The sequence below is a fragment of the Cataglyphis hispanica genome, chromosome 15 (assembly GCF_021464435.1).
Source record: "Cataglyphis hispanica isolate Lineage 1 chromosome 15, ULB_Chis1_1.0, whole genome shotgun sequence".
Lineage (NCBI taxonomy): Eukaryota > Metazoa > Arthropoda > Insecta > Hymenoptera > Formicidae > Cataglyphis > Cataglyphis hispanica.
In genome coordinates, this window is record NC_065968.1 from 3,981,903 (window position 1) to 4,246,953 (window position 265,051).

At 31.6% G+C, this 265,051-nt stretch overlaps 32 protein-coding genes across 65 annotated transcripts; 15 read left to right on the top strand and 17 right to left on the bottom strand.

Annotated features, from left to right (window-relative positions):
• The first annotated feature begins 4,002 nt into the window (after positions 1 to 4,002).
• Positions 4,003 to 12,475, top strand: LOC126854962 (sodium/potassium-transporting ATPase subunit beta-2-like). Its single transcript, XM_050602180.1, has 6 exons — positions 4,003 to 4,444; positions 9,548 to 9,688; positions 9,900 to 10,019; positions 10,208 to 10,389; positions 10,524 to 10,803; positions 10,881 to 12,475. The coding sequence occupies exons 1-6, from the start codon at positions 4,297 to 4,299 to the stop codon at positions 10,982 to 10,984; spliced, it is 975 nt and encodes a 324-aa protein (XP_050458137.1). The 5' UTR covers positions 4,003 to 4,296; the 3' UTR covers positions 10,985 to 12,475.
• A 6,464-nt stretch (positions 12,476 to 18,939) lies between these two features.
• LOC126854961 (sodium/potassium-transporting ATPase subunit beta-2-like) lies at positions 18,940 to 35,473 on the bottom strand. The gene is made up of 7 exons (XM_050602179.1): positions 35,058 to 35,473; positions 25,674 to 25,814; positions 24,840 to 24,956; positions 24,239 to 24,420; positions 23,781 to 23,882; positions 22,705 to 22,876; positions 18,940 to 21,493 (listed from the first exon to the last, which is right to left on the bottom strand). Exons 1-7 carry the CDS (start codon positions 35,206 to 35,208, stop codon positions 21,381 to 21,383), a joined length of 978 nt encoding a protein of 325 aa, XP_050458136.1. The 5' UTR covers positions 35,209 to 35,473; the 3' UTR covers positions 18,940 to 21,380.
• Positions 35,474 to 36,522: 1,049 nt separating this feature from the next.
• Positions 36,523 to 46,019, bottom strand: LOC126854951 (transmembrane channel-like protein). 2 transcript variants are annotated; one of them, XM_050602157.1, is made up of 18 exons: positions 45,213 to 46,019; positions 43,400 to 43,562; positions 42,261 to 42,519; positions 41,737 to 41,974; positions 41,445 to 41,633; positions 41,098 to 41,333; positions 40,632 to 40,823; positions 40,260 to 40,508; positions 40,126 to 40,195; positions 39,800 to 39,971; positions 39,179 to 39,496; positions 38,579 to 38,806; positions 38,389 to 38,495; positions 37,902 to 38,197; positions 37,530 to 37,709; positions 37,312 to 37,432; positions 36,882 to 37,225; positions 36,523 to 36,752 (listed from the first exon to the last, which is right to left on the bottom strand). In XM_050602157.1, exons 1-18 carry the CDS (start codon positions 45,306 to 45,308, stop codon positions 36,605 to 36,607), a joined length of 3,606 nt encoding a protein of 1,201 aa, XP_050458114.1. In that variant the 5' UTR covers positions 45,309 to 46,019; the 3' UTR covers positions 36,523 to 36,604. The 2 variants fall into 2 exon arrangements, with proteins under 2 accessions (XP_050458114.1, XP_050458115.1); XM_050602158.1 differs by lacking the exons at positions 36,523 to 36,752; positions 36,882 to 37,225 and having other exon boundaries at positions 37,530 to 37,650.
• Positions 46,020 to 46,063: 44 nt separating this feature from the next.
• On the bottom strand, positions 46,064 to 64,468 carry LOC126854957 (carboxyl-terminal PDZ ligand of neuronal nitric oxide synthase protein-like). Of its 7 annotated transcripts, XM_050602166.1 has the most exons (13): positions 63,760 to 64,467; positions 63,491 to 63,687; positions 61,224 to 61,371; positions 57,107 to 57,178; positions 56,924 to 57,013; positions 56,142 to 56,203; positions 55,788 to 55,896; positions 50,392 to 50,599; positions 50,115 to 50,239; positions 49,516 to 49,701; positions 48,993 to 49,178; positions 47,575 to 47,850; positions 46,064 to 47,320 (listed from the first exon to the last, which is right to left on the bottom strand). In XM_050602166.1, exons 3-13 carry the CDS (start codon positions 61,329 to 61,331, stop codon positions 46,832 to 46,834), a joined length of 1,911 nt encoding a protein of 636 aa, XP_050458123.1. In that variant the 5' UTR covers positions 61,332 to 61,371; positions 63,491 to 63,687; positions 63,760 to 64,467; the 3' UTR covers positions 46,064 to 46,831. The 7 variants fall into 7 exon arrangements, with proteins under 7 accessions (XP_050458123.1, XP_050458128.1, XP_050458122.1 ...); XM_050602171.1 differs by having other exon boundaries at positions 46,064 to 47,098; positions 63,491 to 64,468; XM_050602165.1 differs by having other exon boundaries at positions 63,491 to 64,467.
• Positions 64,469 to 65,181: 713 nt separating this feature from the next.
• LOC126855276 (60S ribosomal protein L9) lies at positions 65,182 to 67,489 on the top strand. The gene is made up of 4 exons (XM_050602750.1): positions 65,182 to 65,254; positions 66,527 to 66,665; positions 66,932 to 67,259; positions 67,353 to 67,489. The coding sequence occupies exons 2-4, from the start codon at positions 66,528 to 66,530 to the stop codon at positions 67,457 to 67,459; spliced, it is 573 nt and encodes a 190-aa protein (XP_050458707.1). The 5' UTR covers positions 65,182 to 65,254; position 66,527; the 3' UTR covers positions 67,460 to 67,489.
• A 3,010-nt stretch (positions 67,490 to 70,499) lies between these two features.
• Positions 70,500 to 84,525, top strand: LOC126855172 (ATP-binding cassette sub-family G member 4). 3 transcript variants are annotated; one of them, XM_050602586.1, is made up of 15 exons: positions 70,552 to 70,656; positions 70,986 to 71,055; positions 77,983 to 78,273; positions 78,500 to 78,683; positions 78,932 to 79,055; positions 79,567 to 79,712; positions 80,712 to 80,835; positions 81,004 to 81,118; positions 81,237 to 81,365; positions 81,500 to 81,615; positions 81,757 to 81,925; positions 82,042 to 82,084; positions 82,189 to 82,402; positions 82,592 to 82,725; positions 82,970 to 84,525. In XM_050602586.1, the coding sequence occupies exons 3-15, from the start codon at positions 78,069 to 78,071 to the stop codon at positions 83,187 to 83,189; spliced, it is 1,923 nt and encodes a 640-aa protein (XP_050458543.1). In that variant the 5' UTR covers positions 70,552 to 70,656; positions 70,986 to 71,055; positions 77,983 to 78,068; the 3' UTR covers positions 83,190 to 84,525. The 3 variants fall into 3 exon arrangements, with proteins under 3 accessions (XP_050458542.1, XP_050458543.1, XP_050458544.1); XM_050602585.1 differs by lacking the exon at positions 70,986 to 71,055 and having other exon boundaries at positions 70,500 to 70,656; XM_050602587.1 differs by lacking the exons at positions 70,552 to 70,656; positions 70,986 to 71,055 and adding an exon at positions 73,862 to 74,014.
• Positions 84,526 to 84,631: 106 nt separating this feature from the next.
• Positions 84,632 to 91,231, bottom strand: LOC126855174 (ATP-binding cassette sub-family G member 4-like). 2 transcript variants are annotated; one of them, XM_050602588.1, is made up of 11 exons: positions 90,759 to 91,228; positions 88,713 to 89,023; positions 88,212 to 88,385; positions 87,859 to 88,069; positions 87,252 to 87,359; positions 86,722 to 86,867; positions 86,476 to 86,644; positions 86,089 to 86,189; positions 85,350 to 85,505; positions 85,059 to 85,177; positions 84,632 to 84,955 (listed from the first exon to the last, which is right to left on the bottom strand). In XM_050602588.1, the coding sequence occupies exons 1-11, from the start codon at positions 90,928 to 90,930 to the stop codon at positions 84,727 to 84,729; spliced, it is 1,896 nt and encodes a 631-aa protein (XP_050458545.1). In that variant the 5' UTR covers positions 90,931 to 91,228; the 3' UTR covers positions 84,632 to 84,726. The 2 variants fall into 2 exon arrangements, with proteins under 2 accessions (XP_050458545.1, XP_050458546.1); XM_050602589.1 differs by lacking the exon at positions 84,632 to 84,955 and having other exon boundaries at positions 85,060 to 85,177; positions 85,254 to 85,505; positions 90,759 to 91,231.
• An 810-nt stretch (positions 91,232 to 92,041) lies between these two features.
• On the bottom strand, positions 92,042 to 100,795 carry LOC126855005 (ATP-binding cassette sub-family G member 1-like). 2 transcript variants are annotated; one of them, XM_050602268.1, is made up of 12 exons: positions 100,620 to 100,795; positions 100,376 to 100,517; positions 99,412 to 99,808; positions 97,088 to 97,205; positions 95,822 to 96,005; positions 95,426 to 95,571; positions 95,095 to 95,333; positions 94,515 to 94,774; positions 93,792 to 93,960; positions 93,402 to 93,658; positions 93,036 to 93,190; positions 92,042 to 92,828 (listed from the first exon to the last, which is right to left on the bottom strand). In XM_050602268.1, exons 3-12 carry the CDS (start codon positions 99,530 to 99,532, stop codon positions 92,639 to 92,641), a joined length of 1,839 nt encoding a protein of 612 aa, XP_050458225.1. In that variant the 5' UTR covers positions 99,533 to 99,808; positions 100,376 to 100,517; positions 100,620 to 100,795; the 3' UTR covers positions 92,042 to 92,638. The 2 variants fall into 2 exon arrangements, with proteins under 2 accessions (XP_050458225.1, XP_050458224.1); XM_050602267.1 differs by lacking the exon at positions 100,376 to 100,517.
• A 239-nt stretch (positions 100,796 to 101,034) lies between these two features.
• On the top strand, positions 101,035 to 112,031 carry LOC126855002 (lysine-specific demethylase 4C-like). 2 transcript variants are annotated; one of them, XM_050602264.1, is made up of 11 exons: positions 101,035 to 101,307; positions 102,400 to 103,190; positions 103,270 to 103,475; positions 103,604 to 103,965; positions 104,062 to 106,508; positions 106,638 to 106,820; positions 106,918 to 107,217; positions 107,303 to 107,494; positions 107,719 to 107,832; positions 107,939 to 108,031; positions 111,902 to 112,031. In XM_050602264.1, exons 2-11 carry the CDS (start codon positions 102,417 to 102,419, stop codon positions 111,926 to 111,928), a joined length of 4,698 nt encoding a protein of 1,565 aa, XP_050458221.1. In that variant the 5' UTR covers positions 101,035 to 101,307; positions 102,400 to 102,416; the 3' UTR covers positions 111,929 to 112,031. The 2 variants fall into 2 exon arrangements, with proteins under 2 accessions (XP_050458221.1, XP_050458220.1); XM_050602263.1 differs by lacking the exon at positions 111,902 to 112,031 and adding an exon at positions 108,182 to 108,993.
• Positions 111,941 to 131,280, bottom strand: LOC126855004 (ATP-binding cassette sub-family G member 1). Its single transcript, XM_050602266.1, has 10 exons — positions 131,110 to 131,280; positions 124,705 to 125,165; positions 119,715 to 119,832; positions 117,057 to 117,252; positions 116,681 to 116,828; positions 115,800 to 116,039; positions 114,891 to 115,007; positions 114,129 to 114,392; positions 112,702 to 112,958; positions 111,941 to 112,279 (listed from the first exon to the last, which is right to left on the bottom strand). Exons 2-10 carry the CDS (start codon positions 124,925 to 124,927, stop codon positions 111,941 to 111,943), a joined length of 1,902 nt encoding a protein of 633 aa, XP_050458223.1. The 5' UTR covers positions 124,928 to 125,165; positions 131,110 to 131,280.
• Positions 131,281 to 133,266: 1,986 nt separating this feature from the next.
• Positions 133,267 to 141,251, bottom strand: LOC126855281 (uncharacterized). 2 transcript variants are annotated; one of them, XM_050602760.1, is made up of 8 exons: positions 141,013 to 141,251; positions 138,666 to 140,905; positions 137,259 to 137,912; positions 136,883 to 137,116; positions 136,421 to 136,797; positions 135,841 to 136,092; positions 135,563 to 135,749; positions 133,267 to 135,277 (listed from the first exon to the last, which is right to left on the bottom strand). In XM_050602760.1, exons 1-8 carry the CDS (start codon positions 141,014 to 141,016, stop codon positions 135,242 to 135,244), a joined length of 3,984 nt encoding a protein of 1,327 aa, XP_050458717.1. In that variant the 5' UTR covers positions 141,017 to 141,251; the 3' UTR covers positions 133,267 to 135,241. The 2 variants fall into 2 exon arrangements, with proteins under 2 accessions (XP_050458717.1, XP_050458716.1); XM_050602759.1 differs by having other exon boundaries at positions 138,666 to 141,251.
• A 677-nt stretch (positions 141,252 to 141,928) lies between these two features.
• On the top strand, positions 141,929 to 149,377 carry LOC126855177 (uncharacterized). Of its 3 annotated transcripts, none has more exons than XM_050602598.1 (4): positions 141,929 to 142,201; positions 143,450 to 143,567; positions 144,472 to 144,595; positions 149,245 to 149,377. In XM_050602598.1, the coding sequence occupies exons 1-4, from the start codon at positions 142,043 to 142,045 to the stop codon at positions 149,360 to 149,362; spliced, it is 519 nt and encodes a 172-aa protein (XP_050458555.1). In that variant the 5' UTR covers positions 141,929 to 142,042; the 3' UTR covers positions 149,363 to 149,377. The 3 variants fall into 3 exon arrangements, with proteins under 3 accessions (XP_050458555.1, XP_050458557.1, XP_050458556.1); XM_050602600.1 differs by lacking the exon at positions 149,245 to 149,377 and adding an exon at positions 147,405 to 147,514 and having other exon boundaries at positions 141,931 to 142,201; XM_050602599.1 differs by lacking the exon at positions 149,245 to 149,377 and having other exon boundaries at positions 141,932 to 142,201; positions 144,472 to 145,120.
• Positions 145,662 to 157,608, bottom strand: LOC126855175 (transcriptional repressor p66-alpha). 8 transcript variants are annotated; one of them, XM_050602595.1, is made up of 9 exons: positions 156,905 to 157,608; positions 153,097 to 153,171; positions 152,414 to 152,703; positions 152,098 to 152,323; positions 151,732 to 152,020; positions 151,387 to 151,452; positions 150,351 to 150,781; positions 149,813 to 150,117; positions 145,662 to 149,672 (listed from the first exon to the last, which is right to left on the bottom strand). In XM_050602595.1, exons 2-9 carry the CDS (start codon positions 153,135 to 153,137, stop codon positions 149,413 to 149,415), a joined length of 1,908 nt encoding a protein of 635 aa, XP_050458552.1. In that variant the 5' UTR covers positions 153,138 to 153,171; positions 156,905 to 157,608; the 3' UTR covers positions 145,662 to 149,412. The 8 variants fall into 8 exon arrangements, with proteins under 8 accessions (XP_050458552.1, XP_050458553.1, XP_050458554.1 ...); XM_050602596.1 differs by having other exon boundaries at positions 152,414 to 152,700; positions 156,905 to 157,607; XM_050602597.1 differs by lacking the exon at positions 156,905 to 157,608 and adding an exon at positions 154,082 to 154,311 and having other exon boundaries at positions 152,414 to 152,700.
• Positions 157,609 to 158,229: 621 nt separating this feature from the next.
• Positions 158,230 to 166,729, top strand: LOC126855273 (activated Cdc42 kinase Ack). Its single transcript, XM_050602745.1, has 5 exons — positions 158,230 to 158,690; positions 159,938 to 161,929; positions 162,084 to 163,739; positions 163,974 to 164,641; positions 164,936 to 166,729. Exons 2-5 carry the CDS (start codon positions 159,980 to 159,982, stop codon positions 165,033 to 165,035), a joined length of 4,374 nt encoding a protein of 1,457 aa, XP_050458702.1. The 5' UTR covers positions 158,230 to 158,690; positions 159,938 to 159,979; the 3' UTR covers positions 165,036 to 166,729.
• Positions 166,730 to 167,062: 333 nt separating this feature from the next.
• LOC126855018 (uncharacterized) lies at positions 167,063 to 170,930 on the top strand. Its single transcript, XM_050602288.1, has 5 exons — positions 167,063 to 167,461; positions 167,754 to 167,802; positions 168,123 to 168,365; positions 168,983 to 169,149; positions 170,457 to 170,930. Exons 3-5 carry the CDS (start codon positions 168,142 to 168,144, stop codon positions 170,636 to 170,638), a joined length of 573 nt encoding a protein of 190 aa, XP_050458245.1. The 5' UTR covers positions 167,063 to 167,461; positions 167,754 to 167,802; positions 168,123 to 168,141; the 3' UTR covers positions 170,639 to 170,930.
• LOC126855017 (uncharacterized) lies at positions 168,274 to 173,224 on the bottom strand. Of its 2 annotated transcripts, XR_007688180.1 has the most exons (6): positions 173,128 to 173,216; positions 172,241 to 172,452; positions 170,550 to 170,614; positions 170,374 to 170,473; positions 168,994 to 169,180; positions 168,274 to 168,411 (listed from the first exon to the last, which is right to left on the bottom strand). XR_007688180.1 is itself a non-coding variant. In XM_050602287.1 (4 exons), the coding sequence occupies exons 1-4, from the start codon at positions 173,194 to 173,196 to the stop codon at positions 171,420 to 171,422; spliced, it is 585 nt and encodes a 194-aa protein (XP_050458244.1). In that variant the 5' UTR covers positions 173,197 to 173,224; the 3' UTR covers positions 171,240 to 171,419. The 2 variants fall into 2 exon arrangements, 1 of the variants encoding a protein (XP_050458244.1); XM_050602287.1 differs by lacking the exons at positions 168,274 to 168,411; positions 168,994 to 169,180; positions 170,374 to 170,473; positions 170,550 to 170,614 and adding exons at positions 171,240 to 171,539; positions 171,748 to 171,905 and having other exon boundaries at positions 172,241 to 172,478; positions 173,128 to 173,224.
• A 1,248-nt stretch (positions 173,225 to 174,472) lies between these two features.
• LOC126855205 (tumor protein p53-inducible nuclear protein 2) lies at positions 174,473 to 181,909 on the bottom strand. Of its 2 annotated transcripts, none has more exons than XM_050602630.1 (4): positions 181,730 to 181,909; positions 178,511 to 178,677; positions 177,498 to 177,976; positions 174,473 to 177,409 (listed from the first exon to the last, which is right to left on the bottom strand). In XM_050602630.1, the coding sequence occupies exons 2-4, from the start codon at positions 178,659 to 178,661 to the stop codon at positions 177,263 to 177,265; spliced, it is 777 nt and encodes a 258-aa protein (XP_050458587.1). In that variant the 5' UTR covers positions 178,662 to 178,677; positions 181,730 to 181,909; the 3' UTR covers positions 174,473 to 177,262. The 2 variants fall into 2 exon arrangements, with proteins under 2 accessions (XP_050458587.1, XP_050458586.1); XM_050602629.1 differs by lacking the exon at positions 181,730 to 181,909 and adding an exon at positions 180,595 to 180,626.
• A 615-nt stretch (positions 181,910 to 182,524) lies between these two features.
• Positions 182,525 to 186,466, bottom strand: LOC126855204 (uncharacterized protein F13E9.13, mitochondrial). 3 transcript variants are annotated; one of them, XM_050602628.1, is made up of 7 exons: positions 186,014 to 186,466; positions 185,711 to 185,830; positions 185,072 to 185,212; positions 184,444 to 184,643; positions 184,061 to 184,188; positions 183,194 to 183,603; positions 182,525 to 183,067 (listed from the first exon to the last, which is right to left on the bottom strand). In XM_050602628.1, exons 2-6 carry the CDS (start codon positions 185,813 to 185,815, stop codon positions 183,362 to 183,364), a joined length of 816 nt encoding a protein of 271 aa, XP_050458585.1. In that variant the 5' UTR covers positions 185,816 to 185,830; positions 186,014 to 186,466; the 3' UTR covers positions 182,525 to 183,067; positions 183,194 to 183,361. The 3 variants fall into 3 exon arrangements, with proteins under 3 accessions (XP_050458585.1, XP_050458583.1, XP_050458584.1); XM_050602626.1 differs by having other exon boundaries at positions 182,526 to 183,067; positions 185,711 to 185,793; positions 186,014 to 186,465; XM_050602627.1 differs by having other exon boundaries at positions 182,530 to 183,067; positions 183,194 to 183,564; positions 185,711 to 185,793; positions 186,014 to 186,459.
• A 242-nt stretch (positions 186,467 to 186,708) lies between these two features.
• On the bottom strand, positions 186,709 to 191,015 carry LOC126855330 (eukaryotic translation initiation factor 2 subunit 2). The gene is made up of 6 exons (XM_050602878.1): positions 190,856 to 191,015; positions 190,089 to 190,346; positions 189,595 to 189,751; positions 188,313 to 188,503; positions 187,772 to 188,056; positions 186,709 to 187,623 (listed from the first exon to the last, which is right to left on the bottom strand). Exons 1-6 carry the CDS (start codon positions 190,871 to 190,873, stop codon positions 187,579 to 187,581), a joined length of 954 nt encoding a protein of 317 aa, XP_050458835.1. The 5' UTR covers positions 190,874 to 191,015; the 3' UTR covers positions 186,709 to 187,578.
• Positions 191,016 to 191,203: 188 nt separating this feature from the next.
• Positions 191,204 to 192,773, top strand: LOC126855025 (uncharacterized protein CG1161). The gene is made up of 5 exons (XM_050602305.1): positions 191,204 to 191,413; positions 191,503 to 191,621; positions 191,834 to 191,948; positions 192,016 to 192,156; positions 192,317 to 192,773. Exons 1-5 carry the CDS (start codon positions 191,357 to 191,359, stop codon positions 192,464 to 192,466), a joined length of 582 nt encoding a protein of 193 aa, XP_050458262.1. The 5' UTR covers positions 191,204 to 191,356; the 3' UTR covers positions 192,467 to 192,773.
• A 348-nt stretch (positions 192,774 to 193,121) lies between these two features.
• On the bottom strand, positions 193,122 to 194,727 carry LOC126855209 (ADP,ATP carrier protein-like). Its single transcript, XM_050602635.1, has 4 exons — positions 194,399 to 194,727; positions 193,901 to 194,159; positions 193,604 to 193,835; positions 193,122 to 193,492 (listed from the first exon to the last, which is right to left on the bottom strand). The coding sequence occupies exons 1-4, from the start codon at positions 194,550 to 194,552 to the stop codon at positions 193,226 to 193,228; spliced, it is 912 nt and encodes a 303-aa protein (XP_050458592.1). The 5' UTR covers positions 194,553 to 194,727; the 3' UTR covers positions 193,122 to 193,225.
• A 133-nt stretch (positions 194,728 to 194,860) lies between these two features.
• LOC126855208 (flotillin-1) lies at positions 194,861 to 199,920 on the bottom strand. Its single transcript, XM_050602634.1, has 10 exons — positions 199,698 to 199,920; positions 199,255 to 199,330; positions 199,082 to 199,172; positions 198,668 to 198,811; positions 198,260 to 198,379; positions 197,114 to 197,329; positions 196,860 to 197,047; positions 196,585 to 196,795; positions 196,048 to 196,212; positions 194,861 to 195,977 (listed from the first exon to the last, which is right to left on the bottom strand). The coding sequence occupies exons 1-10, from the start codon at positions 199,747 to 199,749 to the stop codon at positions 195,960 to 195,962; spliced, it is 1,281 nt and encodes a 426-aa protein (XP_050458591.1). The 5' UTR covers positions 199,750 to 199,920; the 3' UTR covers positions 194,861 to 195,959.
• A 559-nt stretch (positions 199,921 to 200,479) lies between these two features.
• LOC126855266 (telomere length and silencing protein 1 homolog) lies at positions 200,480 to 202,337 on the top strand. The gene is made up of 6 exons (XM_050602739.1): positions 200,480 to 200,785; positions 200,871 to 200,979; positions 201,073 to 201,218; positions 201,316 to 201,534; positions 201,751 to 201,884; positions 202,024 to 202,337. Exons 1-6 carry the CDS (start codon positions 200,664 to 200,666, stop codon positions 202,185 to 202,187), a joined length of 894 nt encoding a protein of 297 aa, XP_050458696.1. The 5' UTR covers positions 200,480 to 200,663; the 3' UTR covers positions 202,188 to 202,337.
• Positions 202,338 to 202,566: 229 nt separating this feature from the next.
• On the top strand, positions 202,567 to 205,153 carry LOC126855267 (syntaxin-12). Of its 2 annotated transcripts, none has more exons than XM_050602741.1 (6): positions 202,567 to 202,988; positions 203,305 to 203,427; positions 203,500 to 203,569; positions 203,632 to 203,806; positions 203,897 to 204,121; positions 204,194 to 205,153. In XM_050602741.1, exons 2-6 carry the CDS (start codon positions 203,319 to 203,321, stop codon positions 204,437 to 204,439), a joined length of 825 nt encoding a protein of 274 aa, XP_050458698.1. In that variant the 5' UTR covers positions 202,567 to 202,988; positions 203,305 to 203,318; the 3' UTR covers positions 204,440 to 205,153. The 2 variants fall into 2 exon arrangements, with proteins under 2 accessions (XP_050458698.1, XP_050458697.1); XM_050602740.1 differs by having other exon boundaries at positions 202,571 to 203,121.
• A 276-nt stretch (positions 205,154 to 205,429) lies between these two features.
• LOC126855265 (methyl farnesoate epoxidase-like) lies at positions 205,430 to 210,869 on the bottom strand. 2 transcript variants are annotated; one of them, XM_050602738.1, is made up of 8 exons: positions 210,774 to 210,869; positions 208,527 to 208,778; positions 208,147 to 208,435; positions 207,713 to 207,951; positions 207,253 to 207,464; positions 207,013 to 207,099; positions 206,462 to 206,600; positions 205,430 to 206,274 (listed from the first exon to the last, which is right to left on the bottom strand). In XM_050602738.1, the coding sequence occupies exons 2-8, from the start codon at positions 208,735 to 208,737 to the stop codon at positions 206,081 to 206,083; spliced, it is 1,371 nt and encodes a 456-aa protein (XP_050458695.1). In that variant the 5' UTR covers positions 208,738 to 208,778; positions 210,774 to 210,869; the 3' UTR covers positions 205,430 to 206,080. The 2 variants fall into 2 exon arrangements, with proteins under 2 accessions (XP_050458695.1, XP_050458694.1); XM_050602737.1 differs by lacking the exon at positions 210,774 to 210,869 and adding an exon at positions 209,031 to 209,193.
• Positions 210,870 to 212,490: 1,621 nt separating this feature from the next.
• Positions 212,491 to 215,430, bottom strand: LOC126854884 (uncharacterized). The gene is made up of 3 exons (XM_050602031.1): positions 215,346 to 215,430; positions 214,839 to 214,921; positions 212,491 to 214,399 (listed from the first exon to the last, which is right to left on the bottom strand). The coding sequence occupies exons 1-3, from the start codon at positions 215,367 to 215,369 to the stop codon at positions 212,812 to 212,814; spliced, it is 1,695 nt and encodes a 564-aa protein (XP_050457988.1). The 5' UTR covers positions 215,370 to 215,430; the 3' UTR covers positions 212,491 to 212,811.
• A 9,696-nt stretch (positions 215,431 to 225,126) lies between these two features.
• On the bottom strand, positions 225,127 to 231,272 carry LOC126854885 (translation initiation factor IF-2-like). Of its 3 annotated transcripts, none has more exons than XM_050602035.1 (4): positions 231,175 to 231,272; positions 228,217 to 228,278; positions 227,290 to 227,720; positions 225,127 to 227,208 (listed from the first exon to the last, which is right to left on the bottom strand). In XM_050602035.1, the coding sequence occupies exons 1-4, from the start codon at positions 231,187 to 231,189 to the stop codon at positions 226,121 to 226,123; spliced, it is 1,596 nt and encodes a 531-aa protein (XP_050457992.1). In that variant the 5' UTR covers positions 231,190 to 231,272; the 3' UTR covers positions 225,127 to 226,120. The 3 variants fall into 3 exon arrangements, with proteins under 3 accessions (XP_050457992.1, XP_050457991.1, XP_050457990.1); XM_050602034.1 differs by having other exon boundaries at positions 227,263 to 227,720; XM_050602033.1 differs by having other exon boundaries at positions 225,127 to 227,720.
• Positions 231,273 to 237,137: 5,865 nt separating this feature from the next.
• Positions 237,138 to 242,330, top strand: LOC126854887 (retinoid-inducible serine carboxypeptidase-like). Its single transcript, XM_050602037.1, has 9 exons — positions 237,138 to 237,299; positions 238,151 to 238,380; positions 238,748 to 238,978; positions 239,344 to 239,454; positions 239,693 to 239,909; positions 239,993 to 240,154; positions 240,516 to 240,593; positions 240,962 to 241,113; positions 241,697 to 242,330. Exons 1-9 carry the CDS (start codon positions 237,242 to 237,244, stop codon positions 241,757 to 241,759), a joined length of 1,302 nt encoding a protein of 433 aa, XP_050457994.1. The 5' UTR covers positions 237,138 to 237,241; the 3' UTR covers positions 241,760 to 242,330.
• Positions 242,331 to 242,840: 510 nt separating this feature from the next.
• On the top strand, positions 242,841 to 248,435 carry LOC126854890 (retinoid-inducible serine carboxypeptidase-like). 4 transcript variants are annotated; one of them, XM_050602044.1, is made up of 9 exons: positions 242,841 to 243,006; positions 244,180 to 244,252; positions 245,058 to 245,235; positions 245,605 to 245,715; positions 245,956 to 246,172; positions 246,256 to 246,417; positions 246,802 to 246,879; positions 247,239 to 247,390; positions 247,966 to 248,435. In XM_050602044.1, the coding sequence occupies exons 1-9, from the start codon at positions 242,949 to 242,951 to the stop codon at positions 248,026 to 248,028; spliced, it is 1,092 nt and encodes a 363-aa protein (XP_050458001.1). In that variant the 5' UTR covers positions 242,841 to 242,948; the 3' UTR covers positions 248,029 to 248,435. The 4 variants fall into 4 exon arrangements, with proteins under 4 accessions (XP_050458001.1, XP_050458003.1, XP_050458000.1 ...); XM_050602046.1 differs by having other exon boundaries at positions 242,842 to 243,006; positions 244,180 to 244,424; positions 245,005 to 245,235; XM_050602043.1 differs by having other exon boundaries at positions 242,845 to 243,006; positions 244,180 to 244,226; positions 245,005 to 245,235.
• Positions 248,436 to 248,529: 94 nt separating this feature from the next.
• Positions 248,530 to 250,330, top strand: LOC126854892 (forkhead box protein C2-A-like). Its single transcript, XM_050602048.1, has 3 exons — positions 248,530 to 248,857; positions 249,076 to 249,708; positions 249,855 to 250,330. Exons 1-3 carry the CDS (start codon positions 248,801 to 248,803, stop codon positions 250,038 to 250,040), a joined length of 876 nt encoding a protein of 291 aa, XP_050458005.1. The 5' UTR covers positions 248,530 to 248,800; the 3' UTR covers positions 250,041 to 250,330.
• A 643-nt stretch (positions 250,331 to 250,973) lies between these two features.
• On the top strand, positions 250,974 to 253,448 carry LOC126854891 (GDP-mannose 4,6 dehydratase). Its single transcript, XM_050602047.1, has 7 exons — positions 250,974 to 251,237; positions 251,468 to 251,710; positions 251,801 to 251,993; positions 252,072 to 252,304; positions 252,392 to 252,607; positions 252,711 to 252,779; positions 253,145 to 253,448. The coding sequence occupies exons 1-7, from the start codon at positions 251,184 to 251,186 to the stop codon at positions 253,205 to 253,207; spliced, it is 1,071 nt and encodes a 356-aa protein (XP_050458004.1). The 5' UTR covers positions 250,974 to 251,183; the 3' UTR covers positions 253,208 to 253,448.
• A 683-nt stretch (positions 253,449 to 254,131) lies between these two features.
• LOC126854877 (arf-GAP with coiled-coil, ANK repeat and PH domain-containing protein 2) lies at positions 254,132 to 260,756 on the top strand. The gene is made up of 12 exons (XM_050602000.1): positions 254,132 to 254,465; positions 254,704 to 254,761; positions 254,999 to 255,057; positions 255,463 to 255,636; positions 255,718 to 256,362; positions 256,458 to 256,637; positions 256,725 to 256,831; positions 256,911 to 257,094; positions 257,205 to 258,123; positions 258,243 to 258,342; positions 258,417 to 258,537; positions 258,607 to 260,756. The coding sequence occupies exons 1-12, from the start codon at positions 254,413 to 254,415 to the stop codon at positions 258,773 to 258,775; spliced, it is 2,769 nt and encodes a 922-aa protein (XP_050457957.1). The 5' UTR covers positions 254,132 to 254,412; the 3' UTR covers positions 258,776 to 260,756.
• Positions 260,757 to 265,051: the final 4,295 nt, after the last annotated feature.

Sequence of the window (265,051 nt, forward strand, 5' to 3'; positions counted from 1 at the left end):
CTCTGTGTTTTTAATCGGAACATATTTATTCTAACAATAAATATCCTTTGTTCCGTTTGTCATTTCGGAAGGTGAGTGGCAAATCACATTTATCATTCAAATGCAAATGCAGAGGAAAGCTTAAAAAAAACCAAAAAAGCAAAATAGATGAAAAGCCAAAAAGGAATTTGTGTACGATTCATTATGTGTATCAACATCCTAGATAGATATATCTGTCTTTATATATATATATATATGCTACTAGATATTTAATTAGATAAGGTATTGTTAGCAAATGTTTTTAAGAGATCGAGATATTATACGTGCATGCATTCTCCTGTTAAAGATCCTATATGTCGTTGAATTATTGATAATTTGTTTCTAGCGTAAGCAGAATTTAAGAATCTGTCTTATGTTGCAATATATAGTATATATACAGCTGTATATTATATAAATATATATATTGAGTAAACATTTGTCCATGAATATATGACAGATGTATATATAAAAATCTACGATGTAAATGTTATTTTAGTCCTACGATTCATTTAGATCGCAACTCCTCAATAAGAATATACTCGGTAAGATATTTAGAGCGAAAATATCCAAGGTTTGTTTTACACAGAATTTTGCTTTTCTTCTAAGTAATTCAATTTAACGATAATATACAACTATGAGATACAATATATAAGATTTAGAGACTTCATTCTCGCTCCATATATATACAGAGCGTTGAAATTACCATCGCGTGATTTACAGTGATATTATTTAATTTCTACAGAGAAAATATTATAAAAATTAAATAAAAAATTACTTGATTTTAGGAAACATAAGTCGAGTAATTAAACAGTTTTATAAACAGCTAATGTTATATGATATAACGATAATTAATCGATTAACAACTTGATCAAATGTTGAATGAGAGATTTATGTCATCTTTGCGATCGATCGCATTGTTATCAATGCTACTTTATTTAAGAAGTAATTGTATATGTATACGCCATAATAAGACTATGTCTCTGTATAAAATTAATTAAGATTGAAGATATAATATTGCTAAAATTTATTATTATTTTGATGGTCGATTATTTACACACGCTCTTTTTAATATATTTTATATCTCTTTCACAATTTTTTTATGTATGGGAAAGGGATTCATCGACAAAATATGCATCTTCAAAAATATCTTTAGAAACAAAAATCGAGAAAAGAGATATTGAATTATATGCATATATATGCTTACATTATAAGAATAAGCATTCGTCGAGGACGTCGTAGCAAATCTATGAAATTATACACGACTGTCTCGTTAGAAGATTATTCTTTCGTCGTATAGATAATGACGAGATAGAACCTCGCAAAATAGAGATTAGCGTTAATTTAGATATTTTAAGAATTAAATCTTGTCGCGCCGTTGATTACGATTAACCGATCTAGAGTCGCTTTATTATCATCTCGATTAGACTGATAAGTCTTTAACATTCTCATTGAACGTGATCATGTGATCAATGTCGTTGAGCTTTTTTTTTCAAATCAACATCCTGTTACTCATTAATCGAATGACGATGTTTCGCAATAATAAGCACACTTATCAGCAAAGTAATAATTATCACATTTACAGACCAAAAGCAATAAGACGCTAGACGCGCAGGCTTATGTTCGAAAAAAGATGCACTTATTATTTTTTCCGTGGAAAAATGCGGATTTTAAGAACGCTTTTTTTCACTTTCAATTTTCCGGATTGCAATTCGTTCTGTGTAACCTTGGTTTCGAAATACAGACGTTACTGTAGACGGAAGATTTAAACACGATTGGCTAACAAGGCACATACGACCGAGGAGTAATTGTTGATTACACGTCGTTATACTTGAAATATATGTTATGGAGAATAAATCGGATCTACAGAATCGTGGATGTATTTTATTGGATGAATGTAAAAGAGCCTAGAAAAGTAAGACTTGACTCTAAATTTTTTTTTAATATATAGTCCTCCGATGTGAGGATTCTGTCGTTCATTCGTTTCGATTGCACCCTGTGTTGTAATAGCGATAGTCTAGGGAATCAATAAGCACGACGGCGAATTTCTTCGATTTCAGGATAGGAAGCGAGGTCGGAGGACTTATAAGAGCCGAGAAGCGACGCTGATTCTTCCGTCTATTTCGCTCGAAATTCTCCGCCGGACGGCAATGACATTAATGTCACATGATAAGATGAGCAGGATGTGGTCAATTCAGATCGTGTCTCCGTGTGTGACTCACATTACACGCGCTTAGCTCTCGTCCCGGTGAACGATAAAGGGAGTGGAGTGGACCGAACACACGGTGCACACACGCGTGTCCCGATCGCGCGGCCGCTAAGGTCACACACACGTGAGGTTGACCTTAGCCCCCAATTTGTCCCCGCACGATTCAGCCGAGGAAATCGTATTCGTCGGTTTTCTAAATCGCGACGCGTCGTAAGCGAATCATCAACTTACGTTACATCAAGGTGCTGTCAGCGATGCTAAGAGAAGCTAAACTGTTCTGATATCAGATTTCTTACTTATTTCATTAGAAAAGAGAAAAATTGAAAAATAAATAAAAATGAAAAATATTATAAAAATAAAATAAAAACAAAAAAGATATATGTATATATTAATAAAATATTAAATAAAATACAAATTATTATGATTTTGATTAGAAAAGATGAAAAAATGATTGCATCAAACAAGTATTAAAAATAAAAAATTAAAACAAAAATAAGATATATAATATTAAATATTAATATAAAATATATCAATTAAGATATAAATTTTCATGATTTGAATAAAAAAAAATGTGATATATTAATAAAGAAATGATTGCATTAAACTGGAATTAAAGATAGAAAATTAAAACAAAAATAAAATATAAAAATATATTAAATATTAATAAAATACATTAAAATACAAATTATTAAGATTCTAATCGGAAAAAATGAGAGATGTAATAATGATAAAAAAAAAATGATTGCATCAAATTGAACGTTTAAGATAAAAATTATGTATAATGTTTTGACATTCGAAAAAAGGTTCAAATTTACATAATATATAATTGAACTCTGATATAAAAGATTCACGCGATTTGCAGACAAATGTAACTAATCACACTTTACGATTGATCCGATTCTAAAGTTGTGGAACCGGCAATGCGGTTAAGGGTTCTACGACAGAAAAATACATTACTGATCGTAGTACGTGTGTGTATTTCACGATATACACAATCTCAATGTATCATCATTGATATAACACGCACGCACGCACGCACCTGCACCTGTGGTCTGCCACGTCATAATAGTGATGGTACGTTACGTTATCCGATGCATTTGAACTATTCGTTTCGGATAGGAAACAAACAATTTCATTGCTGCTAAAACATCGATTGATAGAAGGTGGAGTTGCCGGAAAAGCAAAAAAAATCATTGTCAGCAAAGGAATTTCATTGTCAATAACATTGCAGTTTCCAATTATAGGTAATGAAATATTTAATTTTTTATATATTATTATTTTCAGGCACAGCCAATATTTTTCTCTATCCTTGATATAAATTACATATAAATAAAAAAAATATAATACTAAATTTTATTTAGAGCCTAAAGCATCTATCTAAAGGATGGATGCAAGCATATCTTTGCTGCTTTTGAAAATAGTAAAACGTTATCTAGGATACAATAGTTTAATAAGAGAGAGAGAGAGAGAGATAGAGATATAAATTTCAATAAATACTCTAACATGCATATGTGTATTTTCCTGAATATTCTTTTATCTGTCATCTCTGACATCTGTGACTGCTTTGCTGTATCTTTAAGAATGAACAGGTGACAGTTTCAACTAAGATTCAACTGATTGTAAGATGAGATCTTTCGTGGATCGGCCTGTACATATATTCCTGACAGTACCTAGGCCCCTCAGAAGGCTGGGTCCGAACCTGCTGTCAAAGAGGGGTAACGGGAAGAGTAAGGTGTGGAGGTGGGAGCGAGTGAAAGAGGAGGGTCGAGGAAGGTCGCGGCTCGTTCAAGCGCGTTAGTCAACCTGGTGGCGCCGAAGAACCAACTGTTGACGACGAAGTAGTAGTCTGGAAACGAGTTGTGTGGGGAAGCGTCGTGCTCGGGGAAAGGAACGGAAGGAGAGGAACGAACGCGCGATTACACGGGCCCCCGCAAATCGATTCGGGTTTAAAATAAATTCGGTGACACGAGTGACTTTCGAATTTTCAAAAAGAGACCCCGTGTGTCCGGGACACTCTCGCGCGGCTGGATCGCGCGCGCGTCCAAGTGAATCGTAATTCGTAACAGGTGAGAATGGTAGCCAAAGACCCGAAGATGGTCACCGCGGAGTTGATGAACCCGTACGAGAAACCGCCTAGCATGTCGGTCGGCCAGTCTATGAGGACCTTTCTGTACAATCGCGAGACCGGCGCGTTTATGGGCAGGACCGCCAGTAGTTGGGGTAAGCGCGATGTTGCCAGCTATAAAAATTTTATATGCGAAGAGGAATTTTATATTATAATGGAGAGCTATACGGTATAGTTTAGTAAGAGTTCATTTGATTCACTCGGTACCGGGTACCATCGTTATGGCGTTACTTTCTTGCTCCCAAGTATATGGACACGCCTAAGCTCGCGTCTCCTTTAAGAAGCGTGTATTTTGACGTGACTTGTTTTAAATATACTTGACGATATATATTTTTATTCTCGTCGAAGGAAGAGCTATTGAAGTCAATATAAATTTGCGAAATTTAGAATATAATTCGATTTTTTACGTGAAAATCAATTTAATTCATCATCGTTAAAAACTCGACTGATTGTTCACCGATCATTTAATCGGCATTATTACTCGATGTTATCTGGAAAAGAACCGGAACTATATATTTGCTCCAATATATTTTCCATCAAATACTGTCTTGCAAATATTTAACAATGTTGTACGTAACAATCGAAAAAAATACTCCAAACTTTTGATAGTATCAAAGTATCGCAATTTCTAATTCAGGTGGGTTCTGGCGTTTTAATATTGAAGAAAGCATACGTTGTGCATATATACAGGGCGTGTCAGAAGTCGCGCACTTTCTCTACAGATTTTTTTTGATGAATTTAAAGCTGATCTTTTCTCGATAAATTTTTCATTACTTTAAGGCTTTCAAGAGAATTTCAAAGATTAATTGCAAAATGCTTTCATCAGCATTTTAATTATTGTCTTGATGGACGAGACTGTCAGTATTAAAAGAAAAAACTATAAACATACATGTGTGGAATTAAGATCTTTGTTTGGTGCAACAATAATTTTAATTAATTAAATTTTATGATAAAATCAGTGTAAACAATATGCCATATTTCGATAAAAAAAAATTATAATACCAATTTTAATTTCTTGACATATTTACGTTTACAGTTTGATAATACTTTTGTATTACAGTAATATGGGTATGTAAATACTTTCTGATATTTATTTATTTATATTTTTTTTAAATATATTTTCTATTAGATATATAATTTATTTTATAAAAGAATAGAAATAGAAATTTAAGTCTTTCCTACTGAAATAAATTATGACTTTTTTAAAGAAGACTGTCTTTAAAGAAACGCATTGCGACAATTTCGAATGACTTTTCCTTCAAGTATGCAGTAAATATTAACTTGCTTTGTTGAGTCAGCCCGTGATAATTACTGAATAAGCGAGGATATTATAGATGAAACATAAGTATTGCATATACTATTCAGCGCTATACAATAATATTAAATATTATAAACTGAACAAAAATGTGATAAATTGATTTACAAAAGTTTTGAAAAGTTTTGGGAATTAATATTATTTATAGATTAGCATTCTTGAATAAATTCCTTTTACGCTTAAAAGAATTAAAGATTAGAATACGAATTCCTAGATTTTTACACGCATTTACAGAGTTTTTGATATTATATATAATCTATCATAGAATCAATGATAATAATAATAAACAATTTTAATTCCAGGAATTATTAATTGTGTGAATAGAATGAAACATTGTCGCTTCAACGATCCGATGAGTCTGATAATGCACATTAAGAAATATGCGTTGACAAATTAATAATTATATGATATCAGCATAAGGTGGAATAGAAAAGAGAAATATTTTAGAATATATAATAATTATTAAAATACACGCACAAACTTTCAAGAGTATTATATGTAAATTTTTTAGAAATTAAAGTAATTATTATATACAAAGCAAATATTCTATAAAAAGAATAAGATAATATTATGCAATTATGCATAAGAAATTGTTACGCTCAAGGTGATTCACTATATTCCGAGAATACTATATATCGCGTAATAACACTCAATAAACGTTGTAGAGAATAGATAAAGTTGATACAGAAAAACTATATAATAATAATAAAAATATTTAATATTGAATTATATATACATATAAGCAGACATTAATAAATTTTTCAACTTCCAACATTAATAACTTTATCGATCCAAGCAAATCATAAATGAGAATAAATAAATATTATTTCAGGGTACTACGAATATTTTTTTACATTTACGTCTGTACTTTTATCTCTTTTGCTACTTGATAAAATAACTCATAAAACATTTAACACAAAAAAACTGAGAAACGTGCCTACATCGACCGTGTATGTAGTACAGTTCGATCGTTGTTGCATGTGCTGTGGCATGTCAACGATTAATCGCAGTGTTTCACTGCATGATTATCCTTAGCACGTGATAGTGTCAATGACCAAGGTGCCTACACACTATCGCGTATCATTAATATATCTACTTATGTTAGTTGCACGAAATCACTCCGTGTCTCCGAATACGCTAATAAATATTTAAATCTTTGTTTGTTTAAATATTTGAGATATTTTCAAGGATTGCGAAAAAGAAGCAAATGTACATATTTATTGCAATTTTTTTCATAAATCACGAACAGTCAAGAAAATTTAAATGTCTGACGCGATCTCTTTCGGAAAACATTTTAAGAAGATGAAGGCGTTTGTGATGAAGAGAACCGTTTGCGAGTCTTAATTAGTCTCTCGGCGCCGTCGATCAACATCAAATGTCATTACTCCTATCTTTATGTTCTAGCTAGACGTGTTTACGAAGGGCTGTAGCTATGACGACCTAACGGTTATTACGTACCTCACGTCACGTAACGCACGTGCGTGAATCCCTCCTAGGGTTTACACGCGATATCCTCCAATAATATTATAAAAGTTTACAAGTTTTTAGATAAAATAAAATCGCGTGTATGTAAATCTATTTTGATACGAGAGCATTTAGCATGAAATGTGCACTCTTATTAATGAATTATGCAAAAACAAGAGTAGATTCTAACATATTATTTTATAAAGACTTAACTGTTTTATCAAACAAAAAAGCACTAATTATCATAGTAATTAACAATTAAAGTGATAGATATTATAGCTATTTTTGCAACATGGAATAATAAATTTATCCATCATACTCTTCCCGTTTGTTTTTTTTTTTTTTGTTTTTTCAGCAAAAAAAGAAGACTTGCAATCGCAATGTCGATTCGCAAGATTGTTTTCATTTAATTGGCTCAGAAGCCTACATATGTAATATCGAAACACTAACAATAAGCTTTGAAAAATACTTTGAGTGATGTCTAATTAACCTTGACATATACAATCGACTTGGAGATTTTTTCTTCCATGCACATTGCTCTCATTATCTTCAATCTCTTGAGCTTTATTTCTCTTCTTTATTGCTTAGTAAGAGAAGCTTTATAATATTTTCTTTTCATAATATTTTCTTTTTATCTCAAGACATTTCTTTCGCATAGATTTCTGTCTCTCACAGCTCTTCACGTTACAATATTTGATACGTAAATCGGTAATGACTCGTATCCGCGACATCGCAAAAAAGAAGAGCGATAAGAGCGAGAAAGGCAGGTGACAGCGTCAATATAACATTAAGGGGAGAAAAAAGACGGAAGCGCGAAACGCGTTTGATTTGCGGTGCATGCAACGGGTTTGCCCGGTTGAATGGCAATTGTTAAACTTCCTTTAGCGCAAACGTGTATAACGAGGTCAATTGGCGTTAAACGGCGGCATTACAGCATTACGTAACTTAGGGCCATTCCGAAGGGTACACCCACGCGACCGTGCCGCTGTCTTTCGATCATTCACAATCACCTGGGATCGTCCGAATCGCGGAGGGAGAAACATCTAATTAATTATACCGTCGGAAAAATCCTACGACTCGTTCGAATTCGATCTTGCGTTGTTATTAAAAAAATTATTAATCATAAAGAATTTTGTCTTATTTATCGCGGTTACATAGTTAATAATTTCTCAACCGTTGTTTCTTTTATCATAATTTAACCGAAATTTTGTTTTGTCGTTTTTTTTTAAGAGCAAGCCGATTTTTTATAAAATATTTATTTATACAAATATAAAAAAAATTAATTATACTTTCAGTTTTTTTTTTTTTTACGAAGAGAAAAAATTTTATAGATATAGTTTTTAAGCAATGTATTATCTAATTCGCTGCTATGATAAGGCAAATTTTATGTTGCGATAATAAATATAAGTCGACTTAAATACGTACATATATTAGGATTTCGCTTATCACAGTTCTCTGTAAATCGACTGTAATAAGACGAGACAGATTCGTAATTAAATAATAATACTGTCGTGATATGATAATTATAATAATTAGATACAATTCTCATAAGCGTTTCTTCGTGAAAGATAAGACACGCACAAAAATTAATGAAGTAAGTTCGTTCAATTATTATAATACATACACACATTATTATTTTTTTTTAACGAACATTATTGAACATTATTATTTGAGATTTTAATTAATTATCAATAAAAGCTGTCTTTTTCGCTCTCTTTCGATAATGCCGAGGGAGATCAACTTCTTTATGATGGCTAACATCACAAAGGTGTTGATGTCATGAACATCATGTGGCATTGACATCCTGCCGGAACTAATTTCTTACTTTCCTTATCTTGTTAAAAAATGATGATTTAGCCAGTAAATAATCTACGATTTGAGTCTTACTTGTTTCTATTTTTGAACAATTTATCTCTTCTAAATATATAATAATAATTATTATTATTATTAATTATAATTATAAATATATAATTATTATTATTAATTCAATATTTTTCCGGAAAATATACTTATTATCAATATATTTTACAAACATATATTTAAATATTTTTTAAGACACTGCATACAGAGTATTTGATGTTAAATTCAATTACGTATACCTTCGTTTTGTTCTCAATAGCGCTATTTATTCAAATGACGTCGCGAGAGACGTTGAATCAGCGTGTATAATTGAATTGCACTATTCGACCGGGCACTTTTGATCTTCTTTTAAATTAAATTCGCGGTTAATACAATTGACCCATGAGATGGCTACGTATGAGAACCAGCACGCGGCTGCAAATTCTTTATAGAGTATATTATGACTGAAACTGCTCTATAATGTCCAGTAACAAGACGAGACAATATCATACTTGCAGAAACTTGTATATTTAAACGAGAATTTTGTATCGTTTTATGATTTTTGTAATTTTATTTACAGGTAAAATTGGACTTTTTTACTTGATATTTTACGGCGTTCTGGCAGCACTCGTAGCCATTTGTTTCTGGGGATTCTTTCAAACGCTCGATCCAAGGATACCAAGGTGGCAGCTTGAGAGATCCATTATTGGAACAAATCCAGGTAATTTATTTCTTATTAGCTTATTAAAAAAAAACACGACGCCATAAATATATATTCTAATATAAGAATTTTCCTATTTTTTAAAATAAAATTGAATAAGTTTCAATCTTCTTAACTTATACACATGCAGAATATATGTAATTCTTATATTTTTTGATACATCAAAAATGTTTCGAGCTGTCAATCTGAAAATAAATATTACTCTTCGCAGGATTAGGATTCAGGCCAATGCCACCGACAGAGAATGTGGAAAGTACCCTGATTTGGTACAAAGGCACCGACAGCGAAAACTTCAAACACTGGATTGATTCATTGCAAGATTTTCTCAAAGGTAACCGTTGCAATATAAGAAGAAATTTATCATTCAACCTCGAATATTAAGTTTCAAAAAAAAAAAAAAAAAATTTTCATTCTTCCTGCATTTCTCTGTACATTGCCGCGTATCTGAAGAATTTCTCTAATTTTCAGATCAAAAAGTTCGAGGCATTTGTATGTAATATTTCCTGTCACATATTTCAGATTATATAACACCTGGATCTGTTCTTGGTCTTGGCGCTAATATTAACAAGTGCGATTACAATCAGCCACCGCCACCCGGAAAAGTCTGCGATGTCGATGTGAAAAACTGGCATCCTTGCACCAAAGAGAACAGATATAACTATCACAAGTCCGCTCCATGTATTTTCCTTAAGCTGAACAAGGTATCATTGCAACATACCATTAATTTAGTTACTTATACAATATAAATTAATATTAGAAAATATTTTAAATATATTAATAATAATTTTAATATGAAAATCGTGATAACATTTCTCGTAACATTTTTACTCATCAGATTTATGGCTGGAGACCAGAATTTTACAACGATACTGAAAATTTGCCGCAAAAGATGCCAGTCGATCTCAAAGAGCACATCGCAAGTCTGAAAGGGAACAATTCTCTCCAACTGAACACTATTTGGGTATCCTGCGAGGGTGAGAATCCTGCCGATCAGGAGAACATCGGACCGATCAATTATTTGCCGCGACGCGGTTTCCCCGGTTACTTTTATCCTTATGAAAATTCCGAGGGTTATCTAAGTCCGTTGGTCGCAGTGCACTTTGTCAGACCGCGCAGTGAGTATGGACTCTCGTATCAATGTAAAAAAAAAAATGTAAAAATTATACTTTTTACATTAATTTTTTATTTTTAGCCGGAATCCTGATAAATGTCGAGTGTAAGGCTTGGGCGAAGAATATCAAGCACAGTCGTACCGACAAAATTGGCGCGGTTCATTTCGAGCTGATGATAGATTAACGAAATCTGCAAGTCTGTCTTCAAGGCTGTTCGCGCGGTCTCCTAAACCGAAATTAACGAGCGTCCTCGAGGCTCTCGGGATGGCCGTTAGGCAAATTTTCATCTTCCAAAATTACGAAATTGCAAGACGAGCGAATATCTCGTCGAGATATCGAATCTCTCTAGCCGAATCAAGTACAAAACAGAGAGGCCTTTTGCCACGCGTTTCGCCTCCGTGCAATCGGCGGGAAAAACTTTTGGGAACGAATGAAAAAAGAAATGGAGCAACCGAATCTCAAAGAATTATACACCGTTTATCGCGTGCCTTCCTTTACTCGTAGGCGCAATTTATAAAAACTGACCAATTCATAATAGAATATAAAAGAATCTCACATGCGCATTTGAAAGAATATCATTTAAAATACTCATATATACATATAAATTATTAGCTGGATAGATTTTTTATAATCGGTCGTACAATTTTGAAGACTTTCAAATGACAGTAGAAATTAATGTACTCAGATGATGTATTTTGTGTCGCATTGGAATGCCAGTAAGTTTGTCGAATGGAAAATAAGAGTTACAAAGTGGCAGATATAAGCTCTTATTAATGTGGGGTTTAAAGTTAACAATTGCAACTTTATCAATTATGGTAATCTAAGCTTTTGTATAACTATTAGTATTGAAAAATTTGGTAAAACGCTACGCGTATTTAAAGATTTTTATACGTCGACGTTATAGATGTCATTATATGACATATAATAGAAAAAACAAATTCTAATAATAAAACATAACATAAAAAGTATGAATTAAGACGCGAATACAAATATATTTTATTTTTATCTCCTTAAAGTAAAATATGAAATATTAATCGTAATAAAAATTATTTTAGAGATAAGATAATTTTCTCTTTTTCTTAAGGAGAACACGAGTGTTCATATGTTTGTGAAATGTATAAAAATAATAACGGCTTAATTTAAAGAATATGTATTAAGACAGTTTACGAGAAATTAGAGATTTGAGATATTATTGTATATGTTTTATTCAAAGATTTTACTTTATAGATTTATTAATACTAGTTTGATTTTTCTTCCCTCGTATAATTGCCATCTAAGACGCATGTAAAAATATTTTTTTAAGAAACGGCAGCTAAAAGTTTTAATTTTTTCTTGGTGCAATTTATGTATAAAACAATTTATGTAGAACAATTAAGTCATAATCAAATTATATTAATTTGAACGCAATTTTTTTAGCGGATAACAAATCTTCTATTTTGACAAGGATTTTAAACTCTTTCTCGTTTGTGTGTGTGTGTGTGTGTGTGTGTGTGTGTGTGTGTGTGTGTGTGTGTGTGTGTGTGTGTGTGTGTGTGTCTGTGTATCTGTAAATTCTATTCTCAATTTATTATACAACTTTGCAAAAAACTTGATTCAATTAATTATCTCAAATATAGATAAAGATAATTTGTATCTGATATTATTATATTTTTGTCGAAAAATAAAGTTCTCAAAATTGTAAAAAAAAATCATATTTATTGCATAGCTGATAATAATAGTAGATTATTAAATAAAATTTTTTTTACTCCATGCTGGTACGAATATAACAATCTTCTTGTGATCAAGTAAGGGCTATCGATTATTCAAACATTATCGTATATCTTTTATAACAATTTTATTGTCATTCTTATTTTCTTAACTCTTTGGTTGTAACACATACATAAAATTACTTTCTCAAAATATTCAGCAATCAAGACAATGCTAAATCGATACTCGCAAGTGTTGTTGTTTCTTTTAAGCGATGTTGATTGATTATCTGGACATTACGCTGAGCGTTATTTCATATCAATAAAAGCCTGTCAAGTCTGACAACCGCGTATTTGACAATTCAAATATTAAATATGTATATAATTTTAAATTGATTTTAAAAAAACGAGTAACTATCGTTAATATATAAATATATGTATAAAAAAATTAATTAACGGAAAATTAATTATCGTTATCAACGCTGTCAATGATTAAAACTTCTTCAAATTTTCGCATTTTTGGTTTTTCAATTAAAATTCTGGATAGCACCTCACAAGATATAGAAGAAATTATTTATTAACTTTTATTCTTAATTTTTCGCTTCAATCAATATCGCAAGAAATCTCGATTTTTTTTGTATGACATTTTGCAAAAACCTGACAATATATCTGTATTACCGAATCATATGAACGCGTAAAAATTAATCATTGCTGCTAATGATTAAAACTACTTTTTAAAATATAAAAGAATACGGACAAAACTATAGGAAAATTATAGTAGATTAGACTTCTGTTTCACAGAAATTAATTTTTTCTCGAAAGGAGTACGAAAAATATTTTGGATATTTTTTCTCTATTCACACGATATACTATCTTTTTTGTTTCTATTTTATAAAAAAAAATATATTAATATATTTTATATATATTAATTCATTCACCTAACGATATGCTTTTAAATATCCCTTGCCATTTAAAATTTTTAGGGTAAAATTAACGCTTCTTTTAAGATTGAAGTTGTCTCTTAGCTAAGTCAGCGATCGTGTCCAAGAACATGGAAAAAACGCAATGGCATGTTATTTTAAAAATTTTTTATAGTTAGTTTTAAATTTTTTATTATTTAATTTTTAATTAAAATGGTAGAAAAATTAATAAATTTAATTTTTCTACAATATTTTATAATAAATTTTTAATTTTCCTAAAAAGAATCTTATTTTTCAGTTTTCCTAAAAAGGGATTTCCTTAAGGAATTAAATATTTGAGAAATTAAATGATTATTTTAAGTTAAAAAATTTTTATTTTTATTAATTTATTTTTATTAATTTAAAAATTATTTTAAGTTAAAATAATTCTAATAGATCCTAACAATGCCAGCGGGAATTCGAAATCACCGAAATTTTGAGGACTGTGTTTTAATCGCGTGCTCTAATGGCGTACCGTATTCATGTATCCTATTTACATACTTTAATAGAATGCACCGGTATTCTTAATTGCACGTAAAAATGTGCAAACTCATGTATTATCTAACAAATAGTATTTTTGTGTCTTTTGACCACGATATTGGTCATCTATGTGCTATCTATTGCTTCCTCGTTGGGCCAGTTGGACCTACCTTTTGTTGATCCTGGCCATATTGATTCTGTCTACATCTAGTCAGAGATGTAGCTTTGATCTCTATCAAAGATCATTAAAGGAAAGAAATTCCTTTCGTAGCCGGCTAATTAATATTGCCGGTGGATGAGCGTAATTTTACACTCGTTCATGGTCATGAGACATTACGACCGTTTGCTTTGATTATAACTTTTCTTTAATTAATAATGCCAAATTATTAATCAAAATTAATTGATTAAAATTCTTAATAATATATAATATTTCAAATTCATAATAATATATAATATTTTATTTATATATATATAATAATAATATAATAATATATAATTTATTAATTTATTCTATTTAAAATAAAATTAATAATTATTTATATAATTTAATAGTTTTACATAATTTAATAGATTAATAATTTGGCTTAATATCAATTAAAGCAAAGATTTATATCATATTAACATAATATAATATAGATGAATGGGCTATAAAATTTAGCATAAAGTCAGCGCAATATAAGAAAAAATGATTACTGATTCATATAATAAATTTATTAGCGTCGTTTTTAATAAACAAATTAAATAAAATTTATAATAAAAATAAATAATATTAATAAAAATAATTTATCAAATTTTCAAGTTTTCAAATTTTACTATAAATTATTTTAATTTTTAAATTATACTTGTAATATATTTTAATGCATATTGAAAAAATCTATTGAAAATTATTGATATGTATCGAGTTAATCTATTCTAGCCCATCCATTTTGAGGCAACGGATCTATCTATATACAATCTATATTTACATATACATCTACGAATCCGTTTCCTCAAAGTAAAATAAATTTCATCACTCACCGACACTGATGCGCAACAGCGGAGTTGTTGGACTTGAGGCTACGTTATCTGTAACATACAAATATAAGATCCAAATTATAGCAGCGTCCGAAATATTTATTATTAATATTTAATATAATTAATATTTGAAATAATTAATATTTTGTGCGGAATATTTTAAATACTAAGAAGTCCTATATAAATATGAAACAATTTTAAAAATTATAAAACTTTTTTCAAATAAAAACTTTTATAAGATTTATGTAAAAGTCTTTCTTTCTAAATTTTTCATATTTAATTAATTGAAATAAAGAGATCGAATTAATGTGAATACGCGATTACAAAAACTAATATGCAAATAATAAATTCTCACCCTTAGGTTGCTCCGCCGATGCAGGATGCCTCTCCTAGGCCTCCTCCTCCTCTCACGTTGATTCACACACGCGATACTTTAAACTCCCGCATTTTTATTAAAAAATATTACTTCCGCACTTGTACGCGCGATACTTTAAATGACACTCCCGCACTTTTATTAAAAAATATTACTTCCGCACTTGTAGGCGCGATACTTTGAAGAACACTCCCGCACTTTCGAATTTCGGCACGATCGAACCCCGTTTCACACGAGAATCATCCTGCGAGTCGACAAGTCGGAAATTCACCGATTACTCCGAGCAAAAGTTAAGCGAGCAAAGGAAGAAGACGAAATCGATTGATGGAATCGACGCTCAATTCTTGTCCGCGCTTGTCCTCATCGAGGGCCTCGTACTTTATTAGGAACGATCACATACGAGCCACCAAGTTTCTATCACAGACTGAAACCGGCTTATCATAAGGCTGGAAGACGGGTTGAGAATGAAGATACCCATGTTCTAAGTGCTAACAATTTAGATCACTTAGAAAATGAGAGATCAGCTTCTCTAACGAGCGAAAATCGAACCTAATAAAGCACTGGCAACTGTCCTCAATGCGATACAGTACAGCTGGTAGACGAGATAAGGGAGCGACGATTCAAAAATCGATCGAATTCTAACCGATTCTAATACTAATCGCGATTGCAATCGCGATCATTTAGGAAAAGTATTTCAGAATATGCGCAGCGTTTTGTATCATTACGTTTCTATTCGAGTGTCTCCGTACGAATGATAAGACCATGTATGTAAACAATAGGGCCAAACACTGTTATTCGAAAGTTATTGCCAAAATATTTTACGTATTATCATATTATATGTATACGCGGAGTATTAAAGTGTATAAAATATATTTGAAATTATGAATAATTATTAATTGCACGAATGATATATCACGAAGCCTTTCGTTATATTAATTATACAATTTTACGATCTGATTGTTTAATTGAGCGATAATCTTAATTCCACGCCGTCGAAGGATAAAGCATTGGACGAAATATATTTAACTTTAAATATTTTTGAAGAAAAATAATTATTGCTTATAAAGATCGCAACAAAACAATAATTCATAATTTTGATTCCGGTCTTGATTAAATGTGTATATACATCACTCGAAATACGCGCTAAAAAATCTATCGTAGCGATATAATTACGTTGAGTTAATATTAAATTACATTATTATTTAAGATAAGCAAAAGATAACTAATTATTAATCTTATCAAATTATGTCACGATACTTGTTGCGATCGCGTTTAGGAAATGAATTTAACGGAGCGTCTCGCACTGCTACTTTACTGTTTGACTGTTGTCGTACGAATGTTAAGACATAGGAAAGGAATTCGAGCGTCTCACCCCACCCCTTCAATTCTATTCAAGTGTCGCCGTATGAATAACAAAGTCGTGATACAACGTAAACAATAATGAATGTTTACATTGCCAAGGCCGAATATCATGTAATTGTTAATTCGCTGCCGAAATATTTTCCGTGGCGTATATTCAAACAGAATTATATTAAATTACACAGAAATTTTAAATTATAGATCAATTATTAAATTAACAATTAATATATCACGTAATACATGAATGGAACATTGCGTTACTAATACATGAATTCTTTTCTTATAAGAGAACCGCGCGAACTAGAAAAATTTTGATATCGCCGAGTTTCACAGTTTTACCGTAATTTATGATTAAATTATTAACGCGCCAAAAAAAGTACATTTATAATCTATTCAGATTTTTTTATCTAAAAGTTGACTTAATTTTTGTTAAAAATATTTTATAATTTTTTTTTTTTTTCGTGGCAATTTTACGAGTAAACACTTAGAACGGAACAAAAATTATTTAAGAAAAGCATTTCTTATTAAATAACTATTCAAATGTCAAACGCGTTTTATAACTTTTTAGTAATATATATATTTTACACACCCATATTGTACGTCACCCCTTAAAAATGTAGTAATTTTCTTTTTTTGTCGCTTAAAGAATAATTGAAAATATTACACGTATACAAAAATATAAATTCTTTTTTAACTTATGCTACTATTAGCCTAAGAACATGCCTTTCGCAAAATCTGATATTTATTCGTCTAATCCGCACTCAAATAATAAAACGCGCGAAATAATACGTTGCGCGCCCTAACACAATCCGACGCGATCAATAACGATCAATAGATAATAATTGATCGATAATTCAAATTATTCAATTATTACCTTATTATTAGACGTAAATTCATTCAGCATTCCCGACACTTATCGCGCCATCATGGCGGACCCGCGGGCGCGCCGATATTTGGCGCGCAAATATCGTAGACAAGCGCGATTATTTATTAATAAAACGCCGCGGCAACGAAATCTCTCAGTACTTTTCGATGCTTCTCGATACTTCTCGATAATCCGAATGCTCGATAATCTAAATGACACGGCTTGAACTGACGTATATCGCGAAATATCTGCATATTAGAAACCGTTGCTTCGACGGAGCGTGGAATGCATCGATTACGCATACCGAGATACGCGATTAATTGCAATTAATTGCGAGATCGCACAAGTCAATTAATGCTGAGATGATTACCTGTGACTGAAATTCACATCCTCGACGTTCGTCCGGATACGAAATTCGTCTGAGGCGGATTAAAAAGACGCGAAAAGACGGAGCGATCGCGGTTCGACTGCACACCGGCGACGCTCGGCTTCAAGTAACGATTCGGTTCAAAATTCAGTCACGTGACCGCGACTAATTTCGCACGACTACGCGAATCATAACTCTCTAGCGGTATTATATAACTGTACATATATATGTATATATGTATAATATTTAAAATACTATATTAATTGAATGTTATATACCTATATATGTTATATATCTATATATATTATAATTTTTTTCCATAATGTATGTAACCATGTTTCTCCTCCTGCATGTTTTGTTATACAAAATTGAAAGAATTTGAAACGTACTCGCACGTCTAGATATTTGTGCACCATGACTGTTGATTAGAAATTTTAAATTATAGATCAATTATTAAATTAACAATTAATATATACGGAGGTTATCGTTAATTATTCAAATCTGCGTTTCGACTATTTTATTGTGCGTTCTCGAATCATGTTTAAATCATCGAAAAGTCGAACGATAAAGCATCGGATAAAATATATTTAATTTTAAATATTTAAAAAATAATAATTGTTATTTAGAGAGAAAGAGAGACAGAGGAGGAGAGAGAGAGAAAGGGAGAGAAGAGAGACAGAGTCCACGCTTCTTTTTTGTTAATTAATACCAATAATTATAAAATCTCACTTTAAGAAACTGTAATAATTCCTTAAACTTTTCTAAAAAATCATAGACTAAAAAAATACCTTATATCTTAAAGATATCACTGTTTTTCATATAACAATTTGCGAAAACCTGACAGTATATCTATCATCGGACGATCATATAAATGTGAAAAAATTAATTACCGCTATTAATAATTAAAACATTTTCATTCAAAAAACACGGTTAAAATTATAGGAAAATATAATTATATTAGAATAAATCTTCACGTTTAAAAGTTACAATTTTTTATATGTGTCGTATAAAAATATATTCAAGTATTAGGAGAGGTATATTTTTTGTTTCTTTTTTTTTTATTTAAAGGTCTAGATTGAAATATAAAACAAATTCTTAACATTTTTATGCTCAAATCATTACAAGAAATATCGCGATTTTTTTCTCATTTTTATCTATTATCATTTATAAAAATTAAATGGCGCATTTTATTATATTTGATATAACATACATTTTGTATTATTCTAATAATATGCCGTGAGAAGCTCTTATCAAAAAATCCACTCTTAAAAAAGCATATTAAATCGATCACAAGTAGTATTACCTTACAAGTATTATTACCTTTTTTCCATGATGCTGATTAGTTATCTCGATACTGCGCTATGCATTACTTTCTATCAATAAAACCCTCATAACTGAGCAATGTATTTGACAGTTCAAATATTAAGTACAAGTGTAATTTTTATTAAAATATAATTTATATATAATTAATTTTGAAAAAACGGAGAATTAAAGTTAATATGTGTAAGTAATTATACACACACACAAAATAAATAGCACGCCCTTATAGTGTTAATAACAGTATAATGCTATATAGTATAAATAAAAGCAAACCTGTTAATATTAAAGAATGTTAAAGAATCTGGAAACATTTAATCTACAAAATAACGTAAAAAAGAACAATTTTTTATATTATGGCGCACTGATGTATCCTCAAAATTCTATGTGTAAAGAATTTTACAACTAGAGAAATACATAGAAATACAGAATAATATATGTACTTAATATCCTTAATAGATTATTGCTTGTATATATCTAGAATTTAAAAAAATTTATTTAATATCGTGAAAATATCTAACATGAGAGATATACATATATCTGAGAAGAGTATTATATATTCTGATATACTCTTAATTTACTTATATAATTTAATACAAGATAAAAAAAAGAGAGGAAGAGATGGAGAGAGAGAGAGAGAGTAGCTAAGAAGAATAAATTGATACAATTATACATAATCGCAACGAATAAATTAAGAATTATACGATGTTTGCTTTTGTTGAAAAAAGAAAAATAGTTTGTACTTGTATGTTGGGTTATTTTTCATAATTGTCATTTATTAAAAAAAAAAATAATTACTATGTAAATCGCGATATATTATTCATTTTGTACAATTACACCTATATCTTAATAAGTACCACAATGTTTTGTTTAAATGAATTATTCGTTCAATACATTGACGATTCGAGCGTACATATATTTTGTTCAACTATGTTGAAGATATATATAAATAATTGACAAGACAATGGAAGAATAAGAGATGTACAGAATATTTCGAAAATAATTGTATAATTTTAATTGCGTTTCTTAAAAAAAACGATACATATATAGAAGAATTAATTATATTTTTCTCTATATTTTGTAAATAGTTTTCAAAGATTTTCCATTTTCTTTTAAAAGATTTGATCACCAATTTATTTCACGTAAAATTTTTAGATCAGCGTAAACTTGAGTCTTTTGATATATTCATCTTTTTACGATTATAATTTGATTATTATTTTTACTAATTTTTTGAATATTAATTTTCTATCTTAATTTTAATTTGTTATTAAAATTTGAATTTTATATGCAGATTTTGAAATGTAACTATTTCTTAGGCAAATATAAGAAATGGAAATGTTATATAATTTACTTTTTTTGCGAGCTATTATAATTTTTGTAGATTCTGATATTTATATTCTTTATGCTCTCTTATATATTTAATTTTTAACATTTTATATATATATATATATATTTAAATATAAAATAAAATATTTTATGGAAGCCTCGAAAACTTTTATTTAATTTCTTGATAGAATCTTACATTTTTTCTACGCAATTTTCTATATAATATGTAAACTCTAGGAACTGCTTTTAAATATATAAAAAAATTTTAAATCTTTATATTTTGCAGCAATAAATACTTTTGAATTACATTTCCAATTATGAAATTCTTTTCTAAATTTTCAAATTTTCGTAAGAGCTAGAAATTCGACATTTTTGTCGAGCAAAAGTCGGACACATTCTATACATCTCCCACAATTACTCTTTATATACATGTATCTCTAAATTACAACAAGATACAACTTTTCTTTTTTGTCACAATTCAATTAAGATTATTTTATTAAGATTAAAACTGAATAAATTTGAGTCCCGATTGATTAATTGTACGTATCTTCAGAAAGATAACGAATTTGTTCTCTGTAGCTACACGTATCGCATACTTTTATCTTTAACGCACGCTACAAAAAACAAATCTTTAATTGATTTACTAATTTTTTTTCTAGTTCAAGTAACCGGCCGTTATCGTGATTGGGAATCCAGTATCTTGACACTCTTTGATATGTGTTCGGATTCCTCTGTTTTATATATCTTGAAAAAATTTCCTAATTGCGCAATAATAACGCTATATGAGATAACGGCATGCCAAGAATGATATAACGATCTTGATCGTGATATGCGATCATTCGTCGACCATTAATTCAAAATGTACTGCACCCTTCTTTTCGCCTTTAACCGAGGTATACTTGATGTTCTTTGCCCATGCCCGACACTCGACATTGATGATTTGATTCCCTGCAAAAACAAGTTAGTTTAGATAATTTTATCATTTTTAAATTATCATATTTTATCATATTTAAAACGATTAAATTCTTTTTTTTTGTCAATTTATTTTTTTTATTAATATAGAAATATTTTAGTATTTTAATATCCAGAATTACGGGATAAAAGAAAGCATAAATAACGAAACAATCTCTGCAATTATGGAAATTTTATAAGATAAGTACAAAGAGATAATAGGTATAAAACTAATAAAAAATTGTAAATATTTAAAATCAATAAACGAGATACATTATTGATGTGCGAATTGATGTGGATAACTATCAATATTTTCGCTACAAAAATGCAATATTAATTTATAATTAATATTTTAATAAGTCATTAAATCATGATATAATCTAATATTCGATTATTTCACAAAAAAATTATAAAGATTACAATTAAATTAATAATCTTTACAAAAACATGCTAACATAATTTGTATACATAAATATAAAAAAATCTGTTATTATAGCTTTTATCTGATTTATGTTGTTTTGTAGATATCTGAAAAAGATATCTACGATATTTGATAAAGATTCACGAAAGATTATTAAAATATAAGATTAAATTAAATTATGAATGCAACTTTGAACGAGCTTGTGCTGGCTCGACAACACCTTTCGACGACCGATACCGTGCTGCAACACACCGGCTTTTACTGGTTTCATCTGGAGCGTCATTTACGTACGAGTCGTACACGAACCGGTCAATGATGGTGAATAGCGAAAGATGGATTCAATAAAAAAGTTTGTATCGGTATCTTGCACGTTGCACATATGTCGGATATCAAAAAAGAGTTATGACGAAAGATTTATGATGAAAGATTCCGAAAATACGAATCGTGATTTGAAGTTTTCAAAGATTTACTTTAACGCGACAAATGTAGTAAAAAAACAATGTAGTAAAAAAGAATCATTGCAGTTAGTTCAATCATTTAGTTGCTTTCTGAGGGAAAACAAAAAAAGAAGGAGATAAACTTAATAATTTATTTTATAATATAAAAAATATTTTATAAAATGTGTTATTTATCTGAGAGAAAATTTAAAAAAAACTGTTACTTAAAAGTTTTCATTTTCTCTGTTTTTGTTTTCTCTTCTCTGAATGCAAATATTTTTATTTTCCATTCTCATCATTTCTCTCAAAATGATGTAAAATAAAATTTATAAAATTAAGTCTGAACTTACTTTTTGGTCGAAGGAACTGGACAGCGACGACTGGGCTTAAATACCCGGCTGTATTCTTGTATGGATAATAGAATCCTGGAAAGCCGTGTCCCTTTGGAAAATAATTTAATGGACCGATGCTCTCTCTATCATGAGGATTATCACCTTTGCAGGATACCCATACGGTATTTAACTGCAATGTAAAAGAAACATAAATTTTATATTAAGTGAGAGATTGATCTTTTACAAAATACTAAAATAAAAGTATAATTAAACTTGTCGCGTTTCAATTTCTAAATATTTTCCCTAGAAATTCTTTCTCAATTTTAAGCGCGATATTTTTAACAGCAATTCTTAAAGTATATTACTGGATATATTCCTGAAATTTTCTATAAAAATTGAATTTTGTTTTAAATTAGTATTCTTTTTTATTTTCATTATATTCCGTGTATACCAAAGAACAATTTATTACTTATAACGTATCCTTATATTCTCATAAGTTTGATTTACAGCATTTAAAATATGCTATTAAATATTGTATCATATAATATTTCAAAAATAAATAAATGTATAATATTAAAAAAAAGAATTATATTGCGCAAGATTAGACTATTATCATTAGCAAAAAAAAGATCGAATAGAGAACAATAATCTTCATAATTTATAATTTTATTCACAGATCAAATTATTTCTTGACGTAAATTAGACACAGATCAAATCATTTCTTGACATAGATAGAAACGCAGCAACGTTTACAATTCTTATCTGTGTTTGCCAATAAAATAAACAGATAAACAGATATTAGTGACACAAATGTGATATCACTTTTTATTGAATATTCCAGTCAGCTGAATATTCTCTGTTGTTGGAACTGAATAAAAATTAACTTTAAATATAAAATCCTTCTTTCCTGCTTATAATTCTGAATTTTTAAGCCTCACAAATCCGATGTTAAATTAGCGAAAAATGACTCGGCTGATAAAAAATATTACGCGTTGCAAATTTAAATAATAATGTTTTTTTTTCCAAATTTTATTCAAATCCAGATTTTTTAAATTTTTTATCGACTAATATAACTGACTGACCGACTAACTAACCCATGAAGCGTCGACATTGCGTATATACTGGACTAACTCGTCTGGCATTTCGTCCGGCAAATTTTGCGTGTCATTGTAGTATTCAGGAACCCATCCGTATATCTGAAAAGTAACATTTCAAAAAAATTTTTTAACAGCTCTACAATCAAAATAAAAGATTAATATATCGCATTAATCTCATTAATCATCGCATTAAATAAATGTTTTCATGCAATGCTATAACGATCAATGCAAACAATATATACACTTATCTCTAATATTATTTTCTTTTAAATATATGTCATTTAATAAATAACAAAAATAGGTGCAAAATTATAAGTAGCCATATCTGTAATCATAAGATATTCACTTGATGAAAGATATTGATATATACTTCTGGAAACTCATGATTAAAAAAATATTTTTATAAATTGAGATAAATGGATATATTTATGCAAAAATTTGTATCGATGTTTTACCCTGTTAAGCTTGATAAAGATGCAAGGTGCTGAGTTGTTGAATCCATATTGCTGATTCGGCGAACACGGTCCCCAATTGTTGATGTCGACCGCGCATACATTACCCTCCTTCGGCGGCATAGTGTAGTTGCAGATCTGCTGATTTCTACCGCCGTTTGACAAAAGCGACGACTCCATATATCCTATCGAAAACGAACGGAGACACGAATCAGGTTATAATTAATTTATATCGAGTGCGAAAAAATTATTTAAACTATCCAGGTAGCAAATGCACATCATTTGACGTCAAAATAATATTATTTGACGTTCAAGTGACATCATTTGGCGTTAAAATCACGTGCGCTTGCTATTTGGATATAAGAGCAAATCTCGAATTTGGAAATTTTATCCTTAGATTTAACGATATCAAAGACATACGGATGCTGTGCATCCGCTATGATAAAGATGATTTTTTTTTTAGTGACAGTGTGCATGTTAGTATCATTCTCTTTCTCATCGATGGCTGATGATTCATTTTCACGCGTTATTTGCGTTACTGAGACTTATCAAAGAGTTAATGGCAACGTTCATATTGATGATAAATGCGTGGTTCATTACTCACGTTCCAAAAAAATGTCTAGGAGTTGTGTCCACTTTCGTACTTCGCTCTCATTCGACGCGCTGTACCAAATGAGCGATTTTTCATCCGGGTTGTCCGACATCGGTCGAAAGCCCAAGCCTAGTGATTGCAAAAGAAATGTAATCGGGAAATTCCAACAAGTTAAAAACGTAAATTCTCATTACTTTTGTGTATTATAAATAATTATCTCTTGTGGATAACATCGAGAAAAAATTCGATGAATAAATGATCTTTATTTTCGTGACAGAATTCAACCAAAAATTATGCAACTTTAATCACGAAAAAATCAACTATTTTTATCCTTGACATTCTTAACTTAGGTATTAATTATTATTTATTTATTTTTATTTGTATTACTAGTTTATTCATTTTAGTTTCATTTATATAGTTTAAGCTTGTGATACATTTACGTAACGTGCGATGCTATCGCATACAAGTATTGTCATAAAAAATTGCGATAAGATGTGATTTCATTCTATAACATAAGAACTTTATCAGGAAAGATGCACAGTTTAACGTCTACCTGTCTACATTGTTAGCTATAATAAAAAAAAAGAAATATTTAATATTTTCCGACAAATGTATGTACTTATACAAGTGTATATTTTTTTAAATAAAAAATTTGTGTTAAATTAAGAAATATAATATTTACTCACCTTGCGTTAATGCCTAAAGTCTCAAGAAATAATATTTTATCCATCGCAGCAAAGAAAAGAAACAATAATTTTTGTATGATTGTGACACACAATCAGATTGTTGTCATGTAATGTTTTTTTATGCGCGATTAAATAGAATATACTTTCGTATAGGTCCTACCTGGATTAGTGCCTATTAAGCTGCCGCTTAAGGTCCATTTGGGTTTCTCGTCGCTCAACGTGGCGAGCATGCCTTTCATGCAAATGGTGAAGAGTATCGCCAGTCCGGCGTAGAAGCAAGCGTAGAAGATAACAGTCATGCCTGAAGAAGAAGAGAAAAAAGTGGTAAAAAATCGTTAATCTCCTCCTCCTTATCCTGCATATTGTTAATATTGTTAACATTCTAAATTATATGCTTATATTTTTCTTCATCCAAAAATCGAAATAAATACCTCGGTGATAATAAATTCCTGGCAAGTTCAACAATATTTTTTAGACAAACAGCGTAGGACTATCTATCTCCTTTAATGAAATCCTTCGACGTTTCTTCGCGATTTTACGACGAAAGGGTGAAGAGGGGAAGATGGAGAAAAGTTCTCTCTTCATCGCGCTATTTATACTTTTGCCATTGACGCATTTTCCGCGCCATCGTTGCGTGATCCAAATTTATTCAACACGTGGGTCGGAGAGTCACGCATAAAAAGCTCCTCGGAGTACCGTCTTTTCTGACATTTTTATTTCCTTTTAAACCTGCCTTTCGACGTCGATCGGCATCGCCAGTCCACTTTGGTCCACTTATGCAACCGCGAAAACTTTCATCGTTTCGTCGATCGAACGAAAAATATTTAAAGCATAGGGCGCTCTGCCAACGCGCGATCTAAATATAGATCCTTTTTGAAAAGCATCGAGAGTCGCAAGAAGATGGACGGCCAACTACCGTGCCACGCTGTTATTAACTTGGGGAACAAAAAATGCGAACATTAATCTCGAAGATTGGGATCTTTGTTGGGAAATTTGGACATTTCAACGCTTGAATATCTCGTATTCGTGTAGACGTTTATTCATTATTTAATATTAAATAAATTAATTTGCACGTGTGTGTTTTTATTTAAAAAAATATATATATATATATATATATATATATATACAGAAAAATTTATTTAAGAAAATCGCGGAGATGCAGTTGCGAAATAATATAGCAAAATTATCTGCCTTTATGTTTTCTTTTTTTCAATATTAAATTAATCATCTTTTTTGGTATATTTATATTTTAATCGATGCTTTTTGCCGAGTAATCTTTTCCTGAATTTTAATTATAATTTAAATAACAATTTCTTTATAAATACTGAACAATCAAATCATAATTTACTTATTTCTAGATTAAAAAAGATGACAATTAGACCAAGCAATTTCTAAGAAAGATATATATGAATATTGAGAAACCTGATTTTAAAGAAAAGCGTTTCAAAGATTTTGAAGGCATTTTTACACGTTCAGCATTTTGTGGAGATACTTAAACACATTCAAAAATTATTTTACATAGCTTAAAATATTTAAAAGGTTATTACACTTTTTTTCAAATAAAAAAATTCTGATATTTCAATCAAATGCACCCGCCTTCTTAAATCTAATATAAGTTCGCTGAATAGATTGCATCTGCGAAGAATTTTAATATGTGCATAATAAGAATCTTATCATTCCTATAAATCCCCAGTTATCTATCCAGCGTAAAGCTGGAGGTTGAACAAAGATATTTACATACGGACACATTGGTTTCATTCGATTGCGCATTCGGAGATGATCGGATAAGCGTTTAAAATAGTCGAAGCCACGCAATCCATAATAACTTCGCTCGTCACGAGTTTAACGGCAGTAATAATAGGCGTAACAAAAAACATTTGTACAACATTTGGCGTAAAAATGCTGTGAATATTCGCACTTGTTATTAACAATGTGCAAAATCCTGCGTTAAAAATATGAGCCTCGAGAGCAACATTCAAGAAGTGAATTTGAAGAAGCTGTCTAATGCTTTTTTTTTGTCTCCGATGATTACAATCAAATGAATAAATTATTTGTAAGACTTTCCAAGAGAGGGGACTAAAAGAATGCTTCTTTAATTGATATTTAGGTGATTAGACGCGATATCTGTCATTATGACTACGAAATTGGAGCAGCTTTCACAAGCAGGCGGTTATCTGATTATCCTCTTATCATATCTCCTTTGAAGTGTCAACATTAAGCGCTTTGGCTTAGATTCCTTTCGAATCGTTTGTGATAAATTCTCTCTCCTTCATATCGCGTAATTATTCTTATTCACGTTATGAACAAGCGGTATGGTATAATACGTCAAAGCAATGGCGACTTAACGATTAAATTACGTAACAATCGAATAGTTTTGTTGAATATAAAACATATCTCGATTTTAACATATCGGTCGCTTATCTTTTATTCATTAGAGGATAGCGATAAAAGTAATATAAGATGCTTTAAAGTGACGTCAGAATCGAATATATTGCTGTAATGAACATACAAGGAGTCATATTTTTTCTTCGTTTTTTCAACTGTTATAGTTTTCTATTAACTTATTCTATTAACGTATAATTTAATACTTTTTGACTATTAACTCCTCGACAAGTATTTCAAACTATATAAAGTACAATATATAAAATATTTTTTCTGTAATATATTAAGAAAGAGAGAGAGAGAGAGAATATTATTTGCACGGTAAAAAATTATGATATGCGGCAAATCTTGAAATATTTATCAAAATTTTTAAAAGCCGTCTTAAAGAAAAAATTTTCGACAAAAAGATCTTTAAGCCTTTCCTCTTTTCTCGTAAAGGATTTTAAAGTTACTCATTTTTTTAAGCGTTTTATTTTTAGATGAGATTATTAGCTGTAAATAAAGCTAAATTAATTGTGAAGAAAATACTTTTTAATTAAAAATAAATAATGCTTGTCGAATAAAAAAAAGAATTTTAAAGACAAATCTCGAGAATAAGCTAATCTTTTCTCCCCCTGTTAACGTAACATGTGGTAAACGAATCATGACCTTCATTCTTTTCCGATTCTGTAAAGTAGACCGGTTTTAAACACGCGCGAAGTGAATGTGTGCCTTCTATTCATCACGATGGTGAACGCAGACACTCTACGATCACCAGGGATATCGCTCTCAAATGTTTGGCGGATAGAGAAACGATCGCCAATATGTAACATCGGGAACATATCTTGAAACACACAGTACAACATTCGAGAAGCTGGCGCGATAATGTCAAAAAGTCACCGACAAATTTATATGCGCCGATAATGCGCACGTGATCCGCCGGAGTCTTATCACTACCCGGTTGTTGATCTATTCCGACGAATAGCATTCTCATTCTCGCGATGATTCGCGAGAACCAGGAAATCACGCGGCAGACATCGGTACGCCTTAGAAAGAGTCAGCTGATATCGAGATCGCGATATTATTAAGAGATTAAGCAAATGACATTCTTGTCTTAACAATCGAAAAAAAGGAAGGAAGGAAGTCTTCTTTCGCTTCTATTTTTTTTTTATATTTGGTTGTGATTATCGTAAGAAAAAAATCGCAAATTCTTTCCACGTGTTGAAGCATATTTATATATTACATATATCCCGCAAGTTTGATAATAAATTAATAAGACATATTGAACACTTTTGTTTCATCAATTAATAAATAGCTATGAATCTTGATCCTGCCCACTCTTGTTGAAAATATAGAAAATTTATATAATACATAAAAAAATATAAGAAATAGAATTTTCCATTATTATTTCGAAATTTGTGGAAGAAAAACTTGAAAATAGTATTTTATTAATTTGTCAAAAAAATGCATAATTTCTTTATGACATCTTAATTCAATAAAATTGCAATCAGAGAGAACAGAAACTTTAAATTTCACGTTTCGCGCTGTGAAATTAAAATCTAATATAACTTTTCAGAGATTTTACAGATGCTTAATCCTATTTCATGTGCAGGCTTTATTGCATCTGCGATAAAAGATTCAAGTTCAGCGATTATCGATGGTAAGAAGCATCGGGAAAATAAAAGACTGCAGTTTAAATTATTCCGCTCATTGAGACAGACCAAGTACGAAGTACTTCAAGAAATATTTGCACGCGTAATTGCATCGCTCTTCGAATCCAGAGACGTCTTTTTCTTTCTTTATTTTTCTTTTTAACTCTACCTCGCTGCACCGACTTCACGGCGATTTATTATGTCACGTTGCGGTTTCCATCGCATCAAGCATCAAGTTATTTCAGCGAAACATTATTCTTTTTTTTGTATCTCTTTTACAAAAACTTCGCTCAGTCTTTATTGGTCACACGAGAATTTAGCGACACTGAAGCCGCGTGAGAATTGATTTGATTAGCGTGAAAACTCGCACGCGGAACGCTATGACTGCGAGCCGAGAAACACATAATTCACAGCTTGACGCGTATGCGCGTCACGTAAACTTGCAAAAAAAAATTTACATAAAAATCAATTATATGTAGACTTAAATATTTGTAAGAATCAAATATTGCATCAATAATTTGATTTACATCACGTAACCAAGATACTTAATAAACTAAATATAAGTTGTTATTCAATTAATTAATTATTATATGGATCAACACTATATGTACTCTATATATTTTTTACATTAAAAAGAAAAAATAAATTTTAATTTTTTTATACTCGATTTCGAAACCGCGTGTCAAGATGTTGGTCAACAATTTCACAATCGTCATTTCAGCATCGTAAAGTTTTAGATACAAGCGAGAAGAAAGGCTGATTTGTCACGAAACACCTGTTGCCAGACGTTGATTCTTTCATTCCCGCACGTGTTAATTTATTTTATGTGGCAAATAACAAATAATCAGAAACGGGAAAACGATTGAAAGAGCTTGACATATTATATATTCGTATCGAAATTAATTTATTCGGCGAATCGTGAAAGAAAACGGTGAAAGATATTTTGCTTTGCGAAGAAGGAATATCAAAAACTCATAACTAAATAATAAACGGATGTCAATAGTTATCGATAAAAATGGGGCCGACTGGTGGTTACGTATTCAGTTTATATAAAAAAACACGTGTATATCTCGTGAACTGAAACTGCTCGCAACTTGTTTTCCTAGAAGGAAAAGAATAAATTTAATGTCGTATGCGCGGTAAAGTCAGATGAAAAAAAAAAGAAGATATTCGCGATAAGACGTTTGAATTATCTTGTCACGAGTATCTTATCACCGTGGACCATGAAAAATGACATTTTCCTGACGTTACTGACATTGACGACGCCGTTATTTTAATGTAAATCGTAGACGTTATTATATTGTTATTTTATATCTTTACAACTGTTTTTCTTTGTTTCAAGAAATTAAAATTTTTCTGCCACTTCTTTGCAAAAAATCTTTGGATATACGATTTTTTTTAAACGAAGAAAAAGATACTTATATTTTTTAATAACTTGTCAAATTTTAAAATATTTTTTAAAACGATTGAGTTTCTTATTTTACACCGTTTGTACAGTTTAAACGGTGTAATAAAAAAAAAAAAATGTCGACAGACTCGAAAAATGCTATCCAATTTCTCGTAAAATTATTTGCAAGAAAGTCTGTACTTTTAAAAAACTTGATTTCTACTGCTGATGATATTAATTATGCATGCAACACACGAGTCGCATTTAATCGGCGTTGTTATGATTACGTTCTAAATCAATTCAATGTGCGGATAAACAATGGAGCACGAATATTGCGGGCTCTTTTTGGATTGATCGTTTTACAATATATCATGATCGATATTTCTGCGATCCAAAGCGCGTTTACATTCGTGATTCCACCGACCTTATGTGTCTCATTGCGTAACATTGCCAAAGAAAACATGTTTGGAATCAATATTAGACGCTCGAGTATTACAAGATTTTCGAGGCCATGATTTGTTTCAAACTAACACCACCGATTTCTTCTTCGAGAGAAATAATCAAAGTATTATAGTAAATCAATTCAAGATATTTATAATTAACAAAAAATTACGATGTTCTCATTTATTACATCATATTATCTAATATGATTCAATATTATTACTTTTAATATTATTATAACTAATATATGATTTAATAAAATTTAATATTTTATATTTTATATGTTAAGTATTAAATGAGACGGTATCTATTTGATAAAAAATCTGATTAAGATAAAAACTTTTGTAGTTAAACTGGAGCAAAATGTTACAAGACATAACATATTTCAAATATATGTCAAATCTTTTCATACGTTGATTTACATATTCTGAAAGAAAATGCTGATCCACAATTCATTAGCATACCCTCAAAAGCAATTCACTCAGCATGCTTCCGGACGTCTTTGGACACATTATTTTTAGCAATTGTTGGCATGTTTGCAATAACGTTTTCGCATTTGAAACGTTGCCCTAACGAGAATGATTGGTTAACATCTCCAAATCATTCTAATATTCTTCAAGTATTATTTTATAACCAAATGTCGTTAAGTTTTTCATCGATATAAAAATCTCAAATAATCTTGATTTAATAATTCGTCTCTTATCAACTTTTCATCTATTAATTCATCTATTTTTAAAACGTATGTTGATTATCCAAACAATTTTCTTTTGAATAATAATAATCATATTTTGACACGAGGAACAATTACAGTAAACCTAGAATACGATGGATGAGATTGCACATATGTTTTCGTGTCAAAAATTGAAATGAAAGAATATTGAAAGACAAATTTTTTGATTAATTATATCTTCGATAGTGAAGCACAGAAAGATTGACTTTACGAGGATAAAAAGACGATGGATTCGAGGATAAATCGTGAATTTTTTTTTTTCCAATTTAAAATTCTTACAATTCATATAATATTGTACAGGATCTATCGACGCGTGTGACGTTATTAAAAAGAACATAAGGAAAACCAATAATATTATTGGCAGGAAAAGTCTCGTCTCTCGACAAAACACAAGATAAGTTAACAGACGTACGTTCGAACGGGAGTTTTGCGTGCGTTCTCAAATAAATAAATTTTCTCTCTCGTTCTCCTTATGTAAAGATTGCTTCGTGCAGTTGAAAGTTGACATAATGCATTACGATAAAATATTTTACTCGCATAAAAAAAAAGGAAAAAAAAAACACATATCTCGACATCTGCCAGCGCGCATGTATATTGGTGTGCTCGCACATGTTTCTCATTCCCTTATAATAGCGCTATTGAGGATCCAGTCTCGAAGATTTGGAGGAAAGGGACACGTCAAGAGACGGTCCCAAAAGTACTCCCTCCGCTGTTACTATTATCATCACCGATACTTATTTCCGGTGCTCTCTTTCTCTCTCTCTCTCTCTCTCTCTCTCTCTCTCTCTCTCTTTCTCTCTCACGTCAACCGCTGCCAAAACACGAGGCTCAGGGTCGGCTGCTTCTAAACAGCCGCCAAGAAGTCTACGTAAGACATTCTCTCTCGACAAGCGCACACACGTGCACGCCAACCAATGTTCGGCTATTCCACTTAATAATTCTTTAATTCATTATGTTTTATTCAATAAAAGTCAATCACATACGCAACCGGTCAATGTTGACAAAATTAATTATCGATCGTTCGTCAAATTGTCTGATTAATTATTAAGCGACGTATTTACTTTCAATCGGGATATGATAAGAATATTGATTATGACTGAACTTTTTCTTCTTCTTTCTCTCTCAATTCAAGATATTACACGTCAAAAAACAAATTGGAATTTTCTCGCTTTGAGATCTAGTTTCTTGTGATAACGATAACGCGATGTGATAATATGTTTACTATATTTCCATTTGTTCTATTAGTCTTCTCAATCTTATATTGCTTTCGAGCATCGAGAGGGTTTTCAGACATATTAGAAACTTATGTGAAAACGATTTCTAATAAATCTTGATTAAAAAATTTAATTTAGTCTTAGAACTTTTATTCGTAATTAATTTTATATCTGGATAATTTATTAAGAGACATAAATATAAATAAATATTTTAAACGATACAATATTCTTGAAATATATATAGACGTGAATGTGCGTGCTTTTATGTATAAGATAAATTGTTTTTAGTGTTTCCGCGTTAATAAATCATATTTGTTAAAACATATCAGATCTATATTCTTTATCCATATACTGTAAGTGCAAAAAAAGAAACTCGTCTCGCATTGACATTACTCGCGGTTTTCATGTCAAGGAAATGAGACACTCAAGAACGCGGTTTACGAAATAGTTGTGCGTGAGTGTGCGTGTGTTTATGCGAGCACGTGTGTACACTTAATCAAAATCATTAGCGTTGTAAATATTTTAAAAATATCAACTCAGGAGAAGGAAAATTATTCTGCGATTGAATATAAAAAAGCAAAGTAAGATTCTCATATATTAAAAACCTATATCTAGCGAGTGATTAAGAGAATTAATATAATATTATTTAAAAGTAAAATTATATAATTAATAATATAATTTTATTTTCAGTATCTACGGTAAGCTTACTAAACTAAACTTGCCTTAGCATTATGTATACTTATTAAAAGTACCGTTACACTTTTGATAAAATGCTGTACTTTTTGAGAAAGATACATCAATTAAAAAATTTGAGAAATATTTCTCTTATAATGGAGAAACAAAGAGCAGTGCTTTTAATAATTTGAAGCAGACAATATGTAATCATCATCATCTTTCTCGTATTTAATGTGTTTGACTTTTATAAAAAATTTCTTGTATTCTCTCTGAGAAATAAAACTTATACAATTTTTGCAATTATTTATGTATAAATGATGGATGTGTGTATATTAACGTTTCAATTTTAAATTTAAATCTGGTTGCTAATCAACAGAATTTTTTTATCGACATTAAAATTTTTTTAAGCTTTAAAAATTCCCGAATTTTGAAACGGAAATGTAAATTAATAACATTAATTGCATATAATTACGCAAGAAGAAATGAAATCATTAATAAAGTAATCATTAATAGAGAATAAATTCCATTCTATATTTTATATGAAAATAGTGTATAAGTAAAAATTATAATATAAATTATATTTGCGTAAAATAAAATTTAATAATAATGGTTCACAAAACGGTTATGGAAGAAAATTTTTACCGTTTTTTAGATATAGACTATCTGTTTCTCGCATCTACTTTATAATATATTTAGCTTAATAAGATTTTAATATTATCATTTTCAAGATAAAAAGCACTACGTTATCAATAATAATAATACAAATTTCAAAGTTCTAAAAAACTTTACTATTTTCTGTAAAACAATTGTTTCAAAGCGCAAGTATTAGAGCAACGAAGAAAGTAGATCATTATCAAAAATATAATAATTGTCAAAAGTTACACAAAAAATTGTTTAATTCATATCTCACGTTTTCCCCTCTCCTCGTCTATATTAATAATTAATATTAATACAATCGAATAGAAAAGAACGGTAGCTAAAAAAGGAGAACAGCATTTTGAAATTCTTTCTTCGATTAAAATTTCCTAGTCTAAGCATTCGAGTATCCATTATCGAGGCATTCCAAAATACAAAAACGACTTACCCCATTTTTTCGGCGGGTGACCGCAATACGTTCCTTCTTGCGGATTGTAAATACCATCGCGAAATATCTTCCAACGCGTTCTCGTATCAGGTACTCGCATGTAATCGAACTCGTAGGTACCATTTTGCACTTGCTTGCCGCGTACACTCATCGCGGCGATCGTTATCGATTGCTTTTTGGTCGACAGGTAGACAGGCAGGTAGGTCGAAGTGCCGTGTAGGCAGAGAGGCCGTGATCGGTCGGTCTCTTGTCAACCTTCACCCGCCGGGCAACTCGCGTAGACTGATACGCGAGATAGCGATGGAACGCAACGCGACCGCACCGGGCTCCGCACTTCGTCTGAACCGGCCTAAACTGGGAGAGCTAACGATATACGTAGGTAGATAGCAAGAGCTGTCCTCCTCGTAGAGGGGCAAGTCGAACCGACGAGCCGCTCGCCGATCTCCGGCTTGACCAAAGTCAAGTTTAGATACTTGACGCGGCGAAACTTGATTTTGCGAAATCAGCCGGGAAAAAGAACGTCGTCCTTCAGCGAATCAAAACAAAGGATGTTGTTTCGCGATGTTATTAAATAAGTTAAATAAAAAATATTATCATTTTGAGACAGAAACAGCTATTTGTGGGACGATTTTCTTCGGCTGCGCGACACGATTTTATCGACGATCCTTTCCGTTTTTTCTCGATTGATTTCGAGAGATGCAATGAGTAGCTAGAGATTTTTATAAATTAAAATAATATAAGAGACCGATCTGTCTAAGTATAATTATCAATAATAACTCAGCCTAATCAAAAATTCTTTCAGTTCCTAATCTCATGATCAAAAATTTCTTGGAAATTATTTGGATATTCTCTTTCGTTTTTTTTTTTTAATTTTGAGATTACAGTTTCTTCAATTATAATATTAATTTTATGATTTACGCATTTGTATAATTATAACGTCGCTTAAATCCACTTTAGTCGATCTATATAATTCGTGACAGAGAATTCGGGACAGAATTCTATTTATAATTTTATGCGTGGCGTCTATTCTGAAGCATGTACTGCGTATACTGATATATATTTTATATATACGACTAACATAATTAATTATATTTTCGCAAGTGAGTAGATATCGCGATATTCAGTATGACATTTTGAGGTAACTTGACTATATTTATTACTGTCTGATCATATGAATCTGAAAAAATTAATTAACACTGTTAATGAGTAAAGCGCCTTCGAATTTGAAAAAGTAAGGCAAAAACTATAGAAAAATATAATAATTATAATAGAATAAAACTTTTTCATAAAAACTAAATAACTTATTTTATAATATTTTATATAATACATACATATTGTAATATTTTAATAATATGCATAATTAATTATATAATAATTCATAAATAATATATGTATTATTTATAATTATAATAATTATATATTATTGCAAACTTTCAAAATATTTCTCTAATAATGGAATGACAATTCTGAAAATTAGATTTTTGTTAATTATAACGGTGAAAAAAAAGTTCGCGATTATTCACATTTTTTTATTTGTATTCAATTCACTAGTTTTTCTCTCGATCGCGATTTTTAGACTCGTTATTGAACTCCACAGATTCGTGAGGTCTTTCCTCATCGTTTAATTGGATTTCCGGTATAACACTCTGTTCACTTGACTGCGAGTCCCAAGATTGTCCGACCAAGTTTATCGGCCTGTTTAAGGGAAATTATTTATAATTCTGACATTTTTAAATGCGTCATCTCTATTGATTTGAAACTCGTATAAAGAGGAATTCATCCTGAAAGTTTATAAATTTTCCAATTATTTTAGAAATGTCCTACCTTCTGTTGGAAGATGTACCATTTAGTCCCGAATCATTTTCCCCTCGAGTTCGTTTCTCGTTGTTACAGTTGGACGATATCTGTTCACGACGCGACGAATCTTCTTCGGTATCGTTGTTCGTCAGTCCCTTACCTTCCATCGTATCGCTCGAGTTCCCGATAACGACTTGCATATCGTCCCTTCGTGTTATCTCCGAATTTCGAGACAATTCCGTTCGGGCCTGCGGCAACGCCGGAAGAATCTTTTTCCATCTCGATAGCGGGACGTCGGCCACATTCTGTCTCTTTTCAGCTATTTTGAACAATTTACGACGCTCTTCCGTCCGCTCGTGTCTCAGTTGCATCTAAAACAATAGCATATTTAATAGAATTTAATTTGTCGATGTAACATATAACATATTCGAATATATCTTTGGATGAGTATTGTCACCCTTAGATCGTTATTCGCTTCTCGCAAAGATCCAGCGAGGGACGCCATGTAATAAATAATTAATGTCATCAAGACAATCAGTGGTATTATTATACCAGGTGATGCGACGTAGTCGAGACACCTAAAAACAAAGTAAAATTAAAGTTTTTGCGATCAATATCTCGTATAATATAGTAATATAGTAATAATAATTAAACGCCTTTGAAGCGAAGACACACCGTTGAATCACTTGCGGAAGCGAATTTATCAAGGTCTGCGTCACTAAATTATAAATCTTTGAATAACCGGAGAATGGACCACAATGCCAGGAAGGCTCGACCCAGACTATTGCGTAACCGACTGGCAACACGCACAAAAACAGCATGGTCAGTAAAAGCGCAAAGTAGAAATTGTTGGATCTGCAATTAGATACGTATGAAAAATGCATAAGACGATTGATAAAAAGAAGGAAAGAAGAAAAGTACATGTAATGTAGTAATGTTGAATCTCCCAAAATATAATTTATTTAAAATTTATTAAAAATTGTGCTTGTGTGTGCGGCAAAAGCATGGCTGTAATAAATAATGCGTTAAATGAATCAAAGTGCTGACCTGGAAGCTCGGAAAACCACCTCGTGCGGCACGTTGCACGTGAGAACCGCCCAGGAACGTAGATACATCAGGATGCCCAGTTTGAGAAGATTCAGCACCGTTAGACCGGGACTGAAGAACATGCCCATCCAAACCATGCCTTGATTGTACACAAGGTGAAGTATGTTTTCGGCGATCTTGAAGTCGCCATATTGCGGAAATTGTTTCTCCAGATCCCAGCACCAACAATTGTTCATGTAACGCACGAAAACGGCGCGGAAAAAATCCATACTGAGAGTACTTAATACGGTGAGGATCTGATAAACGAAAAAAAAAAACCCAATGAACCATCACAAAAATGGTATGTATATATATATATTTGTGTTATTTGTATCGATTAAATATCGAAGAAATATAATATGCGAAAAATTAAATCAAAATATTAATAATATGTGTGTCTTATTTTTAATTTTAATGTAATTCCTTGCATTTATTTTACGTGTCTCACCAAGTCCATGACGGTGAGCTTAGCGAGTTCCTGGCCGAACATGGTTTCCCAACATAAGCGACGCAGCTTTCTGCGGGTCTTTGGATTTAATTGTTCCAAGGACATGGCTGGAAAAAGTTTATGTATTTAAAATTACCGGAAATAAGTTAAAAAACAGTAAAGTAGAGTTACAAACTTGACGAACGTTTACCTAAATTCTTTGGCGACGTAGTAGTACAGTTTTTCTCGAAGCATTTTACCGTATAATTTTCTCTCCAGAGAGGATCCGTACGTTCTCTTTCCGAGCTAATCGTTGTAACTGTTCTAAGTGTGACTTCTATTGCAGATGAAAATTTTCCAGCAGATGACACCTCGTCGTCTGGAGGCGATGAAGTAATTATTGTTTTTTCGGTATAATCATTTGTAATCGTTGATGAATCTGCAATTGATACAGTGCAATTTATTATTTATGTGTTGTCAATGTGTATGTAATTTATCTACAGTTGAAAATGTTTTATTTTTAAAATTTATATATATATATATATATATATATATATATATTTAACTAATACTATTTTAATTAATAATCAAATTATAAATTATGATAAAGCTATTATATTATTTCAAATTTATTATATAATTATCTAGAAAGGAATTTCGATTTTAATTGTCGCATGTCGGAAAAATGTATATATATATATATATATATATATATATATATATATATATATATATATTAATAAATTTGAAATAATATAACAGCTTTATTATAATTTATAATTTGATTATTAATTAAAATAGTAATCTTTACCTTCCATCGTGCTCGTTTCGATGATTGTCGACGTCGCGGTTTCATCCTGAGACCAAGTAGAATTTGTATAAAAATCTTCGACTGTCGAATCAGTGAGAAAATTGGCGATTACAGTTGAACTGGTGTCGTAGCCATATGTTCCGCCATCCTCTATGCTTCGATTATTTTGTTCTTCATAAGATGTGATCTGAGATTCATCGCTGCTATTCGAAGTTCCGTACACATAATTGTCGTAATCAAAGTTCGAATAATCGTATGTGTCGTTGAAATCCAGCAAGGGATTAAGGAAGAACGTTTCTTGTCTAATGGATGGTGGCGCTAAGTGAAAAACGATCCGATTAAAATTTTCCAGGTGCGATATTTATTATATCGATAACACAAATAATTTTTTTCAATAATTCTTTTCATTGTAAGTCTTCTCTTTACAAAATGTCATTCATAAACAAGTTAAAAAATTAGATAATTGAAACAGCATAACTAAGACTTGAATATCTTTTTTAGATTTATATATAATTTATATAAATTATCAGCTTATAAATTATAAGCTAACAAATTGTAAATTAAGTTGAAATAGCATGTTTATATCTATAGGAAGTATATTTCTTGATAAATAAATCATACTTGGCTCTGTAATTTCTCTCTTGACATGGGAATGAGTGATGTTGCTTATTAAAACGAGACCCAAAGACGCCAATGTCGTGATTTGCTGCATATGCGTCAGCTCGTCACCGCACGCCACCAATTTATACACGCAACTCGTGTTTATCGGCTTGAGATCGGAAAGATCGTGTTCCTGCAAAGAAAATATAATTAAACTTAGTCGGTGATTGCGTGTAAAACACGAATAAAATCACGAATAACACTCTTCTCTATCTACGTATTACGAGATTTTTTTACGAATAATTTTTTAGAATTTTTTTACGAACAATAATATATGGATTACGCACCATGGAGTTTACTTTACGAAACAATGCGAATATCAGCGAGTAGAGATTTAACAAATTCAAGACCATTATCCTGAAATGAGAGATCAAGTATATCGTTTATATTTTCAATCGCTGTAGTTAAGTGACGACTTTACCGCGCCAGTTGCATCCGGAGCTGCTTCCTGGGATGGTAGCTCTCAAGGAAGCCGAGGATCTCGAAGAATATCGGGAAGAGACTCGTGATCAATGACATGACGATCGTGATCTCGTTCTGTCGCCACCAGTTCTGCGAATCGATCTCCGTCGTGCTTCGTCCGACAACCTCGATCACGGCGTACGCTGATAACGTGAGTAAAGATAGCACCGCAACGTTCACGAATATTCTCATCAAAATGATCTTCCAGCTATAAAATATGGATAAAGCTTTTCTAAATAAAAGATTTTATCAAGATTTGATTTTTAAAGCTTTTAACGGAAATAAAAATTTGAAAAATGTGGCGGTTTATATCCGAAAACTTCTAGCTCACTTTCTGTTATCCTTTTGCTTTTCCGCTTCCTCCAATAAGACCTCCTTGAAGCCTAACACGATGCTTGCTGTACGATTGTGCGCGGTCTCCGGATTACCGATCATAAAGTCCCATCCTGTGAAGAGTTTCCACGAAAAAACGTACTCGTCCTCCTTCTCGGTCAGTTTGCTCAGACGAGAATTTTCCGCCATTCTGAAACGAAGTATACACGCTACTCGCTTAGTTATTCTCTAACTTGTTAGAAGATGTATCGCGAGAGTAACTCCGGAAATAACAAAGGGACTTCACGATACATCTGTTTAAAAAATACACAGCATTTCTTCTTGCAAAAAAGATAGTACACAGGATGTATCTCGACGAGATCCTTTATAATTAAAGATCTCAAGAATGTTGTTATTATTTTTTTTTTTTGAAGAGAAGCTGTGCTCTGCGAGATTTAACGACAAGAAGATCTAGGTCTAGGTACTTGCGGAGGATCGCGACGAAGCTGTACGTGTATACGACCAGATTAGTGACGAAGTACGCCATGGGTAGTCGATAATTGCTGTTGGAATCTTGATTGGTGTACCATCCGTAGAAGAACGGGGAATATTTCAGCGCGCCCTCGAATTCCCACAGGGTCAGCAGATGCTTAGACTTGACGCTCTCCTCCTTCAGCATAATTTTTCTTTCACCGGCGAGCGTCGCATTCGCGGTCAACACCTGATGGAGAATATTGCAAAATCTTATTGAAAGAAAAAAATATTTCGCTAATACAGTCGCTTGATAAAATCGCAAGGGAAATAATTTCTCTACCGATTAAAGATATCTTACCTCGGGTATCGCGACGAATGCCGTAAGGGTTCCCGCGATGACGAGGTTGATCCAGAAGAGCCAGCGCAGAAAAGTGAAGTAAGAGGCGACGGCGGATCCGAAATGAGACTCTATCTCCATGATACGGATCTCCCAGGGTACGAGCCACGTTCGCAGATTGATGAGCTCGCGTCGGAAGTACTGCCATTTCTAAAAAAAGATGAGTTATATCTATCGCAATCTCCTTCGATACATATACATTCATAATCTAAATCTCACATGACGGATTTATCAGAAGAAGCAAAATATGTACCTGAGTCACGAAGAGCGAAACGCGAGCTATGACATCTTTGGTACTCCGTCTTTGAGCGAGTCTTTCCTGAAGGACGCCTTCGTGTCGTCTAACGTAGGCCTTAGCCTGTCGTACGAGCCTGATCTTACGTCGGAGGGGCCAAGGCTGTTGCTTCACGCCGCCCAAGACTTCCTTGTGCAGCTTGAGATTTTCAAAGATCTGCTCCTGGTTACCGCTCTCCTCCATCGAGATCACCGTGCTATCAAGTTTATCCATTTCTTTTGATCGAATCAAATTTTATACAAGAATTATCGAGCTTACAGCTGCAATAACAGCAATCTAAGATGAAGATTGCGGTTTTGTAAATTGGATGCTCAAATCTAGAGTGAATAAATCTCGCAATTCGCAGGAGAGTCCTAGATTACGTGTTTAATTAATTCAATTCCAACTCGCGGAATTTCTAAGAAATAAAGCTCGCGCTAGAAACAAGCCTCACGAATTACGGTTTGATTTATTCTCTAAGGATCGGAATATGAATTACTAACTCTCCGGAGCTCGTGGTGTAAGCCGAGGATCGACGACGCGCGTCGACGTCGACGCCAAAGGGAGAGGACGGGCGTCTCTTTCTCCGGCTTTGTCGTCGCACTGAATTTCGCCGATGCATGATCGCGCAGACCGAGGCCGAATAATCTTCCTCGCTGTCATTTCCCTCGTCGATTACGGTCGACTTCTCCGTCAACTTTTCCGTCGATTGTGCCAGATTCTGCGAAGTCTCACCCGCGGGATTCGCTCGAGTGGATATAGCTTGTCGCAGACAATTGGTAGAATTATTTATGATGCAAATAAGCTCATAAAAAAAATTTAATAAGAAATTTTTCACATTTTTAATTGCATGTAATTATTATTAAATCTTTCCAAGATTTTAAGTTAATGAATTATGTATTAATCTGGCTATTAATTTAAAATTTTAATCAAAAATAAATAAATTTAATAAAAATTATTTATTACATATTTTTCCAATTTTTTTATATTATATTTATTATATATCTTTGTCTAATTAACTCTTAAATTAATATTGTCTATCTTGAATTTAACCAAAGAATATTCTATTATTTTTATTGTTTATTTCTCTAGAGTTAAATTTTCAAAAAGTTTTCATCATTTTCCTCTTATAATCTAAAAGCTATGCCTCGACATTTTCATCTAGGAAGAGTTAACTTAAACTTGATAAAGTAAGTGTACTGATAAAATAAGTGTGTTTAATGAAAAGCAATTCTATATAAGATTTGCATAGTGTTCGATATTATAAATAAAAAAAAAAAAAATTTTATTGTCTACTGTAAATTCAAGATAAGCGTTAAAAAAAAAGTACATAGATTATCTGCCGGATAACTTTAGCTAACAATTAATTAGACAAAGTAAAATATTGAGCGCAAAATATCTTGATCGTATTTAATATAAATTGTATAATGAATGACTATGTAATGTGCGTGTATATCTAATTTGTATTTACTTATAAATAAAAAAAAATACGGATAAAATAGCAGATAAAATCAACGTTTTCATCAAGAAAGAGAAAGATGTATAGAAAAATTTATTTAAAAAATGGCGTGGTAGATCTTTCATGACAGCGAATATGTTTCGCGCAACGGATTGTGTGTATGTCAGTTTCAGTTTCACTAACCGGCGACGGAGATGCGTTGCATGTCGTCGCGGGATCTCGCGTCCGCGACAGTCCGCGAATTTTCCTCCGCGTAATTTTCGTCGCGCTGACACTCGACGGTACCAAAGGTAACCGACTGTCGACTGGCCGACGATTGCGACTGCGACGGGGATGACGGACCCACCTAGGGCGAAAGATACCAATTACTGTCTTCGAACAGCGATCATAGATCTCCTTCAGTCACGCGAGTAATGAAGAGCTCAGCGACCTCAGAGAGAAAGAGAGAAAGAAAGAGAAAGAGATCCATTTTCAAAATCATTTCGTGCAAAATCTCGAGAGCTTCTATCAGGCTTATTAATTTCAAAACGACACGAAGATATGAAATAAGTATCAGTCGAAGTGTATTTGGTATGTCTCGAAGCTCGGTAAATTTAATTTTTAAATTTTTTTTAAAAAAAAAGACAATTTAAAAAAAAATTAATTTAAGTAATAATTAAAATTTTCTATTTTTATAGCATAAATTTTATTTAATCTGTTAAAATATATATTATAAAATATTGATTCCAAAGCCTGGATGTTTTTACGAGTTTCCAAACCAAAAATTTACTCTGAGCCCTGGATTTTTCTATGATTTAGATCGTTTCCTCTTTATTCATTTTCTTTTTGACAGAATTTCGATTTTTAACTCAAATTTCTTTGTGTTTCCAGGTAATCGGAGGTCGCACGCGACGCGACACACCTCCAAGCATCCTACGTACTATACGACTCGATTGGATCAACGTACCTGCTTACTTGATCAAAGATAATAAGAGGATACGTCTTATTTAATATATTTTAGAGACGTGCGTTATTAACGATTCACGCAGATGGCTTCAAAAAGAAGCAATTTTTTATTTATCTAATCAATGGTTCTTAATTCTTTTGATTTCGGCAACATATCTTTTCTTAGATTTTATAGATCTTTATTCTCTGTATTACATACGCACATTATACAGATAATAGTATAATTTTGATAAATTACAAGCCTTTATCTTATTTTACATTAAATTTTATTTTATTTTATTTTATTTTAAATCATTATTTTTTTTTGACATTAAATCAAAAAGCAATAAAGTAATCGTAAATTAAAATTTCAATTTACGCAAATTTGAGCTTCTAACGTAATCTTATGATTCTCAAGGCTTGCTCACATCGAAAAAAGTATCTCTTATCTACTGAAAAAAGAAAAAAAATAACAAGAACCTGAAAGCGTGAGTCACGTTTAATAAGCCATCGTTATATATTCCTTGTTCTTTGTGCGACTCCACCCTTCTGTTTCGCAGGTAATCACTTTGCCCAAGGGGGAGTGATTATTATCGCGTATATGTGCTACACGCGATAGTATATATGTATATATATCCTACGAAAATCATTCACATGCCGCTCGCACTGGCCGACAGTAATTTTCGTTAATGCTCGCGCGATCGATTATAAATTAGTCCCGCTCTAATTTATTAGAAATTGTTCAAAACAGTAAGTAATGATTACGCGAAAGTGAAATGAGACCAAGGTGATCAAAGAAAATAAAATATTATCACTTTAATTTTTAATATATGTATAGCTATATAATATAAATAGCTGTTTAATATACAATATAAAATCTATATAATCTAGAATTCTTTAAATTTACTCTTTTATTTCTATATTTTTTTTTTCTTTTAGGAAGATTGACATAACATTTTAAATATCACGGCTAGCATCAAGGAAGACATTGGTTGAATATGTATTTTTTATATACACACACACATTCTTGTCATATTAATATAACAAAACGATTCTAATTAGAATGGAATACCTGCATAGCCGCTGAAGATGCTGCTCCAAGCTCGGAAGAGCGCAGAGACGTTTTATCTAGTCTCAGAATACCGGAAGTTATCGTCTTTTGGTCCATCGAGGGGGCCGAGTCGATTTGCACAGATGAATGTAATATCTGTATTATTTATATATATAAATTTAAAAAAACGGTTATTAAAAAAATCAAATCTAGCTTAAAACTCTTTCTCTCCCTTTTGATCAGTTTTCATCGAGAACATCAGTTTTAGATCGCGCAAAATACATCAACAAATTGGATTAATATCTATGTCAATTAACATATGTATAGCGAGAGATAAAATAAAATGTGCGGAAACAGCACCCGTCACTCGATTTAACATTGATCGGGGATGATCCGATCCGGCACTCGCGACAATCTCCTGATGTACTGTTAGCTGGAGGTTGAATAACCATTCGTATAATGAACAGTTGTGTCATTTAACGTATGCATGCTAAAAGCCGTTAAAAACACGCATTCTTCTTTGTCGTATTAATAAGCATTTCTTCCGCTCGCACGCAAATTTGACGCATTATTGTTCTGAGAATATATTAGATCATATCACGTTTGTGTGCAGATATTATTCAGTAAAGCTAAGGACAAGGCCAATGAAAGGCAGACAGTGAGATAACCGTACACATTCAGAAATTCATAATAGAATATTATCATGATCGCATTTGTATGATTTACTCAAAATATTTTTTTAATTTTTGAAATAAATACTATATTAATTTTGATCGCGCGCGATATCGCACTAGATATATATATATATATATATATATATATATATATATATATATATATATATATGGATAGAAAGAGGAAATAAATACGTATTGTATTCTGTGAGAGATCACGCGCGTATCTCTTCTTTTTTTATTTACATTACTTAAAAATATACTGAAAATAAATTCTTTCGACAATTGGTACTTTTGGCACAGATTTGTTCGCTAGATGACAATTCTCATACATGGGAGTACGCTATATATATATATATATATATATATATATATATATATATATATATATATATATGTCGCAACACAAATAAATGTACAAATCGATAGTCGTATCGATACATATTTACGATTCGTCCCTTTGGAAATGCGTGATATAAATCCACTACATTTCTCGAACGCGACTATCATTTCAATTCTTATAAACACTCCACAGATGTTACTTCCGTAAGATACAAGTAGATAAATGTACGATCTGTTGAAATCGCGATTTTTACACGTTTATCGTAGAGATCTACTACAACAATTTATTGACTATATTGAATTACGTTTGTGTTATGATCTATTGGTAAAAGTTCTTTTCTCAAAATTTTATTTGACAAAATTTTATTTGGACGTTTTTCTAAGATCCAATTTCAAACATTGGAGAATTATAGACTTTACATTCTAGAAATACATTATTCGAAATCCGAATTTGAGTGATCAAGAAGGAAAAATGCAAACCCTGTTATATCCATTTAAACCAAAGGTTCTTGAATTGCGCATATAATTTTTTCATAATTTATAACATTATTCATAACGGGATATATGTGAAAAACGTATTCTTTCTTGGAGCAAAGATTATCAACACATTATTGTATCAGATAGTCACTTGGTCGTGTGACGAGCCCAGGTTGTTCGCTGCACCTCGCTCATAAGATCGTTGCGTGAGGGTAATCGAGCACTCGTCGTGCGAGAAGGCGGTGGACCCGAAGTTCGCAGAATGGTCGCCAAATTTTTCGGCGCGTTATTCTTGTTATCGTGCGTGCTCTGAGCCATTGAACTTTGCTTCGGATTCGCTTTCTTGGTCGTACTATCTACGCGCCTACCCTGTGGCGGAGGATCCAGGATTATCGGAGGTATATCGACCGAATCCTGCGGATTCAAGCGTTCCTGTTTGATTTTAGCATCTGTCATCGAATGAGTTACATTCCTATCGTTGGTACACGGCAACGGTTTTATGAAATGTTGATGCGCGTCTGAATTATCTGTAATTCCATAGTTGTCGAGTTTGTGAGTCATGATTGGCGATGAAGAGAAGCTGTTCGGTTGAGAGACCCGCAAGGACGCTGAATTTGGGGACAATTGGGCTGAATTCTAAATTCAAAATCAAAAAATTTTAAAGATTAATAAAATTTACAAAAAATTTTTTTAGACATTAAGCTATGATATGAATAAACCTCCTTGCTCTTCTCTCCAAATAGCATGAAAAAAATCTAAGAAACTTAAAATAAATCTATTTTAATCTTTCAATTATGAAAAATATTATCAAATATTAGCTTCTTGTGATTGCTTGTGAGTGTTAAAATTTGCATGAAAATTTAGTCGATATATAACGAGGAATCACTCACCGTTGGTCCACCGCAGGGAGGTAAAAGCAGACTCGGACCCATCGCGTACGGCGAGGGTGTATTGTAGGGCGATCTTTGTGGCTGAAATGGACTTAGATTGTGCAGCCTTTCCATCAGCTGCGTTTGAAACTGCAATTGATCCGTGGTAGCGTTATTACCCTGAATACCCATGGCGTTGAGACCGCTGGAATAGAGCGTATCCGGCAGATATGAGCAGTAAGGAAAGGTCGGTGTATCCAGCTCCCATGGTGAACTCTGACCTCCAGTTCGTTGGCACTACACTCGAGAAGACGTAGTTTGGGAAACAACATCTTTCCAAATTTAAGAATAAGACAAATATTTCCCTCTCTAGTTTCTTTCTTTTTCTCTTATATTTTTTAAATATTCTAATAAGAATAATAATTGCACATATATATTTTATACATATATGCACATGATTTCGATTACATTTTGAATATTTAATTTATCTAATAATTTATTCCTGAGATATATGTGCAAATCTTTAAAGAAATTTAAGAAACTAAAAATTCTTTTTGAAACATTTTTTTTCATATTTATATTTTTTGTTTTCTGTATGTTTTTGGGTTCTTACCTCTTCTAATTCTTTAATATTTTGTCAGATATTATGGGCCCGAATATCGCAATGTCAGATTAGAATTTTGCTCTTATACCGATAAAGATCTTAAGTAATAAGTTATAAAACATTACCTAGCATTGATTGGCAGCGTGTACTCCAAAATCCCGTGCGAAGACCTGTTAGACAACACCGTCATACTGGTGCTTAATTTGTTATTATATTAGTTATTAATCTTAGGATGAAATTCTCATTTTTTTCTCGCTATCAGATACCTCGGATCTAAACATGTAAGTGATTAAGAGAAGAGATATACGCAATGCATTGCGTCAATCAAATCACTCGCATCGTACAAGACTTTTACTTTTATCGATGTTAGTATCGGCAAGCTTTCTGACTTGTATTTTTTGCGCAGTTTTGAGGGTCGAGGCGCAAATACTCGCGCAAATAATGCAAATAGTCGAGGCTACGGCTGTTTTTGACGTCTTATCGGCACCAAACGAAAACGCCTAAAACATAGCGCGTGCATTGCTAAATATTCATCGGAGCACAGAAAGAACAAGTTTCATTCGGACGCATCACAATCGGTGTAGTGTATTATAGCGAGTGCAGAACAAAAACTTGTGTACGTATAAAATATTTTATTATAAAGTTAAAAAAGGTGTGAGAAATCGGTACAAAAAGGGCGTTAACGGTATTAAAAAAGAGAGAGAGAAGTAAAAAGAAAAATACAAGATGCATTCGGTTAAACGTTAATTGAGAGATGCAACGCTCGATCAGTCGGTGCTTCGGTTCCATGTGCCACCGGAATACTCCGGTGTCATGGAATTCGGTAGAGCGTTACCTGGCCGAGGCTCGACAGATCGGGAGCCGCCGCATTCTGTTGCATGGACGCGGGCGTACTCGGTATTTGCGACTGCGACGTGACGTGACCACCGGAAACACGTTCCTGTTCCCTCAGGTGGCTCACTAGCGCGCTTATATGTTCTAGCAATTCCTTATTTTGAACTAGAAGTTGATGTGTCCTCGCCTAAACAAGAATCATGTGCAAAAAAATGAAATAAAAAATGAAAAATTTTATTTGACAATTTCACTTATTAAAACTGATAAGATTAAATGAGTAGACATTTTTCAATAAATTTTCTTGCCGTTCGACAAACACACGAATAATTTATGATTTTATCCTAAAAAAAAACGTTAAAAAAGAATAGTGAAAAAATAATACTTGTAAAATATACTAAATTATTTTCAAGTAGCTTCCGCTACTTTGATAAATTATAGTCGATTATACAATGAGATGAATCACGCGTAGACAAGTGCTGGGCGAAATATTTATGCGTTCTGATAATTGATTCGCTTATTTATACCTGAGCTTCGACGCGCGCTGCCGTTTCCGCCGCAAGTTGATCTTGAAGAAGTCGCGCATGGGCAACGGCAGCTCTGGTTTGTTGACTTTGTTGCTCCAAACGTTCACGTAGAAGCTGTATTTCGTGCTTTAGGGCTGTTAATTCGCCACCCACCAATAAACCTCCGCACTCGGAAGTTACCGTGCCCTGTAAAAAAGAGAGAAAAGTTAAAAAAATCTCTCTCTATAAACTATATATACATAAAGTTATAATTAAACTAAGGGAGGACCAATAAAAAAAATATGCAAGAAACAAGAAGCACGTAGTGTAGACGTAAGAGTTGCTTTGTGGCGTCCGAATTGCATTTTGCTAAAATCTATAATAGAGCAAATTATATCGTTGCGTAAGGAGACGCTTTAAAATTTATGAGGCGTACCGACGAAATAAACTTGGAGATAAACAATGTGCTACCGTAGAGCAAAACAGCTTTCGGTAACGAGCCATCTTATTTTAAGACTTCGACTCCTTCGTAGTTGCCAAAGTACTTCGCAAAGTATCCTTTAAAATAGCACACGCTCCGATCTATATTCTTGATACATTCGTAATTATATGAATCTTACCGATGGCGACTGTCTGATCGGTGAGGTAGAGGTCGTTGTCGCTGGTCCGTCGTGCGATCGAAGTAGACAGGTAACGGACGTTTGCTCGGGAACCGAATCTTCAGTATCTCCCAATAATGATATGTCTGAAAATAAAGATAAAAATTTAAAAATAAAAGCTACAGAGATTCTTATTGAAAGATGATTTTTTTAACAGCATTTTTTTCGCCATAATTTCAGGAACTAAGAAATCAACGACGAGACAAAATGCACCGGTTATGTGAAGCTCAATTTATACCTTTATGTACCGGTGACGGAGAGGGCTGGGATTGCTCGTTGGGAATTTCGTCTTGGTCCTCGTAAACATCACCATGGTAATTCTCACCGTGGCTCTCCCCGTCCTTGTCTCCTCGAGGATCGCGATCCTCCGTGGTATTATTTATACTTAGTTTATGGCACACTTCGAAAGCCTGCCCGACCGTTCTGACCACCCTCATCGCTTGACTCTAATCAAGTAAAATTAATTTATTTTATCTTTGTCTATTGTTGATGTATATAATATTAAATTATACTATAATATATAAATATTATAAAAATTACAGAATTTCAGAAATAATGTTACGCGTTGCGTGAATTTCCTACATCGGTCATATCTCAATAATCATCAAGATTTGTTGTTCCTTCGATAAAATATATTTTTAAAATAAAATGTTGAAGATGCGCGCGTCCTTTACCTCGAGCTCGTCGAGATTCTCGTTCTCCTCTTCGAAAGGATTCTCGTCAAAGCTGAGATCGACGCTGTTTTGCGCGTGTAACAACTTAGGCCGCATCGAAGGCTTGCGCATTTTCAAGTAGTTAAAGATTTCCGGCTCTTTAAAGGAGAGCTTCTTGCGCGGCCTAGGTGTGGTCTCGAAGCCCAGGGGGCTGCCAGGGCCAGGGCTGCTCGTTGACATTGACAACTCGGTCGAAGCCATCGCTGACTTGAACGAATTTTTCAGCATGGCTCTCTTCGCAATCTTCCTCTCTCACGATCCGTCTCGAATTTTCGCGTGTTCGCAGCTGCGGATGCTGTCATCCATCTCGACAGCAATTTTATCAACTATATTTTCTTTCTCTTTGTTTAGACGACGCTCGTCATGACGCGGCACAAAGGCGCACCGTTTACTTTGAGAGTTTCTTTGAACTTATTTCAGCTTGTCGAGGCCATAAAGAAAAAGTAAACAGGTATGAAATTTTATTTACCGAATGAATCGCTATATAATGTGTGTACGAAATGAGATATTAAGGGTGGATTCCCCGAAAATTCCATAAAAATTTTAATGCAGCAAATATTGGAGAGATCATTATTTATCGCAGTACTTTAATTCCTCAACAATTCTCTCTCAATATAGCCTGTAATTTTAAAAATTCTGTAAAACCCTCATTTGAAGTTAAAATAAAATTTTGTAATTCATTTTCACGTGTCTCAAAACTTCAATAATAATAATAAAGAGATTTAATTATTATTAATATTATTATTGAAGTCTTCAGATTTTTCCGCAATGCTTTCAAAATAAAATAATTATCCTAAATGTTTCTGGTATATTGATTGCAAGAGCAATTTTGTAATTTTTCAGATATAAAATTGCAATTTTTTGTATTGGAAATATGAAAAGTATCTCCAGCGTTTTATATATAATAAACATATAATTGTAATAATACAAACTCCAAATTTTAATCCCCGTAAATAACATGTTTATCCATGCAACGTTGACATGTGCAAGCGAAAGAGTCGTATATCCGACATGAAATATATTAGGTAAATATTTACAAATGTCTAAAATGCATTATCCCTGACGCCAAATGCTGCAATAGTAATGGAATAATAACGATGCATCACTGACAGGGGGGTAGATGAAGGGGTGATCATAACTCTTTGACGCAAATATCGCGAATATATTTTACATTCGGAATGAAAAAGATAAAAATCTGTCCGTGGATTCGAATAATTGATGTTGATGTGCAATGATGATTTGTATATCGTTTTCATTTGTATATAAATAGTAGCGACGCGACTATTCAATCTGGCAAATTCCCCGTTAAATCATGCGTATTTTGAAAACGCATACGCCGCTTCCGCGAAGACGATCGCATATATTGTACACGCGCGTTATTTGTCAATTTCTTTATCGCGTCATCGTTACTCCTCGATGATCGACTTTGACGTAACAAGAATTTTCAGGTCAAAGAAAAAAATAAGAAGATGAAAAATGACACGTTAAATATTTCATCTATCTAGATGTTTGGATCATGTGGATTTTATATTCACATCGTTTTTACGATAAAAGAAGACTGATGTCAGGAAGTGATGTAATTTTTAAACGAGCGCTCGATATGTTTATAATCTTTTACCATTTCGAAAGAGTGACAAGATATTAAAAAAAAGCTAATGTAATACATTAATATTAAATTAATGATAATTAAATTAATAATTAAATTAATAATTTAATAATTAAATAAATTAATAATTTAACAATTAAATTAATAATTTAATTATAAGGTGAATATATTAATTAAGTATAAATGCCGTCACAAATCTTTTGCCCATGATATTGCCAAAGTCTTGTTTTTACCTTTTTTTAATAACAAAAATTATTAAAATAAACACACTCATACACACACACTACATCAATTATCACTTTTAATGTATCACTATGTTTAATTGAAAAAGTATTCCTTCCTCTGTACATATTCTCTTACATATCGCCGCGACGTTCACAAATCTCTTACCGAGTGCCTGTCATGTTACCGTAATCGCATGTAATCAGACGATCATCCGGTCGCTTCTCCGTACATCTCTCATCGTACAATTCTCGGTAAACGTTCAATTACCGCGAGACAATGAATCTCCGTGATGGAGCGCAGAATCACTTCCTCGGGCACCGGAGATCCATCGGGATTGTCCGCGTTTTATGGCGCATCGTTGCACCCGATTCATTCTATCGGGATATCTGTCCAGAAGAGGAAGAAAGGAAGGAAATGACGCGCGAAAGAGAGGAAAGTGGAGGGCCGGTTTGTGTATAAGCCTCGTGTATAAACCGGGAACGCGAGAGCCGAAGTTAACCGTGCGGCTTCCTACCGCGGTTTCTCAGCCGGCGACGTGCAGAGGCGCGCTCCGTTGGATTTTTCCCCCCGAGTTTATTTATAATCGCATTAATATTCTCGCTTTCAGTTCGTTCAATGGCACTTTTCCATCTCTCTCTCTTTCTCTGTCTTCCCCTTCCTCTGTCTCTTTCTTTGCTTATCAACTCTCATTTGCAGTTAAATAATCGGTCCATTTTTTTAAGATATCATGAGATACCCTTGCAAACGTCTTATTCTTTTTTTTCTTTTTTAAATGAAGCAAAACGACAAAGAGCGGAATTTTCTTTGTTGATTTAATTTATTAATCAATATTTTCTTAATTAAAGCAGCATTGTAGAAAGAATTTACTAAAGGATTCTAGATTTAAATCAATTAAGAGTGATCTGCATAGAATAAAGATGCTGGAATGATTTTGCGAATTAACTGCATTGACAAGAGTTATTTCTATTACAATCGCACCCACTTCTTCAATTAAGTGATCGTTTCATAAAATTTAATTTTGTAGCACTATTTTAAGAGCATAGATCTTGACGATATCATTTAATGTCGCATTTATTTCAATTCAGTTGTACAATTTTTATTTTTATATGTATACTACATTTTATATCCTACAGACGACTTCTCTCGTCACATATTCATACACAGATTAACAGTATTAATAGTTTGCTTTTCCATGTGAAAGATGAACAAGCGAATTTTATGGAATAGAAGACGGATTGAAGAGAATGCGGAAAGCGAGACGTGAGCTCGAAATTTGCTCGGAACGCTATTCTATAGTCGATCCCGACGATGCAGCAGCACGTCATTTAACGGTAGAACCGAGCTCCTATGTCCCCCGACTGATAAATTATATATCAAGCGTTTTTCTGTGACAATTCAATTATCTTACATAGTTCCTAGCCCCTGCATATCGACCAATGAGCAAACGTAACAAATTCACCTGAAAAAATCCTTCAGATCTTTACGTATAATAATACGTAAAAATTATATTATAAAATTATATCGTTGATATAAAATTGGGTGAATATTTCAGGAAGAAAGAGCCTAAGATTCAGTTTCTAAAAGAGGAAACCTTAAAACGTAAGTCTGAATCCTTATGCGAAAAAGAATAAAGAATTCCATTTCCAGAAAAGCAAGCACAATGTCTATTGTTCTTGCTTTCCTGAGAAGAATTGATATAAAAGTTGACGTAGACGGTAGTATAAACACTGCCGCGTACACATCAGACGGGAACTAGTAAAAGCTTTTTGGAAGTTTCGCCCGTGAGTTTAAAACTTCGTTCAAGCTGGATATTTCTGCGGCATCCTAGATATATCATCTCCTATAGTCGTTGGTTATTTTTGGATTCACCCAGATTTTGAAAGCGACCGGTATCCCCAAATAATCAACAAAGGAGACGAGGAAAGACCTCTATGTTTATACCGATAAGTATCGAGGGTATATAGGAGTGTGATATATTACATAATAATAATACGTACAAGAGATAACGAGTAAATCGAAATTCTTCTTTTCATTTCTTTCCTTCATAAACATACACACACGCAGTGCAGTGAGTATTGAAAGCTTGATTTCCTCTTCCTTTAATAAAATATTGATACATTTTAACATACAAAAGTTGCGACAACAAAAAAAAATCAATCATTTCAATATGCATATATCATATGTAGATTGTGCGAAGCTTTCTCAAAGCATTAATAAAGACAAATTTCCGGATCTAAGAAACCGCCAGCCGCGTTCGTCGCGAAAGATCGTGCCGGCCTATATCGGACTATTTTAATAACCCAGTACCAAACGGCACCGAGACGCTACTGCAAATACACGACAAAACGAGTCCCCTCCTCCCCCGCGAGACTTTACCGGACCCACCATCCCTCCACCCACGAAAAGGCGAAAATACGCCTCTCTACTTTGACAGGGATGCAGCTCTCGCGGAGATCTCCACTATCCTCCTCTCTCCGTACAGTCCCCGTTGCGTCTCCGCAACGGAGAAAAGATGCGACAAGGGGAGGCGCGGGGCGACCGCCAAGGAGTCCGGCGTTTATTTATAGATTTACAATAAAGTAAGTTGATAAAGCGCCAGGCGACGCGGGTCTACGTGAATTGTCACGGTGCGTTTGTGTATGTACGTACGCACGTACGATTTACGCACGTGCACGACGTAATTTTACGCCGGCTAGTAGCTGTTCCGCCATGTGAAATGGGCCCGTGAAAGTAGAAAAATGAACGCGAGAATTGTCTCCAGAAATTGCATACATTCGTCATTTACTTGGATATAAAATATTATATTGAGTCTCATCATATATTCAATTTCTCTTCTCCTTCTCCTTGATTTTTAATTTCATCAGTCTTGATCTTTTTAACTTATAGTTCTATTATACGATATAGTAAGATAAAAAATAAAGTAAATCCCGCAAAAATAATAATCGATTTCATATCGCGTATTTACATATGATTCATACAATTCTTTCCCGATTTACAATGTTCGAGATTATGTCCGATGTAGAAAACTCTCGACGATATAGAAAATTAATCATAATTATTATGGAATATGGATAAAAAATTGCGACTCACCTTTTTGCTAGATTTGAAGACATTACATTTAAACGTATTGCTGCTCCCATCACGGGCAATATAACTAAATATTTTTAAATCATGGCTATCGTGCGAAACGTAGAATATCCTGGAAAAGAAACATATACATTCGGTTTTTGTTTTATTAAAAAATTATATCATTTTAACAATTAAAAAAAAAATTTATTTATATTTTCTCGATAATTAATTAATAACTCAAAAAGAATACAAATGTAAATATGAAACATATCTCTTTATATCGTTTCATACAATTGTAAAATAATTGTAAATAAAATCGCTTCATGAAAAACAGAGAAAGCAATGGTAAAATAAGCGAATACAACGCGATCTCACCTGTAAATTGGATGGTGCATCAGATATATTTTATTCTCATCCATCCATTGCTGCTGTTTTTTCTACAAAAATAATACCAAATGGCGAGTCATTACAGCAATCATTCGAGAATATTGTTTAGCTAATATTGGCTGTTACTACTATCTGCTGATGTAATGTATGTAGTATCGAAAATATATGGCACCCATGTGTATCAGTGCAAATACAACATGGCGCTTGTCCAAAATCATTTCTCGTTATAAATTGCAACTGTTACGAAATTGTGCGTCATCGGACGTATATGATTTTTCTTTCGAGACATTCGTGGAAAACGCTAATCTTCCTCTTATGCGGGCAATTGCGGAAATTTTGTGTTTGCCAAAAAAGAATTTTTTACAGACATTTTGCTTACGATAATTGGAGGAATATATAGTCTCTTTCACTTTGAAAAATCTTATAATGTCCTTTGACGTGAAAAAAAATCACGTGTAAAAGATACATTTTATTTTTACCACAATTTTATGAGAAACAAAAATCAGCTGATTCTAATCAAAACTATCTTTTGTAAGAATAATGCAAGAATGTCGCAAAAACGCTGTAAATCTTTTATTGTAACGCACACTTAAATTTCGAATCTACGTCGGTGTTCAAATATACTCTTCTTTCGCTTCTTTAAATTATGTGATATACTATCGCGAGTCTAACAGACTCATCTTATCCACTTCCATATGTGAGAATTAATTTATCCGGTGAAGAGTCAACCCAATTAAGCCTAACATAAAATACTGGCTAACATTACTTGCCTTCTTTTTCCGTAAGGTCACTTTTAATCCATCCACCGAGACTTCTAGTGTCACTTTCTTCTTCTTGATCCCTTTGGCCTTAAACTCGTACTATGATCAAACAAATCCAGATTAATCGGAGGAGATACGAAGACAGTTAAGCCACAGTGTCCTCCGTAACTAGGTTAATTAGCTATTACTCACGCGGATTCTTCGCATCGCCGCCACGATCTCCACTCGGCTAGTCGGTCGCGGAACCTCCATAGAACCAATGAACTGAAATACAGAAGAAAAATATATAACAATACATTCACACTGACAATTGACGACATAAAGAATAGCGCGAGCATGTCTTCTTTTTCAGATAAATTTTATTTATTATACCTTGATAAATTTCAATTTAACACACTCTTTCTTTCTCGTTAATCTATTTCTTTTTTAATTTGAAGAAATTAAAATTAATTTTCTCTCTAATATTTCAAACGTGGCCCCTAAATTAGACTATTATTGAACTCTTTAGACATTTTCTTTTTAACTAAAATAAATTGTAAAAATGTGCGAGAGATCATTCCTTATCCTCGGGTAAAATTAATCGCTTCTGGGACTTTGAATGTCACAAACTGTGGTAAGATTTCAACGAAAATGACACAAACCACCCCGTGCACATACAGGGCATACGTACGTACATATAGTTACGCGTTTGCCGTAATCATAGCGCGGGAGAAGTACTATACGGTCTAACACGATCTGTATTTAGAATTCCCCCATTGAAGCGATGGTCTTAGCCACGTGTTCGTTCGGATGATTCCACGTGGTATTCTCCCATGCGCACGCTCTTATGACAGAGTCTTGCCTCATAAAAATTTGCGATCGATAAGCGCGTGACGTGCGGTCTGGAAAACGTTGGCTGAGAAAAAATGCTTGCTAAAAATTTTCGTATCATGTTATCGTTTCCATTCCTCATCTATCGATATAACGTATTAACGCGTATTGGAAAACTTTCGCTCTTTGAAAAATCGATGTGCAATATACCGGATATCGAGAAAGAAATTCTGTTTCGTCGGGTTATTTCTTACTTTACAACTTTATAAGAAATATGCACAGTACGCGGATGGAATATTAATAGCGCACATTCTCTAGTATATCGATCTGCATTTATACCCCACTAAACACTAAATGTAGGCAACGGATTTTCAAACCGACGTGATAAGCACGCTCAGTTTTTGTATCAGACAAGCCAAATTAAAAATCAAACGGCTTCTGACATTAAAAGTAAAAAAATACACTAAATATAATAATAAATATAATTCATACTCCTTTAACTTATTCGTTATTTCGCCTCGCTTAGTTTTATGATATGTCCCATTAGATTAAATAAAATTTAATAGTTAAAAATTAGACAAGAAATGTTAAAAAAATTGTTTTTAAATGTTTTTATAAATGTTAATGAGAAAATATTATTTGCAAACTTCCGTGCTGGAAAAAGAAAAAAAAAGAAAAAAAGTGACGATTCTACATTTATCAAGTTTTGAATCAACACGAATTTTACAATTACAGCATTACTAAGTACATTGTATGTTAATTAAAAATGTAATTAACATGAAATTCATCTTTTAAATCTGAGAATGAATTTACAAAGTTATACACGAGACGAACTACTTTATCTGCTGCATAAACAAGTTCGTTTGTCCCGGAGTCGTATGCATTTATTCTCCTGCTGCTGACATTGCTAAAATGATTGTGGCTTTACTAGGACGAATAGTCTCTACAAAGCAATTCATTGTTAATCATGCTTGAGGTGAATTTATTCTATGCTGATTGCGGTAAACCATAGAAGATAGCGAAAACAAGCAATGCAAACTCTAAATGACTTCGTAAAGTAATTTAAAAGACACATCCTAAGATTTTAAATTGATTTGTTAAATCAATATGTTTTATGAAACTTGAAGAGACTTTTGCGATGTATATAACTTGTATGATAAACGTGCGTTAATATATATATTTTGAGATACAAAGTATCTCGAAATCACCACACATCCTTTTAAAAGCAAATTGTCTGGCCAATTTAGAGACAATTTTTATCTCGGGTCAAAATATGCATATATTATGCAAAATTTATCTTAAACTTCTTGGGAGGAAGATTCATTCGCAACTCTGAACGGTCTTTTCATGAAAAAAATAAGTTTTCGAGTTTATATTCTCTGGCGCTTTCAAGATACAGACATAGTGGCCCGTTGTGTACGCGCATGTATTTTATTTGTTGTTTCATCTCAAGATTTTATTTTTCAAGATATTTTTTTTAGACCGTACCAAAAGAGAAAAAAAAATATGAATGAAATATCGTTCAGGGTTTCATGAACTAAGAAAGTTTACGAGAGACGCTGTGATTTGAACATCTCCTTTAGAATCATAATTTTTTCGATATACGTTTTCTAAGAGGAGGCGAGAAAGGGAATTCAGGGAGGGATTCGCGAACGAAATTCCGCATCGCGCGGCTTCACGCTGCGTTCACGATTTACGACGGCGCAACACAACACGCGGCGCACAAAAAGCTTTAACCTTTCTCAGGAGAGAAGTACCACCGAAATAAACACGTGCACGATGTATGATGACGTCACGGCGAAGAGCGCGGTGGTCCAGAAATAAGTTGCCGGTATCGCGCTGTGTCGTCGCAATTGTTGCACCATCGATACGCGCGACGACGCGTTTAAATATTATTATTATTGTTCTCTCCATTGCGGCTGACATATTCGAGTTCCTCGGATTTCGTCACCTAGAAAACGTCAGATGTATATGATGTCTGTTTGTCGGCGAAATGGCCTCTTTTTTGCGCTAAATCCACGTTCGTTCCCATCGATGACTAAGTACAGTTTACCAATCGCGAGTTTAGTTCGCGAGTTGCGAATAAATCGCTACAGGCCTTTATTTCCTAGTGTGTGAAATAGCATGCGGAGATATTAACTGTATATTTTCTCTCCACATAGTTTTCGCTTATGAATACCGTATTTTTTATCGTCCCCAAAGTTGCCCCAGTGTTATAAAATTGATCTTTCCCTCGTGTCTATTACATATACAATAATAATGTGCAGCGCCATACTTTAGCAAAATGGAATCGAAGAAAAAATAGAGGGAAGGTGCGAAACTCTTTCTCGGCGCACTATTGGAAAAACAGATGCTTTCATTCCCATCGGTTGTTGGAAGAACGAAGTACATGAAGTTTTATAGTCGACATATATTTTCCTCTGAGACGCTATTGACCGTTACTATTTTCTCAAAGTGCGCACAATTTATAACAGAGTTCTTATAATTAGAAATTCATCTTTACAATTAATCATTATTGAAGCAATTTAATAGCATTGCAACATAAGTCAGATATCATATTCGAGCTTGAGAATAAATTTTGCAGAAACTTGTAAAATTTTTCAACTTATTTCATTGCAAAACATTCGATAATTTTTTTTATAGATCAATATACTATTTCTACTACTATTTCTTAAGTGCCCCCTTTAACAAAAAAAAATTAATTTTTCAGAAATTTTGTATAAAGAATATCAGAAATATATAATATAATATAATATAATATAATATAATATAATATTTTTGGCGTTTTACATATATTTTTATTAAATTTTATTAAATTTTTTTAAATAGTAAGTTAATATTTTTAAGTGTTGGATATTTAGTTTTTTTTGTTGAATACAAAAGCTTCTGCACGTAACATGTATGATTTCAAAAATGTATGAGTCAAATTATCTGAAATAAAAAAAAATCAGCCTAGTTTTATTTCATAGAATATTTCATATTGAATCTAATTAGATTTTAAAAAATTAATATTTAATATTTTTCAGTATTTAATTTTAAAATAATATTACTTTGTTATTTTTAAATTTTTTCGAATAAAATTAGGTTCAATATTTATTTTTGAACACGCATAGAGATTCGCATTAAACAAAAATAAGTTAAAGATTTAAAAATACTGACGTTTAAACATCAATAAAAAACATATGTGAAACGTCAAAAAGAGATCAATATTTTCTAATATTCTTCAAAAAAAATTCTTAAAAATTATCAATTTACCGCTAGAGTAGACTGGGTCTTTAAGCATCTCTTTTATACGTCTTTGAAAAAAATCCATATCTCTAATGGAATCTCTCGGGCTGAATTAGAGGATGGGAGATGGAAATCTGAAAACGGAAGGATCGCGAGAGATAGGTACGTCTCGGATCGGCGAGCGTAAAACAAACTCACCGGAAAGCGAGAAAAACGAATGCGAGCCGAGGGTACGCGGACCCGAAGTGGGTAAGAAATCACTCCAGATTACCTTGGCGTGGAACACGATTCCGCGATGGAACGCCTCCTCGCTGTGCAGCGGTATTCGCGTGTCGTACTCGTCATTATGTACGAGGTTGTACTGCTTCTTAGAGGGCATGCTGAGCCCAGCTGCATTCGACTATGCTCGTCCAGCCTGGCTGCAATTATAATCAACGACCCATTAGCATTTTCATGCGTAAGGATAAATGCTCCTATATATAGCGGGCGCGTTTATTTCATCGAATAAATGCGAGGTAGAGAAACGTTGAACCTTACAAGATATTCTACTGTATGTATTGAAAAATTTTAAATGGTTAAAAATGTATTGTAAGTCGTGAGTAAAATTAAATACAATTACAACACAATTTTTTGCAGCATGTTATAGGATCCTCGAATCCTTGCCGTTTAAACTTTATAAACGTTTAATAATAAAATGTATAAATATATGTTTATAAAAATTATATATATTACATATTATTCTGAAAATTAAGGACATGCAGTTAAATCACGTATATACGTTTCCCTCCTGAAAACTGGAATAATATTTTATGACAAGGAATGCTTTTTTCGGGAGCGGGGGGAGAGAACGGTTTCTTGAGAGTCGGCGAGATGAAAATAAGTAAATCGAAAATGCGAACGTGATACATGCGTGCGACTAATATCACGTTCGTGATCCGGCTGCGTATGCAGTCATTTTCGTTACACTTAAAGGATACACGATAATAACTCGCGATAACTCTACTGATCTATCGTAAACACATGTTTCTGTTTCATTCACGAAATATATATACGTCTAGGCGCATAGCTCATTCAGATAATGATCTAATTTATGTAATTTATCTAAAATATTTTTTGATTGCATGCGTTTTCTAATGTTTTTCATTCATACGAAGGAAAAGCACAGAATCTCTTAAGTTTCAAGCGTTAAATTTATAAATATACTACAAAAAGCTGAATAATTTTCGTAAAATGAATATTTTTCATTTGCATAACATTTAAAATTTTTTATCACTGAAAATTACAATAAAAAAATATGTAGTATTTACTCAATATTTTGTTAAAACATTGAATATATATATAAACAGAGATAAATATATAATTTATAATATATAATATTTATATAATACATATATATTTTAAATACATAATTCACTTGGTTTGTCGACCGCTTACAATATAAAAGCAAAATTATCAAAAAAAAAAAAAAAAAATTTTTTTTAATTTCCCTAATAAAACTCCATAAAAAAATTTCCTGATTTTTTCCTGATACAAAAAAATCTAAAAATTCTCATATTTTTCATATTTTCAGAATATCAAATTTCATATATTTTCAGAAAATAGACACTGAATAAATAACCCGTCTTTTTCAATAATCTATTATTTATTACGATAATTTATTACAGAAAAAAAGAAGAATGGAATGTAAATAAAAATTATAAATTTAACATAAAATATATGCATGTACCCGAGGAACTCTGAAATATCAGAATCTTGTGTTTTTTTTCTTCTTAATAAATACAGTGTTATCGCGCACGTCGCTGAATACGTACTGAACGTTGTAAAGATTTTGTGAAATCTTATCCAGAGAACACGCAGAAGAATCGCGACGCTTCTTGCACCGCAAGATGCAGCGGCGGCGAGGTGCGCATCATTGTATATGATGCCCTCTTTGTTGCACGCGCACCTGAACTAAGCGACGTTCATATTGGTGGCAGGAGGCGTCGAACAAAGGATGATACGATTGCTTGCGGATGCAGTCGACGCCATCGAAGAAATGCGCAGCGATTGCACGTGTCATGCATACCGTTCAAAGGGATATCATCTGTTTACATTGCGTCCGAGAATGCATCGAGATTTAAGATAATGATATACTCTCGAGCCGATGATACTGAACAAGGACTTTTCAAATTGATTCACGGGGGAGAAAATTATATAATTTATCGCATTATATAAATTATTGAGAGAAAAAGAAAAATCGCAACTCGTTGAATCGCTTTTTGATCGAAAGTCGACTGTCAACCGGTTGATAGATTGACGCCTTTCTGGGCCAGATGGGCCGTCGTGTCGCATTTATAAATAATACGTGGGAGCATCCGAGAGAGAAAGATCAAAGATCTCTCGCTGCGCGGGCAACCACGTGCTTCTCCCCGCGTGAGTTCGGTGAACCGGAAAGACCTGATCTCTCGAGAGCAAGTTCTTTCGGAGGCGATTCATCTGATGTTTAGAAAAAAAAGGAGTGGAGAGGGAGAGAAAACGTGAAGAATCCGTAGCTCTTACCTAAAAGCTGATTGGACGATCGGCCGGCGTTGGTTCTCATTAACCTGAGGTTGATGCGTTCCCTCGGCGAGCAACGGCCTCGGATGAATGACAGTCCTCGCGCGTAGAATCAATCTCGCATGTGTGAAGGCAGCCTTACGGTGGCGGGTAGGCCGGTCAGACGAGAGGGATACGCTCGCGCACGCATTCGGGTTTCGCTGTAATAAAGGCGGCGAAAAACCACCGACGACGATGAGCCATACCACGTACACGCAGCCTCTCTTGCTTACTCTCTCGCGCGACCAGGTAGAAACAGGAGAGGCGGCCCCTTCTCTCTCTCTCTCTCTCCTTCTTTCTCCCTTCTTGGAAACAGACAGGAACGGCTCGATCACTCTGGAACTCACCGGACGGGATGTGTACAGAAAGAATAATGCTCCGGATGCACGTCACTGATAGTGAGGTGTAATAAAAAGTCACTCGGGGATGTATTATCACTCGCGTACGTTACTACCGAGCTCGACGAGGCACTCGATGACACTCTCGAGTCACTCGCGCCGCGTGAGACGAGGGATTCTCGACGGCGAGAGAAAGAGGGAGAGAAAGAGAGAAAAAGAACTAGAGAAAGGAAGGAGAAGCTTGTTCCTCGCGCGAGCGGCAGGATAATATTTATACTTATAGCACCTCGGAGCACCAGAGCGACGGGCACTTCGGCGTTTTATTCCGAGGAGTCGATGGACACCGCGACTGGTAACGCGCGCTCGCTTTACGTCTTCATGTCGCGCCGAAAGAGAAAGAGAGAGATAGAAGAGGGTATCTCTCTCGCACGGATATACAAATGCGAGGGCGCGCGTCGATCCAGGAGAGCTCTTTGCGATGACGACGATGACGATGACGGCGGCGACGTTCACCAGGAGCCGCGCATAGGGTATACCTATGGACGACGCAGTACGCGAGAAGGAGCCATCCCCACCGCGAGCGGTACCGGCATCGCACTGATTGTGAGAGACGATGCTCCCGGGGAAGCGGTGTTTACCTCTCCGTTGAAAGGGTACGCGCGCACTTGACAGATGGCGCATGCGTGAACCACTTACCCGCGCAATTTTTTTCCCTTTTTTTTTTTTTTTTCGTTTACCTCGAGCGAGACCAGCGAGTCTCTTCGCGATTATGGCACCTTGCTCGAGAGGAAGGTACTTATTCCGGATGGTGGGAGAGTTAAAAGAATATGACAGAAAGACAGCGAGCCTTTGCAAAGTAGAATGCGCGCGATTATTCTCGAGTCACGTGATATAACAGTCACAATTTTGTTATAGCATGCTGATATTTCTCGCGCGCGATTCTTATTAGAAATAATTAATTCAGTTTTATAATTAGAATTGGTTGATAAAAATATCGAAAGGTTTTTAAATATTTAATATTGCGACAAGATAATATAATATATACCTTCACACATCCGTACGTATGTCGTTTATAATGATAGGGCCCAAAATTGTGTCGGATTTTACTCCTCGAAAAAGGGCGGAATTTCTACCGATGAATAATAATATTTGATGTAGAAACGAAACTGACACACAATTCCATGAGCCTAGAGAATTTGAGCAATTCTATCCATCGTGGACAAGTGGACAATACTCAGCGCCATCTGAGCGGATGAGTCGCGTAACTAAAATATAACCAGAAGTAATATATATTGTGGCCTCTCTGTGTTGCTTCACATTTTCATCGGAACTGGTAGATGGGTCTTCGCTCTTTATAATTCTTTTCCGGTTATCGAGTGACGTGCTTCAGGTAAGAAAATTTCCTCGTGAAGAATATCTTATAAAATCGATGCAATCCATCGATTTATAAGACGGGAAATTTGCCTTTACGCGTCTCTGACATTCGTTATTTTTTCTATTTTTGGCCTGATATAATATTTTTCCGCTATAGCGAAACGTTCTGCAACAACGAGAGATATAACCTCGCGATTATAGCTCTCAACAATTGCATCCCGAGTTGTTGCTTACGCGCTGTTAAAATCGAAGAGAATAATAGAGTAGCTATGTATGAGAGATCATTTTATGAGTTTATGAGAAATTTTATAATTTTATTATTATGCAATTGTAATATCGATCCATCTTAATTTATGTAAACATACTGCTGTAAGCAGTGCTGTAATCTACATAACCTACAAACTTTATTCAACTGAAGTATGTTGTGTATTAAAATCAACAGTGCAATTGCAATTGTATTTTTTTTTTATTATTTTTTTGGATGCTATTTTATATAATACAAAAAACAAAGAGACATGTAGGAAGGCTCAAAAGTTTTTGGTCTGAACAAATTAAAACACTAATGTAATCCTGTTCCATATCAGGCTTTATGCATCAGTTTGATATCTTTACTTCCAGTAGTATGCATAAAAAAACAATATTCCATTATATTTTAAAATATTAAAAATTGAGCAATTATGTAAATTTTTGATAAAAAAAGGCAAAAAGTAGAGATTAAATATTTATAGATGCTGTATTTGACGAATCTTTCTCTTCACATTCCACAGTCAGTGAAAGATTGATAGTTTTGCTTTGGTAAAGAATTCACACCATACAACAATAATTTTTAATATTTTAGAGTAAAACGGAACAATTAATCTGTTTTAGTATGCATATTACTGGAAATACGAGATATCAAGTTTTAATTGCAGTGTAATGGAATATGGGGTTGAGGAGAGCTAGCATAGTAATATAAATTCGTATTCTAACTTATTTAGACCGAAAACTTTTAGTTCTTACTATGTATTTATTCTAGTACTTGTTGCAAAATAAAGATAAAGAATTATATGAGATTTTAATCTTACTTGTATAGAAATAAATACAAAATGTATTTCTACATCATCTTGTTCTAATTATATTTACAATGTTTTTTACTGATAATATAAATGATATTGATGATTTCAATGTGTAACAAATAATGATACGCAAATAACTATTGCTGTTTTTATTACATTTGTAGCTGCAATTATTATGATAGTTTAGTTGCTTAATTTACAAAATGTTTATGTGTAAATTTCTTTCATTCCAGAATGAAGCAGATTGTTACCAATCAAACAGTTAAAATCCCAGAGGGATTAAATGTTACAGTCAAGTCTCGTCTGGTGACTGTAAAAGGTCCACGAGGTGTTTTGAAACGATCCTTCAAACATCTTGCACTTGATATTCGAGTAAGCAAAAATATTTATATATATATATATATATTCATATAATTACAGAATATTTTTAGGAATATATATATACTATGTCTTTTTTACAAAATCTTTCATTAATTATAAATTTAACCAATTGCATTATTAAAAATATATTTTGATGATAACCAGGATTCCCCTTCATTTTTCATAAATGATAAATCTTTATCTGAAACATTTGTGATTTACACACAATGTATGTAACATCTACATCATGCTTTATATTTTGTTAATATATATTTTAGATGATAAGTCCGAGATTATTGAAAGTTGAAAAATGGTTTGGTACAAAGAAAGAACTAGCTGCTGTTCGTACCGTATGTTCTCATATTGAGAACATGCTTAAAGGTGTCACGAAAGGCTATCAATATAAAATGCGAGCTGTGTACGCCCATTTCCCAATTAACTGTGTGACTACAGAGAATAACACAGTTATTGAAATTCGTAACTTTTTGGGTGAAAAATACATACGGCGGGTTAAAATGGCACCAGGTGTAACTGTTACGAATTCTGGTAAACAAAAGGACGAATTGATTATAGAAGGAAATTCGTTGGAAGATGTATCTCGTTCAGGTAAATATCTTCAAATCATTTCTTTAAATAACTAAATGTGTAAAGAAATAAACTTATGAAATACTTCATAAATATTATATGGTTTTATTTCAGCTGCCCTCATACAACAGTCAACGACTGTGAAAAATAAGGATATAAGAAAGTTTTTGGATGGCTTATATGTATCAGAAAAAACAACAGTTGTATTAGATGATGAATAAATTCCTCATCTAATTACATCTAAACAATAATTTACATTAATTTTTATTGACCTAACACTATAATAAATGTACAGTTTTCTTTTTTCATATTTTCTATTTCCATTGATGACAGTTTGATATAATATACTCAACAATAGGAATATTTTAACAAGTGAATTTATGCACATGTAAGAGCATATATGTTTTTTCTATATGTCCTAACATGCGTTTAAATTCATGTGTTAAAGCATTCCTACTCTGTGTGTGTAGAAAAAAAATTATATGCAGTGTATTCAAATTAAGTGCATTCTATACAACATTATTAAAAAAAAGATTATATATATATATAATCAGCTTATTGAAATGCGCAATCAGTAAAGATATAAAACATGCACGCGATTTAATTTTTATTTATTATTGAACTTTATCTCTTTGATTACCAGAACATTATTATGTTATATGACGTATATAAGTACAAAAATATCGATGCACTTTTATAATTAGAATTTTTATTATTAGATCATAGTGAGAATGTCTTCACTATTTATAACAAAAAGCACAGAGCATGATTGATATAAATGCGAGATCGGGTCAAGGATCATGTTGTGAAGCACTTTATTATGATGTTATCATATGATTTGTAACGAATTATTTTAACGATATAATGGAATTATTTCATTTTCACACGAAAACAAAACATTTGCAGTGTGAAACAAAGTAATGTACTGATTTTTCAATGTACTTCAAGGAAGTTTTATTTTCACTAATACATCTTTGGAGATGTAATGATCTTTTTAACAACAATGCTTTAACATATTTTAAATATAAAATGATGAATATGTTATAAAATTTTAATCACACGCGAAAGACATTTGTTATTTAAAAGGCTTGTAAAACAGGTGCATTTACTTGCGATTTTTATATAACTGCAAAAAATCGGATTGCAAATACAATATAAAATCTATATGTATATATGTATATTATATTGACGTTTTTTTTGTTTAGTTAATCGCAGAAATGATTTGAGAAAAAAAGATAAAAGCTCGACGCCGAAATGTGTTTTTTTAGTCAAAGTAATATATAAAAGTTTCTTTCTACGATCTCGTAATACAATCGAGGCTTTTACTTTTCTGTTGCTATTAATTACATATACAGTATAACAATACTTTTGAAAAATCAATGTGATATAGCGTACGTCGATATATATGTATATATATATTACAATAACATGGCAAAATAAACTAAGATCAAATGAAAGTAGAAGATAAAGAGAACGGAAAGAGTGAACTAGATTATGTTATAATATATAACACAAGAACAATGGAAAACATTAAAGTGGAAGGGAAGAGATATAGTAACAATATATTGCTCAAATACATATGTTTTTACATAAAAATTGCAAAAATATAATATCTCGTCGAATTTAAAACAGGAAAAAATTATTACGGTAAAATATGACATTCACAGAACGTGTAAAAATAAAGCTGCAATACGACTAGAATTTATTTATTTCCTATTTTATTTTTTAATTTGTTTTATCAATATATCGTCAATTATCTGCGTCAGGAAGTAAATAGAAAAATAAAAAGAAAAATAACATTATTTATTATTTTATTCGAAAAGAACAATTATGTAATGTCAAGCCAAAGAATGTGTGTGCTTCTTTTTCTGAAAGTCGAGTTTTTAGCACTGTACTCTAAGAAACTATAAAATCGCGGTGTCAGAAATTCTTTAGCCAATTCGATTACAATATTATTGTAATATGAATAACATCGATATAAATCTGTGAATAACAATTCTTCGAATATCAGGACGCATTGCGCAAGCGATCAATTGCTCATTGTACGTTCGATTTGTACCTTTGGACTTTTATATACATGTCGATAAGATTAGATCTTTGGTCCGTAGTATATCTCGGTTTCGATCTTACAGCTCTTATTTTATTCATCTTTTTTATAGTATATAAAGAGAACTGAAAGAGTGAACTAGATTATGTTATAATATATAACACAAGAACAATGGAAAACATTAAAGTGGAAGGGAAGAGATATAGTAACAATATATTGCTCAAATACATATGTTTTTATATAAAAATTGCAAAAATATAATATCTCGTCGAATTTAAAACAGGAAAAAATTATTACGGTAAAACCTTTGTATTCTCCATACAACACAAATGTTACCACATGCTTTTAATAGCAATTATATAGACATATAAAAAATTATCGGATCGATAACCGACAGGTGAAGGCGAAACATTTCAAACAACTTTAATAATTTTAAAATGACAAGATAAGCTTGAAAAATAATGTTAATTATATATATGATGGTGTATGTGAGTGTAAAGAGAGAGAGAGAGAGATATTTGGAAAATTGTGTCATCGAAAATGCGTCTTTTTTATATAGTTTAATTGATATATTTTAATCAAACTTTTCGAATTCTTACATTATTAGACTAAATAGAATGATCATTTTAATTATATTAAGTATACTATAGCAGCTTACGTGGATATTTCTGTTTATTTCTATAAACTATTTATTAAATAACGAGCCAAATAATTATAAATTAATCCAACGATTACGATTGTCACGCATAGATAAGATTTATTGTCGTATTAAAATTTGACTTATTATTTAGATGTTTCATCGATGTACGTGCTTGAAGGAAAGTAAACTGAAGGAAGTCTTCGACAATTTGTTTTATCAGCACATATTATGTTATCTATTATTAACGGTTCTCTTATATCTTTCAGTAGAATAAAATTTTGCTAAAATTTATTAGAGAAATTTTGCATCAATAATATATATATATTTTTTAAGACAAAATAAAAAATATTTTTTATTTTTTATTTTAAATATTTTAATAAATTAAAAATTAGTTTTTTGTTTAATAAATAGAAAATTAATATCCTTTGCATCGATAATATTATTTTTTTGAACAGAAAATAAAAAGTTAAAAGTATCTTAAGCCACGGTTCTCAAATTGCAAATATTTCAATTACGTTTCGGAACATAAGCGATCGCAGGAGAGGAGAGAGATTGAAGTACCGTATTCCGAGGTGGGGGATTCGAGTGAGATAGACAGAGGAAGAAAAGCGGGAAACGGTGTCTTCGAGACGGTACTTTACCCTCGGTCGTCGACAGTCCGCGTCCTGGTGTCTGCGTCTTATTGTTAGAGAGAGAATCCCGAAGAGTGTGGTGTACGGTTTATATGTACCGTAAGTACATATCATCGTTACTTTTAACGAGCGCATTTCACAATTTTACTCCGCAATATTATTGCTGTTATATAAAATTACTATAACACTATATATACATATATATATGTATATATATATATATATATATATATATAAAATTTGTAAAATATATATATATATATATATATATATATATATATATATAAATTGTATATAGAAGCAATAACATTTATATGTACACGTATGTACTTTCACATTCCGTTCACTCTTTTAACATGATCGTAAATTTCGTGCGCATTCGATGCATCAAGCATATAATGATTCTTCAGCATTATCTGTGTATTTAGAAACTGGAAGTACGATTACCAAATGTCAAAAGTTACAAGTCAAGTGTCTTATCACACTTCCGATGAACACGTGAGTAATTTTGTTTTGCTTTGGATTCAAGATATATGAAAAGTTCGCAAAAATTGTGAAAATGTCATGTGTATTCACTTTATCTTCAGACTTCTAAATTTATTCGGATATTTCGCTGAAAAATTAGATTTCATCATTTCATCCTCATTCACGTGATCCAAAAAGTTCAAGTTTTTTTGGGAAGGTTGCTTGATAGCGAGGATTGATTGACTAATGAATTTCCGTCAAAATATTATCCACTATAATCCACATTTTACGCGCGTGTAAGAATACGTAAAATATTTAAAAATTGCAACACTTTAATCATACAAGATTGCAAAAAAGAAAAAGAAACACAACAATTATTTATTAAGATATTCGAAGATATCACGTTCTGTCTATCAAATCCATCAAATATTATATCTCAAAGGTCGCATAATCAAAAACAAAAGCGATGAAGATATTGGCATCTCTATCCCCTACAGTTGCCAAATTCGTCGAAAGCGTGTCTGCTGTAAAAATTTAATTTTTCGCTAATTCAAAGCGATAATTCTCTTCTACTCGCGTTCATTCAACAGCCTTCTATTTTCTGCTTGTGTCACGCTAAATAATTTCACAGTCAATCAGACAGACATTTTATTGTTTACGTTTGGTGTTAATGCAAGGAATTTATCTCTCGTTTATTATAACTCGATTTATCGCAATCGAAAAGTCATTGTCCCTTTGGTGGAGTTTTTGCATATAGAAGGAATTAGCTGATTTTTGATCATTTGATGGAAATTTTTTTTTCTGTAAAAAAACAAGCCGTCAAAAATATATCTAAGAACGCGCATGTTTTATGTTAATTATTATTTTTAATTGCATGGAGGTTGATTAAAAAAAAATTCTAAATGTTCTAAAAATATCAAAATACAATAGTTTGAAAAAAAAAAAGTTAGAGGCGATTAAAATTAATGGCGTCCAAATAATTGCATTGCGCGTGAAAAAGAGATGACAAGTAAATTTAATGTTTGATTTTATATGTGTCCCACAAGGACAGAAAATCTCCAGTTGACGTAATTCACATGTATAAGATGCCGTTGTAATAGAGACAGAACTTTGATTGATTAATATTTTATCGGTTTGTATAATATTCGTTATCTAGTTTTTTTTCTAAATTTAGAAGAAATATTATCGTAAACAATATTATCGTAAACTGTATAATTTTTTCGGAGACTGTTTTAAATATATTTTTAAAACAAATCTTACTATTTTCTTCTACGTGCTTAAAAAATTATAAATATAATAAAATTATAAATATATAAATTATTGCAAATATATATGTTTTTTGACAAAATTTTGACAAAAATTTACAATTTTTTATTTTAATGTCCGTTATATCAATTTTATTTTTGTTAAATTTGCATTTTGATGTGAGACTCGTATTCAGCGATTAAAAGAAAAATTTTCAAATTTAAATAAATATATAAAAATTACTTGATGGATCCTTGATGATATAATTAATCACATTTTCCATAATAGACTTTATTTAATAAATATCTTTTTAATATCTTATTATTATATTATATAACTAATATATTGTACAATCAATTTTTTTTTAAAGACAAAATCCCAATAATATATTATGTACTTTGACTGCAAGAAAACTTCTTCAATACATTACAAACTGCTGGTCACAATACGATAAGTTATATTAAATTAGTTCATTTTTGGAACTTTAACTGCAAATTTCTCAAAATTGTGATATGCTAAAGTAATTTGAGAACTAAAATCGTATTCAGCGTAAAAAATCCACGGAAAATTCTTTCTCGTGTGTATTTTTTGTTGAACTATGTTATCAATAAAAGTAACTATGTTATCAATAAATGCAACTGTGTTATGATAAGTGTAATTTGTTGTATTCACAGCTAAAATTACACACAGTTTAAAATTCTTAATGTTATCACTATAAATATAATCTCATTATTTTATAAGAAATATATCTTATAAAATAATGTCGTATGTATGTGAGGCAATAATTTTTTATTAAAAGAATCAATGTGTAATACTATTCATTCTCTTAAAAAAAATTGCTGAACAAAGATTGTCTAATGAATATTTACGTGCGTCAAAATCAAAGTCTACTTTTTTATTTTTTTAAATATATATCCTCGTGTCTTGAAATCTCATTAGATTGCTTAACTCCTTATTAGTCGCTCTTTTGCTGAAATTGCAGAAGATATATTTTATAAATTAATAACACGCATAACATGAATTAATCAGAGAATAAATAAATATTATCAATAAATTACACAAGTCATTCAACTCATCTAACAATAAAAAGCGAATGTGTGTGATGAAGCACCGTGTGTGAAAAGCAAATGTGAAACGTGATTTTCCCGAGAGATGTCCAGCCTCGCGCGGTCCGGATCTTTTTCTCCCTCCCTCTCTCTTTCTCTCTCTCTCTCTCTCTCTCTCTCTCTCTCTCTTTTTCGTGAACTTTGTACGCAACTATTCATTCTGCATACACTATTAATCATCCGCTTATCTGTCAATATGACAGCTAAAGAAGACACGAGAGTCACCCAATAAATAATACCAATCGAAAAATCTTTTATTAAATTAAGCGTCTAAATAAATTTTTAATAGACGTTTTCTTCGATTTGTATTTCTCTCTCGGCAGTTTTTGAATAGAAGCTTTCTCGAGAAAATTTCGAATTGCCCCGATAACGACATGTATGGACTTCTATATCCTTTATCAGGGGGCGCAAAGCACGCGCGTCAATGATAAGCAATGTTTTCTACTCGATCAGCGTGTCGTTGATTTGTACCCAGGCATATCTTTCTTTGTTCCGTGACTGCACTGACGAACGCGTCCGACTAAGCATATTATAATCGACAATTGTCGTTACATCGAATAGTTTCATTCTCTCCTTGACGCGAAGTGTAACCCAGCGTCTTCGAATATTGCATTCATCGAGCGTAGTATTTACATGTCAAGGTAGTAGAAAACAAGATTTATAAAAGAGCGCAATCAAAAACATTCAGTTTGGCTTGATTCTTTGCATAATGTTTTCTAATCAACAAGTTTGTTTATGCGTCTTTGTGCATATCCTTTTTTTCTAAATGCAATTGCAAGAATATTTTTAATCTGGTTAATTTATGCTGAAGTGTGTGAAAATCCATGTGTGCCATCGCGAATCCCTGCATTCTTATAAGTATAATAAATTAAGATGCATATCAAAGGAGAATTGTTTTTTGCAAAATCTCTGACAATGAAATGTCTGAAACAAAATATAACGTACATGGCATTGCGCGTTAAGATTAATTATTTATGAAAGAATTGTATACATTAAAACTCTCTCTCTCTCTCTCTCTCTCTCTCTCTCTCTCTCTCTCTCTTTCTCAATGTACACATATGTATAGATATCCTGAGAAATATTAAAAAGTCAGTTCGAAGAATATGTGTGAAAAATTTTCATCGATACTTATAATTATTTGCATTTAGTTATATAATCATTAATCGGTGTCGATATATTATTTATGACAAACAAAATTTTCACACAAAAAGCTTTTCTAGGTCATATTAAAAGAACTCGGAAAAATTTCGAACTGTTTAATTACTTTAATTATGAAACATATATTATAAACGGCCATTATCATGTATATAACCGTTTAAAAAATTAATAATAATAAGACTGCGAAAATATTAATGGATAAAATATGAGGAAACTAATTTATGCGAGACACACCTGCATAATTATATATAATTGCATATATAATTTTTCCGTATGTGCGTCATCGATTTAATTTGATATATAATGCCTTGTTTTAAATGAACGAAAAGAAGTGAACAGCAATATATACATATATATTGTCTCAAGAATTCTCATTATTATTGCCGACACGATCTGCGTCGCGAATATGTACGTTTTTGAAGATTTGTTTTATCGAATTTGGAAACAGTGAGGCAATCGTATCCTATCGCGTTTCAAATGTCATCAAAAATTGTCATAAAAAATGTCATAAAAAATTTGAATATAGAAAGCTACTTCTCCTCTCGGACACTTTACTTTACTGGCAACAATATGACTTGAGAAAAGTGTTTGAGATCGTACATCTTTTCCGTCTGATAGATGATGTGGCACAACGCGAATAAACATAGACGTAGACTTTCTCAATCATTGTAAAAGTTGACGGACAAGTACACATTTACATCAGCCAAATGTACACTCTATCCATACTAGCTCTCTTTACAAGTATCCTACCTTACTTTCACCTTCACCTGTATATAACATATAAAATATAAATATATATATATATATATATATATATATATATATATATATTATATATAATTATTTTTTTCTATTTAATAAAATCAGTAGATTTTTATCTTTAATTTTGTGAACTTTCTATCTAAATTCGCGAACAATCTAAGAAAAATCTAAACAAGATCTAAGATGACATTTAATTTGCAAAGCATTTGAATATAAGAATTAATTGATTGATTCAATGTTGAAATTATGTCGAAATAATAGTCAAAGAAACATCAAAAATTCATATCAATTTGATTAGAATTTTTTTATTTCAACATTTCATGTTTGACGTTAGTTGAATATTAAATATATTTCTGATTAAGTAAGAATTATGCCGCGATCGAACAGTTAGGCGTATCTAATGTAACGTAATACTTTTTTGATCTTAATTATTCTGACATATTATAATTATATTTGCATATTTGCAAGATTCGAGAGAAACTTGTAAAAATTAAAGACACCTGTAAAAATTAAAGTATGAAAAAGACAGGAATGATTGAAAGAGTATTTCGATTGAACGGATTTCTTCAAACCTATGATGAAGACGTTAATAAACAACGCTATAAAAAAAGTATAATAAATGATTTCTTATGATTAATCGCAAATGTGGAGCATCAAGAACTATTTACTAACAATAATTGAGCGGCGATCCGTATGTTTCTTTTATCCGCATGACGTCAAAGTCTACGAAATAGCCTCGTATAGCACGCTAAATATTTTGCTCCGTATTTTGCTTATCGCCGTTTGCGTATAAGAGAGAGGATTATTATAAAAATCCATTCTTCGCATTGGTGACAGTTTTTTTTTTCGGTTCATGCGCGTTTACGATAATATATCTTTGACGCAATTCTAAAACTCAAACTACGTACTCATCGATTATCTTTTCTCATTTCCTCTTTTTATCGCGGATTATTCATTGAATTAACAATCACTCTATTGTTGATTTTTCTATCGAAATAGTGCAAGGCTTGTCCGCGAAAATTGAAAAAAAATAATTAAATAAAAATCGACAATATTAGCTCGGTATGTTTATATCTGTTTACGATTAGATAAAATTGATGTTTCTCTTATCGATGAAATCATCAAATGTTACTGGACTTAGTACTTTTCAAGTGTAATTAGAATGATACAATCTTGTTGACGCAAAATTGACATTTTTCTTAAATCTACGCTTTGCATAATCACAATACTTCGTTTGTTTTTTTTTTCTGTGTTAATATTAAATATTAATTTTTGTAGTATATCTTTGTTTTGTAAATTAAGTATTCGCATTTCTTCCACTGATTTTATCATGTTATTTGAAATTAAATGTGATTGTTTACTTAATATATTATGACTGTTGTTGTATATGTAAATGTAAATAATTATGGAATAAATTCACACACACACATTTTCGTGTGATTTGGGTTTAATTAGACTGCCATATCTTTCTTAAGTGCGTGATAAAATTTTATATTATACAGCAGCACACAAAGAAATTAAAAACGAGAATTTAAAATTTATATTTCAAAATCTTAATAAATTATATCTACACGTGTAAAAATATTGAAAAAAAATATCTCTAAGTCTTTTAAAAAAGTCTTTTACAAAACACTTTTAAATATCATATCGTTTTAGATTTTATTACCAAAATAAATTATCTATTATAAGCAATTAGCACATATACTTTTTGCGTATATATTTAATGTCATGTCTTAGAAAAACTCTCATTCCATTGTTAATGAGTAATCATGAAACATTCGATCAAAGATTTATCTGACAAATACAAAATTACCTTTGATTGCGCGCATGAGAAATGATATACATTGATAAACAAGAAACGAACGCATGTACATATGTAAATTACATAGCGAATTAATGTTTTGGCGAATTTTCTTTCTGACAAACTTGCGCGTTGTATTTATTCTTTAATCTGCACGAATAATGTAAGTAAATAAAAAGTAATTGATCATATTTTATAGTAACATTATCAATATCGTTATGTAAAGTGAAAAAAGAAGAAAGACACTTGCTTAATAAATTTTTATTTAATATTATATCCTTGAATAAATACACACACAAATCTCTTTCTCTTTCTCTCTCTCTCTCATGTTTCTCTGTTGTTGATATCAAGATTTATAATGCGACTTTGTCCCCTAAATGACTCGTAAATAACTTCTACCTACTAATTAATAATTCTATTATCATTGAGTGTTATTGTAATAAGTATCGATTCTCTAAAATATGTTAATTTAATCGATAGAAACAATATCGTAAAACTATAGATTATAATTCTACAGCTTTGACAAGCGTAAAATATTCCATTTTGTCTTCAAATCATAGAACATATAACATTATTCATGTTTAGAGTAACGTATCGATATAGTGGTTTGTAATTTTAAGAAAAAATAACGTAGCACGTAGAGCAAAATTACGTAAATAAAAATCTTAAATCACATAAAAAAACCAACTTGTCAGCTCAAGGTCTTCTGGCTAGAATAAAATCATAAAATCTCGACCACATTAGACCTTGATTTTTAATTGGCTTTGAAAATGAAGATAATCTATGCAAATCTTGCATAGATAAGCTAAATATGTTGTAACAAAAAAATAATTGCTTATCTATTTTTAAGAATTCTGCTACTTATTTTGCTGGTTTTTTTTATTCTAGGTTGTCCGTTGAAACGATAGATGACTGTTCGAGTATAAACGCCTCCTATCATCCAACGAGTATACGCTTATAAAGCACACATAACGATGGAGGTATTGATACACGAAGCGAGTAACCGGCAAGAAATCAGAGCGAGCGAGCCGACTTGCACGATCGATCTTAAATCAACGTCCAAAACAAAACGAGAGGACGTCGATACACCATTTCAGATTAAACGTAAAGATGATAAAGAACCGATCGACATCATCTTCGAGAACATCACTTATACTGTGAGACTCGGCTTTAGGAAAGGTACTTCTCTCTTACCTCTTCGGATAAAGATGCTTTTTTTTGCGCCAATTTTGATGTGTATTTTATAAAAAAAAAAAAAAAAATATTTTATATAGTATAATAATAAATTCAACTGATTGTAATCAAATAAAGATAAATGTTAAATAAAGAATTATGAAGTTATATAAATTATATATATTATTTTCAATCACGAGAAAATAAATTCCTTAAATTCTTAAAATTTTAGGCACGAAAGAGATTTTACATGGGATTAATGGAAGGCTTCCAAGCAAACAGTTGATAGCTTTGATGGGACCATCTGGTGCCGGGAAATCTACGTTACTCGACATCCTGTCCGGATTTCGCATAACTGGCGTCCAAGGCAATGTACTAATCAATGGTCGCAACCGGCATCTAAATTCCTTTCGAAAGTAAGCGGATAGCAATATTTTATTATTTATTTCAAATTTATTCATATTTTTAATTATTAATATAAATAATTAATAGAGATATATCATTGAGTTTAGTGATCTCTTAAATTTATTATCTCTCTTTTCCAAATCAGCAATATCTTTTAACGTTAACAAAATATATTTTTCATAATCAATATTAATTTTTACTCGTCTTGCAATCGCTTCGCGCTCTTTTTCCTTTTTCAACGCTTCTTTTGCATCCTCAGATGCAGTGCGTACATCACGCAAGACGATCGATTGGAACCGTTACTCACCGTGATCGAAAACATGAGAGTCGCCGCTGATTTAAAGCTTCCGACAAGCACGTCACGACACGAGAAAGAAATTATCGTAAGTAAAAATTTGTCAATCATCGCACAGAATCATCGAGATGCTTTATTTCAAATCAATATTGAATTCATTTGCCATATTACGAAAAATATACTATGATTAAAGATAATAAAAATTCTCTAGATTAATATTATATAAATAATTCAGATTTAAAATGTACAAGTATTTTGTATAATTATTTAATTATTTAGAAAATAGCACCAAACTTGAATAAATATTATATTTGTTTGTCTTCATCTGTTGAATAATTTAAATAATAAAAAAGAAATTAAAATTGCATTAAATTTTACTTTGTAATATTTTTATTTAATATAATTATTATAATAAAAATCTTGTTTATTGTTAATGTAATAAAAATCTTCGCACAAAAATGGGCAAAGGATGATCATTTATCTATTTTTCTTTTTTTCTCTTTCTTTCTCTTTCTCCCATCCCCTTTCTCTTTATCTCTATCGAGAGCGGTACTTGCACTTTATTATATAGATTAATCAATTATATACGCATGTTTCAGATCGAAGAAATTCTCACGACACTTGGTTTATACGAACATATGCATACGAGGTCCGGTAGATTAAGTGGCGGACAAAAAAAACGATTGTCCATTGCATTAGAGTTGGTTAACAATCCCACGGTTATGTTTCTTGACGAGCCGACAACGTAAGTGCGACATATAGTATTGGTCTTTTCACTTTAAGTTTCACTTTTTTTATTCATTGTACTCTGTTTGAAAATATTAAATGATCGTCTCTTAAAATGCCGATTTCATGTATAACGAATATCTAATCTAACATTTTAATAACATTAATAATATGTTATTCATATCAACAATATTTAATAATTATATTATTTCCATGTATTCGCTAATTTTATTCCCAAGCGTGTTTACGTAATGTTTTTTTCTTATATCTCTTTTAATCTTTATATATTCTGCAAAATATCAATCAAATATGAATTAACTGATATTATCTCAGTTTTAATTTGTCATTTTCATATTAAAGAGCTCCTTTAATTATTTATTTTATTATATTTTATTTCTCGCGATATTTTTTCCTTAATTATGTAAATTCTTTCAAAAACAAATTAAAGTTGAATGAATTGTCTTTGTTATAGATAAACACACAAAAACACACACAGTTTGTAATTTTTGAAAATGCACTTTAATTATTATTATAATAAAAAAAAATAAAATTTTTATATTTTTAATTTATTCTTTATTGAAAGTAAGTTTAATGAATTAATAAGACTTTTGCGATTAAATTGATATTAAAAAACACGACATTTTTTGGACAATTTTAATTTTTATTATATTAACAAAAAAAAATATGAAAAAATAATATTATATGAAAAATATAATGAAAAAACAGATTTTTTTTATTTAAAATAATTGCAAGTTATGTGAAAATTGGATTTTATTTCAGATAATTTCTCTCTCTCTCTCTCTCTTATCTTGTGATGGGAAAATGTAAATAAACATATAAACTCAATTAAAAAACACATTTGCTCAAAAAATGTTGAAAATATCAGATTATAAATATTATCTTTTTCGTTAATTTTATAGTAGCTTCTCGTGAGATTACGTTTGCAATTCGACACACCTTATTTACAACTTACTATAAATATTTTTTTTATGTTTATCATCGTTTTTATTCATTTCAGAGGTTTAGACAGCTCGTCTTGCATGCAAGTCGTAAACTTACTGAAAGTACTGGCACGACAAGGGAGGACAATAATCTGCACTATCCATCAACCTAGTGCGTCCATGTTTCAACTGTTCGATCAAGTGAGTGTCACATAAAATGTATTGCAAAATTTACTATTACAAGGAGACATACAAGATATATAATTAATAATGTGATATTACAACTTATTTAATATTCATGTACAATTTTCATGTTTAGAAAATCATGTATTTATAGTTATTAATAAAAAATAATCCAAATCTATGCAGGTGTATGTCTTAGCAAAGGGGGAATGTATGTATCAAGGAACGACGAACAAATTGCTGCCTTATTTAGAAAGCATAAAATTAACATGCCCTATGTATCACAATCCCGCCGATTATAGTACGTATAATAATTTAGCAATTCTCTAAAAAAATTATTTTATATATATATATATAATATTTTGTAGAATCTAGAGTAATATTTAGAATAATATTACAAAATATGTGTATTTGTGCAGTAATTGAACTCGCTTGCGGAGATTACGGCGAAGATAAAATTGACACATTGAGAAATGGATCGCAAAATGGAAGCAATTGGCAGTGGTTTGAAAATTCGGCAGATCTGATGGACGCGAAAAGTTTGAGAGGTAAGTGGATTGAAAGATAAATTAATGATTACCCATGCAATGAATAAAATTTCTATATTAATTAATACAGACTATCTTCATTAATTTGATTCCTAGAGCATTTATGTACATAATATATGATATCGTTCTTTCAGCGGCGCGTCCTCTGATAAATAAATTCGAAGATAAGAGCGGTCTGCACGCAACTAGTCTCGCACATCAAATCAAAATCTTGCTAAGAAGAGGATACATCATGTGTAAACGAGATACAGTACGGACGTTATATATTAAGTGATTTAATTAGCGTATTATTATAATATTTTTGTGATCTTTATCGCTTAAAATAAAATATAGCAAGATATATTCTTCGGGGGATCGAGGATACAAGAATATATTTGTATATATTTCGCAGACACTGACACATTTACGCATCGGCGTCAACGTACTCGTCGGTTTAATGCTAGGCTCGGTCTTCCTGCGATCCGGCGCCGATGGTTCGCGCGTTTTGGACAACTATAATCTCCTTTTCTCAATTCTAATCCATCACATGATGACGACAATGATGCTCACTATAGTGACGTGTAAGTATTTGTACAAATCATAAAAATGTGGAGACAAACTTGGGGGAATAATCCTTTCCGTAAGAAATTTTTACGCAAATGCATGACATAAAAAAAATATTGTTTCTGACTTGCAGTTCCCATGCAGATGTCTATCTTGGTAAAGGAAAATTTTAACAGGTAAATATCCATAATACGATAGATTATATATCGATTTTAACGCTGTGTATAGTCGCAGTCGTAAACAGGTAAAAGTACGACTTATATTTATCATTTTGATACAGATGGTACAGCATGAAGGCATTCTACACTGCTATAACGTTAATCGACGTGCCAATTTCAATAATATGCTGCATCATTTTCTCAATAATTGTATATCTCATGTCAGCGCAGCCGTTAGAGTTTATTCGATTTTTTATGTTTTTGGCCATTAGCATGCTAATAGTGTTTATAGGCCAAGGTACTGGTCTCATGATAGGCGCTGCGTTTAATGTAGTGGTGAGTGAATAATTTATAATAATAATTTTTTACGAACCATCTCTTCAAACGTCATCAGCTCTATGACGTCATCTTTTTTTTTATTACTTACAATTGTTAATAATTCATTGAGATAAGATACTTGAGTGATATAAAAATTGCATTTAATTCTCTAAATAGAATTTGATGAAAACATCTCTTGACTTTTAGAATGGGACATTTATGGGACCGACAGTGGCAGTGCCGTTGATGATGTTCGCCGGATTTGGCGTGTCATTACGCGATCTACCAAACTATCTAAAGTGGGGAACCTACATCAGTTATTTAAGATATGGTCTAGAAGGGTAAGAATTATTTTTTATGTTTCATAAATTCTTTATTTATTGTTTAATAACAACTTTATACATATATATAAAAATTATTTTTATAGCCACATAATATCTTTTATTATTTTATTTTTTATAATTTATTTATAATATTTATAGCACAGAATTATATGCAATTTAATACAATTACGATTTGAAGAATTGTATAAATTAAAAATATAACGTTTATGCGCTTAACGAGAACGACTATTTCCTTTCACAGATTCGTTGGAGCCATTTATGGTTTTGACAGACCGATTCTAGATTGCAAAGAGAAGGGCGAGCTGTACTGCCACTATAGATATCCCTCCAAATTTCTCTCCGACATCGCTATGAGGGGGGACCAATTCTGGAACGACATTATCGCGCTGAGCACGATATTAATCATCACGCGATGCGGCGCGTATTTGCTTCTACGATGGAAGATTGTTTCATACCGATAAAGCCGATGTGCGGATGGATCTTCGCAAGAAAATAAAACTATTTTTTTTTCTCATTAAGATTACAGGTGGTTGCGAATCGTACGTGTTTAATCTTCGGATTTATATCTGAAATGGAAATAGAAATCGTATCCTTGCCAAATCCAAATATTCTTTTTCTTTTTCGTTTGATTGAGCAATTGATCGTCATTCATTTTGTCTGTCAGATTGATGCATATTTTTATTATTATCGAAACTTATCCCCGAACTGATATTTATACAACGAAAAAAGTGCCATAAACACTTGATATATAATTTTTTTATATATACATATACATATAAAATTCATGAGAGTGTAATCTCTTGATAGTCGCGAATGAATGAAAACGAGTGAGACTGTGTAGGCTTGTGTATATATACGTATATATATAAATACGTATAAACACATATAAATATATCCATGCATGCGTATCAAGACACCGAAAGATATTGAGAATAATGATGATAACATACGTATGCAACGATGCCGTTAGTGAACAGTGCGATGTTGTATTTAATTTTTTTGCTCGAATGTGATATTATATAAATGCAGCATTAGAAAACTGTGCGTGGTATGATATATGGTGAATTAGTAAGATATATTTTAAACTTCAATTGCTTCTGTTATAGCCCTGACATCTTTTAGCTCGCTCGAGATTTTGATAAGCAATTATGTCAAATAGAGCTGAACCGCGTTATATGTGATAAGAATGCGATATGCAAATGATGCGCGTTTGTTTATTAAGTAATTCATATAATATTATTATATTTTTCAAAAATTTTGATATAATATTTGTCAAGTACTGTATTATCAAAATGTCATTTTCGAATTATTCCTGATATTTGAGGAAATATTGATCCTTGAATTAGTAAGATGTACTAATTGTTTATTCAGTTTAATCTTTTAAAAATATTGTGTGAATTGCCGCTCAAGAGTTTTTAAGCTTATTATGTATACTTTACATATTATTATTACAATTATTACCGTTTCATTATTAGTATATATATATATATATATATATATATATATATATATATATTTTTATGCTATTTATTATTTTATTTTATGCATATTTATGCAAAAAAAAATAATCTAACAATAAGAGAGAGAGGGAAAAAAAATTTGTTCAAACTGTCTGTTTTATATTCTCGTCAGTTTTGTCAAGTTGGCCACCCTTAATGACTATTCATCTATAATATTTTGGTTTATATAATATTGTTAAATTTAATTTATTTTATTATAATATACAATATATTAATGACTTGCAATATAATCTAATTAATTACAAGAAAAATAAATTTTATTATGTTGTTATTGTTATATCAACTGTGTGTTCTAGATCTAACAGATCTAGATGCAACGAAATTCATCTTTACTATCTTTAATATTCTTTCTTATTTCATTATCTTTGTTTTTCGATAGAGAGCAGATTTGTTCTATGATTATTTTAAAGATGCAAAGACAAATGTGTAAGTACATACATGTAAGTACATACATGTTTATTGAAATTAAGTTTATACGTCACTTTTTCGCGTAATAAATTTTCCAACAAAGCACCGCGTAGACGATGACGTGTAAACAAATTATCCAACAGCCAAGTATCATTAAAATTGCGTAGAACGACACTGTAGGCATGTCCATCGTCGAGAGAATTGTATTTGGCGAATTAAGGTAACAGTAAATCTCTGAGCAATATAAATTCGGTCGGTCATAACCGTAGATCGTTTGCATCATTCCCTCAAATCCGTATCTGCAATAAAAAATCGTGTATTTTTTTTTCTCAATTGACAGAAAAAAATCGAAATAGAAATACGCACGCAATTGCTTTAGCGAATAAAAATATATTTGTCTACCTGAAAAAACTCACGGTGCCTAAAGGCTGCAGATATACCGACATTTCCCCTATCTTCAAGAAAAATCCAGCGAACAACAACAATGGTATACTTAATGCCGGTATTAAAAAAACACCTATCTGGAAAAGATTATGTTTATGATAACTCACGTTATTTTTATACTAATTAATAATATGTAATTCGGATGATACGAACTGATTGATGGATTCTGATAAACTTATTGTTATCGTAAATGAATCATCTGTTAATTTTTATAAAGATACGAAAGATTGTCGTGTTGTGTTGCAGCACCTCAGTGTTGAAAGCTGAACCCGTCAGAATCCCAACTGTTTGTCCAAGAATTGTTATCAATACGCAAATACTCCACGCTTGAAAGAGTCTGTCAGACTCCATCGGTTGTCCAGTCACGTAATACGATATTAGAAGAAACGATGAGGAGCAAAGTATCTAAAAATTAAAGCAAATCTTTTTATCTAATAATTTTAAAAGCGAGAGATGTAGAGATGTAAATAAAAAAAAAACCAAATTTTTTTTTCATAAAATACGGTTTTTTATGAAACAAAAACAAGCCTCGTTTAGTTCTCAAAATTTTATTTTCTTCGGATATTTATATACTATTGCAAGTTGATTTTTTATTATTTTTAATTTTAATTTTTAATTTTAGATGATAGATTTGAACTAAACATTACTATTTTAAATGTAGATTCCAATTGGCTATATAATTATGCAATTATTATTTTTAATTAGATGAATTCTGTTCAAAAACAAATCAAAATTTAACTTGAATAAATTGTTTTCTGTTCCAATGTAATGATAAATACAAAAACATGATTTTTAATTCTTAAATATTTATTTTAATTATTATTTTGATATGATAATGCATTAAAATTCTTATATTTTTAAGTTTTTCTTTTTAAGAATAATTGTATTGAAAAAAACATGTCTTTTTTTTGTTTGTTTTTTAATCAAAAAAATATATATAGTAAGAAAATTATTATGTCTCGGAGCACACTTATATTAGCAAACGTACTTGCATCGGAAGATCCGTTAATATCTTTACGCTGTAATAAGCTCTCAATGAATACCAATTATTTAAATGCTCCTGCAGGAACACTGCCGCTTCCGTGGGAACTGCAAGCATGCGGTATAAAATACCGTGTTCTTTTAATACAGTATAACTAGTTATTTATGAAACTCATGCGTAAAAATTATGTATAATATTTATCACGATGAGAGTTTCAAGCATCGTATAAGTTTGGAATGTATTGCAATCATAAAAATGATATTTTTAACTCGGAAAATGTCGGTAATATTTAATTTAGTTATTTGCCAATAAGAGAAAAAAATAAATTATAACATTATACTTAAAAGTACAAAATTTTAGGAAAAAGAATATTAAAAAGGCTATCTCACTTACACATCTGCACTGCCGGCATTGAATTTGCGAAAAATAAGAATAGTAGAAGGAAAAATAAGCAAGCTATGTTGCTGTTGACTTTTTTCGCATCATTACCAAAGTCGTAAAAGACCGCCCCCAATAGTAATGCTACTGTGACATGTGCCGCGAATCTTAACATCGTCATGGTCTGAAAAGTTGAAGGAAACAAGAATAATTTTAATTTCGTACGAGAAAATTGTCAACGTTTCTTAGATCCTTACTCACGCTGTCTCGCTTGATGCAAATTAAAGCTCTTAAAAATAATATTTTTTGTTGCTGCCATGTTGACAATTTTTGTTTTGTATTATTCGCGGATGTAAGTAAAACGTCACTTTCAAAATTTTGTTTAGGAGTAGTCGATGAATCCGTTTCTGCAAAATTTGTCAAATATTAATACAATTTTACGCTTATTTTTATTTCTCTCCTCTTATTTATCTGATTTATTTCCTATTTCTTTATTGCAATTTAAATTTCCATAGAAATTGACGCATACATATATTATATATACAAGAGATAAACTTACATCTTTGTTATGCAGACATCGATGCAAGATAAGACAAAAGAATGTGTTGTCATTAATACGAACGCGAGATAAATGAATTATTGAAATAGTTGACAAAATAAAGAGTGAAAAATTCAAATAATGATTTATATCTAAGGATATGTACATATTATGTTTATAATTTATAGTTTATGTTTATAGTTTATATTATGTTTATAGTTTATATTATGTTTATAATTTATAATTCATTTACCATTTTTAAGATGTTTATTGTGCGATTTAGACTTTTCGTATTCACTACGACATATCTTGTATAGACTCTCCAAATCTCCACCTCTTTGTTCGGTTATTACCTCGAGTACTGCAATCATAAAAAACAACATTGCAACAACGTTGCAACAACATGCCATTACATGTTCCTTAATTTTTTAGAAGTTAATAATACATTTCTCTTTTTCGTTATCTAATTTTTTAATAAATATTTACTTAAATTTTTTAATGAATTTTAATGAATAGTTACTTAAATCTGCCATTTCCGCTTGCTTCAATGACAGATTTAAGTAACTATTCATTAAAAAGTTTAAATATTTATTAAAAAATTAGATAACGAGAAAGAGAAAGTAATAGCTATTATATCATCTTTTAAACAATCAATAAAAAAATTTTTATATATGTCAAAATTTCTGAAGTTATATAATCAAAAAGAGAAATCTAGATACCAAAATTATATGAAAAATAAGAGGCGATGAAGAAAACGCAAAAAACTGGGATGCTTTGCATAAACGCTCTTTCTCTAATTCTTTTTTTGTCTCCTAATGAGTCATTCCTGAAGTTGATCGATAAAAGCAATACGGCATTACCGAATTCGGCTATATTGTAGAAGCGTGGACACGTGAAGCCAGCGGACTCATATGTGTTTAATATCTCGCTCTTTGGACCGCAATACATGCATCTACCTCGGTCAAGTACCATAATGTCGTCGAACTGCGAGATCATCTGACTGCTGGGCTGATGAATCGCGCAAACCACGGTGCAATTTGCTCTCGCCATGTTATGCAGCACATTAATGAGCTGTTGAAATATCCCCCCTCCCCAATTTTAATATTATCATATGAAAGATGTAGAAAAAAATAAGAGATTTTTTTCTTAACGTATGCATGTAAATCAAATAATGTTCTTCTAAATTGATTATTATGATGTTATAACAGCCTACTTGATTAGATGCCACGCTATCGAGGCCACTCGTCGGCTCGTCCAGTAAAAAAACAGACGGTTTGGTGATCATTTCCACGCCGATGGAGAGTCTCTTTCGTTCGCCGCCACTCAACTTGTTTACCAAGGTGTCTAGGCAATTCGATAAGCCGAGACTCTCAGCGATCTCGTTCACCTGACGGAAGTAATGGAACAAATTCAAGGTTTTTCATGGATGAGATATTGATGCGCATTTTACTTTGTCACACAATATAAGAAGTAAATAAAAAACCTATTAAAATTATCTAGAAAAAAATAAAAATAATGAAAAATCGACTTGCAATAATTAAAATATAAAAATATTAAATATCTAAAAAAAAATTAAAAAAAAAAATAAATATTTTACGGAAAAATAATTTTACTTTTTTTCTATTTACTCTTATCTCTAATTGTGTTATTACACAAATTATATGGTTTATAAATAATTTCAACGGCTACTTTTTTTCGCCGTTCTCGTACTTACAATCAGACCAGCGACCAGTTGCTCGCTTTGCCTAACGAGTTTCAGGCGACTCGCTATGTAAAGGGTTTCTCTCGTCGTAAGGAACGGCAGCAAAGCGAATTCTTGCGGCACGTAACATATTTGTTTACGAAATGTTCCTCTATTTCGTTCGACGTCGTTTACAGTGATGGTGCCGTTAACATTGGCCCATTGTTCGCCCGAAATGATTTTCAGCAATGTCGTTTTTCCCGCACCGGAAGGACCGATTATCACCGTAATCTTCCCTGCTTCAAAGTGTCCGGTCACATCGCGTAAGATTGTTTTCTTGATTCCTATTGTTAAACATTTCTTCGTTAATAACTCGTTGCCGTTGTGTTGATGATAGAAACGCAAGTATTCGAACGAGATCTGCGTTATAATATAAATGGGAGAGATAAATAGATAAAATATTTTATTATCCTCACAAATAAAAATTTTACGGCATCATAAATAATGCCATTTTTTATTAATATTTTTTCTTTTTTTATTTATTCGTATATTAGTTTCCAATATTATATCCGCTAGTGTTCAAAAAGTAACAATTGTTTTACGTGTTATAATATAATCAAATATATATATCATAAAATTGACACCTCTTATCTCTGTCACTTATCAATTTCGAACGAGTAAATAAAAACACAAATAAATTGTGGTTTGCTATTATTTGTTTTAATTTAAAGAAGTTAGATCTCAGCGTAACCAATTTTTTTTTATTTTGATAATAGAGCATGTAGTAAATAATTTGTAAAAAAATTGACATAAAAGTAAATTTTAATAAAGCTATCAAGTGTCAAAAAAAAAAGACTTTTAGAAAAAAACCGAACATATGGCGTTGACAATTCTCTTTGATCAAACGATTTATTTGAGAACTAAAGGCAAACAAGATTCTATGAGTACTAGAAATTTAAAAATATTATACGATGATTTCAAAAAAATTGTTATAATGTCAATAATACTTTAATTACAGTGACGCATGCAAACTTGAGAGAGCAAAGTTTGCATATAACCAATCTATAATTACAAATTTAATGGTAGTTGTAAGATAAAGTTATTTAAAATAAATAATGCAAAATAAAAAAAGCTGATAGTTTGTTAGCGCTTTGCAATAATTGCGACTGTGTAATCAATACGCTTCGTATATACATGCGGAGAACGAGTTTCCGCTAATAATTATAACTTTTCATGTTATACGTACATAAAAAAAAAACTGCTAAAAAATTACGCTTAAAATAGTTTAAAAACAAATCATTTACAGAGTTTATTAAGTGTGTTTTATAAATATCCATATGTTGCAAAAAAAACTAATAAGTCATCCTCCATGCGTATTTATATTGTAGAGGTATCTAAAAAGTAAATTCCGATATTTCTGCGCCGCTCTGTAAAATGATGAAAAGAAAAATCATTCCATTTATAAAAATTTAGATTTGTAATATATATTTTAAGTTAGACTGATTCTTTTTTAAATAATGTAGATAATAATGCAATTATTAGATATTATTTATCTATAATATTATGAATCTATTCATATATTCCTTATTAATTAATCTAAATAACATCTATCTACTTCTGGCTAAAACTAATATCGATACTCTGAAAGTAAATTGGAATAATAACGTTGAAAATGATTTCTTTTTAGATCGCATGTGCGTATGACTTACTAATATAAAGATAAAGAAAGAAAACAAATTTTCACCGAGTTTGATAAATGATTAAGAATTCATTGACATTTCCATAACAGATAACCACTCTAAATGCACTCGCGCATAGATACTCGAGTATATTAGAGACGCGGATCACGAAACGCAAAAATATAAGAACGCGATATGCAATCGCAATGCGCGTTTATGATAGGTTGAAGCGAATGATAACAGCAAAAGAGATAACGTCAAACTTAAAAGTTATAAAAATTGCCAGAAGAATTGTACAAGCAGATATCACAGTATTAGTTAATACGCGGTCAGGAGAGACTGGCACGTTCTCAGAGAAATGGAGAAAAAGAGAACAAATGTAAAATAAAAGTATCTTTACCGTTACGATAAACTGAATAATTGAGATCGTTGAATTCGATACGCAGTTGTGACTTCCGTTCTGCCTTGGATTTCATCAATTCTTCCGTTTCGCATAATTGAATTCTACAGTCATCATCGAGCTTGTTGACTGTTGTCGCGTCATTTTTATTATTATCTCTAGCTTCCAGCATCTCTCACGTCGTATAACTGGTTGTCCGCTCCGTCAATTGATTAAATTGAATGCTCAAATTGTACAGATGAATTCGCAGGCGTGCATAATAAAAATACGACGACTCTCCTTAGATTATCTATCGACGATGTATGAACGACACACTTCCAATCTAATACTTTCAATCGACTAGTTGGTCGCTGGTAGTTACACAAGTTTGTAGTTTCTAGTCGCCTTTTACTTTGGTAGAATGAGTACTCGTGAAGTATCACTCGCGAATTCTCAACCACAACTGTCGGATGTGCTGACTATCCAGTGCTCTTTCATTCGCTGATGCGGTTTCACGCACCATGTTATTATAAATAATGAAACGATTACGCTTTACTCGCTTGATGGTTATTAATCTTATTTGTGCTTTTGTTGCAATCGATATCAATTTGCATTTGAAAGACTAAACAAATTATCACAAGATGTTGAGATTTATCTTACAAAATAAATAAGAGATAACATTAACAATAACAATAAATGTTTATGATTACATTAATAAACTCCAATAATAATTGTTATTACTTTCAAATAATTCTTTCTTTTTTTTTTTGTAATCTGTTACTGTCTTTTTATTGTCAAGAAATAACTTGAGATAAGGTTCACTCAGATTCAAAACATTTGTAAAATTCAATATTTATAAAATTCTGAGTATCACACATTTATAAAATTATTAAATTGTGCATTCATGATAAGATATATATCAGAATGTTGAAATATTTCTCTTCTAATTGACGCAAATTATTTTTAATAATCTCTAAATGATATTCTGGAAAAATTCACGATTTACATTCAATATACATTCAATACATTTCAAATTATGCAAAGCATAGAGTAAAAAAATTGTTCAATTAATTATTCAACATCATGATAAATGACTATTTTTTGTAGGAAAAATACAAAGTTCGAATTGTAGAAAATTCTATGTTTAATTTTTGCTCGAAATAACATACAAACGTATAAATGTTAATTTTTTACAAACATATAAATGTTTATTACATTTTCTACTAAAAATCACACAATAAATTTTGCGTAATCTTAATGACAGACGCAAAAACACTTTCTTCATGGTTAATTTTCACAATAAAAAATCTTATATTTATTCTTATATATATTCTTATATATATTCTTACATAATATATATTATATGTATATATGAAGTTTGTATTATGACACAACATAAAATTCAATGTTTTTCTAAAAGAACACTTTTTTACTGTTTTGTCAATATAAATTTAACTCACAATGTTAGCTCACAATTTGTCTTCTTAATTACATTAAAAAAAAAAACAACATATTATATGATGGCGGGTCTTCAATTCTATTTGCTTTGAGATATAAATATATATTTTGATTAATGAAATTTTATATTAAAGTTGGACAGAAATTATATCGATCGTGAAATAAATCGTGATTAGCACGATAATATATTACAATTGAATTTAACAAACCAAATATGTACACATATTATTCGTTTGTCAGCTGTAATAATTATAACTTTTTTTGCATGCATGCATATTACAATATATATTCATTTATATTACATAAATATAATATAATTGCCTAGATTCGACAAAAGATAAGTTAGTTTTACCAAGTACTCTCTTGGGACCTTTTATTCACAAATAGCCCGCCACACGTATTTGCAATGCTTACAAAATTTTTCCCTAAATCACATTGTATTATTATATGCGTTTCTTAACTCTTATATTCAATATAATATATGCCACAATATCCAAAATAATACACATCAGGATCAGTACTGTAATATTGTACCAGTAATTTACGTGCTTCATATCCAATTCCGTAAGAAACTTTTCGGGGATAGCGAAATGACAGTAATCCGCTGAACACTTCAATTTTGCTCGATCGTAGCTACGATTATAAATGATATTTTTATATTTTAATAGTTAATTTAATAGATAGATACATGATTTAATTTTACTTTTTAGTTTATGTATTTATCTTTAATATTTATTTATTTTTAAATATATAATTCACAAAATATAGATCTGAGGATGCCGTAGGGATTAACCCGTAATTGCCTGTCAAAATATCAAGGTGAAAGAGAACAAGTCTTACCCATAAATTGCTACCATGACTCCTTCAAAACCATATTTCAGAAAGGAGATGTGAAATAGCCAATGTAAGTAGGGATGTGCATCTTTCAATCGCACGAAAAAACCAGTAAGAATCAAGAACGGCATAATCGCAAAAGGTCCAAAAATTACGCTATTCTGAAATAAATCGTTCGACAATTCACACAAATTATATATATAAGCAGCAGATAAATAATCCACTGGTCATACTTTCTTCAATTTTCCCAAGATAAAAGGAAAATAAACACAATATGTGATCTATTACTCCAATTTCGTTAAAAGCTCTTTCTCGTTAAAATGCAAATTTAGAACAATATATTGATTTTGAAACAATAACAAATGAACAAACCTGAACTTTTAAACCAGATCCTACGATAAGCCCGGCCGCTTGACCGACCAGACTAATGACAAAACACATGAGCATATATAATACAAGTCTTCTGCTTTCGGGAAGCTGATCGCTCATGTAATATATTACGATGGTATAAATGAACGTGGCAATAAATTGAACGAGAAAATCAGCCAATTTATTCGCTAGATAGTACGTTCGTAGTTTGTACCAACGATTGAAATGCTCGCGCATAAGTATCGGTAATTCCAAAGGAACTGCGCGTAAAATTTAGTAGTATCACATTTATGGCGATTCATCAAAAGATTTATATCGCTGTATAATATCAAATATAAAGCTTATTGCTCTGGTTGAGATTAAATTGCGCTAAACGTTAAAGTACAAACTTACATGAGATCATTGTAGCGCTAAATGCGTTGTACATGAGAAACATAATGTTGAAAAACAACAGATTAAAATTATCTAAAGCGTAAGCGGCATCCTGACCGATTTTGAAGTATAAAATGCCAGTAAGTAGAGCGATTACTAAGTGCATTGAGATCCGTGAGATTGATAAGACCTAAACAAACGAGAATTTACAAAAAAAAAATTAAAATTTATTAATTTATTGCTATATATATATATATATATATATATATATATATATATATATATATATCATTGATATTATAGAATAAATTATATCGATGCGTCAATTAATCGATTGTATTTGCATGTTGTAATGTCCAACATAAATTAATAAAATCTTCGATTTAATAAAATTCTGAAATACAATCATTATATATAGTAAATACAAATATAATAAGTAAATTTTATATCTTTTGTTTAAAAAAAATTTCACTTAATATAATTAAAAATTGAAGTGAGAAATTGTTAAATTAAAAATAGCAGCGTCACAGAAAATATTAAACGTATTATTTCAAAATTAATTAACATATTAAGCATAAATTATATGATAAATATAATTTTAGATAAAAAATATTTTAATAACTTGATTATGTATATATATTCTATAATCTTTTTATTTATTTATTTAATTAGACCCTTATAAAATTCTCTCTTGCCTAATATAACAAAGATATAAATAAGACTCATAATGTACAGTAACATTACCCTATCGCGAATTAATCTAATTGCGTTTCTCTTGACAAGAACGCAAAGTTGTTTCCAAGAACTAGCGGCATAATGCGGTGTCTGTTTGAATTCCGTTTCGAAAGAATATAATCTTATAGGAGTGATTTGTTGAGGGACAATAATTTCTTTGTTTAAGTAAAAAGTTTTCGCTGACCTCCATACATTACTTTTACCATTCTCGATCGATTCCACTAACTTGGATATGTGAGAACCATAATCTCCATTGCATATTTCCATCACTGTAAAAAAAAAGAATTAATTTAAATTAATTTAAAGCTATAAATTAATTTACTTGTACCCAAAAATTATTTACAATGCATCCTATATTTTATTTATATACAGCACGTTGAATTTGATTCACATTTGAAAAAAAAATATTTTAATTCTTCATTCGCACAACGTAAATTGGACATCCATTAAGAAGCAAAATTCTTTCGCAGATAATTTACAACACATCTAATTATATTAATTATATAATAAATTATATATATTAAAATGTCAGTGTATAATTTTTTTTTATTCATTTTATATAGAATCTATTAAATAGTTTAAAACTTACAGAAATCAATAGGATTATAATGTGTTGGACAGTGTAATCCTAGACTACTTAAATATGGTACCAAATTGTGTGTGCTGCCTGTGTAAACGCAATTTCCATCAGCAACTACGTAAAGATGATCTATCATATTGAAGAGCGTCGCGCTCGGTTGATGAATCGTGCAAATTATAGTCCGTCCCTCTTGCGCTAATTGCTTCAAAAGTGCTAAGCATTGCTTTGAAGTAACGCTATCTAAACCACTGAAAAGAAATACATTAAAGTACAATCGTTAATATAATATTGATACAATAGATATAGTCAAGAGATAAAAAATAACAAACAAGATATTTACCTCGTAGGTTCATCGAGAAACATGACTGGCGGATTATTGATCAATTCAAGCGCGATGGCAAGTCTTTTTCTTTGACCTCCACTAAGGTTGCCGGTAAGCGTGTAACGAGACACATCGAGACCCATCACTGTTAATATTTCGTCAATCTAACGTGAAATTAATAAACTATCGTAATTCATGAGAGCGTTGTTACAAACGCATCCCATCTATTAATTGCAAGAAATTTGTTAATTTTTTTTATTGTAAAACAATTGATCACCCTTTCTTTTTCAAAAGCAATTATTATATATATATATATATATATATATATATATATATATATATATATATACATATTTCTCTCTTACGTTGAATAACTTTTTCATCAAGCGAAAGATATTCCATAAATAATAGTACCTTCTGCAATTTCTGACATCGGTTCAATCTAAGTTTGAGATCGGCAGCGACAAACATTGCTTCTTGCACCGTTAAAAACGATTGTAGATTGTCGTTTTGCATTATATAGGCGGACAATTTTCGAAATTCCGACATATCTCTTTCTCGTTCGTTCAACAGAATCTTTCCGGTGACTGAAGTTGTTCTGAAATATAATAATTTGTTGCTGACTTGTATGTATATACATATCATTATTCATATATCAATATTTATTTATATATTAATATTATATATATATATATATATATATATATATATATATATATTAATATCTATTTATATATTATATTATTATATATTATATTTATATATTATATTTATATATTATAGTATATAAAAATTAAAAATTAATTGTCTGATCAATGAAAATTATAAATATATACACACATACAATTATCACTATTATTATATTTAAAGAAATATGTATATAGAATTTTATAAAACTGTTCCCCTTCTCCCAAATAAATCTCATCCATATCTTTCTAATCTCTTTTTTGATGAATGTATTCTAATCAAGTTATATTTAAGACTGTTTAAATGTATGCGTTATATATATAGCATTCTTTAACTAGAGATAACGCTCGAGCAAGAAAAAAGATAAGATTGCGTATAAGAATTCTCAAGAAAAGGAAAAAGATAGGAAAAAAATAAGGACGCGAGCATATATTTATGTGTAGGAAACGCAATATCTCTACGCATCAAATAGATAACTGCACTTGAACAGCGGATCTCGACATTGATATCGACTAGTGACAAAGGTATACCACGTGCGACCTTGAACGAGGCAAGTTAGTGCACGCGACCAAAGGTGGGTAGTTCGATTCATCGTCATTCTTCGCGAGAACTAATGATGAACAAATGATATGTAATAAGATGCGTGTTTCGCCATACGTTCGCACGATCTCAAAGCCGAATAAATAAAACAATAATAATTAAGCGAGATGCAAAGCTGTTTTGAATTAACATGTTCGACAATATCTTCCAGTCGCTTTAGAAAAATCCGTAACACAATAATTTATAAAAAATTATTTACGAGAGTTAAATTATTTACGAGAGAGATGGAGAACAAAATTTCGCAAACTTTATTAATATTTTATAAACTCGCACGATACATTAATTATATAAATTCACGTGATATATATTTTTTTGAACGCTATTCGGTGATTGCGAACGGACGAGTCCCATCATGAAAGACTGACTAAAGTGTAGTATATAATTAATACTTACGTGAAACCTGCCAATATATCCATTAGCGTGGATTTTCCAGCGCCCGAAAGACCCATAATAGCTGTGAGTTCACCGGGTCGAAAATCGCCATTAAGGTCTCGCAATAATTCTCTTCTCTAGAGAACAAAGAAGATAATCATTGTTTGTGAAAAAAAGACTTGCAAAACCGATAGTTGCACGAAGAAAATAACTTCGGATATTCGCAAGATAATATTGATATTTTCACTATGAATGTCCTAAATACGATCTAATTGTAAGCAAATAGTTGTACGCACCCAGGTGAAAGTTTCACCGAGTAAAAACGATGTAGTGCTATTACATTCGTGGAATAATAATTTTATCCAAACAACAATTTATGCTAAAGCGTAATTCATCATTTAACTCTTCTAATTTAATTTAATAAAAAATCTTAATATATAATCGATTATGTTACAGATAAGTTAAATATTCTTCTCGTTTTCAATATATTTCGCAATTAAAGTTTTCCAAATCTGTCTCGACCTAGATTAATGCTTGATTTATGATCAATAAATTAATAAATGATAAGTCTTTTGACAATTACATGCACTAATATTTCAAATCAGAATCTGAGTAATAAGAGTGCTGTCTTTGACACTTTGTCTATTATTCTTAAGAACTCTTTATCTGTGTTGTTTAATTTACTCTTAATTTTATCGATTCATATACGTCATTATACGTGATTCATATATGTGCTCTTTGTTGTGCTAACATCTGAAAGAAAAAAGTGACCTAATTATATTCTACATTATAATTAATTAGTTTGCGTATTAGATGTGGATTTTGCTTTGTGTGCTTGCGATATCAGAAGATAATGTATCGCTGTGTAAATTAATATTACCAGATTACTAGTGTTTAAGTACGATGAATATATAATAAGAATGTCATTCGTTTTAATAACGTAATATTTTTAACATTTTGTATATTAATATTAATAATATTTGTATAAATATCTTAAAATTAATTTCGGATTCTCCAAGAATTTATGGATCTCCTGCAACTAGAGAAAAGTGATTTTTTAAATCTCGACAATGTATATAATTAAACACTCCAATCTTAAGATTAATAAAGCATATGTCATATCTTGCTACACTTTAGAAATAAAATAAGTAGCTCACATGTACATGTATCTTATCAATTTTTAAATTTTTCAAGCACTCCCAGCGATGATCAATGATCTTTTTGTATTTTATTTCTGACAGCAATTATTCGCATTCGGATTTTATCTCGGTTATTATACTTACAAAGTAAGCGCGTGAATGTGGAATTTATTATCTTTTTTCCCTATCAATATATATTATCACCTAAAATCATATCGATAAGATTTCAATTATTCGTTTGTTGACAGATTGTGAAATGTGAAGGTTATTTTTTCCATGTAAGCTCATTCTTAAACAATTACAGTTGTTTATTTAAAGAATGCAATATATTTATATCTCTTTCTTGATCAAATTACATTATGTATATATTAGAAAAATGTATCATTATATTATTAATATTATTATAATTACGCGTGTCTGATTTTATTTGCAAAATTTAATTTAAGACTTTTTTTCCTTAAAGATAAGTTTTATGTACATACACATTATTTTTTAACAGATTGTAAAAATTGAAACGTATTATTTCTATTAAGAATGACGACTGCTATATCTGATCATGTTAATGCGCGTACATTAATGCATAAAAATATGTGATACTAATACGTATGCAAATGTAATTATACATGTTTTGTCAGACGCATTAATATTAGCATCAATAGCATTATAATTTTTAATTTTCAATTTATGTTCAATACAATCTGCATGATTCTTCCTATCTTATTAGATTAGTCAATGATGCTTTTCTATAAGTTATTTAATTTTTTAAATGTTTAAATTTTCTCTCTCTCTCTCTTTCTTCCTCTCTTTTCCTCTATCCTGGTTCTTATATAAATATTAATTTTAATAGTTACATGATAATATTTATAAATTACATTTACGATATAATTTAAGCACATGTCACAGGAAAATTTATGTTTAAATTATACTTAAATTATAATTAAATTATTTTAATTATTATTGCAAATAAAATTCCTGCTTTTGCAATCATAACAAAACAATATTGTAAGAATTCAGCAATTTAGTACAATTATAATTATTGAAACACACATGCCACGAATTAATGCAACGATATTCGCTTACATACACACACACACACACACACACACACATATATATATATATATATATATACACACGCACGTTTATTAATTTATTTTTATTATTTTACTTTGATATAATTATCGGTGAATTGAAATTTATGTATACCTTTGGTCAGAATCCCTCGCTGTACGCTATACGATATATCCTCGAAGAGCAGATAGAGCGATTTGTCGACCTCCGTGCGCGAACGACGCCTCTTCTCCGCAAATTCCAGCTCGGCGCTCATTGTTGATCCGTTCGCACGTCGCGTTCGCCACCACCTTCCACGAAAGAATTTTCTCGCCGCGCGTTTTCCTCGCGCGCGCGAATGTATATTCACATCTCCCTCGCGCGCCCCGCTTTCTCTTCCGCCGACCGGACTGCCAGCTGCCAGACATTAAACTTCACCGCCGTTCGATTCTACGCGCGCCTTTATCAGCGCCCACCTGTTTGTTCGTCCGCGACGCCGGCGCGCGTTGTTCGCATCTCAGGCGCTTCGCCGAGTCATGCCCGAAATTCTAATCTAGATAAAAAAATAAAAAGATATATTAACAGGATGGACAAACATTGATTCATCGAAAAAAAAGATATTTTTACCATCTCGGCAATATAAAAATTTGTATACAATAGAAATGTCATGCAATATAAGAATATTTTTTGATAAACTTTTTTTTATAATTTTAATATTACATTATACATATATATATATATATATATATTTTTTTTTTTTTGAGGAATTTTCATATCCTCGAAATCGGGTTCCATTAACCGTAGAACTAAAGCGTCAGAGATCTTCTAGTTCTAATTAGTCAATCGAACGATGCAACTCTGTCTGAAATATTGATTTAAATCATTATATGATTTATGGTTTATTTTACGTTAGAGATCTAGAAACGTTTCGCGAAACGACGCTCCCTCCGTTTGACCCATGTAACTTTCGCTGATAACACGAGGATAGACGAGGAAGAATTTTTTTGATCCCTTGTGCGATAAGCAAATATAACGATTACAAAATTCGTACATTATTAAAGTTTAGTAAACCAATGCTGCTTATTCCATTATCAAAGGCCGTGCGTTATCATTGCCTCACCTAGATAAGATATTAATCATTTTCAAGAACGTCTCGCGTCCTTATATATAATCTATCCTCTTTGTCTCGCACAAAAATACCTCACGACGAACTTGAAAGGAAGCTCATATCGCGATCACATGTGATTTTCTTTGCGTTCCACCTGTTCCACACGCGAAACAGACAAGATGACAACTCATGAGAAAGAAGGATGCGCGAATTAATTCAAAAATTGATAAGAGACCGTGACACGTCGATTTCTTACCTTGCAAATTGAAGTAGAAAAAGATACACGTAAAGTTTGTTATGATAGATCATCCCTCCTCGTCTTCCTTTCAGTGTGACACTGAAGGTTGCGTTCAGTAGAAAAAGTAACTGTTGTAAAATTCTTTAATATGATTGGTTTATACATTTAGATCCGGCAGGAACTCTCGTTTTCGGAATAAAACCAAGCGAGAAAATTAGAATTCCTCGAGTAATATTAATATTATTAAACATAATTAATATTATTAAACATAATTAATATTATTATAATATAATAATATAATAATAATATTATTATATAATAATAATAACAATAAATATTATTAAATATAATAAATATAATATAATTAATATAATTACTATTGTTATTATTGAATATTATAAATATTACAAGGAATTCTCAGATGAGAATTGGCTCAATATCCGCGTCTACGGTGGCCTACGTGACAAACGGCGAACATTCGAATTTGGCACGTCCTTAGTAGATGTCGCTAATGGTCGCGAAAGCGATGCGAGCGTCATCTCACTGCGCATACAGCGACGACGCTGCGCGGCTCATCCGCTACTGCATCCAAAGCCCGTGTGTGTGTTGTGTCGAAAACCGTGCGCGTTTATTTCGATCGGCGGGGGCTTCTCTTCTCGCGGACGATGCTACTGATACAGGAGAGGTGATCGTACATCGGGCGTGTGTAAGTACCCGTCTGTCCTGTAATAAGCGCGCGCTGCGAGGGCGATTTCTTATCCGTCTCGGCTCTCCTCGAGTGTCAGCGCCGCGATCACGAGCCCCGATCGAGAGGCCCCGTTGTTTCGTCATCCCCTGGTTCGCTCCGGGAGATAATCCGTAAGAGGAATAAGATAATCGCGGAGCGAACATCACCGATGTGCGGTCGAGAGTCGAGGGGATCCCTTGCGTCACGCGAGAGAGAGAATCCCGTAACAATAGATAACTACCATTTTGTTTATGGATCCCCTTTCTCTGCTCTCCCCCTCCTTCTCCTTCTCCTCCTCCGCCGCCCTCACACACGTTTCATTCCGAAAACATCGAACTTATTTATGATTTCGAAGTGTTACCGGGGAAATAAATCGCGTGCACGCATCCTTTTCGCTTTTTTCTCTCTCTTTTTACACGTTTTTTTCCTTACCTTGTCCTATGCAATTGCTGTCCGTTTTTCTCAATACTTTTTATACAATCGTTTCGCGTGATTTGAAGTCTTTGAGATGCACCACTTGCATATATATCCGCGTAACGAGCCACGATGAATGAAATGCATCGTGACGAGCGTTTATATATTTATATACATCATGACAGAAGTTTTTCAATATACATATAAATATTTAATGAAGTGATTGCTAAATCGAATTAACTAAACGAATTAAAATGATGCGTATTATCTAGATGCAGATCAATAAATTTTTGTACGATGTCTATTTTCATTTTCGATCTTTTTAGGAAATATAATAAATTATTTTTATTATTTGTTTTTGTTATATAAAAATATAATTACTGACGAAACTGAAATAAAATATCTTAAAATTTTCAGGGGTAATATATTTTTTAATGTATTAAGAAAAAGAAGATAAAAAGAGTAGATATTTTTTCTAAATAAATTTTCATGGCATATATACATTATACAATTTTTTATAAATAATTATATGAAAAGATAAAAAATAATAGTACCATAAAAGTAAAAAATAATTGCAAACTACTAAAGTTATTAAAAAATTATCTTTAATTAATATATATTTCATTAGATATTTTAAAAATTATTGTTGATTTGCAGCAATATTAAATTCAGCAATGGCCAATAATTCAAGAGGAATACCTCGCATACAGGTCTTTCGACCGACGTACGAAGAATTTAAAAATTTCTCGAAATATGTGGAATATATGGAGAGTCAGGGAGCTCATAAAGCTGGCTTGGCAAAAGTGATACCGCCACCAGAATGGGTCCCGAGGAAAGAAGGCTACAACATAGATGCTCTAGATCTCACTATTCCAGCGCCAATCTGTCAAGTTGTCACAGGAAAGCAAGGTCTTTATCAACAGATTAATATTCAAAAGAAATTAATGACCATCCAAGAATATAGTAAATTGGCCAATTCCGAACGTTATGCCACTCCTCGGCACTTTGATTACGAGGATTTGGAGAGGAAATATTGGAAGAACATAACGTATGTCGCGCCAATATACGGTGCAGATGTATCTGGTTCTTTGACCGATCCGGATGTAAAGGAGTGGAATATAAATCATTTGGGAACGATTCTGGATTATGTTAACAAAGATTATGGTATATCTATAGATGGTGTCAATACAGCTTATTTGTATTTTGGAATGTGGAAAACTACATTTGCCTGGCACACGGAGGATATGGATCTTTATTCTATAAATTATCTTCATTTTGGTGCACCCAAAACATGGTACGCCATACCTCCGGAACATGGACGTAGATTGGAGAGATTAGCTAGTGGCTTTTTCCCTTCGAGTTATCAGAGTTGCCAAGCCTTTTTGCGCCACAAAATGTCTCTGATATCACCTCAAATATTAAGACAATATTCTATCCCATGTAACAAGGTGAGTGTTTCTCCATTTATGCCACAATTGTACATTCCAGATATTACTCTTAGCTACTTCGCGACTTTCATTTTCACAGATAACGCAAGAAGCTGGAGAAATAATGATTACATTTCCATATGGTTATCATGCTGGTTTTAATCATGGATTTAATTGCGCCGAATCCACCAATTTTGCAACACCTAGATGGGTAGAATATGGGAAGAGAGCTACACAGTGTTCTTGTAGTAAAGATATGGTCAAAATATCTATGGATACCTTTGTCAAACGCTTTCAACCAGAGAGGTATGTAGATATATCTTTGCCTAAGATTACTTAACAGTTTTATATTACATACATAATATGCACTATATATAAAATATTCGCTATAATAGACTATTGTGTATAACTTGATATTAATTCTGATAACATAGGTATGATTTATGGCTGCGCGGTGAAGATGTTGGTCCCCATCCTGAGGATCCTAGACAAACTGCTGCACCAATGCCGTCACAAATGGATTTATTGTGTAACAACAGTAGCAACGGTCAATTACCGGAGAGCTATCTGAATGCCACGCCAAAAAATAAGCGTCATATGATTCATAAGAAAAAGATTATAGGCACGAATCCTGTTGTTAATATGGAAGAACTGGTGAATCGTGCGGATATTCCCCCCGATATTAAAAAGGCTTTGCAAGATCTCGAATTTGAAGAAATGGAGGAACCAATAGATGAGCCGGATGAACAGCAATTGCAGGTTCTAGAAGATATCTGGTTAAAAGCAGGAGAAATGGGTAAAATATTGTATATTTTTATTTTAATCAATCTAATAGGTATAGATCCATTCGCTTTTTCTTTTTTATTGATCTGAAGTACTTTTTATTTTTTAGATGTTGATGAGGCATCTGTATATGATGATGGTTACAATCGTAAAAAGAGCAAAAAGAAGAAGAGAAAGCAAAGTGGAAGTAGAGAAAAAAAATTGAAGACTGAATCAAAATCTAAAAAAGAAACCAACAAAGTTATTGATATACAGAATATGGAAGTGGTTAAAGTTGAAATAAAAACTGAAGTTGATGATATAAGTTCTTTTGAAGATATATCTCAGGAAAATAGCGACGAAATTCCTGTGATTCAAGGAAGTTACAATGATAATATTATAATAGAAAATGATCCTGTAGAAGATCCTCTTAAGATAGATTTTTCAGAAGTTGACAAGTCTACTAAAAGGAGAAAAAAGCATATGAATCACAGTGGGCAGAAGAAAATAAAATTGAAACATGCGTCCAAAAGTAAATCCAGACATAATAATACATCACTCTATACTTATTCATCGACTGTAGATGGTTTAAATGATAAACAATATAGAGATATGGCACAAGCTGATCTTCATAGCATTCATATTGTAAAAGATAAATCGAACAATCAAGGAAAAATCAACACATTGCCTGGAAATATTATTTCACTTGGTAATGAGGTCAGTATGACAAATATAAAGGATAAAACTACCATAAATATAACAAACAGTGGTCAAATGACAAATTTTGGCTGTAGCAATGACAAAGACACAGAAATATTAATGAATAATACAGTGAGAGATAGAGCGACAAGTAGTTTATTGAAAGATATCGAAAATGACATTTGCAAAACAGTATGCCCTAATATGAATAGAAATCATGACGTTATAGTACAAAAAATTTCTGAATATCAAAATGAAAGTACAAATGTTACTCATACGAAACAGGATGCATATGCAAAGTTCAAAATTGCAGCAATGTCTACAGAACATGGATCGATAAAAAATAAGAATCTAATAAAAGCGCCTCGATTAAGTATACCGTTACAACATCAGTTACATATACGATCGAGAATTTCACAGCCTGAAAATGTTGCTATAAGTCAAAAAAGTTCATTGCACTCGGCTGTGAATATGAATGCATCAAATATTATACTTTTGCCAGAATCGAAACCTGCTACCTCACCTGTAAATATAATGTATCCAAATACTACTTTCCATCACTCCAATCCTCCAGTTTTGCAGAATGAGTTAGAAGTACCACACATTGGAAATGATAATACACCTAAAAGTATACCGCAATTAGAAGATTTTTCACACCAGCTTCCACCTGGTACTGCCATTGCTCCAATTTCTGCTTCAGAAGGCAAATCTTTGATGTTCAACAATAATCTCTTTGTGAAATCTCCATTGTTTAATCCACACAGCAATTTGAAAAGACCATCTACGACGGATAAATCCAAAGAATCGGCAAAGTTATTCTGGAAAAACTATCCGTATATTTGTCATTCGGGAGACGGTTCTCCCCCAGCTCAACAGTCTACTGGCGTCACAGTGAATAAAAGCGGTTTCATCCAAATACAAAAGACACCCGTATTACCACAGATAAATACATTTACATCGCCACATCGCTCTCCCATGTGTAATTATTCTCAAATCGCGGCTAATAGCATAACATATTTGCAAAATGCAACTGCCGCAAATTCTGCATACGCAACTGTTCCAAACAGTTCGAAACAAATTATTACCAAAAATGCATCGCGCCAAAAGTCGCAAAAGGGGCAAACATCACGTAAAAAGTCATCTTCGAAGAGTGGCAAATCGAACCACAACACATTTATAAATACGTCTCGAACAAATATCGCGAGTACCTCTATCGGAACGCAAGTTAACCATCCTATCGATGTGTCTGCATTAACCTGTAATGTGTCTAATGCGGACGACGTTCTATCGCGATTTATGAATGCACAAGTCATACATCCAAATGTGCATTCCTCGATTGAAAAGAAATCAGTTATAAATGATCTTACGCATTCTAACGAAAACGAAGATATATCAAGCTCAAATATCTCGGATAATAAAGCGCAGTTACAAGGTTTGATAAAGACAGCAGTTAATACCCATCCGCATTTATCTCCATCTAATGTGAAACAAAAACAAATATCTATTTTGAGAAAGAAGCCTAAAGAAAAGTTAAAGAAATCTACAACGAGGAAAAAACAAACTATTGTTCCTACAATTGAAGTTACAAGAGATCAATCAACCGACGCAATATCAACGCAATCTACCGATGTGTCGCAATGCAGTGGTAATTCTCAATCAATTATGTCGATGATACCAGGACACATTTCAGAGATGATTTACCCGAATGTACCAAATAATGATCTGTTGAGAGCGTTCAATAATTATTGGAGCGCTCAAGTTTCTCATTGTGCAATATGCGCCACTTTTGCCTCGTGTACGAGCGGAAGCAGCAGGGTAATGCCACCTGATTGGAGGTATTGCCAATCGACGACGTTACCTGAAAGCACGCCGATATGGGTAAGAACAAACATTTTTTAATAATTATTAATTTGTTTCTTGAAGTGAAGCCAATGTAAATGTACGCGATAAATTGCAAAAATACCTTATTGAATGAATAATTTCTATATATATATATATATACATTAGGTGTCTGCCAGTATTTTTGCGGCCAATTCCAAGGAACAGGCTGTGGAGCCGGAAAACAATAAACTTTTACGATGTAGGGAGTGCCACGTGACTGTTCATGCATCCTGTTATGGTATAACTATATTACCTACGGATATCCGAAATTGGGCCTGCGACAGATGTAAAGCCGGTAGAAACGATGTGGTATGTGTTGAAAAATCTGTTTTATTTTTTTTTCTCTCTCTTTATCTCGTCAAACATGCGTTTCGTCTAATCTCGCTCTATTATTATGACAAATTAGATGTGTTGTTTGTGCCCAATGTTCGGCGGTCCTTTAAAACGCACTAGCGATAGTCGATGGGCACATATCTTGTGCACGCTTATGGTACCAGGAGCCACTTTCAAAGATGCCATTAATAAAGATCCCATTAACGTGTTAACAATTATGGAGGACTCGTGTCACAAGAAATGTTGCTTTTGCGGATTGGATGGTGGAGCGTGCCTGAAATGTAATCAATGTATTAACGTGTTTCATCCATCTTGTGGTCTCGCAGCGGGTGCCACATTTATCATACCAGTATACAACTCACAGGAACTTCAGGTACGATACAGTCTAATAATTATAAGATATACAATTACGCAAAATTGCACAATAAAATGTTAACGTTAATTTATGCTATTCATAGGTAACGTGTAACGGGCACAACGAAGGCAAGGAAAAAATACCGCAGATACGACAGGGTGAAGTCGTTTGGGCAAAACATCGAAACTCCAGATATTATCAAGCCAAAGTCGAGTCTATTCAGGATATTCTTTTTTACATGGTTACATTTAACGATAACAGCTTCAGTGATGATTTGTATCCCTCTGACATAATCGTAAGTTTCTGTGCAATTTACTTTGTCAAATTATTAATATTAATTTCTTTCTTTCTCTCTCTATCTATAGTTGTATAATTTTATTTCTGCTCTATTCTTGTCTGAAGTTTATTAGAATAAAAAAATAATGATTGTTGCAATAAAAGAAAACATGAGTAGAAATATATGATATTCTTTGAGAAATATACTTTATAAATATATTGTACTAAGATCTTTCTGTTTAGAATTATGATCCTGGAAATACACCGCCACTTGGTGCCGCAGTGACTGTAAATTGGACAGATGGACAAACATATGATGGTATCTTCGAAGGTACAAATCATCGGATAATGTTTACTGTAAGTAAACACTGATATTATGAATATAAGATTTGATAAGAATTTATTTTTCATTCGCTTTTCAATCGCTTAATTATCAATAACAAATTGCGATTCTTCTGTTTAGGTGATTTTCGAGGACGGTTCGCAACTCGTTTTAAGACGCAACGACATTCACAGTTTACAAGAAGATATGCCAAAAAGAGTGCGTTCTCGTTTGGTGAGTTTAGTCTGAGATTACTATCATAATGGATAGCATCTCTAACAACGTGGCTTATTTCACTCATTTTGATATTTTATCTTTCTTCTGTTTAACATCTACATTATATTCTTATGTTTATTTCTCTGTTTTTTTGTTGGTTTATTAAAGTCTGTTGCGACTGAAATGAAACACCGATCTCATCTTTATGGTACAGAAGATGAAACGGAGGCGCAAAGAAAAGTGAAACATACAGTGAGAACTTACGATTGAGGAGAGATATAAATTTTAAATCTAAATAATTATTAAGTTATTAAAGACAGTATATAGAATCCTATATTGTAAATAGTAGGCATAAAAATTATATTTTGTAATTGTAACTTTTTGTGTGTCTTCTCCTTAATAACTTAACTTAAATTTTCATCAAGTATAAAAATTCTACTTTTTTCTTATATATTTAATCATTTTTGTTTTAATTAATTAATGTTTTCAACAAAAATTATATGTCTTATTCATGTTAAATTATTAATTTGCAGTATTGTGCCTATAATTGTGAGATATATTCCATATACAAATTAGACTATTAATATTATTAGTATTATTTATGTATGTACACATAATATAGGGTACGGCGGGATTATTTGAATAGAATAAAATTAATTTTCATTGTTTTTTGCAATTTTATAGCGCCACTAAATAAAGCATAAACATTTGAAAGACTTTTCATCGCATCGCTCAAACAAATAATACAGCATCTCTCCAAACACGTGCGTTAAATTTTAATATTCAATAAAATGCTTCACTATCCAAATTGCCTCGCTGTACTCTATTTACATAACTGCTGTTTCGACGGCATCAATGAAAGATATTTAAGTATTGCAGTTTGGACAAAATCTTTTCGGCCTGCTTCGGAAGCTAATTTGTACTTACAAAAAGTGTATTGTTTTAAAAAAATAATAAAAAAATAATTTTTGGGACATAAATTTAAATAGAGTACTGAAGTTATGATTCTATTTTTTTCTCATTTTTACAGGAAGAAAACACATCTAAATTGTAAATAAAAAGTTGCAGATTTATAATTGTCAGATATATCTTCAATATCTTTTTCATTGGTACCATCGTTTAAATAGATTGTGTATCGATGATGATGTATATCTCAACTTTTTTCAAATATTTGGGCATCACTGAATGATGAAGCATTATTTGTAAATCAAAAACGTTTTGCAGTTTACAATATAAGAGATTTAATATTTATTATTCATCAAAATATAAGTCAGAAAAATTTTAAAAACGATGCAACAATATACTGTACAAAAAATGATACAATATATATCAATGAGGAACAAATGCCAAAATATTTTTAAAGTATCTAACTATCTATATAAATCTTCTTTTTAGTAAACAATACATGATTTGAATGATATTATAATTAGTATTATTTTAATTAAAAAAAATATGTCAAATTTAGAATTGCAATGATGTAATCATATTATACAAGTTTTGTGTTTGTCAAAATCAAGTATCTAAACAATATTGAAAAAGATTGAAAGAATTTAACAATCTTTTATAAAACTTTTAAGATATTTTTGAAATTATAAATAATAAATTTCAATAATTCATCATTTTTTCACATAATATAGAGAATCCATTCACATAGAAATCAATAAAATTCTATAAAGAGCTGAGGAGAGTGATCATTATGTGTTATTTCTATTATTTTATCATACAGAATTTTAGATTGTATTTATAAGAAAAATGATCAACTAAAGCAAAAATTATAAAGTTGTTTTATGTCGTCTAAAAAATAATTAATCTAATTTTATCAGAATTTATATTCACACACAATGATGTATATAAAAATTACAAAGTATTTATAACATGTATATTAAACATGCAATTGCACATCACAATTTATTGTCACATATAATATTCCATAGAATAAATGTAATATAAATTGCTGCAAATCCATGTAATTATCATTATAGAAAATTATGTACATTGTTGTTAAGTCTTTCATTAATTTTATTTCTAGTCGCTACTTTTATTCTGTTTTAATACTTAAAGCTACAAGAGAAAATAAGTTAATAAAAGATGCAGTATTATCTTCCTTGTAGAAGCTATAATAGCAATATCACTCTTGTGCATGCGGTTTATGGGACTTATATATATATATATATATATATATATATAGATTATATATATATATATATAAAATTTATTATATATATATAGATTTTATATATATATATAAATGACAAGCAACAGAAGTATCCTCAAGAATTATGTTAATATACGAGTAACGAACAAGACTGCGATTAACCGTTATGATTATTATTAATATGATAAAAGTAACTATTCTGTAGGTAATGCTTAGTCGTTTAGTATGTGCTCTTTATAATTAAAAGATGATGAATATATTAGTATATCTTTATGTGTATTGATTCTAATTAAATTTAAAATGAAGAATAAATATATCTATAGTAAGTTATCTGTCAGTTTGTTACAGTAATTGCTTAAATGCTTTTACTGGACATAAATTTTATTATATAGACTCTATAAAAAGAAATATCGTATAATGTCATATAAATAAACAAATTTTTAAAGCAAAATTGCGGTTACATAAGATGATTTCCATAGATACGTCTTGTATAGGTATCTTATAGAGCTCGCATTGCATAAAATATAATTCAAAACATCATTGTTCATTGCTAATTATAAATGTACATATTTTAATTAATTTTTCAAGATTAATCACGATCTTGAATAATAATATTTTATAATTACACGTAATATTTGCACAATCTATGTACATAAGTTACATCATAGCATAAATATATATATATATATATATATTGTAGTTAAAGATTTAAATAACACAAATATTAGGATTTTAATCATATTAATTGAGTGAACAATGAAATTGATTCACTCAACATTGTATAAGAACTTGAATGAATATATTTAAATGTAAAAATGAGACATAAACATATGCAAATGATGGAATAAAGATAAGAAATTGAATGAATATATTTAACAATTTATAGTGTTCTCTTATTAAAAAAGATTACTTTTTAAAACTCGAAATAAATAAAATAAGTACTTTTTCTCTGTAGAAAAAATTTCACGATTAATATATGTTTCCGCTTTACATTTTTTCGGAAAAAGGATCATATTTTCATTGATAAAATATATTATGTACAAATATATGTGTTTATATATATATATATATATATATATATATATATATATATATACATACATATATATTTATTTAACAAAAAATGTTCACATTTATATAGATAATTTAGGTAACTTTAGGTAACTTTATGCATCCGTAGGTGTAATACTAGAAGAATGTGAATTAAATAAACATTTTAAAATTTACAAACTAGCGCTACAATTATATTGTTTAGGACATTTTTAAAACTTTAAATATGTCATGATACGAATCTAAATTATAATAGCAACGTTCGCATACAGATACGCTGTATCGTGTATGTGCCCTTTAATATCACTCGGGCTTATGTACACATATAGACACTCAGTTTTATATAAATCTTATCATATTTTTTAATCCGTTATATTATCGCTTCATCTTGTTACGCGCACGCGACCAATGTAAAAAAATTCCGACTAGTAATATTTTAAAATAACTTCACTATAAAGCTTAAAGAGTCCTCGAAAATAAAACGATTTATAGAAAAAATTTGTAGAACATAAAATAAGACAAAATCAGGTGAAAATAATTTCGTCTCTTTTAACAATTCTTTCACTCATGCTTAACAGTTTCTAGCGCAATCTTTCTAACAAAGCATCGTCTAAATATTTTACATATAATATTTCTACATTTTTTTCTCACAATTTGCAAAGTAACATCACTTTTTTTTATAGCAATCATACGCAATACTGTATCGATGAGATGTATTTGTCTCATCTCCTGTTGAGCTTACACCAGAGCGCACTGGCAGTTAAAAGATGCATCAGTACACCAATACCAAGTATTAATATCAGATTATTTACCACATTTACGTCGACGATATCCATCTCTGTGAGAAACTTGGTGGGTTTCTTGTAATGACAGTAAAATTCGTCGCACTTTAAGTCCGTTCTATCAAATCCATATACAGTGTATAGCAAGCTCTGGAAGCCCGCACGGAAATACGATATATGGAACATCCAACGGAACGCCAATGGAGTATCTATATAACGTATGCAGAAACCAAAAATGGAAAACAGCACTGCGATTATGGGACCGGCAAAGACTGCAATCTGCAAAGAATCATCAAGTTTGATATCTCTTTTTTTTCTTTTGTGAATATCTAAAGTTAAATATTTTAGCGTACTCGATGTATATGTATATAATTCTCAATGGATCTAAAGAGAAGTGCACATTCGCAGAGAAATATTCAGATTTATGTTAAATTCGCATTATATTTGCAAATGTGTGCGACGCAAGGATTCATTCACTTGCATTATCCGTTGAATTTATGGATTTATAAGATCTATGTACGCATCAATGAATATATATACGATATGCATAAATACTTAAATCTAATTTTTTTAATTTGTAAATTCATAGAGTTACTTTGGAAATTCTAAATCCAGAATAATTGTATAATTAAAAATATACATATATTTACATATGTCACATTTTTCAGGGAAAAAAGCACCTGCGAGCGGAGGAAGCTTACCTTAATTGGTGTGGTAGCACCGATAAAGAAACCCCATGCCTGGGCCGTTAAACTGGCGGCTATGCTGACTATCATGAAAGATATTATACGATTTGTCTCTATGGGTTGACCGGTTAACCAGTAACTCACGATAAGATATGTCGCCGCACAGGCCGCTTGAAAAGGTATTTCGATAAGCAATATGCTGATATAATACGGTGCTAGTCGGTACCAACGGTTAAAATGTTCTCTCATGAGAATTTGCATCTCCAGTGGAACTGAAACAATTAAAATCGCACGTAAACATCACTTTGGACAATTTTAAATTTAAATAGAAATCTGTTTATAATTTTGCGTATCCTAATAAATATACACATGCATTTTACGGAATCTTCTTTGAATGTTCTCCACCAATTCCGCGTGACATTATACATGGAATTCTATCGGCAATTAATGATTTAAACACGCGTTAAATATTTATCGGATGTCAGAATTTCCCCCGAAAAAATAAGGATTTTAGAATAAATTAATCTTATACGACATATATACGCTACGTGTGTGTATCTGTGGAATAATGTGTATATATCGTGCGCATTATGATGTAAGATTTTAAAAGAAAATAATTGTTACGTGCGAGATAATTCTTTGTATGCAAATGAAGGAAATATATAAATAGACTTTCGCGGCCGATAGAATTGCAAGGTATTCGCGTACGTCATAATTTTATAAAGCACATTTATTCATTTATTGAAATTAAATCCACATAGAGAAGTGTCGCGCGACGTGCGTTTGCAATCGTCGATATAAATTATCCGTGTCCGACTAACAATAGATCTGGAAGAGGCGGAATTATTATCTCATGTCAATAATCGCGTCATTCTCGAAACAGTATAAACGCGATTCGATTAAAATTCACTAATTGAGAGATGCGCTGAGTTACTAACGATTGTGAACGTCTATAAAATTTGATCCTCGTAGAAGGGATATTCGCGTTTCCTTGACCCACATCTTGACGGTGTAACGACCGTACGATATGCTCGAACGTTCACCGTATGTTACATTGGTCGATGCAGCAACGGTGAAGGTAATTATTGTTGAACGACGCGGGCTTTCGAAAGACAAGCAAGACTTTATCTTTGATTAGTTGTAGACTGTAATAGCTGAGATTTTTCAATAGCTAGTTAAATTCATAAATCTTTAAGACCACATATGTGTATATAGCGTGAAATATTCAATAGGTCAGAGAGCAAATTTAATTCAGGATATTATACAAAATTATAAAATATGTAAATCATAAATGAAAAAAAGAAAAAAACCGGATGATTAATATTTCGCGAGGAAGATGGAGAAGATTAATTCTCGCTGAACGGAGAGTTAAGCCAGTTGCACAACTTGGCTATATAATAGAGTCAAATTGATTGCTTTAGATACAATTATTAGCTACTTACAGGCCAGAGTGACGGCCATCTTTCCGGTATAGACGAGGAGTAATAACGATCCGTACATATATACGTAATTTGCTAGAACACCGTTGGCTCGGTAGCCGCTTCCCATGTACAGATACCCGAAGATCATGCCGATCAAAAGGTGACAAAACAATCGCGCCATAAACAGCGAATAGTCTCTTTTCAAACACAACAACTGCCTCTTATATAGAAGATAGCATTGCATTAGGAAACCGGCGGGCGGTGGTGGTTCTTTGATAGCAATTTCTGAAAATGATGGATAAAAGATATTATCAGCACCAATAATATTTCTTAAAATGATAAGTTTTTTTATACGTGTTGTATTTGATAATTAATTGCCTCGCGCGCACATTCAAAAAAATAATTTTAAAATGATATGAAGGATTTTATAATATATTTGTTAACGAGCAGATATTACATATATAATTTTGCATATACATTAATTTGCCTACATTCTTTGCGTGAATTTTAGACATAAAAAAGTTTACAAAAAACACGTACGTATATAATTATTTTAACATAATCGAATATTTATAAATTATTGAATACAACTTTTAATAGCTCGTTTTACAAATGAATATATTTAAGCGTTTTATAACTGAATAATCAAATAAAGAATGATAAGAATTATATGCATGTATATAATGGATTCTATGAATGACTGAACGCTTTATCCAAGATATTAATAGTCGCGCAGTAGGATCTTTTATAAAGGAGATAAAATTTCTAAAAAGAGAGTTTTACTTTCTTCAGACAGATCCCTGGTAAGAGCGACCGACTTCTGATTGACCTGTAGCGTTTCCTCTGCCGCTATCAGCTTATCGAGCGAAACACCGTATTCGCCGATCGCCACCTCGAGAACTGAAACGAATTCAAATGGTTGATTTTTGAGTCATTGTTTCTTAGAACTGATGAACATATAGACTTGCATGTGCTTGTCGAATGCTAATCGTAATTTCAATATACCCGACACGTGTATCGATTATATTTATAATCGACCTATTCGCGTATAACGTGAAATGCTATAACATTAAAATAAAATTTATTTTTTTTTATTTTTTTTTATTTTTTTTTTAATTTTTTTTTTTATTTTTTTGTCAAATAAAGAGTTGGTCGCGATAGTGAAGCAAATCCACAATTGGGCGATATAAAAAATTGAAATAATACATTTTAAACAATCGTTATATTTCTCATTGAAAAAGCCAGCAATATTCAATTCCTTCCACAAATTTAATTTTTTAAACAATATTGTAATATGCTTATGATGAGTCATTTCTAAAATCGCGTAATTTGTTATAAAGTTTACTTTATAAATAGACACTCTTAAAGCGAACTGTGGAAGAGAAAGATGTCTTGTTTCGGTTTTGCTCGCGCACACTGAGAAAAAAAAGTTGTTAACTTGATTAAATTCGTCCAATTACTATTTAATTACAATTCGTTAATTACTATTTGTTTGTATTTCTTTAATTGAAATATTTAAGTATTTAATTCAAATATACATCATGTTGTATTTGACTTAAATGTTTAAATATTTCAATTTTAAAAAATACAAAGAAATAATAATTAGTTGGACGAATTTAATCAAATTAACAATTTTTTTTCTCAGTGCAATCAGTCGGCTGATTATTAGTCAAAGCTATCCTTACTACTTACCGAAATCCGCCGGATTGTGATAAGATGGACAATTGGCGCCAAGGGAAGCCAAGTGTGGTAACAAGGAGCTAACCGGGCCTCTATATATGCAGTAACCATCGGCCACGACGTACAAGGAATCAAACATCTCGAGGATCAAGGCACTTGGTTGATGAATCGTACAAATTACCGTACGCCTCTCCAATCTCGCCAATCGTTTCATAAGAGCGACGCATTGGCTGCACGAAACAGCATCCAGACCTGAAAAAATATTTTCGTCAAATATTTAAGGTAGAATAATTCGACAATCGTCTACGCATTTCTTTCTTTTGTGAAATTTATGTCACGACGATAAAGAGTAGGAGATTTTAGAGTGGTGCAACTCGTTAAATTCGTGCATACGCGATATTATTAAGCAAGCACGGCGTAATTGAAGCTGGAAACGCGGAATGATGTAATCGGAAACACACATCGCAAATTACGAGACAAGTAGTTGCGAGATACTCCATGACTTGGCTATCACGGAACGACGTAATTACGCGCACGACCTTTCTATATTATACACTCTGATGCAAATGAGTACATTGCAATCATCGCAAAATATTAAATTGCTATGTGTGCACATTGTTATTAGTCGCACTTTTCCTGACAAAATCGTATCTTTAATCATGATTGATACTTGATGAACATTAGATCGATGTTTATTAACTGTTAAACACAATTTCGAAAGACCGAATCTTTTACTATTTCACTTGTCTCTTCTAGAATTTAATCTCTTATTTTCTCTACTCATATCTCTCTGTCTCTCTACTTTTTGTAATTATATTTATTTAAGATGTTACAACACGTAAAATCGTAAAATTATCAAGAATTCGTCTTCGTGTCAAAGTTTTACTGCTCACCAGTCGTCGGTTCGTCGAGGAACAATACTGAAGGGTTGGTCAAGAGTTCCAAAGCGATGTCAAGTCGCTTCTTTTGTCCTCCCGACAATTTTCCGCATAGTGTGTCGTAGCAATGACTCAATCCCAGCATTTCTAGCAACTCCAAAACCTACGTAAGTGAAAAATAGAGTTGAGACTTCCAAATAAAGAACAACGGATAATATTTAATTCATAAAAATATAACATATGCAGAAAACGAATTTTCTATCAAGCCTGTTGTAGATCTTCCATAATCAATAAGTGTATAAGATTTTTTTTTAACCAGAGGGAAAAAATTCGCGACGCACAATACAAAATATCTCTTATTGAAGCAAGTGGCCAATTATATATCACGAACCTGAGTGTGTTTGTAGGCGGAACTGATTGTGCAACCAAGCTTCAGGTGAGCGGCCACAGTCATAGCTTCTCCTACGGTGATCCGTGTACGTAGAATAGAATCTTGCTGTATGTAGCACGACATCCTCTTCCATCGCTCGCTGTACGGTAGCCGAACCTTGCCATTGATCAGAATCTCTCCGCTCACACCCTTTACTCTGCACATTGAATTGTTACAGGAATAATTATACCACTCTAACAAAGAATATTGAAGAAAAGAGGATACAAAGAGATCTTTATGTATATACCGGGAAGAGAGAGAAAAAAATGTAAATTTCTCATAAATATATTCTACGCACCGGTTCGCTTTTTACACATACGGTGATAATGAATTCGCATGAAGCTAATCAATTACATAACTTACTTCATAACTGTCAGTTACTGTCGAATTATATCGAATTATACGCGAAGAAAGAACTTTTTTATTTATGGTGCCATGGCGAGTGCCATATTTTTTTTCAATTATTGATCTATCATAGTCTATGATTTAATGTGTGTGATTTTATATATAAACCGATTATCTGTCATTTCTTTTTACTTTCGAGATGCGAGTCAAGTACATCACATTGGCTATCACCATTTAGAGGCTATTCGCTTCTATCTCCATAAGCTAGGAGATTTGTTTTCATTTATAATACGTTTATGAATTACACTAATATGTGCTGAACGTGACCCTAAAATCGAATGAATCGAAACATTCATGTATAATTATTTTAACTTATGCTTATATTGAATAGATTAATTATGAGGTATATCCACATCTTATTTGCTCTTTATAGTTGTGTGTTTATATCATATATTTCAAAGCCATTTAAACGCGATTAGTTTCATTGAAATTTTAATCAATTTTTTATTTAATTATGTATACATAAGCTTCTTGCATATAATAATATTAAAATGTCGAATGTTTCATATAGTATAATATATTAAAAAAAAATCTCTATTTTTTGTTATATGCCTTGAGAAATAATTATGATATTATCGTATAATTCAAAGTGCGCTTATAAATGTATGCGAAAATACAAGAAATAATCTGCAAAAACACTTTGGAAAGGTAACAAATAATTACTCGTGCGAATTAAATCCATTTATTTTTTCCATTCATATTTATCATTATTTATGATATAAGGAGGACAGATGCGAAAGATTAATCAATCTGATAAACGTTTACTTCATTATCATTGTATAATAACCTTCAACGTCTATTCTATAAAACACAATCTAAATCAATTCAGTTCCACTGAGACAAATAATATATTCGCCATAACAGTTACATAAAATACTATTAAAAATGTTGTTACATGAAAAATATTTGTACTGTGCATTCGCGCGTAAAATTTTGTAAAATTTAACAGGTACCATACACGATTAGAAAATGATTAAGAAACCAACTATGTGTGCTACGTGGGATATCAATAATATAAAGAAACTTACATAGTGAAAAAAAATGTAAAAAAATTACTGCGCGCGAATTCTTATACAATTGAGTAGGAAAAATATTTATAATTTAACGTAGACTTATCATCACATGTCCTCGGACAAATGACAAATATATGATAATAATTAACGAGGTATTAATCATTTTGCGATATACACGAATCTATTTCCACGAGATGCACCGATGAAGCGCGAGTGCTTCCGTGATGGAAATTATTTCTCGCGAGCTAATCAAAAAGCGTCGCACGCGCTCGTATTGTGATGTCACGGAATATTGCAAAAAAATCGCGATAGATCTCATCGCATTTAACTTGATTATGACGTAATACACATGACATAAAAACTAATCGCTGGAAAAATTGTATTTTCATTGTGGAAGCGATCATCGATCTTCGTGCTCATTCACTTTTAAATCTCGTAATCAAATCTCGACTTCGCACAGTTCTTGTGAGACTTGACGGATCGCTCCTTAACACACAAAAAAAACGATAATAACGCATATGTTTTGCAATCAATCTGAATGACAGAGACAGAACTTATATATAACTGAAGTGAAATTTAGAGAGAGTTTTTTTTTTGTGTGCCCCCTATTCATATTAAGGCTAATCATACTTGTTATAATGCTTGATACATAGAAAAATCGTTTCTCACAAAGATCATTTTAGCTAGATACTCGTATTTATCCAATGCAGTGATTAATATTTGGCAATGGGACCTAAATTATTTAGAAGGTATTATTAGAATTCGGGGCTATAAATTCTACATTTCTTACAAATAATGGTTTTAACAGATACAAAAAATAGGTGAATTGTTGTGACTAGAAATCTATACTCGGCAAAACAGTTTTTTTAGTATAACTGGGTTTAATCCTGATGAGTAAAAAATCATCGTCAAAAATGGGAGGAAAAACAACAGTGAAAACACAAAATACACATACAGTTGTTATCTAAAATCAATTCCTGTTTTTCCGGTTTCGTCCGTCAAAGTAAGATTTTATTATCGCGTACATGTCACGATATGATATTTAACTTGCCTGAACTTCAATGAGAGCTCGATGAAAGCTTTAAATATGAAGATAAAGATGTGCGTAGGCGATAAAGTACTGTGCGCGTACACAAAGAGAAATAAATCTCTAAACTCCTCGTCCTATATGTGTCGAGGATATTTATTCTCAAATACTTACGTGAAACCAGCGAGAACGTTGAGTAACGTCGACTTTCCGGCTCCGGATGGCCCCATAATACCCACTAATTCACCGGCCTTAAATTCACCGCTGACGCCGTGCAGAAATTCTTTCTCGTCTACAACAAAACACAATTACGCCCGATTGCATCATGAGAATTTCACGCGATGATTCATATCATCAATTGCTCAACTGCAACGTTGAGCGGTTAATTCTTTAACTTATTTGTTGATCTGTTTAATCTAACAGTAAATAGATAAAGTGAAAACGAAAAAAAATGCATGAGCACGTGTTGAAACGTAACAATAAGCCTTGAACTCACGTGTCACGCGTTGCATTGAGGTTCGCCCTTTTTTTATTTCATGATCGTTTCAAGAATATTCAAGGGAGTCATTAAGTCTATAAACGACGTGATTGCTTTAATCACGTAAAGTTAAAAAACCTCGTACGGCACATATGACGAGTGTAAATATAATAAAATCAAGATCATCTTGGTTATAAAAATCAAGATTATATGAATATTACATTAGATTACATTAGAATCCATGTATGTGTGTGTGTGTGTGTGTGTGTGTGTATGAAAGCGCAGTATTTTATTCCTCGCTGCAAAAAATATGTGGTTCGAGAAACAATTCAGTTTTCATATATATATATATATATATATATATATATATATATAAACTGAAGGTTTTCATGATATTTGAAAATTAAAAATCAATACTCATTGCGTGCGTGAATTGCACAATAGTTGACCCAGTAAGGTGTCAATGCTTACGATATATTAAAAATTTGCATAGGTGATAAAGAGCCGTTGTTGTTCCCAGTTTAATACATATGCATATGCAATATATTTACCGGTTATATATCTCGAGTATAATAATGCAAATATCAATATTAATACAAGTGTTAATCTTTATTACCATTCAGTGAAAAACAATTTTCTCAGTATCTTTAATAAGGATCTCATCGAGATAGACATAAGACGTGTATGCGTCTTTACATCTCGAAAGTAAATATAAAATTCATCATCTTTCCTTTTCTCAGGTTCATTTTTTTATTCCTTTTCTCGCGATAATATCTTAAAATACTTGTGCGTGTTTTATATTTCATAAAATAAATTACAAATTAAATAAGAGCCAGACTAAGCTCAAGGCTTTGAATGACTGATGATCCGAGAAAAAGCAGCCTTTTCCTCCTTCGATAAGAGACGAATAATAGAAAAAGCAGATAGCATTTCTAGAACGCGGTCCGATTATTTCTTTCAACCTTGCGTACGATTCATCCAAACAAACCTTGAACTGGTTTCGCGATAAATTGATAACAGAAGGAGTTTGCTCTTAATATAGTACGCAGCGCTCTAGCGCGATGCTCACGATCAGCCACGTAAGCGCAGGATGACGTGATAAGCAGATGTGTATAACGAGTGTCATTTTTTTTGCTATTTATATACATACAATTGTCACCGATTATATCGAAGTCATGTTTTTCCAAGATCGGCATTTTATGTAACGTCTTCCGTACGCATAATGATATCACAATGGATGCCAACAAACGATGCGTTCTCTCTCTCTCTGTTTCTCTCTTTTTCTCAATTGAAAAAAAAAAATAATTTTATAAAATATTTTTTTCTTCGAGAAAATTATTTAAAGTTGACAACCGTTTTATTCCGCTTTTGCCATTTGCGCGGATAACAAAAGTGAAGTCGTTTGAAGCACGTGCTAGAGGAAAAATGGAAGAAGATTTATTCGATTTTCTTTCTTGTTTTGGCTTATTTTCTAGCATTTAGCATAAGACAGATATATTACATCTCGCATAACTAATCTTCACTTTAGTTTCGCAATGCTTGTTTCGCAACTTGAATTATTCGCTTGTAAATCATATAGGTTTTCTCATCGCGCGTATCAATAATAAAAGTCATAAAAACTTCTGATATTTTCATAGGGCTCATCGTTATCGCGCACTTATAAAAACAAATGTGCTTATCCAAATTTATGAAAGTTCACGTTCTTATTCCGCTTTATTTATAAAAGTTAACACACAAGATGAAATATTATATACATGTGAATATAATTTTCATAAATCTTAACGAAAATAACAATTAAAGAAAGAATGAAGAAGTAACACAATAGATTTTGATAAAAATGAAAATGAATCTTTTCTCGCACAAATACTATTTAATTATATTAATAAGCAAACAAATTTTTATAGAATTGACTTCCCAGTTCATCAAAGACTCCGTATAATTATTCTTCATGGTATTGTCTATGACGCACAACTTCCTTTCTTGGATCGAAGTTTTATAGCGGATGTGGTATCATCACTCTTGACTTACAGCCGACCTAAAAGTACTATTAGGCCTGCTGTGAGTCAAAAGTACGTTTAATGCACGTTGGAGACAAAATATTTTTTTATTCAAATTTTTACTTGACACATCATAGTAATTTCATTCACATTCTTACGTAAAAGTGCTTGATATTACTAGATATTTTCTCAAAACAATAATATTATTTGGAATAATAATTGCAATCTCTTACACAAAAACAATGACATTATAATTTAAAAAATCCTAATCAATAATAAAGTATTTGCATTTTTTAATGTTTTTTCATGTGTGCATATAAAATCGATTATAATAAATATAATTATTATACAATATATTATTAAAAAGTAGCAATTAATATAACAAGAAAATATCTTTTAAATTTTGCATCATTATTTCTTTTGTCTATGAATTCTGTTGGCTTCTCAAAACGATCAAAGAGATATACGTATAAAAATCCAATCGTATAAAAAAATGAAATCAATAATATACAACTGGTATTTTTTGAAATTTTAGCTTCATGCTTCATTCATAACATATACTCAGAAAACGTGCAATCTTTAATGTATGTAATTGTCTCCTTTAGTTTTTTATCTTTTGCAAAAACCATTTGTTGAACAAATAATCACATCTTCAGTGGCCACAATATATGCTAGAATCCCGTTTCTCTATCTTTCGCCTATTTTAAAAATGTATATATATATTTGTTCTTTTTTTTTAAATTTTTATATACATGTGTAATAATTAAAAAAAAATTTTATTGTACTGGCACATGTTATATGTTCATACAAATATATTTTTTTTTATTCAGTAAATGCTTATTATAACTATGAACTAATTGCTCCATTAGCTTTTTTTTTGCAATCATCGATTAATTTTATTTATAAGCGTCTCCAAGACTCATAAGAGAATAAGAAACATTTGTAAGATTAATAAATGTTAACTAAAGAAATATATAATGGAATATTATATAAACAAGGATGCAATTATAAAAACACCAATAAAATAATTGCACTTCACAGCATGATAATAAATTTCATTAAATCATTAGCATTAGGTCATCGCATGTAATAGGTCACCGAACAGATGACAGATGCTAATATATTTTACCTATATTTATATTATAATTATCACATCTGTCTTGTGTGAAAACGAAATATAACAAAGAAGATATATAAATGTGGATTTAAGACATTATTAATGTATTTGCTGACAAATAGCTGTCATATAGATCTCCGCGAGCAATGGCATTATGGAAATACGTGCTTGAATAATAAGATGTAATTATCTATCTCTCCATCAAATGGATACAATATAAGAAGGAAAATTGCAGTTGTGTCATATTACAAACTAATTTTTGCAGTTACAATCTAACACTTTAAGTACAACCATTTTTTTTGCATATAATCGTAATTTCGAATAAAATTTTTTTAATTTATTGTTGAATCATATAAAAATCTCTCTCTCTATTTGCTAAATATTTTTTTTTAATCTTTCAATTTGTAAAAATTGTTAAAAATGATGCCTATGATTAAATGGTATGACTCGTATATTTGACGTTTTATCGTGGCATATCTCGATATTATAAAGAGGATTTTTATTAATCCACGATTTCACTACGTAACTTTTGTGCGTTATATTTTTAAAACGCGTAGCGAGACACTTTCTCCGTTTAAAACTTTCTTCGTTTACCGTACAACGTGGCGTGCTACAAATACTTTCTCCTAAAATCTCTCACTTTAATCTTATAATACCGTTGTACGTTATTAAAGCAATCGTTCCTTTAAAATTATTTTTTTCGGTGTTGTATTCATACATACACACACATATAAACAACAAATACTTTTATAACAATTATTAAACAAATACTTTTATAAAAAGCGTAACATGACACAGACAATAAGATCTTAATTTCAGAAAATTTTAGAGAACCTTTAATATATATATTTAACGCGTTTCTCTTTAAAGGTTTCCCATAGTAATTTTTATGACATTTAAAGCTGCAAAAATAATTTGCGAGCAATACCGTATAGAAAACAACCTGTTTTCATTTGCAATTATTATCAAAATTTAAAAAAGTTTTATAATTCGATTCTGTTGCGTGTCTGATTGTTCTGAAAAATATTACTTCACGTATCACAATACAATCAAGAAATGCATTTATAAATTTCTAATTACAAGAAATTAATAAGTTTCACATGTATTAACATTGATTTTTTCTCTCAAATTTATTTAAAAATGTGAGAATAAGAATTATATTCAGGAAATATATTCCTAATGATTGTACATTAATACAAAATTCAAATATAATCTTCGACTTTACAGCACGTCGATAACCTAAGGATCAAATGATAATGCCAAAAAAATATATATGTGTGTGTGTGTGTGTGTGTGTATGTGTGTGTGCGTATGTAATAATAATAGAAAAATATGACAGAAATTATAAAGAAGTGATATATTGCAATATTATTCTGTATAATAGAAAAAAGATACATTGCAATTATTATTATACATATTAATGTAAATATTATATTATAAACATTAATACGACGAAAAAAAGATTTATGCTTACGTCAATCGTTAATTGTAAATACTAGCTTGGCTTATGTTATTATAAAAAATAGCTGAGTTATTCTCTGAAGTATTATACCGTTGTTTCTCGATACTTACGGGCTGAGAATCTACATAGACTCCATTCTCTGACGCGATAACGTATATCGCGAAATGACAAGTCGAGCTGAGGCCTTTTCGGGAAACAGTGCTTCTCCCGTTTCAGGAAATAATTGTTGTTACCGATAATTGCCGGATCCCGCACGTCATCTTGACTGATGCGATCAAATTGGCAGCAACTCAGAGACGACCGCGAGGGCGAACAATGCGTCGGTGAGGTCATCACGAAATGCGGAAATGCGCGTTGAATTCGAATTGCTTCAGTTCCGCTGGTCAGTTAAGCGTACGGAAAAAAAACAAACACGTCACAACAATTTCAAAATATTATTCCGCTCGCTTTAATCGAGCATGTCGATTCACTGCACTTTTTTAATCTTCTCTCGTTTTGCCGTTATTACGAGGAAATTTTGTTGTGTTCGTTCGCCGTTTACTTTTGCTCTCGCAAAATTTACCAGTTCAATCTGAAATCATAAACAAACATCATGTCCGTATGTCAGAAAAATACTACTTCAACAATCAAGATTTAATTATGAAAAATAGAAATGTAAGCTGATCATCTGTTAATCATGGCTTAATGGATAATGATATGCACAGAGATGAAATTGAATAAACAGATATATGTATATATGTATATGTATGTATATATATATATACACACATATATATATATATATATATATACACATATATATATATATATATATATATATATACGTAAATAAAAAAAAAATTTATCGCGTCAAAAATTATAAATGAATATTGTGTCAAAGTATTAAATGTAGTTTTAAAAAATATTATATGATGATTGTTGGAAAATCTAATACGAGGTTATCAAAGAACACGAGCTGAGTGAAACTACTGCGTTATCATAGAAAATTTTGCTTGTTTCACATATTGAATGAACTTGCTCTCATTAATTATTATATCTAACGTATATGAAACGCAGTGTTAATAATTGAAAATATTTGTTTTATATATATATATATATGTGTGTGTATGTATATATGTATAAAACATAAGTAAGTTCGCTTACATTTATAATTTTTTTCTTCTTTGTTTATGAAGAGAGAATTTTTCTTTTGTTCCGCATGTGAAAGACGTATAAAAATTCTGTTATAGCTCATTTTCAATTTAAAATTACAAGCCCAACTTATATCGTGTACACATGTCACATTACGATATTCATACTCGAAGTTTCATGCTGATAATTGGTCGTAAAAAGTTAACGGCATATTATTTGTTGCGCTAACGACCGAATGTAATCAGAGCAAGTCTGACAAATACAAAGTCGCAGGATAAAGGCCGTATATCATGCGGAAAACTGACTCGCTCAAATCAGACTATTAGTCCGATTCATAATTTTCTTGCAATAAACGTCACGAGAAAAATCTGCGACGCAGATACATCCCTGTCGAAATGTACGTAAGAAAAAAAAAGATACCAAATTATTTATGTATTTTATGTATATACGAATCGAATATTTATCCCCATTTATCAAACTTTTTACTTCAATTTTTTGAATGTTTTTGATCACAGTAGAATTATTTTAATTTATTCTTGATGCGGACAGTAACAAAAATAAGATCGTATTGCTCTCTCTCTCTCTCTCTCTCTCTCTCTCTCTCTCTCTCTCTCTCTCTCTCTCTCTCTCTGTAAAAACTGCACAAATTTATTCACTTGTGATGATTAAATCATTCAATAGGTTTCATTGTAAGGCCAACGTATATAAAAAAATTAATGATAAATATTAAATACCATTTATGATAAATATATAACGTATATTTGATAATAACATATAATTGATATTGCCATTAAATTTCTTGCAACTACATTATTTTTATTAAACTTTATGCGATTTTACAAGGGCAAAAAAATTAATATATTTAAAAGAAATCATCAACATTGTTGATAATCGATAAATTAAAGAAATAATTGCTGTATAATAGCTAATACATGCGCAAGCGTAATTTTATAAACTTACATTTAACTTACATGTAATTATTGTATAATAATGTATAATCTTTACACCTAGAGTTCTAAAGTTCTAGAAATTGCAAATTATGCAATACAAACAGGAATATTAGTTGTATATTATTTGTATAAGACTGTATAATTAGATTGCATAATTATTTGCTGAATGAAATATTTTTTGTATGTCTTTGTACATAATCGAACAAAAATTGTATAATTTGTATTGCATAATTTGCAATTATATATATATCTTCCTGTTCATAGATTCAATTTTTTTATTACCGTATTTTCTTTTAATTTATCATTATTGTGAGATGCGAGATTTATGTATATTAATCTTTGCAACGCGTTTCATCATGAACAATTTATGTAAGATAAAAAGAAAATTTATTATATAATCGAATAAAAAAATCTATTGCCAAATTTATGATATAAGAAATAGAGACCGAGCTTGAAAACAAAGAAAAAAGAAAGAAATTATTTTATACGCGACGATAATTCGCATTCTTTAGAGATTACTCTACGTCAGAACAATAGCAAATATAAAAATTAATGTCATCGTCAGCTTGTTGCTGAATTATTATTCAGTTATCGCGGAATTAACTTTGAAAGATTCGAGTTAGAGACGATTCACGGCTCATAAAGAATTTCAGATTACATATTATGCTAATAATGGAAAACCTGATGCAGCGGTTCATTCACCATCCAGAAACTTGTTTTCGCGACATTAGCACTAATAAATTGCAAATAAAGTGTTTCACATTGATGTCACATAGCAAACGTAACTTTACAAGAAGTTAAATGCTATAAAATTAATGAGACAAGTAGCATTTAGAGTCTGGTATTTTCAACATTCCTTGTTGGCAAATTTATTCTTATAATATTCTTTATTTTCTAAATCGAAAAATGTTCACTAATTTATACGATTATTTAAAGAGAGGGACCGTCTGAAATAAAATCCAGACATTCATATAATTTATAATTAGAGACATAAAAGAACCGTTTCTTTCTAATAAAAAAAAATCCGCTTTTTTTTCATTTTTTTTTAATCTTATTTATTTTTTTATCTTATTTTTGTGTATTATTTTTTTATAATATTACATTTTTAATTTATTTTTCTTTTATTTTGAAAAAAAAAATAAATTAAAAATATAATACAAAAAATTTTTGTTATGCATCTCATAACAAAAATTTTTATTGTGCATCTGATTGAAAATTATTATGTCGTGTTTAATATCATTTTAATTGCAAAATACTCATTAATTTATTACGATTGTTCTTAAAAAGAAAATATAATTAAATATAAATTAAAAATGTAAAAACTTTAGTTTTTTTATTATATTCAAATAGTAACTAAAATCAAATAGTAATATTTAAAAAAAAGATGATAAATTTTATTTTTATGTCTATAATAAAAACAATTCATTCAAGTTTAATTTTAATTTGTTTTTGGAGAATTTATCTAATTAATCAATAATTATATAATTATATAGTCAATAAGAATGCGATCTGTATTTAAAGTAATAGTTAATTCAAAAATATCATCTAAAAAATCAAAAATAATAAAAAATCGCATAATTTGCAATAATCAAAATATAAAGACGTTAAATATTAAAGAAAAAAAAATTTGAAAACGCGGGGCCTGTTTTTTTTTCATAAAAAACCGTATTTTATAAAAAAAATATTTTTTTTATATCTCTATTTGCAATTCTGAAACAAGCCAAACTCTTACATAAAGTTCGTTCTTTTCTTAATCCGTATATGATTCAGTCATTCCCACGCAATTATTCTGTTTATTTCAAGGTAAGTGCGTATCAGCGAATATATCTCGCATAGGATAACTTTTATGATTAATCTGCATCAGATTATATATTCGCGCATAAACTTTCACATAAGAATGCATATCTGTGGATAAAATCTTGTTTGTATGACATCAAGGCATAATGATTATAAATAACGTAAATAAATATATTAGAAACAAAAATAAATATATCAATCTGTTTCAAGATAAAATTATTATTCTTCTATCTAATTTTTTTCTTTTTATTAATCATGCATTATTAAGATAATGAAAGATTAAAAGGATAAATAATATGCTTTTAAATCAAAGCACTTTAACGCAATTATATATAATATGACTCTATGACATTGACAGTAATGTAATCAATGTAATCAATGGCGGAAAAATAATCGCAACAGATAATTACATATCGTAAATTATCCTACATTTCTAAATTGCAAGAAAAAAATCAGTTTTTCCGCTCGTTGATTGAGAATTGCGTGAAATCTACACGACCTAACGCAACCGTCAATATTTTTCTTTTGTTCTTTTTTTTTCTTGCAACTTATTTTATCTACACTTCTTTCGAATCTTATCAAAGTTTCAAGAAATCAGCCGTTAATGCGTTTTATAATATTGCGAATTTGAGACATGCACGAAACGAAGTACAATCATCGTGCACAAAAGATTGAATCATCTTCGCAACAAATCATAATTTAATCTTTTCGCTAATGGCAGATGCCATTAGCGAAAATTACATATTTTGCTTGAGTAAATTATAAATAATTAATAATTATATTCGTGAATTTTTCTCGTAATTTAATTGAAAAATCATATAGGCGTTGAAAATTTTATCTTAACTCTTCAATGTATCAAGAGATACACAAATAATATATATTCAAAAAAGTAGTAATATATATATTTTTGTTTTTTCATATCTCATATTATTAATATAAATATTTTAATAAATACTCAAACAGAGAAGTGCGATCGTGAATAAAAGAAATAGAAATATCGCATACTTCATAATACATATACTTCGTAAAACGTCCTCCTTCTTTCTTATCATCGTAGCGATAACTGTGAAGGGCACTAGACTAAACGGACGGACAATATAAATACGTCTCTGCTTTACATCGTTTACATTAATGGAATTTTTGCGGAAAAATTGCGCAATGATTTTTTTTAAATCTTTTTTTTTATTTATTTTATTATTTATTTATTTTTTATTTAATCTTTTTAATTTCGAAAATAAAACATGAAGAAAGTAAATAAAAGAGAGAGAAAGAGAGAAAGTATTATCATAAGTATGTTTGGAAAAAGATGCAAATAAGCAAAGACCGTTCCACTTTCACAAAATAAGCGCTCTCGACATGATTTTTCACGTGTATACCATTTCAAAAAACTATATATTTTTTTTTAAATCGCTATTACAAACCGCTATCAATTTTGACGATTATTACAATGATCGAATTTCTCTTATTTTCTATAGGAATATATCTCTCATATTTTTTTCAATGTCACGTTATTTTTTCTTATTTCTTTTTAAAACAAGCATATAAATATACATATGTACTGCGCAATATTTTCTCCTTATATTTATTTTCAAAAAATTTCGGCATTTTATATATAAAATAAATGTCAAATAACATTCAAACTCATTAACTTGCAAATTAATAATTAAGTTATTTTGAAAATCGAAAGGCGGAAGTTTTCTTTATTCGTCTTTTTATTTTCTTTTTAGAGAGAGAACCGGTTTATATCGACGTACGATTTAATGTCAAATGTGTGAACATTTCGATATTAAGTTCATAAAAACAAACACACATACATACATACATATATACAAAGTATATATAGTGAAATTAAAATATTGCGCGAATTTGGGTTTTATTGACCATACTCTTCCCATTAATAAATATAATTATAAATAGATGGTGCGCATACTGTTATATGTGTACTGTGACTCAACGTCATAAAAGTAATAAGCCACATCGTAATTTCACTAGAAATTATATCACGGTCAGACACTCTAATGGCATCTGGCAAGCCGCTCGACACGAGCAAGTTCAAGGGCTTTTAATTCTATTCCGGCAGCAAGTTGAATGCAACTTTCGTTTCTTTATCCGAATCCTACTGTATCCTAATCAATACATAATAATTTTTTGTTTCAGAACATTCCGTCATCTCAAAAATAGTTTCGTCGCTTCGTGGATATATATATATATATATATATATATATATATATATATATATATCGCGCATTACGATAAATTTGAAAAATCATTTCCGGCGCGCAAACCGAACGCAATGACATCCACGGAATTGTAATCCTACATAGTACGGAGCAAGGTAGCGTGATTTAACGAAAATGACATAGAAAAGAAGGGGACGAAACACATACGCATAAACATATGACAAGTATTCGAAAAATAATAATGACAATTAAATCCATAAAGATACGACGGTATCGATTTCGGAAGAGAAAAGAGAGCATCGCGGAAGTCGCAAAAGAATATGTATATCGATAATACCTTCGACATTGTAAACGACGTGTCGCAAATGACGTACATAGAGACCTGGCCGTTGCTTTGTCAACGGCCAGGCGATCGATACGGCTTTCGTGTCAGAGAGAAAATAGATGATAGACTTACTGGTTTATGGTGCACGTGGTGCTCTGCGTGATCTCACGATAAAACCAGACATCGAGGATCGGTGTACCGTTATGTTATCGGCTTATGGGTATAAGCGCAACTATCATAGCCGACAGCGCGCCGATGACTGGCGAACGGCTGGCGAACGGCTGGCGAACGATGTTCCACGAAACCCTGCGACTGCCGGTGGTGCACTTTAGTGAATAGATATATGTGTGTATATATATATATATATATATATATATATATATATATATATATATGCCAGTGTACATATTTATTGTATAATAATAAAAATGATTGTATGGTATGCGTGTGCGTGTGTGTATAAAATCTGTACAGCGAAAGCGATTGCATCCGATATGCGATATATATTATATATAATAAAATGCCTCTGTATGTATTATTGTATAATAATAATGACTGTGTGTGTGCGTGTGTATGTACGTGTGCGTGCGTATGTGCTGTGTATATAAATGTAATGTACAGCGAAAGCAATTGTGCATCCGATTATATTCGATATATGTGTGTGTATATATATATATGTACTAGCGAAAGCAATTGCATCCGATATCTGATATATATATATATATATATATATATATATATATATATATATATACACGTTATAAAATACCACAATGTGTATTATTGTATAATAATAAAAATGACTTGTATGCGGGCGTGTGTGTGTGTGTATGTGTGTATGTGTATGTACAAAAAATAATGTAACAACGAAAGCGATTATTGCGTCCGATATCCGAAATATGCATATGTATTATGTAATAAAATTGTAAACAAATGTAATAAAATAGTGTATTATTGTATGTAATTTTTAAAAATCTAATAAACTGTATTATAACACAAAACACATATGTCTTCTGAATGAACCTACCCACCTATTCCTACATATCTTTGTTAATTATATATTTTCCTGATACGTTTTTATCAATTTTTCATTATTGGAATTTTTGAAACTGCATTTCTTGGAATCAAGTATCAGGAGAACATAATAAGCAAAGAGGTGGCACAAATTAAAATTTTAAAAAGCGCAAAAATTTAAGTTTCTAAATCCGTAAAAGTATCAGGAGAACGTAATAAGCAAAAAGGTGGCACAAATTAAAATTTTAAAAAGCGCGAAAATTCAAAGTTTCTAAATCCGCAAAAGTATCAGGAGAACATGATCATAAAAGAGGTGGCGTATTAGGAGAATATAACTAGCAAGGAGGTGGCACAAACTAAAATTTTAAAAAGCGTGAAAATTTAAAGCTTCAAAATCCCCAAATGTATCAGGAGAACATGATGAGCAAAGAGGTGGCGTATCAGGAGAATATAACTAGCAAGGAGGTGGCACAAACTAAAATTTTAAAAAGCGTGAAAATTTAAAGCTTCAAAATCCCCAAATGTATCAGGAGAACATGATGAGCAAAGAGGTGGCGTATCAGGAGAATATAACTAGCAAGGAGGTGGCACAAACTAAAATTTTAAAAAGCGCGAAAATTTAAAGCTTCAAAATCCCCAAATGTATCAGGAGAACATGATGAGCAAAGAGGTGGCGTATCAGGAGAATATAACTAGCAAGGAGGTGGCACAAACTAAAATTTTAAAAAGCGCGAAAATTTAAAGCTTCAAAATCCACAAATGTATCAGGAGAACATGATGCGCAAAGAGGTGGCGTATCAGGAGAATATAACTAGCAAAGAGGTGGCACTAAAATTTAAAAAACGCGAAAATTTAAAGCTTCGAAGTTTGCAAAAGTATCAGGAGAATATGATTAGCAAAGAGGTAGTAGAAAGTAAAATTTTCAAAGACATAAAAATTCGAAGTTTTAAAATCCGCAAAGATATAATTTTTTTTTTTTTTTTTGTTTTACGAAGGAAGAGAAAAATGCATTATGCATTCCCACCGGCCGGTCCGGTGGGATATGCGGGACTCGCACCCGCTAAAAAACTCTCCCTGGACTGCGTTCAGAAACATCGTCTTTGTATGTTTAATTTTTAATTAAAAATTCAATTTTTTAATAAAAAAAAAGATAGAACGACGTTCTCGTGTGGACACGAGTGATGTTTCTGGACGCAGCCTTTTGGTTTTTGCTGATATTTACACAAATTTTAAATTCTAAGGTTCGGGAACATGATAGGATAAAAAAAATACAAATAAAAATTCCAACTTTATTTTATTTTCTCATTTACAGTAGAGTGAAAATTATTTAAATATCAATTATTCTTATTATTATTCTCGCTCCGCGAGAACGGGTCGCTTCCCTCGACGTCGCGCGATTTTAATTTCCCTATCTTAGTTCCTAATTGCTCGTTTCTCTTTTCTAAAAAAAAAAAATTTAATATATATTATAATAACTGCTTTATGGCATAATCGACCAATTCTAAAAACGTGTCGAGTAATTTCCAATATAATTTCCTACAATTTGCTCAATTCCAACAGCATATTTTTTTTTTTTATCTAGCGTTTCTCTGTACTATGATAAAAAGATTTGATAGCATTTATTTAGGACTATTTTGAATAATTATTTTAGTTATTTTGAACATCGATAATTTCTTCATCTTTTATTAATTAGACAATTTGTTTATATATATATTTAATTATCGTTTTATTCGCTCGTAATGTATACATATTTTTGATTTCTCAATCCGGTTCCTGGATTTCACAGAATAACAAAATTCAGTCCCCGTCAAATATAAACAAATTTATGAAGATTATAAATTGTTTCATTTTAATAACGATATTTTCGAAATTATTAACTTTTTAAACTAGTTATGATATCGAAAAATGTTTGAAACAAAAATGGAATAATTTTAACATAATTAATTGTTGCTATGCATAAATTATTTACTGATAGTGTGGACTGAATTTTTAAATTTTAATATAAGTTATATTGATATTGACATAAATTGATTAATTAGATTTTAAATTACGTCGATGAGATCATTTATTCCAATTATATATGTTATAATTTGATACTACCTTCTATAAATGTGTACTAAAATGATATGAAGCAATTTAATATATACATTATATCTTTATATTTAAAATCTATAAAATGGTTTTCTATATAAAATACATTGTTATTTTTGTAATTTACTTCAAGCTTTTTCATTATTACTTTGTTATATTCACTTGCTTTATTCAATTAAAAAAATATAAAATCCTAAAAACTTTACCATAGAAAGGGCATTAAACACTTTCCCAATTTTGATCTGCACGATATAGAATTATACAATATTTAAAAATATCCCAATCATTTAGAAAAATTTATTCATAAAATGTATAAACATACATATCTATGATTGACGCATGTATTATATAATCACAAATATTGCATATATTATTTTTTATCTATCTTCTACTTGCATTTGTACGCTTTCTGCACATAAATTTCTGCTTTGGACAAATAAAGAGAAAAGGGAAAGAGTAAGAAAGTTTAGAAAGTATTAAGAGCAAAAACAGCAATTCCACTTTGTAATGACAAGCAAGAAACAATTGCTCTATATATATTTACTTAAATAATCCTTTTCCCCCTTCTACACACACACACACAAACATATAATTAAAAGATAGACAAAAATGGTTGTAATAAAATATAAACTCTGTTTCTGCAAAATAGGAACAAATGTATTTCAGGAATGAATTTGAAAAAAATCCTGCTACAATCTCTCTTACATATAACAAATATTAAATCACTAAAATTAAAATGTTTTCCTCCATTTTCTTTCTTATTGCTTATCCTAATACTTTTTATTCTTAACTTATAAAATAAATCGAGGAATTGTGCACAATAACAATGTAAGAGTTAATTAGATCACGTTTTGCACAGATCTGAATATTATGAACAATTAAAAAGTTAAGATTCTCGCTCCTTCCCTTCACTTGCTTTTCTCTTTCAATTTATTCTAAAGGTGTAAACTTGAAACCCATTTTTTATAAAAAATGCATAAAGGTACTGAGATTCTTATTGCATTCAATTCCTCAATTTGTGAATTGTATGACACTCGGATGCATATTTTAAAAAAATGCTTTCTAATAATAATGAATATGAATATATCAAACCAAATTTTAGAACTAAATATGTTGACGAGCTATTTCCTTTTCCATAAATAACATTAATACAAAGTTGTCATGGATTGTGCCTTACAATTCTTTCAGCATGTGCCTGAAAATAGATAATTAATTGAAAATGATTTTAAATATCGTTATAAAAATATGAAACAAAACAGTTGTCTTAAGAGAATTAAAATAGATACTAATTAAAAAATTCTGCTTATTTGTAATGTAAATTTTACATGTATGTATATATAAACTGTTTTGAGCTATTGCATTCTCAGAAATTGCATACGACGTTTTTATTTTTCATACTTGAAACTGTTTTCTATGCATATAATATTTGTGCTTTGTGCTAAACCACTGATGTTTATTAATACATAGACTATCTACATACCGGTATTGTATTGGCAAAAACAACATCTTCGTGAGGGCCTCTTGTTTTAGGCGGTAGCTTTGGTAAAAGAGCATTGACATTTATATCGACTTCAGGATTTTTTTGTTTAATGTGTTTGAGAGTTTCTTGACACACTTTGATTACTGATTCTGCATTCATACGACGATCATCACTCCATAATGGACAGCTATTTAATAAAAAAACGTAATATATAAGATAATGTTCTCGATTGCACACATAAATAAAAAATTGAATTGCGTATTACTAAAAAAACTCACAGAGTTGAATTTCGAACTCCTTGACCTTGAAAGTGACCATAACTAGTTACTGGTTTATCACAAATATAACACATTTGGGCACCGCACAGACAAGTCATTTTGTTACAGCCCTCTTCCTTGAAAAATGTTCGACTGCACTTGTAACATTTCCGTACAAGAGCTTCAGTCATTTTTTCTTCCAAATATAAACGCGCAACGTCTGATTTCCCTTCGTTGCATTTCAGAGGTATGTGGTTGAGTTCCTTACAAAATCTAATATAAAAACAATGTAATAGCGCATATAATATGCACAATTCTTATATATTTCTGTGCTATATTTATTTCTAATTATATATCTGAGGACAAGTAAAGCACTGAGATGTTTCTTTATGAATTTGGTAAAATCAAACATTTAATAAAATAAAAAGTATTGTATATATTTTAAAGTATTCTGAAACTTGCAAACTTTATTGATATTTTAATTTTTTATATATTCTAGATAATAAAGCATACAAGAGGAGAGTTAAAGAGAGAGATGTATATATAAATCTAAGAAAATATGATAAAGAATATGTAATATAAGCATCAAGATTATACTTACCGACATGATTCTTTCATGCAATTAGGATTCAGGCATCTAAACACCTTATCCTCGGGTGGCGGTATAGATGCAAAATGACAAAACGGGCATGATACCAAGCCCTCTAATCCAGCGGCCATTACTTCCGCTTCTTGCCGTTTGCAAAGAAGAATACTGAATTTTGTTGGCGGTAGTACTTGCTGAAGTACAGACAATGGAAACTCACTGCCGCAATTTAATAAACAATCAACATGCGTCTTGCCGTTTGCTAATATTAATTCTGTACTTCTTACGATACACGAATTGCAAAAAATATGTCCCTCCTCGCATGTAGAACATTTTGATGGCATACACTCATTATCAAAACAACATTGACATTCAATTAACTCATTTTTTGCCTAAAGGAAAAAAATTTATATTTAATTATAGAAAATAATAATTTCTTTGAAAATGTTTTGCTTTTCTTTTATTATATTTTCATACTTTAAGTTCCTCAAACTCCTTTTTCTCTTGATCTTTCAATTCAGTCAAGTACATTTTAATCTCCAACTTATGCTGTATAAAAGCACATTCTTGTAACAGCGGTATATCTTCTGTTAACATCATTTTGTTTTGAGATCGTCTAGTTTTCATATTAGGGCTCAACACTTCTAAAGCCTTAGCAGTTAGACTTAAATTATGTAAATTCTCAGTGTATGTATTCAACAATGTGTTTACCTGCGAAAAAAACATTGTTTCAAATATTGTAAACTAAAATTTTTACACATATCTAATATTATTATTATTATTATTGATATTATTAGTATTGATATTATTATATGTATTTATATAATAGATATATACTAAATTAAGCAATTACCCTGATTTTATTGAAATGATGTTTTAAAAAATCCACTCCATGTGGATTAAACTTGCACTGCCTGTTTGCATTTTCAAAATGAGAAAATGGATCTGGAAATAGCTCTAAGAATTGTTGTATTTTGAAATCTGAAGTGTATTGTTTTTGTTGTTCTGTAATCTTTTTTTTAGCCAAATATTCCGCTCTTGTTGGAAAATCTGGATTTTCCAATTTTGATTGCACAAATTCCTTTATTTTCTCGGGATCTTCATACATCTCTTCAGCTACTTTTCTCAAATATATAGGATCTGCTTCTGGGAATATCCCTAATAAATCAGCATATTGTTCGTTCAGATCGTAAGTATTGGAAGTATTCAACAATGATGATGATTTTGCCCTCTTGACACTTGGATGTTTTTGACCATTATCTAGCAAATGTTCAACTAAATTTTGCAACAATACTGATTCATCACGTAATAGATTTGCTTCTATATGGTTTTGGCACAGTAGTTTAATGTAAATAGTATCTACAGCTGGAAACATTGGTATTAATTTATAATACAGTTCAAGAGCTTTCTTGTTTAATACTATTTCTTGTTGGCCAGTATTATTCGCTATGCCTATCTGCTTCACCTTATTCGCATTTGGTTCCATGCCAACTGCCAACATAAAGTTCTAAATAAAAAAAAAATAATTAATCAATACATTCATTTGTATTAATAATAAAGATTTATATCTATTTTTCTTTTATTTTTAATTTTAATAATAGATTGAAAACAGTTGAACGAATCTATTATGAATTTGATAAGACTATAAAATGAGAATTTTTATGAAATGCGTTCGAGCAATTGATTTAAATATAAAAAATAAATATTATTATAAATCGATTTTTCTTTTCTTCCGAGATTTATCTTAGATGTCCTCTGATCGTCGGATTGTGATTTTATCGATGTCAAAGAATGCCCAAAAAACAAATATACAACTCTAATGCAATTTTGACCAAGGTCAAACACACAATCAAATAGGAAAATAAAAGATATTTTTTAAATTAAAAATACGGCAAAAATGTACGAAAGAATCACGAGAACGTAAATATTGTCGAAAATATATCCTAACACACATATATATCCAAAAGACATGTGGGTGTCTCCTGGACATGTGTAAACATGTTTGGGCATGTGTTGTTATCGGCATTTCAATAATTTTAACGATAGATTTTTTCCATAACATCGATATCTTCGCAAAATTAATTACACTAATATTTTATTTGTTTAAAATCAATTAAAAGCGGCCGTTTATACAAAATAAAGAAAGAAAAAGGAAAAAAATTCAGTTTCTACATTATGAATTTTGCAAAACTAACCTAATATATATATACAACATATACAATTTACAAATACAATCGTATACAAATTATTTATGTTTTACCTGTTTCTCCATTTCTGTACTATAAGTCTGAAGCGTATTGTCTTTCTGTCTTAAATTATTTTTTACTTCGACGTTGGAATCTTTCCTTAAATGAATATTTAGATATTCCTTATATTTTGTTGCTCCCTCTGATTGTATACTAAGCAACGTGTTACGTTTTGTTAAATTGTTCAACAATTGGGCGGAAGATGGCTTTGTCGATCCGGTAATTGGTACGGCACGTTCTTCGAGAAATTTCATTTTTTCTGTTTTCACATTCGACAGCATTTTGTTCGGCGGAGCGGACTTGACAGATGAATTCAAACAGGCGTGTACAAAATCTCTACGAAATGTATTATCGAAATGTAATGCTTCATGCACTTCTTTTTTATTTACTTCAGCTCTCATATTATTCATAGTTTTCATTGTGGTGTGATTATTGGTTTCTCTTGCATTCATCAAATTTTGCAATCTATCTGCTACATGTTTTAACTTTGATGGTTTTAAAATAGGAATCGAATGTTTAGATGATGGTGCTGTGGATGATGCTCCTGCGCTAAGAACTGTAAACTTTGCTGGTCTTAATACAGGCATAGCAGGTCTTGACGTAGCAGGTCCTGATGTCCCTGGCATAGCAATTTGTAACGTTCTCGGCGTAGCAGTGCTTGGCACAGCAGTGCTTGGCACAGCAGTGCTTGGCACAGCAGTGCTTGGCACAGCAGTACTTGGCACAGCAGTGCTTGACACAATAGTGCTTGGCATAGCAATGCTCGGCATAATAGTGCTTAGTACAGCAGTGCTCTGCACAATAGTGTTTGACATAGCAGTATTCGGCATAATGCTTGGCACAACAGTGTTCGGCACAGCAATACTTGACATAACAATGTTCTGTGTAGCTGTGCTTGGCACAATAGTGCTTTGCACAGTAGTTTTTGGTATAACGGTGGACACTGCAGGAGTGTTCGACACAACAGTATTCGGCATAGCAACATTTGGTATAGCAATTGATTGTAAGATTGATTGTAGATTGGTTGTAGAAATGTCATTTATTTCTTTCTGTGGTACTGCTGAATTCGTAGACGATTGCAATTCCTCGTTCTTTGAATTGTTTTCTAATGAATCTGATTTCTTTGTATCATATACATCCTTACACACATTAACATCATTAGCGGATGTATCCAAACAAATCAACTTTGCTTCCGGTATCATATCAGTTTGTTGATTATTCATATCATTATCTGTGTTATTCGTAGCTGTTGCATCCTCTGTTATATCTATTTCCATTTTTTCAGTCTCATTTTCTAATGTCATGGATTCTTTATTTTTTAATTCAATATCTATAGTTATTATTTCATTTCTTGCACATGCTTGTTCTTTGGTTTCTAAAAGCATATTTGTATCTGCAACATCCTTTTCTTGTGAAATACCAGAATTTTTTTTATTCTTTACAGAATGCATCTCATAGGGCATGCATTTTCGTTTATATGTTAATTGAGGACTTGGTCTTTCCTCCGGTAACAAATCCCACAATGTAAGCTCGACACGATTCTTTGCTAACTGGTTATTACGGAGTGTTTTATAGATTAAATCATAATCGAGATTCGGTAAAAGAGTATTTATCTGTTCTGCATCTATTTGTAATTCATCAACATCGCAGGGATAGCAATATTCCTCAGGACTTTGAGATCTATTGTCCAAATCTTTACTACAACCTGGTTTTGGACTCTCTGACAGTCTAGCATTTTCATAGGTAGCATTCTTCACAATCTTCATATAAATCACATCGTTATTATTATTCTCTTTTAAGAACTCTATTTCAGGGATGCTTTGATCAACATTGTCACGAATTTGATCCAAGTCAGCGTCGAGAACGGAACATGACGACGAGCGGGTAGCAATTGTATTGACAATCGAAGTATCATCATAATTCGTAATGAAATCATAATAATAATCTCTATCATCCTCAGAATCCGAAACGTCGATTGTTTCGGCACTTTTCGTGGGAGAACTGTGTACGTCGAGTTCAAGAGATTTCTTGATATCATTGTGACCTTCATGCTCAGTCTTGATGGATGGTCCTGCTTCATCTGAAGATGTTTGAAAATCAAAATCTTGATTGCCCATAATCATGTTGATAATATATTGCGTCCTATCTATTTCATGATTGTTTGAATCTAAGAAGCTCTCCAGAAGCTCGCATATCACGGTTTCGTCGACATCCTGTCCTTTGATTGACAGATGCTGCTTTATTTCTTTAGCCTCTTCACGAATAAGGTGCATCCAACCCAGCATGGTTTATTTTTGTATATATTTATTTAGTTATAAAAAAATTTGAATTTGTAAGAATTAAATAAAAACGTCAACTTACGCATAAGCGTGTACAAGGAATAAGTAAAAATTTACAAACAATTCACGAATGTGCATTCACGAATGTTGCGCTTCTTCCATAAACTACTACCGAGTTTCGACGCGTTATAAGTTATGAGTTACAACACAACGAGATTATTTCAAGAGAAAACACAAATGACAGATGACAGGTACAGACACAATAGGTTTGTCGTTTTTAACCGAATCGAAACGGAGTAAAATGAGGTAGATATACATATATTATAGGTTGAAAGTAAAGAGAAAAAAAAACGAAAAAAAATACAAGAAACTTCAAAATAATTAATCTAATGTCAATGCAATTGGCTATCGAATAGAGAAGTTTTCAAGCACCAAGAATTTTCCTATTTCATAACCAATCGTATAACATCGTATCTATGTTGCTTACCAACGACATATGTCTATTCAACCAACCAAATTCATGCATTGATTTCGCCATTTTCGTTCCAAAAATTTTTAACCAATCAGCAAAAAGTTGCAGTGCCCAGATTCTTACTAAATTAAAAATTGAAATTAAGCATGATTTAATCCGATTGGTCGAATCACATGCAATCTCGATCCTTCAATATTGGAGGACGGAATTCATTTAATTTAAATCCTCCATATACTAATCCTTATTCCATCGTATTTTTTCTTTATTGGCGATAAATGATCGTACATGCAAGAATTAGACTAACATAATAACTTCATAAAGTAAATTACATAATGTTAAAAACACATTTGTAGTTCGCCTATGCATTTTGCGTCAGATAAATTATTATTTATTATTATATATTAATTATTATTTATTATCGTTTTCACAGATTGAGCAAATTTCGCATTTTGCGACACGTGCGAGACGATGCTTCTCTACGTCGACGTGGGATATCCCCACCAGAATAGTATCAGCGAGTATTCACCGGCGACTTTCCAGCTGAGTCGTCAGTTTCGAATCGCGCGGCGATCAAACGCTCGACGAAATCTCGCCGAGAGCTTCTTTCCTTTTAATTTTTCCTTCATACGTCGTGTCGCACATGTTCGGAGAATACGTGTTCGTCCTCTGTCTACTGGCGGTTTTGCCGCCACGTGGGATTCACTGCAGTGACGTGAATGTCACCAATGTTGCAGAGCGAACGGAGAACGCGCTAGCGAAGCTGGTTAAAATGTTTTCCAAACCGGGCGCGTTCAAGCAAGTAAGCCCCGAGATATGTTAATCTCGGAGTTTTTATTTAGGAGCCGCAGATCTTTTATTTAAAAATAATATATATATATATATATCTTCTCTGTGTCATCCGTATAATAATAAAACTATAATATATAATAACAGAAGAACGAAATACTAAAGTAATATATTACTTTAATACTCGCGGTTGACTCATTTCTCAAGTTATACAAGATGAGAAATCGCAAATACATTTGTTGTACTGTTATGTAAAAGCAACAGAAACATTCTACCGAAATAAAATTCGGATTTCGTTCGCGGATCGAATTTATAATTCCGAATGAATCGTTTCGCACGTGATGCAATCGTCACGCGAGAAATAGACCATGATCCTCTTCATGATGTCTCTTCCTACGTACTGCACGTAATAATGCGACAAACATATCTCGTAATACCAGTTAAGCATGTTACAAACAATGAATATATAAATCAATTAATCTTAAATCGCAGTTTTCAGCCAATTTTAAATCGATTAATTTTGTTTACAAAAATGCTGAAAAAATAGCAATGGATTTCGAGTCATAAACTTTAAAAAATTTTTTTTAATTATATAATATATATATATATATATATATATATATATATATATATATAATGCGTAGAAATAACAAAATTATATATATTCTGCAATCTTAATCTCAGATGAGTTTTGTTATAATTTTATATTGTGATTTATTATACGCTGTTTTTATATTGATAAAAAGATTGAAATGTATTTTGTAAAATGATGATAATCTTCTCGTAAAAAAGTAATAAAAAGATTTTTGCATATATCATATTTCATTTTAAAACTTTCGGTTAAAAAAAAAAAATTTTTCTGCAGCCACGTAATGTGTATAAAATATAATAGATATGATCTAAATATTTAAAATTTGAAACCTCGTTTCTCGTATTTCTCGTAATTCAATACTTGCATTCACTTATTAGAAAGTGTCAAACTTTCCATGAATTTTAAATTAAAAAAAAATGCGCGATAAATGAGGATTTAAAAACAAAAATAAAAAAAGTTCCACGAAGGTGCTCACGAATTAATTATTATTAATTTATATATATATATATATATATATATATATAAATTAATAATAATAAGTATTATATATTATTATTATATATATTGTTTTATATTATTTATTGCCATCGAAATAAAAATTTTAAAATAACGGCAAATGTTAACGATGGAATTTCACGCTTAAATAGTGATACAACGAAATGTTTTCAGATTGACACGCTTCTGGGCGAGAATACTATCGAGGCATCGTACACGAGCTGTCCCATGGGCGAAGAGGGTCTGGAGTGTCGAAGAGCAGAGGCTCGTCGATCGGTCGACTGTCCCAGAGGTAAAAATCCCCATCGCCGAGATAAATGAAACATCCTGACCGCATTCCGTGATTCGCATACGTCTAGCGAGCGCTTCCTCGCTATTACGAAAAATGTCGCTTATTCGTTCTTTAACAATAGAGATTCTGACCTTGACAATAGCCGCTCCCAGATGACTATTATTATGTTCGCAGCAGCGTTAATGTCGCGATACAACGGGCGGTGTTAATGCCACATTGCTTTCCATCCCCAAAAACAACATACGAGAATATCATTAGAAAAATGTCATGCGGATTTATCGTTCATTTTAAAAATGAAAAATATTTTGTCAAGAGAAGAAAACTCGAATGGAACGGTATAATTAAGGATCTATCTCATGAGACGATCTAATAATTGAGATGATTTGATATCGCAGAAAGGAGAACGCGATAACTATAGAAATTTAGACCTGCGTATCACGTTGCACCTTTCTCTACATAATGCGTTTAAATAAGGACGATTCAGCTCGCGCGGCGATCATTACACGCACGCACATTACGTCGTGAAATAACATCGTTGCAACGACATGATATAAAATGATATTGCGGCAATAAATGTTGAGATCTTTTACAGAGTACGCTAGTCTAATTAGAAAGCCTAATTATCATAACTAGCCTATAAGTTACATACATATATAAGCGCTTTAGAGTGATAAATGTAAACCTATTTCAAGCAATCATAAGTCAATTTTATTTATTTGTAATATAATTTATATTAAATATATAAATTCAATATAAATAAATAAAATTCATAAATTTAATAATAAATAAATAAAATTTATAAATTGAATTATAAATAAATAAAATTGATAAGTTATATTATAAATAAAATTGAATTATATATAAATTATATATACATGCGTGTTTTTATATTATATTATTGCAGGAGATTGCTTCTGTCACGATTGCGCCGCCGCCGGCCCCGATTTATGGGCCTCTTGCTGTCGCGAAAGCTTGAGATGCTGCTCTCATCTCGCTGCAGCTTGTAGAACGTGCGATCATCCGACACTGTATCCTTTCTGTTCGAAGCATTTTAAAAAATGCCTGACGCAGTACAACGAGACAAGACAAAATTAGTGATCGTATTAAGATTCCCGGCGATTGTCTCAATTGTGTACATAGTTGATTTACCAATTTGACCATCTCATCAATGATCTTACAATTAAAAAAATATTCAATTTGTCCTCTCCGCGATCAGCAAATAGTCAAAGTTCGATCGTAATCAACATGATCGAATGTTATCGGTATTAAAAGGACATTTAACGGAATGTATCATACAGATTGCGCAACCAAAGTTTTAACGCCATGATTCCAAATATAGCATTTATCTTCAAAGTCGTTAGACTAGTTTCACTCGATCATCTTCGAGTGCGATTTCGTACAGGGATTTCAGCTCTGCAAAATCGATTCTATCTGAAATCGATATTAAATGATAAATTTACAGACAAACATTTATATTGTATTACTTGTGGAATGATATTACTTACATAATAATACATGTAGAATTCTTACTTGTTAGAAAAGTATATAAACTATTTCACAGTTCTCTAAAAATATTATACACACTAAGCCATTGCTTGTTACAAATTGAATTTATAAAAAAATGCTGTTTATATAAAATTATTTCAAAGTGCAAATTATTCCGGATTTCATCCTGCAAAATATATCTTAAAATGAAGGTGATCCATGAAATATTATCTCTTATGGATATTTATTTAAAAAATTTGTTTCAGTATATATAACAGAGATCCATTAAACCAAATTTTTTTGCTAAATATCCATATCGAAATATATAGAGACCCATAGAGTACGCATCTGTACATTTACAAACTTGTATAAATACACGGGCGCGCATATATCAGTAGCATTTTACTTTTTAATTCTTGGCAAGACATTAAATAATTAAAGAATAACCATAACAAAACACACGAACCCTGGATTCTTCAACAAACACAGTTTAATTACTAATACTATTAATGAAAGTATCGCAGATACGTTAATAATAATAATAATAATAATAATAATAATAATGAAAAAAAAAATCAAGAATGTGCTACAGAAAGATAAATGATCACCTTTTAATATAATCATTGGTAAGCTTTATTCGTTATAGTTTCCAGAGAGAGAATATTCGGTAATCCGTTATTTATTTTATCCACTAATTCTATAAATCATGAGGACACAGCTTCTCATTCAGACAGACGTTCCAAGATCTCTGAGGTGTATACAAATTCCGCAACAATTTTTCTTTGACAAAATAAAAATATGTGCGCAGTCTTTGATGATTTAATATAATAATGTCATAATAAACATAAAAATTTGTGTCCCCGTAAAAATGTGCGGCCAAAGATTTAACACTCTTATTTTTTTCCAGTTTTTGCAAAACACTTAAAGAATTTCAGTTCTGCTAAATATTCGCAATCCCTCGTTTCCGTCGTGCAGCGAAAGATTTGTTTTTTTTTAAGAATATAAAATTCTCTCGCACTCTTGAAAAGTGTTTAATTGTGTTAAATTACTTTGTTATAACAGCACCACACAGAGGTCAAAGACAAGACTAGAAAAGAAGAATAGAAGAAAATATATATCTTTTTTTTCGTTAACGAAACGAGACGCGATTTCTGATTGCCGAATAAGATGATGATGATGATTTGATGACAATGATTCTGTTTTCCATTGAAACAGCATAATTTCAAGAGCCACACATCAGGCATATCTTCGCGTCGTTAGAGAGAATTTTATAGAAAAAGCTCGTAATATTCACGTTATACGGAGAACAGATTTAAATTCAAGTTTAACGCACAATATCGAGTATTTCGTGTTTCACTCAAGATATATCGTAAGCAATTATGGAATTGAAGAGCTTATTTTCAAACCGTCTTAAGAAAAAATCTTGCTGAAAATTTCACAAAAACTTGATTTTAAATTTTTGAATTTAAAAATTGACAACATTTATAAATTTTGAATATTAAATTGTGATTGATGATTTGACAATGATTTTGCGCGAAATTGTTAACATTTATATGCGAAATTATTTATTTCAAATTTTAGAACACATATAAGCTTTAAAAGAAGAAATAAAATCAAGCGCAAAATGTCAAATCAATGAGCAAAATGTATTTTACCGAATAATAAATAACGAATTCATATATGTATTTGTAAATGTATATTTTACATATGTTATAACATTGCAAATACATATTTTCACAGAAAATGTATCAACGCGTATTTTATATATTTTTATATATTCGCCAATATATATAAAAATCAGTATTTGTTATTCACAAAACTAGACTTCTTGTCCAACATTGGTCAAAAAAAGATCAAATCTTAAGAAATTTGAAAAATTACAAGTGATTTTAAAAACTATAATCGATTCAGCGATGAAATTGATTAAAAACTGCATGTATCAATATATTTTTTTATGAAAACAACTTCTATTTTCTTTAAAAGTAATATAAAAAGAATTCAAGAATTAGTATATAAAATTAAACTGTGAAAATTTTGCTAGAATACCTCCTCTCCTTCTAAATAGACACATATAATTTCTGTTAAATTTCTGTTTTGTTTAAATTTTTAATTTTTCCTTTTATACTTAAGACGGCTTTCAAATAAATTGTTCAATTATCAAAATTATACACAATATTGCTCAGGGAAGTACATTCAAGCTTCCCTTCTTTTTAAATGTGTCATATTTTTTTATTTCGCTCCCGGATTTCACCTTAGAATAACGACGACAACGACGACGACGGTAGTGCCCCGATGACGATACATAATAGTTGACGACATATTATTACGTTTTCTCTTACACAAAAAACACAGATCTTGATCTATTATGCGATCGTAGACTTATTATGGTGTACATGTATATCAAGTACGAGTTCAAAATCTATCACGTTAGTACAAAGAGAGATGATTATGCGCTATTTTAGTTTATTAAGTTGTGTATCATATATCCCAAGAAATATCAAGACTATAGTACTATATATTTAATTGATTCGGAAGTGTGTATGACCAAGATCAGTTAGTTCAGAATCAATAAAATCAGACTATTAGTGGTAGAGGAAAGGGAAAGGGCAGACTGGTAATTAATCGTTTATTACTGGGACAAAAGTGTGCCGGATATACTTTTAACTCATTTCAAGTGCAGACTTGAGTATAGGACGTCATAAAAATCCGGCGGTCGCCGTGTTGGAACGATTCGCAAGAAAAAAAGAAAAAAACTTCGTTTACTCATTAAGATCTCTCCTCTTCTTTAAATACCTTTTACCCGAATGTGTGACATGAAATCAATTTCGCGCCGATCAACTCGAGAATTATCTTCATTTACACTCTATATGTACGCGAGTCTCGTTTTCAGCGTCTAAAAATAATCTAAGTTAAATCGCGTTACGCCTCGCGCATACTGGGACACGGGCTCAATTTTTAACATTCATGGAAAAAAAATTGTATTTGTGCGCGAATGACACTCGTGTTATTTTCCATTAGAAATTCGCCGATACATATTCTGCCGTATGTATCGTGAGAGAGGAGAGAAAAATTGCTATACATTTTACATATGCCGACTTATTCACACGCGCTTTCTTACAAAAAAAAAAAAAACAACCCCTTTTTTTCGTATTCTCGTGTACAGCTACAGCCTTATTTTGCATTAAACTCGCCTTAAAAATACAATTTGAAGAAAATAATGAGATATACACATAGTACAGGTACTGCCGATGGCTCGCAAAAGCTCCTTGAAACCAGCGGCAAAAAGATCGTCTTAACTATCTAAGGGCCTAAAAAGATCCTTTCCATCAGTTTACCGTCATCTCACGTTACATTCTCCGCAATTATCCTTTATTTATTCTTAACCATTCGACTTGTTTTATACTTATCATCGGTTTATTTAGTGCCTTGCAAATATCTATTTGGTTCTTTATATTATATTGTATATAACAAAGAGCTGTCTAACTGATGACGTCACGCGAGCGAACGAATACTTTCATATCACGTGTTACTTATTTCGTACAATAAAGACGACGGAATAAAGAAAAAATGCGTAAAATGTGAGAGTAATAGTTTAAATTGCACAAAAGAATATTATTTCACTAATAATAATTTCTCTTGCATTAATTATAAAAGCTGTTTTTGTAAATAATGCAAGAAAGAAGAACGCGGATAAAAGAATGAACATGGTGCAATATGATCGAGCGCAAGCGAGGGATGGCGCTCGCGCAAAACGCCTAGTCAGACAAATCTATGTTATTTATAATCCAAGCAATCGCATTTAATATATTATATATGCTCTTCGACATATTTAAACCATTTATTATATTCATCTGTTGTTGAATTAATTAACGTTAACGAAAATTAATAATGTTATGCGTATGCCTCAAAAAAAGATCAGATGAAAAGAAAAAATTGAAACGATAATCTCAATCGTAGAAAGTTCTAGTGTTGGTCTGCACTAAATAACGACGTCGCCATGATTCTGAATTCGCACGTACGTTACGCACGTTTCGGTGACAGAAATAAAACCTTAACCCTTGAGGAAGAATAACAATAAACTTACACGTCAATTGACATATTCACAACGGTTATTATTATTTATACAATACTAACGAATGTCTCTTATTTCTTCAATGTATCAAGTTGAGCTTTACCTTAACCGAGACATTAGCGCTGCGATTGGTACACAGCATAACCATTCCAGACGCACGGATTTATGGCCAATCGCGCACTTTACTGGATCTCGCTTAGTTTTCACCTTAGTCCACCATTACACACACGTTCACTAATGTTTCATTTATTTGTATTTACCGTTACATCATCTCTTAGATGCGTCCGGTTACGTTTTCCAGTTGTGCGGATGAGCTCTCGGTGGTGCTTGATTACCTTGCGCTTGGGATGTTTGCGACGGAATCATATCGAGAAGATACTGGCGTTGGAGATCCGCCGCCTGTCGTTGTAACTCCGCGAGACCTTTGCCGCCCGCAGCCTGCGCCATTGCTAATTGATAGGGGTACAAAATAGAGGTAAAATGTGGCATCATGTGAGCGGGGAGCGGTTGATGTGGCGTCATAGCCGGCACTGGATTCTTTGCCAATTCTGTAACATTAACCATTACGTGAAGAGATCAGTTTTCGCGGATTGTAACTATAATATATAATATGTCATTGTCGAAAAACTTATAATTATTTTATAAAATTAGAATTTTATAATTTTACTATAAAATTCTTTGCTCCTACCTCTGAGCAATTGTTGTTGCAAGGCTGCCGCGGCAGCTGCGTGATGCGGATTGAATTTCCCACTCTCGGCCAGTTTCACCAAGGGATGTTCTTGTAACTTTGGCGCTGGAGGTGTCGGGGTTAACGTGGGCGCCGGTGGTACTTGCGGCGGCGGTGCAGGCGGCGTGGCCACTCTTCTCGTAGGAGTAGCTGCCTTAGGAACTGGTTTCGGAGCCGGAGGATCTGGACTCGGACATGCCGCCTGTGCTAATCTTTGCTCTATTTCTTGCTCTTGTTGTAGCGCTTTCACGAAAGCAGTTTTTAATCTGTAAAACCATTGCAAAATCGCATTTATTACAAGCGAGAGATAATAATAGTATCTTTTTATATGTTATTATTCTGTACATTTTATTTTCAATTATTATTTATCTACCGAATAAGATTTTTATCGAATCTTACACACATAATAATCAATTTAGCTATCACAATTCGTCAAATTAAATAATTAGAGAAGAAAGAGTATTAGTTTTATACTATTAATATGTACGTAAAAACATACCGATTAGTGTGCTCTGCTTTCAATGCTTTCTTCACGTTAGTGGTCACGCAATGTTCACATATTACCCTCGGATCGCGACCTGCTGAGGGCCGTTGGAAAGTTGCATGTTGCCCTCTAGGACTGTCTTTCTTACCGCCGGGCATAGGTTTCTCCCATTTCCACACGGGCGTGAAATCTGTTTTGCATTGCGAACATTCGAAGGGTTCGGGAGGTGGCGGTATGGCCGGTTCCTTCGTTATAAAGTCGACTACATGTTCCAAGCCGACCAAGTATATGAATTCCGTATTAGAGGGATTTGGTACAAAATGCATCTCCGGAGGCGGTGGCTTCGGCGGCGGTATTTGTAACAAAGTTTTCTCGAGCTGCTTTCTTAAAGCCATCTTGGCGGCTGCTTGACGTTGAGCAGGTGTCTCGTCCCGCGTTGTTCTCTCCTAACGAAAAAATGCAAAATATATTTTATTTGATAAACAAATTTTTTTTATCGTATACAGCTAACCTCCTAATAGCAGCACAAAAAATAAACAAATGAAAGAAATATTATATAACATATAAAATAAGAGTTGTATTTAAATAATTTGAACTGAAAAATATATCATCTGATGATTTTTCAGTATTTATTTATATATATAAACATCCATAATCAGCATCCTAAAATAGAAGCTGTGTGTTATATAATATACATCGATATATATCGAAATATAACTGCATGCAATTTAATTTTTCTATTATACATAATATCTTTTCATATTGTAATGCAGATATTCTAAGAAAATAGAGCATTGTTAGTAAAGTTTCAGCTATATTGCATATTAATTTACATATGTACTATGATAAAAAATAGAGACAATATTGTTTTCTTATATATAGCTTTGCTGTTACAAAGAACTGTTAGAAACGAAAAGCATAGGCAAAAATAAAACTTAATTAAAACGCCATAATGCATATAAATAATTAACGTGAAAAAAAAATTAATAGCTCTTAAAGAACAACACAACAGATGAAAAGACGTTATACATTTATCGACGAATGAATATACCTGTTCTGAATTCACAGGTGTGCTTAAGGATGTGGTGGTTTTATTTTCTTGCGATCCAGCAAGCAGCTTTGTGTTTAGAAAAACACAATAATGAATTATATATAATATCGTTTAATTAAAGAAAATTATTTAACACTTTCACGGCCGGTCAGAGCGTTCGCAGAACAATCGCTCATAATTATGATTGAGTGATATATTAGCAGTGAAAGTATTAGTAAAATGTTTTCTTAAAATTATATTCGATAAAAGATGATTCAATGACTTCTAACTTGTTTTATTGCCTTGTATAAATTAAAATTATATTTAAGACTTATGAGAAAAATGATAAAATGTGATTTGTTATACCTTACTTACTTGATGCGCAGGGGCAGGAGTTGGATCTTTCGTGGACCTTTCTGTTCTATCCGTTGGTGCATGATAACTTGACACAGTTGCAGCCGCTACATTAGAGGGCGGTCTCACTCTAGGATGAGGAGGTTGCGGTATCACCATATTTGGAGGCATTCCTGCATTTGGAATGGCATTTCGACCAGCAGTAGGAGGAAGTACCATGCCAGGTGGTGGAGCATGTAAACTGCTACTTCTGCTTGGGGCAGGTTGACCTCTGAGCAAAGGTGGTGGTGCTTTTCCCCCTCTGTGTTAAGATGTGTCAAGATTTAATGGAATAATATGCGAGACATCTTAGAAAACAATATCATAACGAAGTTTTACCTGTGGGGCACTTGCTGCACTGATATTGGCGGTGGTAATTTGCTGGGAATCTTTGGCACTGCCGCAATATTCTCCTTGAGCTGTTGCGATTGACGTAGTTTCTTTAGAAGTACCAATTTCATCTCTTCCGTTTTAAGTTCTTCTTTGCACTTCCTCAGTACTCTTTCACGTTCAGCCAGCTCATCGGATGACAATTCCTTGATTGGCAGTAATGGAGGCATCTCACCTGTGTATAATTCAGGAATATATTATTAAAATAAACTTCTTTATAAATTATTCTTTATTTTTTAGAACTAAAATAAGATTCAAGGACAACCTTCATCACTGTCTGATGCATTTCCATTTAAATATCCATTCATTCTAGGTTCATCGGGACTTTCAGCATAGCTCCTCTCGATTCTAGGTCTAAGATTACGACGTGGCTTGCGTTCGTCCCCATGCGATCGTTTAGGCGCCAAAATACCTCGTGTCGCATTTTGTATATTACGAGCCTCTAACATATCATTCTCTGGAGGACTAGGAGAAGCATGAAGATGGATCCCCAGGTCTAATGGGATATCTCCAGAATTTACTGAAAGGGACGGGGAATTGCGCCTGCCACCACTGCTGAAAAACATACAGGTACAGAGAATTAATATCTGTATAATATATTAATTATCTCGTATGACATAAACAAGTCTTATACAAAGCGTATTATTCAAAAATATATGCATAAGGAGAAACAACAACCTATTTCTTCAAGCACCGATAATAACCTGATACTGATAAGAAATTTATTTAGATAAAAAAAATATTAATTAATTAGTATATTGTTTTATATTTTGAGCTCTAGAAAATTATACAATTTGAACAGTGAGGCCGCATGTCATGAGATATAATTTTATGCAAATTAATATATATTTCGTGTGTGTTAAAAAAAATCATACATAAAAGAGAGAGAGAGAGAGATATACAATAAACACACGGTGAACCTGGTGCGAATAATGTATATAACATTACCTGATGCTTAAATCCACCACCGAATCTCCGTCCACATCCATGGCCTCGATCGTTCTTTCCGACCGTGGGGTCACTCTGCAATTACGAGGCACGCATTAAAAGGTCGATCAACAAACGCGGGATTCATTCGCGGATACATCCGTTTCGATATCGCGCGCTAAGGCCACTCGGTTAACATGCCCGCGTGCTCATCCACTCGTTTCGGCGACGGAGTACTCGCTCGCTTACGACCGAATTTATCGGATTTACGTCTCGCGTCCACCCGCGGGGTGAATCCGCGAATTAATCGCGCGAGGAAAGGGTCGCCACGCTTATTAAGCGGCGGCGCGATGGAATTCTATATACGAGACGCGCGACGATATCCAAAGAACGCATCCGTGACGGGGAGACGACGCCACTAGCGTGAGAGACGCGAGGAAGAAGGTAGTGAGGGGAGGGAGAAGATAGAGAGAGAGAGAGAGAGAGAGAGAGAGAGAGAGAGAGAGAGAGAGAGAGAGAGAGAGCGAGAGAAAGAAGGGAGGACGGAGCGGGCGATCGGCAATATCTGCGGAAGTAACTGTCCTAACCTAACTTCTGCGAATTTAAGAACGATCGGACGAGGGAAAAAAAAAAGAAGACACGCGAGCCTCGCGACGAGGATGCCGTCGATTGAGATAGAACGACGATGTCCACCCGCAACGATCCCGCACCCTCCCCGCGTAAACCCGGCGTATCGCACTCTCGCGGACGCTCCGCGTGGCCGTTTCTTCCCGAATCCTCCGAAAACCTTCTCTCCTGCGCGACTGAAGATTTCAATTTGAACGCCTCGGAAGTGGCGTCCTGACACAATGGTAGCTTAAGCGTAGCGGTCCGTAGGTAGAGTAGGTAGGTCGGTCGAGGAAGAGGAGGAAGAGGAGGAGGAGAAGGGGGAATGGGACGCGCGAACGAGGCGGGGGTACGGGAAGAGAGAGAGGAATGGTCGCACATTAATTATTTCTCCTCTCACCCCTCCCCTCCCTCTACTACGACCGCACGCTAGCCGTTCTTCACCCACACGCGCGGTCGCATCGGAAGAGAGAGAGAGAGAGAACGCGGGCTAGAAAACCAATTTCTCTCCCCCCTCCTCCTCCCACTACCCTCTCACTCATTCTCTCTCTCTTGATCTTCCTCGCTTTGCGTATCGGTTTATCATACAGCATCAACGACGGTACACAGAGCCCGCGCATTCGCTCCCTCCGTCCGTCTCTCTCTCTCTTTCTCTCTCTTTCTAGTACCTTGTGGATTTTCCCGAATTTCGTGTCCGTACGTGTTCCCTTCTCCCCACTGGCCGCCCTCCCGGTCGCTCGCGCGCCCTTACGCCCTACGGGAAATCGATTTTTCGACGGCAGGGTCCCCACTGCCGGCTGCAGAGGCAGCGGCGCCGCCGCCGCCGGTTACGGAGGGCTCGCGACATTTTTTTCGGCGACCGCGTTTCTCGCGCACGCATCTCTCGCGCGAACGATTGCCATTGGAGCCTCAAGGGGGGAGGGGAAGGAGAGAATGTATACGTACCGAGTACGCGCAGCTTCTCGCGTTTCTAGATGCGCTTGGATCTACTTCGCTCATCTTTGCGCGTAGGTTTTTAATTAGGTGTACGCCGCGTGAGAGAAAGATTGTCGCGTTTTTATCTTCTTTATCGCGGGACTCTTGAGTCGGCACGCACGTGGATTCTCACGTAAACCGATTATGCAGGAATTAGACGGATCAGATACGTAAAAAGTTAATAAATCTAATACGTCTCGGGATTCATGAATTTGACACTGCGCGAAAAAGCAATTTTTAAATATAAAATTAATAATTAATTTATGGATTGAAGTAAAGATTTGCCCTAAATATAATTTAATCTTAAAATCGTACTCTTTGTAATAAGTAAGTAAACTAAAAACTTCATGTGAATATAAAGATTTTAATTCTAAAGGGCAAATCTTTAAACTCACGAATTAATTATTAATTTTATAAAAGGCTAAAAATATTTGCTTTGTGTATGAGCGCAATGTCAAATTTATGAATCGCGAAATGTATTAGATTTATTAATTTCTGAGGTAGCTGATCCTTCCAGTTCCTCCTTATAAATGTTGTACGCTAATAGTTTTCGATTTTTTACGCAATTCTTCTGATAAAATTCCGACTAACTCGATTAATATTCATAGAATAATAAAGGAGAGAAATTTTCTAACGATATAATTATCATACATAATACAATAGAAATAGTATTACTGTTTGTTTCCATAAGTTAATCATCGATTAATGGGTGTTTAGTCAAAGCAATTATAGGAATCGATTTGTCATCATTAAAGTAAAAAACATTTTACATACGAGACGTCAAACATTCTTATATATGTATATATAAGTGTTAAATGTAGTCCAATTCTGTCAGGGTCATTGTATGTCGCTCCATTATTTTTGAGATCGATACAAAAATTTTTAACATTACATATATAATGTGCACCTTTAAATCTCCTTTCCTGGATCCACCAAGTGTCTCATAAACTTTCTAAACACGCGCGAGAGAATGCGCGACTCGTCAGTCGCGAACGCATATGTTATTATGTCATTTCGCGCGGATAAACAAACGGAGTTTCTCGCGCGACGATTCGATATCGAAGATAATCGATGGACAGATAAAGAATTCTAAATTTAGAGCAATGTTCCGGGCATCGGGAAAAGGAGTACAAAATCAAGGGCCAGATTTTGACGCTTCGTGCGCGCGCGAAAGCGATAGCCGTGTTATTTCACACGTGACGAAAGGAGAAAAGTCGGCCCGTGAAGCACCTTACGCTTGACCGCGCGTTCGATTTTATCGGATGGTGGGCTTTTTGTACGGTTTATCGAGTCGGAAAACAACGGCTGCTCGCCTATTTCCCTATCGTATGCATTTTTTCCGCATGCGAATATACGAGAGTTTCTTCGACTTCTTCGCCATCCACATGAAACTGTCATACAATTATATATTATTATTGATAGATTAAGATTATATATAAAGTTTCCTTATATATATTATATATAAATATATAAGACAACATATTATATATAATCGCAGCCAATTATATATTAGTAATTAGCATTTAATTGCGATTATATATTCATGTTTATATTTTTTATACACTAAATTCTACATATTTCATATACTATATTTTATATATAATCTCAGAAGTGCAGTACGTATATAAAATTGTCATATATTTATATTATATTTGTTTAATAAAAACATTAATTATAAAACAATATATTTTTTAATTTTAATATACATAAATATATGGAATATAGTGTATAAAACATACAACATATATATGCACAAAAAATATAAAGCATATGTAAGCGTAATTAAATATGTTGCACTTTTATATTTATTCGGTCGAATAAATAGAGTAAATAAATTAAATGAAATATTAATATTTAAATGTCATATGCATTTGACAAATCAAACGATCCTTATTCATAGAAAATTTTTCGTTCAATTTTTATAGAAGATGCAACTCATTATCAATATCTATCTACGTAGTCAAAAATTACTTATTCATGCAGCGTAATATTGATTCTTGTATCAATGCCAATAATATTTATGTCTTTATCAAATCTACTCATTCTTATTTCGCTCTAAAAATCCGCTTCCAAAAAGAGGATAAAATAAAAGCCTGCGCGCGAAGATAGATCGCGAGGAAACTTCAGGGTCGTTGATTTTTTTTCCGATCGACAGAGTATCTTCTTTCCGTGCCCTTCCTCCTCCCCCTCTCCCCCATCTCTTGTTACGCCCATATACATACGTACCCTTCGTAACTACATTACGTACCTATAAAGATGATCTTCGGGGTTGATCCGAATTCGCGTGGTTCAGCCGACATGCGGATTGACGAGTCGAGAGATCCTGTCCAATTTTCTGCCGCGGCTGTCTTCCTTTACGAAGGGACGTCCTATCCCTTTCTCGCGATACACACACATACACACAAAACTATGGACCGAATATTATTCATGCGGACGCGGAGCGAAAAACGAGAAGCGCGCGCGCGCTGCCGGCGTTCGTCGCTTTTTTTTTCCCCTCGCCGCTTTGTATGTATATACGTCACTTTGAGGAATGCGCGCACTGTCTTCCGGTCACTCGGCAAAAGGAAGCACGCTCTCCGATGTCGATCGTGAATACTCTACTCACACTGTCGCTCACTCTACGACGATGCGCCGCGCGTGCATCGTGCACCCCGCGGTCACTGTACACATCGCTTGACCCTGGATCCGGCCGTTTGCCCGCCCTTTGACGATGAGTGTCGTCGTCGGTCTCTTTTCGTCTATGTGTTATATATCGGTGCAGCGTACGCGATCGCACGCGACGCTCCGACACATGTCAGACTCCCCTTGTTATCATCGAATCGCACGCCACGCACGCACGCCACGCACACGACGATTTTTCACGAGAGAGAGAGAGAGAAGAGGAACGTCTCCAACTCCACGCGCGAGTAACGATACACGGAGACGGCGACCGAGTTCCCGTGGCGAGGGAAAAGGGAGAAATGCCATTGACGCATGCGCGCTCGCTCGCGCGTTAGCAGACGCGCGCTCGGCCCGGTGCGCCCGGATGGTTTATCGCGCATGCGCCACTTTCCACCGCGCCGCTTTCATCCCTGCAACAGTCATGAACTTTGAACGTCTAGATGGGATGCGCCTGAAAATATCTAATCCGGGTATTGGTTCTGTAATTCTGTAAAGCAAGCAAATTTACTAGATTTGGATCAACAAAATTATAAATTTGCTTATTTTTGTAATTTTTATTTGAATTACAGAATCGATACCCTGGGTTGCGTTTGATTGAAGATCTACTCGGACAAAATCGAGTTTCATTGGTTAATCAGAAATGGATATCATGTTCGACGCGCATGCGCAAACAGGGAGCCTGTCTCTCGATATTAAAAAATGTTTAATAGATCAATTAGGACAAAAACTTTTTATCCTAGTTGATCGATCAAACGCTTTAGCATTTACAACAAGACGAACGCAATCTTCTACTTCAAAGAATAAATTTTGGAATGTAACCTTGACATCGCATTCGCCGCGCATGTCACGACCCACCTTACGCCTCACGCATGCGCAGTCTACGTTGCGTACCACTCATACACACAGAGAAATTTATTCAATTTTGATCGCTTTTTTTGTTTTCTTTTCCCATCTTCCCCCTCCCCTTCGCTGTAATCTCTCGTCTCGTTTGTGTGCAAGATCGTCGGAAGCCGCGGAAGCGAAGCTGCAAACTGTAATGACGTTTTGTTAAACCGCACACGTTTCGTTCACGACAATCGGCGAGTGCGCGTACGAGGATTAATTTTCAAGGGGACCGCGGCTAGCTTTTAGGTTAGGACGTGATCGTTGGAGAATGCATCACGCTGGAAAACTGTCGGGTGAAAGTGCGCGTCGTCGGGGATTCCGACAGAGCGAAGGCCGCTCTCGAGCGCCTTGAAGTGAACGACATTTCAGGAAATCCGTCCTGAATAAAAAGCTTTGTCGCAAACGTCAACGATTTCTCTCTTTTTCCCATTTTGGGTGATTCTCGACGCTACCCAGACAGAGAAAGATGATAAAAGCGAGATCCGCAGGTTAGTACTATCATGACTGTTTAATCGAAAGATTTATTACTACAGGAAATACAAAGAGGAATTGGGACGAGAATCATGGACTGAGAGATTAACCAGTCTTGTTGACTATTGCATTTTTTTGTATAAAATAAGAATCAAAGAGGATAGAATTTTTCAAATTACCAACTTGCATCGAGAACAGGTCTCTTTCTACTAAGAATTTTATCAGAAAAAAAATTTTGATAAAGGATTTATTTTATAAAAGATTGTTAGCGAGATACTAACAGAAATACAGTAAAGCTTACCAACAAAATGCGACAGAAATCAAGCAAATTACAGTGGTAATTGATGATTCGAATTGAACAATTCATCAAATAGATTGATAGCAAAGTGATGGCAGAAATTGAACATAATTTCTGCTTGATTTCTATCATGAATATATTATTGTATCTGTAAATTCAGCTGTAACTTTTACTTAAATTTGTTATCAATCTGACAGAATGTAGACGGTTTATTAAGATTTTGTAGAATTAAAATTTCAACACAATATCTAAGATACTAAAATTCTTAAATCTAAGAAATGAGAAATATTATTTTAAAGAATCAAAATTTCAATTAAGGCATGAATTGAAAAATGAAAATCCCAAAAATTAAACTTTGAAATATAAATCGCTAGTCAATTAATAAGATCAAAAATCTATTTCCAAAATACTCAAATATATAAATTTATTACACATCAGAGCCTTCAATTTTGCTTAAAAAATTATAAAAATCTAGAAACTTAGAATAAAAATATAGAACATGATATAGAAACTTATCAATTGAATGCAATATCCAATGTGATTAATCATTGCTATTTCTGGAAAGATAGCAAAAGGAGTTGTTTGTTAATGTTAAGTATAAAATATTTTTTATCTAGTATCACAAGCTACGTTCATTGTTCATATCAGTTCTAGATGTATAAAATATTGAAGTGTTTGCAAGCGTACAACATACTTTAATGAACCATACAGGAAATTTTAATTTCAAAAAAATTTTTTACAACTCTGTGATGTTCTGTCAATCATATCTTCTGAAAATCATATCTTTAGTCTAAAATAGATATTCTATTAAAATTAGTGCTATACTTGTGTAATAAATATCTATTTCTTTCCTAAATTATAAGAGGAAATTAATGAAAAACAAAAAAAGTGAAAAATTTTTTTGAAAACTTTATTAGATTTCTACATACATGTATGTTAAAGATATTTGTATATACACATTTGTAGAGTGTTGGATATCTCAGTGAGCAAGGAAGCACTATAATTATCATGGCAGAGGAGGAGGGTACAGAGTGGCTTCAGGAACTATTGCACGATGTGCAGCTCTCTCAGTTCTTCACGCGAATACGGGATGATCTACAGATCACTCGGTTGCATCACTTTGATTATGTACAACCGGAAGATCTGGAGAAGATCGGTCTGGGTAAACCCGGCGTCAGGCGCCTGCTGGATGCAGTAAAGAAGAGACGGAGCACTCAGTGGAAGAAAACTCTGATCACCAAAATTAAACCCGGCAGTAGTAGTAAAAACAGCAAGCGAGCCTCACAGCCTATCGAGACTTCCTCGGCACTGACGTGTCTCATACAGGACAAGGATGTAGTATTGTCCATTAAACTGGGCGATGGAAGCTTCGGTGTAGTTAGAAGAGGGGAATGGACTTCTCCCTCTGGACGAACTCTGCCGGTTGCCGTGAAAGTCCTGAAGGCGGATGCTCTTACACAGCCAAATGTCATAGAAGATTTTGTGTCTGAAGTTCAGGCAATGCATACTTTAGATCATCATAATCTCATTCGACTATATGGTGTGGTGCTGTCGCAACCAATGATGATGGTGACCGAGCTCGCACCTTTAGGCGCATTGCTCGACCACTTGCGACAGCAGTGCGGCAGAATCTCGATTCTCACCCTCTGCAATTATGCGCTGCAAGTCGCTACAGGAATGGCATATTTGGAGGCGAAACGTTTTCTACATCGCGACCTGGCGTGCAGAAACGTTCTGTTGAGCACAGTCGACAAAGTCAAGATCGGTGATTTTGGACTAATGAGAGCGCTTCCTCAAGAGGAAGATTGCTACGTCATGACCGAACATAAGAAAGTGCCTTTTCCATGGTGCGCTCCCGAATCTCTCAAAGCTCGACAGTTCAGCCACGCGTCGGATGTTTGGATGTTCGGTGTGACGCTGTGGGAGATGCTGACATTTGGCGAGGAGCCCTGGCTCGGCCTAAATGGTTCCGAGATACTGCGGAAGATTGATCGCGAAAGCGAGCGGCTTCATGAGCCGGAAGCGACGCCTCCGTACATGTATGAATTAATGCTTCGTTGCTGGGCGAGAGAACCTTCGGAGAGACCAACGTTCGCCTCTTTGAAGGAGTCGTTGACTGGCATGGTACCATCTGTAATGAAAGCTCTGACCGCTTTCGACGAGCCTGATAAGATGTCTATTGAACCGGGAGACCAGATCGTAATTATTGATGGGCGACCAGAGAATTATTGGTGGAAGGGCCAAAACCAGCGAACGTTTCAGGTGGGACACTTTCCGCGCTGCCTGGTCGATCCGATGCGTCGGAAACAGCCGGGAGACATCAGCAAGCCATTAGAAAATTCGTTCATCCATACAGGACATGGCGCGCCTTTCGGCAAGAGTTGGGGTAGCCCTGTTTACATCGACGATGTATACTTGAGAAATCCGATGGATCCTCCGGATGTATTGGTGGCGACCACGGCTGATAATCAGACAAAGAAGAGATTTTCTTGCGGTACACCACGTACTAGAAAGCAATTCAATTATACGAAACTGCGCAACGATGTTCGATCGAGTCCGGCCAAGATCTCGCAGTCATCGTCTACTTCGAGCCAAGAAGGCAACTTGATTGACTTGACCGTCGAGGAATTGGCGAGCACGAGCGCGCAGGAGGAAATTGCATGTAGGCGAGTGATCAACATTCTAGATGAGCCAATCGATGGCGAGAAGTTTCCCTGGCAGGACGAGGAGGGCAGGACGTACGCAAACTTTCCCGGGAATGTGGATCCCGCGTATTCTGATCCCTTCGATACATCCGCAGTGTTCATGAAGCCGCCACATTCGCGATATTATAGTCATGTGCCCAGTGAAGTTGCAAGTCGTTATATGAAGACGCAGATGTACGGAAATGTAGACAACCAAGAGGCGGGAAATCAAAGCACTGTGAATTGTTTCGTCGCTGATTCTACTGATACAGAGGTACGTTGGCATATTGGAAGTTCTATATATATTTTATTTTTAAAAAATATTTATTTTTAAATAATTTGCTAAATTAATTATAATGATAATTGCCATTCAACTCTTTTAATTATATATATTCTATATCACTTTGTTCTGTTTATTACTATCTTAGGAAGCTCGTCAGTATTCGGTGAATCTGAATAAGGATTGTCGACAGGACGCAGTAAATTTGAATGTGAATATGAATGCAGAAAGTGATGTCACGAGTCACTATAGCGAGATAGATAAGCTTAGCCCTCGCGGATCAAACTGGTCTACCTGGCCGGAGGATTTACGGAATTCTTCTGTTGCACAGACGTATGCTAACGTTTCCAACAGTGAGCCCGCGTCGTCCTTTGTCGCCCCAATTCCGCCGCCTCCTCCCTCCATCGGACCAAATACGAGTCCATCTAAGCCAAAATCCAATTGTGAACTCGCACGGAGTATGAACGAGTTATCGCTGAATTCCAACTCCAGTGCCAATGTCACGAGAAAGTTGGATCCCGGCTTCTTGGCTGAGCTGGAGAAGCACTTAGGCGAGAAGGAGGCGACGAAGAACACAAATTCTGCCAACAGTGAAGAAAACCAAGAATTGGGAAGCGCGAATTATTTGCGCTGCTCATCGCAGGACAAGTTGCGACAAAGTTCCACATTGACTCAGCAGCACTCAACAACGGTAGAAGACACTGCCAGATCATTATCAGTCATTCCAGTATTGAAGTCTCCGCCGCACAAGAAATCAAAATCGCCGGTGACGACGACGGATCGTCGAGCATCTTCTTTCTCGTCGACACCACCTATTAGCAAAGTACAAAACTCTTGGCAGTCAAAAAGTACGAACATTCAAAGACCGCGTCCCACGGATGAGCAACGCATGTCAGAGTCGACCACTGATGCCATAGTGGGTCAAATCTGGCAGCAAACACAGACTCTGTCACAGCAGCAGCAAAACATCTGTCCGACAGATTTGGCTGCTGGATGTCAGACATTAACGCCTATTCCAGCGGCTCAAGGAAGCGCTAATCTGCTTCAAGAAGCCGTCGGCAACATTGTCATTAGCGGTGCAAACGAACATGGTCCCTGCAATGTTGCCAAGGCCATTTTTACCCAGTCGCAAGCTTGCTCATCAAATCATATTCAATCTCCAAATACGACGCATATCAATCAAGGTAATATCAATCTGCTTCACGGAACTGCCAACAATAGTGCTGGCAGTGGTAGCACGAACGAAGCTCAACATGGTCCCTGCAATGTTACCAAGGCCACATTTAATCAAACTCAAGCTTGTTCAGCAAACACTGAGAGTTATCTTCAAAATTCATCGAGTCTTGGCAAGGGTGTTTTCAATTTGCTGCAGATTGCCACCAGTAGCGTTACGAACGATCCTCAGTACGATGTCGCGACTACTTCTAAAGCGAACTTGAATCAAACGCAGGATTGTTCGTCAACCAGTAATCAAAATTATAATGCATCGAGTGTTGGTCTTAACTTGCTTCAAACTACCAATAATATTTCTGGTAACAGTGCGAGCGAACCCTCTCTGTATGGATCTTGCAATATCTCCAAGGCTGCTTCCACCACACAGGCTTGTACGACGATAAGTCAGAACTACTTGCAGAATCAGAGTAGCTTCGCTTCGCATCAAATCTGCCTTCAGAATGTGCCAATGTCGTCCGGTGCGAGTAATGTCCATAAGATCGCTCATATACAGAATGATTTGCAGCAACTGCAACACTTGAAACCTGCCACGCTTTTATCCGAACAAGTATACGCCGAATTGAAACAAACGGTATGTAACTTTAATTTTTAATTATCTAACTTTTAATTATATAATAGATTTTGAAAATAACATACTTTTTTTTAACATTAGAAGATAATTGTCAAATTGGAATTAAGTAATGTGTAAAAAAATAATGAACGATAACATGTATAACGATATTTATTAAAATCTGATGAGCCTTAAGATTTAGAACTTAAATATTTAACAAGTCTTTTAGACTAAACGATTCTAAACATTTTACAGATACCTAATCTAGAGCAGTTATCTCAGAATGAATTCAATACTCTCTACAATAAAACTGTTCAACAGAATATACTGCGAAATTACTATTCTAATAACCTGAGTGGGGAGTCGAGCCAAAATTACGCTCAGGAAATGACTAGCAATCAACAACAACAAAAGACTATGATTGGCAGAAATCAGTCTGTTCAGGGACACTCTTGCGACTTTAGTCCTTATCTGAAACAGCCACCAGTTTACAATCCACCGCCTCCTCCGACCTGGAGCTCGCTTAAATCTGATCAAAATGGTTACATGCAAAACCATTATTCTACAACCAAGTGCAACTTGAGTGGACCCTCTAATCTGCTGCAAACTGAAACTTCTTCATCAACAAAAAATAAATCTGGATCAGCGACGACGAATGATCTGGCTGCCGTCAAAGTGAATCTGTTGCAAGTCAATCAACACCAAACCGGTACTAGTCCTCCGCTCACCGCGGCTTCCCAGCAATTGGTGATGTCGCTAAGTGACGAGTTTCGAGCGAGCAGGATCATGAAGGTGCAGAAGGAGGCCGGGGACGCGTCGCAGCAGGAGGTACTGGCCGCGCTGCAGGCGACCGGCTGGGATACGAATCAAGCCGCTAAACAAATCGCGAAAGATAGGCAGGCGAAGGTCGAAAGTCTAGTGAGGTAAGTATCTCAATACTTTTTTATGAATTGATTTATTGACGCGAGATTATCTGCTGTAAAATAGACATGACTCGACATTATATACACATATATTACAGTTGTATAGATTTTGCATATATTATTGCCAATAGGTTCGACATTAGCTACACAGATTTACTACCATGCAAAATTTTAAAATTTTTTTAAGACACTTATGATAATGTATCAAAAAGAAAAGAAAACTATATACGATGCAATCCATTTTTTTTTATATAGAGATTTAGAGATTACTAAATAATATTTAATTTATTGTAGGTTGGGCTTGGCCAATAAACAACAGTGCGAAAGCATTCTGAAGCAGACTAAATACGATGTAGAAATGGCAGCTTCATTATTGCTCGATCAAACCAGATGAGAAATAACCATGGTCAATGTTTCAAAACTTCCTGTGACATAGTTATAACTATACGTTTATTTATGAACAAAAGCAATAGACAAGAATTTTGCTTAAGAAACAACAAAAGCGATCTGTCTAAGATTACTTGTGGTTTTTTTTGTCGAGCTTTTGCATTCCGTTCTGTGGCACAATTTAATGCTAAACGTGACTGATGCTTACTGTTTGGATGGTTTAAAAACAGTTATTGTGCATAATCTATAGGTGATAAAGATATTACTAGTGTGTGACATCACTCTAATACGTAACAAATATAAATCTGAAACTGTGATATGTTATTGATCTTTATCTGGATTTACAATTATAGTCTTGTTAATGAATTTTTGAAGGAAAGGACAGTGATAAGAAACTACATTTTATTTATGAGTGATGTTGAAAAAAAGTTGAGATTATTAAGTAATATTTAATTTATATACAAGATAAAACAATTAGCACTTTAAATTTCATCTTCGAAATTTTGTGTATAAGAAGAAAATTTGCCAAACAAAAATTGCATCTAAAGAGGATAATTATATTATAGCCGCTCCTTTTCTACCATGACATTTATGTTTGTTAAATTTTTCTCCTATTCATATAATTATGAAAATAATGAAAATGCTAATTGTTATCGGCAAATTGTGTGTGTATGTGTAGGCGACAATTAGTGACAAATCTACATTTTTAGTTTATAGTTAAAAATTATTTCAATATGGCACATATAGAAAATATATGCTCTTTCTGTCAATTAACATAATTATCATTTAACGGAATAATTAATATTTTTAATTTGTCAAAAAAAGAGTAGAATTATATCATAGTTCAAAAATATATGTTGCTACCTATATATCAAAATCTCTTGACATCTCTTGACAGTTCTAAAATTGAACTTTATATCGGTAAATCTGACGCTGATTAAAATATTTGATTTTACTTTTAAGTTTGAAGTTTATATCATAATAGATATATTACAAATATACACTTCAAAAAATATTCTATATATTACAGTAGAAAATTTAAGAAAGAAAGAGTTCAAGATTTATAAACCCTTTCAAACTAAAAATCGAAAAGTTTACGAATATTATAGAATTTATAGTTTTAAAAAGATTTTTAAAAGATTCTTTAAAAGATTCTTTAAAAAAAATGTGTTCTGAAATTCACCGAATCCAGAGACTTAAACATTTGAGAATCCTAAGGAATCTAGGATTTAAAAAGAATTCAAGAATTTAGAAACATTTAGACAAATGCGTGTATTTAGATATTGAAAAACAGAAAAATCTATAAACTGGATAAAGAGAGAAAGAGAGAGAGAGATTAACAAAGATGAACAAATATATTATTAATAACTCTGTTATATTATCGAACAAAGGAGTAAGTATTAGGAAAGAAATAAATATTAGGAAAAATCACAAACGCGATTGTTACTGTAAGTCCAGATGAAGATTAGAGGGTTTAGATATTATCATGATATGTAGTTTTTCTTCCTACATTTATTGAAGAATATCGAGAGAGTTATTTTATTATTACGTATAAACCAAACCAGAGTGTACATAATAATAGCATAATTTTTTTATTTAACCTTGTAGTCAATACTCTACTCAATTCTTTCTCTTTAGGATGCCTTTTTTCTGTTTGACGAGCGAACAAATTATATGAATGAATAAAAAAATTACGTTGAAGTTGTTGTTTTTTATATACTTAGATACGTATTTATATATAAGTATGTAAAAAATCAGATGCACGATATCTACATATCTTAGATATCGTGCATCTGATTTTTTAATCCCAAAAAATCTTTCATTAATAAAATTAAAAATGTACTTAGAAACCTAACAATTAAAGAATCTGACAATTGCATACAAACATACAATTGCATGAAATATTAAATAATTCTCAAATTTTATAATAGTGTAACTTAGATATATAATTTAATGCTTTTTGCATCTAAAAAATTAAAAACAAGAAAAATTTGAAAGTCTATTAATATTTTAAATTAAAGATTAGCGATTCGGAATTCAGAATGCGAATTGTGTAATAAAATCTTTTCTACTTTTCAAATAAGAGATATGTATCTCATAGTTAAATTGTCTAAATCGTGAAAAGAGATCCGAATAGTCCGAGCACTTGCTGTCGAAAGTAGTGTGTCCTTGAGTCGTACACACGTGCGTGCTCTAATTCCTCTCGATACATCATTATGGGATTCAGAATTCAGAATATGATGATTAGGCCACGAGATTCGCGTGCAAGCGTGAAAGTGTACGCGAAGTTTCACCAAGAAGAGCGCAGCGGGAAATATTTCTGCTTTTGCGGGCCGCAGAACGCAGAAGCAAAACTGCACTCGCAGCGTACGCAACTCTTGCACAAAGCCCAAGGAAGAGCAACTTGAATCGGCGTGATATTACGACAAAGCTGTAAATATCTAATCGCGATCATATACTATATATAACATGCAAGATTTAATACTAAAAATATAAATAACACAAATTAAATATTCGTATTTATAAATCGTATTTATAAATGAATATATATAATTATTTTGAAGAAAATGGGGAAAAAAGTGAAATATTTTATACAAATAGAAACGTGAAGAAAACGAAAAGAAATTTATTAAATATAAAATTAATTAATGTCGAATTAATAATGAATTAATTTCATTAAATATTTGTTAAGTGTAATAAATATTTTTACCATGTTCATCTAAAGATTTCACGTGGAAAGACGAAGAGCAAAAAGAAGATTTCCAATTATTCAGGTAAGATAATTTTTCATAAACAAATATATGGAAAAATATAAGAAAAGAAAATTGAAGAAAATTCTAAATAAATGTGTATTTTGTATAGTATAATTGTTATTAATGAAAAAACAACGATTTTGATTAGACATTAATTAATAATTGCGATGTTAAAGTAAATACAATGCTCGTGATGATACTTTAATAATATTGTCATTAGCTAGATCAATATATATATATGGATTAAATATATATTACATAAAAAAATTCAATATAGAAATGCGAGAAGAATTTAGCAATATTTTTCTTCAAAAAAATATTTCATTACGTTCCCGAGGTAGAGTGAGAAAAACACACAGAATGCCAGCGGAATCGTCCATTTATTGGAGCTCGGTCGACTCCCGAAAATCGACCTCTGGCAGTTCCGCAAGCGACGCTGGCAGTCGTCATTACGTGGACCCGTGGGACTTGGAGAATTACGCTTACCTACGCCGTCATAGCGTCGCCGACGTGCCGCGCCGAACGCGATGTCCTCCCACGAACGAGCGTTCTTCCCGCGAAACGCGAGCATTCTCGGAATACTGGTAATACATGAGAGAAACTCCGACATGTAAAATTAAGGGTCTGCAACTACATATTAGGCTATATCAAACATATAAGTTTTTTTTCTCATTGTATATATCGTGCGAGATATAATTTAGAAAAAAGAAAATTTTTTATATCAGAAATCTATGTACGTAATTTAAAATCACTCTTCTCTCTAATAACGTAGATTCAAATCTTAATATTTATATAATACACATTTGAAATTATTAAATTATTATTAATTTATATTAATAGCTAATATTAATGCCATCGAACATCTATACATAATAATAATAATCAATTATACAACCATTAATTATTATTAAATATAAATGGTGCACACAACTTAAGAAATTTAAGAGAATAAAACAAAAAGGTTTGAATTAAATTTTTAGGAATTGAAAATATTATTCTGAAACTCTTGATAGGAAACTGAGATAGTTAGGTATCTTGGAAACTGAGGTAATTAGGTATAGATCAATTTTTACAAATTGTTAAAGATTGATACTTTTAATTTTAGATTGTGATGTCAAATTTTCAAAGTGGAATTTGAAGTTTATTCTCGTTTTTTCTATTCTTCGCTGCTAATCAATTGGTTTTTTAACGAATTTTCCAGGTATGCCTTACCCTCATTGAGAGAATACGATGGTTCCCCATACGCGCAGGAACTGTACCGTAGACCAATTAAGCCAACAAACAATGGCATCTATTATCAGCAAGCTATCTACGATGAGGGAATGGATTATACTGCATCGTTTCCGGTTTACACGCCTGGATTATTCGGTAAGATTCGTGTATACTAGCTCAGAGTCATCTGAAAATTATTTAACACTTTAATATTTAACATTTAATTTTTGACATTTTTACAAGTATTTTTTAGCTATTTGTATATTAAAATATGTTTGCTTAACTTTTTTTACTGTATTTTTTCAAAACAGCGACTATTGGTTTATTTCATAAATAATATCATTTTTTTAAATATAACACTGAATATAAAATTGTTATTTCATTTTAAATGATCAAAAAATACTTAAATTTCTACTTGTAATAAAAAATGAAGTAGCCATCTTCATAACACAATATGTCATTTATCAACTTTTTAGTTTTTTATTCGAAAAATTAATAGATCTTTAAATTTAATGATTTAATTGTAGACTTTAAAATGTGTTTCAAATTACACTTTGCATTACAACTTGAAAATTTTAAATTTTATTTTAATGACCTGATACATTTTATATAAATTTCAAAACTAGAATTAAACATGTTGTAATAAACATGTATGTATTAATATTTTTAAAAATTTTATAAATTTATTGAATATGTAGTCTTTAATGTGATTGTATGCCACTGGAAAATAGGGCGAGTTTGATTCTGCAGATTTCACGCTCTACTGAAGAAAAAAAAAAGAACAAAATGGTCAGATATTTTCCGTAGTTTTCCATTCGAAATGCATCTCGAGAAATCGAACAATTTCTATGGTCCGTAACGCGTTAGAAAGTTTTTATACGTGCTGTCGTTACATTATTTTGTCTTATAGCGCGACGCGATGTCGCAAGAATCCCCTGTTGCGATGCGTTCATGCGTGAATCCGTACATCAATGTACGAATCGATCTTCACCGTGTAATTGTAATTTTCATCATGTAGACTTTCTCTTCTAGATATTAAATCGTGCGCGAATTTTGCAGCGTTCACGCGCGCACATCAATTGTTCTCGGTGAATATTATAATGATCGAGACTTTTGTGAAGTGCGAAGTTTGATTTTTTTTACGAAAAAAAAAATGTAAAAGTATATCTGTGGCATCTTTCATTTTTTTTCGATTTATATTCAACATGAATTTCTCGATGCACAGTACAAGAATACAGCGCACGTAATACTTTGTGAAACAATAACGTGATTTTTAGCATTTATTTTTTGGGAATTGATTGACTGTATATTTATATTTGATTTAATTTGAAGAAAAAATAAAGATAAAAAAGATATATACATATATTGAAATATACTCACTAATTTTGAAATGTATATGGATCTCTCTTTTTCTCCTTCTTATCTCTTTCTCTATTAATTTATGTAAAATTTATTTGTTTAAGAAATTTCTAGATATCCCCTGCAAGAAGAAAGATGCTTGCCACATGCAATTCACACAGATAAAGACAAATATATAGCGGAAGCAATCTGCTCACCACATATTGGATATTTAAATACATATGGCCATCTGAAGATTGACTATACGAATAGCTGGAACTCACTCAATCGTCGAATTAAGAAATAAAAAAATAGGTTTGTCTCGGATCAGAAATAGATATGAGAGATGAATTACTTGATGCTAAGATGTTACATATATACAATAGTGTTATATATGCTCAATTAAAATTTCTTAATTAATTAAGGGTTTCTAATCGAAAAAAACTTTGTAATTAAATTGTTTTTATTATTGTTATTATTATTTATTAGTCAGTAATTCACAAATATCTGTTTTGCTTTCGTATGTGTGTTACTGTATTAGATGTTTAAAAAATTATATTACGTTAATTTATTTTATTAATTTATAATTATATTAACGCTCTTATGATTTCTTCATTCAAAATATTAAGAAATGAAATATTATTAAATTGTTTGTGCTCATAAACATACATATATATATGTATATCGTATTTATATTATAATTAAAAATATGTAGGTTGTAATAAAAATTAAAATTCTTATATATATATATATAAGAATTTTAATTTATTAATTTATATATATATATATATATATATTTATAATAATTTGCAAGTAACGTAAGTAATCATTTTTAAATAATGTCAATCACAGTTTCGTCGTCTTTTTGAAATAATTTTCTTTTTTTACGGAGTTTAACAATCTCTAAAGCAGGCCATCTTAAAAAAATCGTAATTTTATATTATTAAATTTTTCCATCAGAGAATTTTAAAAAAAATCTTTTAATATAATATAGTTACATAAATTTTCAAATATTAAAATTATGTTTTCGAGAATAATTTAATAATTATCTAAATTTAAAAAACCGAATTTAAACAAAATAATTTTTCTTACTTGACTTTTTGGTTTATCTTTCTTTCCATATTTTCATCATTTATAAGAGCAGGATGTTCTACGTTCCACGATCTTTTCTTCATTCCTTGAACTTTCTTTGAGGGTATATTTTGATTCTTTGCGATAAACAAATGTAATTTACTTTTCAAGATATAACATGCTGATTTTTTAAGTTGTAGTTTAACTAAATAAATAATTATCAATTGATATCGATTATACCGATAAATCTCTTTCTTTTTTTTTCTTTTTTTGTCATATATATTACAGAGAATTTTGATAAATTTATGAAATAAATAAACGCAAAAAAAAATTAATAATTAATACCAAAAGCAATTTTGCATTGGCGCTATCCAAAAGACGTTTGTACTTCAAAATCTCGTCCTCATAACGTTTATCTTGGGACATTAATTGCTGTTTGTGCTTATCCTCGAACTGTACTAATTGCACGCGCAAAACATCGATTTCGTCCTGCAATTTAGAAACTGTAGCAAACTAATTTTTAGTTTCCATTTTTATTCTCTCGTTTGTTTTTTTTTATGAATTTTTATACCAATTTTTTCAAATTGTATTATTAAATTTTATTTAATGTTTGTATTAATAAATTTTTTTGTATTATTATTGTATGTATTATTTAATGCAATTTTTTGATATATAATTTTTAAACATATATATAAAAATTTTCACCATTCTCTTTAAGTATTTTTGCCAAAGCATATTAAAAATTGTGAAGTTTTAATTACAACTTTTCTATTATTTATGTTCATGAAAAGATATTATACACAATCGCGATTTAAAAAAAAATTAAACACTTTTTTACCTTTGTCATTGTTTAAGAGTTCATCTCGTTCACGTTCTCGTTGTGTAGCGGCTAGGACACAGCGCAGTTGTTCGTTCTCCTTTTCCAAGCGATCCAAGGATGTCTTGTACCGTTCCTCGCGTTTCATTAACCAGCGAAGCAAATTCTTAAATTTATTCTTTATCTGTTGCAATTTTTCGCGCTCGCATTTTAAGGATCTTTGCTGCATCTCGCTAAAAATGTGTAGCGCGGTATATTTCTGCCGCGCATAGAAAGAATTTTTCATACCTTTAATTCTTTTTTAAAAACATTAAAATAATTTTAAGTCCTCTTTTAATCCTCGTTTAAAAAATATATTTATATTAATATCCAATGAGCAAATATCATTTTTAAACATATTTTTAATATTTATTATTCATGTTTTAAAAATGTTTTTAAAAACATTTTCAAAAACATTTTTAAAAATATTGTCTGCTCATTGGGATAGCATATATATATATATATATATAATAAATGTGTTTTTTAATTAGTGTTAATGACAAAAAAATATATATGTAAAAGAAAATAAAGAAACTTTGGCATTAATAAAGAAGTGGATCCAATTAAAATCTTTCAATTTTTAATTATTTTTAACGAGATTTATACTATGATATATATGACGGTAACAAAAGTTTAACAGAATTTACGATATCTATATCGAGGATTAAAATATAAAGCGGGGTATATAATTTTGTGCTATTTATGTATCTATCTTTCATTTCCATCTTTCAATTTTTTAAAGAGATTGATTTTACATATTTCTAGTGTATCAGAAATCCAAGCTATCGATCAAATCTATATCGATTATGGATAATCAGTTGGAATGTCTTTTATATAAGGAGGCATAAAAAGTTTAGTCCTTCACTTACATCGCGTATTTCTCTGTATTTATCCAGAAGATCCTGAAGATCAGAACGCAGTATTTGCTTATAAGCCATTGCGCTTTGTGCGTGACTTCGAACGATTTTAAAGCAATCCTCCACAAGACACAAGATAATTAGAAGAGTCATACAAGCTGCATTACGAATAGCATTTTTAAGGATACGTTCAAAAAAATCTTATTCGTGGAATAAAATAGTAAAGTTTAATTGACCAATCAGAACAAAAGGAACCAGGATTACTTTGTCCTGATTGGTTAATTCAATGATATTCTACCTTACGCGTGGAATCTCCGAATGCATTCTAACAAGAGAGAAGCTAGAGAGAGGTCATACTGCCGTTTTCTTTTTATAAAAAAAAAAACTTTTCCTAGCTCGTACAGTTAATTATAATAGATCCATTTCAGAGTTGGCAAAATTGCATGACCAAATTCAATTTTTGATGCCACGATAAACCGGTTGGTGCATGTCCTATATTTTTAATTGTGAATCAAAATTGCAGAGAAATATTATGCATTAATGTTTTATTAGCTATTACATGTAATGTTTTTCCATTCTAGTATATACTACGGACAGCGATAATAAGTTATTACTGAAGTATTTTTATGCACATGCGACATGAAATAAATTTTTTTAAATTAATTTTCTTAATTTTTAAATATATAACATATAGAAGATATTTATAATAAATTGCTTTTACTTTTAGAGCACGCGATTAGGAAATCTTGCCTCTCCCCCTAAAAAAAATTTTGATGATCCCGGATTCCCGCAGGGTTAGCCAGCAAAAGCAGGGTTGTTATCCCCAATTTACTTTATACTAGTGTATCGGAGGTTGTTGGATTATTAGAGATATTTGAAGTATTATATATATATATATATATATATATATATATATATAGATAGATATAGATATATATATATTAATTAATGAAATACTTTGAATAATCGTTTGATTGATTGATCGGGGCAAAGAATCTTGTACTTTAAAAATAAAAGTGTCAAAAACGGAAAATGTACTTTACATTATTTATATTAATCATATTCTCACTCTATTTTTGATTAAAATATATATTCATTGTAAATTGGGTTTAATCGCTCTCAAAGCGTTAATAAATTACCGGGAGGGTCACTTATTCCGGACAGATTGAAGGGGAAAGAGTCAGATGAAAAGGGAAATACTGTAGTTATATTTTTTATATAATTTTTTTTTTTAATAAAATGAAAGTGAAGAAGACCATTTTTTTCAGAGCGCCAATATAGATAGGGTACCATTATATTTTGTTTCTAATATAAATTAGTAGGAAAAAGTAGGGAAAAAATCAATGAATTAAAAAGATTTGTTCGAGACAAGAGGAATCCTTTATTTTGAACACTATGCCATCGTAATATGTTAATTAATAATAGGCAACTATAAAACGGTATTATATATATAATACAATTGCGATACATTTTTCATAGTGCATCAATCAGAGAATCCTAAGATCCTGGTATGTATAACGTTCAAGGACGCATGAGAAAATCCGAGGAAAAAAAAGAGAAAAGATCCATGGAAAATGAATAACATAGATTCATTACTCAAGGATCTGAAAATCTAAGCGTACAATTTACAAATTCGAAAATATCATTCAAAGGTGCAATTCTATCTAGACAATAGAATAAGGATCCAAGAATCTCTCAGAAAATCAAGAGTTCAATCAATTCGTGAAATCAGAAATATCCCAGGGTATAGAAATTTTTCAAAATCCAATAATTAAAATTACACATTGTCTTTACATAGTCCGTTTTGTATCCATTTATAATACTATATACATACATACATATATATGTGTATATATAAATATATATATATATATATATATATATATATATATATATATGTATATATATATGATTATGTATTTTACATATATATATATATATAATACGTGATTATATATATGACTACATATACTATGTTATATAATATTTTTTTATTATGTATATATTATTATACATGTGTATAATCTATGGATATAATATATTTAAAAAATATCTTCTAAAGCTTAAATAATCCTTGAAATTTATAACTTTAAAAATCAATAATCTATAGTTGTAGCTATAAAAATCTAGGATCTAAAGAGAAAGGACAAAAGATTTTAGATATTTCAATATTTTACTAAATATATGAAAATGTAATATAATTTACCAGATCTAAAAAAAAACTATTGTAATCAATTCAATTTATTTTAATAATATATTCTAGTATTTCAGAATCCAAGAACAAACGAAAAATCAAATATATATATTATCCTGTAAAAATTTAAGCAGAATCCTGGGATTTTAACTGTTTAACAATTTGATGACCTAGGAATCTGTGAGAGTCCGAGAATTTTAAAACTAAATTGACATAAGGAATTATATGTATGTAAGATGCACAAATAAAACTAATATATTATTATTATTATTATTAATAATAATAATAATAATAATAATAATAATAATAATAATAATAGTTTTACTAAGAACCAAAAGATAGATTATGGAAGGTATAAAATAATATTCAGAGCTTCGTGCGATTTGTGACTTGGTTCGTGTACATACACTTTACGCACATTATGTCAAATAATTAATTATATAATTAATAAAAATTTAGTATTAAATAAAACTAATAAAATTGGACAGATCAAATATATCTCTTTTAATTATACGGATATCGATATACGTCCTTGTGACTTGTTTGCTCGAGGACCCTGTTAACCCTTTCAAGAAGTTACGTTTCTCAAGTATTGCTTCGGTCAATTGTACAAGGCCACAAATTTTAAAAAATTATTTTGTACATTAATATATTCTCATTTTTTTCTAGAATATATTTTATTGAAATAAATTGATAAGAATTTATTTCGTGAGACTGATTTATCAACACTCAATATCATTAACTATAGCTTAAAAATTACTTGTTTTTTTGTTTTTTTATATAATATAAGGACAAGGATTTTATAAATATAAGGACAAGGATTTACTTTATATCTTTATATCTTATTAGAAATAATATTGTGATTAATATATTTTTTATTCCTTAATATAATGATTGCATTAATATATGGATTGCCTTGGAGTTTAAAAAAATATGTAGAGGATTTATGTGACGATTCTTATGTAAATAATCTTATTATGTGAAAAAGGGGATAAAAAAAGACTTTATAATGTCAAACATATTCTTTAAACTGTGTTTATGATTTTTTCTAGAAAGGGTTAAACATGTCACATATATATGTTTTATCATAATCATCAAATGTACACACTTCTTCACACACTTGTGCGAACAAGAACGTATTTAACGAGTAAAATTTCGTTATAATGAACTCCGGATCGGTTGATCAAATTGAGATCATTGTTTTGAGCAGCAATTTCTTACAAGTCCCTCAACTATCTCACATTTTGGTTACAAACAATTCTTTTTCTTCTACTGCACATATATTTTCATTTAAATAAATAGTTAAAATAAATCGAGAATTATATATAATAAATTGCAAACATTTGTCAGTTTTACAGAGCGCTTTGTTATCTATTCCAGCTTGCGACAGAACAATGGACAGATCAAGCCGTCTAGTTCTCGATTAAGAGTCTGACCATTTTCAACTTTTATTAATTGATTTAACTCGAACTATAGGCTAAATATAGACTTGAAATATTTTCTTTTCATCGTTAACGAAAAAAATGTCATCGAGATGTCATTTGGCGCATCATTAAATTACAATCACGTATACAACAATCATCCATTTTTGCAAGATGTATCAAAAGATTAGAGTGAACTCTACAACAATTATTATTATACTAAACACTATCACCATACACACATGAATACACATACACACGCACACATTCGGTATAAAATCTAATAATGGCCAGACTCTAATCTGAGAACTACTCTAAAACTTTGTCTTATATCAAACAGATTAATATTTTGCACTATTGACGAAAAAATAGACATAGCATATACTACAAAACAGTAAAGGATCAGGTTACTTTTCGATGATAATTTTTTTAAATAATATCATTGCAGCGAAACTTCACCAAGTACCCAATTATCATAGCGTTCATTGTTTTAGGAAGAAGTTTAAGTACAGATTGACTTGAGATCGGATGACTAGCATTTTCGGTTGTTATTGGCACCGCTATGGCAAACGCGCAAACGGTCCTGACGACGTAGCCGCTTGCCTTTTGCCTGGCGTGCCTTGTTGCTTCTTTCCATACGAGTCCTCTTCAGGCTCTGAGTCGAGCGCTTCTGCAATACCTGCGCAGACAAAAATAGCAAATTTTCTTAATGATGCACATTATAAATACTTCGAATCTTTGATAAATCTTGAAAATATCAAGTTTACCTCTTGAGCTCGTTCTTGAGCGGACCGGAGCTGTTTTCCGATCTTAGTTTTGTTATTATTGCTATCTGATGTGGGCAGTCTGTCGTTGTGGCTGGCTTGCAATTCTGCGACAACTCTACGCGATAATTCGTCGATGTTACTTCGGTCTAAACTGCTATCCAAGGACGTAGATACGGTACAAAGCGCGGAGGACGTGGAGGACGAGAGATCAGCTGTCGGCGCCGAGGGGACGTTTTGAAGAACGTCAGTGGTTTGCCGGACATCGACATCCTTTTGGCCATCTATCCATCTATCCGGCGAAGGGGGCGGAGTGTCCGGAGTGACAGGGGGAGACGTTCCCGACACGACGGAGTAGACAGACATGCTAGGATGCTCTATCAACAGATTCTCCATCGGTGAAGTTGCTACTTTAATGGGTCCTTCTTGAGTGAACACTGCCGGTGGCATTTCATACCACGGCTCCTCCAGCGTACCCTCAACTGGAAAAAAAAAGAAAGCATATAATCAGCCACAATAATCAAGATGTTATAAAGTGTAAAAATAAAAAGTATAAAGAAACTAGATTCAGAATTCAAAAATAATACTAGAGGGAAAGAAAAACGGAAAGAAAAATATGGCATATTGGTATAATATATTGAGGTATACATATCAACAGATTTCATTCGCAGTTAAGATTACAGAAATAACTCCAGGTCATAAAGCACTTCACTATATACACAAACGAGAGTCTGTCATAGATAAGACGTGAATCAATAATGAAAAGACGATTAAGTCGCTTCGTAAACGAGATCCCGGAAGTTATTAATTCTTGTCTAACGTGCTAAAGAAATCAAATGAATGACACATGAATAATTGCATAATGAAAGACACTATTGTAATTATCTCTTTATCACACGTAAATATTTCTAAAAATTCCGATCAAAATTAAAAATGAGAAAAATAGTCCTTTCTCTCACAGTCTTTCTCTATATGTACACAGTTTTAAATAAATCAAAAAACGATAAATAACATACCAGTTCGGTCAATGAGGATCCATTCATCATTCTCGACCTCCACTTGCCTAAATCTCCGCATTATCCCTCGGGTTCGAGGATCCTCTTCGAGCGAATCTTGTGTGCCGGAGTAATTACTCCCGAACAAGTAACCGACAAAATTGCCCAACATCCTGATCGTCCGATATCTGTAACACAATAGCGATTTTATTTCGATATTGTTTATGTGCACATATAATTTTTATTTGTGTAAAAATAAATTAATATAATTAAATTAAAACAATTATTTATAAAGCAGTAAGTTATTTTTTAATTATTATTAAAAATCACATTTTATTTTAATTAATACAATTAATACAAATAAATATCTTATAAACAAAGTATTTTATAAATATAAACTATTACTTTATAATTCCAACTTAATACTTTGATGCAAAATGATTAGAAAAATTAATTTGAAAGGCATTACAAGATATATTGCTATTCAATATTTTTTTAAAAATTGGCAAGTTTACGAAAAACACAAATAGAGAACAATCATATATAAAAAATTTTTTAATAAAAAATATGAAGAAATGTTATCCACAAATTTCACTGTTGATTTCATTATACTATACGATTTATTCAAAATTGATGTTTTAATGTAGCTTTTTTGGATAGTAATATTTTTCAACAATTCTCATCCCTTTGTTTCAAAAACCAACTGCAAATACAATTTATCGCGTTAAAAAAGAGAAAGGGGGAAGTAAAGCGGAAAATCGTATTCTTAGATATCAAGAGATCCTCTAGATTCTAAAATCGATTCTTGGATCCCTGCATTTTGACTCTAACTTTATTTCTCTCTTTCACCCTCTCTCTCTCTCCCTCTCTCTCTCTCTCTCTCTCTCTCTCTCTCTGTTGTATAATCTCGACGCGTTTTCGTGGGCGCGCGAACGAGGTGATCACGGCGACCTTGATCTCGAATTTGCTTCTCTCTGGCTAGAAGGGTAACGAGTCCTCTCTCAGCCAGTAGTTTTCCTCGGTGCATAACCACGTGCCAATTATATAATTACAAATATTCGAACTGACACGAATGTGTTACGTTCATTTTCTCGATCTTATCTTAGTCCAAGTGCATCCTAAGAGTAAATCCTCTTTCAGATTTATTATTAGTCTTGTTCAAGTTTGAATACACACTCTGTCATACATAAATATACGTAATAGCCCATTGTGATACATACATACCACTTTCGTTTATTCGATATGTGTACTTAGATATAATTAGATAGTATAAAAATAACTTAAAATATTCCTTTGATGTAAACTTTTCATGATACAATACTTCCGTTTTTTATCTAATTTATAAAAAGAATTTTTTTTTTATTTTAATTCGAAAATTATTAATATACTCGAATTCCCCAAGAAAATTCATGTAAGAAAATAATTACTGTAATAAAACAAATATAATTTAATTAATGCTAACAAATATAATTAAATATTAATAAATTTGTAATAACTAATGGGAAAGAGATTAAAAATAGAAATTAGATTTTTTCAATGTAGACAGCATCTATAAATTTAACTGAAATATTCACACGATTTTAAATGTAAATATTACAATTTTAAAACATCCTGTATATGTATATCGAATCACAAACGACACTTTCTAAGTTATAATAATCATTAACTCTAATAACAATCATGTTTGTGTGTGTGTGTGTGTGTGTGTGTGTGTGAGTGATTACGTATGTAAAAAAGTATGAAAAAATACATAGATTGTATAATTTATTCTCTTGCCATATCATATCCTGACTTATTTCACAATTGGCTGAATGACTCACGTCATTCTATAAACCGAGCTATTATCCGATCAGCGATACTAACATTTAAAAGATTAAAGTATAAAGTTAATCTCTCCTTTTGTTTTTCTGTTATGTAAACACATAATTAACGCGAAATTAAGTTAAATGAATCGTACAACAACAACGTATAACGAAGTGTAATCGACCCTGAAGTCGCTTTTCTCTCCGTCTTTAATTAGCATGTTTTTTTATGGAAAATTCTCATCTCTCTCTCGAATGATATAATGCTACTATAAGATATGTAACAAAGACTCTCATACATAACTTTCTCCCCTTCCCATCTCCTAGCTCCCTCTCTTCACTATTTCTCTCCTTCTTGCACCCCCTCCGTCGCTTTCAATAATCACAACTTGGCGTCCTAAAGTCAGAGTTGTCTCGTCCTTAATGTTTTCATAGGTTTCTTGCCTTTCTTTGTGTTTTTTCCACGTGTACAAATTTATGAGTTATATAAAAAGATTTACATGATAACAAAATAAGGAAGTCTGTTGATAAAGCATTTTGAAATATCGGCTAATCCGATCAGTTTTCTTGATTGTTTCTCATATTTCTTCTATCAAAATACAAGAAATACACCGGCATTTATATCAGACGGCAATCTTACTCTTTTCGTTTCCCGAATTTCATCATCTTTATAGATACGAAATAAATGATTTATCGACAGAACAATAATTTTAAGAAAATTCGCGAAAATGGCTCTGCGATCGCTTCTTTCACGACACCGATACTCCAATTTGCTATTTTATCCTATTTTTCGAATTTTCCTCACATACACAAATACGCGTACACACACATACACACATAACGCGCGCGCGCGCGCAAATGCTCGCACCCTGATCGTGTACAGCAGCTTGCTACACGATAAAGAAAGTAAGTAAATTCGACGTCATTTCGCTATCGTCCCACTTGCCCTCGCGCGCGAATGCCTCATTTTCCTTCCTTTCCCGAATTTCCCTCACTTTCTCGTACCGTACGCCCATCGTACTGTGGCGTAGCTTACGAGATTTGCGTTATCAACTGCACAACACAATCACGAAAATTATCATTCGCCACGACTTGTCTCGCTTTGGTAGACTTTCGTATAATTTTTCTTTCTCTTTCTAAAATCTATCTCACATTTGATTCAAGCGTGTCAATGTTTCCCAAAATATGACAAAATGCGAATGACAATTTAACAATCACAGAAAAACCGTCATCGTCGTCATCAACGTCTTGAACGGTCAGTTACGTCAAAGTACATATCAGCTCTGAAATGTACCGTCAACGAAAATAAAAAAGCGACATATCGTTTAAAGTTATGTAGAAGGAAAGAAGAGAACGGAGAAAGAGTCACACACAAAGAAGAAAAAAAAAAAAAAACATTGAAGATGATACGAAAAAGCTCGCAAAGCGATCAACTCGCCTGAATAGTATCGCGTTTGAGGAGCCGTGGTAGCAACTGCTCGCCGTCAGCTGATTTCAACTGTTGGCTGGCTGGCTGGCTAGGCGACCGATTACGAGGCGCTGTGCGGGGGTGAGAAGCGGGATTACCGAGAACGGAGGGGAATAGTTTCAGGAAGCGGGGCTCGAGAGGAGAGCGGGGGGAGGTAGTTAGACGCAACGGAGTCGGACAGAAATGAGCTGCCTGGGAGAGAAGTAGGGATTTTAGGAATGGGAAAAACGAGGTGGAAGGGAAATTTTCCTCTCCCCTTCCCATCTCGGGGGAATAGCGAGGGCGAGGGTTATAGCGTAGAAGGGAAAGACAATGTCAATGTATAGGTAAGAGGGAGTGAGGAGAGAGAGGAAGGGAAAAGAGTGGGGTGGTGCTTCATAGAGCGATGTCAGGGGTGTATTTTGACGAGTGTGCTTGATATAGATCCGTGGAGTCGATACGTTGCGTTAGAATAATGATTTTTTTTTGCCCTCTCCTGTCAGCCCCTGTGCTCCTAAAATGCTGATTCCAATGGATTAAAGGATCAAGAGATAGCCTACTGATTTTATTTCTTGGCGTTTGTGTTTTTATCTTCATTTGCATAGATTTTCGTAGAATTATTATTCGTATTGACGAAGTGTGTGTATGTGTGTGTGTTTATTTTGATTTCACAAGGATTCTTATATCGAATAATGACGAAATTTGAGGAAGAAGGATTAGTGATCTGTTGGTCATTTATATTTTGATATAAAAAAAATTACAGATTTTGAATATGATTTAATAATATATATTCTATTTGACATTTATAATTTTATTTTTGTTTTGTGATTAAATATTTCCAATAAAATATTTAAGATTGTTTAGAAATTCTATTTGAGAGTATATATCTTTTGATTCTCTAAATATATTCTAAATATATATTTAATAATTCTGATATTTATAATTAGTATCGAAGTATTTTTTGTGTTAAGAATTTATAAGAATTTTGAAGATTATTTTTATCTTACACATTTGAAGATATTAAAACAAATTGTAAATAAATTTTATGATTTCTCTATATATAAAAATAAAATTCTCTATATATAAAAATATATATGTTCTCTCTTGGCTTCTGCTCTTGGAAAATCGTATTAAATCCTCAAATAGCGTCATATCTAGCGTCATATTGTATTTCCTCGTTTCGCAACTCTTTTGTAGACTTCGTCTCATCTATCTTTCCTCAAGATTTTATCGCGTCGAAGCTTCGACTTGGCATGACACATCGTTAACAATGACGGATTTAAATCCTTTTCTTTAGAATCAGTTGCTCTTTCAAAACATACTTCTTCTCTATTGATATAATATACAGATTACGACTACTTAGATATTCATTTAAGTTTCTCAAAATTTCTATTATATGCAGAAGAAAGAACGGCGGGACGCGAGTTTTTTTATAGATCGATATATTTTTCGTACCGTATGCAGTTGCGATTTTCGCAGGCACCAAAGCGCCAGTTTCGCAGATGCGTAATATTCAGCCCTGATGGCGGCGGAGCCAATCGAAGGTGGAAGCTCGCTCAGCTGGTCGAACAGCTGCCGGTTTCTGGCTGGCTTCTCGCGCGCTGGCTACAGAATCGCGTGTTGTCATAGGCGCTGTTGGCCTTTTAAATGTCCGATAAAGGCTTGGATTCTCTCCGGATCAGGCGCATTCTCCCATCGGCCAGCTATCTTCAGGTGCGATCCCACAATCAGCGCGTCCGCTACGTTTGCATAATTGTCTACGTTGTCCAGCGTCACGCCCGAGCCGATCAGCAACGGTAGCCTCGCCACGACGCGCTCCCGCACTTCTGCAAGATGCAATACATACGGTGTTCCTCTTTCGTAACCTGTTTCATGAATTGAATTTAAATTCTTATCATATCACATAATCGCGACTCATGACCTCATCTTAAATTTGGTTTCTTTTTTTGATCTTTATTAGATCGACGTAAATAAGTTTGATATCACTAAGGGCATATATCAATAATATATATCAATAATATATATATATATATATATATATATATATATATATATATATATATATATCGATATATTTGAGATCCAAACTTTTTAGAATTTATTTTTATTTGTATAGAGGGCAAAATGAAAGTGTCATTTGTGATTAAGCGCTAAATTTTAATGCTACGTATATGTGACAGATACGAAATAATGGGAAAACAAGTCGCAAAGAAGCTAAGAATATGGAAATAACAAATAAGATGAAGATCTGACGGTTTATCAATTTCCGCTACACATCATGCATGTAGTCTATATAAAAAAAAGTTTAAGAAAAAAAAATACCTGTAAGATCCCTTACGTTTACTTCCTCTCCGGTTACGTTACCGGTCAATATAACGCCGTCGGCTAAAAAAAATTCCGCAGCTTTTACCGTCTCCAATAAGCTCACGTCGGAAGTAATTGCGTGCGAGCTGTAAAAATATCGGACAAAGATGACGAAAAAATAGAATGTTTACGCAAAGCTCTATTTTCGTGACATAAAATTACGGAGAAGGAAGCGCAGAGCCAATGCGTGCGCGCGTATATATTATTATTTCTTATATATTTAACATATTCTTTAATAGAGAAGTTTCGAACACATTCATTATGTTATTATTAGTGTTTTCTTTAAATTATAAAAATATTTCTTTATTTTAAATTTGTCCTTTATTTTAAAATGATTTCACCTATGCTTTTTCTTGACATCAGCAAAGACGAGAACGTTGTTTGCGTCAATCTGTCTTCTATATCTTAATAAAGTTCCGGCATTTGCATCAATAAAGCCTTCATCAGCTATATGAGAGAAGACAAATCCTTCGGCTCTAATAAATTGCAATCCCACAGCCTTGGCAACCGCGATCGCTTCCTTGTTGCATCCTGCGAGAATCTATTAAAACAATATTCGATCATTAAAAAAAACCTAATGAACTTATGAAAAACGAGACAAACATTAGCGTTAATTAATATGTCAAATCTAACATTGATAGACGATATAAGGAAAAAAATTGATATCAGTAAATCAATAACTTGCCATTAGAATAATTTGGTAAATTTAATATCAATAAAATCGTTAATAAATTAATATATCTAATACAGATAATTCCACGTGATATATTTATATCATATATAATTAAATTATAAATTTCATATAATTTTACAATTTTAATAAGATAAATAATAAATAATTTAGCAAGAGTTTAATATTGGATAACAAATTAATTGTTAAATTATCGAACTCAAATTTAAACGAGAAAAGAGGAAAAAATATTTTGTATATGTATGTGCACACATACACGCATATCGAATTTTTTGTACCTGAACGCCACATGCGATATTTTGCGGCACAACTTTTCTAACTTCTAAACAAATTCTTGTCATCATAGTTGTGATCTCCGGTGACAGATCTTTCTGCCTAACGTAGGGAATGTCATGCATATTTTCGATCAGTATGCCATCCTAAAAAATATATATATAATATGCATTCAGATCGATGCACAATCGCGAGAGTTTTCGCAGAATTTTGTATAATCATAGAGAGAGAAATCAAAATATAAAGGTATAGAGATTTATACTTTATTTATTATTTGTATGTCAAATTTATTATTTATTTATCATATATTTTATACTTTAAATTGCCATTTATTTATACAAAACGTCTTTGCAATTTTAATCTTTAAATTATAAATTCGGCAAAGTAAGATTCATTCAAATATAAATTAAATAAATATTTGATATTTGATTTATTTATACGTATTATTTATTTGAACTTAACTTTTTACGATCTAAACAAAATAATGTTCTTAAGCATTTTTATGTTATGTGTTTAGCATTTTTATTAAAAAAAATTTTTAATTCACGAGAAAGTCCAGATCCTTAAATAAAAAATAGAAAAACTCGAAAGTCTTGAATATTTTATATATAAATCAATATTAATAATATTGCAAAAAGAATTACCACATTATATTTCGCGTACAATGATGCCTCTTCTACCGCGTTTTCCACGATCTTCTCAGTGCAGCCTCTATACCTTGGTGTTCCTGAACGCATACACATACACATTTCTTTTTTTTGAATCTGTTAAAATATTTCTATGATTTTCCAGAATATTGTGGAAAAAAAGAGAAAGCGAAACAAATTTGCTGATTATTAATTATACTTGGAGCAATTAGATCGCTCCAATTATAATCGAGTTTAATTATACGCGATCCAAAAATCGATCGCGCTGCGCGTTCCAAAAATGGAAAGAAGTTTATGTACCAGGGAGCGCTCCCACGTGCACCATTGCGATAACTGAGCAGGGTTGTGGAAATAATTTCCGGAATCTCAGCATCTCACGGGTGATAAATAGCCAGACATATGCAATTTAGCATCGCCAAACAAAGCCAAACCAATACAATAATCGCTGTATTGCGACGAGACGCTGGCAATCGCGAATCAGCTGACTGCTGACGACGCGCAGTTATGCTTATTTACTTTCTCTCTTTCTCTCTCTATCCTTCTCGCGCGCTGAATAGTCGATAATGCTTTTTTTCTTGTCACGTCTCTTTGAACGCTTCTAGTGTGCTTCTCTCGATCCCGTGACATTGGGGCAGGATGGTTTTTTGTGTGCACGAATGATACAGAATTGTGACACAGGCCATATATGCGTATATATAAGAATATTATAAAACATATGAAACAATTTGAAACTTGTCTAGTCAGAATGTAATTGAATAAATTATTTAAAGAACAACTATATATTATCAAAAATGTTTCACGGGAGATTTTTATGCTTATACATTTTATGAAATTATTAATTTTGCAAAAACCTGTTTGATTCATACAAAAAAATACAAAATTATTACCTAAACCTCTTGTTAACAACAATCCATATATTTTTCATAATTTAATATCTGAAGACAATTTTCTTATAAAATACCTAATTAAACAAATAAATCATATTGCGACAAATGTAATTTTATTTTGTTTTTATTCAGGTTAAAGTTAATTAATGACAAAAAAATAGAATCGAAAATTAATGATTATTATTTTAACTATTATCGATATTTTTCATATACAAATTTCAATCATAATGATTGCATTTCAAATTGATTTGAATAAAAATGAGAAATATAGATAATATTAAATGTATTATCTGGAGTATCATAAATTCAATATCAATTCTAATATAAAAGAAAAAAAGACATAGCTTGGTCACAAAATCCTAAACTTTTCTTATTAATTTTAATAATAATTTAAATAATGCACAAAGTCTTTTTGCTTTATGCTTTATTGTTGTATTTACAAAAAAAATACAATTATTCTGAGAAATATTATAATCTAAGAATTTCAAATTCAAAACATTGAGATTAATGTATCTTGAGTTAATAGAATATAGAGTGATAAGATTTCATAGCTTAAGAATCTTACAACTAAATCATTTTTTTTTTTTCATTAGAATCAATATTAAATTTATGACAATCTGGATTATCTACACTCTTCTATATTTAAATCAAAATTAATACCATGATTAATAATTACCATGAATAAAATTTATATATAGAAAAAAAAGAATATCGACACTAATTAAAAACAATAATTAAAATATTATTGTAAAATATAAAATTTAAATTTACTTATGTGAAGTAAATTTTCAAAAGTCTACATTCTAGAATGTAAGTTCTAAAATTTTTTATATAGAATTCAATACTTTATATAAATAATCTTTAAAAAATTCAATTATATTCACATCAATTTGAAATGCATTCAATAAATCTGTACCATTTATTTTTATCTCATAATATTTTATTTGCACTAGCGTTTTCTTAGACAGAGAAAATTGCTTAGGCAGTTTTCGCACGAATAGCAGCGCGTTTTCCTGTGACAGCCTGTAAAACAGATATAGAAAATTCTTATTTGTAAAAATGCACTTATCTTTTATTACTTATATATTATATTTAGAGCGTATCAAATATCTATCGCGATATAATAACGTTACTGCGTCAACTATGTCACCTAAAAAATATAATAACTCACCTGGAAACCAGATTTTATGCTAGCGACGGAACATCTCGAGCCACAGGTCTCGCATTGTAAGAAAAAGAGTCGAGTATCTTTTTGAAGGATTGTGTCCGGCGAACGACATGTATGACATGTAACATATTCCTTGATATATCTCCTAAGAACGTTCTCTATTTGTTTTTGTTGGAAGCGACCTTTGATAATCAATTGACTGTTACCGTCGACCGAGCCGCTCGTACCCAACTCGGCCAGCAAAAAGTCCAGTAAATGTTTCGGTTGTCTGTGCAATGTTTTACAAATCTGCAAAATAGACGTATTTGTAAGATAGAAATTCCCAGTGCTTGTATTACATCTTGCAGATATATTGAAAAAATAGAGAAAGAGAGAGAAAGCATATGTTTAGTTTTGTAATTTTTTAATAATAAAAATTATACATATATTTAACATATACATATATATTATTATTAAAAAATCATTACATAAATAATTAGCAACTACATTAATAACAGTTATATTAATTTCAGTTTATAATTATTAAATAATTAGAAATGCATACCTCGGTGAAATTGGCGAAAGACGTTTTCTTTGTTCCAATGCGTACCACTTGAGGTGGACGCATGACAAACTTCTGTTTTTTACCAGCCACCATATCAGGATTTTTCTCTCGCATGATATTAAATACTCTAACTAATAATTCATCATACGTATAATCTCTGTCTGAGCCCACCCACAAACTTGGTTCTTCCACTAAGAAAAAAGAACATACAAATTTTTACCTAGTATTAACTAGATAAATCAAAAACAATTATCAATCAATAAACTTTATCAAATTTACATGTGAAGATATAACAATAGAGCAAACAAGAGTGCAAATAAAAGCAATATGTGTAATATTTATAGTTAACAGCTGAAAATAATTTAATTAACAATAATATAGTGTAATTCAATATTGCACATATATGGAGTTATAAAAAAGATTTATAAAATACACAGAGATGTTTTAAATACGTTAAATGTTTTTCCCAAATCATAGATATAAATAGCAAACCTGAAGAAATCTCTTCCAATTATTCTTTAGTTTTTGTGTATATTTATAAAAAACAACTTTTTTTTTCGAGTGTATTGCAAAGAATAAATATTTACAATATTTAAATATAATTTTTCTATATATTTATATAAAATATGTACATTATGCTAGACTTTCTTTTCTTTCATTATACAAATTATTATGGAAAATTTACCAATTAAGTCTACCTCTAACTAAAGAATATTGAAGAGTATTCAATCATGAATATTAATAATTACATACATTATTACATATGCACACACATATACATACACATGCAAGCACATATACAAATTTTCGCTTTTTTTTTTGCAATAGTTTATAAAAATTTTAAAAAAATTGCATCTTAAAATTTCTTGTTAAGTTATAAAACTATTGCACTTTAATTAATATCTAAATATAAAATACATATATATACATATATGTATACATATGTATTATATATATACTTTTATACTTAGAAAACATATGATACTTAAAGCACCAAAACAGAGTTTTATTTTATTTTGTATGTAATATATATGTACATAATGCATGTTTTCAAAGTAAAAATTAATATGTTTAAATTTCGATTTTATTATGAAATTTAAGTGCAAGATTAATCAGAGGATAATTAAGTGCAGGGTTGATGTAGTTAGAGAACACAAAGCATATGTCTTACCATACTCTGCACTTCGCTCAGATTCAGTGCAGCATGTTAACAAATAATGAGTAACATAAACAACTAGATGCAAAAAAAATATCGGCACAAGTCATTTCTTATGATACATACCATTCTCCTTATCTTCAATTTCCTTGCGTTCCTCTTCAGCTACTAATTCATCAAGATCCTTCTTCTTCTTTTTCTTCTTCTTTGTCTTTGAAAAGTCCATATCTAAGTCAAAGTCATCATCCATTATAATTTCTTCGACTTGTTGCTCTATAGGTTCCTGTTCAACAAATAACAAGAGCTTATTACTTATTACTAAAAGAAATTTGTTATAGACTTTTAAATTTGTACAATTACTAAAAAAATTAAATTAATTTTTTTATTAAATATACATAATATACATATACATCATCCTATTTAACTACAATTTAACATTTTTTTTTTAATTTATCAAAAACATTGTCATCAGAAAATAATAACCAAAAATAATTAAAATTGTTTAACAGATAACAATTAACAATGTAATAAAATAACAATTACAAAAATAAATAAAAAAAATGAGATCAATAAAGATATTTAATACAAAAATATATATTGCTTCAAAAATTTTTTCTTACCTCTTTCTTGGTATCAGGCAAAGCTGCTTCTAACTCATCTAAATTAAAAGCCTTTTTCTTCTTTTTCTTTTTTTTACCGAAATTTTCCAGATCCAGTGCCTCGTCATCTTCGACAACTGTAGGTTCTGGTTCCTGATTCTCTTTGTCAACAGTGTTCTCAGTTGCATCACCGCTACTACCTCCTTCGTTGAAAGCTGCATCAATGTCAAAGGTAGTCTTCTTCTTTTTTTTCTTCTTTTTCAAGGTTGGATCAAATACCTAAAAAATTAATCAAAGGAAATAATATTATTTCTTATTCTTATAGTTCTGCTATTATACATATATATGAGTATAATGTAAACAGGACAACTAAAACACTCTTAATGAAACTGATAACAATTTAGTAAAGAACAGAAAATAAATATATAAACAAACATATATATATATATATATATATATATATATATATATATATATAAATTGAGTTTTTCAAAAATCTTTTTGTTGTAACAATTAAAAAAATTAATACACCACAGAGAAACATTCATGCACCAAAGATTTTGAGGTTATTAAATTGATGATTTTCTTTTTCTCTCTTCTGCTTTTTCCAAATATATTTGTTCATCGAGAAATTACTCCTTTGTAAGGAAATTCTTTGAAATCACGAAAAGAAAAAGCGGAATGTGATTTTCTTTTAATAGAAAAAAATCGAGTAAAACAGCAAATGTTTACCAATTATATATTTATACCTAAATTGAGCAATTTATCGATGGTTATATTTTACATACCGAATCCTCTTCCGTCATTATCCGGATTGTAGTTTGTTCTCGCCTCGAATGAAGAAAATTCGAAGTGATTTTATGCCCTCACCGTGTGTCACACGTTGCTTCGAGAGAATTGAAGGATTGCATCAGAAAATATTGGAGAGCACGAAACACGATGGCTCTACTGTACTCTGCTACCAACCTAAATCAAATAAGATAGGGATTAATTAGAAGGGATTTAAATACAATAGAAGATTTCCCTAGATTGGTTTGAAAATTATTCGACTTGACAATCTGTGTACAGTATGTTAGCATGGGTCTGTCAAATCTGTCAAGTGTCACGTGCTCAATGACGTCGCGCATGCGCGTAAAAATCACTTATGTCAGTGTACATCTGTCAATTTACTGCGTTCTGATTCGAACGAGGATCATGTACAGTTGTAATCATTATCTTCATGCGTGATTTTGTGTGATTAAGTTAAAAATTGACAAACTCTATACGTTTTTCTTAATGTGTGAAGGACAATGTTAAAGTACATTCTTATTACGATAGTTATTTTAACCTGTTTGTCACAAACTGAGGTTAGTATTACATACATTTTTGTGGATTTGTTTATAAATTAATTGAAAGATTGTAAATACGTTTAACGATATTACAAATGAAATTTTAGGCGCAATACGATGACAAGAGATGCAAATGTATCTGTCCGAGCCTCTCTTCCGTTACAAATACAACGCAATCGTCTATGGAGCGTCTCACATATATCATAAATGTTCCACCATTACAATGGTAATTTTATAATTTGCGTTAAAATATGCGAAATATAGTTTTTCTTATTCTATTAAAAATCCATATATTTTGAGAAAACATTTTTTTTTTATTGCTATTAAGATATAAATTTCAAACAAATGGATGTGGAAAGCTTTATATTGCATATCTACACAATTTGTAATCTAATATTTGTGATCTCACTATGTGATTGTCATATATAAAATTTATAGTAAATGCGAGAGTGTTGTTCTACCAAAACTTGGAGAACAGATAAAAGGGAAAGAAGAAATATTTTGCTCACGATGTGACTGCAAATATGAAAATAGGAATACAACTATCATTAAGGTACTTTTTATAAATAAGCTTTACATTGCTATTGTGTAATTTGATGGAAATATTAATATTGTTACAGATTGTGGTGATAATAGTTATATGGGTTATATCACTGTTGGTGATATATATGTTATTCTTAATTTGTTTGGATCCATTACTTAATAAGCGGATACATAAAGCTTCAGCAAATATTGGTTATCATGAACATAATAATGAGGAGGTAAGAGTGGAAAATTTCTTTATAAAATTTTTCTTATTTTTATGTTTCGCTGATGTTACTACGTAATAAATACATTATTAATAAGTATTAAACTTACTACTTTAATGATCATTTTTTTTTTTTTTAAATTTAATTAATTTATTGATTATTTTTTTTAAAGGATGATTCATCTCTTGCACCTGGAACTTCTCACCCAATGGGAGAAAGAGGTAATGTTTTGAATCGTGTTGGACATCAGCAAGACAAGTGGAAAAGGCAAGTTCGTGAACAAAGGCGGAACATTTATGATCGTCATACTATGTTGAATTAATAATTATACATTTTGTTAAGAATATAATATATAAAAAATCTAAAATGTAGAAATTCTTTACTTGCAACAATGATTTGTTCAATATTATGAAGCAAATTAAAAAAAAATAGTATTGATAAAAATATATTGCAGTAATAAGGAGTATTATTAAAGATTAGCAGATTATTATTCATTTTCAAAATTGGCCGACCTATTGGTTATAGCTTATAGTTAATGTTAAACCAAGTATATACATGCAAAGCTGTTATAATTTATTTTGTGTGATTTTGATATACATTAAACAATAAATTATTAAAATATATATTAATCACTCGTATTGTGATGTGTATGTATTTTTCATTAAAAATATTCATGAATAAATACACACAAACATAATATTTATATATGTTGTGTACAAAAAATTTATTTTGTACATAATTATATAAAGCTAATTTATGATGAAATTTTTATAATTCTGTATGTGGTCCCGTAATATGAGAACAGCTTATAAAAACGGTTTTAACATAGAAAGTGATAGTGAAAACTGAAAATTATCTTTTCTATATATCTTCTATAATATAAAATGCTTTTCATTAATATTTATAATTTTATATAGAAAATCATATATATATATATATATATATATATATATATATATATATATATATATAGATTCCACTATATATAAATGTACATAAATTTAAACACAATTCTCTTAATCATACACATTTATAAGACAATCTCTTATATATCAGTAAGATTTATGAAATTTTTAAAATTTCACAAATTTTTCGAGATTGTTTTTTCGATTGATTCCTTAACTGTATCGTACAACGTCAAAACGAGAGCACCACCGGTGCCACGAAGAATGTTAGAGAATGCACCTTTAAAAAAAGCTCCAGGTCCTTCAGTCTTTGATATTTTTATCCAACAATCCAATGTATTTTTATACATCATATCGGTCTTTTTTCGGCCTGATTGCATCATCATTCGTCTCCTGACTGTATCGAAGGGATAGGACACAATACCCGCTATCGTTGTTACTATCTGTAAGAAAAGTAAAATATGAAAAACATTTGTAACACAAAACATTTATTATATTTTCGTTGCTTTATCATTATATGTTCATTATGCTAATAGAAGGAGAAGAAAAGATACCTCGGCAATTATAAAATTCACATACAACGGTGTGCTCTTCGGATCAGGTAGCGTACCCTTCACAGTATCATAAAATCCAAAGTACGCTGCTCGATATATAATAATCCCTTGCACACTGACGTTGAAACCACGATACAGCCCAAACAATCCGTCTGATTCGAATATCTTTAATATGCAGTGAGTTATACCTTTAAACTCTCGTTTGTCTCCTTTTCCGATATCGGCGGCCAATCTAAAAGATTCAAATCCACACTATCATTTTGTACAAAATATAATAGCCGCGTGTACAAAACGTACCTAGTACGGGCAAAGTCAAGCGGATAGACGAATAAAAGCGATGTCGCACCGGCGGCACCGCCGGCCGCTAAATTTCCAATGAACTGTCGCCAGAATGCGTCCGGTGGAACGCCTCCCAAGAACAGGGTCTTGAATTTATCTTTAAACGCGAAATTGAGCGCTTGAGTTGGAAAATATCGGATTACGTTAGCGAGATTGCCTCTCCAGTAACTAAGAAATCCCGTTTCCTTAGGTATACGTACGAACGCATCTAGCATACCTGAAATAAAATTTCCACGATTATTCGCGTACATTAAAAGATAATAAAATTATTTTTCGTGTAACGTATAATATATATATATATATATATATATATATATATATAAATAAAAATAATATGGTATATATATATATATATATATATATATATATATATATATATATACCATATTATTTTTATTTTTAATTAATTTTAATTAATAATATAATACATATATTATAATTACGTATATTATATACCCTTATATCGAGCCTCAGGTTTAATTTGTTTCGAAGTGTGCTGCACTTGCAGCAATAGTTTCACTCTCTCTAAAGGAGCGACTGCAGTCTTTGCAATCGCCGCGGATAGACCTCCAGCTAGAAAGTCCACTGGAAAAGATCTGTACATATCCATTTTTTTCGCAAGAAGCTTTTGAAATAACTTATGTTATTATATTTTCAAAAGATTCACAGTCCGTCACGCATGTGGATCAGATCGTGCAGTTCTTGCACATTCTTATTTGTTACACACGTATTCCTATTAATATTATCGAAGTATTGTACATTTTTACATTATCTGTCAAAAAACAGTAAAGCATAACATAATCTACTATGCCATGAGTCATTTGTTTTGTGATTTACAAAAGCCTATAAAAATCATTATAATTATGCGGTCGCGAAAAAATTGTAGAACAAATAAGATAAACAAGACACACGGAAAAATATGCTTGTAACGTTTACTTGTGTTATTGCTTTACACAAAATCGCATACATATTTATTTGTTTATAAAGCTTTATATATTAGTCATATAAATATATGTAATTCGAAGCTTATTAAAAGGTTACACTATAATTCATATAAATTAGATCTCTGTGATTTTTTTATATGTATTTATAAATAGGATAAAATATATTACTTTTTCTTTCACATATATTTTGTAAATGCAGAAAATATAATGCTCGCGTGCAAATCACATACAAATTTGTTTCAAAAACTAAGAAGATTTTTTCTCATATTGAACGATATTATAAGTGATGTTTAAGAAACATTAAATACTTTCATTTTCTAAAAAGAGTCATTTGGTATACTTTATATTTAAAAGGTACATGTAATATATATATAATATTTGGGAGAGAGTGGCATTCGGCACGTTTTGGCATAGAATTATACATAGATAAACATGAACCATTACGATCGGTTCTTAAGAGATTCGACAGAACACACACACGATTTTTTTTTGTTAACGAATTTGTGTTAAATTGATAAAATTTCTTAAACAGTAAAATGTATTCATTTAAGAGCGATTAATATATATATATATATATATATATATATATATATATATATATATATATACATATACATACATACATACACACGAGTAATATCAATAATATGCTATATTAATGTTATATCACACTTTCACTGTCGGCATGAATAAAAGCTATTGGAATGAATGACTTACGAAATTTCCTGTTTTCGCGAATATATTCTTAAAACCGTAGTTAAATTAAATCGCTTATTTAAATTTATATTAATTAGTCCTGATTTTTTCAAAATTGAAAGTAATCTCAAAAATAAGTATACATACATATACATATACATTTTACATGAATGGCACAGCAAAAGTGTGTAGAACCTTTTTTTCTAATATAAGATTTTTCATATTATAAAATTATATTTAATGTGAGTTATATAGGACGAAATATCTTTAAAACAAATGTATATATAAAAAAAGTCCATTGATTATTTTTTTATAAATATACACATTGAAGAACGACATAATGATCAAGGAATTCGAATACTCTTGATATTGCACGTTTACGCAGCATGAACAGACTAAAAAGAAAAGTTTATAGATAATGAATTTACTTTATATATGTAATATAGTTACAGGTCTTGTACATACCTTTGCAATGTCCACGCCTGTTAAAGTTTTAACAAGATCTGGAACACGTTGTACAATATTGAAAACTTCTTCAGTTAATTTTTCTGCACCAATAGTGCCATTACCACTCGAGACCATAGTTATCTTTTTTGCTTGGGAAAGAGGGGCAGCTACTTCGGCGGCAACCTGTAAGGTAAATCGAAAAATCAGAATATTTTCCTGATTTTATTCAAATATTCTAAAATATTAAGAATATTATAATTTAGAGATTAAGAATATTATAAATTAAGAATATTAAGAATATTATAAAAATTATAAATAAAGATTATCAATCTTTATTCTTAGTATTCTTTTGTATCATTACTTTTATTCACATGCACCAAATTTCATTTTAATAATGCAGAACAATAGAATGACATTTTTATTATATGTATATATAATCAAATGACAAATATATAATGAATAATAGAGAACTGATCTAAATACTAAGAATAATATAAATAAAAATGAATAAACGAAAAATAAATTAAAAATGTTAAGAATACAAAGATTGTATACCCTTGGAAGTGTATCAAGCATCATATCTATCATCGCTGCGCTCTTATACTCGTTCCATGCGGCCGCTTTCTTTGCCATTTGCTCTGCCTCTGCTTTAGCTTTCGCTTCGATGGCAAAAGCTTCCGCTTCGCCGCGAATTTTAATTGCTTCAGCTTCAGCTTCAGCCTCCATAACAAGGCGCAATTTATTCGCTTCAGCTATTTTCTCTAACCTGGAGGCAAAATCTTAAATGTATAACGAAAACTCGGCTTATAAATACGCGTAATCAAGAATACCTGTATTTCTCTGCATCGGCAGGACGTCGTACAGTGGCGTCCAATTCTTTTTCGCGTCTTAGCATTTCCTGCTCCTGCACGGCGATCTCCTGACTACGTTCTACAACCTTCACTTGCATTTGTTCTTCCATTATTCTCTGTTTAGTTTTCGCCGCTTGAAGTTCAAAGGCCATTTCTGCTTCGGCTTTCTACAAGTGATGTTTTTATATTTGTAACGCTTTATAGAATGTAAACAGCAGTAAAACTCTACTCACTTTGGTTTGAACCTCGACGTCATAAGCAGCCTTTTTTAATTCGAAATCACGTTGTGCTTTCGCAATCTCTGTGTCATTTAAGAAACGAGAGGCCATTCTTTGCTCCTCGGCAATAGCTTCTCTAATCTGAGCATCTCTGCGAGCCTCCGCCTCACCTATTCTAGCGTCTCTCTTTACTTCTGCCGTACGTGCCATACCGAGTGCTTGCAGATATCCCTACAAATAATACATCCTCATAAAATATTATGTGATAGAATTTATAATATAATACAATAAGACAAGATGATTTCAGCATTCGAATAAGCAACATCTGTGAGTGATATATAAAAGCTACATACATATGTACCATTGTTCTCCAATATAATATTGAATCTAATTTTTAATTAAGGTTCTAGTAATATTAGCATGTTTAATATTTTCTTTAATGCAACTGAGACATTTTTAAAAGATCACATATTTTTATTCTTATTCTTTTTATTGACATCACATATTTCAATTAAAAAAAAAAAAAAAAAAATTAAATTATATTAGGAATATATCTCTTCTCAAAGTTTGTTATTTAAAAATATCTCGATATCAAATTAAGATAGCAATGATGTGTACTTTGTGAACAAAGTATTGCAAGTGCACATAATTGTGCTATTGTTACAAAAAGCGATGAGAATATGCTGTAAAATAAAAAATACCATTTTCCAAAATCTGAAGAATTTGCAATAATGTTAGAAGACATAGCAATGTGTGCCAAGACATTAGATATAATAATCGTAAAATTTGAACGTACCTTTGCCCCCTGCAAGTAGCAAAACAAAAAAGTATTCAATATTTACAATATACAAATGAATCTTACTATATTAATTACTAAGAACTTCATACTCATCTCAATTATAAAGAAATATCATTCATTTAAAGGGGGTCTTTTGAATATCTTTGTTTTTTATATACACTGTAGTAATTCGATTCTAATTTGCAGACATTTGTGACAATGGATTAAGTTTGTATGTCATTGATATTACCGTACTCTCACAGTTAAACTTTTAAATATTTATACATTTGGATTATATACTTTTGTCATTTCTGTGTTTATATATTTCAGTAATATGTACATTTGTACATTTATTATATATTATAATTATGCAATAAACTTACTTCTTCATCTCGAATATCTTTTAATGTATATGATACGACAGTAATGCCCATATTGACTAAATCACTGCTTGCAACTTCAAACACTTCCTTGCTAAACTTTTTACGATCCTTGTAAATTTCCTGTGATAAAAGCAAAGTTGAAATTTGGACACTCAGATATAGCGTTTTTAATGATTAGTGATTTAAAACAGTTTATTGCTATATATGTAAAACTTATAAAATCATAGAGCATCCACTGTAGACGTAACATAGAAAAAAATTACTAATATCTCAAATATTAGTTTTAAAAAATATTTTTGTTTTTTTTATGAAAATTTTTATGGAAACAAATTATCATGAAAAATTTTAATCTTTAAATTAATCTACAATTTAACTTTTTATTGCCAATATTAGTTTACTTTAGCTTACCTCTACAGTCATACTGCCCATTATAGCCCGTTGATGTCCTTCTAATGTGACAAGAGCTATGTTATGTATCTCGTCTTCAGATTTTCCAAGAAATTGTTCGCATGCTGTAGACAGCATTTCTTCATTTTGTCCTTGAATTTTTACCTGGTACCAATACAATATTTTATATATGCAAGTATCTGATTGAATTAACACAAAATCCTTTCATATTTGCAAAAAACACTTTCAAAATATCATAAATAATAAATATATACCATTGCTGTAAAAATAAAATATATTCAATCCGGAACATATTCAATTCAGACTATCAAACTTGTTAATTTTATTATATATATAATTATAAATATAATATAAATACAAATTATAGATATAAACATTCACTTATGTCAAAATAAATGATCTCTTTTTAATTACCTGTGCTATGCCTGTTACAGATATTGGTACTCCTTGACAAGTATATACTGTTGGACTTTCGACTTGTAAAGTCATTGTATTTAGAGAAATTCTATAAAAGTAAGATACATATATATTACAAGATCTTATACCTTACTATTTATACACTATAATAGTACTTATGTAATTCTTACTTTTGCACTTGTTGCACAAATGGCCAAACAAATACCCGTCCTCCAGGCACCAAAAGAGGTTTGCTGTAGCAACATCCTTGATGCAAAAATTTAAAGAAGTTAAAAATTATATAAATGCAAAGTGGCAATAGAGAAAATCCAAAAAATTTGTAAAATCTTTCAGCAATCAAGATTTAAATCAATATTAATAAAAATTTGCATAGCAAATTTATGTATATATACGTATTAATCTAACGTGATTAAAATATATTAGGCATAATTGTTCTTGATCGATCCCGCATTTCCCCACCGCTGTGTCATTCTGCAAATCAATTATCGCAGCATATAGGAGAAGCGCGCTCCTCCCTTTCTCTTCTCCTTTTTTCACGAATGATTAATCAGCATAGATGCGAAAAAAAGAGAATAAATAATTTCGAATAATGACATCTTCTTGCTAAATTTACCTGAAACTACGAGAGCCTCATTCGGGCCGCAAGTAACGAATCCACAACTCATGATTACGCGTTGACGTAATAACACAGTGTCAGACGTAATTCACGCACTTCACAATTGACAGTTGCGTATTTCGACATCCATATACAATCACAGTATCAGAATATCGGAGAGAGAAGCCTGAGAAAGGTCATTCCGGCGTTTTCCGTCAAGATGCCACTGGAGTGAGCCTTCCCTATGCATAGAAAATCAAAGTCAGAATTAGAAAGAGACAGGTATATTTTTGGTTGGATCTCTGTCTCTTGTTATATTATCTGAACTGAAAACATTTTTCATCAGATATTTAGCAATAAAAACGATATAGCGGTATGTTAGGAAGTATTTTATTTATCAATTTAAACAATGAAATGAGAAAGGATTGTAAATTATTCTTATTTTTTTCCAATTCGATATTCTTAAATCAGAATAGCATTATCTAATTAACGAATCCCTGACAAAGATAGTGATCCATCCAACATATCTATGTGTCCTTTTCTACGAATTAAATCTTTTTCTCCCAATCCTTCAGCTCACTGTTTTCAAAAATACAAGTAAAAAGTCATTGATTTTTTAGGAAATAAAAAATTTTTTAGGGAATATAAAAATATTACTTGTAAAGATTTGTGTGAGGATCTGCTTTAGTAAACGTCGGAGTAGAGTAGCATTTCAAATAAGAAAGATTTCTTTGTCCTGATTGGTCAACCAAATGCTACTCTACTCCAAGTAAATTTTCGAACGCCATCTGATTCGGAGTTTGTCGATGGTTGTCACTTCTGTCAATCTATTTTTTTACGAAGCTAGAAAACTGTGGATTTATATGTAGAATTTGACAATCGTGCGTAAAAGCACGTGTATATTTAAAGCGAATGTACTTGTGAAAAAAATATATAAAAATACATATAAGTTTTTCAGTGTGTTAGAAGTGTGTTTAAGGAAATATGGGTAACAGTGACGATGAATCGCATAATATTCAGTTTAAGAAGAAGAAAAAAAAATCATTAAGGAAACGTGAAGTTCTGTCGGATGACAATGACAGTGAGGGTGAAAAAGTATCTGTCAGGTATATATGACATATTACATATATTAATTGAATATCAATAGAATAAAAAAATTACTCTGATTATAAAGAGGAAGATTTATTTTAGAGAAAAAGTTGAAGAGATGAAGATTATCCAAAAGCTCCGTGAAAGACCAGCAGGTATCAATGTCGCTGGTTTAGCTCTTGGAGAAAGTGTTGCATCTGATGCAATAACGGTACATATGATATATATATTATAGTGAAATTAAAACATGATATATAAGAGAGAAAATGTAATAATATAAATTAATAACTATATGTTAATTTAGTCTGATCCTTTTAACATGAAGACTGGAGGAATGGTAAATATGGCTGTATTGAAAAATACAAAACACAGGCAAAATGATGCATACGAAACTGGCATTGGAACACAATTTAATGCAGAGACTAATAAACGAGATGAGGATGAAGAAATGTATGTACATATGTAGATTTATTTCTATTATATATTGCTGGTATTGAAACAGAATTTATACAGATATATTACAAGCTAATATAAATACTGTTACTAGGGTTAAATATATAGAAGAGGAATTATCAAAAAGGAAAAGTAAAAATAATAATGATATGGGAAATAGTACATATAATGAGAAAGGATCGTATTGCTCACCCGAAGAAGCAGCATTACGTGCAGTACCAGGACATTTAAGGCAAAGTTCAACCAACCGTAGCGAGGAAATGCTTTCAAATCAAATGCTCTCTGGTATTCCAGAAGTTGACCTCGGCATAGAGTAAGTATTTTTCCATAATTTAGACGTGATGAAGAATAGACAATAGTGAATATATTTGACATTAATAAGATATATAAATAATTATTGTTGAAATCTGAAATAATAATATAAATTTATTTACTTTAGAAAAAAGAGAGAGAAAGAGAAAGTGTTTAGTATTACAAGTTTTATAGCAAATATTATTTTTACATAATATAAATACAATTTAATTTTCAGGGCTAAAATCCGTAATATTGAAGCTACAGAAGAGGCAAAGTTAAAGCTACTTTGGGATAGACATAGAAAGAAAGATGGACCATCGCAGTTTGTTCCTACTAATATGGCTGTAAATTTTGTACAACACAACAGATGTATGTGAATTTGTCATTCTAATTGATATATATATATATATATATATATATATATATATATATATATATATATATATATATATTTTAATATATATATTAATTTATCATATTAATATATATATATTAATTTTATTTTTAGTTAACATAGAAGATTCGGATTTCCAGAAGACGCAGCAAGAATCTGATAACAAGAAAAAAAGCACTACCAAAGAAGATGTTCGAGGAAAGCGAAAAGACAATGGAGAAAAGGCAACAGATGATTATCATTATGAAAGATTTAAAAAACAGTTTAGGCGATTTTAAATTGAACTGTTTCATTAATCAATTTTATTTATATACTTTTTATGTCGTTAATATCCATACATCAGCTGTATTATATAATTTAAAAAAAAAAATGCAAAAAAGAATAATACAAAGCATTATTGTAAAAAAAAATGTGTGGCTGCTCCGTTGATATTTTATATCATATTATATTCGATTAATATTTTGTATATTTATTATACATAACAAGAATTCCCACCTCCATAATTTTTAGTGGAAGATTAGGTAAAAGAGAGCAATTTAATTATAGTCTTTCTCTCTTTCACTCTCGGCATGTAGTCTACTTCAAAAGATAGGTTTCTCTATTCTGATTGGTCAATCAAACATTACGTGAAGCGCCAAGTGGACTATGTCCTTGATATAAAACGAGAAAAAAATCATCTTTTATGCATATTTGAAATCATATGTGCTTGTGCTCTCTCGTTAGATTGATAAATTTATTTCCAACAGAGATCCTTATCCTTTCTATTGCTCGAGACTCGGAATCTACAATTTAATACGTTTGTGGCGATCAGATTCATTCAAAATCTATCTCAGTGGCGTTATTGATCAACGCAAGAATTTTTTTTAGCATTTTATCGTGTCAAAAATCTTGGAAGAATTCTTTGAATCGTGCAGCAACGCGAACCGTGTATATGTATATATTCGTATACATATATGCATAAAATATCGAGAGGTGGAATTCCACAGACAGTATATCAATTCCGTGAGTCATCGCGCAAACGTATCGACCCACTACTCACCAGTCGTCATTCGTTTTGTTGACAAGTAGAATTACATCAGGTGATAGCAACGATTCCTTCATTTTCATTAAGGATTTGTGATAAGGCGTATTTCATGTAAATTTTATAAACGTCATCGCCAGAGCTTCGACGAGTGTTGAAGAACAGTTGATACTTTTATTCGCAGAAAATTGGTTAGTTGCATTTAAAATCGTTCGTGTGCGAAAATTGATTGAAATTCTTGTCAGAACAGTCACATTCGACCCTTACTTTAACTTCTGGATTCTTGCTTTACCTTTAAATTAGAAATATATATCATTTACAGATATTTATGCCTATTACTTAATTAATTAAATTAGTGTGTATGTCCAATTTAGTTGATAACGTCAAGATGGATGCTGGATTCTCATCATATCACAATGGAGGTCCTGCTCGAGAGCAAGATTTTGGCAAGTTGTCTCAAACTATTGGTACTTCGATACTTAAGATATCGCAGAATGGTGAGTATCGAATCAACAGAATTGATTTGAAAATTATATTATGGGATACTCATATTGATAATTCTTTTGTAGTATCTTCCATGCAGAAGATGGTCAATCAGTTGGGTAGCTCCACTGATTCTCAAGAACTCAGGAATCAGCTGTAAGTTACAAGGTACCTGAGGAAACTAAAATTAATAATTAATAAAATTTTATTGTTTATAGGCATCAAATACAGCATTATACACAGCAATTGGCAAAGGATACTAGTGTTCATCTTCGAGATTTGGCTGTATTAGCAAATAACTCTGGATCTACAAGCCCTGGAGAACAAAGACAGAGAAAAATGCAAAGAGAGCGTCTTCAAGATGAATTTACAAGTGCATTGAATTCTTTCCAAGTAAATATTGATATTAATTGTTGATTAACTTTGAAATATTTTAATATTTGTATTATATTACTAATAATTATTGTTTATGTATAAACTTAGGCTGTACAAAGGCTGGCTGCTTCGAAGGAAAAAGAAATGGTCAGAAAAGCTAAAGCTAGTGCAGGTATTGCACCATTTGGGGAAAAGAAACAGGAGACGCTTATAGAATTACAAGATAGTAGAACGTATACAAATGATCATCAAAAACTGCAACAGGATCAACTGCAGGAACAAATGAACTTACGAATGTTGGAAGAACAAGAAGCTAGTATAAGACAGTTGGAGGTAAATATTTTTTCACAATTACCATAACAAATATATATGCAAATATAATTATATTATTTATCTTTTGTACAGAGTAATATTAGCGATATTAATCAAATATTCAAAGATCTTGGAGCTTTGGTATATGATCAAGGAGAGGTTATTGATTCTATAGAAGCTTCGGTTGAAAGAACTGAAGTATCTGTCAGCGAAGGTGCTTCTCAAGTAAGGCAAGCGAGTATGTATCAAACGAAATTGCGTAAAAAGAAGTGTGTTCTCGTACTTATAGCAGCAGTTGTATTATCGATTTTAATTGGAATCATAGTTTGGCAAAGCTAAATATAAATATACATAATATACACATATATATACATATAAAATAAACAATGTACAGCATGTTGGAGTATAGCGCTATGAAAGACTGCTGTATGTGAACAGTTGCAATCACAGGATATTAGGCTGATAAAATTCTTAGTGACGTTCCTATCTAATCTTGCTTTACAAGTGTCCAAAAAAATAGTCATTATATCAGAGATACATGCAAGGAAACGTGTCTTACGAATTGGATCTTATTAATTATGTTAATTATAAGTGCAAGCTCCGATTTGCGAATGGTTTTAATGGCATGTCTAAGATTGCCACAGTCCATTTATACGTTTCATTATAAAATTTCAAATATAATAATCAATTATATAACATATGTATGCACGCGCGTATGTGACAATTTAGGTAATTTAATGCGATTATATATAATAAAGATATGTGCGCGTGTGTATGTATCTAATACTTCTATATGGTAAAGTATGCTTGTTATCTGATTGCGAACATAACTGTGCATGTGCTTGTAAAATATCTTAAAAGTTATTTCTAATTGAAACTCTGAAACGAATGATTGAGTGTGTGTGTTATAACATTTTATGAAAGTCAGAAGATTTATGTAAGTTAATGTATTATATTCAGTTCAAGAATATGTTGATTTATTTTAGACAAGATATAATAAACAATATATAGAAAAAGAAGACAAGCACACAAGCTTGCTATGCTTTGTGTGTAAATATTTTTCTCTATTATTTAATCTTATAAATTAATTACATACTATTAATGATAAATATTTAGTATAGGGACCATACCTTATTGATATTATTCAAACTGAATTATATATTTCGAGGCGTATATTTATAGAAACTCTGAATTCCCACATTCTTTAAAAAAATATCTTAGAGAAATTATAAAATTATCATAAAAAAAATAGAAAATAGATTTTCTCCCCTTATTTCTTCCTTCTTTTTATTTATCTCTTTTTATATAATGTCTTTATATTTAATGTGACAATGTTACATTTAATATAATATTTTAAATTGTATAAGCAAATATAAAAACTTTTTTCTGTGATTAAATTTGTCATATAAAATGCTTTATAGTATAGTATATTTCGATGAAATAAATATATTCATCATTTTATATTTGAAAAATCATATTTGCTTCCAGGAGATTTAGGAAGAGAACAAAACAATAGTTTGAGAGAGAAAAGAGAGATGGCTTTATATTTTTTAATTAATAAAAATGTTTTTATCGCGATTACTACAATTTTAAATCTTTATTTTAAAAATACCAATTGATAACGAGAAATTTTTGAAAGTAATTTTATTCATCTCTCTCTTCTCTCTCAATCCTCCTTAATTATAATTATATTGTGTTACTTTTTATTAAACCAAATGTACTTAGTAATCATTTATAATTGACATACTGTATATTTTATGTGTTATACATGTAGCACGAACTATAATATTATGTTTGACAAAAACATTTGTAGCTATTACAGATCCGGCGCAATGTTTGAAAATGACGTTTATTGGTTTTACCCGCCACGCAAAAGTCTCACTTTTACGTCTCGTTTTACGAGTTCGACGAAACCGAGCCCGCGTTTCACGGAAGTCCAAATGTATCATCACGTAAGGTTTGCGGCGCGACCTTTCCGTCTCAGTCATTTAGATCGGATCTCTTCGTGAGTTTAAGATAATATGGCTTCGGCGACAGGGTGAAACCATCGTGGAATTTCAGATCTGGTTTGCTGTGATCGGCCGAGATTTCCACGTCGAAATAATGCACGATGTTGGTGAAGAACAGGAACAACGAGGAACGCGCCAGCAGTTCACCCGGACAGTGTCTCTTGCCTTGAAACACGAAATAATATCACCCGCATTGTTCTCGCAAATTAGTATACGTATAATTGTGAGAACGCAATGCGCATGATGTGTTGATTATTTTACGCACACCTTCGCAAAGCGTGAAATTTTCGCGATACAGAGACAGAGAGACAATGGCGAGAATACTCGCGATTTCGCGTAGTCTCAAACTTACCTAAACCAAAAGGGAAGGTGGAGTTGCGAGAAAATTGGCCCCGTTCATTTAGAAAACGTTCCGGACGGAACACATTCGGTTCGTCCCAGTGCGCCTTGTCATTGTGAGCGCTATGATAATGAAAAAGCACATTCGTATCCTGCAAAACGATAATCTTTTTATAAAATGCAATTTAGGAGCGACATAAATTTGCAGTATTATATTAATAATAATTATATATTAATAATAATTTGATCTTATATATAGGAATGTATAATAAATATATAAATTATATTATATATTAATATAATTTTATTATACGAACACACAATAATTGCTCCTAAAGCTGCTATAAAATTTTATTATTTTTGAGCCGTTTTGTTATTTTGAAGGTATATATAGAAGGTAATATTTTTCTAATCTGATTTCACATCGCCATCACATACTCGGCTTGACAAAAAAAAAATCGATACAGAAATTAAAAAAATGAGCAAGAAGGGGACTCAGATTAGAAATAATAATTCGTATGATTGTATCGATCATTACTTATAATAGAAAATAAGATTCATTACCTTAGGTATTCGATATCCGTTTAGAAAGACATCTTTTGAAGTCCTATGAGGTATGCCAAGTGGTGTCATAATTAAATATCTTTGTATCTACATACATATACATATGTATATTTATTTGATACATACACATATGCCATTTTCATACATCGTAATATAAAAAGATAAATATCGTTGTATTTATTTGCGCGATAATTATAGATATTTCATTTTTTTTATCTCATCAATTTATCAATTAATTACCTCAGTTAAGAAAGCTTCTATCATTGGTAAAGACGGCAAGTCGTCTTCGGTAGGAGCTCTTGATCTGCCGACGACTCTGTCTAAATCAGCTTGAAGTTTCTTCACCCATTCAGGATTTAACGACAGAAAGAGAAACGCGGTCGCTAAAGTATCGATGGTCGTCTTCGATCCGGCCAAAAAGAGATCAAGGCATAATACCAATAACATCTCACCTACGAGGTGTAATACGCGTTAATCACAAACAAAGTTTTATTTAATTGAGGAAAAGAAAGATATTTAATCCAATCGCGCGCGTCTCGATCTATATCTAAAATTTCGATTATTGTTATTTTGTGAAAATACCTGAGACGATTCCGAACGAATATCATTCCGCGGAATATTTTCTGACACAATTGAAATTAATCGATTAATCAAATGGTATATTTTTATCCTCCTGGATAATTTTGCAAAAATTACTCACGATCAAAAATAGTATCTTCATCGCCATTCTTCTTCGACATTTTCGAGAGAAACGCGTCAATAAGATCGCGCGGCTGATTATCGGGCGGCGGGTCGCTCTCGTGCATCTTGATCTCGTCGTCGATGAAGCTCCAAAGTTTTTTGAGGATCTTCATCAGTTCATTATATCCCGATAATTCTGGAATAATGAATCGTAAAAAAGGTATCTGCGACACCACTCCGCCCAGATTATCCATTAATCTGTGTAACAGCAAGTATATATTTCGAAATTTAGATTAAAATAGATTATATTATGTATCAATAAAATATTAATATAATATTATATGTTATATAATATATATTAAAACACAAATTTGTCATATCGTATAATATCGAAAATAATATTTATACTATATTTTATTAAACTTTACTTATAAGATTTTCTTCAGTCCTTACCTGAAGGCGTCATGAGCGACCTCGAGCGCTTGTTGCAGTTTTTCATCCTCGTAACGGAATGTGTGTCCGGCAATCATAAACCATAACGAATTGAGCACCGCAACGTCGAATGCCCTGTCCATTGATATCGCGCCATGCTCGCTTATCTCCTGCAGATGATTGATGAGCTCTCGAGCCTCGATCATCAATTGCTTTTTCATAACCGACTGACCTATGCCAAATGTTCGCAGGTGTCGCGTCGTAAATGTACGAATTTGCAACCAAGTGGTATCCTCAGTGAACACAAGGCCTGCCCGAGAGGATGAGAGAGAGTTACGATCGTTTATATGCTAATCAAGACAATGGAAATTAATTTTTCGGATTTTGTTGAAATAACGTACCTTTTCTCTTCCCAAACGATCGTACCCTGAAGAAAAATCCGTCCGGTCGGCTATTAAACTCATCGCAGCGAAGAGCTTTCTTCACCAGATCGTAAGTCGAGATTACCACCACCTTTTGATTTCCAAGTTTTAGCCCCAATATCGGCCCATACGTACGTGTCAGTTCTTGAAGAGCTATATGGCTGTATTCATATTTTGAACGTAATCGCATAAACGTCAGGTAACATCCCAGGAACGGTAGCCACGGCGGACCTGTATGATTAATACACTAATAAATCAAGGATGCTATACAAACAAATGATGATAAACTGCATTTCAGTTTATCTACTATACTTACGAGCATTTAAAAATATACAATAAATTTATAAACGCTTATAAACACTTTAATAAAATTATGTAAATTAAAGCAATCGCATTAACACTATCCAAATTAAATACTTTATTTAAAACACTGGATTTTCGAAGAATTGTATCTTCATGAATTTGTTGATTTGTTTTGCATACCAGGTGGATAATTTCTTGGCTTGCCATCACAGAGATAATAAAAACAAACGAATATAACAAGAATTAGAAAGATCGTTAGATGTAACATCTTTAAATGCACTGAGATACTTGATACTTCGTATCTTCTAAAGTGACTTATATGAGCATGAGCTACAGGTATATATAGGTATATATAAATGTGTGCATAACGTGTATATATAAATGTATATATAAATATGTGTGTGTGTGTGTGTGTGTGTGTGTGTGTGTGCGTGCGTGTGTGTGTGTATGGGTGTGTATGATAACCAAAGAATGAATTTAGAGTTTCCCCCTTTGATATTATCAACGTGGCACCCAATGGCCTCTACGAACAAAAATATCTATCTGATGTTTCAATAGACGCATGTTTTTGCCTGTGAAAGCTATTGTATACAAAGTATAATATACGAGAATTATTTCTTTTTTAAAATTTTGTTATTTTTATATTTTAACTTTATATTTTAAGATTCGATGCATTTCGATCATATTTCGATAAAAAAATTAATGCTAATGAAAAATATTGTAGTCGCAAAACGCTATGATTTTTTAAAAGACTTATTTGTGTAGTAACTTTCTTTCCGAAATTGAATGAAATTGTGTGAGAATCTATTATACTTGTCTTATATATAAACATCAAATGTTATTTTAAATAACGTTATTTGTTAAAATAAAAAAAAAATATTAAAAATTTTTAATTAAATGTGAATATTAATTAGAAATAAAAAATATTAATTATTATCATTTTTTAACAATTGCATAAAAAAAGATAAGATTAAAAATAGGTTATTATATTTGTAGGATTAAGAATATCGATTAGATCCTTTTTCCATTGTTTTTTTTTTTGCTGCAAATAAATAGTTACAAATAATTATTAAATTATATCGCCAAAAAGTTATTAGAATGTGCTCTTTTATTTAGGTACATAAACTTACTCGCAACATTTACAATCGTAATTTCACGCAAAAATTGAGTTGAGTGATATTATACATTGCTTTACACATCGTGAGAAACATATACGAAGGAGAGATGTCTAGAAATCGTCTATTGTGTTGTAAAATAACTATTATCACGATATTTGGCCACAGCTTACAAATCACAATTTACACAAGAATGTACTATACCTGTCCTTGTACAGAAAAACAACATAGAAAAGAAATGTCTTAGGTGGAATTATCTTGGAATAATACTTGTTTATCTAGCTGTTTGTCATTGAGTCATCGCTTTCGAAATCAGGCAAAAAAAATCATAATAAACTGTCACAAGAGAACAACAACAAAGAGCGCTTCATTACATAAGATAGGCCCGAACATTCCGGCCAGACTTTGAGATTTTATAGGAAACTTTTTATTCGAAATTAAATTTTCTATAAAAACTCAAAGTCTGGCTGGAACGTTTTGGCCCTTCCTGAATGTATGTATATTGCATACATTATTGTGTAAATTATTAAGTATAAAAATAATATTATGATATCGATATTATATATATATATATATATATATATATATATATATATATATATATATATATATAATATTGTGTAAGTTTGAATATTTCTAAGAAGAGGTTTTGCAAGATAAAATTTCTATAAAACAAAAAGATAAAAAGAAGGAATTATATAGTTTTCGGATCAAACTCATCTGTGCGTGATTAAATGAAAGTAAACGTGAGACAAAAAGTGAAAATGTTTCCTGTATCCCGGTCTCATGTCATGTCAGAAAAACGTACCTACGTATCATGATTTCACTGATTCTATTTTCCTACGTACGATCGCACTACAGAAAAAAATCCTCTCTTCCGTAGTTGGCGCCAGTGAAATCTCACCGTCCTCGTCGTTGTCATCATCAATCGAACGGGAATCTGCGTCGAGCAATACTCGTTGTTAGTCTATCGAGACGGGCAGCATAGTGGCATATAGATTAAATTTATGTTGCTGTGTGGGTGCACCGATACTTTCTCCACGGTCGAGGTCCTCTACATGCTGGTCACCTGTCTTCCATAACAGACTCCACTTTCTCCAATTTCGCAGGGATACGTGCGCGTATTTGCGTTGCATCATCTTCGCCGCAAGTTCAAAATGTGACAGGCGATTCACTTTGAAATTAGATGATCAGACGTATTGTCTTTTATGTGAACGTGTCTATTTTTAAAAAAACAATTGTTACAAAATTATAATAGTACGAGACTCGAATAGCATTTATATTCTCCGACATTACCCGGATAAAAAAATTAGAAATAAAGAATAAAAAATAATCCATTATAAAAAGGTAAATATTTTTTTCAGATCAATTGTATTTCTTAATTATAATTATAATTATAATTAATTATGTATATATATATATATATATATATATATATATATATATATATATTCGAGATTAATATATAATTATAATTATAATTAATTTATCTATTATTTTTGATGAAAATAATAATCTATTATTTTTAATGTATACATATATTCAAGATTAAATTAATTATAATTATAATTATAATTAATTTAATCTTGAATATATGTATACATCGAAAATAATAGATTAATCTATCATCTTGTTCAACATTTGCTTTGTTGCATTACAATGCCTATCTTTCTTTGGTAAATAGAATTTGCATTATAAATGTGTCATATTATCATATCATTTCAAAGCTTAGTTATCTCTATTTTGATTTTCATTCTTTCTTGTCTTAGTTCACAAATTATATATAATTTACAACAAACAGATATGTTTTCTTTCTTCTGAGTAAAATATTTCTTGCTTTTTATGGCTCAATTCATCTGACTTGACAAAATAGTCTCTTTTTTGAAATTCATAGAAGTAATAAAATTATATAAAATGACAAGATTAAGCTTATATATGCAAAATATATTACGGATGTTTCTTTCAATTTAATAATAATTGTGCATTCTTTCAGAGATCTTAGAATATCGAAATATCGTAAATTTAAATATATATTATTATTCAAAATTTAAAAAATAATTGATAATGATACAAAAATAAATTCACATAAATAATTTCTTATTGTTAGTTTTAAATGTTTTCAGTAAACAAAATAACCGAGCAATCGACTGTTAGAAAGTGAATGTGATTTGTTTAAATCTAAAAGTAAATTATACTAATTATGTATGCTTGCTAGACGAGAAATGTGCGACTGTACATTTAAACGCGATGAGCATCTTAAAAATTTTCTCCGTTGAAGGAATGCTCAATTTTCCGTTTCAGATTTATGATAACTGACTTTCTTTAACATTTTTGCTGAAACTAAATCGATTTTTAATTTAAAAAAATCCATATATAAAAAATTATTTGTTATTTGCATGATTTGCAATATTTGTATATTTAATTTAATCGGCTGTTATTATCAAGCCGATAAAAGTATGTTATGAATCTTGCATAAGCAAAAATAATGCGCGGACTGAAAATGAGAAATAATAGTAGTCAAAAAATTAACAAAATATTTATAAACTTTATTCATAACACTATTAGAATTAACAATTGGAATGACAACAACGTGAGTATAAAAAGAAAACAAGGAAAGGAAAAAGATAAGGGTTATAAAGCATCAAAGAGTGATACTCCGAAGAGTAGCGAGTACACAATCAGTCAAACAATTTCGGGTAACTTAAAGCGACTTATCTTAATCTCTCCTAAAACGTAATATATACAGCGACTTATGTTACAGTACTTTCTCATAGAGACGTTTGTACAAGCATTTTCAGGGATTATAGTGCAAGATTATTTTACACAGAGCTCAATCCAGCTTCATCTTAGCGGCCGGGGAACGTAAAGCCGGCTTGACCTCCGTTTTGATTAGCTGGCGGTGGTACCAGGTGCTGCGAAACCGTCGGCGGATTTGCTTTAAAAGATCTGTCCCATCTGATTTTGTTAACGTCTGTTTGAGGTTGCTGCACTTGCTGTTGCTGTTGCTGTTGCTGTTGCTGTTGCTGTTGCTGTTGCTGCTGCTGCTGCTGCGCTTGCCTCTTCTGCTGAGCGACTTCTGGGCTGTAAGGCACAACTTGCGTATTCTGCGTCTGCGTGTCCTTGCGATCCCAACCGTGGTGATGATGGTGGTCTTCGTTGGGGAACCATTCGGATATCCAGACTGGTTTCCAAATCTTTTTCCATGCTGGTACCCAGATTTCCTTCCAAGCGGGCACCCAGATCTGCTTCCACGCTTCCTTCCAGGCGAGTTTCTTATCAGGTATCCATACCAATTTTTTGTCGGTTTTCCAGATCTGCTTCCAAGCTTCCTTCCATTCGAGTTTCTTATCAGGAACCCAGATGAGCTTCTTGCCTGGCTTCCAAATTTGTATCCACTCTGCCTTCCAAACTAGCTTCTTATCTTCTACCCAGATCTGCTTTTTCGCTGGTTTCCATATCTGCTTCCAAGCCTCCTTCCATTCGAGTTTCTTATCCGGTACCCAAATTTGCTTTTTCACCGTTTTCCAGTATTTTTTCCATACCGGTTTCCAAATCAATTTCTTTTTCCAGAGATCGTGGCTGGTATACTGCCATCCATGATGATCAGTACCGTGATAGTGATTACCCGGTATGCCAATTTTTACCCATTCGGGGACCCAAAGTTTCTTCCAAGCAGGTACTTGAATCTCCTTCCACGCCGGTACCTGAATCTCTTTCCAGACTGGCTTCCAGATCTTTTTCCACGCCGGTACTTGAATCTCCTTCCAAGCGGGTACCTTGATTGGTTGCCAAATCGGCTTCCAAATTTGTTTCCAAGCTGGCACTTTTATCTCCTTCCACACCGGCACTTGAATCTCTTTCCACACAGGTTTCCAGATTTTCTTCCACGCTGGTACTTGAATCTCCTTCCACACCGCTTTTTGCGTCGGCACCCAGATAGGCTTCCAGATCTTCTTCCACGCGGGCTTCCAGATCTGCTTTTTCGCCGGTTTCCAGATCTTTTTCCAACCCGGCTTCCACACTAATTTCTTTTTCCAGTATCCCTCATCGTGATGATGATGGTCGCCTCCGTGATGCGCCTCGATGCCACCGCCGCCAATGTCACCGCCACTTGGATGACCACCAATGTCACCTCCGATATTCAAGTGACCACCGATACCACCTCCGCCAATATCACCGCCGCCCAAATGACCTCCAATGTCACCGCCACCAAAGTGATCGCCAGCATCACCGCCACCAAAGTGGCCGCCAGCATCGCCGCCATCAAAGTGGCCGCCAGCGTCACCGCCACCAAAGTGACCACCTGCATCACCGCCACCAAAGTGATCACCTGCATCACCGCCACCGAAGTGACCACCAATGTCACCACCTTCAACATTACCGTAATCGCCACCGGAATCGCCTCCCCATCGTTTTTGTGCCTCTTTAACGTATCTATAATAATCAATAATCAATATCGCGCGATTAAACAGAATAACTCTAGAATTTCTAGAATATATATTCATTATATATTTTTCGATTTTCTTTAAAATATACAAAAAAGTTCGATTAATTATCAATTAACAAAAGAAAAATATATAAATAACAATTATTACACATTATAAACGGTCAGATTTCTCTACATTATCTCAATAATTATCAAAATAAAATATAAAGAAATTTAGATTAAATACAAAATACGCAAATGTAAAAACAATAAGAAAAATATTTTTAAATACATTAGTAACCGCTAATATCTTGCTACTCTTTGTAGATTAAAATTAAATTTTGTCACGTCCATCATATATACTGTTTATTATCAAACATCTTGTATATCGCGCAAAGTAAACAGTTATTATTTCTTTATTACTAAAATAACTCATCATATACGTACGGAGTTTGACGTTGCGGATGCTGCGTTTGATCTACAGCTTTGCTCGCCACAAGAGCGGCCTGCAGTAGCAGCGCTAATACAGCCTATAAATAAAGTTTACAAAGTGATAAATCCAAAGAAATCAATAACCAAAGTATCGACGTATGAAAAAAAATATTTCTCCAACTAGTGCGCCATCAATGAGAGGATCGAATCGTCATCCGATGACGAAAACAACGGCGTTTGCCAAAAACACTGTCCGTTTCGCAATTCGATATAAACACATAAAAACGCGAGGAAACGCTTCGTGGAGTAGACACGACTCTATAAACTCGAATTAGAGCACTTTAAAAAAAAAAATCTTTTAATATTGTATTTTTTCCCCTTTAAATCGAAAAATTCACGCGACGCGCGAGTTGGCGGAGGGACAAGTTGGAGGATTTTTTTCGTGTTAGCGCTAAATGCACGGCGAACTTTATATCGGTGAAAATTGTGATAAGAGAGATTGAATGAAGTGCAACAACTGACCGCGCATCCCGGGCGAATCCTCATATTTCTCGCAATGCCGCCCGTTGGGCTCGGCGCGTGCCTCCTGTACCCTGGGCGCAGGAAAACTTAGCTTACTTCGTTCAATCACCGGAACGCCGTAGTTATATAGGCGCGTATCCTCCCCGAAGGCATATCACCGGCAGGCGCTTCGCGGCGAGGAAACCGCGGTGGTGGCCGATGGAGGTGGGTCCAGCAGCCTTAAGTGGTGGAAATCCGGGGGAATTCCATCCGGGGGGGAAGGTGATGGAAGCGCCGTCGTCGATTTGGGCCCCGGGCCCCCCCGGGGATAACTCCCCCCCCCCTCTCCTCCTCCTTCTCCTACTGCGTTCTTTCTCTCCTTCACTCCCACTTCCGGTACGAGGACCGGACCTCCGTTGAGCCGTATCGTCGGAGAAAGTGATCGAGAGCTCGATCCGGCAGAAGCGAGCGAGCAGAACGATCGAAACGAACCCCCTTTTATTCGAGCGCTTTCGTCTCAACGGTGAAGTTCAAGCTCTCGCAAGGTTACGCGCGACAAGGTTACACCGATCGCGATCTGGATTATACCGATTGCCGGATAAAGAAAGAGAGAGAGAGAGAAGGAGCGAAATATATCACGTTCGATTGCATTTCTTGAAATTAGGTTTCTTATTTTTTTTTATCAGACTCGACCGCTGCCCCTTATTATACATCTGCCGCAAAAGCTTGCTCTGCCCATTTTTTGTTGATATATATAGATAACAATATTTTTAATATAAATGGAATATATATTTTTAATAGAAATGGATATATAAGGAGAAACGCAGTAAATTATTCAATATATATTCATCTCTGTAAAATTTTGCATATTTGTATAATTCCGTGATGCATATTGTATATCCAAAAGTTTATAGAGCTATTAAGACGTTATATAAATATTAATATAAGACGTTATATTAATATCAAATATTAATTTAAAAAAAAGAATTTTAAAAATTCCAAAATCTTGTGCAACTATAATTGTAATCGTATAATTTGATAAGCAATGATAAGCAAAATGAAATAAAAATTAATGCTATCAACAAACAAAATTTGATTGAAAGCAGATCAAGGAGAGTCGCATAGAATCGCGGTCATTTAAAGAAGAGTCAGACCCTGTAATAAGGTAACGAATCTTTGAAGCCCTTGGCTGTGCTTGATCGAGTTTTGCGCAAAATTTACTTCTTTTTTTAATAACGTTCGGAGAAAGCGTGCAGGAACGGTTGCCCGCACATACGACGTAGATGTATTTTCCGCTTTTTATCGTCAAGACAATGTTCATCGAGCCACAACCGTGCCGGGAAAATTAGATTTAACGAGGTCCATTCGCGAGATGCCACAGTGATAAGCGAAATCGCCGGCAAAACGCTTCTGTCATTTCCGAAAAAACTGTATCTCGAGAATCTCTCGATATCTGTCAAAAGCAACAACGAGAATTCCCGAAGGCGAAGGTTTATAAATAGCGGTTAACGATAGGCGTTAAATCGTGTTAAGTGCGCATATCCGGTTAACACGTCGAGGCCGACTCACGGATGAAAGTGAATTCCCCTTCGTTCGTGGCGACCGCTAGAGAGTTCGCGCACCTCGACATTCTCGTGACTTAAAGCCGCGAGGTATACGTTCTCACTATTCCAGTTTCGTAAATCACTCACGGTTACTCACAGTGGCTGTTGCTCCAGATTTTCGAATCCGAAACAAGAAAGCGATCCCGACAAAAGCATCGGAGACGTCCATGTCCTAGGATATGTCTCGGACCTCCGCTTTCAGTCCGACACGCATTTTCTCGCTCATGAATATTCATAAAGTTGCCTTGAAAGGAACCGGCTCGAAAATGTGTTGCAAAACAAATTAGACGTTTCTTTTGGAAATCTCGAAATATTTTTAAGCTCTTAAATTATTTTCAATTTTTAATTTGTCGTATTATAAAACACGATACAGGAAATATAAGAGATTCCATCGCACTTGCCTGTATAAGCGCAAGTAACATAAATATCGAGAGGACGTTTCGAAAAACTTCGGTATCTCCAGATGTCTCGAGGATCGAAACATTTAGAAAGCAAAAAAAAAAAAATATTGTACGTATCGATATGTCAAGCTGTATAAATGTAAACGGAGATTTCTAACGGCTCCAGTTTTCTATTTGCACTCACACCTCTTAGGATATTTTTCAAACATCATTCAAACATCCGAAAAAAGGTTGTACGCTATAAAGAGATGAGTCTCTCGGAGTTGAAAGAGACCGACACCGATGGCTCATTACAATACTATTTTTCATTTATGTTTCAGCATTTAATTATTTGTCTGTACTTATCAATCGTTTTGAATGAATGTTTGTTTAAGAGAATATGTTTTTGATACCAGCTCCTCGCGTTTCATCTGACAGAAGTTCAGTGACAGTTTTTACTGCTTTACTGTTTTAATCGCGGTTGTCATAACTTTCACACGTTTTCGCGATTCTTCGCATTCAACTTTTCGGACCTAAATCAGCCGAAATCCTGATTCCCTTATTGAAAACAAGTTTTTATAACGTATTTTTACAGCCTTTCTTAAATTTCGCTCTTACTTTTCCGCCGTTAACTTTACGGCTTGGCCATTATATTTCCGCCGCGCTCTTATCGATTTATGTATCTACGCATTTCAAATATTTAATAACGATTTACTGCAAATACCATTTTAAGAAAGTTTATGGAAGAAATTTAATCTTTCGAGACTATAATATGAGAAATATATGTGCTTGATGAACTCCTTCAAAATATCAAAGAAACTAACACTTCTAAATTCTTACGTGGAAAGTCCTCTTTTTAATTTAATTACACTTATCTGTAATTATATATTATTAGTTCTAAAGAACTCAAGAAAATAAATACGCAAATTATTTTTAGCTTGTCTCTTTAAACGCTAATGTCATTTTGATTGCTTTCGAAACTGAGGAAAGAATTATTTTTGCGACGGACAACGGCACATATTTCGTGAGTGAAAAGTCATATTGCGATGACTCCGGAACCGCGGATGACGTCGAGCATTCATAATGTCGTTGCGTCCTGGATTGCGTCCTGACTATAAAAAGGCTCGTTATGTAATCCTTGTTGATCTTCACTCATTATTATTTAAGATGTCAAGCGTTCCCAACGATTACATCTAGGCCATTGCCAGGTTTTTCGTTTTTCTTTAATAAAGTAATCTGTAGATCTGTATATTGTCTGCTTATATTTTCACGATTATTTGTTCGCGAATTATTTGCGAAGAATCGATGCAGAGTTCTAATGCAAATATATCTCTATTGATTCCTGAAAGGAAAACGTAGCGGGACGATGCAATGCACACACCAATTTGGGAGGAGAATTTGTTTTAGAAACCAACAAAAAGAGACTTGTAAATCTTACGAGATAATTTATGCTTTACAATTTGTTCCGGTTTTTAAAGCAAGTTCTCGATGCAATCATAGAGAGTCACGCAATCAATTTTAACGCTCTACGCTCTACAGTAACTTCTAATTTGTCGAAATTTCATTTGACTGCAAACACAAAAAGCATGAAAATATTTTTGTTATTAACAAAATTTTTGAAATTCCTTCTCTTAAACTGTTCTCATCAAATGTGTAAATAAATGTAATTATAGCGATACAAATTTTTTTTTTAATTACAATACAATACATATGTAAAGAAAAAAATCAATAACGATGAATAGGAACATTAACATCTTGTATGCAAACTAAAGAAATTATATCATTAAAATTCTCAATTATATTTTTTTTTATACTCAATTATTTTTAATTTCAAAAATCAATAATTAATAGAGAACTTTAAATGCAATGGTACTATTATATATAGATTGTGATAAATAAAATATAACTAGACTGTGAAAGATAAATATAATAATTTTTTGCGATTACATTAATATAATTCATTAAATATATGGAAAGTTTGGCTCGATCTGTAAAATAGAGCATGCGGCAATGACTAAACGTATTCATACCGATATGCAGAGTCCAGGCTCTTACATCACACATAGTCGGTCGTTTAGCGCTTTCACCAAACTTTCCTACGCCCACATCGAAATGACCGGATATTCGATTTATAGATGCGCATTTAATATTTTTATATTGCGCGTATTCATTTAATCAGCCACAGCTATGTGCGTCAATAAAAAATGCCACCACTTTGTTGTTTTTTCTCGTTAGAGGAAAATGTAACGTAAATTATCTATTTCTTTTTAAATTCTCATTGTATTCACTCGATAAATTTGTGCATCTGAACGTTACACGACAAGCATCGCGATTAAAAGTAATGGGAAGAGTGCGTGTGGGTATAGAAAGCGCGTTTCACAACTCGTGATTTTAATTTTCAGTGACAAATAAATTTTCAGCTGCTCTTACAATTTTTTTTTTAAATTTGCTTTTCGGATATCTCGAATTATTATAACTTATATTTTATATTATTTACATACTATACATCTATATGTATCTATATATAAAATGTATTTATTTTCATTGCAATTTTTTTGATTATTTATTTTTTTTTTTTTAAGGAAAAAGAGAAAGAAAAAGATATTTCATAGAGATTCATGTACATAACATTATTCTGGAAGAGATTTGCTCTTGAAGACGATGCTTCGTTGCATTGACATTGTCGATTTTTTCGCTAACTTTATCGGAATTTCTGTTTTCCACTTTGTGCATCTATCTCTCTGCAATCCAGCGCGATGCGTTGTGCGTTTCCATGACGGGAAAGTAGTCAAGCTGGAATGATAAACGTACATATTTTCACTCTACTCATAATAAATAATATCTCCATTTGACGGGACAGTCATCGTGAAATAAGAAACAGTGCGTCTATCACAATAATTTTCCATCAAGAATGGATATTCCAGAATAATCTAATGCGTGCAATTGTGTATCGATTATATAAAATAATTGCATTATATATAATAATGTAAATTATATAATTAAAATTTTTATTTCTATACTTGTGTAAATGTCATTAATAAGGATATGAATTTGGGGAATTTTTTTTTTATCCGTGATTCCGATTCGGGAAAGCATTCTGATTAAAGATACAAAACGAAGTTAAATGCACCTGTGCCGCACTGTGTGCGAAGATTCGCGATCTTGTCCTCTGATGAAACAGAGAAACGTGCCGCAAGAGCAGTTTTCGACCCGCAAACGACCTTCCGGAGTACTTAACGGATGAGTAGAGAGTTATATGGGTGCATCGCTCGCTCAAGCGATGCATTCGAGACGAGCTTGATTCGAAAGTGAAACTTGTCCTGACACTGTGATCAGCGATGTGCCCTATCTAGGTGAAATCTGTGTAAGTGTTTGCTCGATCGATTCACGAAGCGTAGCTTTTGGCACATCATTTAAAGCGCTAAAGAATACAAGTAAGTAAAATTCAATTTTGACACATTTTCGAATTAAGTAGGCAGGAGATTGTTCTACTTTTTATCTTACTTTCTCTTTTTTTTACTTGTTATTTTAACAATAATAGCAAAAATATAAAGACAAAATCAATATTTGACGGGATTTATATTTTGATTTTTTTTGTATTTAATTTTTTTAAATAATTAAAACTCTATTCCATTAAATTTCTCTTCATTCAATCAAATACGTTGATTCAGCATACTTTAATTTTCTAGATATTCAAGAGCATATTATAAAGACACATCATTAACTTCATAAATTCTTTCTTCATTCCAGGATTGCTTTCTTCTAATTTATTTAAATTAGTTAATAATGCAAGTATAATCAATAAAAAGAAAAAATAAATTCAAGAAATTAAATTTTAATTGTTTAATATTATCATATTTATGTAAAAATTTTGAATATTTTTTTCTCATATATCTTATAACTGAGTAAAAAAACACTAAAATAAAACTGCATGATTTAAAATAAAATATAATAAATTTAACATCAGTAAATGCATTTGTGAAAAAATTATTCAAGATTAGTCATCTTTGCAAATTTAGAGAAAGGCTATTTCTGAGAATAAAAATAAAATAAATAAAGCAATTAAACTTATAGCTATTTAAAGAGATAATATAATAATATTTAAAAAAGGTAGAATTTTTTTTTATCTTTCTAGCAAAATAAAACCAAAAGAGATACTTTTCTTTAAAGCTGGCTGAAAAATAAAATATAAAATAAAATTGTAAAATAAAATGTAAAAAGTGTAAAATAAAAATTAAAGAAAAAAATAGATCTTTTGAGATGAAGATTATCTTCCTAAAAGAAAGATATCTAGTCGTTTTACTTTAAAAGTTATGCACTGTGAAGCATAAAAGTGACATAGCAAAAGCGTTGCTTTGCGATGTGACTGTAATTTTTTAATGAATAGCTTTTATTTACTTTATAAAAGGTCTATGCTGTTATCTATAAAAAATTCTAATCATGAATGAATGACTTCTTGTTTGTAAGACGCGCACATAAATATACTCATGTATTGCGCACATTAATATAACACGAGGCTATTACGAATGACAGAACCGTACGCGGTAATAATCCCTTACGACATTGATCATTAGGCGTGTAATTTCACCTAGATAACGCTTCGCCGATCGCAGATTCGAACGAATTTCACTTTCCAAATGCACGATCAGATATACTTCTCGCAGATGTGGACGTACATGGGTACAGGCATGCTTCGTAATTATCTATTACGCGCGCGCGAAAGCGTTCAATTTGTCATAATTTATAAATAGAATTATAATCTCATTTGCATTATTGATAAGTACTAATGTAATACCAGAAACGCGTGAATTTAAAACAGAGTCAAGGTCAATATATCAAGGTCGACGAGATGCCTTTTAAAGCAAATTATCCGAGTGTAAGTCTTTCCATTGGATCGTCCTAATTAGGAGGGCACGAGATGCTGCTGCATCTCTTGACATGTTAATTTGATTTACTATGCGCCCGCACGCAAATACATCGCTTATATCATGTAATCGAATTTATGAATCTATTAAAACGATGTAAGTCTTCTCGGAGATCTTAGTACGTAACGGGTTGTTAATGCGGCGGATCATTGTCGTTTTATGAGCCGTGAAGAATCTTAATTAAAAGATTGTCACTTCCTGCATTTATCGACAAATTTACAATTCAATTCTGTTCTCATCGTTGACGATTGATTTATGCTCTGTCAGTCTAGCATAACCAGCGTATAATCGATTGGACATTCTGAAGAATTTATCAAGTTTAGAATTCATTATTCAACTTATCGAATAATATATTTTCAACGCTATTTAGCTTCTTTTTTTTTTAATTCAAGTATTACGAGTGTGAGAGGTTTTCTAAAAAAAAAAAATTTGAAAAGATTGATGTTCCGTTTGTCTTTCTCTCTTGGCACGTCGATTTATATCCTTCTGTGCGTCGATGTCTCGTAGACGTGGTCTGCTACACGTGGTGTAATCTCCGCGAGATATATACCCACTCGTTGGTCCAACTCGCACGAGTACTTTCACTCTCCGGACAATATCTTATGAATCTGTTAACCGGAGCTTTTTCTCAAGCTTAACATTCGCGTCATTATATGTTAATGGAGAGCCCGGCTTGTGAGAATCCGCTCGAGGCTTTTGCCGGCAGCAGCTGCGGGCGAAAGGCACGAAAGCGAGTTGATGCCCCGATGAGGAAGGAAGAGAGACAGCCGGAACGTTTGTAATTAAGGTCGAGGTAATGAGGAAGGTAAGATCACCTGCGAGAATCGTACGCATCCCCGTACCGCTGATTTCGACATTGTTTCTCTTGGCGTAATTCCATTATAAAAAGAACTCCTGTCGCTTTTACTTTTTATTAGATGACTACACTTTCGCTAGATCGAAAAATGAGAGGTCTTTTTTTAGCAAAAATTTATACGATTGTTTTTAAGCGAAATTGTTGAGAAAGCTCTCATCATTTATTATATTCTTTCCAAGTTTCTTTCTTTTATTTTTATATATCTCATTGCAGTATTTTTTTATAATTATACAATTTAAAATTTATATATAATAATTTAAATATAATTTAAAATTTATAATTTTTAAATTTAATCTAACTTAAAAAATAGAAGTATTTTTATAAAAATTTTATATGTTTAATGTTATGTTTATAATATTCATAATTTAAAAAAGAAGAATTTATTGCAGTCTCTTGTATTGTTTGTTGCAAAAAAAAAATAATTGCTAAATTATGTTTCCAAAATAATAATTGTACATTGTCTATAATTTTTCAACAAATAATCTGGGGCGATTTAAAAATCGAAAGTCATCGAAAGAGAAAAGCGTAGTCGATTGATTGATTATCTTTTGTCTAAATTGAAAGTACTTTTGGCATCTCGTTCAAATAGCTGACGAGTTTGTACAAATCCTCGTTAAACTGCCATGGGAGATTTACCAACTGTACAACTTCCGGTCTTCCCTTTCATTCTGATTATAATATATCCTCTTTTTTCCTTTTTTTTCTGCATCTTCACGTATCGCCCCCATACTTGTTGCGGCATAATCATGGAGAAAGTAAAGGTCATGAGTTCGTTTCGCGACCCTGAAGACCCCTGAGACACGCTTGCTCGCTCAATTCTCGTCTTATCCTTAGAAAGCATCGTTGTCTCCCTTCCCTCTCCCCCTCACCATCATCTCTCTGTTTTCCTTCCTAATGTTGTACAGCGCATCTTCATATGAAAGTCATCGTACTTTCATCTAATGCGAATTAATGGTTGCACGAATGAGTGACATTCATGACATCTCGATAAATGTCCTGGAAACGCGAATAGACGCTTTCGAACGCACGATCACTATAATCGATGATCATGTCGCAGACATCCTTAAAAATTATTTCGCAAAGTTAGATAAACCTTAAAAAAAAAACCTTAGGCTATATATTAAGTCTGACGTAAACTATCAGAAAATATAAGAATTTATATAATATACCATTTCAATTATAAAGAATAAATTTGGCCTTTGCCTTTTGCGTTCTACGGAAATCTGAAATTTATGCCACATTTATTATTTATAGACAGATGAAAAGAAAATCAATTCAAATTTAATCAACTCTTTCTAAGGAAACTATGATGATTAATACTTATAAACATAATTAGTACTTATGGGAATTTATTATATGATATATATCTTATTAAATAAAATATCAATAAATAGCATGTGCTGATTGATTTTCTACATATGTGCAATTGATAAAGTGAAATGTAATTGCAGCTTAACTTTGATATTGATATCTCTATTGATTGATCCTATATTTAATATTTCTGGAATATTACATATTTCATAATTTGTAATTAAGTAATATATATCATAATATTAAATTCATTTTCAAAAATAAGTTATACAGTTCATTATGCTTGAAAAAAATGTGACATATTTTTATATAATTTTTTGTAAACAAAATAGATGTATTTATATATATTATTTTTTATTTTACTATAATTGTACTAATTAAAAAAAAATTTATCTAAAATAAAAATTTACGTATTTTTTACTAATAAAACTTGACAAATCAAATGTAATTAGCACGTTATGTTATTGAGTTTATCTGGACAGTTATAAAAAATTTGTTCTATAAAAAGTAGTCTATAAAAAATAGTTTTCTAAAATAAAAAATTTAAATTATTTTAACTACATAAATAAATAAAAATAAATTGTTTACATTTTTAAATTGCTAAAAGAAGTTATTAGATTTCCGTAATGTTTCCACGAACTCTTCGTTTTAAAGAATTGATTTGAATGTTTTAGACAATAAAAAGGAATAATCATAGAAATATGGAAATTATATTAACCTATGGGATAGCATAAAAAATAATATTTATTAACGTATAAAAAATATTAAAACATGCATGCATTCCAGTAATCAAACAATATTTACAAATTGACGAATTAATTACATGTAATATTAATATATGCACGTAATCATATAAAAAAGCCTCGTCTATAGACATAAAATGTTAAACAATACTATACATATATATAGTATTATATATTCTATTCGCTGTAGATGATCCACTCTGAAAAAAAGTGAACAAGAAAAAAATATTATTCTTTCTGTAACTTTTTTCTCAGATTTAATTTGAGATTGCATTACTGAAATAAAGCAAAGTTAATTATCTTAAGATATAAATATTTTCTCCAATGTAAATAATATATCAAAATTGCATAAATAGGTTTCCACGATAAATAATCGATAATATAACTTTTTTTATGACAATTTGTTTTTGTTTTAAAATTTAATTTAATTTAATAAGATATCTGATTTTTTAAATTTAATCGTGTTCCTATAAATTTATTTGATAAAAATCGATTATTAGTATATATGCCTTGCTATTTTCAAAGATAGATAATATTTTTAAATAATATTTTTATATATGCTACAATAATATTTCAATCATTACTTGATGATTATTCTAATTTTTCATGCAATATTTTACATAAAATCAAAAAATATACAATTTCATTGCGTTATTATCGAGATAATCAATTGAAAATTTTTACTATTTATTTTCATTTATATTTCATCGCGCATCATTCAATGCTTTCTAACTTGTTAACTGTAGACTTTACTTTTCTCCTTGTCCTACATGCCTCCTCCTATGGAGCCCTTCTCCTTCTCTCCTTGAAATATATGTATCTATCGGCAAGTATAATCCATTATCACAAGACTATAAAGTTTGACCGACTTTCCTTGGCATCGACAATTCCCAGATAATTTTCCGAGTCGACCTTTCGATCTCTGCGTATCACAAGATAGTCGCGAAGAGAAGATTGAGCCGGCGGGACACGACCCCCTACTTGTAACCATGATGACCTTCATCATGGTGGGATTCAATCGGAACCCATACTTTCTCCCAGACGGGCTTCCAGATCTTCTTCCAAGCTGGCACCTGCACGTCTTTCCAAACCGGAACCCACTTGCTTTTCCATTCGTCTTTCCACACCTGTTTCTTTTGAGTGACCCAGATCTGTTTCTTTTGTGGTACCCACACTTGCACTGACTCCTCCTTCCAGATCAGCTTCTTATCCGTTACCCAGACTTGCTTCTTCTCCGTTTTCCAGATCTGCTTCCATTCGGCCTTCCATTCCAATTTCTTATCACTCACCCATATTTGCTTCTTCTCCGTTCTCCAAATCTTCTTCCAAACCGGTTTCCATATCAATTTCTTCTTCCACAGACTATGGCTGGTATATTGCCAGCCGTGATGATCTGTACCTACGTGCTGCTCGCCTGGTATACCGATCTTAATCCATTCTGGCACCCAAATCTTTTTCCAATCAGGTACTTGAACTTCCTTCCACACAGGAACCTGGACTTCCTTCCAAACAGGTTTCCAGACTTTTTTCCAAGCGGGTACTTGGACTTCTTTCCAAATTGGTACTTGTATCTCTTTCCAAACGGGTTTCTGAATCTTCTTCCAGACGGGTACTTTAATTTCCTTCCAGGCAGGTACTTGAACTTCTTTCCAAACCGGAACCTGCACTTTTTTCCAAACTTGCTTCCAAGTCATTTTAGATTCTGTTTTCCAAATCTGTTTCCATTCTGGTTTCCATACCAATTTTTTTTTCCATACACCTTTTGGCTGATCATGCGCCGGTGGTCCATAAGAGTCCGAAGGCGGTCCGTAGGATCCGGAAAGTGATCCACTACCGCCGTAACCGCTCGATCCATGATGATCACCGAATGAATTACCACCTCCTCCTCCTCCTCCTCCAATAGATCCATGATCATCACCAAAAGATCCATGACCACCACCAAATCCTCCGCCATGATCGCCGCCAAAGGATCCTCCGCCATGATCGCCGCCAAAGGATCCTCCGCCATGATCGCCGCCAAAGGATCCTCCGCCATGATCGCCGCCAAAGGATCCTCCGCCATGATCTCCGCCAAAGGATCCTCCGCCATGACCACCGTCAAAAGATCCTCCGCCATGACCACCGTCAAAAGATCCTCCGCCATGACCACCATCAAAGGATCCTCCGCCATGACCACCACCAAAAGATCCTCCGCCATAATCACCGCCGTGGGATCCTGCGTCGCCAAAGGATCCTCCGCCATGATCACCTGACAGTGCACCATAACTCTGGGAAGGCGCACCATAAGATGACGAAGGTGCGGATGGTACACCATAAGACGACGAAGGTGCGGATGGCGCGCCATAAGATGACGAAGGCGCGGATGGTGCACCGTAAGACGAGGAAGGCGCGGATGGTGCGCCATACGATGACGATGGTGGCGCACCGTAGGACGACGGTGGCGGAGGTGGTGCTCCATATGAATCGGATGGTGCACCATAAGATTTTGCTGGTGGACCATAAGAATCGGACGGTCCTACGTTCGGTGATCCGTAGGACGTTGCTGGTGGAGCGCCATACTGCGAGCTTATGGGTGGCCTATAGTATTTCTCTTATTAGAGTGGAAGAAATTAAATTGTACAGGGTGTTATAACCCGTTATAATTTAATCGCACGATAAAATGCTTTTTTAATCATACTAAATATTAAACATTTTTATATAAATTAAAGAAGATGGTATATAAGTAAAAAAATTTTATTCTGTAAATATTTTTTCACTAAAGTATTATCAAGACAAAAACATATTGTATACAGTTAAAAAAAAATTTTTTAATAATTATAAATTCATTTGTACAAAAAAGTATTCATATATTTTATATCAAATTGAAAGAAGGAAATATTTTATTTTTAAAAATTGTTTTAATCGCTTTTCATTTTTTAAGTAAACATGATCAATATTAATCTATACCATTAGTTTTATAACATTTTAGATTTACATTAGGAATTTACTTTATTTATTTTTTATATTTAATCGTATAAAAATATTATATCTTTACAAACATTTCATATAGATATCTAATTATTTATATACTTACTCTCTCTTTGTTCTAATCGGGTCTCCAAACGCAGAGATAACAAGGAGGCCATATAATACTACCTGAAAGAATTTTTTTAATTAGTTTCGCGAATATTTTTGCATAATAAATAATCCAATTTATTGTCAAGTAACAATAGAATGATAAAATAATGATGATTATCTACAATCTAAATTTTTGAGAAAAGAATGATCGTTATCTTATTGAACATATATATCTACATATAAAATACACACACACACACACACACACACACAGGTGAACACTGATTGTGCAATTAATCATGTGAAAGAAAAGACACCCTCGCCGCATTAATCGCTTTTTTTTTCTCAAGCGGCTTTATAATTATCGCGTTCGCACGATCGCCGGCCATCAACTTCTCGCCGGCTTTTCGCTAACAACTTGATCTTCCGAGTGACGGAAATCTGCGAATTTCTACGCGCTTAACGGCTTACAAACGTAAGTCTCTCAAAAACGAAAGTATTGGTCGCACGGACGTAAACACCGGCGCGAATTAGGTCGACCCCTTCCCCCCTCCGACTCCTTTTCTTCATGCTTCCAGAAGGGGTCATCGGGGGACCGTGAAATTTGTACCGATTGGAAAGTGGGCCCCATCGAAATTCTTTTTTTCTCGCGGAGTATTACCCTTAGGCGGTGCCTGTTGTGGTAGCCCACCTTGCGGCGATGTAATGTCGTTTATTTTCATATCATATTTTAGATGTCCTACTTCTCTCTCTCTCTCTCTCTCTCTCTCTTTCTCTCTCTGTCTCTTTCTTTCTTACGAGGATCATTTTGGGTCAGTTTGACTATTTGCAATTAGATATATTTAAATGTATAGTGTTACAGACCTACCTTATTAATTTGCAGATTTTGTTTTGATATTTTGTTTTGATATATTTTTGGACTCGAATATTTCTCTTAATATAAGTATCAAAAGATAGTAACTTTGTAATCGTGATTTTAAATGGTAAACAATCAAAAATTAAAAAAAAAAAAATTAAACTTCAACACGCTGCAGTAAAAATATATTGAATTTCAAGGGAATTTAACACTTCATTAGATTTGTAATTTGTCAAATCAATTACAAAAATATTTGACATAAAAAATTGCAACAAATGTAATAACTTTGCCCGACATTGTCGATCTACAAAGAAGATCAATTTCGGATAAATCAAACAACATGTAAAAAAAAAAATAATCCACATTAAGTCTCTGAAAGAACTATAGCCATAATTATTCGAGAAATTGAATGCTTAGATATTTCATTGTTTATGAATTAACGGTATAGAATATTATTCAAACATTTTAATATATTCAAATCAATCGCGATATCAAAAATCTCGAGATTCTGCGGAAGCGCTTTCTTCCGTTACGCCGGGTATTGCAGTAACACCAACAGAAATTTCAGTAATTACACGTCATTATACTGATTAAATAGATTTACCTCTTCTCAAATTAACATAACAATAATAATTGTTTGCATATTATCTACATACTAATAATGGCCTCGGCTTACTTTCATTTTAATATGACTTTACATTATTACTTTATATTCCTACGTTATTCTATTTTATATTGACATTGACAAGAGAAAATTACTTGATTAATTTATTTTATTATCACCGTCCTATCCAGCTAATAATACGCTATAGATATTTCCGTGAGAGAATTTAGATAATTACCTATATATATAGTAGTTTTGATCAAATGAAATATCTTTAAATAAGATTTTAAATATTACACATTCGAGTTTTATTATGTAATAAATAAAAAGTATATGTTTATCTTAAAAAAAAAAAAAAAGTTTGTAAAAACTTATCATATCATTAGTATTATATTATCTGAAAAATGCCATCTTGAATTATTGTCATCAAAATATTATTACAATTCGATATTAGATATACATATATATAAGATATCTCATTATCAGCATCACAGCAGCGATATATCATGCTGTTATATCAAAAAATATAAAGAGACTAGTTGATAACAGAGTATTCTAAATGTAGACTCGTTCATAAAAATGGATAATATTGATGAGACTTTGACTATTTTTTTCAACTTCCATCGCATCGATTCTGTCAGATTTTACACTTGACACTTAATGTAATTCCATAATATATATTCAAGTGTGCCTGCTACTTGCACGACTTTCCATTTCGCGGCGAGTAAAAAGTGACGAGTGCTCGCTTATAGCAATTGCCGTTAGAAAATTGCAGTGATTTACCGGCTCATTTATGATCATTTATGTTAACGCTACTGTACTTCGAACTCATCGCGTCAATATCATGTCTTATTCTTTGCCACTAGTGTAAAAATAAAATAAAGTTACAACATTATATCAGTAAACATTGCATTTATAAAACAAAGAGTTTTGTGTCGAGATAGAAATCCGAGATTAATTTTTTATCTTTACAATACAATATCATCATCGTTAATCTAAAGATCGCTTCTTAATTATTATACATTTAAAATAATGCATTGTAAATAATTTTTATCTATAATATTATAGATATTGTTTATATCCTATAAAAAGAAGAAAATCAACTTATATAAAATTATTCTCTATATAAAATATTAGGAAAATGTTAACATTATTAAATATAATATTAAAAAATAAGAGCAAAGAGAGAAGAGACAAAAATTTGATCAATACTTCAATTTTTTATCGAAAAATTAAATAATTTTATTTATTTAATAAATTAAATATATTTTAATTGATCGAGTTATAGCCAAAAAGGGACAAAACGCGCATAAAATGTATCATGCATCGCACCGCTTGATATATTCACCGGCAGAATCTAAATCGACCTACGAATAAATGCTCCACGATGTGTTATGTACGAGTCACGTCGTCACTTCCCGTTCGAAAAATCTCACATATATCACAGGCGCACTGACACGGTTAAGACATGAAAAAAAAAAAAAAAATGAAAGCACGGAGAGATGAACACTGACCAGAATAAACTGCATGTTTCTTCGAAAGGGAACCGTGCGGTCCACCGTATGAAAAAGATGGCAACGACTGCCGTCTTTTTTTACGGCTCGTCACTCTTCTGACGAATTCATCATGACATTCGAGGCTTTTATAGCGAGTGCTTCTCTGTCTAGACGCCTAGATACTCTAGACACGCAGGTATTTTGAGGAGGGATACAATGAGTACTATGGTGCCATACGGGGGTCTCGACTCTTCTTGTACATCTTCAGTCAGGAGGGGGATTTCCTCGTTCATGCTTCAAGTAAATGCGGGGCGACAAGGTATGTAGTAGCATAAAACATAATAATATTCGCTAGATTTTAAAACAAATTTAAAATATCTCCCTGACGAATATAAAAATTGCTCTTTGCTACTCTTGCAATAAAAATAATTTAAATTTTCAATTACATGGCACTAATTGTAAATATGATTTATGTCGAGAAAATTATGAAGAGAAAGAGAAAAAGAGAAAGAGCTCGTAAAGAAAAAATTTATATCTATTTATATATAAATATTAAACACATAGTTGCATAATTAGCATAAAATATATGATTCAATATAATCAATGGAATTTATATAAAAAAATATGCCTTAAAAATAGTTTAGGAATCTACGTATCAAAAAAGCTGATTATAGAATTTTTAGAAAACTGACTAGCAAGATTAATAATTAATTTTCAAACCTATGATTAAAAGAGTTAGTTATCAAAAAGTTATCAAATTGGTGAACTTAATGTCGACGTATATGACGAATATAAACGCTAATGCTCAAGCAATGTTCGATGACATGCAACATACATGCTACACAAGCAGCGATCACTTTCTCGCTAATTATTATCAGGGCCTTTTAAACGATTATTACCGCAAGGAGAATTGGACTTTCTACTACATGTCACATTGCTGATTATATATTGTAGTTTTATAAAAGACTCATTACAGATATGTAATCATGTTTATTATTTTATTAATTTATCAATATTATTATTTTAATATTTATTTCATTTATTTATTATTTTATTTTATGAAGTGTTTGATAAACACTTATAAATAAAATGTAACTTTGTTATAATGATTTTTCCTCAAAATTTTTTACAAGATCGTGATCTTTTAGTATGAGATTAGTAAAAATTATTCATTTAATGATTTTGGCATCAATAAATTTCAGATATTTATTATTCGCATAATAGTTCTCTCTTTTTTCTCGCTCTCTTTCTTTCTCACTCGTTGTATTACTGCATCAATTTAATATTTTGAAAACTGCAAAATTGGCGATACTCGTGTTAAAACAAATTAACATGTCGCTGTAAATTACATACAGAATCTTACAGCTTTTTCTCAGAACTTGGTACTTGAAAAAAATATGCCTTTCTCATTTTATAGTGGCACACGATACATCCCACGATGTAGCAATACGGAAAAGCGCATTTCGTAATGCACGTGAGAGAATAATTGTCGCCTGCCTCGCATTCGCACTTCGCCACCTGCGGAATCTCACTCTGACTTTCTTCCCCAGGGTTACTGTCGTTCCTGAAAAGTGCATGCATCGCGGTTGCCTTTCACCGACAGTATGTCCACCGAGAGATGCGCCGGATTGCACCCGCGTTAGATGATCAGAATTGATTATCATCGGCTTCTGTACATGTCCTGTAATCGACGGTACCACAAGCTACAAAAATTCTATGTAAGGATTTAATTTCTTTTTTTTTTTGCATTTATACGAGTTGTTTTATTTTTCGATGAAGTCAGTCTCAGAAAATTGGAAAATCGGTTGAGGCATCTTCAAACGTTTATTTCGTCAAACTAATTTGAATTTAAATTTACACGCATAATCTCTCTCGGTCTTCGTAGGTGAGGTGACAAGGAAGTAACAAATTGAGAGAGTCATTACTCGGATCCCATGATGGAGAATTACTTTGACTTTCTTTCGATATGATGTCTGAAGCAGCTGTCCTTTCGATTTTTTTGTCTTCATACAGATAATCGAATCGGTACTTTCACTGTGCCTCGGGAACGATACACGATTTCTGTTGCTAACACACAATCGTACAAAGATGCAAATCTCAAGTACAAGCTCGCGAATTTGCTCGACAGATCTTAAATTAAACGGAAATTAAAGGATCAATGATGGACAAGCTAAATATCGAATGAGAGCTCTTATAATAGCTCGAAAATAATAGCTACTGGAATTTCCAGTATATTAATTAAAAAAAAAAAAAAACTTAAAAAGAAAGTTTAAAAGAAAAAAGATGCACCAAATAGATATAGAAGAATCACTGCAAGTAATATTACTAAATAATTGCTGGGGATTAATTTTCTCATAACTATGCCGCACACATAGGCGCATAATATATCGTACATATAACATCGGAAGATCTATAAAGCTGGCGTCACGGAAGATTCGCTTTCTTTCCGCATTTAAACATAGTAGTAATCATTGCAAGTCATTTGCGCGGTAGAGAGAAGATATAATAAAAGGTTGAATTTAGCATTTTACGGATGAAATAGAAAAGCCGACTTCTCGGCTTTTTTAAATTAAAATTTATTCTCGGATCCGTAATCCGATTCTCACCAATGAAAAGACAATCTTGAAGAGAGAAATCATCCTATAAATTTCATTTCTATTGGATACATCAATAGAATATTTTTTCGGATACTATTTTGTCTATAAAGCGTAAAATATTATTATTATTATTATTATTATTATTATTATTATTATTATTATTATTTGTATTGTTATTATACACAAAAACTTGTAATAATTTTCTCCACATCATCAATACCATATATTTTATTAAAATTAGATTTTAACAAATTATTCCACACATACACACACTTCTATAAGTTCCTCAAAAGCCAAGCTGAGATCAACTCCATTTTAGAAAATTTCTAAATTTTAGTACTAGAACATAATGCTTAATTAGGCTTTCTTCAGATTCATATGTGAATATGAAGATAATGATGCTACGATAAATGGTGGCTGTACACTTATAAAAGGAAAGACTTCTCTCACCAGGAAGTCTGAGACGTTCGTTTTACATTATGTGAAATTCATTTAGCAGTTCCTGCGGGCGATTCTGCTGGCATGTTGCACAATCGATATAGAGTGCGCGTCGTTACATACAAATGCGACGGTTCAATGTATACGTTATATCATGTAGAATTGTACTGCGAATAAGAGTCAATTACATAGGCTCTCAGCTAGACTTTCAGTCTTGACCTGCGACCGATCGCTATAATTTGCAAGCATGGTACAACAATGATCGTGAATTGACTTCGTGATCGCGCCGCATCTTACGAAGCCGGCACAATTCGTAATAATGTATGTAAAAGAAAGTTACACCGGATACACATATATGGAAAATGCAAAAACGTATAGTCTAAAACACACTTTGCGGCTTTAACAATTTTCAGTAAAAATTCCCTCGCGTGAGAAATTCCTTAGCGCGATAAAAATAAAATTCGACCGATTAGTTATTTGTATGTTTATGTGACTGGTTTTTAAGAAATCAGTTTTTCATGATAGAGAAATGAATATTTTTCTTTTCATTTCGCGCATTATTCATATTTACTGTATGTACAGTATATGAAACCCATAGATTTAGGAGGACAAGGATATTTTACATGAAGATATTTCTACTCTCTCTCTCTCTTTCTCTTTCTCTCTCTCATGCTATAAGATTCTCCACCTCCTCGAGGCCGATTCCTCTTCCATACTCGAAACATAAAACAAATATATACAGCAAGCGCGTAAACGCGACACGCTGTTTGAGCAAATGTATTTTTGGCGAATTTTAATGGCTTGTTTATGTATCCGGAACATATTTTCACGAATACAGAAAGAGAAAGAAAGAGAGAGAGAAAGAGAGAGAGAAAGAGAGAGATCGATTCTTATATAACTCTTTTCCCATAGACAAGTTAAAAAACATATACGCACTTGACATACTTATTTTATGCGCGTATTTTTACGCGACTAGTTAAACGGTTGTCCTAAATAAGTAATCATCGGGCGCTGTACCTATGCTAGGAGCGTACTATTGGCGTGTATACATTCGCATATTCCCGATTTCGACAGGCTCAGCCTTTTCATGCTTCGCGGATAATTTCCGGAGTAGCGATAGATCGAAAAACCTGTCGCGAATACCGTACAAATCCAAGAAGTGTTTTCGAGATACATAGCGCGAATATCAATTAGCGGGGCGACGTAATACATGTGCCGACAGACAGGGCGTGAAGACATGCGGGTAAAGTAATTTCTTCTGGCAAACGCGGCATTGCAATTTTGCAATTGAGAGATTTATCGCTCGCAGCTTCGTGCCGATATGCGATAACGATATATCAAATTTGAACGTTCGTCACGAGTAGCTGCATAATTTCACTCCGTCTCTATATCCCCTTTCATAATGACGTAACTCGTTTCCTGTCTCGATGTTATTACGATGAGCTTTTCTAACGTAGTAATATTTCACCGAGAAGAGAATGTCCCGAGATACAAGTACTTGCCGATGCCTTTCCGTTGTTTTACCGGTCGATGTTTCCAAGCTCGGAGTACGGAAAGTTAATTTATGTCGACGATTTATAAGAGCCTGATTTCTCGCGAGTCGCACTAACGGCACATCAAATTTATAAAAATACAATATTTAAAAATGCGCGTCTCATCGACATTTTTCTCGCGTCATCATAATATCCGTGCGTGGATGCGCGTTTTCTTTCTTTTTATTTTGATTTTTTGACTCGTTTTTTTTCCCTCTTTCCGTGAATAGTGGAATGCTTGAACGATGACGACGACTTTCTCCTCTGTCACTATTTTTTCTCGGTTGATATGCTTATGTACTACGTGCAACGTTAAATCTTTCCGCGTTATTTTAAGTCGATAAATTACATATTAATCCTGCTATTAGTCTACCACGTTAAAAACAGGCGCTCTCTCTCTTGTAAAAATTTATTTATATAATGTCTACAATTTGTTTGCTATTTTTTTTTTTAACAGAAATATCATTTATTACGCATATATCATTCCGATTTGACTTTTATCTTTACTAATACTTTCAGAAACTAAACACAATATAAAAAATAAATAAATTTTTACATTGTACAGAATTTTATACATTGAAAACAAATTTTATACATTGTACAGAATTGTTTTTCATTAAACACATTTTCCAGTATATTTATTTCATTATTTTTAAGTCAACTCTTGATAAAAAAAACGAGTTATATTTTTTAGAATATAAGCGATGGAAAATAATGAAATTTTTTTGAAAATTTAGCTCCAGAAAGGAAAGTAATACAATATTCTCTGATTAGATTCAAGGCTATATTAAATTTGAGAATTAATTAGACAAAGATATACAATATGAAAGATTGAAAAGATTAATAAAAGCAGATTATCTGCTAGATAAATTTAACAACAATTAATTAAAAAGAAAGAGGTCAATTAAAGTAAAATGAACGCAAAATATATCAATCGCATTTAACTGACATAGATTATACGCTAAATGATTATGTGTGTAATGCGTGTATATTTAATCTATATTTATTTGAAATGTAAACAAAAATGAAAACAGCATAAAATTGTGTATTAATAATTTTAATGTTATTTTTCGAAAAATTTTTCTGCAGAAACGCGAGGGGACGATGAAGCGTTTATTTATTGTTTATTTATTTATTTTCTGTATTGTGTTATATTTCTGAAAATATTGGTAAAAATAAAAATCAAATCAGTTTAATAAATTTTGCTATCATATAATATTGTAGCGACTGATGTTGATTGTTATGATATGCCAAATAGTGGAGATGACGTGTGAAATGTCACGTATATAAATAAGAGAGTGCGGGTTATATACAAACGAAAAAAAATCAATATTTACATTTATATATGTTTTTTGATAGCAATATTATTTCAAAAATTAGTTTTCAAAAGCTTTTGACAAAAACACAAAAAACGATAAAAGACATATTTATATGGTACATGTATGCTTTGTGTGTATCACAATATGATTTCAATGGTTAGTATTCGAAAAGCTTGAGCCGCGGAAACACGAGAAGACGATGGAGCGACAACTTATTTGCATTTTCACTATATTGTGCTTTATTTCTGCAAGTATTGGTAAGCTAAAAATACAAATTATACAGCATCAGATGCACTTTGTATTATTATACAATATTGAACAGCTGATTTTGACAGATATGACAATAAGAAAGATTATGTGTGAAATGTTAGGAGTATATTTAAAATAAGAAGCGCGAACAAGATGTCCCGAGAAACTAAGCAGATGTGTATTCTTAAAACACATACTACATATATATTTCTTTTTTTATTATAATTTTTTAATTTTTTAAATTGACAATTGTGTCAAACAGTTCCTAGCCATTTTCTTTGTATATAATTATATCTATGTATTTTAATTTTTAATTGTCATTAATTGTCATTGTTAAATTAAATTGTCATTTAATTTTTAATTTTACAAATTTGATGTAATATGAATGATAAAATCCTCAATTATTGCATTCCTAGTTTCTATTACACAATGACACGGAGCTTTGCTAGAGTTTACTTTACGATTTCTTTTAATACTTCGCAAATTTACCTAAGTCTTGGCTTGGCAAACACATGCCATTTCAGCTACTCGTCTTTGAGCCGTCGACTTTCAAATCATTGCTCATAACTGAAATATTTCGAAGCTCATTGCAGAAAAGTAATAATTTCTAATTTAATATGTTCAAATATCATGCGCGATTTATTTCATTCATAAGTAAATAATCTCAAGAAATATCTCAAGAAATATCTCAAAAAAATATTCTCAAGAATATGTTATTTTAATGTTATTTTAATGTTATTTTAATGTTATAAATAAATAATATTTAAATCAAATTATTACATTATTACATATATTGTTACAATGATTACACTCAATTTTTTATGTTATTAATAATAAAAATTTTTTTTCATTAACAAAGGAAGAACAGGATTCGGTCCCGGAGAACAAGAATGGGGCTATGTTCAAGTACGTCCCTACGCAAACATGTTCTGGTGGCTTTATTATACTACGGCAGATGTTAAATCATATTACGACAAACCGCTAATCATCTGGTTACAAGGTGGACCAGGCGCATCTTCGACCGCATATGGAAACTTCGAAGAATTAGGGCCTCTTGATGTCGATTTAAAACCGAGAAACTACACTTGGGTATTTAATTATTGTGTTATATATATATATATATATATATATATATATATATATATATATACAAAAAAATAAAATATTTTCTGTCAAAATTAAGCATAATCTATATTTAATTGTATGTATAAATTATTAACAATTTGAGACATTATTTATTAAAATATTATATAATATATAGAATAATACAAACGATTATTAACATATTTTACATTTAAAAAAGAATAACAAGAATAATAATTAGCATAAAAAATTAAAATAAAAAATTATGCAGAAAGTATAATAAAATATCAAAACTACAATTTTTATAAATTTTGAAAAATTTATTAAAATAAACTTATAGATAATGTCTAATTTATATTTGTGTCATCAATAGGTCAAAAATTACAATCTTCTCTTTATTGATAATCCCGTTGGCACTGGCTTTAGTAACGTTGAAAATAAATCGTCATTCGTAACGACAAATGCTGAAATCGCGAGCGATCTTTTAGAATGCATTCGAGGATTCTACACCCAATTACCGCAATTTAAACCTGTCGCAACGTATATCACCACTGAATCATATGGTGGAAAAATGGGCGCGGAATTTGCGCTTGTTTGGGATCGAGTAAGAAACAATGTGCTAATTAAAAAAAAAAAAAAACGAAAAGGATTATATTTCATTTAAAAAAATATTGATTCTTTTGACATCTCGAGAGAAGAAATAGTGTAACTTAAAAAAAATTTTATCAATTAATAAGATACCCTTAAAGGAAACAATTTTTTTCTGAGACGTTTTTCGTATTATGAACAATAATGAAGATATTTAAAGTAATCATAGGACATTATTTTTCTCTCTTTCTCTTTCTATAAGTCATAATATTTGCAAACAGTTGTGTTAATTGTCACAAATAATAGCACATCCAGCTATGTCACAATTTACTAAATAGGAATTTGCATATGTCTAACATAACGTAAATTTGTATTCCTTAGGCTCAAAGAGCTGGCACTATTGAAAGTAATTTAAAAGGGGTTGCACTTGGAGACGCTTGGATTTCTCCTGTCGACTCTGTATTGACATGGGCACCATATTTACTCAACATGGTATTATACATATTTAATTATTTATCATCTTTATGGCATTTATATGCAATGCACCAATTTTAACAAATCATATAAAAATAATCGATAATATTATTGAAAAAACGTCTCAATAATAAAATTTACTGGTTTTTTTGCCATCTCCCTTACACCTTCTCTTTATAGGCTTCCATTAGTTTTACATAAAATTTTATTCTTTATTATTTATGCATTTTTATAAAATTCTTGGACATTTTCACAGGGTATGATTGATACGAAAGATTTTTACGAAATTGACGCTGCGGCAAACGATACAAGAAATAAAATAGAAACAGGCCAGTGGCTAGAGGCGCTTATTGATTTTTCTTTTACGCAAAGTCTCATTTTAGAAAAAACTTGCAACATTGACTTTTATAATATTTTGACAAAAAGGAAATGTGATCATTTATTGCCGCAAGAATTATTATTCTTTAATGAAGGTTTACGATCATTTTTAATATAATGGATGATAATTAACATAATAATTAATCTCACATATAAATCGTTTTTTAACAAATTTTAGAATCTCTATATCAAAATTTTTTCAAAGAAACTCAGTCACTTGATACTTTGATGAATGGTCCAGTAAAAGAAGCGCTTGGTCTTAACGTCACTCATGGTAGTCAATCTCGCATAGTTCGCGCTCGCTTAATGAACGAAATTATGAAGCCTGTTACTAATATAGGTATTAGCGAAATAATATATATAGATATATTTATTATTAAAACAAAAATATGATAAAGAAAGTGGTATAACTTAATGATGCATTGTCATTGTTTTCTTGTGAAAAGAATATAAAAGCTAAATAATTCGTAAGCTTTTGAAAAGCTGTTAAATTAATTTTCAAGAGTTATGTAAATTCATGAAGTGAACAAATGTGTGAACTTAAAAATCTATCACATGCATTCCGATACATTCAGACATATATGTTTACTCTGAATCTTTTGCAAGATGTTAAGATATTATAATATAATATATTGCCTCTTATATTTTATAATACATTATAATTTACTTATAACAAATGCATAAATATATTCTTCTTTTAGTGGAACAATTACTTAATGAAACTAAGTTGAATGTATTCGTATACAATGGGCAATTGGATTTAATTACCGATACACCGGGTAAGTTAATTTGTTTTCTTCTATGTGCTACAATACATAATGAATAATGTTAATAGCTTAGTTAATACAAATAGAATAATTTGTAAAAAAATTTTATAAAATAAATTAACATTATTTTAATTAACATTAACTCCTTCATTTGTTTAGAATCAATTTTGTAAAAAACCAACCCACATAAGAAAATTTTATTCTACTTTTTCAGCTCTTTTTTCATATATTTTTATCATCTTTCCAATAGCATCGCCAATTATTGAACCATTTTGTATATCTTGTGTTAGCACTCTATCGATATTATTCACTAAAAATTATTACGCATAATATTTTTTTAATGTTCTCGTATAATTCATAATTATTTTATTATATTTTAGGCACTCTTCATTGGGTAGAAAAACTAGATTGGACACAGCAGTGGAAATGGTTGCCGAGAGAGCCGCTCCTCTCTAAAGACGGCTATCTCGAGGGTTTCTCGAAAACTTTAGATAAGTTTTGTATGTATTGGGTGAACAGAGCCGGACATATGGTATGCATACTCTCACTTTCTCTCTTTCCATTCAACTTCAGTATTTATTGTAATATCGCCGAAAGCGCTCGTCAAGATTAATATGCAACAAATAAAATTCTAAATCAAAACACATTCTTTATATATTTAATATCGGGTCAGTTCATTCTTGTCATTTATGTAAAATATATTCATCATAGATTTTTATGTTATACCATGTCCATTGTGATGTGTAGAAAGCGGTATACATAATTTAATGCCGTTAATTGAAAGACGCGTAAATTATTTATTAATAATTCAAATATTAATAATCAATTATTTTTATACTCTATATTAATAGCTTGTTAAACACCAACAGATTCAAAAATATAAGATCGAAATTAAGTATTGTACGCATAAATCGATAAAAAATTGTTATTAAGATGCGATATATATAATATATCCGAAAAATTTGAGCATTAAATCATAATTTATCTATTATTATTTTGACATATTTGATGTGATAAAAATGCCACCACACACACACACACACATATTATTCTGATTTATACATTATTTATGTATTTAATGAATATTAATGTATATAATAATAATAATTGTGCAGGTTCCGAGAGACAATCCAACAGCTATGGAAATAATACTAAAGAATTTGACAAGCAACGCATGAAATTAAACAAAAGCAAAAACTAGCTTTTATATTTGTAAATATAAAAACTAAATGTATAATTTTGGTAATGTTACACTCAAATTATTAAAATTGTTTTATCCGTTTTTTATAAAATTAAAAAAGAGAAACAATTAAAATATTTATGAATTTCTAGTGCAAATTATGCAAATGTTAAAGAACAATTCTGATAATATTATCATATGCTAAATTAAAATTGTTGTATAATTTATATTATATAATTGACAAGTTTTGTATTTTAATGTATAATCATTTGTATGTGCCTAATTTACATTTCTTCCAATTTTTTATCTATTAAACATATTGTTAATAAAAATGATTTGTATTTGATAGCGCATAAACATATGTATAAATTTCTGATTAAAATATACGTTTAATCAACATAAATAATATTTTATTAAATTATATATCTCTGCATCAATCGTAAATAATATCGGTTAAAAAGGAAGCGTCCGAGAAATCGTTCGGCTCCGAAAATAATTATCGCAACACTGTATGTATAAATTTCGCCAACAATTAATTAAAAAGAAAAAAGTCAAATAAAATAAAATATTGAACACAAAATATCTCAATCGCATTTAACTGATATAGATTATACAATAAATAATTATGTATGTGATGCATGTATATTTAATCTATATTTATTTGAAATGTAGATAAAAAATGACGATAAAATAGCATAAAATCGTATATTAATAATTTCAACATTATTTTTCGAAAGATTTCGCCGCAGAAAAGCGAGGGAACAATAAAGGATTTATTTATTTATTTATTTTCTGTTTTTTGTGTTTTGTTTTTGAAAATATTGGTAAAATAAAAATTAAAACAGTTTGATAAATTTCATATCATATAATATTGTGTTAACGGTTGATGTTGATTGTTATGCCAAATAATCGGGATGACATGTGAAATGTCGCGTATATAAATAAGAGAGTGCGGATTATATTCAAACAATAACAACAAAAAATAAAAATAAAATCGATATTTACATTTATATATGTTTTTTTGATAGCAATGTTATTTCAATGATTAGTTTTCAAAAGATTTTGGAACAAAAACGCGAAAAGTCGATGAAAGGTACATTTATATATGCTTTGTGTGTATCGCAATATAATTTCAACAGTTAGTATTCGAGAAGCTTGATTCGCGGAAACACGAGAAGACGGAAAAGATGGAGCGGCTATTTATTTGCATTTTCATTATATTGTGCTTTATTTCTGCAAGTATTGGTAAGCTAAAAATACAAATTATGCATCGGCGTCATAGATGTATTATTATACAATATTGAACAGCTGATTTTGTCAGATATGACAATAAGAAAGATTATATGTGAAATGTTACGAATATATTTAAAATAAGGAGCGCAAACAAGATGTCCCGAGAAACTAAGCAGATGTGTATTTTTAAAACACAATTTGTTGATAAAATATTTTAAATATCATATATATAATATTCCTTTTCCTCTTTATTTCTTTTATTTTCAAAATTGGTAATTGTGTAGTGTAGTTAAACAGTTCTTAGCCAGGTTCTTTGTATAATTGTCATAATTTTACCAATTAATGTGAGTGTTACGATGTAATGTGAGTGATAAAATGCTCAATTATTACATTCGTAGCTTCTATTGCACATTGACATAAAGCTTTGCGAAAATTTACTTTACGATTCTTTTAAGATTTCGAAAATTTATCTAAGTCTTTGCTTGGCAAACACATGCCATTTCAGCTATTCGTTTTTGCGCCGTCGACTTTCAAATCATTGTTCGTAACTGAAATATTTCAAAGCTCATTGCAGAGAAGTAATAATTTTTAATTTAATATGTTTAAATATCACGCGCAATTTATTTTATTTATAAAAAAATATTCTCAAAAATATATTATTTTAATATTAGCCATAAATAGATAATATTTAAATCAAATTATTAACAAAAAGATGAGCCAAATATTGAGATTAGAGTTTCACATTCATTTTAATCTTTTAAAATTCTATTATAATAAAAAAACATTACGTTTTTGCCCGCGCATTATCGATAAATAATATAACTACAGGAAATACAAGTGGAACAAATGAATGTAATACAAATAGAAATAAAAATTTTTAAAATTTGTATTAAATTTAAATTGGAAATTGGAATTTGTATTAAATTAAAATTGGAAATAATTTTAAAATTTTAAAGAAGTTGAAGGAAAACATTTAAAATATTTTTTGATCAATTAAAACATAATCTCGAATAACATACATATTACAAAGTAAATAAATCAGTTAATTAATACAGCCAATTACCTGACATCACAACTACAATAATTATTTTTAATCAATTTTGAGTTTTCTAATTTGCTAATTATATATTGTTACACTCAGTTTTTTATGTTATTAATAATAAAAATTTTTTTTTATTAACAAAGGAAGAACAGGATTCGGTCCTGGAGAACAAGAATGGGGCTATGTTCAAGTACGTCCCCACGCAAACATGTTCTGGTGGCTTTATTATACTACGGCAAATGTTAAATCATATTATGACAAACCGCTAATCATCTGGTTACAAGGTGGACCAGGCGCATCTTCGACCGCATATGGAAACTTCGTAGAATTAGGGCCTCTTGATATGGAATTAAAACCGAGAAATTATACTTGGATAATTAATTATTGCGTGATATATATATATATATATATATATATATATATATATATATATTCTTTTGTATATATATATTCTTTTGTACTCTATTCTTTTATATATATATATATATATATATATATATATATAGAATATATATAAAGAATATATATACAAAAAGAATATATATATATATATATATATATATATATATATATTCTTTTGTATATATATATTCTTTTGTATATATCTATATATATATATATATATATATATATATATATATATATATAAAAGAATAAAAATATTAAAATTAAGCATAATCTATATTTAATGTATATATAACTTATAACTTATAAATTATTAACAATTGAGCTATTATTTATTAAAATACATAGAATGATTTAATATTATTAATATTAATATATTTGATATTTATAAAAGAATATAAAAAGAAAGAGGATAATAATTTGCATAAAAAATTAAAAGAAAAAATTACGCAGAATATATAATAAAATATAAAAAACTACGACTTTTATAAATTTATTAAAACTATCTGAAAGTTTATTAAAATAAACTTCTAGATAGTTCTTAATATATATTTATGTCATAGGTCAAAAATTACAATGTTCTTTTCATCGATAACCCTGTTGGTACTGGCTTTAGTAACGTTGAAGACGAATCGGCATTCGCAACGACAAATGGTCAAATCGCTATCGATCTTTTCGAATGCATTCGAGGATTCTACACACAATTACCACAATTTAAACCTGTCCCAACATACATCGCCACTGAATCGTATGGTGGAAAAATGGGCGCGGAATTTGCGCTTGTCTGGGATCGAGTAAGAAACACAAATGTGCTAATTAAAAAAAAAATAAAATAAAAGAATTGTATGGTTTCATTTAAAAAAATATTCATTATTTTGAAATCTCGAGAAAAGAAATAATGTAACTTAAAATAGAAGTTTTTAACAATTAATAAGACATCCTTAAGGGACACAATTTTTTTCTGATACTTTTTTTTTGTATTATGAACAACAACAGAGATATTTAAAGTAATCATAGGACATTATTTCTCTTTCTTTCTCTTTCTGTAAGCCATAATATTTGTAAATAATTGTGGTCACAAATAATGACACATCCAGCGATGTAACGATTTACTAAATAGAAACTTGTATATGTCTAACATAACGCAAACTCGTATTCCTTAGGCTCAAAAAGCTGGCAATATTGAAAGTAATTTAAAGGGGATTGCACTTGGGGACGCTTGGATTTCTCCTGTCGACTCTGTAATGGCATGGGCGCCATATCTACTTAACATGGTATTCCATATTTAATTATTTGTTTTCTTTGGCATTTGTATACAATGCATCAATTTTATAACAGATCATATAAAAATAATCGATAATAATATTAAAAAAACACACGCCAATAATAAAATTTACTGGCTTTCTCTGCCATCTTCCTTTCATCTTCTTTTCATCGGCTCTCATTAGTTTTACGTAAAATTTTCTTCTATTATTTATGCATTCTTATAAAATTATTTTTGGACATTTTTACAGGGTATGATTGATACAAGAGATTTTTACGAAATTGACGCTGCGGCAAACTACACAAGATATAAAATAGAAACACGCCAGTGGCAAGAGGCATTTGTTGATTACTCTTATACGCAAAGTATTATTTCAGAAAAAACTTGCAACATTGACTTTTATAATATTTTGACAAAATGGAAATGTGATCATTTATTGCCGCAAGAATTATTATTCTTTAATGAAGGTATACGATCATTTTTAATATAATGGATGATAATTAACATAATAATTAATCTCACATATAAATAATTTTTTAACAAATTTTAGAATCTCTATATCGAAATTTTTTCAAAGAAATTCAGCCACTTGAAACATTGATGAATGGCCCAGTAAAAAAAGCGCTTGGTCTTAATGTCACTCATGGTAGCCAAGCTATTACAGTTCGTTCCAGATTAATAAACGATATTATGAGGTCTGTTACTAATATATGTAGGTATCAGTCAAATATATGATATCAAATATATGTATTATTAAAACAAAAATACGATAGAAAGTAGTATAATTTAATGATGCATTGTTATTGTTTTTTTGTGAAAAGAATGTAAGAGCTAAATAATTCGTAAGCTTTCGAAAAGCTGTTGAATCAATTTTTAAGAGTGATATAAATTCATGAAATAAGAGATACTTCGTAAACAAATGTGTGAATTTAAAAATCTATCATACCACATGCATTCCAATACATTCAGATATATATGTTTACTTTAAATCTTTTGCAAGATGTTAAGATATATTATAATGTAATACATTGCTGCTTTTATTTTATAATATATTATAATCTACCCATTAAAAATGCACAAATATGTTCTGTTTCAGTGGAATTATTACTTAATGAAACTGATTTGAAAGTATTCGTATACAATGGACAATTGGACTTAATTGTCAGTACACCGGGTAAGTTAATTTATTTTCTTCTATGTGCTACAATACATAATGAATAGTGCTAATAGCTTAGTTAATACAAATAGAATAATTTGTAAAAAAATTTTATAAAATAAATTAACATTATTTTAATTAACATTAACTCCCTCATTTGTTTAGAATCAATTTTGTAAAAAACCAACCCACATAAGAAAATTTTATTCTACTTTTTCAGCTCTTTTTCATATATTTTTATCATCTTTCCAATAGCATCGCCAATTATTAAACCATTTTGTGTATCTTGTATTAGCACTCTATCGATATTGTTCACCAAAAAATTTCACATAATATTTTGTTCTCCTATAATCCATAGTTATTTTATTATATTTTAGGCACCCTTAATTGGGTCGAAAATCTAGATTGGACACAGCAATGGAAATGGTTGTCGAGGGAACCTCTTCTCTCTGAAGAAGGCTTCCTCGAGGGCTTCTCGAAAACTTCAGATAAGTTTTGTATGTATTGGGTGAACAGAGCCGGACATATGGTATGTATACTCTCACTTTCTCTCTTTTCATTCAACTTCCGTATTTATTGTAATATCGCCGCAAGCGCTCGTCAAGATTAATTTGCAACAAGTAAAATTCTAAATCAAAACATGTTCTTTATATATTTAATGTCGTGTTCTCGTCATTTATATAAAGTATATTCATCATAGATTTTTATGTTATACCATGTCCATTGTGATGTGTAGAAAGCGGCATATGTAATTTAATGCCGTTAATTGAGAGACGCGTAAATTATTCATTAATAATTCGAATATTAATAATCAATTATTTTTATACTCTATATTAATAGCTTGTTAAACACCAACAGATTCAAAAATATAAGATCGAAATTAAGTATTGTACGCATAAATCGATAAAAAATTGTTATTAAGATGCGATATATATAATATATCCGAAAAATTTGAGCATTAAATCATAATTTATCTATTATTATTTTGACATATTTGATGTGATAAAAATGCCACCACACACACACACACACATATTATTCTGATTTATACATTATTTATGTATTTAATGAATATTAATGTATATAATAATAATAATTGTGCAGGTTCCGAGAGACAATCCAACAGCTATGGAAATAATACTAAAGAATCTGACAAGCAACGCATGAAATTAAACAAAAGCAAAAACTAGCTTTTATATTTGTAAATATAAAAACTAAATGTATAATTTTGGTAATGTTACACTCAAATTATTAAAATTGTTTTATCCGTTTTTTATAAAATTAAAAAAGAGAAACAATTAAAATATTTATGAATTTCTAGTGCAAATTATGCAAATGTTAAAGAACAATTCTGATAATATTATCATATGCTAAATTAAAATTGTTGTATAATTTATATTATATAATTGACACGTTTTGTATTTTACTATATCATTATTCGTATGCTCCTAATTTACATTTCTTCTAACGTTTTATCTGACATATTGTTAATAAAAATGATTTATATTTGATAACGATAGTATATGTATATGTTACTAAACTGATTAAAATGTATGTTTAATCAACATAAATAATTTTTTTTATTAAATTATATATCTGCACCAATCGTAAATATAATATCAGTTAGGAAGGAAGAAACTTCTGAGAAACCGTTCGGCTTCGATATAATTACCGCAACGCTGTTTGTATATCGACACAGTTACTGCCGACGTGGGTGTTGAAACGGCATATGTGTAAACAGCAATAAAACACGTAGTGCGGTCCCGGATAGGTAACCGCCTCCCCACGACAGCGTAAACGGGTGTTCCCTGGAAAACCATCGATGGGCGGGGTTGGACCAACTTTTAGATTCTCGTGTCAAATTAAACATCCTTCGTTAGAGAACTGGATGCACTGAAGTCGCGACGAGTCTGTGCCCTAACCGACAGAGGACCGTTGCATGGTCTCTATCAATCTGACGACAATTACATCAGTGAAGATTTGTTTTCCCTGTTTTGTACGGCAATAGAAAATATTTTGAATAGAAACTGATACAGTATTTTTTTTCTTATTTTTTTTTTCTTATATTAATTATTTTTTTACGGTTATTGAAATATATATACATCAGGGTGTAATATTTGGTGGAATTTTTAAAGTTTGATTTAAAAAAACAGAAAACAAAAGCGTGAAAACTGCGGGATTTTACAAGGCGCTCATCCGCTTCTTTCATTCTAGATGCTCGAAAGGATGCAACCAAGTAGTTATCCCACTCAGATTCAAAGTTTTTTCGAGGATGCGAAAAATCATGGATATCGATGTCAAGAATATTGGTGGATGTTTCCGACAGATGAAACATTATCTGGAACATGCATGGTGAAGCGTATCTACGGATTTACGAACGTCATCGTTCCGGGGATGCTGCGCGCTGACATTTCCGGGCCGGTCTTGTGTCAGGCGTCGAGCTCTTGCTCACCATCTGCAATCAGTTACAAAACCCAGCATTACGAGAAGCCTCCGTATTCTTATATTGCCTTAATAGCGATGGCCATTAATTCGACGCCGAAACGTCGATTAACGCTCTCTGGAATTTATCAGTTTATCATGGACAACTTCCCTTACTACAGAGAGAATCGGCAGGGCTGGCAGAACAGCATAAGGCACAATCTTAGCCTGAACGATTGCTTTATAAAGATTCCGCGAAATAAGACGAGCGTGAACAATGACGAAGATCATATGGCTGGAAAGGGAAGCTATTGGACGCTGGATCGATCTACCAGTGAGATGTTCGAATATGGCAATTATAGACGAAGGAGAACGAAAAGGCAGCGAAGCTTTGCTCAAGAGAAGCAGAAGTCTACGGAATTATCGGTATGAAGAAATTATTTAATCTTTTGCAAAACAATGTGCGCGATATTGCTTACTGATATTACTTTTTGAGATACCACGACACATACTAAACGCCATATATTTTCTTTGACATTTGAAATTAGGCCTTTTGTGAATTTGAATTACAGGTGTCGGCCGAATTTTTACCCAACTTGGAAAAAGAGAAACTTCAGCAACAAAATAAAGTTAATGAGATAATCGAGGGAAACGCCATGGTAAAAGATAGCAAAATCGAATATACGGGTTCTCCAGGGCACATTGCCAAAACAATGACATTTAGCATCGACAACATTCTACGGAAATTTACAAGATAATCGCAAATATATTGTAATTTTGCGACATATATGTTTTCTATTGAAAAATGGCTTTGGTAATATTAATATAATAATAGTACTCTTTCTTGATATCACATACATAAATACATAATACACACACACGCAATCAATAAATTATAAAATAATACTTTGTATTAAAAAAAAAAAAATCTTTCTACAAATTATGTATTTCAGATAATGTAAGCAGTTATATTTATTATAAAATGTTCTAATATTTATTAATGTTCTAGTATTCCAGCATTCAAATTAATTTATTTGCATGACATTGTAAGGAGTTAGAAACATTAATATAAGTGTATTTCAAAAAAAATCTTTTACTTTTTAAATTGATAAGCTTAAACTATGGAAATATAAAAGAATAATTATTTATACATAATTTTAATTTATATTACAAATTTATATTACAAATATAAACAATCGATTGAAAAGAATTATGTCCGAATATCCTATCTCCGAATTATCCGATCATCGATCTATTTTGATAGATATATTGATATAGAATTAAATGAAAAAATATTTTGTATAAATAAAAAAATCACAGAATGTATATGTGACTTGTACAAATATTAATAATACTCATATATTTTGTTTTATATATCGATTACTATCGATGAGATTTATATATTGCGTTTGATTACAAATGAAATAATCAGTACAATTTATCATAAAATAATTTGCAAAATCAATTGCACTTTATTTTTTAAAATCTTTTTTTTTTTAATATATTTTTTAATATATATTTTATTAATTTAGGTATACATTTTAAAGCATGTAACGCATTCATTTATAAGCACAAAAAATTCTAGTACAAATAAAAATTATAAAATTAAACATTAAATAAAGAATTTAAAATTCAAAAAAAAATTGAACAGAGTCGATAGTATCGACTATCGTAGAGTCGATAGTATCGACTCTAACAATACAGGTCTAACAATAGAGGTGAATGAACGGCATATCTAATCTTTACTGTCTATGTGTTGAAAATGGATGAGGCGTGATAACTATCGCGGTTCTTTTTCTGTATTAGTATTTTTAATCGATAAATGTTATCGTTATTGACAATGGTTTGACGCAATCGAGAACTCAGAGTGAATCTTTGTTGGTTATGTGTTGACAGCCGACATGGCAACCGGCCATGGTAGACGTGTCGCTTTGATAACAGGTATTACGGGACAAGTAAGTAAGATTTAATATATATTTAATTCCAACACACAATCTAATTCTTGTAATACTGCATTTTATAACAGGAAGATAGAGAACAGTGTTTCAATTTTTAAAATATGGTTTTCTTTACTAAATATATTTTTTACTATTTTTATATTAATATATATTAATGTATCATCTATATTTTGAGATATAATAGAGATGTAATTAAATTTTTTCAATCTTTTTTGTTATCATTGTAGGATGGCTCTTATTTGGCAGAATTTTTACTGGAGAAGGGATACGATGTACATGGTATTATTAGGCGTGCCAGTTCGTTTAATACTGCTCGTATTCAGCATCTTTATGAAGACCCAAAATGCCATCGCCAAGGTAAAATGAAGTTGCATTATGGCGATATGACTGATTCCAGTAGTTTAATCAAAGTCATTAGTGCAGTACAGCCAACAGAAATTTACAATCTTGCGGCACAAAGTCATGTTATGGTTTGTATATTGTATTAAATATATATATATAATATTTACAATTGAAATTGAAATTAAATTTGATATTTTCTATTTTATATTCATTCATAGGTGAGCTTTGAAGTGAGCGAATATACTGCAGAAGTGGATGCAGTAGGAACAGTAAGATTATTAGATGCAATACGTACATGCGGCCTGGAAAAATCTGTAAAATTTTATCATGCATCAACTTCTGAACTGTATGGTAGAGCAGTAGAAGTTCCACAAAATGAAAAAACACCATTTTATCCACGTTCTCCATATGGTAATTGAAAAACGAAGAGACAGAGTCCGCATGTATCCACACATACATATATTATATTTATGTAATTCCCAATTTTAGCTTGCGCAAAGTTATATAGTTTCTGGATTGTTGTAAATTATAGAGAAGCCTATAATATGTTTGCATGTAATGGAATATTGTTTAATCATGAGAGTCCACGAAGAGGAGAGAATTTTGTCACGAGAAAAGTGACTAGGTCAATAGCAAAAATACATTTGGGTCTGCAGGATGTACTTGAATTAGGAAATTTAGATGCAAAACGAGATTGGGGCCATGCCAAAGATTATGTAGAAGTTAGTAAAATAGCACTTTATGATAAATATTTCAAATTTCTAAATATATATAATTTATATTACACATAATGTTGCATGTATGTATAGGCAATGTGGTTAATGCTCCAACAAACACAACCAGATGATTATGTCATAGCAACGGGAGAAACACATAGTGTAAGAGAATTTGTAGAAACAGCATTCCAATATATAGGTCGTACAATTAAGTGGGAAGGCAACGACATAAATGAGACAGGGCAAGATGCACAAACCGGTCAAGTATTAGTACGTGTAAATCCAAAATACTTCCGTCCAACAGAAGTGGTAAGATATTATAATTGTTATATAAATTAGATGAAAAGTCGAAAATAAATTTCAATAGCAAGGATTATATATCTAATTTTTTTCTTTTTGTTTTTTCGGGCAGGATGTACTTTTGGGTGATGCATCAAAAGCAAGAAACAAATTTGGATGGAAACCAACAGTCACATTTGAGGTAATTTTCTGTATTTATTTAATGCATTTATTTAGTGCAATTATCTAATTTTTTGTTTCCTAGAAAATCATATACATATACAATAATTCAATTTAGAAAATTTTTTGATACATTTTGTTTTTATTATATTATATAATTATTTAATTTAATACATTGATTTATGAACCTTCCATCTCTTTGATAAATATAAATTTTTAATTTAATTTAATTTTATTTTATTTTATTTTATTTATAAACTTCTTAATCACTTTCATATTAAAGAAAAAAAAGTAATAAGAGTCAAAAAGTTAATGTTCTATATATTATATATACATTTACATATAACATATATAAATTGATAATATATATACATATATATATTGTAGGAACTCGTAAAAGATATGATGGATTCTGATTTGGAATTAATGTCAAAAAATCCAAATGCTTAATAATATTTTATATTTAAATTGTTATTCGGAGAAGTGCATTTTTCTATTATATTTTAATTGAAATGGCAATATTTGAAAATATCTATTTTGTAAATATTATATATAGATATTTTTAATGTGTTTTTAAAGCTTTTTGAAGAATAAATTCTTTTTTTTAATAATATAATTTAATAATGATAATATAATTAACATAATAATAATAACATATTTCGAGCATACATTGTATGAAACAATCAAGAATATAATTATAAGTATTAAATATATATATATATATATATATATATATATATATATATATATATAGTGAAAGAAAGAGAGAAAGAGAATAATATAGAGAGCTGATGATTTTCATATTAAAATGAAATAAAAATGTAATCTTTTAATTAAGATACATGAAAGAACATATATATTACTTCTGATAAATAAAATTCTTTTGAAGCCTAACATCCCTTCCAATCCATAACTGTTCTTATTACTGCTCTTACTTCTTTACTTTGTAAAAAAAATTGCTCGATTAATCAAATGATAGAGAAATTACTTATACAGATTAATTGTCTCCTCGATAAGCTTTGATTATTAAGCTATAAATAATTTTTTCTTAATCCACTTATATGATTGTATATTTTAACCTTTAGAAATATTTTAAAAATATTTAAATTTTATATTATAGCAAAATAAAATTTAATTTTATATACATATATATATATATATATATATATATATATATATATATATATAAGATGTAAGTGTAAGGGACTATTCAAACGGATTTTCACAGCATCATATGCATAAAGAAATTGATTGGCCCATAAGCGAATACATAAAGAAATGGACCAATCAATTTCTTTCAATGACGCAGGTACACAAAATGCGCATGCGCTTAAAGACAAAGAAACTCTCTCTTGACTCACTTTTTATATGTCAAATATACTTTTATAGGAGCGCATTTTAATACATATGTATAGAGTTTAATGGTCCAGTCATCTTCTTACGTGTTTCTTGTTTTTTACATCTATGACGCGGACAGCCGCTTGACAAGTGAGTTTGTTTTATGCGAGTGCGCGCGCGTATAATATTCATTAATTGCACTTGGCTGTTAACCCAACGTATTAATTTCATGGAAAATATCGCGCATATGACATTTCGAGATTGCAGTACAACGGACGAAGCTGCATTCGAAGATCTCGAAAAATCTAGAGTATAAAATGAAGCCTTTGATCGAATTCGAAGAATGTTTACGAGATACTCCGAAGTTTCGGTATAATTTCTTTTTATGCTTTCTTTAGTCTAATTATAACTTCTTTTACAAAGGAAAACTGATAATTTTGTATTCCAATACCTCGTCACTCGATTTATCTTATTGTTAGAGAAAGTTTATTGTTTTTTAAATATATTTAGTTCATGTAAATCTTTTTGTAAAATTATATATCATAAAATTATATACGAGATGAAAAGACATATATTTTTTAAAATAATATGAACCTTATACATTACAGATCCTGTATCGAAGAGGTGGAGAAGAATATAGATCAACTTGAACAAAAACTAGATAAGGTACAATGTATAATGATGCACAAACATGTATTTTATCTGTACTAGTTGAATTTTTAGCATAAATTTTTTATTATTCAATGATGATAAAAAGTGATATAATCAATGTATACAGAAAATAAGAAAATAAGAATATATATGTAGACAACGTATAATGTAATAACAAGAAAATTTTTTTTATTTACATAATTGTTTTATTATATCTTGATATGTTATTTGTTCTGTTTTTATTATTTATAGGTATTAAAGAATTGCAGTCTAACCATCGACACTGGGAAAGCCTTTATTGGACAACAAAAGTAAGATGAATATGATAAGATTTATTTATGCTCCAACTGTACCAATATTATAATTACTACATAAAATGTGTTTTTCAAAAATTGAAGATAATAAAGATTTATATGAAATTGTTAGTATATATAAATACTGTACAAATATTCTATATATATTTTTTTACATTGCTTTATAAAAAAGAGATTAAGTACAAATTATTAAATTAACAAATAACATATTGAACAAGATATAAGTAATATATGTATGTATATTTATATATTATTTTGCATAATATATTTGAAACATGCTCATGTTTTTATGTTACTAATGGCACAAGAAAATAGCATAAGAAAAATTAATTAACATTAATAATTTCTTATCGTATATTTTTAACAGCACAGATATTAATGATGATTCTATGTTTTTAACAGTCAATTTGCTAATAGTCTGTGGGAGTTATCTATGTACTTTAGCGATGATCCTGAGATAATGGCATTCTTAAATAAACTTATTCATGCTTTACAAGAAATGAACAAGTATCATACTATTTTGTTAGACCAAGCTTCTAGGACTGTGATGAAAGATCTTAATAACTTTATTAAAAGGTGAGCTCTTTTGCATATATTATTACGTTAAGTTGACAGGTGACTGATTTACATCAAATTTTATTTTGCTTACTTTTCCAGTGACATCAAGAGAGTAAAAGAGTCTCGGCATTATTTTGAAAGAATTTCTGGAGATCTTGATATTGCACTAAATAGAAACTCTCAAGTACCGAAATCTCGGCCTGCAGAATATGAGGAAACTTCGAATATCCTATCGGCCACTCGATCGTGTTTTAGACATACTGCATTAGATTACATTCATGTACTGACGATGCTGCAAGCACGCAAGCGACATGAAATATTAGGCACGTTACTGAGTTACATGCATGCATGTATCACTTATTATCACCAAGGTAGCGATCTCGCTCAGGATCTAGATCCATTTCTGAAAGATCTCAGTGAAAACTTAGTTAAGATGAGAAGTGATTCGAATAAGCTTGAAAAGGAAATGGAAAATCGACATATATATGTTAATAATCGAGATCTGATCCCTTCTCCAATACCTGGCAATCCTAAAATGGAAGGATATCTATTTAAAAGAACTAGTAATGCTTTCAAAACTTGGAATAGGAGGTGGTTCTGCTTGAAGGATCATCAATTGGTATATCGAAAACGAACAGGTGACGAAGACTATACAATTATGGAAGAAGATCTACGATTATGCACCGTAAAACCTGTGGTCGATTGTGATAGAAGGAACTGCTTTGAAGTTTTAAGTCCGACAAAGTAAGCGGATGCATTTCATGTACTGTTTCCATTTTTACAATGATAAAAAAGTTTGTGATAAATATGAAAAAAAAAATTTGTTTTTTAATTTATAGAAGCCACATGTTGCAAGCAGACAGCGAAGAAACATATTTAGCTTGGGTGACTGCGATGCAACAAGCTATTGGTGCTGCCATTCAGAGAGGTATGAGTATAGGTACTGCCGTTAATCCACATGAATCGCAGTCGCGCAATAACAAGGGTCCCGTGAGACGATTAACAAGACCGAAATCGAGGTAATTGATATATCCTAGATCTTATATGCCATTGATTTATGTTAAAGGAGCAAACGTATTTTAATGAAAATTTCTTTAACATTTTAGAGTATGGGAACAGTTATTAAAGATCTCAGGTAACGAGGTTTGTTGCGATTGTGGTGATGTTAACCCAAGGTGGGCTAGTATCAATCTAGGCATTACACTTTGCATAGGTAAATTACATTAGCATACGCCATTACTTATTGTTACATACACTTTATTGTACACCTAATATCTTTGATATTTATACAGAATGTTCTGGTGTACATAGAAGTCTTGGAGTACATTATAGCAAAGTTCGCTCCTTGACTTTAGATGATTGGGAACCAGAAATATTAAAAGTGATGGCGGAATTAGGTAATTCTGTTGTAAACAATATATATGAGGCTCTACCTGCACCTTCTGACATTACTAAAGCTACACCAAAATGCAATAGGTATGTAATATCATGAATGTAATATGATGAATTGATTATTTCCTAACATAAGCAAAAACTTAGCAAAAATAAATGTACTATAATAAAATATTTACGTTTTCTCTTTCTAGTAATGTTCGGGAAACTTGGATAAAATTGAAGTATATAGATCGTAAATTTGTGAAACCTTTGACTGACATGATACCAACTGGGCATCACGCTAGTCGAGAGCAAACGCATTTTCGAAAATGGAGCGTGCGTAAGTTGCGTCGTAGACCGCGCAGTTGCGATAAGGTCGATCGTAATAATTGCAATAAAACGTCGACATTGTTATCCGTAAAGGAAGGTCATCATTCAACGAGTTCAGATGATAGCAAGCACACATCGATCGATAGTTTGAATTCCGTTGGAAAAGCAAAGAAGACGGAACGAAATTCAATAAGCTCGGATGATAGCGCTAACGTAGATTTAAAAAATAACTCCACTCTTTATGGAAAGATCTTGAATCGTTCGCAAAACGATCTGAATGATGGTAATAAACATATTAAGAATACTACAACTTGTGGAGAAGGTACTAGCGACGAATCGATGCAAGATACTAATCTGATAGAAAGCGAACGAAAAGTAAATGTATCAACAACCGATACTAACACGCTTTCAACTGGCGAATTGGATGACAATTCCAGCAGACATACCGATGATACCAAAGACGATAATAAAAACATTTCGGAAAATACAGAGCTTAAATCAGCGAAGCATTGCAATGAAAAAACAGAATCGGATATATTAATGTTTGGTTGCGACGTACCAAAACCGATTATAGATGGCAATCTAGAATTGAGCTCTGATCAAGATTCAACAGCTGGTGAAGATGAAGAATTTACCGCTGAAGAAGATATTGAAAATCTGCATCCTGACATACTGCTTTACAAAGCTGCATTGGCACACAATTTGCCCGTAATGTGTGCAGCATTGGCGGCCGGTGCTGACAAATTATGGTCCAATGTTAATGATAAAAACCGCAATGCGTTGCATCAAGCCATAATAAGTGTATGTACAGGAATCTTTCTGTAAAATATTATATTATAATATTATTCTTGCTCGATCTTGCACAAAATCAACTGCAAAATATAAAAATCTCATAATGATTGTGCGTTTTCGGTACACAGGGCTCTGTCATGTCATGTGAATATCTTCTCTTGAATGGCGCTCGAATCAATTGTCAAGATGCCGAAGGAAAAACACCGTTGCATTTAGCAACAGAATTAGGTACATATTAATAAATTATAAATTATTTTTTTACATTTCTAGAATACTACAATCTTATATATTCATATTTATAGGCCATACTGCACAAGTATGCTTGCTTCTGAAACATCGCGCCGATCAGCACATCGAAGATGAAAGTGGAATAAAACCCTTGTCGATTGCTGTAAAAGAAGCAAATGCTGATATTGTTACCTTGTAAATATCTTGTAAGAATTGATTTAAATATTAAAATATTTTCTCTTATTACATCGATATGTATTTCAGGTTACGACTTGGCCTTCTAAATGAAGAAATGAAAGATTCCGAAATAGGCGTCACCGGTGATGAAACATTCAATGACGTTGTTCGTGATTTCAGTCAGTTGGCTTGCTCGCATCCAGAACGACTGCAACGTCGAAATGAAAGCACAAATCTGCAACATATGTCTGAATGAGGTTTATATATTTTCATATAACTATTCACAAAGACATGGACGGGATACTATTAAGAACCCCTTGTCAGCCCTAGGTCACTAAATCCCATAAGATCGGTTCTTAATGATCTTATCGGTGACAAATATTAACGTGTGCGAACAAATATCTGGTATATTAAAAATGCAAAAGTTCAAATTGTCGCAAAGTAGTGATCAATCATTACATAAATATTAATGAAGATTTGATATCTAGAATCAAAAATATCACCAAATATATTAATTTTTTTATTCATGTAGAAAACTAATTATTTCAACATTTAAAGTAATCCCATTATATTATCACAATTTCTGAGAGATATAATCTTTATTATTATAATATCCTTAAGGATAATTTATGAATTATAAAGTTTTAGTTCCTTTTCATTTATAATTTTTCACTTGAAGAATATAAAGTAAGATTTCATAAAAATTGCATGCAGGATTTTATATTCATTACTTTATGGTGGTAAAAAAAAAAGAACATCTCTTGTAATTTGTTGTTAATTGCATATCTTGCACGAGATATTGCACAACTTCTTCAAAATACCCAAGAGCAAATATAAAATATCAATGCAGATAATATGCATTACATATGAAAATACATATAAATATGTTATAATATTTTCCTGAGTCGCGTTACATCGAAAATTTTGTTATATGATAAATGTTGAAAATTATATATATACATATATATAATGGCCTAATGAAGGATAGAATTCTAAGACAGATTTTCTTATGCATATATCTTTATATTTTCATATACCAGTATGATTATTATTTGCGATTTAATTGAATGAAGTTGTTCTACAAATCATGTGTAGAGAGTAGCATGACAAGAATATAATGAGAATCATCATCTCGTTATAAACATATAGCGTGTTAATGTAGCTTGTTAAAATATCGCAGTGTAGTATATAATAAGCGTATTATATAATTAATTATAAAAGCTTTTCAAAAAAGATAAAATATCTTTTTGTGTATCTTTATTATTAATCTATATGTTATATAACGAAGCATAAATGTAAGAGAAGTGGTTTTATTGTCAAAAATTTCCATATGTGTACATATAATATGAAAAATCTTGATCTGATTAATTCCTATATATTTTTTAATATAAGCAATTCAATTTTATGTAGAAAAGAATTGTACAATGCAATTGCACAGGAATACGAGATATATTATGAAACTAAAGAAATTAATTGAAATTTTAATCAAACATACATTTCTTGACTTATCAAGAGAATAGACAATGCAATATTATTTGCATGATAGTATATATACATAAATATTTGCCAATGTTTTGTATTATATATATGCATGTTTTTTTATGCATTTATATTTATAATTAACATAATAGTGTGTAAGTAGGATAGATAATATGCGCAAACACATTCCTAGTACTGTATCAATTTTTGTGTAACAGTTACATATGAGAAAACAATCCTCATTTATATTGTTTAAGCTGTTATACTAAATGGTGCGTGTTATAGATATTAACAAGTGTTTTAATTAAGAGAAAGTAATTTATAGTAATTATTGTCTTAATTCAAACTCTTGTTTTTAAAAAGTATTATGAATGGTCGATAAAAATGATGCAACTTTTTGGCATTTAATGTGATCTTTGACATGCGATCTTTGACATTTAATGTGATTTGTTTTACTGATTTATTTGTATTTACTACACAATGTGGTAAAAACGCTTGAGCCGCGCAATAAAGAAAAAGAAAACCAATTAATATGGATAAAAGATAAATACACATTTTAAATTTTGATAAAAATATATAGCAATATGACGCGCAATTTATATATTTATACACACACACACACACACACATACATACATACATAGTGACTTTTACAATTTGATAAAAGAATTTTATTGCATTGATCTTTCTATTACTTTATAAATATTATATATACCTTTTCATATATATGTATTTAATGAAAAAGAGTTTTCATACTATTGCGCGAACGCATATTCATATTTTGTACTTATAAAATATATATATATACCTTTTTGTAATTTTTGCGGATGTACCATTGTTGTAAGTTATAAAAAAATATCAAGTGACTACATTTATTGTTAATTAAAAATATTATATTGTATGAATTATTATTTTTTTATAATGTTCATAAATTTGCCATTATGTGCGCAAGTATGTGTAGGATTCATTAAAGAAATCTCTTGCCACAATGAAGAATCTTGTTAGAATTATTCAAATTCTATTTGGCTACGTATATATTTTTTATTCTACATTGCGTCGGTTTGAAATTTAAAACGACATAGCTCGTAATATGATTTGCATGGAATTGAGAAAAGAAACCAAACGAACAAATAAAGAAAATGAGAGAGAAGAAGAGATATGGATATATATGCTTGAAGTATAAAAAATGTGTGATTTAGCAATGTATGATATCGTATATATAAAATTTATATAAAAATGAAGATTCTAATCTTATGAAAATTTCTTGCCTGTTATAGTTACGTTTTGCCACGTCCTTTCAGTAAGAGATACACTTCTCACTCGAGACTATAGTAACTTTGAAGCATGTTATTAACTATTCTTCCCAATGTCCACCCTTGCATAATTTGAAACTCGTTATTCAATTCTTAAACTGAGCGTGTTTCTCACGAAACAAAAAGAACGCATCGTCAAACGGAACTCTTACATTCAAAGGAACGTAAATATCGCCGACTTAAGAAATCATTGATAAATGTGTCAGTGCTAAGAGAGAAAAACAAGTGTTTTAATTTTAATGAATTATGGTTCTATTTTTATATTGTTTTTCTTAATTATATTTTTGTAATTTTATTTTAGAAGTTTTAATGAGAGGGACATTAATTAATCGATGTAAGGAAAGCGAAGAAGAAGAAAATAATTAAAAAATTATCACTTTTATCCTTGCATTTTGGATGCTTGGAAAAGTCTGAAATACTTCACTTCAGTCGAACTGGTGTCAATGCTTCATCATCAGCGGTTATCGGTTATCGAGTGCGTGCATGTCACGCATGCACTAATGAATCAAACAAATTTATCAACCAGTCTCTCTTCTTTCTGCTTTGTTGCAAGATGAAGGGAGGCGCGATTCATCCTCCACAAATATAAAATCGAATATTCATAATTCCATTGAATATTATGCGCGTATTATCCGCATTATCGCGTTGAAAAATTTATGATATATCCATGGTAGATACAATATATATTTTCTCTATATCTTACAATTTTTTTTTTGTACTAAAAAATATTATATATTTATTATTTTTAATATTTATTGTTTTAATTAAAAACAAATGTAAATATAAAATATCTAATCTTTTTTGCACGCAAGCAAACGCGCATTCGAGGAAGACTGATGACAGATCTACGCATCCCCTTTTGGAAAATGCGTAGATCGGCTAAAGAAATCTTATATGTATATGTACATAGTCGCCAAGTATGATATCGTATGATATAGTGACGCTGACGGAAACTTGAATGACCCGAATAAAAAAAGTGCGTAGGTCCGTGGTTCTCGCGTTTCATGTATTCGCGTCGGTCGCGGAAAGCTAAAGGAGTTGTTAGTTGTTTTATGGGGAGTAATAAGCGCGCGACGCATTCCACGCACATTTATACGCACAATTGCGCCGTCCGGCTGCCAATAGAAGCTTGTTGCTTATCGGCTTTCATAATATCAATCGTGTTGACTGCTATAATACGCACTGGGCACAAGTTCATTTTTCGGCGTCATTGATCCCTTATCCATTGCATGCCGCATGACTATTCGATTCTCTTTCCGTTTATCTTCTTCAGTGATAAAGCAATAAACGCGATTTAAAAACAATTTTAGGCACGTTTCTTCAACACCGACATTATCGTATAAAAAAGTTTATATCTTTATGTATGTATATCTGTACAACAGGAATCGAATTGAACGAAATCGTTTAATTATATGTTGTTGAAAGCTTTTAAATTACAATATAATGTTTTGTGAAGTAGATGATGAATGATTTCATGAGAGTAATAAGTGATCATTGTAGTTTGATGGTAGTTGCAAAATATCTCAAGATTACAATATTGCACAATGTATTTACAATGCGTCATCTTGCAATGAAATGTTTCAGCAATATTCCTGCGATCTTATTATATAAAAGAAAGAGAGAGAGAGAGAGAGAGAGGAAGATACGATACAACATACGATAACCCAACGTGCGTGACCGCATCTCTTTTTCCCAAACTACCACGTCGGCTAGTCATAACGCTCTAGTTTTAATAATATTCGTTTAATATATAATATTTGTATTTACTATACGCGAACACGTCGCGAGAGATAACTTCTGAACCAATCAACGACATCGATATAAGTATCTTAATGAAAGCGACAACGCGATGTTTCAATGAATTTAAACGCGAAGAGGCGATAATTAAAAAACGGAGCATCTGACAATAAGTTGCCTGGAAATTTCGTATCCTCGTCTACGGCGATTTTATTTACATCGGCATTTTTAAGATCCCAGATAGATTTTGTCATATTTGTCGAAAGCAGATCATGCCATTCTGCTTTAATTGTTAGTAAAAAAGTTACAAATTTGATATAGAAGTAGTTACTATTGATTAAATCAATAAATTAGTATCAAAACTCGAAACGAGTAGAGTCTGCTTATAAAATCTGATAATAGATTGGTAGGAGAAAGCGAGTAGAATCTGCAATTTATTATGAAATATTACAAAATTGAATCTTATTTGAAATAATAAAGTTTATTTGCTGCTTACCCTTATCCACTGCGTTATTCATTAATCTGTATCAAATATTCAAGTTTATATCATGAGCGTATATAACACAAAATGCAATTATTTGAGAAAATTAAGAAATTAGTTGTAAGATAAATTAATATTTAAATAATTTTCACTCTACTGTAAATGAGAAAATAAAATAAAGTTGGAATTTTTATTTGTATTTTTTTTATCCTATCATGTTCCCGAACCTTAGAATTTAAAATTTGTGTAAATATCAGCAAAAACCAAAAGGCTGCGTCCAGAAACATCACTCGTGTCCACACGAGAACGTCGTTCTATCTTTTTTTTTATTAAAAAATTGAATTTTTAATTAAAAATTAAACATACAAAGACTATGTTTCTTGAACGCAGTCCAGGGAGAGTTTTTTAGCGGGTGCGAGTCCCGCATATCCCACCGGACCGGCCGGTGGGAATGCATAATGCATTTTTCTCTTCCTTCGTAAAACAAAAAAAAAAAAAAAATTATACCTTTGCGGATTTTAAAACTTCGAATTTTTATGTTTTAAAATTTTACTTTCTACTATCTCTTTGCTAATCATATTCTCCTGATACTTTTGCAAATTTCGAAGCTTTAAATTTTCGCATTTTTTAAAATTTTAGTGCCATCTCTTTGCTAGTTAATATTCTCCTGATACGCCACCTCTTTGCGCATCATGTTCTCCTGATACATTTGTGGATTTTGAAGCTTTAAATTTTCGCGCTTTTTAAAATTTTAGTTTGTGCCACCTCCTTGCTAGTTATATTCTCCTGATACGCCACCTCTTTGCGCATCATGTTCTCCTGATACATTTGTGGATTTTGAAGCTTTAAATTTTCGCGCTTTTTAAAATTTTAGTTTGTGCCACCTCCTTGCTAGTTATATTCTCCTGATACGCCACCTCTTTGCTCATCATGTTCTCCTGATACATTTGCGGATTTTGAAGCTTTAAATTTTCGCGCTTTTTAAAATTTTAGTTTGTGCCACCTCCTTGCTAGTTATATTCTCCTGATACGCCACCTCTTTGCTCATCATGTTCTCCTGATACATTTGCGGATTTTGAAGCTTTAAATTTTCGCACTTTTTAAATTTTAATTTGTGCCACCTCTTTGCTAGTTATATTCTCCTAATACGCCACCTCTTTTATGATCATGTTCTCCTGATACTTTCGCGGATTTAGAAACTTTGAATTTTCACGCTTTTTAAAATTTTAATTTGTGCCACCTTTTTGCTTATTACGTTCTCCTGATAGTTTTACGGATTTAGAAACTTAAATTTTTGCGCTTTTTAAAATTTTAATTTGTGCCACCTCTTTGCTTATTATGTTCTCCTGATACTTGATTCCAAGAAATGCAGTTTCAAAAATTTCAAGAATGAAAAATTGATAAAAACGTATCAGGAAAATGTATAATTAACAAAGATATGTAGGAATAGATGGGTAGGTTCATTCAAAAGACATATGTGTTTTGTGTTATAATACAGTTTATTAGATTTTTAAAAATTACA

Coding starts and splice junctions, on each gene's coding strand:
- LOC126855204 (XM_050602626.1), bottom strand. CDS start 186,086: ATGCTGAGATTCCGGAAATTATTTCCACAACCCTGCTCAGTTATCGCA. Junction 184,644..185,071: donor ATATCGCATGTGGCGTTCAG/GTACAAAAAATT, acceptor TTGTTTTAATAG/ATTCTCGCAGGATGCAACAA. Junction 183,604..184,060: donor AAACGTAAGGGATCTTACAG/GTATTTTTTTTT, acceptor TTCATGAAACAG/GTTACGAAAGAGGAACACCG.
- LOC126854891 (XM_050602047.1), top strand. CDS start 251,184: ATGGCAACCGGCCATGGTAGACGTGTCGCTTTGATAACAGGTATTACG. Junction 252,305..252,391: donor ATGCCAAAGATTATGTAGAA/GTTAGTAAAATA, acceptor ATGTATGTATAG/GCAATGTGGTTAATGCTCCA. Junction 252,608..252,710: donor ACTTCCGTCCAACAGAAGTG/GTAAGATATTAT, acceptor TTTTTCGGGCAG/GATGTACTTTTGGGTGATGC.
- LOC126855266 (XM_050602739.1), top strand. CDS start 200,664: ATGGGTAACAGTGACGATGAATCGCATAATATTCAGTTTAAGAAGAAG. Junction 201,535..201,750: donor GAAGTTGACCTCGGCATAGA/GTAAGTATTTTT, acceptor TTTAATTTTCAG/GGCTAAAATCCGTAATATTG. Junction 201,885..202,023: donor TTTTGTACAACACAACAGAT/GTATGTGAATTT, acceptor TTTTATTTTTAG/TTAACATAGAAGATTCGGAT.
- LOC126854951 (XM_050602157.1), bottom strand. CDS start 45,308: ATGGACCAAAAGACGATAACTTCCGGTATTCTGAGACTAGATAAAACG. Junction 38,807..39,178: donor CGAAACGAGCACGATGGAAG/GTAAAGATTACT, acceptor TATCAATTGCAG/ATTCATCAACGATTACAAAT. Junction 37,226..37,311: donor AAGCGAATAACGATCTAAGG/GTGACAATACTC, acceptor CTATTGTTTTAG/ATGCAACTGAGACACGAGCG.
- LOC126855005 (XM_050602267.1), bottom strand. CDS start 99,532: ATGAGCGCCGAGCTGGAATTTGCGGAGAAGAGGCGTCGTTCGCGCACG. Junction 93,961..94,514: donor TTAGATTAATTCGCGATAGG/GTAATGTTACTG, acceptor TCGTTTGTTTAG/GTCTTATCAATCTCACGGAT. Junction 92,829..93,035: donor GTCATGGTAGCAATTTATGG/GTAAGACTTGTT, acceptor TTATAATCGTAG/CTACGATCGAGCAAAATTGA.
- LOC126854885 (XM_050602033.1), bottom strand. Junction 227,721..228,216: donor CCGATTAGAACAAAGAGAGA/GTAAGTATATAA, acceptor GAAATACTATAG/GCCACCCATAAGCTCGCAGT.
- LOC126855175 (XM_050602590.1), bottom strand. CDS start 154,062: ATGTGCGACCATTCCTCTCTCTCTTCCCGTACCCCCGCCTCGTTCGCG. Junction 152,704..153,096: donor GTGGTGGATTTAAGCATCAG/GTAATGTTATAT, acceptor TATGTTTTTCAG/CAGTGGTGGCAGGCGCAATT. Junction 150,118..150,350: donor AAAGCAGAGCACACTAATCG/GTATGTTTTTAC, acceptor ATGGTTTTACAG/ATTAAAAACTGCTTTCGTGA.
- LOC126854884 (XM_050602031.1), bottom strand. CDS start 215,369: ATGAGGATTCGCCCGGGATGCGCG. Junction 214,922..215,345: donor GGATTCGCCCGGGATGCGCG/GTCAGTTGTTGC, acceptor CTTTATTTATAG/GCTGTATTAGCGCTGCTACT. Junction 214,400..214,838: donor CATCCGCAACGTCAAACTCC/GTACGTATATGA, acceptor TGATTATTATAG/ATACGTTAAAGAGGCACAAA.
- LOC126854887 (XM_050602037.1), top strand. CDS start 237,242: ATGGAGCGACAACTTATTTGCATTTTCACTATATTGTGCTTTATTTCT. Junction 239,455..239,692: donor CACCATATTTACTCAACATG/GTATTATACATA, acceptor ACATTTTCACAG/GGTATGATTGATACGAAAGA. Junction 241,114..241,696: donor TGAACAGAGCCGGACATATG/GTATGCATACTC, acceptor ATAATTGTGCAG/GTTCCGAGAGACAATCCAAC.
- LOC126855208 (XM_050602634.1), bottom strand. CDS start 199,749: ATGAGTTGTGGATTCGTTACTTGCGGCCCGAATGAGGCTCTCGTAGTT. Junction 199,331..199,697: donor TGAGGCTCTCGTAGTTTCAG/GTAAATTTAGCA, acceptor TTTTGCATCAAG/GATGTTGCTACAGCAAACCT. Junction 197,048..197,113: donor ACGTCGAGGTTCAAACCAAA/GTGAGTAGAGTT, acceptor CATCACTTGTAG/AAAGCCGAAGCAGAAATGGC.
- LOC126855018 (XM_050602288.1), top strand. CDS start 168,142: ATGCCAGCGGAATCGTCCATTTATTGGAGCTCGGTCGACTCCCGAAAA. Junction 168,366..168,982: donor CGAGCATTCTCGGAATACTG/GTAATACATGAG, acceptor CGAATTTTCCAG/GTATGCCTTACCCTCATTGA. Junction 169,150..170,456: donor TTACACGCCTGGATTATTCG/GTAAGATTCGTG, acceptor TATTTGTTTAAG/AAATTTCTAGATATCCCCTG.
- LOC126855267 (XM_050602741.1), top strand. CDS start 203,319: ATGGATGCTGGATTCTCATCATATCACAATGGAGGTCCTGCTCGAGAG. Junction 203,570..203,631: donor CAAGAACTCAGGAATCAGCT/GTAAGTTACAAG, acceptor TATTGTTTATAG/GCATCAAATACAGCATTATA. Junction 204,122..204,193: donor CTAGTATAAGACAGTTGGAG/GTAAATATTTTT, acceptor TCTTTTGTACAG/AGTAATATTAGCGATATTAA.
- LOC126855265 (XM_050602737.1), bottom strand. CDS start 209,118: ATGTTACATCTAACGATCTTTCTAATTCTTGTTATATTCGTTTGTTTT. Junction 208,779..209,030: donor GCCAAGAAATTATCCACCTG/GTATGCAAAACA, acceptor TTAATCATACAG/GTCCGCCGTGGCTACCGTTC. Junction 208,436..208,526: donor ATCGTTTGGGAAGAGAAAAG/GTACGTTATTTC, acceptor CCTCTCGGGCAG/GCCTTGTGTTCACTGAGGAT.
- LOC126854962 (XM_050602180.1), top strand. CDS start 4,297: ATGGTAGCCAAAGACCCGAAGATGGTCACCGCGGAGTTGATGAACCCG. Junction 4,445..9,547: donor CAGGACCGCCAGTAGTTGGG/GTAAGCGCGATG, acceptor TTTTATTTACAG/GTAAAATTGGACTTTTTTAC. Junction 10,020..10,207: donor ATTGCAAGATTTTCTCAAAG/GTAACCGTTGCA, acceptor CACATATTTCAG/ATTATATAACACCTGGATCT.
- LOC126855177 (XM_050602598.1), top strand. CDS start 142,043: ATGTTCGGAGAATACGTGTTCGTCCTCTGTCTACTGGCGGTTTTGCCG. Junction 142,202..143,449: donor AACCGGGCGCGTTCAAGCAA/GTAAGCCCCGAG, acceptor AAATGTTTTCAG/ATTGACACGCTTCTGGGCGA. Junction 143,568..144,471: donor ATCGGTCGACTGTCCCAGAG/GTAAAAATCCCC, acceptor ATATTATTGCAG/GAGATTGCTTCTGTCACGAT.
- LOC126854961 (XM_050602179.1), bottom strand. CDS start 35,208: ATGAGTGTACGCGGCAAGCAAGTGCAAAATGGTACCTACGAGTTCGAT. Junction 24,957..25,673: donor CTTAATAGGCACTAATCCAG/GTAGGACCTATA, acceptor TGCAATCACTAG/GCTTGGGCTTTCGACCGATG. Junction 23,883..24,238: donor TCTTTATCAAGCTTAACAGG/GTAAAACATCGA, acceptor GTTACTTTTCAG/ATATACGGATGGGTTCCTGA.
- LOC126854957 (XM_050602166.1), bottom strand. CDS start 61,331: ATGCCCTCTAAGAAGCAGTACAACCTCGTACATAATGACGAGTACGAC. Junction 55,897..56,141: donor ATGCACCATCCAATTTACAG/GTGAGATCGCGT, acceptor TTTCTTTTCCAG/GATATTCTACGTTTCGCACG. Junction 47,321..47,574: donor CTCCCTGCGGTGGACCAACG/GTGAGTGATTCC, acceptor TTTTGAATTTAG/AATTCAGCCCAATTGTCCCC.
- LOC126854892 (XM_050602048.1), top strand. CDS start 248,801: ATGGTCTCTATCAATCTGACGACAATTACATCAGTGAAGATTTGTTTT. Junction 248,858..249,075: donor AGATTTGTTTTCCCTGTTTT/GTACGGCAATAG, acceptor CTTTCATTCTAG/ATGCTCGAAAGGATGCAACC. Junction 249,709..249,854: donor AGAAGTCTACGGAATTATCG/GTATGAAGAAAT, acceptor TTTGAATTACAG/GTGTCGGCCGAATTTTTACC.
- LOC126855002 (XM_050602263.1), top strand. CDS start 102,417: ATGGCCAATAATTCAAGAGGAATACCTCGCATACAGGTCTTTCGACCG. Junction 103,191..103,269: donor ATTCTATCCCATGTAACAAG/GTGAGTGTTTCT, acceptor TCATTTTCACAG/ATAACGCAAGAAGCTGGAGA. Junction 106,509..106,637: donor CTGAAAGCACGCCGATATGG/GTAAGAACAAAC, acceptor TATATACATTAG/GTGTCTGCCAGTATTTTTGC.
- LOC126855281 (XM_050602759.1), bottom strand. CDS start 140,936: ATGCTGGGTTGGATGCACCTTATTCGTGAAGAGGCTAAAGAAATAAAG. Junction 137,913..138,665: donor GTACAGAAATGGAGAAACAG/GTAAAACATAAA, acceptor TTTTTTATTTAG/AACTTTATGTTGGCAGTTGG. Junction 136,093..136,420: donor TGCATGAAAGAATCATGTCG/GTAAGTATAATC, acceptor TTTTTATATTAG/ATTTTGTAAGGAACTCAACC.
- LOC126855174 (XM_050602588.1), bottom strand. CDS start 90,930: ATGCTGGAAGCTAGAGATAATAATAAAAATGACGCGACAACAGTCAAC. Junction 89,024..90,758: donor TTATTCAGTTTATCGTAACG/GTAAAGATACTT, acceptor GTTTAACAATAG/GAATCAAGAAAACAATCTTA. Junction 85,506..86,088: donor TAACGGATCTTCCGATGCAA/GTACGTTTGCTA, acceptor TTTAATTTTTAG/ATACTTTGCTCCTCATCGTT.
- LOC126855004 (XM_050602266.1), bottom strand. CDS start 124,927: ATGACCTCACCGACGCATTGTTCGCCCTCGCGGTCGTCTCTGAGTTGC. Junction 119,833..124,704: donor TCTATGTAGATTCTCAGCCC/GTAAGTATCGAG, acceptor GTTTTGTTGTAG/ACGAGAAAGAATTTCTGCAC. Junction 115,008..115,799: donor TCACAATCCGGCGGATTTCG/GTAAGTAGTAAG, acceptor AATTCGTTTCAG/TTCTCGAGGTGGCGATCGGC.
- LOC126854877 (XM_050602000.1), top strand. CDS start 254,413: ATGAAGCCTTTGATCGAATTCGAAGAATGTTTACGAGATACTCCGAAG. Junction 255,058..255,462: donor GCCTTTATTGGACAACAAAA/GTAAGATGAATA, acceptor TGTTTTTAACAG/TCAATTTGCTAATAGTCTGT. Junction 257,095..257,204: donor GCTACACCAAAATGCAATAG/GTATGTAATATC, acceptor TTCTCTTTCTAG/TAATGTTCGGGAAACTTGGA.
- LOC126855276 (XM_050602750.1), top strand. CDS start 66,528: ATGAAGCAGATTGTTACCAATCAAACAGTTAAAATCCCAGAGGGATTA. Junction 66,666..66,931: donor ATCTTGCACTTGATATTCGA/GTAAGCAAAAAT, acceptor TATATATTTTAG/ATGATAAGTCCGAGATTATT. Junction 67,260..67,352: donor GGAAGATGTATCTCGTTCAG/GTAAATATCTTC, acceptor GTTTTATTTCAG/CTGCCCTCATACAACAGTCA.
- LOC126855273 (XM_050602745.1), top strand. CDS start 159,980: ATGGCAGAGGAGGAGGGTACAGAGTGGCTTCAGGAACTATTGCACGAT. Junction 161,930..162,083: donor CTGATTCTACTGATACAGAG/GTACGTTGGCAT, acceptor TTACTATCTTAG/GAAGCTCGTCAGTATTCGGT. Junction 163,740..163,973: donor ACGCCGAATTGAAACAAACG/GTATGTAACTTT, acceptor AACATTTTACAG/ATACCTAATCTAGAGCAGTT.
- LOC126855330 (XM_050602878.1), bottom strand. Junction 188,504..189,594: donor AATTGAAGATAAGGAGAATG/GTATGTATCATA, acceptor CTTTTTTCTTAG/TGGAAGAACCAAGTTTGTGG. Junction 187,624..187,771: donor GCATAAAATCTGGTTTCCAG/GTGAGTTATTAT, acceptor TCTGTTTTACAG/GCTGTCACAGGAAAACGCGC.
- LOC126855017 (XM_050602287.1), bottom strand. CDS start 173,196: ATGGCTTATAAGCAAATACTGCGTTCTGATCTTCAGGATCTTCTGGAT. Junction 171,906..172,240: donor ACTCTTAAACAATGACAAAG/GTAAAAAAGTGT, acceptor AGTTTGCTACAG/TTTCTAAATTGCAGGACGAA. Junction 171,540..171,747: donor CCAATGCAAAATTGCTTTTG/GTATTAATTATT, acceptor TTTATCGCAAAG/AATCAAAATATACCCTCAAA.
- LOC126855205 (XM_050602629.1), bottom strand. Junction 177,977..178,510: donor GATCCTCATTGACCGAACTG/GTATGTTATTTA, acceptor TTTTTTTTCCAG/TTGAGGGTACGCTGGAGGAG. Junction 177,410..177,497: donor CTCAAGAACGAGCTCAAGAG/GTAAACTTGATA, acceptor TTGTCTGCGCAG/GTATTGCAGAAGCGCTCGAC.
- LOC126855025 (XM_050602305.1), top strand. CDS start 191,357: ATGTTAAAGTACATTCTTATTACGATAGTTATTTTAACCTGTTTGTCA. Junction 191,622..191,833: donor AATGTTCCACCATTACAATG/GTAATTTTATAA, acceptor TAAAATTTATAG/TAAATGCGAGAGTGTTGTTC. Junction 191,949..192,015: donor GGAATACAACTATCATTAAG/GTACTTTTTATA, acceptor ATATTGTTACAG/ATTGTGGTGATAATAGTTAT.
- LOC126855209 (XM_050602635.1), bottom strand. CDS start 194,552: ATGGATATGTACAGATCTTTTCCAGTGGACTTTCTAGCTGGAGGTCTA. Junction 194,160..194,398: donor ACCTGAGGCTCGATATAAGG/GTATATAATATA, acceptor ATTTTATTTCAG/GTATGCTAGATGCGTTCGTA. Junction 193,836..193,900: donor CTTGACTTTGCCCGTACTAG/GTACGTTTTGTA, acceptor TGAATCTTTTAG/ATTGGCCGCCGATATCGGAA.
- LOC126854890 (XM_050602046.1), top strand. CDS start 242,949: ATGGAGCGGCTATTTATTTGCATTTTCATTATATTGTGCTTTATTTCT. Junction 243,007..244,179: donor CTTTATTTCTGCAAGTATTG/GTAAGCTAAAAA, acceptor TTATTAACAAAG/GAAGAACAGGATTCGGTCCT. Junction 244,425..245,004: donor CTTGGATAATTAATTATTGC/GTGATATATATA, acceptor TTTATGTCATAG/GTCAAAAATTACAATGTTCT.
- LOC126855172 (XM_050602585.1), top strand. CDS start 78,069: ATGGAGGTATTGATACACGAAGCGAGTAACCGGCAAGAAATCAGAGCG. Junction 78,684..78,931: donor CATCTAAATTCCTTTCGAAA/GTAAGCGGATAG, acceptor TTGCATCCTCAG/ATGCAGTGCGTACATCACGC. Junction 81,616..81,756: donor TCATGTGTAAACGAGATACA/GTACGGACGTTA, acceptor TATATTTCGCAG/ACACTGACACATTTACGCAT.